The sequence below is a fragment of the Falco peregrinus genome, chromosome 4 (assembly GCF_023634155.1).
Source record: "Falco peregrinus isolate bFalPer1 chromosome 4, bFalPer1.pri, whole genome shotgun sequence".
Lineage (NCBI taxonomy): Eukaryota > Metazoa > Chordata > Aves > Falconiformes > Falconidae > Falco > Falco peregrinus.
The window spans coordinates 106,700,880-106,964,486 of NC_073724.1; the positions used below are offsets into that span (position 1 = coordinate 106,700,880).

The 263,607-nt window shown below is 40.5% G+C and overlaps 5 protein-coding genes and 2 long non-coding RNA genes across 15 annotated transcripts; 2 read left to right on the forward strand and 5 right to left on the reverse strand.

Moving 5' to 3' along the window:
- Positions 1-15,773: 15,773 nt before the first annotated feature.
- On the forward strand, positions 15,774-23,058 carry MMP7 (matrix metallopeptidase 7). Its single transcript, XM_027777057.2, has 6 exons — positions 15,774-19,405; positions 19,937-20,160; positions 20,267-20,415; positions 21,572-21,697; positions 22,215-22,376; positions 22,926-23,058. Exons 1-6 carry the CDS (start codon positions 19,298-19,300, stop codon positions 22,946-22,948), a joined length of 792 nt encoding a protein of 263 aa, XP_027632858.1. The 5' UTR covers positions 15,774-19,297; the 3' UTR covers positions 22,949-23,058.
- A 4,194-nt stretch (positions 23,059-27,252) lies between these two features.
- Positions 27,253-29,792, reverse strand: LOC129784371 (uncharacterized). The gene is made up of 3 exons (XR_008747033.1): positions 29,539-29,792; positions 27,665-27,737; positions 27,253-27,382 (listed from the first exon to the last, which is right to left on the reverse strand). It is a non-coding gene; the product is annotated as an uncharacterized LOC129784371 (long non-coding RNA).
- A 14,399-nt stretch (positions 29,793-44,191) lies between these two features.
- TMEM123 (transmembrane protein 123) lies at positions 44,192-61,786 on the forward strand. The gene is made up of 6 exons (XM_055801204.1): positions 44,192-44,363; positions 49,890-49,949; positions 51,240-51,305; positions 55,863-56,051; positions 57,498-57,651; positions 59,806-61,786. The coding sequence occupies exons 1-6, from the start codon at positions 44,291-44,293 to the stop codon at positions 59,828-59,830; spliced, it is 567 nt and encodes a 188-aa protein (XP_055657179.1). The 5' UTR covers positions 44,192-44,290; the 3' UTR covers positions 59,831-61,786.
- Positions 61,787-68,315: 6,529 nt separating this feature from the next.
- On the reverse strand, positions 68,316-78,829 carry BIRC2 (baculoviral IAP repeat containing 2). 2 transcript variants are annotated; one of them, XM_055801203.1, is made up of 9 exons: positions 78,689-78,829; positions 74,989-77,104; positions 74,777-74,876; positions 73,517-73,595; positions 72,920-72,968; positions 71,630-71,872; positions 70,158-70,412; positions 69,938-69,979; positions 68,316-69,090 (listed from the first exon to the last, which is right to left on the reverse strand). In XM_055801203.1, exons 2-9 carry the CDS (start codon positions 75,860-75,862, stop codon positions 68,897-68,899), a joined length of 1,836 nt encoding a protein of 611 aa, XP_055657178.1. In that variant the 5' UTR covers positions 75,863-77,104; positions 78,689-78,829; the 3' UTR covers positions 68,316-68,896. The 2 variants fall into 2 exon arrangements, with proteins under 2 accessions (XP_055657178.1, XP_005230610.1); XM_005230553.4 differs by lacking the exon at positions 78,689-78,829 and having other exon boundaries at positions 74,989-78,070.
- Positions 78,830-89,911: 11,082 nt separating this feature from the next.
- Positions 89,912-100,702, reverse strand: LOC129784397 (uncharacterized). The gene is made up of 3 exons (XR_008747084.1): positions 96,369-100,702; positions 91,148-93,162; positions 89,912-90,552 (listed from the first exon to the last, which is right to left on the reverse strand). It is a non-coding gene; the product is annotated as an uncharacterized LOC129784397 (long non-coding RNA).
- An 11,447-nt stretch (positions 100,703-112,149) lies between these two features.
- On the reverse strand, positions 112,150-210,782 carry YAP1 (Yes1 associated transcriptional regulator). Of its 8 annotated transcripts, none has more exons than XM_055802134.1 (9): positions 210,175-210,780; positions 207,055-207,302; positions 157,268-157,383; positions 148,956-149,069; positions 135,107-135,300; positions 133,567-133,614; positions 122,117-122,247; positions 116,885-116,997; positions 112,150-116,262 (listed from the first exon to the last, which is right to left on the reverse strand). In XM_055802134.1, the coding sequence occupies exons 1-9, from the start codon at positions 210,490-210,492 to the stop codon at positions 116,024-116,026; spliced, it is 1,521 nt and encodes a 506-aa protein (XP_055658109.1). In that variant the 5' UTR covers positions 210,493-210,780; the 3' UTR covers positions 112,150-116,023. The 8 variants fall into 8 exon arrangements, with proteins under 8 accessions (XP_055658109.1, XP_055658110.1, XP_055658116.1 ...); XM_055802135.1 differs by having other exon boundaries at positions 135,119-135,300; positions 210,175-210,779; XM_055802141.1 differs by lacking the exon at positions 148,956-149,069 and having other exon boundaries at positions 135,119-135,300; positions 210,175-210,782.
- A 724-nt stretch (positions 210,783-211,506) lies between these two features.
- On the reverse strand, positions 211,507-232,825 carry CFAP300 (cilia and flagella associated protein 300). The gene is made up of 7 exons (XM_055803333.1): positions 232,689-232,825; positions 232,032-232,113; positions 230,324-230,396; positions 224,790-224,956; positions 222,607-222,779; positions 216,389-216,455; positions 211,507-212,003 (listed from the first exon to the last, which is right to left on the reverse strand). Exons 1-7 carry the CDS (start codon positions 232,796-232,798, stop codon positions 211,872-211,874), a joined length of 804 nt encoding a protein of 267 aa, XP_055659308.1. The 5' UTR covers positions 232,799-232,825; the 3' UTR covers positions 211,507-211,871.
- Positions 232,826-263,607: the final 30,782 nt, after the last annotated feature.

Sequence of the window (263,607 nt, forward strand, 5' to 3'; positions counted from 1 at the left end):
GGGAGGTGTGCAGAACGAGGCATGGGATGCTCTGCCCTCACATGCTTCAGATACACTAGCTCATCTTCCACCCACAACAGGGGAAGTGAACAAATTGGCCTTTGTGTGATATTATGACCTTAAAAGTGCAATACTACCAGGATAGAAAGGAATCCTTACACAAGGGAGCAGTTTAATGGGAAGACATTTAAATATGTTACCTAAGTCTTGGTACTCACACAAACTGTTTTCAATGTTTAGAAATACATACATGCACTACGTATGACAGAGAACCTTTTAAAGATTGGAATTCCTACCTAACCTCAGTCTTGGTCACCTCACTCCATCTTAGGTGTGTAAGAGTTTGGTGTCTAGTCTAGACTCTATCAGTGGCCACTACTGAGAGAATGAGAGATTCGGAGGGTCCTTCATTGTGCCTCTTACAACAGAATTATTTGCTTCTTGGAAGTGACTGTCCCTTTATATTTGACTGCACAGAGAACCTGATGAATGAGATATGATGGATTTCAGATGACTGAAGTCTGATGACCAAAATATTTAAATTACATGTTTCAGGCTCTTCTAGTAGGTTCCCTTCTCTTGAACCAATTATATTGGTTCAAATGTCACAAGGCAACCAAAATGTGCATTAAGGAAAAAACAGAGATTCTTTTTGGAAATAGGATTTGGCCTAGAGGTAAGCAAGAATGAGAGAGGGACATGTCACAAGCATGCTAAATCATGATATATTCTTGCACTATTTGCTAGAAGACAGACACCTTAGGAGAATCTGTTTACCACTGCCCTTAGAAATTAACCCATGGCAGCTCTCCATGTTGGGAAAAAGAAGTCTCTAATTAGCCCATATAATTTTAATTCCCTGCACCCCTAGAAGTTGCTTATACCATACCTGGGAATATAGCACCTGTTGACGTAATGTGTACAAGGGTTTTGAAAGAAAGCCAATTTAACAGGGAAGGAAAATCCAAGGGTTATTATCCTACAGCTTCAAATTACAGTAGTTTCTGGTTTAACTGTTTACCTGTGTACAAGAACTGCCAGCTAAAATCCAGTATGCCTTTCGCTACAACAAGGGAACTTTTTCCCATTTGACAGATGTCATGTTGTGCTAGGTCATGTGAGAGAATGTGAAGGAGAGGAAATAGGAGGCAATATTTACTGAGATGAAGAGGAATTTTGGACAACAGACTATGTCCCACAAGCTCGATCATCAGCCTCCGACTAATGAAATCTTTCTGCTGGTTTCCATGAGCTTGGATCTTGCCCAGAACGATGACGTTGCAAATGAGGAAGTGTGAAAATCCAAACCCGCTTGTGTACAGCAGCTAACAACCTTGCCACTCAGCAGGCACGTCCACATTGACCTTCAGTCAAACCCAGGTTTCTTTCACCAAGGATTTTGTTATGTGATACATGCCAAAGGGTCAAAGAACAATCAGTTTATAAGAATCCTTTTAGAAAGGATTTTTACTGCTTCCTTCCACTTTCTAGCTCAGGCCAGGAACAGGTTTATCTGCATGGAAGGTTTAGGGTTATTGCATATTCTCGGTAGTTGTCATTCATTAACCCCTCTCAGCTCCCCATCCACAGTATTGCTGTATCTGACCAAAACTATACATTTCCTTCATAGTATTCACCAGCAAAACATATCCCTTCTGTCAAATCTTTTTCCACATGTGTTCCTGATTTCAGGTCAAATTTTACTTTCCCCAAGGAAATGACTGCAGGGGCAGTACCCCAGGAAACTGCAGTCAAAAAGGTAACAGAATTCAAAGAAAAAGTTAAAGAAATTATGTTCTTTGAGCTATGAATAAATTAAAAATAGATAATCACAACTGTACCTTCTGGTCTAAAAATCCTAAGTTCCTTGTGTTTGTTTTATTACAATATATCACAGAAGGCAGAAATTATTCCTCTGTCAAACAATGTAAATTCCTGATGAAAGCTAAACTATACTTTCAAATCTGATGTTAAGCCTAATGATTTTTTCTTTCATTAGGACATGACCTGTTCAGCAGAGTAGGACAGCTCATTAATTTAGTCATTCTTTTGGACAAGTTCACAATTTAGAAATTTTTCATCTCAGAGGAATTCTACCCTTTCTATTCTACTTTTTGGTAGAATACAGCCTTGTATGGCAAGCTGCACTGAAATAGTCCCCATGTGAATGGCTAAGCTTCTCTCCTCCCCTGTAACACATCATAGCATAATAACATTAATTCTAGCCTAAAATTGCATTAATAATTTGCTGAGGCCTGGAGGGAATACTACAATGATAGGTAAAGGGACTATATGAGTGCCCTTTAGTCCTCACTTTAAAAAAAATAAATCATAAAGGTGTGCTTAACTAGAGAGAAAAACCTATATGTCCTCTGGAAAATTAGCTCAAGGAGAGCACCTGAAAGATGCATAACATTTATGCATAACTGCATAACATTCTGATACAAATCCAAGTATTTTGGCATATATGTAACATACTGAAGAAAAATCCAGCATGCAGAAGAATGAAGAATTTCTATACAGCTAATTTTGCTTTGGCCAAAAAAAAAAAATATCCTGTTGTTATGACTGCTTGCACAATGACCATAATGAAATCCTTTCAATTTTCATACACACCACCACCACACCCTTTACAATATTACTTCCTTCTGCCTCCTTTTTAGGTGAGAATGTTTACTATATACTGTTGGGAAGGGATAGTTCAATAAACTGTATGATAAGCAAAGTGTCGTCTCTAGAGGCTGGAAGTACTGAAATTTAACAAGATCTAAAAGAATCAATCCATATTCTGCATTTCATCCAAGTGCCTCAGGCTGACAAAAACATGTGTGAGCTCTGGCCTATTCTTTTTTTATTTTGAAGACAAATCAGTGATTTCTTAGTGGGTTTTCATCCCCATTTCAAAGCTTTTCACACCTCTGGGATCTGACTCTGCAGGCCATCTGTGCATAAATCTTTCCTGCGAGCCCACAGCAATTCTCCACTCTCTCTAACACGGCAGGAATGTTCCCAGCAATATGTGAATAAAGACTCCAAACTAAAGAGTCCGTTTAGTTTTAGACAGAGTTCTAAGACAAAAATGAAGTGGAAGATATTAAGATCTCTTTAATGATTTGCTAATAAGCAATAGTGTGGGAACAGTTACAGATTGCTTATTTGAATCAGCTGTTTCCATGAGATTTTGATCCAGTTCTTTCAAGCCAAAATAAATATACACATCTTTCATTCAGTTTTGATGAAATTCACAAAGTACTTTGAAGTAAAAAAAATAGAAGAAGTTTTCTCTTGGATTAAGAATACAGAAAATGCAAGATTTGAAAAAGGAGGTGGGTGGCAAATGTAATGTTGAGCCAGAGGAAAAGGTTTAAATGTAGCATTTTTTAACATGTACACTTCATTTTGCAGAATATAATAATGGTCTTCATCAGTCACCTATCAACACTGCCTGTAACTTACTTCCATTATGCTTGAAACAAAACCATGGTTATTTTACAATGGCTGTAGAGTCACAAAATGACAAGCAGAGCCTGCTGAGATGACTAACACGCTGCAATCATTACTACCCAGCACAGAGAAGGTAAAACATATGTTCCTCAGCCATTTACATTGCCTTCGCATTGGTCTGTGGTCACAAAAATCAATATTGGCTGTAGTCCAGCACACCCATCATTTGCTTAACCTCATTAATGTTCATAGTCTTGCACATAGTTCATTAGAATTTAATTGGAAATTAAATAAATATTTTTTTTAATAGATCTCATTTGTTTTTTTCCTGATTCTCAAGAACACACAAAAAACTACAAAAAAGAAAAAGTCCTGTCTGGATGTTCATGTCCAGAGGCATCAAAAGGACACTGTCAGCCTGCAGCTGTTGAGCTGAATACCAAGCACCCCTTCGCAATGCATGCATGTATGTATTTTACGTAAAATATTTCAGTATACTAGCTCCTGTGGTACTGCAAGAAAACAATGCAATGTATGTTTGGTCAAACAAGATAGTCCCTGAAAAAGCTCTCATTTGCTTTCATACCATAGATCTAAAACTCAGATACTGGAAGTCTGGTTATCCTGTTCCTGTCTGCCTCAAACCCAACCGGTACTGAGAAATGCAGCTCCAGTTCTCCAAGGAGCACAGTAGATAAATGAGTGATGTCTTTTAACCTGCTGTTCTTTGAAGTTTACTGCAAAGGAGATTCTGAAGCCTCACCAAGCAATGTGCTCAACTATCCTGGTGTTACCACATTTTTCCTACCTGCTAAGCTAAATCTATTCCCAGCAGACACTTTCTTCCCCTTCGCCACTCTGCCCCATGTAGCTGTGGAGCCGTATCACTTCTTCAATCCTCTCTTCTCTAGACTTAGCATCCTTATTGTCTTCAACCTTTCCACAGAAGTTATGTTTCAAATAACATTCCTGTGGCTCACCTCTGTGCTCCCTTCAGTTGGTCCCCACCCTTCTAGATGCATGGTGCACAAAACTGTACGTGAAACTCCCCTCAGGGACATATCAGCACAGACTGGAGCAGAATGACTTCATTTGTTTTAGTTCCGGGATGATGTTTGCCTTTTTCAAAAGAGCAACTTTTTTTTTCTTTTTTTCTTTTTTTTTCTCCGATTCAGCTTCTCATTAACTATTAACCAGTTCCTCATCCTGCATGGTAATGTGCAATATTTTACCACAACCACAGCACATGATTTCAATTCCTTTTTAAACTGCACCCTGTTGTGCTGGGTCTTGGATATGTTTCCAACTTAAATGTATATCACAGTCGGATTTAATGTGTACCTGCCGCTTCCAGAAGACTTCACTGCTTCTACCCATGACACCTATAGTTCAAATGAAATGCTTCATTAAAAAAGTCTCTAGATGATTTTTTTTCCTAAGTCCAGTATTTAAAATAATTTTTATTGGGGTTTTTTGTCATTGTTTGTCTGTGAATTCTTATGTCCAGTATCAATCCTTTACCTAGCCCATGAGGAACTGGTATGTCCTTATGTTTATTTCAAATAGGGACTTAACAAACTATAACTTACTAGGCAAAGACTCAATAAAACAGATACAGCCCTCCATGGATTTTGGCTTCCCTTGAGTTATCCTATGCAGGATGCTGACATGAAAACCCTATACTCTGCTTCATGTAGAAGAGTAATCTAGACCTTAGCAAAGCCTTTGAGATTGGCTCCCACAGCATTCTCCTGGATAAACTGGCTGCTCATGGCTTGGATGGATGTGCTCTACACTGGGTAAAAAGCTGGCTGGACGGCCGAGCCCGAAGTGTGGTGGCAAGGTGGCGTTGCATCCAGCTGGCAGCTGGTCACAAGTAGTGTTCCCCAGGGCTCAGTACTGGGGCCAGATCTGTTTAATATATTTCACAATGATGGATGATGGAACTGAGTGCACACTCAGTAAGTTTGCTGACACCAAGTTGGACAGGAGTGTTGATCCGCTTCAAGGTAGGAAGGCTCTGCAGAGGAATCTGGGCAGGCTGGGCCGATGGGCTGAGGCCAGGTATATGAGGTTCAACCAGGCTCAGTGCCGGGCCCTGCCCGTGGGTCACACCAGCCCCAGGCAGCGCTACAGGCTGGGGCAGGGGGCTGGGAACTGCCCGGTGGGAAAGGGCCTGGGGGTGCTGGCTGACAGCCGGCTGGGCATGAGCCCCCAGTGTGCCCAGGTGGCCAAGGGGCCAGCAGCGTCCTGGCTGGTGTCAGAAACAGTGTGGCCAGCAGGGCCAGGGCAGTGACCACCCCCTGTACTGGGCACTGGTGAGGCCGCACCTCGAACCCTGGGTTCAGCTTTGGGCCCCTCACCGCAAGATGGATGTAGAAGTGCTGCAGCATGTCCAGGGAAGGGCAACGGAGCTGGTGAAGGGTCTGGAGCGCAAGTCTTACGAGGAGCAGCGGAGAGAACTGGGGGTGTTTAGTCTGGAGAGGAGAAAAGGAGGCTCAGGGGAGACCTTATCGCTTTCTACAACTACCTGGAAGGAGGCTGTAGGCAGGTGGGGGTCGGTCTCTTCTGCCAGATAACTAGTGATAGGACAGGAAGAAACAGCCTCAAATTGCACCAGGGGAGGTTTAGATTGGCCATTAGGAAAAAATTATTGACTGAAAGGGTGGTCAAGCATTGGAAGAGGCTGCCCATGGAGGTGGTGAAATCACCATCCCTGGAGTTATTTAAAAAATGTGTAGATGAGGTGCTCTAGCAACGTGGTCTAGTGATGGACTTGGCAGTTCTGGGTTAACAGTTGGACTTGATGACCTCAAAGGTCTTTTCCAGCCTAATTAATTCTGTGATTCTATGATTCTAACGAGTTTTTTGAGTTCCCATCACTTTGAAAGGAACACTAATACAAATTATTCCAATTTTTAATAACATGACTAGACATAATTTGGCTAGGTCTGGATAGCGTAGGTAGGTCTAGTACTACACCTGCTCATTTTAAGCATTTTCCATAACTCTCACAAGAGCATCACATAAGAGCAGCATTAAAATTTACACCAAAGTCAAAGCACTGAGGGAGGGAATGAGTATTACTACACTGAATCCCTAACAATAACTCAGTTAAATTAATGGTTTCTAGAGACAAAGCAATGGGCTTTTGCTGGTAGAAGATAATGCCTGTTCATGCAAATTCCTTCATGCAGGGCACCCATGGGTGATATCTTTTGCTTGCTCCTAAACACAACTACGCATTTTACTGGGCCAAATATAATCCGTTCTGGAATTAGACTTAATAAGCCTTACCAAAACCAGTCATGAACTCTGCTTGTCTTCTTTTAGAGCTTGAAGACTTCCAGGGACCTCCTGAACTAGGTGAGCATAAGACAGCAGAGAACATCTTAAGGGAGTGGTGTTCATGTCCTTTTCAGCCCAGGAGGAGCTGACAGCCCACATGCAGCAACCAGAAGCTGCAGAAGTAGCTAGATCAGGAGCAGTCACCAGCGGCAGCAATGCTGCCTTTTGGAGAGCTCTCCTCAAGACCAGGCTCAGGTCTGGGGAAGCAGCAGGTTTGCAAGCCCAGCACTGTGTGCTCTGCAGCTGAGAGCACAAGCTGCTGGTGGGCAGTCAGCCCCTGTTCCTTCACCAGCTTCCTACAGAGCCACATACACTCTCCAGGTCACCTGCTGAACTGCTGCTTGGCTGAGGACCATACCTGTGCTCCGGTCATCAGTAACTGAGGCTGTCACAACAGGGCTGAGCTTGTGCAGGGCAATGTGATCCCCATGGAGGAAGCAAACATTGCCAGTTTTATTTTTCAGGTTTTGCCAGCCTCCATTTCAAGATCATATTGCCACATTTCGTGTTGACTCGATTACTCAATTTGCTAAAATTGGATCTCTCATATATTGTTGTTTTGTGATCTCTTCCCCCATTACGCAGAGTTCAAAGGGTTTAGTTACTCCTACCAAACTTCCACACACCCCACATAACTCCAGCAGCTCTTTTTAAGGACATATATGCTATGATGTTCATCTGTCCTTTTCCTCCCTCTACAGCAATCACAGGTTGATTTATCACTATAATTTTGGATTTAATAATATTTGATCTTTTCAAGCACCTCAGAGACTCAGAACTAGGTGAATATATAGTATGCCTTCCACTTCTGTGTTTGCCTTTTTGAAGGTAATAGAGTCCATCTTCATCTCTGTAACTTTAGGTATCTGTGAGCTGCGAGCACCAGTGTGAAAGCTGAAAGGCTAAGAGAGCATGAGGGGGAAAAAACCCCAAACCCTAAAAATTGAAGGGATCAGGTTGCTGTAGTAGGTCTTTTAGTCAAGAGATTAATAGCATGAGAATAAAAAAAATAATCCTGTAGAACAGCATTGCTATGGACAGGATTACTGGTATGCTGTGCTGTCTGGAGGAGACAAGGCTGAAATCCTATGCCAGATTTCAGTGTGCTGTCTAGATCTGATGCAACCTTGAGCTGAACGGGCTGTGTTATGGTAAAGGGTGCTGCAGCAGTACCAGATAATAAAGATTAAGTTTGATTAGTTCTCTATGCTTGGTGCTAGTTCTCCTACTCAAGGGAGGCTCAGGAGAAGTGCCACAAGCCAGTGGGCCTTTGTTTGAAAAAAAGAGGGCATACAGAAGGGCCAAATGTGATAGTACACATGTATATATATTTCTTGCTTGCCACTTGTGTCAGAACATGATGTCTTATTTTCTGTTACAGTGATTTCATACCAGCTGTCTACTATTGTAAGATTCTCTTCTTTCAGTCCAACACGGATCTACTCTATAATCATTAAAAGCTAATGTAACTTCAGTTGGTTTTTCCATGCTAAGTGAAAGAAATCCAGCTGCTGGGAGAAGAGGCTGGAAACCATGAAGCAGCTGATGAAAGTTCTTGTTAACACCGCACCACCTCTAAGTACATCACAGCCTGAAGCTTTAGCAGATCTAGGCCAGCTGAGATGTGTAGATTGTTTGTCCATCTTCACTCACCCTAGAGCATAGTAATGATGCTGTTAACTGTGCTGTTTGCAAGGTGAGCATAATTTGGGAATAAACAGTTATAAATATTCAGAATGTTATATTTTTTCAAAAACCCTAAGAATTCTGGCAAAATGCACCAGCTTTGGTCCTGCCTTACCACAAGACAGCAACTATGCTCCTTGTCAAACTAGAGTAGATACATGGTTTTGAGAATGCAGGTCTGTCAGATCCTGCTTCTATGAATCCAGGGACTTTTCCTGAATACCCAGTTATCTATCTCAGTCAGGCATTTGAGACCAACTTTAGCTGTCTAGAGATTCATCTGACAGCTAGTTGCTAACCTTAGTTTGAAACTTCTCCCACCCATAACCATGAAAAGAAACCTGGATTTTATCTTCTTTGGTAATGTTCAAAAGATGTTAGCGGCAGCAATGTAGCTTTGGCTAGTACAGATGAAGTAAGCAAACCTCTCCTCTGCCCACAAAGATATACTGTAGTCTCATTGTGTGATGGTCACTAGAAAATTGCTGGAAGAGATACACTTACATTCAAGTGGGTTGGCTTCCGAGTTCATTGGGGAAGTGGTTATAGCTTCCCGATCTCTGCAAGGATGCTTATATCATGTGATAGCTAAGCAAAATGAGGTCTCCACACAGTCCAATTGGTAAGTCAGAAAAACTGCATGAGGTTGCATCCCTAAAATGGGAACTGACATGTTTCAAGCAGATTCATCATTACAGAAGTTTTGCTTTCCATAGTTAACCACAAAATTTTTGCCATTAAGTCTATGCATGTTCAAATCTTTCCTCTCGACAATTTCTGCCACTGTGTGCCTACAACCATTAAAGTCTCGCAATTCACATTGCATAATATTCCTTTAGTTGCTTAGTGTATTCATTTTCTGCTTGTTCACCATTCCAGTGTATTACCATTCTGAGGTATACTTATGTCACACTTTGTTCCATTCATAGCACTAGTCTCTATCCATTTCGCTTATCCGTATGTATAGGTTCCCTACTGATAGAACATTTTTCTATGTTCTTGCATACTTCTCAAGTTAATGTTTATGCTGCTATAAATATTACATGGGATGAACAACCTACTAGCATGAATGCACTCTATAAAAATAAGTAATCATGTATTCTGATTTCACATCTCTTTCTCTTTGGTTTAAATTCATATTACCAGACAAAATTGCAAAGACAATAAGGCCCATATAAATCCATAAAAATAATATGTAGAAATAAAAGAATCGTGGGAAATGTCTTTCCCATGCAACAGAGTCAAATTCTGTAGAGGTATAAAAGATCCTATGAGCTATATAACAGGCCAGCTATAAATTGGGTCCAAGAGAGAAAACTGTCAATCAGCATAAAAATAGTTGATCAAACATCGATCCAAATTTTCATCTTAAAAGATCTCCGTATGAACACGTGAACTTTGCTTTCATGCAACAATGCCTACAAATTTAGCTCGGTGGGCAGCTATAGAGCTGTTTCATGATCTGCTGCAGTTTCGCATTGGACAAGTGTGGGCTGGGTTTCTCTGAAGCCTGGGAACAGGTATGGCAAACTAGGGCAGAGTTTCCCAGAAGGTAACTCCTGCTTCCATATTCTTGCAATTAATGTAACAGCCCTCAGTGGTTTAGGCCAGACATCCTGACTGAAACTAAAACAATAAGTCTTTATTCCGTCACAAGGAACTATGATAATAAGCAAGGACTGAAGACTACTGATTCTGAAAACACTGTTGTCGCCAAGAGCATGATGCATTTGCTCTTTTAAGACCTGGCACTATTGTTTGTATTAAGTGCAGGAAAAGCCACCCTTGCTTGATCAGAACATTTGCATTATTGAAGTGACTACTTTTTTCCTCAGGATTTGGGAAGCTGCCATAATCCAGGGGGCAACACCTGCAACAGCCAATACAGGCTAGATAGAGAGCACATCCCCAGTGCAACACCTCTGGTTTCGCTGTACACAAGCAATAAATCTAAACTAATTGTAAATGACAGAAAACCAGCTGTACTGGATTTGCATAAAACACACTGGGTCTGCTTTTTTTTTTTTTTTTTTTCTCCTTCTTGTCACAGTATGGTCGCTGATCTGTTACGAGTGTGACAGAGTAAACTCCTTCCACCCTTTGCAGAGCAATTGACAACTACCTCCAGACCAAGCCAGAGTAACAATAGGCAGGGGCTGGTCATCTTTAGACAGGATGCTGTGACAAATTAATTTTTACTGCAAATAAACTGCCTTTTATTAATAGCCAAAACCCCCTAGGCTAGTTTCCTCCTCCCATAAAAATGTAAACTTGCATTATGTAAAAATGTAAACTTTAGTTACAGTAAAATTTTGAGACACGGACTGAGGACTGGAGGGAGTCTTCCTTTAGTGTGCAATCTTCTTTTGTTACACATTAATGTAAAAGATCATAAAGGATTAAAATGCACAAAAGCCTATTGTTCCTGATCCGTGATCAGCCATAATCACCTGGCAGTGACATTTCCTCAGGAGAAAAGGTAATGATGTCAAGTTGATTGTAAAGGGATAGGGCACCTGGTATGCCTCTGGGACTGTTTCACTCCAGACCATGCATGTGTTTCCAAAAGCAGTATCCCAGTCACCTGAACACGTGGCACTTGGGTTCACGCTAGGATCTGCTGGGCATGAGCAAACTTTGTCCCTTTCAGACAGTACTGAGCCAAAAAGCACACCACCCCACTGATGGACCCTCAGCTTGCTGGATCAGACCCGAGCGAGTCTGGAGCAGCCCGCTCCCACATGGGTGCCCAGGCCTCAGCACCCACTTTTCACCCTCCAGATCCACTTTACTCCTTAATATAGACACAGACTGTGGTGCCTGGGAAAGAGTCTAACAGACTTTTGGTACTGATGAAATTGTGATGTGAAATTCCCCCTTCCCTTATTTTGCCCTGAAAGTGCTCTGACTCTAGTTGGTTGACCTTGGCAGGCTGCTAGGTGCCCACCCAGCTGCTCTCGCTCCCCCTTCTCAGTGGAACGGGGTAGAAAGTAAGATGAAAAAGCTTGTGGGCTGAGATAAGTACAGGGGGGTCGCTTAGCAATGGCCGTCACGGGCAAAACAGTCTCGACTCAGGGAAATTAGTTTATTACCAATCAGGTCGGAGAACGATAATGAGAAGTAAAAACTAAATCTTAAAACACCTCCCCCGCCGGCGCCGGGCCCGGGGGCCGCAGTCGGTGCCGCCCCCGCCGTCCCGGCCGCTCCTGCCCCTCGGGGGAGGGTCCTCACCCCCTGCCCGGCCCCGGCGCGGGGTCCCCCCCCACGGGAGGCGGGTCCCCCCCACGGGAGGCGGCTCCCCACGGGCTGCTCCAGCGGGAGCCCTTCCCAGGGGCTGCAGTTCCTCACCCCCGGCCCCAGCGCGGGCCCCGCCGCGGGGCGCAGCCCCTCAGGCCCGGCCGGCCCCGGCGCGGCCCCCGCGGGGTCCCCGGCCCTGCCCGCAGCCCGGCCCCGGCCCGGGCTCCTCCCCGCGGGGCCACGGGCCCTGCCCGGAGCCGGCTCCAGCGCGGCCCCCCGCGGGTCCCGGCCCCCTGCGGGCACCCCCTGCCCGGGCTGCGGGGGGGAGCTGCTCCCCCGCGGGCTCCGTGGGCTGAGGGGCACAGCCTGCCCCGCCGGGGCTGCCCCGCGGGCTGGGGGAGCCGCTGCTGCGGCGCCCGGAGCCCCCCGGCCCCCCTGCACCGCCCGGGGCTGCGGGGCTGCTGCGCTCGCACGGTCCCGCTCCCCTCTCAGCTGCTGCGCGGTGTTCTTTACTCTTTCTTAAGTATGTTACCACAAAGGCACCACCAGCACCGCTGACAGACAGCTTTGGGCAGTGGCAGGTCTGTTGAAGCATGCTGGAATCAGCTCTACCTGACATGGGGGCTGCTCCTGGTGCCTCTGTACAGAGGCTGTACCTGGAAACCCCCCACTACCAAAACCTTGCCACAAAAAAAACAATACACGAACATCTGTCAGCCTCCTGTTTCAGCCGTCTCACGTGCTTCCTGGTTCTGGCCTGTAGCATCCTTGGGAGGGTGAGAACAAAGGGAAGTTCATTTCCTTGGAACAAAGAAAAATGAGAAGAAGGAGAAGGGAGCAAACACAGAGCCTCCTTTGAGTAATTCTTTGCCTGAGATTGGGTTATTGCCTTACAAAAGACAGGAGGTTGTCTTTAAAGAAAATGAAATGACATTTAGATGTCATGTTTTTAAGATGAACACCAAGTTCTTTTTAAGTGTATGTATTAATGTATTTACTAAGATTTTTACAAATTAGACACTGTCAAACTCCTGCTAGAATGTTGCAACCCCATCAAGTCTATATCTATTATGTCCATTTTGTACACTGTTGTAACATACTCTTCTGTAAAATATTGTTTAGTTGAAAGCAACTCTAAGAGTTTGGTAAATTTTATATCAGTTATAGATCCTGAGGAAAAAAAAAAAAAAAGAAATGTAGAAAAGCAGACAAAATGGAAATATTAGACCACAAAAAAGAAACCGCAAATAAAAATAAAAAAAAAGGTGAGAGGATGTTCCCATGCTCTATGGATCTCCTTCAGGCAATGATGCAAGAATTTTTTATGTTGTTTTCATAAAGCAAACATTTTAATGGTAAATTTACTGCCTTTAAATTATATATTCATCATAACAGAGTAAAGAGAACAATGAAGAGGCCTTGTGGCTGTACTTCATTGTATTTCTTGTAGTTTTGTGGAAAAATCTGAGATAAATGCATCACAGATGAAGTCAGGAGTACTATTAACACATGCAGTAACAACAGGAGGCTTTTTCGTAACAGGATGACAGTCTGGGGGTGGGAAATGGCACACTTCAGGTGTCTGTAACATAAGCAGCAACATCTGAAATGCTCAGTTAAGTGCTCTCTATGGCAAACAGTGATCAATAGGCAGTGACAGGCCACAACTAACTCAAGCAATTTCAGGAATCAAGTTACACGTGATGAAGCCCAGTGTTATCCTTCCATTTCAAAGAAATGGAGTGAAAAATAGTTACTCACGTGGGGTTTGGCTAAGCAATTGCTCAGGCTGGCGAGCAGCTATATGAATAATTGTTCTAAAGTTAGCAAGGCTTCTTTGTAACTCACTCTTCACCACCCGAGTGCAAGCGGTCCTTATTTGGTTGTGCCATTTTTAATGGTTGTGTTGTGTTTTGACGGTGCCAAAGTCAAAATCCACCATGCTGGAAAACTCAGCATAACTTGCTTTGTGTGAAACAAAGGCTGCAGCCCTACTTAAGAAAGAAAATCTTCGGTGGAAGAACATCTCAGCAGTATAACCAAGTTTACCAACAAGGTGATGCTATTGTCTTTACACTCAGTTACTGGAAGTCAAGACAGAGGAATAGAAAAGGACTCATCCCACACTCAGAGGACCTGTCTGACAAGCAGATAACTACCAGTCATGAATTAATGCTGTGAATCAGGAATCATTTGAATAGAGGCAATAGCATGATCATGACTGACAACTTCTAGGGGAGGGGGAAATGGTGTAAAAATTTTTTACCTGTGTGTTCACTTATGGCTGTTTTCAGGTTTTTGCAGTCCTCCTAGCTGAATCTCAGCTCTCTCTAATACACATGAGATAAATCAAGCTTCTGCATGGGTCTTACATTGATTACATTCAAGTTTAATATCTCACACCTTCTATACTAGAGCATAAAACGCCGGTGGTAAACCTATAATTCCTCTGGAATTGCTTTACTGCATGTCAGTTTACAATGAAGTCTATCAACTCTCTGGTGTTTCAGGGCTGTTTAATTTTTTGATAGAAATAGGATTTAGCAAATCAGGCTAAATGCAAAATTTTGGTTAACACTGTTTATATTCCCAGCACTTTTTCGAAACACCTATACAAGTCCATGAGACTCGGCACAGGCAAAGGCACAAGAAGGTAAAGCCTTGCTGTGTCTGCCCTGCCTTTTGGACCCTGGCCTCCGTCACCACTGAAGCCCAAACTCACCATGAACTGCATGTACAGACATGTGCAGTTCCTCAGGATGAGTCAGGGAAAGCTTCAGCCGTTGACTGCTCCTTGGTTTAGGTTACATTTAGTGTGGATGGACCAAGTGCAGCATGCCTCCCCATGCTGTCACAGGTACTCTGCCTGCCCTTGCAACGCTGTTACATGATCAGTCTGTTTTAGATGCAATTCTGCTGCTTATCACAGAGATTTGCTGCAGAATTACAGGCAGTCTGAGGTTGTATTAGTCCAAGTACTAAGTTAAAGGTTTCCTGCATGAGGGAGTATGGTTTTGTCAAGACAGTATGCACGCAAGGCTTTAGATTGCATCTTGACCCAGTCCTTTAAAGACAGTGTTGAGCCAGGCTTACAAATGGATGGACACAGCCAGCTACAAAAAAGGAATTAATAAATCAAAGGTGACTATGGGATGATGCCACTGCTACTGCCCAGCAAGGTTTGGATCCACGCTGCAGTGAAATGCAGCTGACTGACCCCTTCCCTTCTCCCTTCTCCATGTCCTGTACATGTGCTTCTGGAGAAAGGAAAGACTGCATGCACCTAAAAGTTATATCTGGTTACTTCAATTTAAATCAAATAAAGCAAATTACTATATGGAAAATTTTGAGAGATCCACATGTGTCTGTTAGATGGAGGAAAGAGAGACTCCTGATCATTGACAAAAGGAGCATAAAAAAATGGAGGATGTCAGAACTAACACATGTAGGTAATATTTAGAGGAATCCTATTTCCCTTGTGGTTTATTGCTCAAAATTATTATTGTAAAAACTTATCTCTATATTTACATCTTTTTCCCCACACAATGTCCCAATTACACTGTTGTAAATACAAAGTCATTAAATGCAAAGCAATTCTAGACACTGTGAGAAGATGGTAAATCCACAAGTTAAGATACCTTAAGTTTTATTGCTAAATTATTAGTAACTTAGATCTCTTAGTTGTTGTCACATTGTGCTGAACCTGAACATCTAATCCCTTCCTCGGGCCTTTTTCGCCCTAAAGCAGTGGTATGTGAGGTACATCTTGCTGAGAAATATCGCAATACACCTTGATCCACTGAAGAACTGCATTGCCTCTCTCCAGGGATGGGCTGACGCAGTGCCAAGGGACCCCAGCAGGACCTCCATGCCCAGGCAGGGATGACTGAAGGTTTTTACCCTCACAAAGCCTGCAAAAGGGATACATAGCCCTGGCTTCCAGTTTCCAAGGGACAGCTTTGAAGAGAGCCCCCCTCAGTGGTATATTCTGTGGAAATGGAGTGCAGAAGCCATGGAGATGTGCCTCTCCCTACAGTCTAGGCCCCAGCCAAGAAAGATGGCACATAACAACCATGAGGGGACTTCAAATTTGTGTTGTGCAGAGGCCATTCTGCATCCAAAAGGAGTGTGCCACACAAAGCTGAGGCAAGAAGGAGGCTGAAGGTTCATTTTGTGCAAAAATACCAGGAAGGTTCTGAAGCAGACTGTGCCTCACTGAGCTTAGCCTCAAGAAATCACTATGCAAAAAATCATTTTACTCTGCAGAAATATTTGCCAAGTTTGAATTTTATTTTCTGTTAGTCAAGTTGAATAACCAGGTAACAGAACAAAACAAATCAGGAGTCCTGGAGACCGTAAGAATCCAAGTGTATCCAGTTTGGTAGGACCTTAAATACAATATCGTGTAATCCATAAGTGTCGCAAAGAAAACCTTTCCCAGGAATTTTTGGCCTTTCTTTTTGCTTGATACTCACTGTAGACCGCAGCCAGAAGCCGCTCACTCACTCGCCACACACAATGGGATGGGTGAGAGATTACAAGTGCAAAAGAGAGAAAACTCATGGATTGAGACACAGTTTAATAAGTGAAAGAAAGGGATGGGGGAGGGATGCAAAGGCTCACCACCTCCTGCAAGCAGATTGATGTCCAGCCAGTCTCCATGCAATGGCTACCTTGGAAGACAACCCTCACTCCACCTTCTTCTGCTAGCCCAGTTTTATTGCTGAGCATGACATTGTATCATACGGAAAATCCCTTTGGAGAACTTGGGTCAGCTGTCCTGACTCTGTCCCCTGACAGCCTCTTTACCAGACACTGTGGGGACAGAGTGTGAAACAGAAAAAGCCTTGACACTGTGCAAACACTCTTTACCAATGCCCAAAACACTGGTGTGTTATCAACACTGGTTTAGCCACAGACCAAACATGGCACTATACAGCCAGCTATGAAGAAAGTTAACTCCATCCCAGCTAGGTCCATAACATTCACAAAGACATTTGAGCAGCTCTTGAGTTGCATTGAGTCCACTGTCGGCTGCATTCAGCTTGGGCAGAATCCTGCTGAGCCTCCTGTCCAAGTCAAATTACTAAGAAACAGTGATCATTCACCACTGAATCATCCAATCCTACTTCACTTTTTCATCCTACCACATCCAAAGGAGGCTCAGGTCTTAGTTTCTATGTCTTTTCCACTAGACCACAAAAGCTCTGATGCCCATTAACAAGTTCTGCATGGGACAGACTTCCATGAAACATCCTTGTTCAGCGTTACTCACTTCAGAAAATGTCACAGTGTAAATATTTCAGTGACAATAATGTGAGTCTTCTTAATATAATTTTACATCATGGAGCCCCTTTATTGTCACTATGGGACTACAGCAACTTCTGTTATTAAATGTCTCTAACATAATTTCTTCTGACCTCCTTGAACTTTCTCTACAAAAGCCATACTCTCTGACATAGGCACAGGTACTCTGCTGAATGTAAATGATACATTATCTATATATCATTATATGTACAATGACATACAATAACTATGATGTTTGGGCAGGAAATTATTTTGCCTGACCCAAACAGTTCTTGTCATTCAATATCAAGACAAAAAGATGAAGTCTGGAAAATTCACACAGCTAGATCTAAAAATTAGCATCTGTTTCCTTTTGATATTGATCTTATTAGAGTTAGATTGATTCTTGCTGATTTTGAACCCAAAGAAATTACAATTCTTTTAGTGGAAAGTTTTTTATTTCAGTTCAAGCCCAATGTTCATCAAACCCCTCTCTCTTTTTAAAAAAAAAACCACCAAACAACACAAAAAACCAAAAAGGAGGGGAGTTGAGAAATTTCCAGTAGAAAATAAAATGGAACGTGATGTCTGTCCTTTCTCAGCAAGGTCTTGTGTTTAAACTCTCCTTTTCAGTTTTACCCATGGCCCAGTTAAAAGGTATGTGTGATTTGCTCAATAGCCTGTCAAGCGGAATGGGGCTCTGGAGGCTTTCAAATTCCTCTAGTGTATAAGAGGAAATAGTCAGTACCACACACTAAAGAATGGAGTTCAAAGTGGTTTAAGCACATCCTCATCTCCTGCCACTGAGAGCATGGTCCAGATCCTACTTTACTGCCACAGTCAGACATAAACTCAGTTGTTAAGGAAGAAAAAGATGAACCTACCCTAACAATAAAATATTTTTTTTTCATCAAGCTTTAGATTTTGGAAATTGATAGATTTCCTGTAAGTCTACCAAAATGTACAGAAATTACCATATGGAGGGTATCTGGGTTGTTTTCAATATCAGGTGGAAGCATCGTTCCTTTAGCAACTGCTTCAAACATAGTGTGTAATGTAGTCCTCTCTTGCATAATTCAGCAGTGTTTTAGTATAGGTCATCTTTCTCTGAAATGAAAGTTTTTCTCATCATGTCAGTCAGAAGTACATTGGACTTAAGCTAGTAACACACAAACTCGTCAATACATGTTCAGCTATACCCATATAGCTGACCTATTGTGAGAAACCATAATGGTCTTTTTCCATTTATGTGCCTCTCCTTTTGGATTAGAGGTAATATGCACAGCCTGAAACAAATCACAAGCCAGTCTGTGGACTGGTGTTTCCAGTCCTCAGAAACTATCACTTCCAGTAGGGTTTGGTGGTATGAAGCTGAGACCGGTGATGGTCCCAGGGGACCAGGGAGGTTGTGGCTGCCCTGCTCAGCTTTGGTTTTCTCTGCCAATGCTTCATGGACCTCCATCAGATTGCACTGGTACAGCTAGAGGTAGAAGATATCTTCACATTCGTTAGGGTAAGCTCCTCTCTCTTTTTCCTGAGGGATTTCACCTATTTTTGTAAATTATATTTTATATCTAGTTCTCCAATATAAAAAGACTCTCCTGAAAGGCCATCTCATTTGGGAGGAAAGCGACAGACTTCCCACAGCTTCCTATTTCTAGAGGGCACATTTAAAGAGCTGCCTTCTGATCTCTGTAAAAACAGCAGAAACCTATTTAACTTCACTGAACTTCACCTTTCCTGCAGCATAGGGTACCTCACAAGAGAACTTGATTCAGAATAATTACCTAGACAGTGTTGTGCATGCTTCCTAGGAAATGCCACTAGTTTCAGTGAGATAGGACTCCCATCCATCACATCTCTGCCTCTGCATCAACTAATACAGGCAGGCTGTCTGACCAAGAGGCTGTTGCAAAATGCCTTTGTGTATAAGGAATGTGGGGAAGTCCAGTAAGAAGCGATTATACAGTAACTGTACTGATGAAGTTACACAACGTGAACGTCCCTATGACCCTGTGGTTTCACTGTTCGGAGAATATGAAAAGGAAGAGCCAAAGCTGGCTGCTGGCTATGACATGACATCAACAGGGAAGTCAAAGGCAAGGTTTGTTTAACGTGCTTTCATTTAGTTCTTAGAACAGTGATGACATTACATTAACACCACCAAAAAGTGAGTCATGTATATAATTGCCGCTTGGAGCTATCAGGACCTATATAAATATTTTAGCTGTGGTCTTGAGAGACAGAAGGTCAAACCCTTTCTGCTGTAGCAAGGTTCCTTGGTAAACTGGGCACTATGCGATACCTCCTGCTTTGTGCTGCCATCCTCTTACCTAAGAGTCTTGCTTTCCCAGCACAACTTAAACTAGAATCATCGAGCAACAGAGACCTTGAGGATTTAAAGGTATGTTACCAGGGGACAACATAACTGCATTATCAATAACCTGTTTTTTTATTTAGCTTCTATGTTCCTTTCCTATCTGTTTATATTATCTTCTTGTCTTACACTACCACACTAGTTTTCGCAGACGTGACTAAAGAATTTAAACTTGCTGACTAGTTTTAGACACCCTAAGTCTAGCATACAAAAGAAATCAAGTTCCAACTGGCAATAAAGGAGCACGTCACCCTTCCAAAGCATCTCAAAAATATTATGTAGACTACATTGGAAGGTTGCATATTTGAATGCTCAGTAAATAGTGTTTACTTAAAAGGGTTGCTTGCTTACAGTGTTTTGCTGCTATTGCAATTCTTTTTATATATGTTGGTCAATAATACAGTGAGAACAGAATTTGATAAACTAAAATAGGGAGAGAAAATAGATCTAAAACTAGCATGACTGCAGGATAATGAAACAATTCAATCATATCTATAATGCAATTACCAAAAGATCACAGGTGTATGTATTAATTTTTGTTTCCTTTTCTTCTTCCAGGCATATCTTGACAGATTCTTTCCACTTCTTACAAAAACACCAAGTTTAAGCTTAGAAGACAGGATTAAAGAAATGCAGAGGTTTTTCCACCTGACTTTAACTGGAAAATTAAATGCAGAAACAAAAGAAACAATGAAACAGCCCAGATGTGGAATCCCTGATATAGCAAACTACGAAACATTTCCTGGAAATCCAAGATGGAGAAAGAGACATTTGACTTACAGGTTAGTGATGTTTCAGGTTTTATAGGGAAAGGGGTTGCTTTGTATTTAACTGCGTGGGTTTCCTTCACACCCTAAGTGACATTAATCTGTCTCATTTTGCTACCAGGATTGTGAATTATACACCTGATCTACCTCAAAAGAAAGTGGATGATGCAATTAGAAGGGCCTTTATGGTATGGAGTGATGTGACTCCACTGAAGTTCCAAAGAGTATTCAAGGGACATGCAGACATTATGATTCAATTTGCACGTGGTGGTGAGAACACTTGTAATTTTTAAAATACAATGGTCCGTATTTGACTCAAAACATGTATTTTTATAGCCACAGCTTTAAGGCAGAACAGTTGGAATTATTCTGAAGTGTGCATAAATTTTATCTTGTCTTTATCATGCCACCAAATTTGTATGTTATGATTCAGTTTTTACTCCTATGAAACCATTAAAAAATCCTTTCAGAGTTATAGCTGTGAAATGGAGGGACAATTTAGCTCCAGAACAAGATACTTAGATTTAGATGTGCAAAGCTCTGTCTGCCTTGACAAATAATGCAAACTAATGGGAACTGATCTGTAGAGCAAACCAGCTGGTTCTGGAGATCCAGCCTCCACAGGCTGGATTCAGGCAGGTTCAGGCTGGTTTACTTTGATCCAGATCTAGTTTGGTACCCTGGACTAAACAGGCTTTGGCATCTGGGGTACATTAGGTTTGCTCATAGAGAGTATCTTCTCGTTGATTTTCTTCTAGAAGGAATCCCATTGATGCACTCCAAGATTGCACCAAGGTGCAAGCAAAAGCATGGTAAATGCGCATGTCCCAGTAGAGTTACTTCAGAAGCTCCCCTGTGATCTAGATTAATATATGAATGCACCCGTACCTTTAACCTGTGCCTGGCACCTAAATTGACTCAACTTAGCCAAACTAAATGACTACTTTATGGTTAGCTGACTTGTTCTCTAGATCCATTGACAATAGTTATTAGATCTCCATCAACCGTAAATGAAGATCAGACACCTAGCTTACAAGCAGATGGCTGCATATAAACACCAAAATGTCCCAGGCTCACTAACGGGAAGCATATTGTGTTGCCATGAAGAACTGACTAATGTGCCAGTGAAAGTGAGAAAGGATCCTGCAAGCTGGAATTTCTGACAAAGGCTCACAAAAAATGTTCAGCTCTTTCTGAAACATGCAGCAGTCTGAATTAGCAAATACAAGTTTTGAACCTAAGTCATTAATTTGGACAGTGTTTCCTAAGCCTTGCTCCTCGTTTCACAACCTTGCTGCTATTGTAGGATTTTTTTGTAAGGTTTGGTAATGAACAAAACTCGCACAAACAAGCAACATGTTTCGATTTGCTGAATTTAAACATTACAGCTGATGTCATCTGAGGATACATTTCTTTTTAAATGCAGAGCACGGTGATGGATATCCTTTTGATGGAAAAGGTAAAACACTAGCTCATGCATTTGCACCTGGAGAAGGTATTGGTGGAGATGCTCATTTTGATGATGCTGAAAGGTGGTCAGAGTACAATCAAGGTAAAACCCACATGTGCGTATAAAGGGGAAAGGCAAATATTGTACATGTTAGAAGAATACGGCCATAGGAAATGCTTTCCATAATGCTTCATGCTTTGGCACCATTTCAGGACCAACATTTCTGTTCTCTTCAACTACCTTTCTAAGTACTTGTGCTTCATTATCATTAGCAGCTACATAATGCCTGTCTGTCCATATTTTAAAGCACTTTCATGGACTAAACAAGGACTATGAGCCTCTGTTTTCTATATAAATTATGAAAAGGTAAAATGACCTGCTTGTAGTTTGACTAAAAGCAGGGTTGGAAAGAGACTGAGGGCCTCCAGATGCAAGAGATCAGTAATATTTTTATTAAAATATTACAGTAACGTAAGGAAGATCAGTAATAACTGATCAAAACTCTGAGATTTCATTCCAAGGGAATTAAAGATATAAATTCTCCTGCTACTTCAATTCTTTGTATGCTAAAAAGAAATGTCACACCTTTAACATACTTTTCTATTCTTCTGTGCTGCAGAAGTTAATTTGTTCCTTGTTGCTGCTCATGAATTTGGCCATTCTTTGGGACTTGCTCATTCAAATGTCCAGGGAGCTCTGATGTACCCTCTCTACTCATATGTGAACCCAGCAACCTTCAGACTTTCAGAGGACGATAAGCGAGGAATTCAGAAGCTATATGGTAAATTCATTATAAGATTTGATTTTCAAGATAAAACTTGCTGTGGTACAGGTCTCACTACTCTCCCTGATTGCAAGGGCCTCATCATATTACCAAAAAGAAAGAAGGGGAACAAACTTGTGAGAAACGTATCCCTGTATACTCCATCTGCTATGTTCCTTCTGTAGCATGTTGCCACTGCAACCAAGAGGTGATGGAGTAGCAGTGCAGCAGCCTGATGCACTGTCTTCCTGCAGACCTACATATTGCCAAACAAATCCAGTGGACTTTGCTCTGCAAATGAGCTCTTTCAGTGAGTGGGTTTACTGGCAGGGAAATGAAAGATACTGTGCCACTTACTGAGTCAATGAGACAGTTCAGTGAAGGCAGAAACTACTCAGCAGTAGAAGTGGAACACAACCAGAATTGACCCTACAGAGTAAACTTTGCCAGGTTTGCTTTTCTTTAGATGCCATCTTCCTCAGGGCGAGGAACACTAGGAATAAAACACAGCTGTCTACATTGTGTATTTCCAGTACAGTCTCTATATTTTGTGCTTCTTTCCCACAGGGAGAAAGTCGTCAAACTTTTGAAGGCAGTGCTTCAAAAAGATGAAATAATTCACATCTGGTTGCTTTGGTATGCCAAAACAATTTTAATCCTCTAGATAATTAAAGTGGTAAACTCCTGGACTGCACTTTCCCTCCCTGATTTTTTATATTGATTTATTTGCACTTTATACAATTTCACTTAACAATCAAAAAAAAAAAACCAACACCAAACTTGTATACTCTGTTGTCTAATAGAGTTTTTTTAATTGTCTTCTGGTATTTCACTGGAGCATTAAATAACTCCTGTATGTGTGATAGACAAATATCTTTCTGAATAGAGGTATAGGTCCCTGAAGAGCCTGTGTGCATTTACCGCTGGAGTTACAACTGTTCACGGCTCACTTTCAGTTCCCATGCATGTCCTGGCCCTCCACAGTACCTACTGCTGCCTTCTCAGAATCAGTGTGCTTCTCTCCTATATGGTTCACACAAAGAGGAGAAGGTCCCCACAGGGCATGAGCTGGAATGCTTTCCCAAAGGGAACAGCTTTTCAATTTTGTGTCCTCTCTGGCTTACCAGAGAAACAGGTTTGAGAAGTAGTAGACTAGGATTCCCATTGTCCAGTGTGATATTCCAACATGTCTCAGGTATTCTGAATTTTAAAAAGACACCAAACAGGAATTCTCCTTCCCTCCATTGGAAGACTATTCCCACATTGCCAGAAATCAAAAGCAAGCACAGACAGGCATAGGATGACCTCCTGGTTGCTGGAGCTGGCCAGTTGTCCTGGAGGTCTGAGCTCTCTGCTGCAGGGTGGCATACCTGTCTTCCTGCCATAACTGAAGAGCTGAAATGACATGGGAAAATGCATTCCTGTCTCTCAATCCCAGAAGAAAATGCCTGTGCCTTCCTGGCTCCCTGAGCAAAGCATCACCTGAGGAACTTCAAAGCCTCCACTGGGCTTAGTCCTTGGAGAGATTGGGAAAGATGTGATGAGAACAGTTTACTTTGCACACAGGCAGTGGTCTACAAACACTGGAGTTTTTTTGCATATATAGCAGGACAAACTCTTATAGGATCAATGGTTTCTCCATTAGGAGTGTTTTATGCTCCCTGATGGGGAGAGAAGGCAGCTTCTACCTCAACACATTTGCCAGATGCGCACAAAGATCTAGTCTCTCAAAAGATTGACAGTATGTCCCAGCCTTTATCCAAAGGCTTTTTCCAGTTCAAGAGCTGCTGCCTGGTGATGCAAGGGCTCCAAGTCCACATACAGCTGAGAAGAAGTTTTGCTCAGCCCCAGGTTTAGTGCAGGACATGTGAGAGATGGAAGTCTGCTCATGGGCCAAGTGGGACTCAAGAAAGTGGTAGCATCTTTTGCAATTCAAGGGCTGGGTGGAAAGGAGGAGAGGCAATTTTAATCTCCGTATACTCAAAAGACTTATGTCCTGCTCTCTCAGCCACTTAGACATACACATTTCCTAGGATGGCATCTAAACATGAATGCACTTCCTAAGGCAGGTCTAATTCCCACTCAAGTTTCTGGGTACCAACTGATCTCCGGGTTTGCTCTTCCTCGCTCCCTGGAGCTGGAAGGGATGTGAAACAAGTTGTAAGGATACAGGTCAAGTTCCCTCTACCATATTACAAAACTACCTTTTCCTGCTTTCCTTCTGACCTCTTCTAATCACTCCTTTCCTAGCTGACACTTTACCTTCAATGTACTCCATCAGAAAAAGTGTCTTCAGCATCCATGGGATTACCACTGCTCTGCGATTGCCTTGGAAGTGCCTCCAGCAACAGCAGAGGAGCAATCCTATAGCAATCATCTACCTGAAGAGGGTAGGAGAGAGAATTAGAGCTCTACACCTACCAGACAGGCTGCAGTTTATTCGATGGAGAATTCCTGTTAGTCCAGTCCCTCTAACAATATCTGCTGCAAGAAGCAGCACCTTATCATGGTATGGCTGAAATAAGTCACTGACAGACATGCAGAGTGTCAAGGATATGTAAGGACAGGGTATGAAGCATGCTTCTTTCAAGTGCTTCCCTCTCAGAAAGCTTTCTCACCTCTAAACACTCCCACCAGTTACTAGCCATTTCTTCCACATGAAGCTCAAAGATGAAGTAGCTAGGGCTAAGCGGGTATTATCCTGACGGCACAGGTGTCTTGAGGTATGAGAAAAACAGGAAGCCCCAGAACAGAGGGTCAGATCCCAGACTGCATCAAAGACTATGAAGAATGGGACTAGTGAGCTCCGTGACCTGTGTGGATGCTTGACCAACTTGGGTCTACCTGTGGAGTCCTGGAAAGATGCAACGCTGACAGAAAGTACCCTGCTCTCTTGGCCAAAGCCCCCACAGGGAACATAGCACAAAACAGAGACACACCATGCTCTTTATTGAGCTCAAGTCACTCACTAGTGCTTCTTAAAGAGAAGACAGACATCATCAGAGGAATGACTGTGCAGAGAGAACCATTCCTAAAGATGCATGGGACAATCCATGCACCGTGCTGGACGATGTGCTGTACTGACACATGAGGAAGGCATGAGAACAAATACTTGGCTGAAAGTAGCAGACCTGTTTTCTAGAGTACAAATTTCCATGTGAACTGAGAGGAATGGGGTAAAATTCAAGAGGTGTATTCCTAGGAAGACCGCCCTGACAACAGGACACATCTGGGAGACAGCTTCCAGTGAGGACACGAGCTGACTGGCCTGCAGCAGGGCCAGCACAAGGTGGGAGTGAGGCACCCTTGTGTCTTGAAGTAGGCACATCTGATAGGCAGCAGCACTCGGCTAGCATCTCTACAGCATGTGAAATAAAGTAGGAGCCACAATTTCTGTCCTGAGAAGGCAACGGTAGCAATGATGAGCTGTCAGCAGCATCCTACCTCTTGCTGAGCTCTTGTTGTGCTGCCATTTGCACACAGGACCTCCTTCCCTTTGGGGAAAACTGCCACCGGCACACCTCACCCTGCTTACTAGACATTGATGCGATATCTGCCTCCATCTAGTGGTACAGCTCAGCAAACTGCACTGGCTTTACACCCTGTTGTAAGGTGCGTCTTGCCTGTCCAGAAGCCCACAGCAATTACTGCTATACATCCCACCATTAGGGTAACTTAGAGACGGGAGCAAATTTAGAAAGGATGCTGCTGCCTCTTCCTTCTTCACTTTATTCTACTCATTCTGTGTAAGTTTTCACATGCTCTTCCTAGTAGTATCTGAGGACATCTAAACACCATCTGCTTCCTCCTCTTCCATACAAAAGAAGAAATGGGGATTCACATAGCATTTTGGTTTGGTAGGGCTTTGAATTTTTGTTTGCTTGCACTACTGTTCTTTTAAATAGAAATTTACTTAAATGTAACTTTGCTGTTCCAGAGAGTACAACAAGCAGCAAATGAACTTTCAAATATACTAATATTTCTGATGGGCCCTTTGACCAACCACACGTAAAGGATAAGCTTTACTGCTGTTTTAAAAAAGTCATGGTTACTACCCTAGAGAGGCTATTATCAGGACTTACACAGTCACTCAGGTATCTTGAGCCTACTCCATCAAACACAGAGTAATATTCTGAGAGGGTAAAGTCGATATACATGTGGTGGAATTATGCACAAGAGGTGCACAGGACCGGTAGGAAAATAGCAGCTTTAATTCACACTACACTATTGATTCTACTTATCTGCTGTCTAATAAAAGTTTATGACAAAATACACATCTGGTTAATTTTAATTGTACCATTCATTAATTTTTCTTTCTTCTAAGATGTGCTTTTAAACATAATTGTCTTATATTAATTTATCTGTCCATATAGATGTATGTACAGATTAGATTTTACTAGTATAAATTGAAACAGTATCACTGGTTAGTTATTTGGAGAAAAGCCTAGTGCTATGCTTTAGCTTCTATTCATTACCTAGATTTTAAATATTTATTATTTTATGAGATTTTGAAACAATTTGTGTATCCAAAGACATTTTAAAAAGTGATGAAGCTTGTAATTTCCTAAGCCATCAGAAATACTGCAAGAAGAATCCTCATCTCTTCTCATCTGCTTTTGCCAAATACAGCAGAAGCAGCATTTTACTTCAGGCACTAGCAATTTCTACAGTTTGAATATATACCATTTTGAGGTGTGCAGGGGAGACTTACCAATCCTCCTTTTCTAGTCTTGGGTCACTGCTTTTTCCTTTCATATTAATCTCTTTACATACATCCTTCCTCCTTTTCTGGTATTTTCAGATATATTTTTTTCTTCAATTACTGTGTCCGCATTGTCTCCTCTTCTCCTTGGTGACTGTAACAGTGTTTGGCTATGCGGCGATAATGCACATTCAAACACGACTTCAGTCCTTTCTTTCAGTCTACCATTTCTCTCACACAATGAGGGAGAATCATCTTTAATCCAGAGCTTCTCTGTGAAATGTGTGGCATTATGTCCTTGGGATGAGTTTCTCCTGGAATCCTGGAAATGGAAACATTTGATTCTACAAATAAAGCCATGAAGAAGATTATACTGGTATAAGGACACTTTCATTTATCTTTTAATTTATTTATTTCCCCAACAAACAGCCTAACAAAAACAGAACCGACAGTAAAAATGTGTAACAACAGTGCATCAGGAATGAAGCTAGATGGCCATTTTGACATTGCAAGGATGGACAAACAGTACTAGATAAAACATCTCAAAGTAAGAAATACACCTTCATTTCAAGTTCTCAGCTACAGGAAAGTGGTCCTCCAATACTTGAAGTGATTGTAAGTCCAGCTCTGAAGTTTATATAGCAGCTTGTATCTCTTCATTTTCTGTATCTCCATGTCTGAGATCAAAGAAATAAAAAATAGAGGTCATGCTATGAATAGTACATGTTCCCAAGACTTTTTGTTTGTTTGTTTTGCAGCAAGGTATTTCTGGACAGTGTTAACAGCAACATTCAGCAGGGCTTCTCTGATTTCTCCACATGAGAAACCATTTCTGGTGCTATAATATTCATAATACTTCACTTCCAAAAGGGCCATCATTCTTGAGGAAATTCCTTTTATTTTATAATCTGAGTACTTAAACTTTATATGGTTCAAATACTGTCTGGACAAATTCATGCAGAAAAAAAATCCATTAAATGATTCTTTATGAGTCCCTATCTCATGAACTTCCTGACCTATAAATTACTGAAAGCTAATATGTTTTGCTTGGGAATGAATACTGTATGTTTGTTCTATTATTATATTCTTACCTATGTGGCCCTTATGGGGGACCAAACACACAGCTACACAGATATTTTTTGAATCTAGTATAGCCATCCTTATGTTTGGCTTTTTTTTTTTTCCCTTTCTACAGGCTATATACTTAAATCAAACCTGCTTTTCCAAGCTTTGCAGTCTGCCAAACTGCACTCTTACACTTCTTCTACAAGGTTATTTGCCACCCTGTCTCTATCTGGTTATTTAATAACTGTCTATCTTACTGTTTTCAGAGTATTTCTCCATTTTCTTCCTCATTTACATACAGTTCCATCCAGGGCTCTTTTTCCTTCTCAGATGAATAATAAAAATAAAAATTTACCTTTGCAGGCTGCTGTCCCTAAAAGAAACAAGGGTACTGCCCTCGGCACCCTGTCACCTGTGATTGTCCTGGTTTCAGCTGAGATAGAGTTAATTTTCTTCTTAGTAGCTGCTGCAGGGCTGTGTTTTGGATTTAGTATGAAAATAATGTTGATAACACGCTGATGTTTTAGCTGTTGCCAAGTAATGCTTGCTTTAAACCAGGGACTTTTAAAGTTTCCCATGCTGTGCCAGTGAGCCGGTGCACAGTAGCCGGGAAGAGGCACAGCCAGGACAGCTGACCTGAAGTAGCCCAAGAGGCATTCCATACCATCAAACATGATGTTCAGTATATAAACTGGGGGGGGGGGGGGGAGGTTTGGGGGTTGGCTGGGGCCTGCCGGTTGGTGCTCGGGGACTGGCTGGTCAGTGGGCAGTGAGCAGCTGTATTGCGCATTGCTTGGGGGTTTTCCCCTTTGGGTTTTATTCCTCTCTCCTTCTCTCTCCTTTTCATTACTTTTTTTATTATTACTTATTTTATTTCAATTATTAACTTGTTCTTAGCTCAACCCATGAGCTTTACCTTTTTCCCAGTTCTCCTCCCCATCCCACTGCAGGGCAGGGGGTGGACTGAGCGAGTGGCTGTGTCAGATCCAGGGAAAACCTTGCCATCAGGCAGCTGAACTCCCACCCCTGCTCTGTGCAGGAACTTGGCTTTGCATGAAGGCTCATGTTGTTTCAGCTTTTAATTTTATAATGGGGCTTAATTGCTACATACTCTAGATGAAGGCCAGTGATAGCTGGTATTGACAGGGGAATAAGATCTCTGGAGAATAAATCTAATGACATCAGCAGCAATTCCAGTCTTAGCAACGTATCTTAAAGCTGCTACAAGTAAAAAGCTCACAGATATGCAATGGGAAAGAGCTGATGAGCTGCAAAAGTATGAAGTATGGCCTGCCACAGTACCATCCTCTTGACTTTTCCTTGGTAGTGGAAAAAGCTAACTGGAAATTTCATCCAGTTTGAAGATACCTTTTTTTCCTGTTTTTATAGCATCGTATCTTCAACAAAACCCACCTTAAACAGGATGTTCTTAATGGTATCATAATTATGTTTTCAGTTTCAGCAATGCCCATCTGAAGTAGCTCCACTGACGTCAATGCAATTATTTTGGATTTATCTGTAACAGTAAAAGTGTTAGCAAAGGACTACAGAAAATATTATCTGTTTTGACTACTGTTACAGCAGGAACCACAAGCCAAAGAACTACAGATAATCACTGTTGGAAAAGGCTGAGGAAAATTATTTAGGGGTGGAAATGTCTAGTCTGTTCTGTCGAAAATTATTTAGGGGTGGAAATGTCTAGTCTGTTCTGTCAGCCCTAAAAATAAAGTTCAAAGGCAATAAAACCAGAAGCATACAGACAAGCAGCAGGCTGCTGAGGTATATAGGAAAATACGGAAATCCATCCACATCAGAAAAACAGAAAACACTAGATGTCTTCAGCTTGGCCACATGAAGGGATCTGACAGAGCTGATACACTGAGTGTAGCAAGATACTCATTATTCCTTGTAATTCAAAAAGTAAAGCACTCCAAATGAAATGTTATGGGAGATTTAAAAAAAAAATATGTACTTTTTTTACACAGCGAATAACTCAGCTGTGGAATTCACTGATGGTGGAGACTCAAATTCATAAAATCATAGAATTGTTTAGGTTGGAAAAGACCTTTAAGATCATCTAGTCCAACCATTAATTTAGCACTGCCAAGTCCACCACTAAACCATGTCCCCAAGCACCACATCTACATGTCTTTTAAATACTTTCAGGGACGGCAACTCAACTGCTTCCCTGGGCAGCCTGTTCAAATGCTTGAAACCCTTCTGGTGAAGAATTTTTTCTTAATTCACCTAAAGGTGAAAGGGATCTATGGTACTACTATGGGCTTTCTCTAGATGGAGCTTTGCACTTGAAGCAGAGGTATCTAGGATCTAAGTAAGGTGGTGCTGAAAAATCAATTTGCATTCAACACCAATCTACCCAGTTCGGGCATGAATTACAGAATACAGTACATTGCCAAAAGCATTTGCCCATTCCATTAACTGCTGTTTGTGCAAAAAAAATCTGAACATAAATTGGAGTTTCTAATGTTAAATACCTTTTCAATTACAGAACAGTGTCGTGGTGGCATTCCTGATCACATACTACTCACAAATAATGCACTCAGAGTCCAACCATTACTCTTGAAATCAATGGCTTCCCACTAAAGAAACAACTTACTCTTTACAAAAAATGAGCTTTGCAAAAGATCAAACACGGTGTTCTTGTTATTCACAATTGGATGTTGGATCAGGAAAAGCCTGAATCAGGACTTTCCTGCTTTCCTTTGAAGGGAATCAGCCAAATGACACACAAAGCTTGCAATAACTAGAGGTAGGTTTAACACAAAAATAGGCTGCATTTAAAGAACGCAGCCAGGGATGCATTCTTTCTTTGCTTTGTACTTTCAGGAGCAGTTACTCTAATCCTAATGCAGAGAGCAGAAATAACCTAAAAATGTCCATTTCCACTGGAAGACAACTCTCTTTGACTTGAACTCAGATGTAAATATATTCACTGCTCACTGATGTTCAGAAATAGTAGAAATGAATTCCACCCTTCCAGTCCCAGAACTTTAAGTGGATTCCTGGGTTGAACAGACTTGGCACAGTCATCTTCAGGTCATCACTAATGCATCTTTCTTCTACCTAAAAATAACTGCATTTAGGTTGTTCCTAAGTGTTTCTCACACTGACTTGTTTTACTAGGGCCCTGCTCTCCTCTTTGTCTGCTTGGCTGACCTTATACTCCTAGACTTTTTCCAAGTGTAGTCTCACATTCTTCACAACATTTGCAATATTCAGCATTTATAGAGTAAACTGGAAATAATTCACAACTGGGTCAAGCTGAGATCTATCAGTGCATGGTAACACAAAGACACAGTAAAATGGCAACATTTCCATCTTTCCATTTTGAAGTGATAGCAGCAGCTCTGCAGTCTCCCCAGAACCTTTTCTATAGAACCACTAATCATCAAAAAATGCAAGTAAAAACTGTAGGAATCTAGTAGGGATGAAAAGTGACAGGCTAGAGAGGAAGATCAGGAATCTTTGTACTGTCAGTATGGAAAGAATTACCTAGATTCATGATCAAGACCTCCAATAAAATGCAGCCTGGAATAGCTCAAAACAGTCATTCCCTTAGATGAGAGGTGCTATGGCCAAGGAGAGGCACACTGCCACCAGGGGCTGACCCACAGGGTAATGTGAGCCACGAAGGAGCAACAAAGAACATCACCCCAGGAAATGTGGTACCACATCCTAAAGCTAATGACTGCCAGTAATACAAGGTCCCTTTCATCATATTAGACAAAGGAGCTCAAAAATCCTGACCCTGCTAAGTGTCAGATGGGAAATCCCACAGCTAGACAGAAAAAAGAAAATAAGTTGCTGCTGAAAACATACATTCAGTTTTCTCATTATAATCATAGTCTTCCTGACTAGCAAAGCCTTTCTTTCTCACTATGCTTACAACAACAACTAACAGCAGTTAAGGATGAAAGGGAAAATTATTGCAAAATACATTAAAAGACATTAAATAATTAAATTAATGTGCAACAATACATTCATGTTATTTTAATGGTCCCGATGCTGTTCTATTTTTTTAATTCTTGGGGGAAATTGCAGTATGAACTGACATTGCTTAAAAAAATTAACAGTAGAAAAGTATATAAGAATGGTGCTTTTGTTGGTAATTGGGCTTATCAGAAACATTTTTGCCTCAAGTTTCCTTCAATATTTTCCAGTGGTTCTGAATATGAACGGAAAGAGTGATAGAAGAGGTGGGAAAGAATCATAATGTGGTGAAGAAAAGGTTTAACTTTTTCTCTCTAGTCATACTATTTTCTTCATTCCTACCTTCAGTGCCAGAAATGGGAATAAGGCTTCATTCCTTGCATAAAAAGATTTAAGCTTTCACTTCCTGGCAATGAGAAGTTAGATAGAAATTTGAGCAGAAGTCAAAATGCTGGGACAGCCCTAATATCAGCACAATACTCTTTTAAATGTGCCATAGCTTTGCAAATAAAACTCGACCACTTAGAATCCTCCTTGAGATAATTTTCCAAGCCATTAGATGATTATCTAGTCCTGATGTAAAAAGATCCAATTTTTAGTTAGGAGTGAGTAGAATATCCTATGATAATAAGGAAGATACCAGTTTTCATAAGAAGCCAGAACGAAGAAGTCACTTTTACTTGAGTTTGCTATGGCTACAAAGCAAAACGGTATCACACCACTATCAGGCTGGTTCAAACAGCTCAGAGTTCACACACATTGCAAGTCATGTTTGAGATGATGGATAAATATTGGTCAGTACTTTCCACTGAGCTATTTGCTCCCACAGTACAATATCCACTGCATAGAAACCCTTTGGATGTGGGACACTTTGTACATACTCTTCCTATGTAAGCTGAGGAATGGGTCCATCCATTTAGAAGACTCTGCCAACAGTCTTTGCTGCTTGCTAGGCCAGTTCGATCATTTTGCCATGGTCTTTCACACAACATGTAAGCATTAGAAAAGCCCACACAAATTCCACCTCCCATTACACATTGCCCATCTTCATATTTTGGCTTAACATTGTGTTTTGACAAAAACACCCTACAATGCTTAGGGATGCAGCATACCTATATCACTTAAAGCACTAATCCTAACTTCGACATGCTGTCATCCTAAGATTTTTATTGCCCTATTATCTCTTAGCTTCAATTTGTGTTGTAAATATTTCAGTTGTTTAACCATATTTTCATTAGGTTTATACAGTACCTCAAATGATTGGTCCCGAGTTCCGTTTTTTAGTCTCTTTGTTATTACAGAAGAGGTAGCAGTATAAAATAATATTCTCCCATCTCCCCACATTAACTACATACTAGAATTTGGGAAAACTTACATAAGTGGTAACCAGATTTCTGCTTGTAACACAGTTACAAATGCTACAGACTTTAGATGCCTTAATCAAAGTTCTCATGGGTAAAAATCACTAGCAATCTAGATGACAGCCAAGAAGCTGTCCTAGGTAGTACCTTGGCAATAGTTTGTTTAACAGCATAAAAAATCACCTAGCAAGAAGTTCAGTGTGAATATCCTGGAAGTACCAGATCAGAGCAAACACACTGTTTCAAAGGGAATCCTGCATCTACAGTATTTTTGCCGATCTGACTTCCCTTCAGGCAGCCCTAGCTTCTGCACTTCACTTGTAAAATGTTGTCACTATTTTTCTTTAAATAAAATATATTGCACTGCAAGCTAAGTTTTGTTTCTAAGAATACCACAGTTCTTTCACACCTTCAATCCCATTTGCCACATTCTGTACTCTTGAGATCAAAGGTTTCTTTTACCAAGTAAACTATGCAAAGACCCTGCGTAAGATTAAATAGCAGTTTTATAAATCAAACCTTAAGTGCATAAATGCATTTTTTATTTCAAGCAGTAAATTAAAGAGTTGAAGCAGAAACATTGTCTTTGCAGCCATTACAATTCAAACACTGAAACTTGTAAAATTTTTATTACAGCCCATTTTCAAAATGCCTATGCTCAATGTAAGAAAGGTATTTCTACTTCTGGTAGTTTGTGCTACCAGAGAGGCACAAACAGTGAATGTAATGTTATTCCCTCTTAAGTACTTTATTTCCAGGCTATGTCTGTAAAACAAAGTAAAAATACCCTTTTTGTAATTACTTCAAATTTAATTTTAGGTATCATATGATATAAATTAGAGTTCCCTAAATCTTTGCCAACTTGAGTGTGCATTCACAAGCTGATGTGCTCCCATGCACAGCCACAAATGCTTAGCGGTGTACCTCCTCCAGCGCAGACTTACCCTTGGGCCACAATCCTTTCAGAGGTGTACCTCCTGTGGCATGGACATAACCATGGCCACAGATGCTTCGAGGTGTACCTACCTGCTCTGGCATGGCCACAGTCACTTTGGGGTGTCCTGCTCCTGCATAGACTCATCCACAGGTCACAGTCCCTTTGACTCGAGTTCACACTGGAGCTCCAGCCTGTCCAGTACAGCAGCACAGAAACAGCAGCCATGCCCTGGTCACCTGCCAGCCCAGGTGCATTGCCACGGCTGTCATCAAAATGTTCCCAGGCACAGCACAGTAAGATGATAAGCAGTGCAGCAGTACAGTGAGCAGCAAAAGCAAAAAGCAACCACTAATGAATGCTAGACTCTAACATGCAGTAAGGCAAGCAAGCCGCATGGCAAGCACCAGAGCCTGCAAATTAATAGCTAAACAGCAATAACAGCTATAAATTCAATCTAGCACATTCCAATCAAATCTGTCATTATGTTGAACCCTTTGACCTCCTCATTAGGCACCAAGAAGGATTGTCATGGTTTAATCCCAGAGGATCCCCAGAAATATGTGTCAGCAAATTACTTAAATTAAAAAAAATAAAATAAAAAATTAAGAGAAGATGGATGTACAGGTTATGACAGTGAGAAGGACAGATATTTGGAAAAGCTTTCTCGAAGTACCGAGTGTTACTGCTGGAAAAGTTTCTGTGATACTGGTTCTTTCTTTCTTGAGTCCTGCAGCGCATTTTTTTCAGTTCTGGATCAAAGTCTGATACTACTATTTTACCCTTACTGATTTATGAGCATGTGCTTTCCAGCTACATTACGACATTGTTATAGCATTGACCCATGTGTGCCAATACCATGGTGCTCACAATGAGCAGTATATCAAACCCTCACATGAGTTTGCAGCTCACAAACTGTTAATTCCCCAAAAGGTGATCCAGCCTGCCAAACAAAATGAACGCCTGATTGAACTAACTGCAGTATAAATATTTCATCTTACTATTATGGTAGATTTTAGCAGAAACAGATGCAGAATCCTATGGAATCTAAAACATTTTCAAAAGGAAAACTTACCTTCTTGCATACTGCAGCACTGACCTAATTTGCATGCATTTTCATAGCAACTACAGACATATCATTAGTCTTTGTTTAAAAGATATCGATCATTATTACAATCCAGAAACAGTATCAGTTAAAGGGGTGAAATCATTTTAAGACCATCAATAGTGAAAGCATGGAGCTATATGACAGACTTCATTTACAGATTTTTCAGCTGCTACATCACATATAGTATTTCTTGCTTTTAGAAAGGGTTGGGTTTGGGGTTTTTACATTAGTTACAGATTCCCTTTGCTTGTTATCTTGCCTTTTCCAGCTGCAGTCCCAGACAGGAATAAGACCAGACCATGATGTGCTGAAGTCCTCAGCCACACAGCCAGATAAATTTGCTACCGTCTACAAAGACACAGATATTAAGGAATCAAAAATTACACCAGCTCTTGGCACCAACCTAGTGATGCAGTGGCACGGCAAGAGCAAGCAGTCAGCTGGCCCATGCCACAATGGGATGGGTGTCTCCTGGCTACCAGGGAGATGTCAGACTGACAGCTTGGAAAGACACAGGCTGGAGCTGCCCATGGGGATTGAGGGCAGCTGCTCCCTTTTTTTCTTGATATTAACCTGCCTTTTGCAGCCGCAGGCCCAGACAGGGACAGGACCAGACCATGGCACACTCCCATCCCCTCCCTCCACAGCCAGTCAGCCAGAGATTTCTGCAGCTTTCAACAAGCCATTGACCAAGGCCCAGGAAGCACACACACACAGTCTGCACCATGCGTGGTCCCACAGCCTGCTGGAGGCTCCTCACAGCCGTGGACAAGGGGAGCTCCATGCCACCTACCCTCTCTCTCTGAAATTGGCCTTTAAATACAATTTTCTGATTCATGAGCCATTGACTTGTTCTTCTGCTTGGTGTGGTCTTTCAGGGGAAACTTCCTAGGCCTTTTTTTTTTATTGGCCTTGTCACACTGAATGTCTACATCTTTACGTATGTCTATAGATAAAAATATCTTTGTATATAGACATATAGAATAGAACATTTCCCTGTATCTTCCTTACGGGAAGGAAGTGGGCAGCCAACCAGAGGCTGCTCTGAGATCATGTGGGTATGATGCTTTCAAAACATGGAATCCACCCAAACACAGAGCAGCATGAAAACACGTGGGGTGTGAGCCAGGAGCCATGTCCTTGGGTCAGTGGGGTGAGGCAGGAGGCAGAGGTCAGCCTGTGGTACGTGGGCTTCATGCCACCATCACCACGAGGTCCTTCATTGTCAAGTGCATAGCTGGGACGTTCTGCACTCTCTCTCTGGGAATTTCCACCTGAGGCCATCAAAGGAAAGCATTTCACTCTCACCTGTTTTTTTCCTAGCAAACATCCATTAGCCATGGAATTCCTTATAGATTCACATAAAGATGCATATGGCTGCTATACTGAATTTACTGATTGTAATATTACCATACAGTGCATCAAATCCAGGGCAGACCTTATTACTGAAGGTTTTTTTCTCCAATGTTTCATTATATAAATATTAAAACCCCTCATATTCTCAGAAAACCATAAATCTAAGTCGATGATGATAAGACAATACTCGCATCTTTAGAATATCTTGGTAGCTTCCCGAAGTCATGGTAGAATCTAAGTTCTGCCAAAGTATGTAAGCCAATTTTTTACGATTCAGATGTCCCTGGAGTAGACTATGTCATGGGAGCTGGCACAGTGCTCTTAATTCCTGTGTAGTGGAATCTCATTTGCCATCTAGTTACTAGGATTCTTTGTATTATTCTCTGAAGCAATGAGATTGCTAATCAGGTTTGCAACTAATCATTGCTAATCATTGCAACTAATATGTAGGAAGAGAACACTGTCTAGAGGAGACTCAGAGCCTTACATTCCTTGGCAATTTAACATTTATGGTGTTCTTTCCTTGCCCTCTGCTCTGATTTTTTGATGTTTAGTTTTGTATGATGATCATACTTCCTAGAACATTTGTTTCACAAAAAATTAACACAATATCAAAACGTTCATAACAGGCCTGGATGAATGTGGACTGGAAACAAGGACGGCACTAAAATCTTCCTCCTTCCTGAACACAAGAGAAGTCATAAAAAAATGGGGTGGTGACCGCAAGCAGGCCCCCCTGAGTGCTGGCAGCCCCAGCCCCAGTACAAATTCAGGAGAGCAAAATACTCCTTGCTACAGCAGCAGTCACACATGACCTGCAAAAGCCAGAATTAGGGTTCAGGTGCTTTTGATCTGATGATGCTGTAATAACGCAAAGGCAAACTGGCATGTTGATAATAACATCAGGATGCTTCTAGCAACAGACACCCATTGTTACCAGAGTCGCTCCACTTGACTACACGCTTCCCTGCTACAGTCTCTCCTTTAATAAAAGAGTCCTCTTAGCATCTGCTTGAGTTGCATCAAACCAATGTGATTTTAAAAGACATTTTGTGGGACCTCTCTACCTCCATACATATCTCTCATACATCCCTTCCAAAGGCAGGATGGTCTCCCTTAATACTCAACCAAAAAGTATGTCTAGTCCAGAATTCCACCTCCAGGAACTAGGAAAAAGCCTTTGGATATATTAGTCCCTTGTCAAATATAATGGAACAGTAAAAGCTGCAAGGGAGTTAGGCCAATTGCTCAGAAGATGTGATGGGAAATACATTTTTTAAAGGTTTATCTAGATGTGTGCTCTGAGCAGCTTGGTCTAGTGGAAGATGACCCTGCCCATGGTCACCTTCCAACACCCAGCAGGGGTGTTGGACTAGACGACCTGTAAAGCTCCCTTCCAACCCAAACCATTCTAGGATTCTGTGATATCTGTAGATAAGTCTACAATGAGAGAAGAAAATAATTGTTTCATGGGAGTACCAAGTAGAAACCATCTGAACCAAACTGAAACAATCTAATTTCCCATTCACATCTGTGTAAGTCCAGAAAGCCTCCAATGATACCTATAAAACTCATCCTGGATTTAATCCAGATAACACAGAGCAAAATTTACCCCATCCTACTGATAAGAAAATCAACACTTCCTGAGGTTTTAGTCCATATTTTTTAAAGTGTTTACATGGAAATTTTTTGTCCATTCAAACGTATCTCAGTACAATCAAATGTATCACATTCATAGAATCATAGAATGGTTTCAGTTGGAAGGGATCTTAAAAGGTCATCTAGAACAACCTCCTGCAATGAGCAGAAACATCTTCAACCAGGTTCCCTATCGTTCCCATTTCTTCAAGGATTAATATACTGTAAATGACTCTACCTCAGCAGGGAAAAAGAGAAGTTTCACATAGATCTTTCCCTCTCATGTGAGCAGTAGACTGGGACTTGGTAGAATTTCTCAAATTATGAAACCCATTCAGCAAAGAGCAACTTTGACTGATTTTCAGTTTGTTCATTAAAACATTGATTTTCAAATCTGGGCAGCATTTAGTCTTCTGGTTCAACTTAAGAAAAGTTAGTTAAGGATGCTTAAGGCCTTCTTCCTTGCTTTTTTAATAGAAAGCACTCTAACCTAAGGCTCCAGGACTCAGACTGAATTTACACATTCCATTTTAAAATCCTACTTATATTGTAACAGGATTTTTAAAAAACAATATTGCTTCTGACTAATTAGACATAAAGATTATTTTTTCTGGGTTTTTTTCAAAATGAGGTCACTATTCACAATCTCTGCTTCGATTAACAGAAGAGTTCATAAAGACAAGACTTCATAAAGACAAGATTTCTAGATTTTAATATAAAGGAATGTCATGCAGTGCAGAACATTGCCTCAAGCAACCACTAGTGCCAAGTACATTGGCTGATGTGTTTGAGTAAGTGGAAGATTCATTCTTCCGATGCAATTACATTTCCATGAAAATAAGTATTTTCATCTTTTTTTAAAAAAAAAAGTGTAATTCCAAGTTTACCTCAGAGAATATTCTGTAATAGGAAGAGTTTTCTCCAGTACTGAGAATTACTTCTGAACACCAAGATCTGATTTAATTTACAGCAGACTGCAGCTGTGTTCGTATCTATTGCTGTGAGCTCCCTCTCTTCCTGCCTGCTTAGACGTACATCTATACCCAAGTCTGAATCAGGCTGCAGAAGCCAGCAGATAGCCTTTGTCAGCACTCGGACAGCCATAGAATCGCATGCCCAAGTGATACCTGCCAAACGCTGAAGGAAGCAACACTGTCCATGCCAAATAAATAAATCTCCCTGTCCAGGACAGTGGACAGTGTGAAACTGACAGTTGCACCAAAGGCTGCACCATTAAGGTCCTGTAATGGATTTTGTCGGAATAGTTGTTTCTTCATCCCATCAAACTGGGCAGGCTCCAAAATCAGCTACGGACTTCTGGACCACTGAAATTCACCTGAAGTTCTAGTTAGGGTTTTTTGTTGTTTGGTTTGTTTGGGGTTTTTTTTGTTACGATTTCCTGGTTTACACCATTACAAAAATGTCTGGTGTCACCTTTGTAAGGTGGCTGTATTGCACTCAATATTCTGAGTCTATTGCACTCAATATTCAATACAATAATACTATTGTATTCTGTCACAGCACAACAGAGAGAAGTTTGCTATGTTGCTGAGCATCTGAAACTCCCACTCATCACTAATGCATCTGTGCACTTTCACTGGAAACTGAACAAACAAAAAGTCCACTGCACTTAATTTTCATAAAGCATTTAGATCTGTATGGGAAAACTGCGGCATAAGAGGAAAGCACTCTATTTTTACCATTTAAATTATCTTCAAATCAGGTCAATGATGACTGGAAGTTTTTTCCCTCTGATAACCACTCCACTATATGAGAAGCAGCTAGTTCTTACAGTCAGTTTCTTAGAAGAGAACAGAAAAAAAAAAACAGCTAAGGACATGGTAGGTACAATTCCCACATTCCTGACCACACACACTCCAGACTTCCAGGCACCCTCAGCAGCAGGCTCTATGCTTTACCAGACCACTGGTTGAAAGGGTGCGTGCCTCAGGACCTGCATGCAAAACTCTGCACCAGGCACAGCATCCACAGAAGTACAACACTAGGCAGTTTTAGTACAGAATTCACTATAGGAGATAGCATTATAGAGTTTGCAAAACAGAAAAGCCATCAGGAGGTTCACACTTATACCAAGTACAATACAGTGAGAAAAATCTGGTGTATGGGTTGGAAAATTTTAAGCTCTTCAGGAATAAAAGTGCACAGAGTTAAGACTTTTCAAATCACCACGTATACAGACCTTTCTGACTGAAATACTTGAATTATGGTTGATTTTCATTACAGTTGTTCACTTCCGGGCCCACACTGAGCTCAAGGAAATGCCAGTATTCATTCATAGTGTGCTGATGCTTCATGTGGGCACTGCTGCTCAACAAAATATGGCTAATCCTGGTCGTGCCAATATAATTTTGAACTTAATCCCTTAATCTTTAAAAAGTATGCATGAAGAAACCCAAACAAATACAGATTTGCTAATGCCCCCGATTAAGAAGACTGCCAGTTTGGTCAATCTTGGTTCTTATCTCTCCTTCTGTAGTGCACAAGTGTTAACTATGCGATGTAAAGAAGCATGAATTAAAGCTACCCTTGCCCCTATTTCAGCAAAACATGTTGCATGTTGCTGTCTTTTCCTGATTAGAAATACTTCGCTGTTAGCTAGGAGTGTTGCTGTAACTCTGATGTCTAAGAATATGAAAATGAACGTGATTTGTAAAGTGAGGTGCCATCTATGGCCTTTTGAGTAAGACATTTTGGGGTGGGGAATAAAAACTCATTTACAAGTTGGATCAGTACACAGCAGGCATCAAGCTAAGTATAGGCTTATATTGATGTACAGGGAATGATTGTTCTTCCAGTAATCTAAATTAATATTCCTCAAACACCGGAAGAAAGGAAGACAGCTGATAAGTATGTTAACTAGGAGAGATGACAGCCTAAAGAAGTTAACTTCTGTGGAACAACAATGGGTTAATACTTGTTGAGATGTACGGAAAACTATAGTGGTCATAAAACTTTCACTGTGCAAATATATGGATCCAGTTCTCAGTACTGAGAGGAATTGCTACTTCTGGTTCCCAGGCTTGCCTTTGTAGGTCTTCCCCGAGGATCAGGTTTCAGATGTGAATAAAAAGTTTTCCTTGTTCCAGTTGGGTGTATCTGTTTTTTGTTGATCCTCTTAGTGACTTAACCCTGCCCTGGAGCTGTTGAATAAAAAGTTTTCCTTCTTCCAACTGGGTGTTTATGCTTTTTATTGATCATCTTTTGAGTTAACCCTGCCCTGGAGCTGTTGTTTGGTTTCACCTGCACCATCTCCACAAAGCCATCTGAACATCTCATGGACAAAATGGATCTGAAATGCTTATGTTCCTGTTCCATGGATTTTGACAATTCTGTTGAAATCATTTGTAATACTTGTGTGAATGTCCCATCAGTTATGCATCTACTGCACCAACACAAGAACAACTTTCACTAATCAAGGACATTCCTCTAAGACATCAGATTGTACTTTTGAATGAACTGCCTGAATGTCAGGGCCACGAGTGGACTTACTAAGCCTTAACTTGTAGTAATAAGCCCTAACCAACCTCACCTGGGACCTCCATCCACATGCCCTCTGCTCATTCACCAAGGAGCTCTGTTTCAACCCTGGCCTGAGCTGCATCACACCTGTGCCTGTCCCCACCCCTGCCTCCAGCTGCCCTGATTTACTGGCTGGTTTTCCTGGAGAGACACCAGACTGACAAAGCTGGTAGCTTTCATCCTGTCCCCTGGACTGCCATTGGGAGGACTGATGAAAAAACTACCTGTGCTCCTGAGTCCCTTACTGCTGCTCCCAGGGCTCTGCAGTCCTCCTTGGTACTTCTCAGACTGCTCCTGGCTGTATCACTGGTGCCTACATGAAACAACAGCAGTGTGTCACAGTCAGTGGGACTGTATGTACCAAAAGGAGATGATAATTTCCATTAAATTCTCCCAGAATGTTCCCTTCTCAGCACAACTCCCAGCCACCTCCAGATACCTAGTCAGAAATTTGCCTCCCACAGAACAAGGCCCCAAATGAAACAAGATCACACCAATGTAATCAACACAAGACTTCCCAACACCTCTGCCTTTACGCAGTAAAGAACCTGTACTGTTTTGCAACACATCTCAGTTCCTGCTTACTCATCACTTCTACAGAAGTTACGTAGCTATCTCCCACAAGCCTGTGACTTCTTTTTGTTCCATGTATCTTAACTACTTTTTCCTGCAGACGCACAAGTTGAGCAATGTTAATTAGGCTATTCCAAAATAAACTGCTTCCAGTCTGTTCTAAGCCTAAGTTGTGCAACAGCTGAATGACTTACACAATATCTTTATCCTCTAAATGTATGTTAGTTTAATAAAAAATATTCTTTCTCACTATATGCTCTGCCTCTATAACTAAACAGAGGTCCTTATACTTAGCAACATATAGATTACTAGTATTTCTAAGCTTTACTGGAGTTAGGCTAGCTGCAGATATCACTCCTACTGCCATCATAAGGAAAAGCTTTGGAGGATCATCTCAGAAAATTCACAGGAAAAAGACACATGTTGGTCTTCAGGTACCTGAGTCATGAAAACCGCATGGGAAGCAATGCAGAGCAAAGGCGTAAGAAAATGCCAGAAGTATAATGCATGCACCTATTTTCACCAAATGCAAACTACGGGGCCTAACTAGGCTAGAATAAATAAATAAATAAATAAATAAATAAATAAATAAATAAATCTTTATTCAGTATTATAGTTTACCGCTCACTTGCTGAGAGTTACAGAGCAAATGCATGTGGAAGGATGATGCTGTTGCTGGGGAAGGGGAGCAGGCAGCACGCGGTGCCTGAGCACAGCTTCGCAGCCCGCCCTGCGCTCCCAGGCTGTCACCTGCCCGCCACGGCTCAGCCGCATGGCTGTCGTGGGAATGCCGCTGTGCTGCAGCGATCAGAAATGCAGCAATGCATGCTGAACATCCTGCCGCCGCTCGGGTGGTGATCCTACAATTATCCACGTTAAAAGTGCTTTTCTCTAACTTACTAGAAAGCCATTGGTAGTAGCGCAGTTTTCCTTCCTTTGACAAATAATTTTCAAGTTGTTTTCGGTCTTCAGAATGTATTAACAAATTTCCCACGAAAAATAAATTTCTAACATCAACTTGACGTTAGAAGTAGAGGAGAAAAATGTGAAAGACTTGAACGTGGCTGTTATCTTTCACTTTCCCTCATCAATTTCTCGCTGGTTTCGCAACTCTCCAGGCGCACGGGGAAGTCTCAGAGCGCCTCCACGGCATTAGCCCCGGTGACCGACCAGCACCGAACCCGGCCGGAGCCCGTGCGCCAGCCAGCACCGCGCACCCGGCCCGCGGCCGCCGTGCGGCAGGGACGGCGCCCCCGCACCCCGGGCGAGATGCGCCCAGGCTGCGGAGAGCACCGCTACCAACCGGCTGGGCGCCGGTCACACCGCTGCTACCAACAGGGGGGACAAATCCGCACGCCGAGGCTCCGGTGAGGGGTACCACGCCGGTGTTGGGGCTCCCGCTCTCTCCTTGCGGCTACCGCACCGCTTGGCCCAGCCCGCTGCAACAGCGGCGGCAGCGGCGGGGAGGCCGGCGGGACAGCAGCCCCGTGGAGCTGCCGGCTGCCACCGGGCCGCGCTGAGGGGCGGCCCCACCGGGGGCGGGGCCCGGCTGCCGCGCCGCGGGCTGCGGGCGGGACAAGCGGAGACCGGCCCCCGGGCAGGCCGCGCCGCCGCCCCGCTCCGGCCCCCCCGCCCTTCCCGGGCAGGCCGCGCCTGGCGGTGCTGCGGCGGCTGCGAGCGCGGCGTTCCGGCTCCCTCAGCGCCATGCGGCTCCTCGCCGGCGCCTCCTGCGCGCTGCGGGCGGCAGCGCTGCTGCTGCTGCTCACCCCCGGCTCCCGTGAGTAGCGGCCGCGGGCGGGCGGGGCGGGCACCGCGGGCACCGGCAGCCGGGCCGGCCGGTGGCTGCCGCGACAGCCCCGCTGGGTGGACCCAGGCCTCGCCGTGTCGCTGGCGGCAGGGAGCGGGGCTGCCCCGCAGGGTGTCCCTACGCTCGGGTTTGCAGCTGCAAGGAAGTTCGGTGGGTCGCCGGTTCTTGCTTCCCACCGTCCCCAGGCGGAGCTCGGCTGCACGGTGCGCATCGGTGCACGTGGCCCGGCGCTCGGGAGCGGAGCCCTCACAGAAGTAGGGGGCTCAGGCTCGGTACGCGGGACCGTTTTGAAGCAGAACCGAGTAACACGTAAAACAAGAAACAGTGGGAAAACAAGGAGGAGGGGGGTGCGTGGCGTGGGTGTTTGCACCCCACAGAGGGGTGCCGGCCTCGCTCCGCCGTGGGTCCCCTCCTGGAGCGGGGTGGGGGACATACCCCGGCCCTGCAGGTGCCCTCGGCGGAGAGCCAGCGCCTTCCCGCGGGGGGCGGCCGGGCCTGGGGGTCACAGGGAGCCGGGGAAGCCACGGCGGCCCAGGCAGGGGTGGAGTGGAAGGAAACGCTTTCGCTTACCCGCCGTGATGCTGCGCGCACAGGCGGGGCTTCTCGTAGCGCGGGGGCGGTGGCGGACCCGCTCTTGGGACCCGCGGTGCGTGTGTCGCACTTCTGCCAGGTGCTTGCAGCGATACCCCTTTTCGATGGCCGAGTCGAGTGAATACGCAGCCTCCCGTTTGCCCGTGCTTCAGCCCCGGTGGTAGAAGACCAGATTCGCTGATGCACACACAGATAAAATGGGACGTACGAGATTCCGAGCTGCCAGAGTTCCCTTTTCGGAAGACTGAAATGCCCCATGTGGTGCTCCATAGCTTTGCAAATTAAAGAAGCTGAAAGATAGGTACCAAAATGAGCCTACGAAGGGATGTCAGCCAGTCCAGCAGCGTTAATATGCTGTTGTTTAATCTGGTGAAGCTATAATATAAATTGATACAAAAAAAGTAAAATGAGGAACGTAAACAGCTTATTGCCCTTTCCAAAAAAGCAAGGGTTTTTTTGTAGAACTTTACCTGTTTACCACTTTGCCAAGATCTTGTGGCTTCCATTTTACAGCTATAGACTGTCATTTCATTTGATACAAGATCGGCTTGCTCTGTCTTTTACCATGCTGCTTCCTGAGTGCGTATGTTGGTTTAACTGAGTGTGCAGTCAGTGCTGTCTCCTGGGGCAGGGGTGATCTCATCTAACTTTCGACAGTCAAATGTAGACCTTCCTCTATAGATTAATTTGTTTTCTAGAGCCCATTTATAACTTGTTGAGAGAATTTGTGCCCTTTTAAGGCTCAGTCTAATGTATCTATTGAACTCTCTGGGGTTTTTTTTCTGCCCACTTACTCAGAAACTTCCAGAAACTACTGCTGAGGTTTGTGTTGGTTTCAGCAAAAGTTTGTGGCTCACTAATGAACGCTGCAGGAGAAAGTGTGTAACCAGTTAAATACTGTGATTTGCAAAAAGTGAAATTGGCAGTAGATTTGTCCTCACTCCAGTTAGATTTTTTGGGCAGACTGCTTATTTCAGTATAATGCTGTTCTTTTATTCTGCTGGAAAGTTTATTTATTTCCATGTGTCGGTGGAGTTAGTGGAAGACACATCACCAAAATGTTACGGTTTGGGAGAAGTCCTTCCCACTGTTACGAAAAGTCCAGCCAACTTCCTGATACCTGAGCAAGTAAGGAGAATCCAGGCTCCCTGGCAGGAAGCTGCCCCCATGCCCTTCCCGTGCTGCTCAGAAAAGATAGTTGGCAACATCTTCCAATAGCTTACCTGTATACAGAACTACTCACAGTACAAAAATGTACCGAGCAGCAGCAGCCTCCAGGCCTGAAAACAGGTATGGTCTCCTCACTTCTCTTAGACTCTTGGGGGACAGCAAAAGGTGTTGTAGCTTTTCAGTCTCAAACTGACCAGGGCTGAGAATCAATTACTTGGGTCTGTGTTGTTTCCTGAAGCCAGCTGTGTTTACGCTTTCCTTTGCAAGACTGTGAGGTAATTTCACAATGTTAAGGCATGAGGACCTGTCCAAAAAGTTGCGGAGATAAATAATCCTGGCTGACCTCTGTCTCAAGATGAGAATGCCACTTCAAGAAAAAAAAAAATAGGTACCAAAAGACCTTGTTCAGTCAAAGGGGAAAAGAAATAGAAAGTGTCCAGATAGCAGCAATTTGAATTTATAGTTTGTCAAAATTGCCAGGCAGATGTTACAGTAGATTTGGGATTGGGAGTTGGGTTTTTTTTTTAATTTCCAGAATTTGAGTTTCATCCATTTCAACTGAGAAGAAGAGTATCCCGATGGTGGAGACTGTCTAGGGTGTGGTTATATTAATGTCACCTGCTCCAACATCTCTGCCTTGACCCTTCCAGTACCTCAACTGTTACTCATTCAGATTGCTTAGCTGTTGCTGTGCAAGTCAGAGGTCTCTCTGACGGACTGTGCAGTGTCAGTGCCTCTGTACTTTTTGGGTTTTTTAAACCAACAGAAGCAGAATGGCTTGAGCATAAAACCCTCGTACTTACCTGCTAGGCATCAGACTTGAGAAGATGCTGAAACAGAATTTTATGTATGACTTTTGGTATGTCCCCAAAATGAATGTGTAAAATTGCGCTTATAAAAATGTGAGTTTATATACCAACATCTTTCTGCAGTGTGAGGTTTAGTCAGACTAGACGTAAAGCCTGTGAGCCCTTAGAAATGTGGTTATCTTAAATGTGAAGGCAGGAGCGGGCAAACTGACCTTTGTCACGTGCAGGGATTTGAACGAGTAGTGCCACTCATCCTTCATATACAAATACTAGTAATTTGGTACATGCCTGAGCCAGAGACTACTGATTCCTAGCATTAAAGGTTCATGGGTGTTATCCACTGTGCTGATTTTTGCAGGATCTGGCAAAACCAAGTCCTTTTAAACTTGTCTTGTCCATTTTCAACAAGTATCGGAGCAATCCCCTTTGCTTACCCCGCATCTATCTATGCATTTAGCACAAGCACGGATCTTCAGCTCCCATGTCTGAAATCTACTTCTGGAAGCCGAGTTCCAGCTATAAAGCTGGCAGAACTGGCCTGATTTTGTCCTTTTGAAAGTTTGCTTATCTGAATTGTCTCCAGCTCATGACTTTTCACACACTAGAGCAACAAAACTGCGAGAGGCCCTGGAAGCACTCAACGTACCAATTTCATTTTCGTCGCAGCATTTCACAGGAAGCACGCTTGCCTTCGGATACACCCTGCCCAGCCACAAGCAGCTGTGTTTTTAGCTGCAGCTGACCTTAAACAGAGAGGAAGAAAAAGAGTTGTCTGACAAAAATGTCGTTGATCCCCTTTCCCTGTTCTTTTCCAGTGTGTAGTGCTTTGGTGCATTGGTTTTAAGTTTGGTATTTCCTTGGTTTGGTTCTGTTTCATCATGAAAAATGATCACAAGAGCTCCTTTCTTCCCCCTCCAGTCCCCTCCTCCCTTTCCTCTGGATCACGGTGGGAACAAGCATTAGCACAGTTTCTCTACTCAAGATTTGTGGGCCCAATATTGCAACTAATCCTGTGGCCCAAAGAGCTTTACCTCTGCTTGTGCGCAGCACCTTCCGCCTGCAGCTGGCTGCCGGCTCCTTCCCGCTTCCTTCCTGCGCTCATGCCTGCACTGGTACACCTGGGTCGGTGCAGGCTTGTAACCCTTGCGCTTCTGCTCCCTGGAGAAGGCCAGAAACCCTCGCTGTTTTGCTTTGGGCCAGTTGCCCTGTGCAGTCTTTGGTCTCAAATGAGAGTCTCCAGTTGTCAGAGCCATCGCTGCGTAAAAGCATGTGCTGCTTTTCCCTTTGCCTTAGCCCAGGAGTCCTTCCTGCCTCTTTGGTTCAAGTTTCCTGCTGTCTCTGCAGTGATACACACACTTCCAAATCCAAAACCACAGTCTGAGGACAGAGAAGTAGGGGAATAGTGTCAATCTTCTTTTTCTTACCATGTCCTGTTTGCTGCCATGTGGTACAATGTGGCATATGCTTATGCAGTGCCCCATATTAAGATGTATTGGTATTCTGGAGCAACTGTTTGTGATCCAAATTAAGCAACTTGTCAATTTGGGGTTTTTTTGAGAAGGGAAAAGAAAAAAGTTTTATCTTTTAAGCTGGATAAGGTCCTTGACATCTTTCAAGGTGTGCAGTCCAACCTGATCTGAACTAGGGCTAATACAGTCCTGCCTTCCCTTCCACAGCTGGTTCCTTCCCTTCTCTTTCTTCTAATCCTACAGGGAGTCAGTTCTGCTGGTTGAGGCAGCAAAAACCATGGTGTACTGTTGGGGAGGGGGTGTAACGTCAGTTTTCTGTTGGCTTAGCTTCCTCAGTCAGATCATTGTTAAATGTGGGGGGAAGAGCTCTGATGTAGACCACTTTCTGTAGGATTGGGTCCTTCCTGGGGAAGCTGTATTTAGCTGTGTCACATCCTCCTTTTTTGTCTGCTTGCTTTCCCTAAGCTCCCTCATGAAACAGTTTAACGTATCTTGCAGTGCTGCCATCAATCTTGATATCGCAGGGGTGGGATACAGTGAGTGGTTTGACTTTTTTTTTTTTTGCAAACATTACCACTCTGAGACCTTCACTAAGGTTTTGCAACTACTAAGAAAATGTCGTATTTCTGTGATACTTAGTTCATGTTATTTGCCTTTAGTAGAATATTGTTACAAATTACCAAAACTGAACTGCTTGGCAAAGACAGAATCCACAACTGATCCTCTTACATGCATGTGAATGCCAGAGTTTTCTTTTTGTGTGGTTTATCTTTAAATTTTACCACTTGTGTGTAGACCAGGCCTGAGGACAGAGTAATCGGGCCTCAATTAGTCTTTAGGGTATGATAGTATTTCACCAGAGGTGTGATCTTCCTCTATCCCACTCCCCACCTGCAGAATGCTTAGTGGAAGCATTAACATGCTGTTAGTCCCAAACCAAGTAATTCTGCTTGTTAGTGGAGCTTGTTATCTTACCATGCTGTCCATGTAGGGGCAGAGCAAGTGCCCATCTGCCTGCAAAGGCCTTGCAAACTTTATAGGAAAAAGATTTACATGAGAGATTCTTTTCTTCTGCTGTAGGCAATGCACATCATGTTATTACTGAAGGAAGGTGCCTGATTTTCTACCTCTTGCTTCTTTCAGTCTCCTTTCATGTCAAGGAAGAAGAGAACTTGGGATGGTGATGATGGGGAAGATAAAACTGAGGATGGGAAGGAGTTCCAGTTCATTTGATGGCTGGGTAGTGCAAATACAGTTTTTGATGTGCTAAAAGCAGGCTGTTGTGGTACCATGCTTTTATATCATCATTATACCTAACTCCTGTCCATGGTAGTTTAGTCATTTATATGCCCAAAGCAAGTGACAGATGCTGCACTCGCTTTTTCTTCTTTCATTTCTTAGTAATAAAGTGCCTAAATCTGTCTCACTCTTTCTTGTTTTCTATGTTCAAAATGAAGAGATGAACATCTCCAGCAGTACTGCACCCTTCAGTACGGTTCCAGATCCTAAGTTGCAAGGTAATACTCTTGGCATTTCTGTTGCTGTTCCTCGGTAGCATTGAGAAAAGCAATGTGTATTATTGTATGCCTCAAACTGTCTTGTAATAGTTTGCCCTTTATTTCATTTTATGTAATTGTGAACAGCTGTAGGACATGAGGATGGTACTTTGATTGTCACATCTATTCCGAAACAACTAAAGACATTTAAGAGGAACAGTAGAACACAACTCAATCCTCATATCCTTAGGTAACCTAGAGCAACAGAGAGGAGAAGAAATAAAATGGCAGAATTTTATGTATAGAAATAGAAATAACTGCCAACATCAATTTCCAGTTAAAAAGACATCCACCAGCTCAAGAAGTCTGCTAGGCTAGAATTGAGTGCTCTTGAGAAAAAGGCAAGGCACTTTTTCATTTGATTTTTAATGTCAAAATGGATTCTAGTTCCACCATGCTTGAGCTCATTGCTAAAGTACACATTTATTTCATAGTGTTATTTCATTTGACGGCATTAAGCTCTATGCCTTTAAGCATGTGCCATGCAAAGGCGTGTTCCTTGAGTCATTTTTGTCTTGTACTACTTCGCTCATCTCATTTGCTCTTGGCCAACGACATGGGACGTATAGTCAATGCTCTGCTCATTGACTCACTCTGTCTTGTGTTAATTGCATCACTGACTCACACCCAAATTCCAGGCAGTGTACGTGGTTTCTTTTCACCTGTATGAGCATGCAGTCCACATCCAGATGTGTTCCCAGGGTTGCAGAAGTAAGCACTCGGAACCTGGGGGAAACCCAAAGCTGTGTTCTGGTTACAGCACTGGACCAGTGCAGTAAAGGTTTAGCCCCATACACGTACATGGCTTACACTGGTATAAAAGCCTACATAAGGAAGAAAGAATGTGTTTGTAATTGTACAATCATGGACTGTTTCTCAAGAGCAATTAAACCTGCAACTTAATATCCCAGGTATGTCAGTGTGAGGGTTGTTTGTGCAGTACTCAATGATGGGGCTGGTTGGCTATGATTGTACCAAAGAAAAAGCAAAGAGGAGTAAAGAATTCAGACGGAGAACTTTTGGGCACTGTTGTGCATACAGTGTAACTATGTTCTTGCTGCTTTGAGATCTGGAAGCATTTTACAAAAGGATCAAACCATCTGCTTTGGGATGGAATACTCTGCTGTATTCCCACTTGTAGCGTGCACACACAGATACCCCAAGGAAACCATTGTTGTGGGTACTTTAGTTATAGTATGTTAAAATGAAAACGAATAATATTTCTTCTCTTGTTTTGTTTTTTCCTTGAAGGCAATAACAGTTCATTCAATCTCACTGTTATATCATTCACACAATCTACAACAACATCTGCAGTAGGTATGTATCTGTTCATCTGTCTGTTACTATGAGCTTAGAAGCTAGCTCCAAACCTACCAGATCATACCAAATTCTAAAAAAACACCCATCAAACCATGGGTGCTTGAGAAAGGCATTATCATTTTAGGGCTGGGAGGCAACATGTAAAACAGCTCTTGAAATGAAGCTATACTGTTTTTCAAGTTTAGGTACTGTGCTTCATCAGTAGAAGCGCTGATGTTTGTGATAACATTGAAAAATGTGATAATCAAAATAAAACTTCAAGGAAGAATTGAAAGAAGTTGGTCTTTTTAATGTTCATTCTTTGTCGCTGAGCAAAATTCTTCCATTTTCCTGAAGCAAAGATGAATAGGTTATTGTGCAAACAGTGAGTATCTGTTTAATGTTATTTCACAGCAGGTAGATTCAGGGTATAATGAAGTCCTGGAGGCTTGAGTTTCAAGAGTAAGATTCCATTGCCTTTTAGATAATACTCATGGCACCTTATACCATAGAAAATAGTCCTTATAAAGCTCACAGCACAAAACAGCAGAGTTCAAGCAAGTAGCAGATCTGGAACAATCTGTCACAGATACTTCTGCATTGTTCTAGCACTACCATCTTTCCTTCACAACTTGGCAAAAGAACTGTAGGTAAGGGTGATTTCCCAAGGCAGCAGTGTTGCAGTTCTGATGCTCCAACATAAGTAACGTGTTTACAAAACACATCTTTGTCGAAAGAAGAAATAGCTGTATTAGATCAACTAGTAGAGTTTGAAAGCAGCTATTTAACCTAGGACACAAACAGTTCATTCACTTGTATTTGCAGTGTTCCAGCTGTTGGCTATGTCGGTATGAGATTATGAAAAAAGGTAAATAAAAAAAAAAAAGGTCTTTTGGAAGAACTTGTTACAGGCATATTTCACCACATCAGTAAAGACTGGATAGTAATTCATGTCATGCAGTTGTTCAGTCTGTGATGCACAGATAAAAGGTTGTAACTGAGAGAAGAGAAGCTAGTTTCCTGCATGAACTGCATCCCCTTTGTGCTAAGAGCCATGTGAAAGCAGGGCCTGCCCTAAGATACTTTGTGGAGTTTTATTCTGATCATAAGATCCCAGCTATGTTGTTGTTTCCAGTATGGCTTTCGCTTTGCATCTCTGTAATCTTCAGATAACCTCTGAGCTACCACACTCAGAAGGTTGCTTCTTACTCATTTAAGAATAAAATACTCACCAGGGAAAAAAGACAATCTCTGCAAAGACCTTCCTTTTGATACAAGGCAGTGGTGCAGTGCCTCATTCCATTGCCTGCAGTGTACCAGTTTAAGCACGTCTGACTTGGAAAGTGGAGAGATGGTTGCAATCCCCTTGTTGCCTTAGGGCCTTCCCTATGTGTAAAGCCATTGTTAACCACAGGTGTTTTCACCCTCTGCTCCAACCCTGACTGAGGGGTTCTTGCAGAGGTTTGAGCTTTACCATCTCTACATAATAACAGTGAAAAGAGACCTGAGCCTTTTACTGTTAGTACTGTTAGGCACAGGCACAGTACAAACCTAACAGCCATGCTTATGTGGTTTGAGTCATGTCCTCCCCTTTTTTTCTCTTTTTTTTTTTTTTTTTTTTTTTTTTTCTAACAGTCCACGGATTTTTAAGATCATGTTCATCCATTTTGATTATTTGTCTTTACCTCTTCAGGGTAAAGACTACTGGATATATGTACTTAGTTTTGCTTAAAGTCTATGCTTTTTTTTCTTTCTTTCTTGCTTTGGAACCTTTCCACGACAGAAGCAAAAGTCTGTTTCATTCAATCATTTTCCATGCAAAGGAGAGTGTTTATTTATTTCACGATGAGCATCCAATAATAATTATTTCGTATGTTAGCACAGTGCTTTTGTGGTTTGACTTGTGTTCATTCTTGTTCAATTAGAATACTAAGGGAGTAGTGCGTGCTGCTAAGAATTCTTATCTTTATGCTACGTATATAGTTTGATTGATGGATATAGCATAGCTATTATTAGTTTAAACACAGGTAGCATACAAAGTAAAATATTTGTCTCCTTCAAAAACAAGGTGTCATAAACCTGAACTATATTACTGGCATGCATTCCTTTTTAAATAAATATTAACTCAGTCTGGGTTTGTTTAGTGTGATGTTCAATGAAGCCCAGCTGGTCTTTTGGGGGAAAAGTAATGGGGGGAATAAAAGATAAAAGGACAGATGTTGCTAGCAAATGTTCTTTCATCTGTTGGTAAAATAGTACGGGTGAGATTGTTCAAAGATACAGAAGAACAGATTGGTGCCCGATTTACGTCAGCTCCCCAAATTCTCCAGCTGCCTCAGATAGCCTCCCACTGATGTTTTGAACTGACTGATGCTAAATACACCATGAAAGATAAGTCTGTAGGAGATTTAACCAGATTTTACTCTTTATGTTACATCACCAAGTGCTGTAAGATAAAGTAAGAAAATAGGATGGCTAGTAGACAAGGGAGGAGGGGAAAATGTGCAAATTTGCTGAAATTCCTCATGATAGCTGCTTGGATATTTTTTGTGCTGACTTCAGGTTTTCTGTAGGGTAATTTAATGCCCATGGAATAAGTACCATCTTTGTGTAACCTCATCTTATACCATTATGCATGGAACAATTAACCATCATACTGCTCAGAAACACAAGCAAGTTTGACACTTGGAAATCATGGCTAAAAAAAACCCCAACAACAAATACCCACAGAAAACTAACTGGTTGAAACTTGCATTCGGATTTGTCTTTCTCTTGGTATCTTTTATATTAGGAATGCAGTCACCAGGTGTGGTTTCATGTGATATAACTGTAGATGGTTTCCATACAGACGTTTCCTTGCTTATTTCCTACAATGAGGAAACATTTGATATTTATAGATCATTGTGCCTTTGGGGAGTTTACCTGTCGCCATTAAAATGTGCCCTGAATTTTATCTGATGTATTTTACACATGCTTCATAGAGGAACTGAATTTCCTAATTGTAACAAGGTAAGCACATAAATATAGTACTCCAACTGTTCCATCTCAATGAATGCTCATTTCAAAGTGTTTCCTAGGGTTATGGCACAATACATCAAAGAACAGGAAAATAAATAACATTTATTATGGGGACTGTATTGGGCTGTTTTGGTAGTTTTAATGTTAAATGTCTCAGAAAAGTGTTGTGTAAGCCAGTTCCTTTCTGAATGCTTACATTGTTGCATTGTTTGGTTTCTTTAAGTTTTTGATGTTCACATCTGAAGTAGTGATACTTAAGTCTTAGCAAAGACACCATTCTGTGTGTAGCTACTCACATTTTAAAGCACACTTCCAGGAAGATTATTCTGTAGAAGCGTTTTAGATGCTGTATAAAAAAGCAGAAATTGAATATCAAGTTTACTGTGGAATTGAGATGAAACTGCCTATTCTTCAGTTCTAGTTTTGGACAATTTCAAAAAAACATGGCTATAATTAGACATTTGAATGTCCATAATAAAAAGCTTTTGCAGTGGTTAACATGAACATAGCTTGTATGAGGTTATAGAAATAATACAGCTGCAAATGGAGGTTTTTCTCCCTAAAATTCCCTCACATATAAAAGCTTTTTGCCTCATATTGTCTGCTTAGAGAAATGTTTGTTGCATAACAGGCTCATGTTTCTTGTTAGTTGCTTCTTAATTAAATAAGTAATTATTCTTGAGATCATCCTAGCTGGGTGCCTTCCACTAGGGTTCTAAGGATTTTTCTATAAATATCAATCTCTATTATTCTTGAATTTTGCTTCATGGTATTTTTATTCTGAACAGTTCACTACTGCTTTCTGAGGAGGGAAGGGGAAGTGTCAGGTAAAAGCAGAGTAAAAGTTAAAGAGTTTAGGTGTCAATTAAACTTGAAACAGCATTCCAGTCTTTGTTTTAACCTTGGCAAGACAGCTTGCTACTAAATAAATGATAGAAGCCAGCAGATTTACTTTGGTCGAACTTTTATCACGTGTGGAAAAACCTCTTGAGCATTAAGTTTACCACATGCAGAATTCTCTCTGGTAAGTATAATATACATGCAGCCTTAGCAAAGCTAGTGTTTCATTCAAAAACAAGTTAAAGATTAAGTCATTACTGAAATGGGGGGGGGTGGGGTGCGTTCTCATGCAAAATCTGTTCTTATCAGAAAAGCTTTGTTATCTGAAAAGTTGGTGCTTCAAATGGAAAGTTACTCGATGCAGAATTTTATCACATTTTCAAATACTGTAAGTTAGGGATGATTCTGTGGAACTGGATAATGATATCCAAAGAAAAACACCTTTCTAAAAGTTATCAGCTATTATCCAGGTTTGCTTTACAGCTTTTCCTTTAAACTATTCCTGACCTTGAGCCCAAGACATCAGAAGTTGGGTCTTTCCAAAGGAAATGCACAGGCGAAGAGTCTGTTAGCAAGCCTGGATATCCAGGCAGTGACATTTTCATTGTTACTCTGTCATCCTATTTGGGCATGATAAATGCTGTCTTACTCAATGAGTATACAGTTGATTATCTTTATGTATTTTTCTGTGTGATATCACAAATAAAAATTTCCCAGGTGTGTCAACCAATACTACTCACCTGACCAGCCAGCCCACTAACACCACTATGCCTGTCACCTTGACAACTCAGACCACCAAAACCAGCCAGACAACAAGGTCCACCACAGCTTCATCAGTCACATCATCCCAACTCAACACCACAGTGGCCGTGACCACTTCCAAAATTTCTTTGACTTCTGTAACAGGTGAGATCACATTTCAAGAAGCTCATAGACACTTGTACGTTGACATGTGTTCCACAATTGTAGAATTGTTAGTTTTACAGTGGTATAACAGAGAATGTATTTGCATGCTGAAAAACGGGAATAAAGTGGGGGTTTATTACTAAGTTGGCTATAATAACACTGCTTTGAGCACTCCACTTACTTAAATAAGGCTTCACTTAACGTGAGAGACTTGACATACTTAGGAGAAAAAAAAAACCACCAATGTGAGTGGTGAGAACCAGCAGCCACCAGTGAGGAGATCAGCAATGTTAGGGAGGAAGCCTGGCTTTTGAATACAACTTCTGTATTTGTTCAGCTCTCCCTTCTACAGCTCACCTGAACTCATCTCTAATACTTTCTTTTTCATAGCTGACCTGTGGCTCAAAATACATCTGCTGGCTTGGTAGAAAGACTGAGTTCTGTTAGCAATGTAATTAATTCTGTCCCTAATGGAGAATAGAGTATGACTATGAATGAGTCACACTTTATGTGAAAGTTGTCAAATACAGTTTGACAGCAGCCTTTAATACGAAAACAGTAAGTGTGGAATTCAGTACTTGCAGTTAGCTGCTTGTTCGCATCGCTCTGTGCTTACACTTCCAAACAGATTGGGGTTGCTCATGTCAGTGAAGTCTTACTGAATAGGTGAAGATGTCTTCAGCAGAGCTTTTTTTTTTTTTTCAGTTGGCCACGTAATGCTCCCTGTGGCAAGTATAAACAGAGATTGGCAAAGGCTGGCTCTTTTGTTTGGAGTGTATAGCAGATAAAACCAGTTTTTACACAGAAACTGCTGTGGCTTATCAGAGGTCATGTTATCTATGTCAATATTTGTGTTGGGCTGTAGAGCTGGTCTTGCGTGTGGAGAGTGAGGGTGCAATTCTATCAGACAAGGTAAAGATATCTGACAGCTCATTGCCACCAGATTTTACTGCCACCACATAACCTATACTGCTTGACTTGGGTGTTGTTGGACCCCTCTGCAGGCAGACTCAGGATGCTCATCGGAAAAGCCACTTCCTTTTCTGCTTGGGTTAATTTCAGGCCAGCTTAGTGAGTTAAATTGGCTCATGGAGGGTATGAAAGCACTAGAACTGGCCTGAGGAGGGCAGGAACTGCATGTGTGGAAGGAAGGGAAAGCAGGGGACAAAAAGGGAGGGGAAAGAGGGAGCTGGAGAGGAAAAGGGGCAGTCTTTCAGAGACAGCAAGCAGTTGGGTCAGCTGCCTCTGTCACCAGAAACTGGCACTTAAAAATGGAGCTCTAGGTTTCAGCGTGCATGGCTGGTGTCTTGCCTGTTGATCTGTGTGAAATTTTTCTAATTGTGTTTTTAGATGATATATTAATGGGGAGGGCAGGATGTAGAGAAGTCCCTCAAAACACAATTTTGCAAGCTCTGTAAAAAGTGCCTTTTGTTGTCTTCTTTTCAGCCACATCAAAATCTGAGGCTGTTGTACCCAAAACCTCCAGATTTGATGTGGGCAGTTTTGTAGGTGGCATTGTGCTGACACTTGGAGTCCTAGTTATTCTCTACATCGGATGCAAAACCTACCACTCTAGAAGAGGCATACAGTACAGAACCATGTAAGTTCCCATCAATTTTTCACTTTCTTGAGGGGAACAAGGACAAACAGAACAAGGAGTATGAACTCTGATACATACATTTGTTTAAAGTACATCATATTAATGTCATTAAGGGATTTAATGGTGATATTTTGTCTTTCACCACTTCAGCTATTCCTCATTATTACTATGCCACTCTTCTGTGTGGGTTTTTTCTCTGATCTATTATATAAAATCTTTAATTTTTTTTTAAAAGAATACTTGTCCTTTAGCTATTCCATCAATAGATAACGTTTCCTTGAAATGTTTGCTCCAATTTGCAACACTTCTGGTTCTTCCTAACCCTTCCTCATAGACTCTTATTTTTCTATTCACTCTAGTGTTTTCCTCCCCCTTGCCATTATTTTTTTTGTAGTAGCTCTATTTTCTATTACCTCTGTGACATCTTCTTAGAACTCTGTTACCATCTCTCTTTTGTATCACCTTCTATGTACTTTCAAGTCTAGTTCGAGCAGCCAGTTTTAAAGCCAGATATCTAATATTCCACATTCTTAAGCCACCACTCTTGAACAGATTCCTTTATTTATTGTCACAGAAAACATTTGAAAGCAATATGGCCATTATTCACATTTTTAAAAGCATAGCATTTGATTGTTGTCAATACGTGAACTTAGACTTTTGCCCCACCTTGCAACATAGGCAGGCTGACTGGTTAATCTCTAATACTTAGTTTTCTCTACTACCCTGTACTCAACTCCAGAAACCTGTCCATAAAATCATATGCACTGAACCTGCTGTAAATACTTTTCACACGTCCATGAAATGAGAAGTAGCATTAATTTAACTGTACAGGCATCTGCATGTGAACTACTCATTTCATATCATTACTATTACCCTGAAATTGGGGAAATCTGTCAGATGAACCAGCCTATCCGTGCATTTTTTGTATTCACTTACTGTGAGGGTAGCTGAGAGTCTTAGATAAAGTCTGTGCTGTGGATGTTGAAATGTGTAGGCTGGATCCCACCTAAAGTCACTTGTTTACTCTGTGTACACCAGTGACTTTCCACCTTGTCTGAGCTGCAGGCTGCTGGTATTTTCCCTGTGGAGTGCAGGTGCTGTACAGCAAATACAAGCCTATCTTGCTTTTCTTAATCATCTTTTCAAGACCTTTTAGAAATTGGCTGTGGGCTTCTGTCAGTCTGTACAGTACAAGTTGAAAAACACTGATTTAACTGAATTCTTTGCCACCAACTTCTTCCAGGCAGCTGGTCTCTCTCCTTTATGTTACCAGATTGGGGGACAGGAGGTAGTAGGTCCAGTCTTGTCTTGGGTATGGTTCTTCTCTGTGGAGCTACTCTTTTCCTTTCTTTTGTAGCACTCATTTCTGAGAGCACAGAACCAGTCAGACATCTATGATTTTTACTTCATCTTGTATCTCACCCGTTTTTTAGTGAATAGTTCAACCAAAGTTGTACCATTTCACTTGCTGTTTATACTCAGCTGTACTCTGTTTTCTTCCAGGCTTCCAGACTTACCTCCTTGTCCCACGTTTCATTTAGGACCTGGCAATTCTTAAAACTAGATTGCTTTTCTTTTTCCTATTCAGTATCACCCATCTCAGTTGAGAAGCTTGTTTTAAGTGAGGTGATGTCATTAGACTTGTTGGGATGCCAGCGTTTAGGCCTTGTGCTTTCTCTCTGTCCTGACTCCTGCTTGCTGGGGACAGAATTCAACCAGTCCCTGCTGCACGTTTACCCACGGTGGTGTCTGAATGGATATTGTAGAATTCAGATCAACAGTCTCTTTAAAACAAAGGAAACGTGTCAATGAGCGTGTGGCTTTGATTACCTGTCACTACTGGGTGCAGGTAAGATAGGATAAAAAAGCCTGAGCAACAGGTGATCTAAAAATATATACTTGAATGAAATGTGAAAGCCAAAATGTTAATAAGGCTAGTGGAGCTTGGAGTGATGACAAAATGAAATTGTTCTATTGACTTCAGGCTTGGCTCAAAGATGACTGTAACACCCAGATCAATGTGCCCTCCTTAGCCCTTCCCAGCAAGACAGCCTCTGTTCACAAAATAACCTTCTTAGCAGTGGCTGGGTGGCTTTTTCTCATGCTGACTGTTGTTTGTACTGCAGAACATTAATTACTGTGTTTCTGTTACAGTGATGAACATGATGCCATCATTTAAGGAGACTTCAGGGAAGGAAGTGTTGGAAACCCATCCTATCACAGCTGTTCTAACTTCTGAAAGAGTTCCTTTTGTAAAAATAATCACAGTCTGTAACCTCTCCTGGGTGTGATCCTGCAAAATGTTGAGAACACCCTGATTATTTTTTGGCATTGGCTTTCATAAGAAGAGGAACTCCAGCACTTTGTAGAGACAGTATTTTCTTTTACCAGTATTTGTAACCAAATTTGAAGAAACACATATATTGTCATTTTAAGATATACATACAAGTCTCTAAACAGCTAATTACTAGCACAGTGAATCACATCATTGCAATTCTAATCAAGTTCCATAATTTCTCACATATTGCATAAATCCCGTGTGTTCCATAGTGGATATAGTTGGTTAAATAGGATACCTTTGAGACCAAGCATAGGTTTTTGCAAATAAAATGGGGGGTTTTCCTAACATTTTTTATGAAGTTGTATTTATTTTGAAGTTTGATGTGAACTTCAGTTTAGAAATTTTGAACAATTCAGTTAATTTTTACTAGGCTATAAAGGGATGTGGTTTGTTAACTGTATTAGAAGGTGATAACAAGTACTTAAACTTGAGTCATTAGCTTACCAGTGACCTGCAGAGACTTTCCTCAACAGGCTATACAATGAGACTAGCTGCAGGAAGTATGGACAGACTGGAGATGTTCATCCACAACCTTTTTCTCTAAATGAGTCCTTATAAGAAAAAAGACTGTGCAATCCATACTTTTTTTTTTCTAGTATGTCCTAATGAAGGATGTGCAATTGAAGATAAAAAAATGTAAAAAAAGTAATTGCACCATCGTAAATATGATGAAATACAAAAATTGCTTCTAAAAATTGGTTTTTAAGTTGAATGTAGCAATCATTTGGCTCTAGGGTTTTATTATTATGAAGCTGTATGCAGTGTTTTAGCAGCATTTGACAAGCATTGAAAGTTACAGAGAAGTGGAAAATCTGTAAGATAGCATTTTAGAACAATATAATCTGGATTTTACAACTGTTTTCAGAACTTGGTACTGCTGCACACATGTACAGAGGTCTGGTCAGAAGCCCACTGAAGGCAACAGGGCATCTCTCAGAAGGCCTCTAGATTCAGGCCCAAGCACACTGGGAGTCCTGTGCAAGGTAGCTGATGCTCCTTCCATCTCACTTCTGCATTTACCCTGAGGTAAACCTGCTGTCTTCAGTAGACGGGCTCCTGATTCACACTGGTGTAAGGAAAGCTAGAGCAAGGATCAAGAAACACAGGTCTGTACCTCCTTACGTCACTGAATAATGGTTCAGTCCTGCTCAGGCTCTACTTGTAGACCTCTCTGTGGCGAAGAGGGTTGGTGTAGTGGGACTCAACCATCCTGGTTACTGCTGCCACTAGTCCATCATGCAGGGCATAGTGGGAGGTGGTGACAGCTGAGGAAGGTCCCGATGGGAAGTGCATTATAGGTGTGTCAGGAGGCTGGGGTACAGCACATGGGGGGAAATAAAACTATAGCTCTGGCAGAGGTTAATTTTTTTTGTTAAGCAATAGTTCGTTCTGACATGCAGTGCTGAAGTGGCCATATGGATGTTTGGGTTTTTTCCTTTTTCATATGGAGAAGTAAAACTCTTGTTTCTGAAGCACAGCTGACTCCAGCAAACCATGGCTAGTGAGCAGTCTTAATAGCACCAGCCACGCACCTGAGATGAGGGTAGCAGGGTTGTACTGGTTTATACTGAGATTGAGGTACAGGGGGAAGAGTGATTTGAAGTAGCTTTTGTTGTTTTTCTTAATTGTGGTGTTTGGAAAACTGTTTTTGACTTGAAGAATTTGAAAACAATTCTTCCACAGTACTGCAATTCCTTACTTTGAGTTGTACTTAATTGTCTTCATTTCCACAGTTCTTAGGATTGTCTGACCTCTGTTGTATAGATGAATAAATAAATCTTTGGAGTTACTTTACCAATTTCAGTTGGATTTTTATTTTATTAGACTGTTTCAAAATTCCCCTCAACATGTTCCACAGTCGTATGTATTGAATAAGAAGTGTTCAACATATTTTTAAATGCTTCATTACCAGTCTTAGTACATTTTTGCCCAGATCAATCATTTGTAATGTGTTTTGTAATCTAATTATTACCATAAAGCAAAATTATGTGCTTAAGATTTCAGTGGTGTCAATGCAAGCAGAAAACCTGACTCTTCCTTTCAAGGAAGTGCAATTGATAAATCTTACCTTTAACTTTACGTTTGCTTTCCAATAGTAAACAAAAGCCTAGCTTTAAATTACACATGTATAAAGTGAGATGAACAGGACTGCTTTTCAGTGTGTCATACCACCACTATGTATTTCAGCCTCAGTCCTGGAGGTCACTCCTACAGCATTGGAACAAGCAGTGGACCTGAATTTTGCTATGCTCTACACGCATAGAGTGGTTGACTGTATTAAATAATCAGGATTTTTTAATACTAAATTACTGTTTCAGTTATGTTAACTAAACATTGGCCCTTAAGATTTTGTAAGGAAAAAGTAATTGAAAGGGCTTGGCACAAGAGTCTACCACCTTGTAGACCAGTATGAGGTATAAAGCTTAAGTAGGAGCAAAAGACGGGAAAAGGTCTTTTATCTCGTAGACTGATGTCTAGTGCTATCGCAGGCAACGGGGAAACAGAATATAGAGTAGTTGCAAGGGGCCTAGAGCAACTGCCTGACCAGTTCAGGGTGGACCAAGTTAAAGCATGTTCTCAAGGGCATTGACCAAATGCCTCTTGAACGCTGACAGGCTTGGGGCATTGACCACCTCTCTAGGAACTCTGTCCCAGTGATCAACCACCCTCTTGGTAAAGAAATGCTTCCTAAATGTTCCTTCATGGAAGCCTCTTCCCACTCACTTCTCTGGTGATCAGTTATCCTAAATTCAATCATTAGTTTATGATCTGTTTATATTCATTTTATGCTACAATTTTTTAGCATAAATAGCTCCTCCCCTTCTCTAGGTATACTTATGTTACAGTCTTTCAGCTGTTCCTTGAGGGAGTTTATTAATATTGTATTCAACTGTTCATAGTTCATCCTCTCAACAGGGCTGCGTATCTGTTTCCTTACTAGTACGGATGGCCGAGCCGGCGGTTCAGAGGTCTGTCTTGGATTAGGAACCCCTCTGGTGACACATCACAGAACTGCATTTACAGTATCAAGTTTTAAGGCCCTGCCCAGCATTCAGGTGATTATTACAACTTTCGCACAACCCCTTACTAATTTTTAATCCTTAGAAGTCATGTTTTTGTGCTTTGTATTAAGTGAAATGAATTTTTAATATTACAGGCTTAGGAAATCATCCCATGGCTACAGAACACAGCCACCTTAGGCCACGTTATCACGAATGTTACTTTTGCCTTTCAAACACATCAAGATCAACAACACAAGCACATCTCAAAACTGCACTGTTCTGCCTTCTTCCCGCAGGTCTCTCCTTTTTATGTAGCTCTCCTTTAGCCTGTGTTCTAGTACCAAATCATGGCCCTTCCAGCTTAATGGTTCTGATGGGGCCCTGCATCAAAGGCTTCAAAGAAGTCCAGAAATCCTGCAGTACAGTATTTAGTTTCTTATTTTAAAAAAATATTACAGCAAGATTATGTTACTGTGATAATATTCAGTGACATAAACATCATCCCTTTGTAAATCTACTTCCATACCTTTTTGTTCAGTGACTCTTAAAAGGTCTTACATACTCATGCCACTCTCTTTTTACCCTGAAGACATACACAGCATTCTTAACATGCTTTATTGAAAAAGATATAAGCAAAAAAATTACAATATTGCCAAAAGCAAAGTGGATTGGCATCAGAGACTGAAAATTACCCAGATAAGAGGTTAAGAATTTAGCTGTGATATGGAAGGTGAGAGGATGAGAAGGGACCTGTGCAGAATGTAAACATGTTCTCTACACAATGCTGAAGGAGTCACGATTGGTGTGTGATTACATTCTTAAAAAACAGGAAAGTTAAATTTAGGAATCCGCATTTGGTAGTTCTCACAAATAACATAGGTGCAAGGACTGCAAATTCCAGGTATGCACTAGACTGGGTAAACAGCTGGCTGGACGGCTGAGCCCAAAGAGTGGTAGTAAGGGGAGTAACATCCCGCTGGCAACTGGTCACAAGTGGTGTTCCCCAGGGCTCAGGATTGGGGCCAGATCTGTTTTAAGATCTTTATCGATCACCTGGACGAGGGGATCGAGCACACCCTCAGAAAGTTAGCAGGCAACACCAAGCTGGGGGGGAGTGTTGATCTGCCTGAGTGTAGGAAGGCTCTGCAGAAGGGTGGCTGGACCGATGGGCCAAGGCCAGGTATATGAGGTTCAACAAGGCTCAGGGCCGGGTCCTGCCCTTGGGTCACAACAGCCCCACGCAGCACTAGGGGCTTGGGAAGAGTGGCTGGAAAGCTGCCTGGTGTGTTTTAAAAAAATGCCTAGTTGTGGTGCTTAAGGACAGGGTTTAGTGGTGGACTTGGCAGCCCTGGGTTAACAGTTGGACTCAATGGTCTTAAAGGTCTTTTTCCAACTGAAACTGTTCTATGATCCTGCAGTGTCTAACCTTTAGCTCGCATTATCATATATTATTTGCTTTGCTATAAACACACTACTTTTAATCATTGATCCATTTTATCCTTCAGTGTCAGGTCACGCCTACACTTCAAAACATCCAACTCGGGAACTCCTGAAAGAATGAAAGGGACACTAAGTTCTGGAGGCTTTTCAGTGTTCTTTTGACATACCAAGAGGAAAGATATTCTCACTCTGATACTCCAAAGTTTGAGTTTGTCTATTGTTTGTTCTGACCTCCACATCAAGTGTAAAGCAGTTTACAAACCAAGGTGTTGCACCTGGCCAGTACTGGATGCTTCTAAAGTGTTAGAAGAAAAATGATTGTAACTCAGTTTTCTTGACAGGGTTTGTGAAGAAAAGCAATGAGTGTCTGTACAAATGGTGTGCTTTCTTCTTTTGATAGTTGCACACATAACAATCTTTTCTACAGACTTTATTCTTCCCTTAGAATTGAAGCTATTTTCCACTGGGCAAATCACAACCCTAACTAATATCCTATACTCTATAAATCTAAAGTATTTCACTTCTCTATCTGCCAAAAGAATAGAGCATCACTAAGTCAAGCTATACAGATCCAACAGAACAAAATCTTTGTTTTGACCAAGTCTACACCCTCTAACACATGAGCTTAGAACCCTTGGCAAGTTCTCCAGCTGTTCCCTAAAAAATTTCACCGGGCCACAACTAAATGTGAAGGCTACTGCTAGGACATCACTTACTGTGCAAGCAGCATATTTTGAACTCTTCAAAAAGAAAAAAAAACCCCAAACCCTCACCTGTTTCTTTTTTGAAAATAGCACAGCAGGATCTGTTGTTTGGAGTTCTGCTCTTCCTTGCGCAGGATGCGTGCTATATTCCAGACTCTCAGGCTTGAAGGGTCCCATGCCAGCACCCATCGGTGAGGAAGCTGAGCTGGAGCACCGGTAACTGTTGTGATCACACACTCAATGAAAACCAGGAACAAAGGACTAGTGATTTGGTATAGTCTCAGAAAGTTTACTCCCTGCACTAGTAACCTCCAGAGCAAGAGTGACAACAATTGTATGTTAAGTAGCTCAACAGAACAGATAATACCCTTCCACATCCAGAATACATCTGCCTGAATTCACATACCTGGGGTGGGTGACTTTAGAAATAACTAACAGCAAAACTGAATTTGCAAGTTCATCATCTGCAACACTAAGCATGATAGTGCATACCTCAGCCTCGCAACACAGAACTAAAGGCAGATGAATACACTGTTCACAGTTCCGTGTGCTTCTCTTCTTCTGATGTCTTGTGAGGAATATGGCAAAGAACCAAGTTCTGAGAGCGTGGCACTGTGGAGTTACTGAACAACCACTAACTCATCGGTCACAAAAAGCAGCAACATAAAGATTTTTCTTTTACATCATGCTAATGGACTTCCTAGGTATTTTACACGTGGCCATTTATTTCAGCATGTAAGAGCAGTACTCTGTTACAATGCCAGGTACCGATCTGATCACTTACAGATACTAGGACTGCACGCGGTCTTCAATTTGAAGAATGCTAGGCTTCCTGGTCAATGCTCAAAAGCAAACAGAAGAGAAAGACACAATTCAGTTAAACAAAGCACACACACCAAAACCACCATGCAGGAAACCGCTCAATAATTACAACAAAGCATCACGGCACTTGCTTCACAAAACATACAGCCGCTGCCTGGGAAGCCACTGTATCTTGCAGCATCTCAAACCATTATTGGAAACTGCAACTGTTCCGGGCTAGATCCTTTGCAGATACGATAAGCTTCGTTCAAGTAAAGAAATGGCTCTTTTATAGAATCTGGTTATATTGCCTTCTGTCTTCACCTACAGCAAGCCTGACCACTGACTCCAACAAACTCCAGGTTACCCACCCTCTACAACCCCTAAGCCACGCAAACATACTCTGCAAGCTCAAGACAAACTATGGACCTGGAACGCTGACGTCTGAGAACTTGAGCTGCTTCATCAGCAGAGCTCACAGCAAGCTGGGGGCAGGGGCGGAGGCTGTTTATTGCTGTTCAACCCAGTCAAAGCTCTGGAAAATGCTTTCAAAGCAGGAAGCAGACACAGTACAAAGTGTGAAACATGATCAGCTGGTTCACAACTAACAGAAGTCACTTGATCCTCACCAAACATTAACACTGCAGTCCCCAGGGTTTAACATGGTGCTAGGGTTCTGCTTGCAGTGTGCTACAGACAGCTAGTTTTATTAGAGCTTTCCTGGAATAACACTGAGAACGTAACTGCTCACGTGCACAGCATTACGGATCAGGGCAACCACAATTGTGATAGTGGGGAACAGGGGAAAGCCATAACCTAGAGTAGCCTTCCTGTCAAAACTAGGTCAAGGAGTTTTATCCAGTAGTTTCTAGACCAAGTTCCTCCACTTCTCAGAACACCGTTCAGGTGCCTAGATGCAGGCAGCCGGCACTGTTTGAAGTTGCCCAGGACATTCAAAACATTCACCAACCCTGGCTGACAGCTACGCTGCAGGTCCTGAGATACCCTCAGGCATCACAAATGACACTGAACACCTGAATCAGTTTTTAAAGCCCTGTCATCTGATCTGTATGTAGTAACTGCAGTGTTTGAAAAACTTGTAACCCCCATATGCTTCTAAGGAAAAATGCATTGCTTCAGAAGTCTGCCTGCTACCATGTTTTTCCCTATCCTCCCTCTTCCCTGCTCAGAAATAGGGCTTACATACTAACAATTCCACACTGTTCAGGTGAGCCTGACCTCTCCAGCTCCCCCTGCAAGATTCATCTTAATCTGTATAAAGTATACTTGGTTCCAATATTACTCATTTTATGGGTCTGAATATCGAATTTCAACTCACAGGCTTTATTCTTTTAACAAGCTTGCATAATCTTTGACAACTTTTTAAGTTGCTACACAAGACAAGAGTCTTTAGAACCATTTCAAAACCAGAAAAGCAGAAGTATGTTAGTTAAAGCTGTTCAAAACTACATGCTACATTTGAAACACAGTTTTAACACCAAAACTGAAGGGAAGATACGTACCTATAATAAAGTTGGACAAAAGTCTGCATTTAAAAAGAATTACAGCAAACTGATCTACAGTTAGCAAAGAATCCTGTGTGCTACAAGGAATGTATACCAAAGCATTAAAACAATTATGATGCCAGCTAATGCACAGCATTAAAGTGTTGCAGAAATTATGGAAGAATGGATGAAACAAAACATCAGCATTGCTGAATTCACACAAAAATGTTTAAAGACAAACCAGCTGAGATTCTTGCACCCCTCCCTTAACCCCCCAAACATTAAATCTTTGAGAAATACCTATCAACACCTTCCCTCTGTAGACAGCTACTATGCAAATCTAGGGATACAAAGCTGAAAAAGGTAATTGTAGGAGTCAACCAGTAAAACAGGAGTCCCTAAACTAACAGCTTGCAAACCAAGACCCAAGACTTCAGAGGGGGCTGGAAGACCCTACTGTTTAATTGCAGATCACCATAAACTTCCAAACACAGAAAAGCAGGTTTGACATTTTAATCCCCAGCATCAAGGCTGTAATTGCTACCCTCTGCCTCATCACTGAGGTCATGAGGACCACTCCTGACCATGATTTCTGTCCTTTGAAAAAAATCAAGACAGAAGGAAATAACAGGTGCTGTTAGGGTTTTTTGAGGGGTTTTGTTAAGTAAGGATAAAAATCTGAAACCCCTACTTTACCAGAGGGAATCCTCAAGCAGCACAGAAGCTCATGCCCCTGTTCAAAAATGAATGATAGACACAGAATTAAGTTTTATTGTACTTTTGCAGGCAGGCAACCAATCCCAAACTTTTGTCAGGAAAAGACAGCATTCTAGTCACTGCAGCCTACAACAGAAAGAGAATAAACAAGCACTCACTGGAGAAGTAGAAATATTTTAATTCAATCTTCATATAAACTATTATTAATATATAGTACACAAGTAGGTAGACATGAACAAAACTTAACAAGAAGTCCTGCTGTCCCTGCAAGTTTGCCTCTTTCCTCCTCAAGTCCACAAAAAAGCCAAGCCAGAACTAGAACAGTAACTGAAGTTAATTAATATCAATTATTAATACACAGCAATCAATGTATTTCCTCACATCCTCAAGGAGGAAACTCATGAGAAGAGTTATGCCAAGCTTCATTTCAGGAATTCAACCAGAAAGTTTTTCTATTCAAAGTGACACAAGGGCATACTAGTGAAACTGCTTTCCTTAGAAAGGAAAGCTACAAAAACTTCACCTTAGTATTGAGTTAGTTTTACAAACAGAAATAGTCTTTGGCAAGGAAAAGCTAGTATACTCATAACAATTATACAGTTTACTATTACACAATGTTGTTAGGTAGTTGATTAATCATCTTCTGGACCACAATTTTCCATTCTTAAGACACTGCTGCCTTAAGCTTCAGCAGTTGGAGGATGACAGGAACAAAGATTTTGCAAGTTCCCCTCTTTATGAAAGAAAAGTACGAACTGTACCCTTTATTGTCCCCCTGCAAATAGGGCATTTTCTAAGGGATGGTGCACATTCTTTGCATACCACTAAGTGACCACATGGAATAAAAACAATAGAAACTTCTTTGTCCATGCAAACTTTACATGTTCTTTCCTCTTGCAGCCTTCTTAATTGCTCTTCCATAGGTAAACCTGGAAAAAATTATTTTAAAACTTAAGACAGCCAAATATAATTCTATTTAAAATACAGTCATGTTCTATTTCACCCTTTATTTCCCTATCTGCATTCACCAAAACCAGATGGCAGTGAGAAAATGGACACATTTTCCAGAGCTCAGAAAATGGCATGCAAGGAACTAGTCTCTAGTTTCCAGTTCCGTGAGACAACACAAACAGCTTAGGGATTGGAAGCCAACTGTAGCTCAAAATCAACCAATGTTTACATTTTAGCAAATGCTGTACTTTTCTGGCTTGGATATTAGAAGTGCAGAGCACACAGTCCAGCTGGTGGAAGCAAGCAATATTCAAGCTTGTATACTTTTCTGCAGTCTATTAACATATTAAACTACAGGACTAAGAACCAGAGCAAACTCAATCCCATGTCTGACAATTCTTTATCTACCCAGCTGTTGGTCAAGCTAGACCGCAAGACACCTATAACCTACTCTGGAAAAGCAGAGATTATAATACCTGCTGTGATATGCTAACCTACTATTCATTGTGCAATCTTTACCAAGTGCCTGAATGAGAGCTTGTACCAGGATCAAGTCCAGCATGTGCTTGAATTGTCAAGCTCCAGAAAGCTCTACCTCCCATGGTACAACAGCATGTGTAAGGCACGGAATGACACAGCTTACAGCAGATAGACTTGCAAGCAAGTCCATGCATGCACTTAACTTTTTCAAGTAAATGCATCTCACCAAAGCACTGTTGGGGAAAGGGTAATGCATAAAACTTATTTCTTAACCAAAGTAATTTTCTTTTTTATGATGTTATCAGCTATTTGTCCTTTGAAGTAAGGAGGCAGAGTTTAAGGTACCTGAAACATCTTCTGTGGGAACATACTTCATGTTCTTCTCCACTAAAATAAGAGGGGAAAAAAAAAACCAAAACAACTAGTCATTTGGCTAATCTATATTCAAATGGTATTCCCCCCCCTTTTTTTTTTTCCTTTAGGTTCTTATGACAGCACTGGTTAGAATTCTATAAGCTTACATCCTTTAAAAATGATAATAAAAAAAAAAAAAGGACAGACATACCAAATAAATCTTTGTACAGCACTGGGTCACAATCTCGTAGACAATTTTTGAATATGCTGGCTGCTTCATTTCCTTTCACTAAAACTGTATCTATCAGTTCCCTTGCTTGCAGTGGTGTCTGAGTCTTTTGCTTAATAACATCATGCTCAAGTTCCGTTATCACTTTAGCTGATAGTAAACTCCCAAGGATTGGAAGCACACATGTTAAACGTTGGAATAAAGCCATACGATTCTTTCGGATTAAGGACAAATCATCTGGAACGCAAAGGGGATCAGACATTTGTTAAGAATACACTCCTCCAAGCTGCATTTCTGCTTAGCAATAATTGATACATTATTTAATCTCTACTTGAAATGTTCACTTACCACACACCATTAAGAAAGACCTCAGTAAGTTTTAATGGTACTCACACGAAGAACAGACTGAAGAAAACCACATAGAAGCAGCTTCTGAGCTGAAGCATTTCCACCAACAAAACTTCCTGCTTCCATCCCTAGGTTAAATTATCTGAGGGGAATCTTGTCTAACTTCACACTAGCAAAATTTACATTCTCTGCACAGCTGCAAAGAAAAAACCCACCACCTCTGCACAACACCAATGCTAACTCGCTGACAACCAACGGGTTAATTTAGTCAGCGGCAGATAAAATCAAGTCTGAGATGCAGACAGAGTAAGTTTTTCTAAGAGGTGTCCAACAGAATTATGTGCAAGAAAACCAGAAGTACAGCACAACCAGACTCTGGCCATTTGGGTTTTTTTAATAATCTATCTCAACAGCAAAAAAAAAAAATTTCAGTTAAGATTTAATGGTTGAATCTATCCATGCTTTTTTGATAGAACGTGCACTACTGCAAGAAGCAATCTTAATTCAATTTATAATTGTGGTATTTTATTACAACTTCACAGACTCAAAAATAGTAGGATTTTTTTTTTTGCTTCCAAAATTATATAGCATTAAAACAAAAGGAAACGTTAAAGACATATCAAATAAACACTGTTAAATATCCGATATGCCTGGTTGAGTCAGACACAGAAAAAAGACCTTTGGCCACCTTACAGAATCCAAATTTGCAGAAGATTATAGCCTCTTCTAGAAAGTGGATATGGTAGCTCATTGCTTCAAGTAGCTTAAAGAGCGGGCAAATTTGAAGAAAAAAATTAGTAGGGTGTGCCAAGTAAAGTATTTTGGTTCTATTATTTTATTAACAGCAATAAAAAGGCACACTTTTTTTTTAAAAAAAAAAAAGGCTTTGTTCCTGTGGAGAAAATCGGGTGATTCTGAACCCTAGGCAGCTGTGTGAACCATCATCCTGAATGGGAACAAAACATTTCCCAGACTGCTAGTTCCATACAGATGCCCTGACAATGCTTTTACAGAAGCTGATCATAACAGCAATTAAACTGAATCACTTCATGCATACGTAATACAAACCACTTCCGCTTTTACTTTTATTCATGCCTTTTCCGTACCTGATGCCACTTCTTCAAATTGTTTCTCTTTCTCTTCTTCTCTCTTTTCATCTTCAGCAGTGAGCAGATCAGACACAAGGTCATTAACAGTCTTGTAGTTTTCTCCAGTGGCCAAGATTTTACTTTGCACTGTTTGCTTTATTAGCCTTCTACGGAATCCCATCTCCAAGGCAGCTTTAACCACAGGTGTGTTCATCATGATTGCATCTTCTGAATGACACTCTCCAGGTTCAAAATGAATAACTAATCAAAGAGTAAAAATCAGCATGTGTAATATAACAAATAAAATACCTATAACAACCCAGAAGTCTGACTCACCAACATGACCTACACACATGCATATACACATGAATACCTAGCATTAAAAGGTTTCAATGGTTTAATAGATTTTTTTAATTAGTTAGTTTTAAAAATGGAGGACAGTTACTTAAGATTCAATTGTACTGAATCCATGAGGAACTCCAGCCCATGTCAGGCTTTCAGTAAAATCTAGGATAATCCAGAGACACCACAGAGAATACCATTGTGTTTCAGCAGCTTTTTTTATACTAAGTCATTTCTAACTTCAGCCTTGAAAAAAAGTCTTGGAGGAAGAATCAAAATTCAGGTTTGTAGTACAAACAATTGCTCTATTGCAGCTCTTAATCAGTATTTTCCATTCAGCTTACTAAACACCAGACATAGAATTCTGACTCATTGTCCTCAGCCAGCAGGGACTATGATAGCATAAGCCACTCACCCCTCTTGGAGGAGTTTATTTCCACCGTAACTAGAGTCCAGCTCAAAAAGACTTCACTTTATCGGCTCATCCTACCCTCTCCTTAACCACTGCTGTTCCAAGTCAGAGCATTTACCTAGCTATGTGCCTAAAAATGGAGCTGCCTAACTGCACAGTCATGACACCCCACCCTCTAGCAACTGTTCCACCAAGTTCAATACTGTGCGTCAAACAAATATCAAACCGACTTGTTTTGTTTAACTCAACCATGAAACTAAAAACTACAAATCCAGCAAATGCCAAGCATTCAAATCAAAAACCTTAAAATGAACTGCTAATAGGAAAATAATGAAAATTAAAGACAAGATCTCTTAAAGGTACTTCCCTGAAGTTTATCCATATAGTATCAAAGCTACCTAGCTTTTATCATTAGTTAGAAAATGTTAGATAGTTAGATAGTATTGTTGTTTCCAAGAAAATTTAAGAATTGTTAAGCAGGTTAGCTTTGAATAGCCAATCATTAAGATTGCAAAATACTGAGAAAGTTTAAAAACATGCTTTTATATACATACTTGGGGGATCAATGTTTTCATCTACAGGCGTATCGGAGGTTGACAAGAGCTGTGGAACACAACAGAACTACATTAGTATCAAAGTATTGCTTTTCCTCTAACATACCTTTCTAATACATTCTTCCCTCATCAACCATCTGAACAGGACCTGTGAAGTATTTTACATGCAGTTACACAAGTCTACAAATTTGTGCAGCTATATCATTAGTTAGTGCTGACCAATTCCATGACGAGAAGTTCGGCTTACTCTTTCTGTAAGAGTTATGGATAGAAATATTTCAGGCTGTTCATCACTGATTTCTGAAACAACACGTACTGACCTGCATTACTCACTGAAACTTACATAATGAGAATTTCCTTCCCCTGACAGGAAGGAGCTCACTGCCTCACAACACTTTCCACAAGTAATCCGTACAGGTTAAACTCTTACTAATCCAAGTCCCCATGGTTCAGCACCGGTTTCATTTTTGTGCTCATGAAGAGCATTTCTCATCTTAGAAGCCTAGTAGAAACATATGCAGAAGGATGGACCAAATTCCCAAAGGGAACACAGTGCTCTTCAACAGGGGAAAATCAAAGTTAAACAGTAAAGTTTACCTGTTCCAGAAGATGGGGAAACCTGGCCTGAATTTGACTTACAAACTCTCCTCCTTTTACACGAAGCAGATACTCACACCTGAAACATTGACAGAAGTGTACCAAATTATACTTTCTACTTGCCAAAGAAAAAAATACAGAAGAATGAAACAGTTTAACATAGTGTAACTTAAATGTTGCTCAGAAGGCAAAGAGTTCTCATAAGTGGAAGCTCAATGCAGTCTTGTGTCTGGTGACTTTGATAAAGCGTCTCCATGATGTTCATCAGTCAGTAGGCTTACGCATATAAATGCAGCAGCTTTACCTTCTGCTATCACCCCTAATCAAAATGGCAGTCATGAGAAATGATACTGTTAGCATCACTGCAAGTGCAGTGATAAACCGTTTCCATCTCACCATTCTTATCTCCCCCTCAAATCATTTAAAAGAAGTTAAAATTTAACACCACGATCAAAGCCAGATCTGCTTCAGTAACTCAGAGTTATCTCTCTAAAATACATCTACTGACAGGGACAACACAGAAGGAAACAAACATGTCATTTGACTCTTACGTACATCATGTAGTCCAACAGTAGCTGGTAAATTGCCCATGACAGACTACCTGGACATCTGTGATGTCAAGAATTATTGTTAGCTTTCCTGAAATAAAGTGCAGCTCTTTCTGTCATTAATGTAGGCAGAGATTTCCACAGGCACAGATAGGAATTAGGTATGCAATTCCCATTTAATTAAGGGTGACATGAAAAAAAAGTTATTTCTGGCATTTTTCCAAGAGGGACACAGTGCACAGCCACTGAAAGCTTTTTCACAAGCCTTTCTACATCTAAGAAACAAACTGCATGAACTCTAAAACTGGTTCAAGAGCATTCAGCATGGGCACAAAACTAGACGGAGGGAGTCAAATGTTCCTTTACTTTCTCAGCAGCTTTTCTCTCCTCAGTCTGCTTTCTAACTGCTTCTCTTAGATAAAATGCTCATGAACAATGCAGCCTCACTTGCTAATTGTGATTTCGGGATGCACGCAGCTTTTAATTATGAAGTAGAAAGCATTAAATATCATGCTTAATGAAGAAACATTTTAATCAAGGCCACCTTAGTATTTCAGAGATTTTCAATAGAGGTACATGAAATACATACAAATGAATGAATTTGTATACCATATGGTAAAGTTAAATAAAAGTATTAAGTACAGTACTTAGCTACCAAAATTAGAAGTATTTAAGGATGTGAACAAATTATAAAAAAAATTTTGCAGATTACCTTGGAAACCACTTTGCATGCTCAACCCATGGATCATCTCCAGATTCCCAGCACCTTAACCCACCATCACAGCAAAAACACTTGACATCATCATTGCGGCCTTTAAAAAAAATACAGGGCAAAATAATCTAGCAAACATTTGCACAATTTAAGTAGTAAATGCTGACATAGCAATATGAATAAAACCAGAGACTCGATCAGTTTTTTCTTACCTACATAGTAAAAGCCAGCATCTGCAAGCTGTTCAGGCTGAACTGGAATTCTAGCTGGCCAGTTTATGAATGTTTTAACACGTGCTTCATGCGTTTGCATGCTCACGTTTGAAACATTGAAACTTGGCTGGTCTCGGGTAAGGTTTTCCACAAAAGGGCAGTTAGGAAAGTGTCTCCGATGCTCTGACATAGCATTATCTTTTGGTTCCCAGTTACTCAGCTGACCACCACAGGTGAAACAAGCAACTTTGTCTGCTGTCCCCAAGTAATACAGTCCAGCCTTTGCCAGATCAGAGGGCGAGAGAAAAGTCAGTGGCCATGAGTGAAAAGTGCATAGTCTAGCATCTTCTGTACTCATAGAAGGATTGTGAAGTTTAGGTCTCAAGAATGAAAGGTCTTCAACTGCCCTCGTAGTTATCGGGTCTTGAGGAAAACTGGAAAAAGAGCCACTGAAATATCCAACTTGTTCTAAATTTGGAGAAAGTGTTATGGAATGTAGAGATGGTGACAGACTGCTTGTGACCAGAGGTGAAAAGGCAGAACGAGAAGACAGTCCAAGGTTGTTAACTGAAAGCATGTTTTGAACAAAACTGCAGCTAGGATACAGCTGCTTATGTTTTTCCATAGCATTATCTCCTGGTTGCCAGCTGTCCAATGTTAAGCCACAACTGAAGCACTTAACTTTATCTTGCACACCAGTGTAATAAAACCCAGCCCGGGCAAGACTCCGTTCTGACACTGGCACGTTAACAGGGAAAGTAGAAAACGTTGACATTCTGTAGAGTTCACAGGATAGATCATACTTCAGTTCACCGCACAAAGCACTCTGCTTCGTGATGCTAGCCAAGAAAGGGCTATTTTCCATTATGTTCATAATGGACTATTTTTGGAAGAATGGGACAAGTCTTCCTCTGGGAGGTAGTTGTGTGCATTAAAGGCAATTTGGAATAACCCCTGCCTGTACAAAAGCAAGAACCTGAAAATTAAATACTTCAATGTGCAACTTTGAATGCATATGTGAATACAATTAGCTTCATGATTGAACAGCCTTTAAATATTTGGGAAGTTCTTGTACTTCAGTTTCCGCAACTGCTTTCAGTGTAAAAGCTGCCTCATCCCACTTTGACAGTTGACGAAAGCATGGCAAAAAGGACCTTCCCTTGAATCATACAGGCATCACATGCTTTCCTGGTACAGTGTATCTGGGGGCACAGTATTAATTTGTCAGGCTAGTTGAGGAGGGATCCAGAGGGGAAAAAAACCTCAAATAGGTTTATCAAAATCCTTCGTTAATAAAGAAACTAAAACATGGGGCAACTGAAAAAAAAAAGTCATTTCTAACCAGAACATATGTTAAGTAATTTAAGAACTATTTCACCCTAGACAGCTGATAAATATGCAGCTTATACTCAGGTTAAGATTTTAGTTTGTAAACCTCATTAAGAGGCTGAAAATAACGGTTTATCAGCTCCAAAAGGCACACCAAAAAAAGCACCTCTGAACTGACATTATGGAACTGATCTGGTGTATTTGCTACTACTAGATGTCCAAAGAACTCAGCTCACCTTCTGCATGTTGTTGGAATAAAGAAGTTGATGTAAATATTGTTGTTGTAAAGTTAATTTATATTCAACTTCACATATATTGACTATACAGCTATGAGAAAAATAAATCCTATACACTGCCACTGACAGGGTGAGCTGTCTTAATTAACAAGCCTGGAATAGCCCCAGGCTTTTCTGTCTATAACATTGTCAGCACAGACTGAACAGGGAATTTCAGTTTTAACCTGGTGCCTTAGTTACCAGTATAGAGTTAACAAATTTAACGTAAATGAATTGCCTTGTGTCGGGACATTCTAATACTTTATACTGTTGAATTAAGTTTTTCCTGTGTGCCATCTTTATGGCATACAGAAGCAAACAGAATCCTCAAATTAAAAAAAAATTTTTTTTGAAGCCTTAGTTTCTTTATTTGTGCACAAAACTACCTCCCAGAGTTAAGACTGAAGTCCCTCTAAAGTGCCTACGCCTCCATATTGATACTGACTGTTCACAAGAAGAAACTGTAAGTATCTATAGTTTCAATCACTTAATTCTTTTGAGTGGAACAAAACCTGTAAGAAAGAGAAGAATGTTTCAAAATACACAAAATGATGTGCATGTAATGTCTATACAAACAGAAACTACACAAACTGAAACACTAAAATCTCAGTGTAAGCTCTTTTGTAATGTTAGCTAGGAGGTTTAAGGGAGTCACCTTTACATAACGTCCTATGGAACGGATTTACACACTTAATTTCCTTGTTACTGATACATATGCAAAACTGTTTAATCTACAGGCAGAACTTCTTTGGCTGATAGATGAATCTGACAGCTTGTGATCAAGTAAATAACTAAAGGCAAGATCTTGTAATAAAGAAATTGCATCCATTTAAATCAGTTTAAGCTTTCAGATTCTCAAACAATGAAGATCCAGTTTTCTTACATTGACTTAATTTAAGAGTACTGCAATTTCTTATTTAGGTAAATCCAATGATACTTGAAACATAGGGCATCATTCAGCACAACTGAAATTCACCAAACAAATTCACATAACAGCAAAGACAAAGTTAAAAATTTTCAAATATATAACTTTATATTTATTCATATATAGCAGTCAGGTCCTAAAAAGAACCACATATACTTGTCATGATGACACAGTGTAGAAAAATCACCTACTGGAAACCAGCAGAGCATTTCCTATACAACTCAACAGCTCTTAGCAGGTTCGTTCTTAATATGGTCATGCCACTACTACTAGTAGTTTCTTAATCACTGAGGACACAAGTTACAAATACCTTACCCCAATGCACTCCTCTAACTCAGATGGTGGGACTAAGCGATCACCACACACAAACAATGCTAGCCCAAGAAGTTAAGCCAGTTTCCGTACCGCAGTAAGTCCGATACCTCACAGTAAATGCCAGAAATACTAGAACAAACTAAACCTTAGTAACCCTACAACATTTATGATCACTTAAACCCGAAATCCTGAGGTCATTTTCTGCTGAACGTTCTTCTCCTAACGTTATCCTCCACCTCAGCCCCACGTACCCTCGACTTCCAAAGACAACCAGCTGCTCTGGTGGTTGGTTTTTTTCTTCTGTTACCTTGCAGCAACGCTCAGGGGTTACTTAAGCACAGAGCTGCAACGTCTGAAGTACAGCAACCTCAAAACTCAATTTAATATTCCTCCACTCTTACGTTACAAACGAGGCAAAGCAAGTCTGCCTTCCGAGCACCCCTCACTAAGTTTACACATCTTGAGCACCGAAACCCACCCGGCAGGGTTCGTGCGCCGCCGCCCCCGCCACCCTCCCCGGCATGGCGGGGCCTGGCCCGCCGCCCCTCCGCCTCACGCCCCCGCCGCGACCGGCTGGGAGCCCCCAGCGGCCACCCGGCAGGGCTGCCGCGCTCCCCCCCGGCGCCCGAGACCCCGGCCTGGGGCGGAGCAGGCCCCTCAGCCCGCCCCAGCCCTCTCCCCGCCGCCGGCCGAGCCCAGCGGCCGCCGGCCAGTGCCGCGAAGCCGGTGACAAGCGCAGCCGCCCCGACACGACCTGCCCGCGCCCCCGCCCGCCGCCCCCTCAGCCGGGCGCAGAGGCCCGACGCGGTCGCGACGCAGCACCAGGCCACAGCCCGGCGCGCACCCCCATACTCACGGACTGGGGTCGCACCCCGGCAGCGGGCGGGCCGGCTCCGCGCCCCAGCCTATATACAAACGGTGCCTGGCGAGGGCGCGGGGGGGGAGCGGCGCCCCCGGCCGGCACCGCCCCTGCCCAGGAAACTCCGAGTGGAGGCGCCGTGCCGGGAAAGCCCCGGCGGCCGCCGGGCGCATGCGCTGCCTGACGGGGCGGGCGGCGGGCGGTGGGCGGCGGGCGGCGCCTCCCCCAGCCCGTCTCTCCCTGCCCGCCCTGTCCGTGACGAGCGCCGTCGTGTGGCGGCCGCCGGCGGGAGGAGCGCGCCCCTGGGCTGTCCGCGCCCCTCGGCGCCGGGGGCTCCGGCCGGGCGGCTTCTCCGTTCGGCCTCGCCGCCCTGCCGCTTGTTCGGGTGGCTGCGCTGCGGGGGAAGGAAAGCCGCGGCCCCGCCGGCGTCAGCCGGGACGTTAGGTACTTTCCTGGCGGCCGGGGAAACCCGCCGGGGCAACGTGCTTCCCCGCGGCCCGACCCGGCCCGGCGTGGTCCAGGGCGGGGATTTCCAGCCCCGGCGCCGTGCGGGGCGGTGGGCGGCCTGTGACCCCCGCCGCTGGGAAGGGCCGGGCCCGGCCCGGAGGGGGCAGCGCCTCGGGCAGCGGCCCAGCCCCGCCGCCTTGCCCGCGGGGCCGCGCACTAGCCCCGGCGGGTGCCTTGGGCTCCGGCTCACGCTCGGCTGCCGGCACGGCCCGCTCCTGCCGCCGGGGTTTGCGGCACCCCCCGCGGATTGACGTTTGCTCCTTGACAGCAGCGTAAAACGCTGTTGCATGGCCCCACTTGCTCATACAGGCAGCTCTGCAGACTTCAAAGAGGGGAAACATGACCGGTGAAGGCCTTCAGTCATTGGAAGCCACAGGGGAAGAACATGAGGAAGACAAAAAGAGAATATAAATTTCCACTGGAAGAGTTCAAGGCAGTATCTCTGCATATAGAAAGCTGAAAAACTTCCACAGCGGGTACCAGAACACTGACCAACACTCAAAATCTCCTAGCGTAGTCGTGGTCTGGGCATTTCCTATAAAGAAACAACAGATACGAGATCCAAAAAAGCCCCATTTTGTGATGACAGAACAGCAGTAGGTTGTTTGCACAACTGAGAACTGAAGAGTAAGAATAAAGGAAGCATAACTGAGCAGAGCCTTATGACACTAGTGGGTAATTTTCTGTAACAGCATTCCAGTAAGATGAATTTGCCAGACTCATTCATACCTTTTCTAAAACTTTTTCAAATTTCCTGTCATATGTGATGATGTCATGTAGAACACTGTCAAATTTCAAACATCTAGCTGTGCTGACAAGTAGTATAGTATAGCTTTTACTATAACACCATTTAACTTTGCGTAATTACAGACATAGAAACATTTGCTGTTTCAGCAGTGGCACACAGAAAAAAAGGTTAAAATCTTAACAGTTTAAAATGTTAATCAGATCACTGATAGGTCATTTTAAGGAAACTGCTGATGTGGACAAGACGGGACTCAAGGTTCAAAAATTGATTCAGCTCTCCATATACCATATCTGAAGAATGACGGGGTGTGGAGAGTTTTATTGGACATAAGGAACTGTTTAATGTCACAGAAGGAACTGAGTTCTATATATGTACATACGTGTGGCTTTAATTGCAACTGCTGAAAGATATACTTTCAGAGGGCAAACTTCAGTGTGAGGACTTCAAGCAGAACTCCCTAAATGAACTTACACTGAATCTGTTGTAACATATTCTTGACTTTTTTACATACATTCTCCCAGGGCTGATTAACCCAGTGTTCCTCCTCAACTCTCTTGCAGCCTGCATTGCTCCCTTGTGCCGCTCCACCCCCGGTCACATATCTGCCCTTTGCCCCTCTGTGCCCTTCGGCCTCCTTCCAATATGGCAATATAAACTGCTGTTTCCTCCACTCCCAGGCCTCAAGGCAAGCAGTTTCAGGCTCTCCCTTTCTGTTTGGCAAGCCTCATATCGCAGTGAGGAGGAAGGGAGGGGGAGGATCAAAAAAACAAGCTAAAATGCTTGTAAAAGCAGAAAAAGAAATGTCGCTGCTCTGAGCTGCCAGGCTCTTGCTGCTTGCTTTGTCTCTTCGAGTATAGTAACAGCTCCTTCAATTCTCCATTCCCAACCATTTTCTTTTCAGAGAAAAAGATAGAGGGAACTTTCCCCACTTACTTAGCTACAATGACAGATAGTCCTTTCTCCAAAGAACATCAGAACAGAACTAAAGGTTTCTTCTTGGGACTGAAATGCCTGAGGAACAGTGCATTACCATCAGCGTCCTGAGTCTTGCTTCAACCTGGGCCTCTCCAGAGGCAGAGAGGACAGCAGTGGTGCATAAGTCCTACCCAAGCTAAATACAGGCTTCAGCTTTGGTTCTTGGGTTCTGTGGCACATCACAGTGGGACTGATCCTTATTCCGTCTCTTTCACCTGCTGCAGCAATCTCTCAAGATTATAGTCCTGATCTAAAAAACAGTTGATAAACTGAAACAAGGCACTCTGCAGACTCTTAGCTCTGGAGAGGTGGGAAGAAGGCTGCATTCAGATAAAGGTGTCCTCAGCCAAAGGAAACTGCTTTCTCAAGGAGCCCCATCTAATCATAGAGGTCAAAGTGTGGCTGCCCCATTAGCAGTGTTTATGAAAATAAACATAATGGTAGTGTTGACTGAAACAGCAAAGGTGATACAGTAAATTTCTGGAAGTGGAATGCAGCGACCCTGGTGAATGAGTGCATTATAAATACTGATCAAGTAGCCCAGACAGCCTTTGAAGTACCTGATGTAACTGCATGTCCAGAAGCCTTCTCCAAGAGGCCTGATGAATGCTGGTCTCCCCATGCTGTCATCCTTCTCTGATGCCTTCCTCAGTTTACTGTCTTTTACAGCGTTAAAACATCTGGCTTTAATGGTACCTCTGTAACGCACCCCTAAACATCTATGAAGGGGAGAGAGGGAAAAAAGGCTTCCCATTGCTACTGCTCTTCTCTACCATAAATTACAGAAAAAAATACTGTTACCTGGTTTCTTACCACCATAACTGACTGTCAGAGTATCTCACTAGGATTTCAACCTTACCAGTTACACACACACAACCTTAACAACCTGACATGCAAAAATATTCATCGTGATTTTTATCTCAGCTTTTTTCTGGAGACAAAACCAGCTCAAAGTGGCAAATTCATCATGTCAGTGCTACCTAGGATAAGATACAAGATAATCTGAAGTTTCAGTACCACTGTTCTGGTCTTTAATCCTGGCCAAGAATATTAACCTGTAGCTGCTTTTTTGTCTTGGGGACAAGCGTTCAGTTAGGTGAAGTACTCCATAGAACACTAAAAGTATTACTTCAGCTGTATCTATAGCCTGCCTGGCTGTTGATACATACAAGTAACAGGAACTCTCTGAATTCCAAGCTGCTTTAGCAGTGAGAAATGGAACATTGCCCCAAGGCCTCACAAGGCTTCATCAGGGAGCCATGCAACTCAGCTAGCGAACTGAGAGGTGGAAGGAGACTCCTGTACCCACTCTCCCACAAATCCAAACCCACCTATAAAACCCATATTAAAAAAGAAGAACAGTTATATCACTGGCTAGTGCCCACATTTTTGAGCTTCCCAAAGGTATCAAATGTCTCCATGGAACATGATTTACTTATTTTGAACTTCAGAGTGTTAGCTTCATTACGAGCATCAACCTCCTTTCCAGCAGTAAAGAGGTAGGTTTCATTTGTTAAACTGATCTCAGATGGCAATTAGCATTCCACAAAAAACTACTGACCAAATTTTCTTTGGAAGATGTGGCTTATCAACTTCTTTAGGACATAAGAGGAGGAAAACAAAAAGAGAAATAGGGAAAAAAGTTGATATTAAACTTAGGAAAAGCCAACTTAAGACAGAAAATATTAACTGTGGATAAAGTAGCACAATTATTTAATTTACAAATTAAGCCATCCCAAGAGCAGAGTAGTTCTGACATCCTGTAAACATGAGATCAGATAAACTATGTTTTTATAATCTAGGTGGATGCAAACTGCCCACTTTGTTTTGACTAAACACAGCAACAGGACACCTAGGTCTAGACCAGTGATAATGACTACTCTTTTTTAATTATTTATGAGACTTTTTAAATTGCTTTTGGGCATATAGAAAAAAAAGTGGGTAAAAGGCTCACAAGGGACAAATATCATAGCTAGACATTAAGGGCATCCATGACTCATTGTAATAACCTCAAATGTTCAAGAAAAAGAAAAACCCAAAACCCAGAGCATACATCTTGCTGCTCCCTTAGTGAAGGTCAATACATTCACAGTCTGGAAAGTTTCTATTCTATTTGCACCCAGACAGAGTTTTGTTTTCCACGTCCTCCTACACAAAGGATCACAAGTACAAATGTTAAAGTTTTCCTAAACCAGTTGTGGGTTTTCTCACATTTAATGCTCATATTAATTCTCCCATAAGCCATAAATAGTCTCAAGAGCATATCAAAGCCACACTGAATAAGCTGAGGCTTTTATATCAGTCAAAAATTCTCTTTCATTGTTATTTATTTGGAGGATAAAAAAGAGTTGGAATGAGTTGCAGGAAGATCTTCATCGTGTTCAATTCCCTTTTTAGCTTTGAGGATCTGCTTACTTTTCTAAGTTTTATTCTCTGCTTCTAGGAAGACAATTTTATTCTTCTGATGGTATAATAACATTACATTCAGCAGGAGATAGGAATGCGAACAATGCCAAAACAGAGATGACTGGACTAAAATAAACCACATTTAGATGGGAAGAGGACCACCTATGTATCAAGGAAATCAAAAGGCTGCTGTTCAGCTGCATCACGTTGTGTCAATTCAGAGCTCCACATTTCTGGTTCTTCCAAAGGACTTGTCCTTCGAAACAGCAGGTTGTCTGACTCCAAGTTACTTCTTGCTGTCATAGTAAAAATTTCTCTAGATCTTATGCCCCTCATTTATTCCTCATTATTTCTCTGCAGGTTTTAGATCCTTCCTGAAGTGTTTAATTTGCTTGAGTTGAACGAGCTGTTGCTATTCATGTTCTTGAGGTATATTTTATGTCAATACTCCTCCATCCGAAAGAGAATCAGATGTGGCAGTATGTGATTTCCAGAGGATTTCACTGGAGGATTACTACTAAGACTATTAGGTTCAAGAAGACACAAGTGGTTTGTAAATCATGCTAAATGTGATTGCATCGCACTTTACCTAGGAACTGGGTCATTACTGTGATGAAGCATTCTGTTTAAAAGGCCAGCTAGCTCAGAAATTAATTCATCTGTTCAGAAGTTACAGATATAAGGTGAAGTTTCCCAAAAGATCTACATCACGGTTTCAAATGGTACATAAGCACAAGGGAATTCACTAACTTCCAAAAACCTGCATGCAAAGAGGAACTTAAGTCTTACATTGTCACATGCAAAATAAGTCCCTACTTCCCAAAGCAAAACCAGAAATCTGAGTTTTGTGCCTGAGTTCCCAATGCAGCTAATGGGGAACTGATCTGTGGTTTACAGCAACACAACAACAAAAAAAACCCCTCTGTACAAGCTGAACAAGCCATAAATCATCATGTTCTGCTTGAACAATGATGGCACAAACAGTTGTAGCAGACACAGGGTTCAGTGACAGGAGCAGGGGCTGCTTAGGTTAATCCTGCTGCCAAATGATGGTAAAACTGCAGCCCGAGAGAAAGCGGGCTTTTCCTTTTTGTATTCTGCTGTGCAATACTGTGTTGCTTAAGAATATTTTGAGAAATAAGAGGAGTCATAGTTGTACTGAAAACCCTTTGTCTTTTTAACACTTATGGGAGTAAATAAATGAAAAGTAATCTGACGTGCACTACAGAAGAAAAAAGTTTCCTTTAGACTTCACATTAAATTTTTAATATTTTCATGAGAGTATATTAGAAGAAAAAATGTAGTGAGAACAGGAAGAATGGTGATGAGCCTTTGATGAGAGGTTAAGCTGGTATTTTTTGGCTACCAGCTACAAACTGAATGTTAACCCACATACCAATACCCACTGGATACACATAACCGGAGTGGCGTGGGGGGGTGTGTGGAGGAGGAAGAGGCAACAAGTGCTAATTGAGTGAATGTAATTAGTGAAAAGGTTAAAAGACTGGGTTTCCAGCAGCTAGAGTTTGCAGTCAAATTTTGACAAATTTGCTTGTTAAATCACTCAATTGAAAAATTATTGGGGTAGAGTAGACAGATAGATACATTCTAAGACAAAATTTATTGCATTAATGAGAAGCCAAAATCAGGCTAAAAAACACACACTGGATGTCATGCTGAATATTCTTTTTTTTTTTTTTTTGGTAGAGGAGGAAGGAAGATTGCTCCATTCATGGTGTGCTCATTCAAGACCACCTCAGACTCGGAAAACAAAGAACATACTGACAGAGCTTAATTTAGCATCAACCGGTGGCTGCACTGACCTAAAATCCATCTATCTCAGTACCAGCCAGTACCAGCCATCCCAGGTAGCAGATCATCTGCTTATGCAATGGAAGCCATTTGGACCTCTAATACAATAATCTGGGCTTGTTATTTGAAGTTCAGTGTTACTATTTGTGGTAATCCAAAAGGTCACTCAAGTACTTACTTTATAAACAAGGCTTTTCGGGGAAAAAAACCACGTTTGCATCCAAATAGAAACATTCTTGGGCCAGAAATTCAGAATGCCAGTGTGCACAGCTGGCTTGGGGAGCGGGTGCTAGATGCTGACTTCATCACCCCATGGTGCTGCTGAGGCAGGGTATACAGCAGCCTTGGAGGAGCAAAGCATCCGTTGTTACAGTGTTAAGTGATTTCAGCAAAGGGAGACCATTTTCAGCTGGAAAAGCACTGTCCTAAAGATCACTAAGGCCAAAGAACAAAGTAAGATTCTCATGTCCTTCCATTATGCGAGATTAAAGAAACAAAACACCCCCTTGCTAACACACAAAAGCAATGAGACCATGTTTTCAACAAAAAGGAAAACGTAGTAAAACATGCTTGTACCGCATCCGGAAAATTAAGTCTCAGTCTCTGGGTCTTTATGAAGTCATTACTTTAGAAAACATGAACGTCATAAATAGACATGAGAAGGGTTTTGTCCTGCTCTGAGAGTAAAGCACATATTTAAAATAGGCAAGACCACCAGCTCTGAGATTCAAGGTGCTGTGCTCTCTTCAGGCTATGGTAATAGTGGAGATTAAACTACTGTCTAAGGGCAGGCACAGAAATCTGCATGTCTCAATATCAAATGTTTCAAAGCCTTAAGCACACAGCATCATTTCTAGCACCACTGGCACATTGAGAAGTACAAATGCAAGGGTCTGAATGAAGTACCAGCATCCTGGGGTTTGATACTGGCCTCTTGTCACTTCCTTAAACTTCCTTGGTTTTATTTTAAAAGGAAGTTAACTTTTCTCCTGTGGTGAAGCTCTTCCTAATACAGTTTGAATGGATATCTAACTGCGAACCTGGTTTGTGTCTGAGCTTTGTCAAACACATGCTGTAGTTCTTCAGCACGCTGTCTCCTTCACTTGGCCGCTCAGTTATAAGCATAAAATAAGCTACTGTGAGAACATATCCAAAATTAAGCAGGTTATCTTCCTCTGAAAGAATATACAAATGTTTGGCATCGGCCCAGGTCTGTAGGAGTTTCTGTTTTCTGTGGGTCTGTTTTTCTTACTTGGAAACAATAGTGGCATTCATGCCTAGGCAGTTCATGAGGTTACCACTTCTGAAGCTGCGTTTCTCAATATGCAGCAATCACTATAAAAGATGCAGCATACTTCAGACCTTAGCACATTCAGTGTTACCACAGTGATTTCCCTTCTGCTGGCTCCTATGGAGTAATTAAAAAATTAGTTTGTTTTGAAGTGAAACATTGCGTGTACATATGAAGCTGCTCAATCCTGCATCCAGGCTTTGTAGATTGAAATACATATACATTGTGAGTGCTGTTCTTTTGTTTCTGTCCTTGCAAATCTCTTTCTCCCTCCCGTCAGTTCCTTTCTAGCCAATGCTAATCTTCTACACACAGAAAACGAGCACATTTATACAATATCCTGTTCGTCAAACATTGTTTTGTCCCTTTAGTTATTACACACAAGTACACTTCAGCTGACAAGCTGTCGGCCACATTGTTTGCAGGTTGTCAGGCCTCCCAAATTAGTGTATTTGCCCAGCCCCATCAAGAAAGACTGTGGCTTTTTCATAGGCAAAGATAAGCTACAAAATTCATTGTAAACCAATTTCTTCTGTTCAATAAATAGTAGCACAAAAGACAAGCCCCTGCAAAGCAATGCGTGTTTGTCTTCTGTAATATAACACTATGACAGGCACTACAGAAAGCTATAGAAGGCAGGCGTGCTACAGCAGCTCTGAAAATAAAAAGAGCTGCTGATCAACAAAACTCTTAGGAAACACCAAAAAAGGGTGCAGAATTTGAATGTCAGGCAAGAGAATGACAAAGGTTACAATGATGCAGTTAGCGGGAGAGAATCATCTAGTAAAATGTAGAAGAGTTCTAGGATAGATACATTTATCTTAGCTGGTCAGTCTTTATAGTCAAATGACAAGAAAAAGGTGCTTGTGGGATGTGTTTTTATTAAACCCTGAAGTAGATCCTAAGTAAATCCTTAGAATTGATTACATGCACCACCCTGAAGTGCCTTTTTCTCTCTGTTAACGGCTAAGGAGGTGGGAGTGTTAAGTCACTAGCCAGCGTGTTGCAAGGCTGTTTGGATAACACAAAACAAGTCTGTTTTGAATCTCACATTTCTGTAACATCATAGGAGGCTAACGTAACTAAAACCAGTGGACAAAGGAAAACAATAAATGAGTCAACAGTTGTTCCAGATCAACATGGTTTTCAGTGCATGGTTTATGCATCAAAGAACAGGAGGGGTGGTCTGGCTGGGGTGCTCTACGGCTGTCCCTAGGAGCAGCAGAAGGTACAAGAAATTCTGCAGCAGGAAATCATGGGTAAACACAGCAGATCTTCAAATACCTTTGTCATTTTGTTTCTGTCCATTTTCACTTTTGTTTCATGGATGACAGGATGTGATAGAACTGCAGAGAAATGAAACTGAAATGTTCCCTTCTGGGGCAGTGGATCAGAACCCATGAGCTAGTTTTATTTTTTCAAATGCACTGCCTGGGGGGGCAGGGGGGTGGGTTTTAGAAGATAATCAGGAAAGGGTCATTGTTTTATGGAATAATTGTACAGAATGAGCTATGACAGGAACGTGTTCCTAATAGGACACTAAGAACTATCTGTAGATGTCCATTTGACAGGCCCGAGATCATTAGAACACCAGCCCAGGAGGCCCTGGCTGGGTAGCCACATGTACTGGTCCCAAAAAGCCTCTTCTCAGCAGCGAGCACCTTCTTTTGGTTGGGCTGCTCCTCCTTGCAGCTCAGGGCACTGCTGTCCCCACTGCCACTTCTAAGTATCAAAATCCAGGTACCCACTGGTCCTAGCAGCAGCATCTCTCATGTTAGTAGCAGTTCTGCCATCTTGTCCTCATTCTGTATGTCCAACAAGTAAAATGCAGGAGGTGACTGCTGTTTGGGCAGCTGGGTAGGAAGAGAGGGCGTAGTGGTAAGCTGCTCATTGGGAGGGTGGTCCTGCAGAAGAGCACAACTGTGTGTCACACATCAGGATTTTGTAAAGCTGAGCAGTCTATGGGCGGGTTCAGACACACAGAAACTTTTAACTTTCAACACACAAAGTGTGGCGTGGTGCCAAATTTCACAAGACAAGTAGTCAAGCTAATCAAAATGATCTAGCTGTTTCCACCAAGGGCTGTGTTTTACAGAGTATCATCCGTCATGCAGTGTGACAGTGGGATTTTATTGCCAGAGGGGTTTCAGTGGAATCCTCATGGAGGTTCCAGATAGGTTTCCGGGGTACGAGCTTTCCTGGGGGCAAGAAATTTGGCAGGATTACCCTCAAACTTTTGTGGGAATCATCTTTGAGACGGAAGGGATGTGGGAGTTCATGGACTGAAGATCTCCCCAGCCCATGGAGCCAAGGACTCAGAGGAGAGAGGCACACCACTGCTGCAAAGTCAGAGTGCTTCTGTGGTGAACATCTGTTCTTCCAGCAGAAGTGTATGTGGCAGGGAAAGTCCATCCCTGGGGTTCCTTGGGATAGCTATAGTCATCCTAAGTGCTACAGATCACTCACCTCTATGGAAAGCTGCTGTGGAGAGAGGGCAGTGACACAGCCAGACACTTGCCTTCCCCTTACCCCTGAAGCCCTCACCCCATCACCTCCTGCACCCAGCCACCGAAGAGCCCACGAGGCTGTGCTTCCCCCATCTGTGCCCCAAACGGGAGCCACAAACAGCCATCTCTGCCCCTGGAAGAGGAGAACTTATGGGGTCTTGTTGACTTGCAGCACAGAAGCCAGGATTCAGGTAAGTTCATGTTTCCTGGGCAGCCTGTGAATGGGAAGAGGTCCAGCCACAGCAGAGCAGAGGGCACGGAGAGCACAGGGCACTGTCTGGCTCAGCGTCACCCACAGGCATCCAGCGTGGTACGTGGGGCAAAGGACAGCCTGGTCATGTCTCTGGCACGGAGCTGCACTCCTGGAGCATGAGCTGGGTCTTGGGCTTTTCACACAGAATCTAGAGGGTTCAGGGGTCTGTGCACATCAGCAGGTCATAAGCTATAAATTAGGCCATTAACCTCCAACACTGACTCTGGCTACAGGAAGTTAATAATGTAAAAACTGGTATGAAGAGGGGGAACAAAGTACAGCATTGTCTGCAAGGATTTAACCGCTCGTGTGCTGGTGAGTTTTGAGGGTGCCTGGAATTTTTTCATAAAACCAGAGTTCAGAGATACTATTGCAACTGTAATAACACAGAGTTATATTACAAGAATGAATATAAGAAGTGTAATCACATCACATCACATGCTATACAGGTTTTTCTCACTGATTGTGCCTTCAGAGAATCCTCCCCTTCAGACATACTGAGCCACTTGCCGTTTTTTGAGTGTTGACTCTGAGAATTAGAGTTAGGAAACATTCCTGGCTGTTCAAACCCTGGTCCTTCTTGCTATGTGCTGCTCCACACAGGACAGGCACCGTGCTGGATGCTGAGGCTCAGGCTCATCTCACACGGTAGTTTAAAAGTAACTGAACCTGAAGAGAGTTATGCATTGCAGATTAAACTATTTTTTTCACCCATCTTTCTTGTATCAGTTGATAAATAAAAAGTGATTTTCCCCACAAAATTTGCCTAGCAGCATCAATTCTTACCGGTCAACACTTTTTTTAAAAAAAAACAAGAGTAGTTCTCGTAATGACAGTATTCCATTTGCTTTTCCTCTAAAGACAACATGGAATCCCAAATTATTAGAGAAAAAGATCGTGAGTTTGCTAATCTCTTCCTATCTAATTAGGCATGATGAGTCTTTTGTGTTTCTTATATCTGTTCCATTGGAAACTAAGCACCAGGGTGCAAAGCATGGGCGCAGGGAGCTAATTAGGCTTCCTGGCTGTTGGGTTCGTAGAGGTGACTTTTTAAAGCGATGACCTGAGCATCCCCGAGGAGCACGGCCATCCTCCGCCTGACACAGCAGGGAGAAATGTCAGGAAGGGGCTGGTGGTGTGTTAGCACCACCGAGTGGACGAATAAGGGAAAAAAAGTTCGGTTTTGACACTGGTTGGGGGCGGGGGGGGGGGGGGGGGCGAGCGGTGCCTCAGCCTCACCTGTGTTCTTCCTACTGACGGGTATCTTGGGAAGCTTTCATACACCTCGTCACCAAATCGGGCTTTTTTGTTACACCAGGCGTGGTTCTGGAGTCTGGAAAGTCACTCCAGAAAGCATTAGATCTGTAAATACAAACGTAATAGCTGTAATAAATATAACTGTAACATAAACCCAAACAAAATCTCTAATCCGTGATACAAAATTTCAGATGCCTCAGAAAGAGCTCAGACCCTTCTCAGCATTTTCTGCGAGTTCTGTGCCACCCCTGAAATCAATGTGCTGTTAGGTAATGGAGTGGGTTGTTCGCTAAATCACAGGGGAAAAACCCCTTAATGTGCTGTTTCAAATTGTTTCTTATACCCCAACTGTTCTGTGGGGCTTTTGGCCAGTAACCCTTGTGGGTGGCTGGCCTTGGGCGGCTTTTAATGCTGTTCACAGAAGATATATGAAGACATGCAGCAGCTGGAGCTACCTAAGAACTGCTTTCCCCTGGCACCAGATAAGATAGTTTGTTGAATTAGATAAAAGTGCACTCACCCCCCCACCTCCCCCCTCATTATCTACACTTTACTGGCACACTTCTGCCAAAAGCTTTGGCCAGCTCTGTCTCCTGTGACTTATCTGTTGTGGATCTATTCTTTGGATTACATTACAGACTAGAGCACCCTTTGTGCTACTCCACAAATGCACCCGCTGTCTCTTTACTGAAGCATTTACCATTGCCTGAGATAAGCCCGGCAGAAAATGAAACCACAGGTCACTTGTGCTTTCGCAGTAGCTTCACAGCAGGACCGCCACCACCACCACAGCATGCGTGTGCATGGGGTCTCAGTGTCCTCCTCCACCGAGTTGGTGGAAAGCAGGCAGAGGTGGCTCCTTTCCAAGAGGGGATCTGCAAGCTGGTGTGGGAGGCAAGGAGTGGCAATGCTCCTGAAATACATCCTATAAAAAGTTAACACTTGAATGACTGGCGAGTGAGAGTGTCTTTTGGGATACCCGACCACTCTGCTGCAGCCAACAGGGCTCTCCTAGAACCAGCACAGGGCAGACTACCCGCACCCTTTCTGCAAGTCAATGATCTGGACGAGGGGATCGTGTGCACCCTCAGTAAGCTTGCTGATGGCATCAGGTTGGACAGGAGTGTTGATCTGCTTCTGGGTAGGAAGAATCCCTGCAGAGGGGTCTGGACAGGCTGGATCGATGGGCCAAGGTTAAACAAGATGGTCCTGCACTTGGGTCACAACAACCCCACGACGCTATGGGCTTGGGGAAAAGCAGCTGGAAAGCTGCCTGGTGGGAAAGGACCTAGAAGTGTTGGTCGACAGGCAGCTGAACATGAGCCAGCCGTGTGCCCAGGTGGCCAAGAAGGCCAACAGCATCCTGGCTTGTATCAGAAACAGTGTGGCCAGCAGGACAAGGGCAGTGATCGCCCCCTGTACTGGGCACTGGTGAGGCTGCACCTCGAATCCTGTGTTCAGTTCTGAGCCTCTCACTGCAAGAAGGACACAAAGGTGCTGGAAGGTGTCCAGGGAAGGGCAACGGAGCTGGTGAAGGGTCTGGAGCACAAGTCTGATGGGGAGCAGCTGAGGGAACTGGGGGTGTTCAGCCTGGAGGAAAGGATGCTCAGGGGGAACGTTATTGCTCTCTACAACTACCTGACAGGAGGCTGTAGGCAGGTGGGGGTCCGTCTCTTCTCCCAGGTAACAAGTGCTAGGACAAGAGGAAGTAGCCTCAAGTTGTGCCAGGGGAGGTTTAGATTGGATATTAGGAAAAATCTCATCACCGAAAGGATTACCAAGCATTGGAACAGGCTGCCCAGGGAAGTGGTTGAGTCACCGTCCCTGGAGGTATTTAAAAGATGTGTAGACATGGTGCTTAGGGATGTGGTTTAGTGGTGGATTTGGCAGTGCTGGGTTAATGGTTGGACTGGATGATCTCAAAGGTCTTTTCCAACCTAAATGATTCTATGATTCTAAATTCCACATTTAACAGCATGCTTGCTGCTTGCTTATCACATACAGCCTGCTTAAAATAGAAGCATATGAGAGTGCTGATGTCTCAGGTCCTCTCAGCTTTGAATGGAGAAAAACGTACCCTTCAGATTCAAAGGCTACAAGTCCTAGTTATTGCTAACCTTTGTTGTGTACTTCTCCTCCTTCATCCTACCCACACCTTCTGAAGGTCAAGCGAACTCTCAGAGCCAGGTCTGGCAGTAGATTTCTAAGCTGTTCATAAGACAACTGAGCACCTATGTCCAAAATAATGCAGCCAAAAAAACTAGTCACGAGTCTAAAGAAAGCAAGAAGCAGCCTGACTGTTTTCCTTGTTAACCTGGTTTGTTGGAGGAAAATCCACTCCTACCTACTTGCCACTGTCCCACACCATAGGAGGCACTCACGTCTTCAGCCCCAGCACTCTATAATCCTTGGCTGCTTGATAGTCCAAGCATCTATAGGAAGATCGGCAAATTGTGGCATATTCCAAGTTATCTATAACCCAGACATGTTGGTTGTACTCGTTTAACTCTTCAAAGTAAGGAGGGAATTCACAACAGGTCTTCCACATCCTGGGTGTATGAGCTGCGCAGCAGGCTACTAGGTCAGGTGGGCCAGTATGATGGCCCAGATGGCAGAGCTGGGTCACCTTCTTCAGCTGATGACACCGATTTGCAGTCACAAGAGCACAGCTTCTTGCTTGCTTGTGGGCACTCTACAAATGATGAGACTGGAGACCTGGACACAGGGGGACACAGAAATTACTCAAAATCATCAGGGATATGGAATAAGCGTGTTAGATCCTATGCAATATGCCCTATCATGACCACCTCAACCACCTTCTCTCTTCTAAAATAAGCTTGAGCCTTTCTTCCAGGAAGAAATTAACTTCAAAGACAGCTGGGCTCAAGGGAAGCCCCTGAGCTATGGACTAAGTAAAGCAAGGCAATTAAACCCCTGAAAGGCAAAGTTTTAATCTATGCTTGTCCCTAGAACTTCTTGCTGGTTCGTTCCAAGTAGCTTCCAACAAAACAGTTTAGTATTGGGTGGCTTTTGCTCTACATGTCGGCATTTTAGATCCCTTTGAGATCATCCGAGTCCTAAATGTTGCGTACAGCGAAGGTGGGTGCCTAGTGTGGGATCTAGCTTTCATTGCACATGGGAAGCTCCTTAAAGTCCAGCTCTGCAACATTCAATTTGTAAGTACATAAATCATCTTACATCTGGTTCTCAACATCTGGGAGATCTATTACTGCGCTTGTTTAGAAAGTATATTTGATCTTGGTTCTGGCTGCAGCAGAGCATCTGCGTTTTGTCTCTCCTCATTCTGCGTTGCCCAGCTGTTTGTGTACCAGCTTGCTGTGTAAACAGACCTGCTCCTGCCAGATTCATTCAGCAGTTTCACAAGCTAGCGTCTGTGACCTTGCAATTCCCAGCCCTCCCTGAGAACACATCTGATTAAAGGAGAGCTTGTACCACCCCACAGCTGTCCCAGTACCTCACAGTAATGGGAAAAGGGATACAGAAACCGAGGACCACGTATGCATTTGAAGACAATGAAGATATTGTTCCAGCTCGCCCAGCTGTGGCGATGACATTAAGGAAACCAAAGAGTTTGTGCTATGATTTTCATACTAGGAGTACGAAGGCTTTAAAAAGCACAGCTGTACAGTTTATTCCTTGCCTTTCTTACACCTCTTGCCACGTGGCTTGCTCAAGCCCTCAGGCTGACTTACCTACTGCAGTTCGGAGATTTAGCAACGTGTTTTAATTCCTAGCTGAATTTCGATGGAAATGCAGCCTGGAGAGCTAAACCTGGCTGGCTCAGCAGCATCCACTGTCTCCCTGCCCCTTCCCTGCCCCTGAGGACTGGCTTCTCCCCCTGTCCCCTCCTGGCCTTCTCTGGGCTCTGATCCTCTGCAGGAGGCACAACAAGCCATTAACCATTCTCCCTCTGAGCTTGTTCTTCACAAGCACCATCCAATAACTGGGTAACAGAAAACAGGCATGGAAAGGAAACAGGGTGAGACCCAGGCAACAGCTCCCCACAGGCATCACATCATCCTACCAGGCTACGTCCCTCTGGTCCATGGTGCCCCCTACCAAATCCCCCGATTATGTGCACCTTCTCCAGAAGACAGTGAATGACCTTTCTGGTAAAGCATGTAAGGAAAATTTTGAACCATAAAACTCATAAATAAAGAAAAATGTGATTTTCCCATAATTCTCATTGTTCTGTCTCGACGTCTGTAAACGTCATCTCTGGGGCAGGATTCAACAGCTGTGCAAAGGCAAACACCTCTTCAGTGCAGCATGCTCCATTTGCTCCAAGTTGGTGGGAAGAGTTTTAATAGAAAACACAGGTAATTGCATCGATAAGTAGGTTGTAAATTAGTTTAACATCAAATTATGTAAACGAGCCTGCTATTGAAATGTAATATACTATTTTCAAAACAAATGTTCCTTTTTAACATCTGCTGCTGGTAGAACAAACAGTTCTGGTCCCAGAGAGGAAAAAGTTTTCCTGTTGGGTAAAAGAAATGTCCCTTAGTATGACCGTGATTAAACTGCTGGTGTTACCTAGCAGCTGGGTAACTCCACCTCACAGAGCTATATCACCATTAAGAAGGTGCCAACTATTTATGTAACTTTAAGTGCTCACAGGTTACACCCATAGTTAACCTGAAAGCATTACACATGCAAAACCTGGGGACTCATAACTGGGGGATCAATGTGTGAAGTACCTAGAGCTACCATAAAATTGTGCCTGGGTGTTGCTTTTTTAAGGAGATTATAGTCTATTTGAGTAAACATCAATCCAGGGAAGCCCCATAGCCTGTGTTATGCAAGATACCAGATCAGATAACAAACCTGTCTCCTGGATTTACAGCTGTGAAAAAGCTGAATCCTTCCTACAACTAACTGGGCAGAATTTTAACCCTCCGTGAATCCAAGCAAGAGCTGGCCAAGCAAGTTGACCTGTGGCTAGTTTCTCCTGTGTGGCTGGCGAGCAGCATACTCTCCTCAGTATGCCACTCGTATTTATTGGCTTATTGTTCAGTTTGTATCTGAAAATTAAATAAATGAGATGCAAACGGTGTCCACAGATAGGGGTTATAGACTACCAGGGGTTTTTGTTGGCTTTATCTGAAACTCACTCCTGTGCTAAATCAAATTAATACTTTCTCCTTGCTTTTCCCATGGAGATTTTTCACAGCATCAGCAGTTTAAAAAATAGGCAGTGAGTGAAATGAAGCATCTATTAATATTTCTGATTTTGGGAACAGACTAGGTTCCACTAAAGGTGTCTTTTTAAGACTGAGCTCATCTAATCTAAGATGTCCATGGCTTTTCCCCACTGATTTTTTGCCTTATTCTAATTTAAAGAATGGTTCATGATCAGGAAATAGCTTTACATAAATTGCCCAGTGAAAGTCAGTATTATAAATGTTAATGTATACAGGATCACATAATCCTTCAGGATTTTATGATCCTTTTTAAAACAAACCCCAAGTATTCTCAGCTGAGTTGAGTAAACCATTTCAGAGATGAGTATTAGCAGAATGAGGAGAAAAACAAGAGCAAAAGACAAGGGATCCCAGATATGAATTGAACTGAAAGCTGACATTAGAGAGTTCATAGAAGAATACAAGAACACTGTTCCAGATGGCAGGAACTGCAGAGGAGGAAGAGCACAACTGCAAGAAGCAACGAAGGGAAGCTAACGATAGATGAAGTAAGATGAGAAACAGACACCCCAAGGCATGCATCCAATTCTTCAGGTTATGTAAAATTATCTTTACCATTTATGCACTTCCCTCCTTTTCTGGGTGATGCACATTGCAGATAGAGTTGGTAGCACTGCTTGTAATTACCACTGCCTGACAGTTCTCGTTACAAGCTCCTGCTTTCAGTTGCTGCTAAGTTTGTTAGATGTTACTCACCCAGGCTGAAACGTCTTCTGCCAAGTCTTGGCCTGGGGCTGATTCTTTCCCCCTCCATTTTCTTTTCAGAGGAGAAAAGGGGAGGGCAGTTTCAGTAAAAATGGTTCTGTGGTTTTCAGGGCAAGATTAGGCAACCATTTATTTGAGCAAGAGCTTGAAATTTGGCAAAAGAAAGGGGAGGTCACCCCGATGCCAGAAGATGTAGCCAAATTATAAATGTGTTTTTAAGAAGTCTCAGCTCACATACTTTAGCAGAGACTTGTCAGCTTGGCAGATGAATTTGCAGAGGGTTGTGTCAGCACAGGGCACGCTGTGTCCCCTGCCAGCTTCCAGCTCCTGGCAGGATTGTCCCCAGCAGGCAGCAGAGCTGGATGCTGCTTGTGCCCAGTGCTGCTGCCTCTGGGCACCCAGGCTGCAGCTGCGCTGGGAGCCCCAGGGCTGGAGCTGGATGTGAGCAGGGAACTGGGGCTGAGGTAGCAAGGTAAAAAGGCACTTGGATTACAAACCAGTGAGAATAAAACTGTGATGACATAAGGAGCTGGAAAGGTAAATGCTAGCGCTCCAAAGTAGTGCCCAGGAGCTGGGGCAGGATGACTGGTGGGACAAGAGGATCAGTGTGGTCAGGAGGAGGAGGGAGGAGAACGTAAGGGAGGGGGAAGAAAACATCTTGGTGATAGCTACCATGTCCTTTCCAGAGCCCAGAGCCGAGCTAAGGTCACCCGCTTCCTCCTTTATAAGCAGAAATCTGGAAGTCGACTGGCACGTGAGGTTCTTCCTGCTCACAGGGACGTCCTGCACTGGCTGAAAGCCTGTTACTGCTGTGCCCTGGTTAGGTCTAAGGCTTCAATTCTCCACCAAGGAGATACATTAGTGCTTATCCTTGGTGGAGCACCTCAGCATGGGATCAAGGCAGACTTCTCTGCCATCTGTCATGCACACTGTTCCCTGATGCTGTGGAGGAGATAAGTGAGATGTGGTGCACAGCCAGACTAGCTGCTTGTGCTCCCTTCCTTGCAGCCTGGGGAGGAAGAAAGAGCAGCTGTTGCCAGGCTGGGCTGCAGAGAGATGACAAAAGGCCCTAATACCATGTGTTGCTGCAGGCCCTGAAGCATAACACAGAGCAGTTATGGAAGAGGAGCTTGAAGAAAGGCAAGAAGCAATGGCCATAAACTGTATCCTTACTCATATGTCCTAATGATCTCTCTCTTCCCCAGCCAAGTCAACTGCCAGTCTCCCCTCACACTCCCACCAGCTCCTCACCCCATAAAAAAAATCACCGTAAAACTAAACCTCTGCCTTAGTCATGCCAGCATGTCCTTGTTCTGCACCTCAGCATCTTCCCAATGACGTTGCCACCAGTGACCGCTGCCCCTCAGGCTTCTTGGTCCGAGCACCATCTGAACATCCCAGCATCCTCCTGACAGCTGAGCCCCAGCGACAGCACCCTGGAACCCTTCTAGCTCTTGCATTAAACCTCATTATTCTGTAGCCTCTACACCCTCACACCACCAATGACCCTCCTCACCTTCAGATTTATCTGTATCATCCCAAATGACTATTCCCTCATCCCTGCTGCTGGCCAAGTCAACAAGGTGTAGTTTTCAGTGTCATCCTGAACACCTTCTCCAGCTGCCGCCTCCTCTCCATGCGAGAGAAGCTGGATGCAGAGACCTCACCAGCAAAACAGTACAACCTTTCTTGTCTTTTCTGGATAGAGTCAACTTGGTCCTGAGGGTTGAGGTTCCTCCCAGCTGGCCTTAGACAACTGCATCCAACCAAGCCAGCACCAGTTTCTTTTACAGGGAATGGTGACAAATGGACGCTGCTAGGGCCCTGTTGGTCTGACTCAGTTTAGGAATTTACTTTGACTGCCCCAAAGCCCCATTATCTCTCTAATCACTCTAAGTTAAGTGGAGACAAGGATAAGCTCAGCTTAGAGACCCCTTATTGACTTAGAAAGTTTACTGAGATGATTGCACCCCAAACAACATTGCATATTTACCCTTATTTCTTAATTCATGCACAGCAATGATCTTTTTTTTTCCTTCAAAACAGCATTTCAAGTTTCTAGGGGAGTGTCCTGCGTTGTGAGCTTGCCCCGGTGAGGGCTGGCTCAGCAGCAACACCCTTGGCTGCCATCAGCACACAACAATACCATACCATACCATATCATACCGTACTGTACCAGACCATACTGTACCATAACATACCACCCCACCCCACCACCTAGGGGTAAGAGCTTGGATCTCAATGCATGGTGTAGAAAAAAGTTTGTAACACAGTAGGCACAGAAATGCCAGGGTGGTAAGCATTAATGAAAAGCAGGAATAAGGGAAAGTTCCAGGAAATATTTTTCCAGCATTGCCATCCTTGCTCCTAGATAGTGCAAGTGTCATTTAGAATACATTTAAGTGATGTCTTTTGCTATAGTCAGTACGTTCCAGCTTCATCAGCTTGACCAGAATGGGTTGAAGGTTACAGAGACTGGAGAACGGAGGAGACACCACCATTATGCACTGGAGAAACCCAGGGTGGGCTCATGTCTGGAAATCTCTGGGCACTTTTCTCTATTGAAAATGATAGTATAGAAATGGAAAGGCTCCAAGACGGGCTACAAGGGCATGCAGGTTTTGGATGAATTTCACACAGGAAGTACTTGAGCAAGCTACAGCTTTTCATCTCAAAAATAGGGAGGACTGAGGAGAAAATGATGAAATATAAATAGGAAGAAAGTGAACAAGAAAATATCCCCCAGCCTCTCTTCCTTTACAAAAATCAGATGACATCAAATTAAATTAGCAGGGACCAGGCTCAAGACAAGATGCAATGGCTCTTTGCACAACAGTTAATTAGGCAAAGATCTGTGTAACTGCCACATGACGTAGTCAATACTGAAATGCTTACCAGCTGGCAGGAGAATATTCAGGGCTTCTACACCATACTCACAGACTGCAGTCTCTGGTAATAATTCTATACTCTAGACGTCAAGCAGATATGTATACATGTGCATTTTCCTGTGCTTGCAACCTCTCTGCTGTTGGCCACCGCTGGCGATGGGGTACCTGCCTGGGCAGAGCTTTGCTCCAGGAAGCGGAGATGTTCCCAGGGGAGAAAAAAATGTGTTTAAGAGTGAAACAAAATTCAGAAACAAAAACACAGTGTGCAAAGTTATAGATATTTTTCAGTTGCTCTTGAACAGTTGTTTTCAAAGTTTTACAATAGAAAAACCAAAAATTGTTTTAACGTGTACTGAAACAAGAAAATCTGAAGTAACACCAGATTTCAAAAATTAATATTGGCTTCAAGCTCCTTTTACGTAGTATAGGTTGGTTGCTCATTCACTGGGTATTTTCATTATGTGCTTCTGCAGGGAAGATAATTTGCACACATATTTATTTGAAGACTATATTACAATGAATAAGCATAAATAATGTATATGAGAAGGCAGGGTAGGATTGCCTGGCAGCCTTCAATCTGTCATTCCCATGACTTCTAGTTTGGCAATCTTAACATAGCTCTTTGTGTGGGACAAATTATAAAGCAAATAATCCTGAGGTAAGGCTTTCTTTGCCTACACAGTGCTGAATTTATTTATTTTTCAATTCCATTCAAGTCCCAAGTGCTGTCTGAGTGCCAAAGTTTTAGTCAATATGATTTTTCATACTTCAAATCTTCTTTGTTTAGTTTTAAATGGAGCTGTCACGTCTCTTGTGATGACCGGGGCAATGTTTTTTAGAAATATATCAAAAACTATGGAAACTTTTCAAGGTCTCCTGCAGATTTGCACAGGGAGATGAGGCTGTTGGGATGCACTGAGTCACACCCAGCAACAGCCTCTCTGGAGGCTGACAGAGGACCTTATCACCTCTTGAGCCTTTCTCTTTCACTCGGGGGTTTAGTAGGTGACATGGTGTCCAATGAGAGCTGCAACGAGCATGTCACATAGGCAAGAGCTGAAGGTCCCACTGCAAATACACCACCTGAAGGCAAGGGCTCTGCAGCTTCCCCTCAGCGTGCATCTGCAGCAACACCAAGCACAGTAACTCTTCATGGCATCTCAGCCTCGACTCATTGCCATGGAGCAAGATTACTCCTTAATGCATGTCGCCCTCCTTCCAAGGTGCTTTCAAAGGCTTTTTCTCCCCGTTGTATCTAGGCAGGCAGTGGTTTGCCTGGGAGCTGGGAGGGGAGCAGATCTCCTCGTGCCTCCAGCGGTTCATTCCCTCCTTCTTCATATACAAGTGAATAGGGGGAGGGAAGGAGGAAACTGAGCCCACTTCTGGGGATGCAGCAGCTGAAGATCCAGTTTAAGCCGCCAGAGAGATTTCTTCTTTATTTACTACTGCAGAACAAAATACAGTTACCAAGGATCTGGTTAATCTATCATACAAAAAAAATATTGATTGACCTAGAAGAAGGCGGCTGATGTTTTTCTTTTTATGACTACAAATGACGCCCTTTTGCTGTTTCAACACTGATGGCATGAAATCAACATAAAAAGCAAAAAAAAAGCTAAAGTAACAACATTAACTTAATAAATATGCACCGTGAACAAAATAAAAATAGCTTAGGATGCTAGGATCATTCCAAAGCAAACACAACCTAAAAATAATGAAGCGAAAGTTAAATTTAACAGAAATAAAATATATTAAGATCCAGGAAATCTTAAGCTAAAAATACCCTGCTTTGCTCTGACTCTTTAAAAAGTTATTTCAGGATCATAAACGCAATTCGGATTTATACTGAGCTGGGGATTTTTTTTTTGTTTTATCTATATGTTTTCTTCTGTTTGAGATTCTGGCCTTTACAAATGTTTAACATTGGGCATTTATGAAGCAATTAAGCATTTAGAAATGGACATTCCCAATTGACTACTATGGCTGGATTATTTTTTAGGAGGCAAAGGACTGAGGACAAAGCAAATTCTTCAATTTAAGACATCAGTTCAAAAGTTGAACACTGATCTGCATAAGAGATTTTTGGTTGAATAACAAAATTTTAAAACAAACCCAAGAAAATTATTCTGCCATTCACTTCACACTTGGTAAAAGTATAATTCAAGCATATAAATAAATGTAATCTTTGATGAGAATCTCTTCTGGTTTTCAAAACAACAGCAAGAAGATATTCAGGTTGTACATTCTGGGTCCATTTTGATCTACTACCTTTTCAAAATTAGTGTGGCTGCTAGCAATATTCCTCTGAAAAGCCCCGAAGTTTCTGAATTGCTGTTGGGGTCAGCTTACTCACCTTGGGGTCCATGGTTTGGTGCATGCATTAGCTAACTCTAAGTAGGATACATTTCCTTTTTCTTTTTTATGGAAGCAGCTTGTGTAAACTGCATCTCTTTAAAAATTAGTTGTCAAGTATTTTCTTCTTTCCTGGGAGAGTTTTTATTTATCTCAGTTTTCCATAAAGGTGGGTTGAGGAGGCCATTCTGTTTGGGAGGAGGAGGGGAAAGACTACTACTGCTTCAGATAGGACTGGCTGCGTCCATTTCAGACTCCTTCGGTTTGAAAAAAGTACTAAAGTTAGGCCAGAAGAAAATGGAAAGGGCCAAAAAGCACAAAAAAAACCAGTTGTGATTTGTAGACTGTTCATTTATTGTGATCCCCTTGGCAGTTCTTCCCAGATCTTTGAACGCCAAGGTGGAATTCACACTGCAAAGGGAAGGTTAAAAATGTGGAAGTATTTAAACATTTTAAACAAGCTGGATTTAGTTTGTTGGAGGTCCCATACGCAGATCTGTGATTTACTTGAGGCTGGAAGCAATGTTCAGAGTTCCCTGTCACTTAATTATGTTGTGCAGAGCTCCAAGCTTATTTAAAACTGTAGCAGACAAGAATAATTTGCATGTTTAGGATTAGGGTGATTCATTCAGTCACACAAAACCCCATGGCCTGCAGTGGCAGGGGGACAGCTCAGGGTCAGCTGGGGGGTGGCTCTGCTGGTATCAACTTCAGCTATTCTATTACATTATTTAAAGCCAAAACCAAGGAACAATTTGAAAGTAATAGCTTTAAATGAACTACTACTGTAAATTGGGGGAAAAAATTCCAGCTAAATGGAGAAATAACTTTTAGAGGATGCACCTCCTACTGCCCCCTCAGCTGTGCTTCAAAGTAATTTTTTTCCCCCAGAGAGAAGAAAAAAATGGGACCTAAATCAACAATTGTATTATTAATTTGCAGTTTACAGCGTAGCAACAGCTATCCAAAAGGGTGCTGGATTAGCTGGCTCTGTGCTTGCTTTTATCTATCCACATTCTGGAAGGATGCACTTAATTCAGTGTTCCTGAACTTTTAACTGTGGTCAGGTTTGATAATTGAACGACACCCTGGGAATGGGATTTATATACATTTCTGACACCTGGCCATCACACCCTCCACTAAAGAATCACGGCAAAGGTCACGTAATGATTTTTTTTTTTTGTAAATGATGTAGAGACTCCTAATAGCTACTGAATGGATGAATCAAGCAATTTACCTTTTGGCAAAAACATTTTAAGGTAGCTTTACAGGATTAGTAAAATTCATGGGAAATAACAGATGAATGACTGTGCTCTCATTGCAGTAATTGTACTGGGGATGCCTGCATGCTTACTTACACCTTGGCAACCATTTTTTCCAATACTGAGTCTGACTACAGATTTCTGTTTCCCTCATCTTGCTAGACAGTATAGCATTAGCAGGTTTATACTGAACAGTGAATACAGTTGAAGAGCATCCCAGGGAGAAATTTCCAGGGTCTGTACTACCTGCAATAATTAATTTCTGTATCTGTGATTTGACTAAGTAGCATTCTGCTTCTGCTTTTTTGTAGAAAAAGCTGTGCAGCGTCTAAAGCACCACAGAGTCCCAGCAGCTTCTGGTAAGAAAGGAGACACACTAGGCTTGCTGGGGCGGTTTCTGGCACGCCAGAGTTTCGGGGCAGATGCGAGCATCGCCAAGCCTACCAAGGGGACGCAGTTGACAAGCTAGGCTCCAGAGAAGGCACTTGAAATACCTCTGGAGAGCAGGAGGCCAAGAGTACCTTGACTCCTAAGGAAGCCTTTCTGGGGTCCAGTTTTCATATTTTCAGGAAATGTTTGGGTAGTTCTTAACCCTAGGGTTTTTTTGGTTTGGTTTGAGGTTTTTTTGTTGTTTTGTATTGTTTTTTTGTTTGTTTTTGGTTGTTTTTTTTTTTTTGGTGGATGCCTTTCAAGAATAACTTGTTAGCTTGCAAAGGGAAAGAAACTTTGAAATGACTTGAGAAATCAAGTTATCTTCATAGTGGCAAATTAACAATACCCATTTCACAGGTGAAGCACGTGAAGGGAGGAGGTTTGCCAAGAGTCTCTGCTGTGTTACAGTTCAGGGTCTAGCTTGTGCTTCTGCGCGGGACCCCTACCCATCCACTCACTAGTGACCGCTTCACCAGTCAGAAGCACCAAATTCCTGGTTTTGCTGTTCGCCTTTCCACGCAAAGCAAACGAGAAAAGCTTGCTTGTATAAAATGACTATATTTTAATCTCTTGTTTTCCGTACCAAGGAATCAAGAGAATCGGTGCATTTTGTAGATCGGGCATCTTGATTGCTGGCACGAGACGCAGGCTGGGTATCGCACAGTTAATAACCTCAGAAAGGTGGTGTGTTGTCTTTGGTGCAAGGTAGAAGGCACAAGCCTGCGGAGGAGTTCTCTCCTAACTGGACTCAAATACTACTTGAAAGGAACAAAGTGTTCCCATCCCTCTAACCAAAAATAGAAGAGAGAGAGACCATACTTCCCAAAGTATTTGCCAAAATGATAAAGGAGTCAAACAAAACCCACTCCTAGCTCCAAAGCTCTAGTTTAAGCTCACCAAAACACTTCACCTACTCCAGCGCTGATGTTGCTGATCCCCAAATCTTGAAAGTCCCACCTCTTCGATGCAGGGCAGAGAGAAGTACCAATGCTCTCTTGTCTGCATTTAAAAAAAAAAACAAAACAAACCAACAAACAAAACCCACACAACATGTGAGGGGAAAAAATAATGCTAGTGAACTTCTAAAGGAAATGACAAACGCTTTGATGGTATCACCTAAACTGGCATGCCCAGGCTTGAAACTCCACCTCTCGCGTGTTGTTCGCTGTACATTTAGGTCACTAAAGTACATCTTGAGGGAGGGGCTGTCTCCTGAGAGTTTCAAGATACACTGCTTCCTTTCTCCCTAATCAGCTGTGCAACAGGGTATATTTAGAAACAAAAGCAGCAGTGCTGGCAAATGGGTTTAGTGCACATTAAAACCTGTTTTGGAAAAGTCAGAACAGGTCGTGCATGTCTCCAGCTCAGGCAGAACTGGCAGGCTCTGAGCAAAATAATAAATGACTTGCATACATTCAGCACCTTTCATCCTGAGAGAGCCCCAAGTATTTTACATAATAGGAGTTATCGCCTACCCACCCATGAAACAGGCACCTGTGGAAGGCAGGCTGCACGAGCCAGATGGGGCACAAGCGTTTTAAAGGGGCAAGTGAAGACTATCATCTCCTTTATTCAAACACGCAGGAGGAATTTAGGTGGGCACACGAATTAGCCAGGTTGGAATTTAGCCAGGAAAACAGCATATGAAATAGTCCTTGCTTGGCAGTAAGTGCCATGAATTATTTAATGATCCTGAGCCAAACACGGAGCATTTCATCTTAACCTACTGAAATTGCTCCAGACTCCCAAACAGGTCTATATTAAAAAAAAAAAAATTCTCTTTCAAGTCTCGTGAAGCTTATTTAGTCAAGGGCAGAATTGCGAACAGCAGAAAGTCAACTACAAGGAAGACCTTCCTCAGTAGGGGGGAAAAAAAAAAAAAAAGTATCATAAAGAGAAAGTTTTGAGGTGAAGGGGGTGGGAAATATCCCACTGCCTTAAAGGAAATATATACCAGTAAACAAATGATGTAGAAGTCTGCAGGCCATCATTTTTACCACACTGCTCTGCACCAGAGAACGTGCAAGACTGTTCCATCAGAAAAGACCACACACTTCTGCTGGATTTTTTCCCCTCTTACCCAGTTTGATGCTTTTGTTTTTGCCAACACTGGTATCTGGGCTTAGCTTCAAGCTCATCAGTAGTTCCCTTAGAGTTTCAGCCAAAAATACATCTTTTCCACAAAGGCTGGATGATTTTCAGGATGATTTTACTTCTCCGCAGGAGGTTTTTCTCCTACTAAGTGGGAGCTGTGCTCAATCTATTGTATCTTGGCCCCACTCAAACTCAACTAGCTGGGTTAATTCACAGACAAATTGAACGCATGCAGTATGTTTAGTTAGAAGACAGATAGCACTAAAGTGCCCTTTACCATGGTGGAAGCATTTTGTCCAGTTTATTAAAGCAGCTGAGCTTAATTAAAACATGTAAATATTTTCAATAGAAAAAAAGAGCAGGTGCTAAAAGACTTCTTAAGCAGAGAAAGAACCAGTGTTTGGAAACCCAAACTGGACAAACGTAAATAGCAAGTAAGTTCCACCACCACCCCACCCCCCTATTTTTACACATCTTTACAGTGTGATTGTCCACTGTAAGGAATTGCCAGATGAAGTGCCACTCAAAACTGCACCTTTCTGAGGTGTTTACCTTAGCCAACAACAAATCACAGGAACAACAGTGGTTACCAGCTGAGTCAAAGATGGAAGAGGCCAGCTGGTCTGAAGCTCTGGGAACCTGCATTTTCTAACCTAGCGCTTGAGCTCTAACAGTGGTCCCTGTTCTTCGAGATGGTGCTGGGGAGCGGACCTCGGAGGTCAGCCAGATCGCTTAACCACCCCGAGGCTGGTTCAGCTCTACCACATTTCTGAGAGATGCTCATCTAACATGTTCTTTGAATTCTCCCGTGACAGAGCAACTACAGCCACCTCAGGCACCCCAGCAAGACACCCAAAAGAGCAGGTTTTCCTAACCTAAAGTTCATCTCACCACAGTGTAACCGATGGCTTCACATCCTATGCTTGGTGGATAATAGATTCATAGCAGCGGTTGCTTTTTACTTGAAGATCATCTTCAACCATTTAATCAGCTTTTCTCTAGGCAAACGGCCCAACTACTGTAATCATCCTCTCTCACATTTTCCTTATCATCACTACTTTCCTCTGAGCCATTTTCAGTCCATGTCTTTCATCAAATGCTTCACACCCAAAAGGCTGACCAGCACTCCAGCTGCTCACCAATATGAACCAGCATAGCCTTGTGTCTGTTTTATTTGCATTTGTGCATCTCATGACAGCATATGCATTTTTATTACAGCAAAAACCTGACAGATAAATCAATTCTGTGTTGTTCTCCTGAGCCACAATATCTGCTGAGCTACCAGGTCCTAACCTGTAATTCCTGTAGCTGACTATTTCTGAGTACACACTTGGGTATCTGTCTGTATTGGTTCACCTCCATTTTTTCTCCAAACAGTCCTCTGTCTGATCTTGTCTTATAGCACACTCAGAGCCCCTCCAAATTTTGTGTATTTCTAAATACAATTCACAAATATATGCAAATTTATTAACACATGTAAACCCATAAAATGCAAACACCCTCACACCCTCACTGAGATCTGAGTATCTGAATAACACGGAGAGTATATCATACATTTTTACAGATGACACAATGGAAAAAAAGAGAAAAAAAAAAGAAAAAGAAAAGCCTAAGAGAGTGGCCACTGGAGTCAGTGCTAGAAGCAGTTAGAGCACTTAGTTTGCCTATTATGGGATATAAAAATTTGTTCAAGTAGCAGACTAGGACGTATGCAAGCACCGCATGCAGTCCAAAGGGCTGATTCAAAACCTAAGGTCAAAGACTTCTGACTTAAAAAGCACCCTGAATCGGCTTCAAATGCCTGGACACCAGCTTGTCATCTTATATTCCAGCGCTACTGTTCTACCAAAGAAATACCTAGCAACAAAAGTCATAGCACAGAAATAGTTATACTCAAGTGCAGAATAAATCCGCACGTTAGTACATTTTAACAGAGTCTAGGCCCACCCACGGAGGCAGCTTAAATCTTCAAAAACAAAAGAAACCCCAGCAACCGTCATGGGATCCTGGGGAGGGGGAAGTAATCCAAAAACATCTTAATCTCTATTTAAAAAAAGTAACTTGAGCAAGTAGCGTAGCATGCGCTGTGTACCGGTGGAACATGGCAGTTAGCTGCATTGGGCGCCCATTACCTGCCACGAGGAAACATTTGGCTCCATAACATACCAGTTCTCTATCTCCTTAGCCATACGCATCTCTTTGTGTATGCACGTACATGCCTATGCAGCTACAGAACGTGCACGTACTAAGATGCATAGCATGGATTATGCATTAAACCTGAAGGTAAACTTCAGTGTAGACAAATGTTACCTGAAGCCACCCTCCCCCCTGTCCCAGCTGAAAAGCAAGACGCACTCCCACAGGAGGGAAGTGACTGGCAACACATCTTCTCTTATCCCACCCCTTTGGTTTTGGGTTTGTTGTGTGTGCAAAGTGCCTTTATGTCCCCAAAAGCTAAACTAACTTATATGTGGTGTGCTACAGCTACTCAAGACTGGTTTCTTGAGAGGCAGCACAGCTGAATAACACGTGTGTTCACATTCCCTCTCATTATTCATTCTGGTTTTCTGATTGAAATGCTCCTACATCACACCTAAAACCCAGAAGATTTTAAAAATAAGCACCAACCATGCAGACTTTTATGTCTGGGATGGGACTTTGGGTTTTTTCTTCTGGGCCTAGAACAAATATTGTAATCCTCGTGAGAATCTGAGTTATCTTTAGGCAGGAAATTAGTGAGTCTATATATAGATACAGATGCAAACGCCTGCAGCATTCCTCTATGTGTATATATGTATAACAATGCAAGATTTTCTCCCTCTCACACTCATAATTAATTAATGTACTTTTACACCTAAAAGATTACTTTGGCTTCGTGGAAAGAAGACCAGATAAAGCTCTGGATCTGAAAAATAGCTAAAACCAGAAGGACTTGGGCACAAAAGCTTTCAGAGAAGGAAAGGCTGGTGCAGTATTTATCAGTCAGTGGTAACTGCACACTCTTGTCGTCCACCAAATACAAGTAATTCAAGTGAACTGGTGAGCAGCAGAGGAGGGCTAACCTGAAACAGCTCACCCTTCCTAATGAGTGCCCACGTGCAAATGAAAACTATCATCTGATATGCACTAACATATTACCTTTCTGTCGTGTATTTGTGGGTTTAAGCTAGCAGAATCAGATGCAGACCTTAGACTACATTGCAAAAATTACATTCCTGTGTGGTGATGCCACTCAGTAAAAGACCCCCAAAATAGCACGGTTTGAGACTGAATTAATAGGAAACTCTCAAGTAATGCTTCACCCTCAAAGCATTTTGCAAGCATTAACATTTCAGTGCTCCCTGGACACAAATAAAATCTTCCCATACAACTTTCCTGCAAAATGGTAACAAAGCTGAGCAGAGAGTCAGATGTGCCACTACAGGGTGGGCATCCTCTTTATCCAGGGCAGCGCGTGCCCAGCTAGATTGCATTTTGAAAAACATCTTTTTCCTTTGTTTCAGTTGTCACCGATGCACTCGCTTCAATAACATGGTCATCTGTTTTAGATGTTAGTGACACTAAAAATAAAATGCAAGCAAATGTGAAGCCACTTGCCACAAAGAGACAAGTCCACCAGATGTCTTCACTTCGTTAGAAACGAGACATTTCTAAAAGCAGCTAAAAAACTCTGGCCTCATACAGCAGTACAGCTCTTCCTTCCCGTTTTCATGGAACTCACCAGACTTCATCATTTTATTTTCAAGGTGATGATAAAGCAAATTCCATGTATCACAACAGTAAACTTCACTGGCAGAGATTACGGTTGTAAGGAACCTGAACCTTACCACAATTCTGGATTTTCACGTAAAACCAGCTTTTTTCCAAGCCACAGCTGACACACAGATGAGAGGAACTTGGATACTGGTATTACTGCTTGGGTGACAGGTTTTCTAGCATTCTTGCCAATAAGCTGCAAAGAGAAATTGCTATTGCTCAGTGATCAATGGGTACTTATCAGATTCAGATTAATTCTTAGAGGAATCTGTATCCACATAAAGATGATCAGGTCCTGAAAGGCTGTTTACAGGAGCAAAGACCTTTAACAGGAGGGTCATGTCTTAAGTGAAAAACAAAAATTAAGACATAAAGGAAGTCACACAGTTTTACGTACTGGAGTATATAAATCTAAAAACCCAGGGCTTTAACGCAGCTGTTAGAATCGCCAGGGGTGAAGGTGGTGGCGGGTACAGGCTGCAGCAGCAGGGGAGCTTTAACAAGTCCAGCGTCATCACCTTCTGTAGGCTCTGAAGCTTCTCAGCAGCACTCCGCATCTCTCCTGTACAGCAAGTGTAATGCTCCCACACAGGCTTTGCTCCCGCCAGCAACCTCTTGGGCTAAAGAGACACCCACAGCCCCTTGCAGACCACAGACCACACAGGCTGAGGGCCACTGGTCTAACCAGAAGGCAACTCACGGTTGCTGCCATTTGCCATGAGGTGTCACCACCTAAATCATGACATTTCTTAAAGTGTGGGTCTGGGACTTTTTCCATACGCATACATAAACAGTATCTTGTTTCAACTGTAAACTTGGAAGTCTAGAATTACAGCTGAACCTCCTAAAGGCCTCTGGGTCACACTTTTCGACAGTGGATGATGGGTATGAAAGGGATGTGCCGCTTGGCGAGGTCTGAAAAGGGTCACTTGTCAGTCAAGAGAGCTGAGACCAAGGTGTTTGCACACCTAACAATGGAACTGTGAGTGACAGACTGAATAAACCTGTCAGCTGGTAAAAAAAACCTCACCATTAACATCAGGTTGAAGTGCTGGTGAGGAGTCCTCCAGCTGGTGGTGGCACTGGCCGGGGGACCCTGTGCCCCTGTGCTGGCAGCTGGCTGCAGAAATCCCAGCAATGAAAGAGGAAAGCTGAATAGGAAAGGTTCAAAAAAATCAAGCTTGCCAATAACCATCCTGTCACAGTAGTTAGGCAGCACGTTTGGAGTCAGACTGTGATTTCTGCATTACATGACAGACCTTAGACAGGACGACATCTGAATTCCAGAGAGCAGGAAGCCTGCTCTCCGTGGGGGTGGGCAGCATCTGGCGCTGTCATCCCAGCCTTTAGGTATTAGGCAAGCAAAACTCACAGATGGTGAATACAATAATTTAAAACATGGAAGAGCTGCTCAGAAATAACATATATAGGAGGAGAAAGGGCATTTTAGGTGAGACACCATTTTTATGGAGCTCTATTTTGTTGTCACATTAACATCAAAGAAAAAGCCTCTTGGGCTGCTCCTGACTACCTCCCCCCTTTAAAAAAAAATAAAAAAATCACTTCCTAATAAAAGACAGGAAAATCCAATAAAATTACTTTGCCTCTCATGTTCTAATACAAGCCAGTTTAATATAGAAAATACTATAGTCAGAGTGGCCAACTTCACTGCCATATAGAGAGAATAATACCCGCCAGTTACAGCCCACATCTGCAGCATTCACTATTACAACCTCTGCATTAGAGAGAGGAGTATGTCGGGAAAAGTACAAATCATGAGTTTTCCACAAAAAAAAATAAATTAAAAAAATCTATTAGGCAGCTTTGTCAGATGTATTGGTACTTACACATTCCTTATTCAACATGCTTTCTTGATCTTTTTCCTTTGAAGGAAAAACACACTGGCTTTTTTGTTTAAGAGACATTAAATACTGGATACGGTAGTTGGTACAAATCTCTAACCTATACTCTAAACACGATTTGGTTCTTCAGTTAGTGCTGGTTTTACCATTTCATGTCAACCGAGATTTCTCATGCTGTACAGACATCCTCCTATCTTGATGACACACAGACTTAGAGGGGGTGGGTAACTATTGTCAGCAGTAAGTGGTGATGCCAAGGGGCAAGAAGCACACCTTTACTCTTCAGAAGGAAGATATAAACTATGGATGCTGATACTGCAAATAAAAGAGGGCCCACTTTATCTCCAAATGAACTTCCAAAACAGGAGGTGCTAGACTGATCATAGACTGATCTCAAATAATTATTTTGTTAATGATCCTAGGTGAAAAACACTTTTTTTGCTGGGAATTTGTACATTGGTATAGAGAAGACCCAAAGCTTCCTTGGAAGCATACTGTTTCTGGCTTGTTACTGAAACAAATACTTTTTATTTTTAATTAAGTGCTGAAAATATTTCAGAAAGAATTGCCAAGTGAGCCTGGAACACCTGGACCAGATATCCTGCTTTCCTGCAATACAGTCTATTTAGGGCTGCCTCAGAAGGTCACTCATACTGCAGCTACTGCGGTATGTCACCACCTCATATATGGGAGTGATATCAGCAAGTTAAATCGGTGCCTTGTCATGCCCTGGCACTGGCTTTCTACTCCCAGGTGCAAGGTGTGGTGTTAGGTTTAAATTCAAAGGATCCGAGTGAATAAACGTAGCTATGAACTCACAAGTAAAAGACAAACTGATAGAAGCACCCAGCCCTGGACCTTTAACTAAGAAAGCACACAACTGCACTGAATTTCACAGGGTTGAGGCATTTCAGCACTGAATAGTAGTAACTCTGGAACTGCTAAAATACAAACAGTGCATGATGTCAGCCATCACAAACTGCATTACACTGAAAAGACACCTTTCAGAATTACTGTTTTACAGGAGGTCAAAATTAATGAATCCTGTGAAGATTTTTTTTAACTAAAAATCTTCAGACACTTTCAAGGTATGTCATTACATATTTCACAATTCATAAGTCAAAACTTGGAAATGAAAATAGTGTGTCTTTATTGATAGTCTGCCACAAATTATTGTATAAACGTAGAGTTAGCCAAAAATGTATCTGCTACGTGGGAAAATCCTGAACATTGCCAGCATATCTGCAAAAAGTGGATGCTTTCTTATAGTAGATAACAGATGTTGTTACCAGCTCTCACTATAGTGCCATATGCAATTGAAGTATTGTTTTACACAAACTGTACGAGGCTCACGAGAGTCACTGTCTCTTCATTACTGCAATCACGCAGAGATGTATATTTTAATGTTAAACCTTCACTGACTTCAGTGGGACTCCGTCTCTTAGGTGAGCTTGTACAGAATGTTTGCAGGACTGGAGTTCACGACTACAAAAGCAGTGACGAGCGGGATGAGAACAGACATACTACAATAGGAATTCCAACAATTCAATGCATCCATCTTACTGAGGGAAATCAGTATCTTTACATACTACTGAATGTTAAAAACAAACAAAGATGTTTAAGCACAAAGTATATATTTATACCAAATAAAACAACTGAAAAAGTATTACATAAAGAAAAATAATGTAACAGAATGTACTTAAGTACCTAACTTACAGTCATGCTTGTATCTAAAAGTAACATTGGTAACTAATATATATAATTTTGACAAGGGTGCATTTAAGAGTTCTCTAACATACAACATTCTAAATGTGGAGAGTATTTTTTCCAAGATACAGAAAACAAATTATTTTACACAGGCACACCTGTTAATTTGTATAAAAAACATGCTTGTAAGTGAAAAGGTCACTCTAGTACTAATTTACCAGATGTGTGAAAGCTATGTAGTGTTAATCATGTTGAAATTGCCTCTTCTTCTTTTGCATTGGTGAGCGCCAACACTGAATGGTACAATATTTGATCCATATGGTTTACTGACACTGCAACCTGTTCCCAGGCAGTAGCCCTGCCCAGGTGTTGAACAGCACAGTACTGTACAGCCCCATCTGTCTGCATATAGTGTATTTATAACTAAAAGCTATTACAATTATTACAATGATTTCTGTTTCAATATATACATCAGTATAAAATACTACCCAAAACACTTTTGCATTTCAAACAATTTTAACCACTTCATCAAACAAGGCAATTGCAGAATTAAAAAAAAAAATTCCAAATTAACTTTGATTGCCAACAGTACAGCATCTCTATGGTATGTTTCCTAATAAATGAGAGAACGGAAATGTATTAAAATCAATTAAAATAAGTATCACAAAACATAATTAATGTTAGAACAGTTCAAGGATTCCCAGTTTGTCAGTATCTATCCTAAGCAGTGCTACCCAAATACAGTATAAGCCATTTAGTGTTTCTACAATGAGAAGAAAACATTCAAATATTAAAGCTGTGACAAACACACAAAAGCAAGGAAAGAAAATCTGGTCTGTACTCATCCCTGTTGTAGCAAGGTACAGCATGTCAGGAGTTTGCACTCAGTGCATTGTATGTGCTATTATACCTGGATACAACTGTGGAAGACAACTGAAATGGAATCAACTCTGCATTTCCTTGCTGTTGTGGTTTTATGTCAGACCATTCAAGTTATAACAACTTAGTGTCTTTTTTTTCCTGAAGGGAAGAAGAGAGAAGTCGATAATGAAATTGTAAAAATGCTACTAAAATCCCTATCTTGGACACAATATACTGTTTTAGGAGCTACTGTGTCATTGCACAATAAAAGTGGCCTATTAATCACTGAATTATTGGTGTAGCAGAATATTGTCATTGTGGATGTGTTTTAAAAATTGGTACTTTAAAACCTGGCTCTATCCCGTAACAAGCCACAAACAATTCTGTGTAATTCAAACACTAATATCATTACATAAAGTAGTAAGTGTACATTTATAGTGGCTAATTTCAAATCTCTGCCTCTGCTGCTTCAGTTTTTAAAATGAGACTTGGTTCAGTTTTCATTCTTTACATTATCCTAAACCAGAACTATTTCTGAAGCATAAAAATATCCAAATGATAATAATACAGGGTTTTTTTGTTTTGTTTTGCTGATTCGTTCCTAAGTTGAATAACCAACCAATGTCTTTTAAAAAAAACCACAAAACAAAAAAAACCCCAAAAAATCTCTCCCCAGGAGAATTCCCTGCTAGCTGAGATTTTTTTCAAAACCAAGTTTCACGCTTACAGTATCATTATAGTCATGTTATACACCCTTTGAAATAAAGGCTCACGTTGAGAATGGTGACAGGCCCTTAATTACAGAGGTGTTACCTGGTGACACTATTTTTCATCAGAAAAAAACAAAAGCCCCACAAAACTTCATAGCTTATACTCAAAGTTTGATTCATGCTCATTTTGTTCATTTAAAAATACTCTTTGGAAACTATGTCAACTCCTGCAGACAACTTAGTGATACATCTTTTCCTGTTAAAATAAAGATAATTCATATTCACCTCTACCCCATGCTAAGCTCTACTACTAATATACACTTCATTACCTGCTCATGTCACCATCTAACACATATCTTTACATTCTTCTACATATAGCGTCCAGGGCTTATTTTTCACCAAACAGAATTTGATAACTTACACGTAGGAGTTGTTCTGGAGGATTTTTTTTTTGGTGTTCTAGCCTTTTCATTGCAACTTAGAGTGGTATTAATAGTTCAGACTTTTTCCATGTTAACTTGAAAGAAACTTTTCATGAAGTTTTTTTCCATTAAGGATTTTAAAATCTAAACTTGCTTAGATATCAAAACTGAAAATCAGAAGAGAGATTAGATGCATCTGTCATTTTAAAATGGTTTCTGCTACTTTAAAATGCATTCAAAAATTGTACATACGACACTTAGGATTCTAACTTTTACATTGCTGCAATCAGATTCTAATTCAAATTCTTGCAAATAAACATGAAAAATAAGCCACTGGTCATGAATTCTAATGATTACATTCAAAGCTAGCCTTTAAAAACATAAAAAAGTTACAGGCAAAACATACTGGTTTATGTACTCACTAGCTTATCAGGCTACAATGCATGTTTTAAGTATAAAAAAGCAGACAATTCAGATTTAAATAAGACTATGTGAAATCAGAAAAAAACCCTTAGATTTCACTCTTAAAAAAAAAAAGAACACCTATAATTACTTCCCATCCTACAGCTACAGTTAAACCAACTAACAAAAATAATCAAACTATTTTTGACAAACAAAAGTTAGGCTAGAATATGTGGCAACAATCAAAGTTCATATATGCTTCTATGTAAAATGACTCATGATTTACTCTAACATAAAATATGAACAAGAGCACTTTGTGACTAATAAAAGAGCTACTAGTAGAAACACTTAATGCCAAACAGTCTTCAGCCCTCCTTTAAGTCATATCTCCAAATCAGTATTGACTTCTTTTGACCAGATACATCATTTTTGGCTTGTCACCCCAGTATGTCATGTTTTACCACTTGCCACAGGCAGCAGAAGACAACTAGCTGAGCAAACTACAAGCAGTGACATGCAGAAATTAACTCTCATAATATCTGAGTACTTAGATAAAATGATATGCAAGAGCACACTAGGACAAAAGGAATGGCATTCGTCATCCAAATAGGCTCATCATCCCTCCCCACCCCCCTTGAACAGTAGTTGCAACAGCAATAGAAAAAGATCAAGAAGATGTCTGTTCTCCAGAGTCAACTGTGGAAAAAAGTCAGCAATATATAACAGCAGCGATGGACAAGGAAGAGCAAAACGAAAGAATCTTGTTGAATATTTGTTCATTTACTTTTTCTGAACACAAGCCAAAGTGTGCCACCCTGGCTCGTTCTGAGCTTCAGATACAGATGTCCTAATCTCCTTAGATCCTTCACAGATTTAGAATTCAGTCTCCCTGAGGCCCCTATAACCAAGTAAGAAAACTCTCTTTATCTAGCTTTGTGGCTGCCAAGACAGATTCCATGTCATTAAGGATGTCAGAGCTCAAAGCCTCTTGCAGACTTGGCATCAGTTCTTCTCCTTCTATATTCATCCCATCTCCTTCCAGTGTCCCAAGGTCCACATTTGTCCCTGGAATGGCTTCAAGGTAGTCTGGGAAACGGTTCTGATGGGATGGGATGTTACTTTGGCTGATACTGTCACCTAGTTATAACACAAAGCAAGATGGATATTAAATATACTGGAAGTACCGAACACACAGCTTATCAGGATAACTGGTTTAAAGGTTAATCCTTGCATCATACAAGCAAAACGATTTATAGAAATACATCACAAAAACAAAAGACAACTTGACTGCGTGCAGGTGTATAAAGAACATGCCTTGTTTCAATCTTTTCACCTACTGACCCAAATCTCTACAGATCTTTGATGTCATTTAGCATGTTTTAATTTGTACACTTAAAGGAAAAAGTCAAATATTGTTTTAGAGATTAGTATTAGCAATATTTGGTGTAGTAGCAACACTGGATGAGGTACTACACTTAGCTCTGAACAAACAGTATTACTTAAAAAAGCAAACGGACACTCAAATTCCATATAACAAGAGGAGTGATATGTTGAGCATATGGTGAGCCATCCCCCATCCTCCCAACAGAGCCGATTATGTTTTTCACAAATCTAACCATAATATTTGTGCTACAGAAATAGAAGGTGGTAGAAAAACAATGTGAAAAGTATCACAGTGTCTCAAGAGTTGCTTTTTTTCATTGGGAATGGACACAGTATATTTGGAAAACATGCACTAAGGATGTACACAAACACAGACCTGTATCCATCTCATCAACACTGTTCAGGAAGTCATCGGGGGTTCTGGGTACACTGTAACTGCTCATGCTAAGTCCGCTATCTGTGCTTTCATCTCTGGAGTGATATGTTCCGCTGTAACAGAAGAAAGAGAGCAAAAAAAATGAGGATACAGTAACGAAGAAATTAAAATAAATGCTTTTTTTTTTGAACTAATTCAAGGGCTATGAAAACCATCACTGTCACACAAGAAATGCTCTATTCTAATCAAAACCTGAAGCCTTTGCCTGTGAGAGACACCTGGGATTTATTTTATGCAGCCCTTAAAACCGCATTATTTAGATTCAATTTAACTTGATGAGAGCATACTTAAGCAGCTTTTAAAAACTGCCTACCTGTGTTCTGCATAGCGTTAAACTTTTCACACTCACCCGCAGCTAAAAACTATTGGAAGGATATCACAGAGAGTCCCTAATGATTATAAAAATAATAATGGCGTACCCTTTCACACTTCTAGAAGGATAAAAAAAAAAAATATCTAGCTACTAATGTCCCCATGTTTTATCAACCACTGAAGTGTATTTTTAGGTCCCTGCTGTTATAAATAGGAGCTATAGCTGGAACTCCTTTAGTGATTCAATTGCTTCCCACTGTTGCATTACTACTAGTTCAGTCACACGTCATGGCAAGAGAGCGCCCTAATATAAATCAAATACTGGTACAGAAGCCATCCTGTAAACAAACCCTGGTTTAGAACGATCTCGTTGACAGAACAGTTAACAAAAAAGTGATGGCATGGGGCCTGACATGCATTTGCTATCTTACCGCTACTGGAGTGAACAAGCTCAAGAAAGCTGCAGTGGGAAATATGGGCTGGGATGGGGGAAGTAGGCCAGTCTCTTGAGTTTACATAGCAAAGTTTTCGTTGCAGCAGGGCTGCAGGGATGGCCTCTGTGAGAAGACACCAAGAGCTGACCCCATGTCAGACACAGGTGGTCCCAGCTGGCTCTAAAATGGTCCTGCTGCTGCCCAAAGCTCAGCCCATCAGTGACAGTGGCAGTACCCTTGTCATAATGTATTTAAGAAAGGGTAAAAAACCACTGTGCAGCAGCTGGGAGAAAGGACTGAGAAAATGTGAGACAAACAGCCCTGCAAGCGTCAAGGTCAGTGCAGAAGGAGGGGGAGGAGGTGCTCCAGGCGCCAGAGCAGTGATTCTCCTGCAGCCCATGGAGAAGATCATGGTGGTGCAGGTTGTTTCCCCGCAGCCCATGGAGGACCGTGGTGAAGCAGAGAGCCACCCTGCAGCCTGTGGAGGACCCCGTGCGGCAGGTAGACATGCCCTGAGGCAAGCTGCGGTCCATGGAGAGCCCAAGCAGGAGCAGGTTTCTGGCAAGAACTGTGGCCGGCATAAGCAGCTGTAGAAATACACCATTACTTCCCTCCCCTTGCATCTCCTAACAGCCAAGCCTCACAAAATACTTTCAAAATTTGTATTTCTTCAGGTTGTGGTAGCATTCACTGAGAATCTTTACTGATTTTCCAGCTTGAATACTAAGTAATATCAGCCTGCCTTACTGTTAAAATTAGCATTTGAAGACATACTGATCCTTCTCATAACGTGCTCATGAAATACACAACTTATGCCTTTTTGTCAAGTATGAAGGACCAAACAGATGATGGTTAAACAGCTAGACAACATCAGATGCAAGCAGAATGCCATCAGCCATGAAAAAATATATATATATATTAGATTTCACAAAGACACCTTTGCATACAAGAAAGAAACTCAACATTTCTTTATAGTTAAATCATAAATATTTCTTGGCGTTTAGATGGATTTAAAAATAGTATCACCACACATTTGATAACAATCCTAATAATTAAGCTATTTAAAACTTCTGTGGAAAAAAAATGCTGGTTTACTTTGTGGGACAAAATACTAAAAACAGAACTGAGACTATGCTGAACTATGCCACTCTGGTTGAGAAGGCTTTTTGGCTGGTGCTCTCACACTCGGAATGTTCAGCCCGTCTCTTCAAATCACTCCTTAACACACATTTCCATTTTCTTCAACAAGGAGAGTTCATTTAGTACTCACAGCACCCAAAATTACTGCATGCAGCTAAACTGCATTACCCAAAATAGAATGGATGCTTCTTCAACTAATACTTCTTAATGTGTATACAAAAACAGAAATCCCAGTTTAGAAGTTAAACAGAGAATTACCATCACTACCAATATAAATCCAATAGACAAAAACATATACAAAATGACAGATCAAAAGGTGAAATAGTCTAATAAATTCTGCACTGCTGGATGTCCCACTCAAAAAACAAAACATACCACTAATGACAGTAAGTACTGAAGACAGCAGGTACAAGATTGACTATGTAAATGAAAACACTACTGTACATTTTCTTAAATTGCTCCAATGTAGCAATTATTTTCTGAGATTTTTTGGATGTTCTGATTATGTAGGCAGTGGAAAATTTCCAGCTACCTGAACTCTGGATAACCAACTTTGGTACCTCCTACCTAAAGACAGGAGGGCTGCCTCACCAGGAACTTTATATATACCCTATAAAGATAGGAAGAAGCATTTCTCTAAGTCTGAACTTTAACATAAGGGACATCAAGGAGATCTTTAGGGCAAAACTATTGGACTACTGTATCTAATTCAGAGATAGCAATGCATATCCACAAAAGTCCTTTTTAAAAATCCCCTTCCCTTACCCATATGCCAGAATTAAGTGTGGTGATGTACCTAAAATTACTTAGAAGGGGACAATGCTCAGACCAAAATGCAAATTAAGATACTCTGAGCTCAGGTCAGGTACAGACTTCCAGTATTTTATGTGAGGTAAGGGCTACAAAAAAACCTCCCCGTTAAACATACTTGCAACTAGGCAAGTAGTATCTTTTTGCATTTTACAGTAAATAGTCCTTGGCAATTATCAATCTGCCAAAAACAATCAATTTGCCCTTTCTAGCTTTTTTTCCTCTTTCTAATTAATAGAAAAGATCCATCATTTTGTATTTCATGTGTGTAGACTCACAATGAATAAACTGCATCAGTCCACTGCCATGGCCATTTGAAACCTGAAGATGCATTTCTTTCACATCAGAAAACAGGTTTCAAAGATGTGACAATTCTACATAATTTCAGAATAAATTTCCAAATATACCTGGGCTCAACGTATGATGGCAACAGCCTCCCAAAAATTCAAGCTAGTAGCATCAAGGCCATCATCTGTCTACAGAGGTTTCTCAATGGAGAGCAGGTCAGTTTTAAGATTCTTTGTCCTTTTTGTTCCTTGGGACAGGCCAGCACAGTTAAGGCTCACATCAGAACCCAGGATGAATTCAGTGGAGCACAATCCCTCCCTCTAACAAAAAATGAAGTTTTTTAATAGGATCTGTGTAGAAGGTAAGTCTTCCTGAAAGGCTTACCAAAAACTTGAAAATACTGCTTACTTCCTTATGAGTTTCATAACAAAACACCACTACTTTCTTCTCCATGTGCAAGGCCTTGTTTTTTTTTTTCTTCTAAACTTGTTTTTCTCCAATATATACAAAGGACTGTGTACCTTGAGATAGAAGGTTTTTACCTGCTTTCACAGTAGCACACACACAACACTAGCACGGACAATACTTCATGCAGTAGGAGAAAAAGCTTAAGAGCAAGATACTTTTTATGTTTTACATAACCTAAACTATATGCATGACAACAGATTCCACTGGCAAGATGGAGGTTATGTTCTTGCATGATCTCCACTGAACTTTACCAATTTTAAGAATTAGAGTGAGGACAGAGTATACGAAATGACGGATAAGTCTTCTGGAAAAGGCAGAAAATGAAACAAACAAGCTAAGGTGATGTAACATCATTTAACTGGAAAAGTTACGTACAATGACACTACCTCTTCAGGGATGAAGAACTTAAGCATGTGTATTAACAACTTTAAGTTATTTAAAAGAATATGGGATGAGATTTATAGTTGCAGCAAAGGTTTGCAAGGATTTGAACATTTGAACAAGGAAGTTTTCAGTATCTAAAATTACAACAGGTATTTAAACTTGCCCTATTCCAAATTCATGCCAGTTCTAACATGATGTGGATTTCTTACCTGATGAGTAGGTTTGAAACTGTATTAGTAGCAAAAGCCATAGAAGTTAAGACTTAAACTGAAAGAATCGAGATAAAATTTTATGGAGTTTTCCATGAGTATAATAATGTACCATTAAAGAGAAGGACAAGCATGTTGTTATACTTCATAAGCACTTACAATAAGCATCTTAAAGTTAGGCTAATATTACAAGGTAATGCAGAAACGTAGTGATGAACTCTGACAGAATACGTATTTTTTTCCTCTTTTACGGTAGGGGATACTGAATTGATATCAGTTCAGAATGCTGACAAAATATAGTACAATGGAGAACTGCAAAATTAACTACTCCAATTTCAGATCAACTACTTGATACTGCTGAAGTGTTTGTAGAGTTTTACTGCATTAATAAATGTCTTTGTGGCTTGGAGATTTGACTGTTTTACAATTTTCATCTTTTCTTTCCAGCATGCTAAGCAAAATATACAGCATTATCTTAAGCTGCAGCAGTTTCTCCCAAGTTGTAATCATTAGCACGAAGCATTTGCAAGATGCAATTAGAATAGTATTTCCACCAAAACAAACTCCAACTCAGAGGGGTTAAGGAAAGAGTTACATGAAAAAGACTAGTCTGTGCTGTAAAATTATAGATCTTTTAATTAAAAGACCCACTTCGAAATAATACAGCATTTAACACGAAACATGCCACTATTTGCAGATTTAACATTATGAGTAAAAATACTGCTAAATTAAATACCTGAAGTGGAGGGGAGGAGTGAACGGAGAAACCTTAAAATGAACCTCAAGGTGTAGTCCTAAAATGTGCCTCACAGTTCATTTGATCTCACAGCAAGCTATTCACAAATCCTTCTGAGTCAGTAATTTGAAATGACTGCTAGTCAACAGATTATGCAGAGCCAAACATGTTATGACTTTGAATAAAAAACTTTCCTACAAGTCTGAACAGACTACTTCCTCCCACAGGAGACAGCTTTTAATCCTCAACTTTTACTAGACTTGCCATTTAAGGAAAGATTCATTTACAGCTGTGGCTTTTGGCACAGACAGATGTTCAAAATAAACTATTACATGTACCAAACAGAATTCTAAATCAATTTTTTTCCCCTCTAGTAGCTACTCCTACAAACCTGTTGAGAAAAGGATCAGAACTATTTGTAGTCATTGTTCTTAGTTCCTGTGACATTCCAGGAGATGACACGGGATTTTGAGATCCACTGTCTTGTTCCATTGTTGGAAGCTGGCTACGGAGAGCCAATTCCTAGAACAGGGGGAGGGAGAGAAAGAAAGATCATGTTAGGCATCTGAGTGCACTTTTCAGATACATGAACACATGGCATTACAGGTAATTGATGCTTATACTGTTTCCAGCTACAATGAAATGAAGTTTCTAAAGACAAAGTGAGATTTTTTACCAACTTCAATGATAATGCAAGTTCCACCAGTCAAGCCCAGTATTGGAGACTTCACTATAAATGTATTTATGGATATAAGTATCTGTATATTTACATAAATCTTTCCTAGTTCACTGCAATATCCTTTTGCTAAGCCTATTCTTAAGATCAGAAAGGAACTGTTAACACTGTCTGACCCCTATGATATGTCTGTATCTTTTTCCCCTGTATTTTAATTTCTGATTTAGTCCCTGGTTTCCTTTTTACCTTGCTTGTTTCATTCAGCAAAATTTAAAGCCTTTACCTACAAGTTCCCATTTACTCCTCATGTTTGAGGCATACATTTTGAAATTTCTGATTGACCAGATCAATGATTTGTCCCACACGTAAATCTTAAAAGCTCTTCCAATCCCTAACAACTTCTGAGTAATTGGACTTCTGAAGTTACAAACCTAGATTACATAGATATTTTACGCATCTGACTGCACCAGCTTGGATCAATCCATCCATAAAGCTTATAATTACTAATTAATGAAAATAAGTTTTAACATAAAATACACAAATTTAAAGGTGGCTGGATATAAGCAGAATCTTATGTAATTTCCTGTGTCCTCTCTCTCCCTTTTTAAACAGGTAATCCATGAGTTACGCATGTGAAAAATACAATAATTTTCTTCAAGCAACCCTCCTAAAACATCATTAATGGTTCACCAAGCCTGTGCTTTCTTCATGTAGAGACTGCTAAATAAATCTATTGACTATCTTATTACCATTATTAGTAGTATGTGATTTCCAGGCTGTGTCTGGGAAGCTAATCTCAGGCAAAAGCAATCTTGTCAGCATTGACAATACTCAGTATTTCTCACCTGTAAAATGAGAGGTCTTCATCCATTCTCAATTATTAGCCTAAGGATTACGGTAGACTTCTAAGATACAACATAATCTTTCTCCAATTCTTCTTCAAAGTGATTTCTTTTCAAAAAATCCCAAGGTTATTTTCCAGCAGATTGTGCCAAATGTTGAATGCTTCCCTACCACCTGTTTTTTCCTTTTCTAATCTACATATGCTTCACTCCCATTCCTGTGGACTATTACTCTACATAACACGTTCCTTTAATACCAGTTTTCATGTCTTATACTAGAAGGTTTTCTCACTCCTGTTGATCAGACCTTTGCAGAAAGTGTACAAACATGCCACTGGTTTTTGTGTTTATCACACCCAATTGCCTACTCCAAGTAAATCCACTTCTCTGCTCACTATCACTTACTTGGCCACTGCTCTAATAAATCGTAATAATACTACTCCCCATTTACAGATCACAGGATGGTAGGCACCTTTGAATCATTTCTATAGGCTGCTTATCCATATGATTATCATTTGCTTATGTAATAAAACAAGTGCAAAGACTATATAATGAGGTCTTACTTCATAGCTAAGTTTACAAACTTTTATCAGCCACATCAGCCTTGATACAAGGTGGCTGATATACAGGTGGACTCAATCCATTTAAGGGAAAAAAAAAAAAAAAAGAAGAAAAGAAAAAAGAAAAAAAAGTTTTTGTTCCTGGAATGCTTCCCAAATGGTGATCTGGAGAAGGTAGAAAGTCTTAAGAGCAGCCATCCCAGACATGGCTCAAGAACTGCTCGCTCACCACATAATCTTTATGCCCCTCCTCTGGAGACCAGAATTCCTCCAAATGTCACCTGCGACTTCCCTTCTCTGAGAAACTGCCTTCATGTGATGTAGCTACTTTTAACTGATTCTATCTTGCTATTAGTCCAATGAAAAAGGAGGAAGGGAAAATAAAAAAAAAAATAAAAAAAATAAAATAACTTCTATTTTGCACCACTGCTTCTAGAAACTTTTACCTTTCTTTCTCCACATCTTTCTTCTCCACCCTGACAGCAGAGCTGTCCATCAGTGAGCGCTCTGCTCTTACATACCTACAACTAGCTGGCCACAGCAAGAATGCTCTGTCTTTTTCCCTTCCTTCTTGCTTCGATCTGTGCATTGCATTTTTATTTCCTTGGGCTACAGTCCCTGACTAGGCTGAAGAAAAGGGGCCAAAAGTGCCAGCAGCTTGAGGAAGAAGCTTAATCACACATCAGCGCCCCAAAGAGTGATGACAAAATAAAACCAACACGGAGTCCTTTCTGTATATAACGCACTGAAGTGACATTGTATGTCATTGTGTGGTAGGCCTGGTCTTTCCAATCAGCAATGACTCCTAATGCAATAGTTAAAAAAACAAGAGAAAGAGACACGAGAAATCCATACAGGTCCCCTTTTCAAGAGCTACTGAAACCAGGAAAGAAAAAACCCCACAAATTTCTCTTCTGTGCCTTAAGAAAAAAAGTCAGTACAAACAAATAAGCAATTTGGAAAAATGAGGAAGTTACCTTCTTTAATTTCTAAATCCTTACAGGGTAGCAGAGATTGATGTTTCATCAATATATGAACTTAAATAGTATGGTAAACAAATGTAGTTCAGATACTAGCTAGCCAAAAAAGAAAAAAAATCACATTTCACTGAAGGCACAATGAAGAGAGATGTTAAATCTGGAGACAGAACAGTATTTTGCCTCTTCTTTGGCACTACAATGTAGTGAAGTAAGCCTTTTTAATATTACTACTTAATAGTGCTACTTTTATCCTTGTTTTAATAACAACATTGCTGAAAGTACAAAACGACAACTATTTTTAACTATTTGTAAGTAGCATTACCACTACTTATTCAGGAGGCAGACCTACAGCACTTCCCCCTCAAAAGAATTTTATTCCATTACTCATTCAAGTAATAAATTTATGTCCATTTGGGAGTCTAAAAGAGAAAGGATTTACCAAAAAAGACAAGCTATTGAGAAACAAATAGAGCAATTTTTAAACATTCTGTGAGATAAGCTAAGTTTTTACAAGTCCTAAAGAGTGTATTACGACTATTTTTCATTAAAAATGCATGTAACATAAGCTAAAGTTGTATTGCTTGGAGAATGGTCTTTTCATTTCTTCTTCCTTATAAAATTGATTTTCAAGAAAAAAAGTTATGTGTTTCCTGCACTTAAAAAAAATGTATGGGACTGTACAAGCCTTTCCCAGCTCCAAACAGAGCAATCTGAACTCTAGGCTTTTAGTTCATGCTTTAAAATTTATCTTTTATTAGAAGTATTTAAAGTCTGGAGGAAAAATAAAACCATGACAAACTCCTGGCTTAGATTTCTATAACTTGATCTCATCCTACTTTTATAAGTATGTCAAACTTACTAAGTGCCTCTGGGAAAATAAAAGCTTAGCATTCCTATTGTTAACACAAAAGCTGAATTTTGGTTATTACCTAAAGACCAAAATGATCTGTCATCTCCTTAAGCAAAGTAATTTTAAAAATAAGGTCAGCATTGTGTTAATTTATCTGGCTGGCCTTATTCTTTTTTTTTTCCCCCCCCATAATTACATACAGATTAAGTTTTACATGAAGTTCCAGGTCATTCACACCATGATCAAATTAACTTTATGAAGTTACTCTTTTCAGAGCATTTTTATATTTATCTTCACGGTGTTTTTGAGGAAAGGCAAAAGACTCCCTTGTGCAACTCGTATCATGTTCTTACTGTATTAAACATATAATATGTCACTCAACTTGAATTGGTATATTCTTATAATTGGGGATTTTTTGGTAAATTTACTTTAAAAGGGCCAGTTGTAACATTTCTACCCCAAATATTGTTCAACTATCAAATTTTTATCCGCAAGCTTTACTAGAATGGGAGAGAACTGCTAAGGGAAAGAAAAGAGCACAACACCTATAGGCAGACTTACAGCACCAGTATTTCTTCAGACTAAAGTATTTAAGTTCTTGTTTGAGGCCACAAAGTTACAGCTATGTACAAAAGAAACAAGGAAAACACATGGACAGATGAAGACAAATGAATTCAGCAATGAGGAGTTATGCAATTAGTGAAGAGTAAGGGGGAAACATAAATCATTCGGTGTTGCAATCATGAAAACCAGCAAAATTAATTTAAGAGGTGATACCGCTAGAGTAATAATTAATTGTATTGTATACACTTGGTGACGAACTCAATGCTACGCAGAGAATTGCAAGTACAGATAAGGCAGAATAAATTGGAATACACATTTGTAAATTGTCTGGCTTCTTGCCTGGTTTTGCAGTCCTTTGCTGTGCCACTGCTTCACCCTCCCCTTGATATCTATCTGCCCGTGGCTCCTGCTGCGCCTGCCCGGCCGAGGTGTCTCAGAGCACCAGTAGGGCAGGGATGTGTCAGCAGGAGCCAGCAATCACGAAAGCCATGCAGACCTGGATGGCCTCCCTCCACCAATTTTTGTTTGCTTCTAGCAAAAGCTGTTACTCATGGCCATCTCGTACTCAGGGTCAACATGACTCATATCTTCTGCTGACCAATTGCTTTAGAAATACTTCTATGATTTAAGTTTTGCAACTGCAATCAGCACTGGTGACTCCAGGAAATCCACTGCAGTGAGCTGCAAATACTATTCAGACACAGAACGTGTCCTGAAGCAACTAGGGACATAAAAACCAGACAGAGACAACAAATGCAGTTCTGATTTACTCTACAGACTTTTAGACAGGGTATTTCATAGACTCACACAATAGTATTTATCTATAAAGATCTACATTCACAAGCAAGCAGTAAAACTACTTTGTTGATCTGTAAAGCTTAGGTGCTGCAAGTGGAATCAGAGCTTCTGATTTTTTACCTTACTCATATAATACAAGTATCTTTCCTACTGTGTAACTTTGTAGCTACCAATGCTCAACATTTCCCACTTAAACCAACAGAGTGCGAAACAAACTACAGCCACACTAATAAAGTTTCACTTACACCTATGGTTTTCAATGAGGAATGAAGCTATACTACTGCAGAAACCACTTGGTTCCCAAGACAGCTGAACAACAGCAGTGTTGCTTTTGCAGGAAAACTAGCTGAATTCCACATTTTGTATATTTTGATGGCAGCCAACACGCCCTTCCCCCTCAAACCCTCAAAGCTACACAGGATTCCCTTTCCATAATGCTTGCATTTTCTAGGCAGTATTTAAAGTAGTACCTTAGTGTACTGCTCATCATAAATACCAAAGACTTAAATAATAATTTGGCCAGGGAAGATCTCAGTAATTTCTACAGGACATCTGACTCCATGCTGAAATTTCCAATGCTTTAACAAAATTTTCTGTTTTATCTAAAAGTGTTTAGAAGAAGCAGAGTTTGTTAATCAGGACAGAGGAAGATATGTGCCTTGATCTCTTAATCACTATGGGTCATAATTCGGGGGCAATTCCAAAGTGACTTTTTACTGGTGATTACAGATAGCCTTTGACTGCGTATTCTTACCCCTCCCTTCAGCTGGAACTAGCATTTCTATGGCCATACACTAAGACAGGTCAGAAAACCAACCTAGCTGAAAAATAATTTTTCTGATAGATCATGTGTCTGATCTGTCTTGTGGTGTAGCCATACCAGTACTTCAGCTACTAGATTATGAAAAAACGACATTAGATACATCGTGTTCTGCCTTGTTATTAAGGCAATCTCTGGCAGACGACTCCTTTTTTTAAGACGCGTGTCTTAAACCTCCTGCAGTTTAGTGTGCTGGAGCACGTCTACCAGACCTCTCAGTCAGAAGTCATTTTATGAAGAAGCAAATATTTTGCTTAAAAAATACCATACAACGCCCCAGCTGCAGCCTTCAGCTCCAGCTTAGGAAGCCTCTCGACAGCTGGTTAAGTCTTCTCCTGAATTAATTTCTAAAGTCATGGCACTGCATAATGTACTGCCTTACACGTAAGGCTCATGGTGCTCTCTTAAAAAGGTCTGTGCAACTGATGCAGAGTAAATCACAGGTACCTGACAGATTATCTTAACTGACCTTTAGCAATCTAAAATACAAGCACTTTCCTACAAACAGATGCCTATATAGAGGCAATATGCTAAGATTTGTTGTTACATGCTGAATTTGCTACCACAGACTAAAGAAGTCTGTTCATTAATTGCAAAGATTTTTGAAGGTAGTCCAGTGAATAACAAGTTTGTTACCTAATGAAGTAAAATATTCCTGCTAATAACATATCAACAGTTCAATGACACGCATACAAAATGAAGTAAAATATTCTAGCTAACAATAACAAGCCAACAGTTCAATGAAAACTGAGAGAAATGTATACAAAATTGATTTCTGCCTACTTGGAACATTCAAGTTACAGTATCGTACATAGTGCTCAGCTCCCTTATCTGCATGACAGCTCTCCAGTAGTATTTTGTTATTGATTTTGGACAGTAAGAAATCAGTAACGGTTTCTGTTCACTGTGCAAGGAAACATCTAACAGAAAACTTAAAACCATGAGGGACAAAGCAAAACTTAGTACTAGTACAGAGAGCTATCAAGTGAGTAAAACAACAAAAGGAGGGATAGAATATCTACTTCCACTAAAATGAGAAGTTTCAGGTACTATTTGTGACAATTGATTAAAAAAAGTTCAATTGGAAGCAAAAATTTCAAGTGGGACAAAAACTTTGTTGGAAAGACTCTTCACTGTCGCAGCTAGCCTTCCCCAAAACCTGGATCTTTTCATAACAGCTATTCAGAATAAGACATATCACAGGCCATTTTCTCTATCAAATATCAAGCAGTAAGGCAAATTAAAACCAAGGGACACAACAGAGCTATGAATTTGCTCAAGTGACTTGTTATTTTCTTCCTGCATCTTTTAAGTGTAATTTTCAAAAATGTTTCTGTATACCAGTGGTTGTATCTTCACTTGGCAAAAAAGACACGTTCGAAGACCAAATGACTGGCTTCAGTACCTTATCTTTGTTAAAAATCCCAAACCAACAAAACCCCAAAAAATCCAACACCCCCCCACCCCCACCACAAACACCCTTGATGAAACCAAGACAAGTTATTTATCTTGTTAATCTAGGTCAGCTTCAGATAACACACAGAGGCATGGGAAACAAGAGGTTCAAGGGACAACACTGGGATTCACTAAGAAACTAAACCAACTATTGCTTACTGCTTCCACTAAGATTTGAATACAAGTATATCTTGTTATTCAAAGGCATATTACTAGGAAAAGAAAAAAACCCCAACGAAACAAACCTGAAGTCCCCAGTAAACTTCCAGCTTCACCAACATCACAGAAGTTCAAGTGTACAGAATTCCAGACAGTACCTGTTTTTAATGATGCCTTCCTTACTTTCTAGAAAATGTCACAAATCTGACAGTAACAGAGCTTTGCATTGGTGTACATGCAAAGTGACTGATTGGTGTACATGCAAAGTGACTGAAAAAGTCTTTTATTGAAAAGTAGTAATAGTGTCCTATGAAATTAATACTTCCTTGGAACACTGGAAATCTTCTCAACTAAGTTGATGAAAGGTATTAAACACCAACTAAGATAAACCAAAAAAAAAAAAAAAAAATTCATAGGGAACTGAAATAGTATTTTACCCAGGAACTACTGTAAATGCTTATATTTTATGCAGTAAGAGGAAATGCAAAAAAAAAAAAAATTGAAACAAATCCAAGTGATTCAGCAAGCAGTGACCAACTGGGCATACATCTTTGTAGATTCTTCACTGAGTAGGGGAATTTCCAGAATGTCACTCAAAAGTTGGTAAGATATAAGTTCAGGGCAACAGGACAGAGAGTATGAGAGGTACTTCATAAAATATAAAGGACAAAAGAATGGAGACAGTGAACAGAGAGCACACACCAGGTATGCAGAACTACCATGAAAGCAGCACAGAGATAACAGAAAGGTTAAGTTGGAAAGCACAACTGAGCAGAATAGCAAGGAATTCCTGCTTCTCAGACAGGGATCTCCACTCAGTGCTAGAAACAAGCAGCAGATATGGAATGAGCAAGCATATATAGAGGAACCTATCACTTAAACGGCTGTATAGTATGCTGAACTAGCAAATACCCTAATATTAGCAGAAGACAAATCAGAAATCTTTCAGTCTTAGCACAGGAAAGTAGTCTGCACAACATCCTAGAATACAGCCATCAGTATTTCAACATTATTTGCCTCTATCTCTTTCCATCATATACTAGGAGGCATTAAATCCGTTACCTAACATCTAGTCAATTTTGTGATTCATACAAAAGTTGATTGACATGTACTTTAGGTGAGACATTGTAGATAGCCAGATGCTAACTGCAGGGAAACGGAAGGAGAGCTACTGGGAATGGAGTGCAAGTCAAGTCACTCAATCTCTTAACTAAGACAGGTAGGCATCTTTAAGGTGTTCACAGATAACTGATGATGATGATGAGCACAAGTAAATGGACCAGTGTTTGGCATTTTCAAATTTCCTGGATGTATCAATAGCTCTTGTTTATATAGAGTAAATACGGAAGTTACAATTTTTCCTTCAAACACCTTTGACTTGGACATTTCATTCAAGCAAAAATACTTGCTACAAAAGATGAAGCTAAGCAATTGTTTCATCTTTCCAGGCAGTATTTAAATGCTAAGGCCTCCCATACATAACACTTCAAGTGTTGGTGTCACTACATGATGCTACAGTTCATGGCAGAAAGATTAAAAACTGGCAAGGACACAAAGTACACTCAGTACCAAAAAAACCTGACCAAAGATATCAATACAACCAAGACACTGCATCCAGATTATACAGACCAAAATGTCAAGAAGGAAGAGAAGGTTGAGCTGGATGCAGGATGTTGGACTAGATGACTTTCACCAGTCCATTCCAACCTATTTGATTTTGCGATTAAGAAGAGCTCAGAGATCCAGTTAAAAAGTTAAGGAACACTTCTCAGTTTTTTTTAACCCATATAAAAAAGACATTTCATTAGAGATAAGCTCAAGAACGCTGGTGTCGTGTAACTTCTTTACAAATAGAAGACCCTGACAATCCCTCTCTAGAATAGACTTAGTCTTCCCAGAATCAAGAGCACTGACCCTATGAAGATTTTATTTTCAGTATGCCTTAAAAGAACATCTAAAATTTAGCAAGACAAGCTATTACTCTTCCTCTAAGCACAGCTTTATCATCACGAAAGCAGGTAATTCCTCTGAACTTCATTAATTTTATTCACAAAGGAAAGAAAGGATCTGTCAAAAAGAAAAAGTTGACCAAAGAAATGCTTGTTCTTTCTATAAATTTTTCACAGATTCACTAGGTTGACTATGACTTGATAGGATGCACAGACTGGGACTTCAATAACAGCATCACTGGAGAAGACAGACAATATTTGCCTCTATAGCACAAGGCCTCAGGAAGCACTTAGAGAACAATTTCCAGAAGCAGTTCTCTATAAGCACCTTCTTCCACATGTGGCTGCTCACTACATTATTGAAGTGACACATGAAAACACAAAAATACATTTACATTACACAATATGAATAATCTGTTATTACAGAACTTCTGAGCTGGTATGATTGCTTACTTTCCTGTCCACCAGATCACTCAAACACTCATTAGTGAGTGCAGACTAACAAAACTGATCCCAGGAGGGTGTGTATACAGATGAGCCTGGTACAAGGCCAGCTAAAACGTAACTGGAATCCTGATTTTTGCCTAAAGCCTTTCATTAGTTCCCATCCCAAACAAAGCAGCATGACCTATACATATAAATTTCATGAATTACTAATAAGGTCCCTTTGAGGTTTTGCAGCTTTTTAGTGTTTTAAGCCAGAATTTCAAAAAGTTCCAAAAATCTGATCTTATTAAGTATGAAACTGATCCCAAAGTTCTCCATTTGCTGCATATTTCTGACTTGGCAAGAGGAAGAAGATACTGTGGAAGAGCAAACATGACAGGGCTGCAGGCATACAAGAAAACATAGAATACACTTTTGGCATTCAGTAAGAAAAACATCCCTTCTGAATGACTTAATTGTGGCAGAAGATAAGGTGCTTCCAACTGGTGTGGAGAAATGTGCTTCTCTGTTTATTGCCTTGTATACCAGCAATCCTTAAGGATTATTTTTTTTTCCTCATCCATAATAGGAACTAATATTGATCAACAAGATAATTCGGTGGTTAAAGATCTTTAAATTAATCAAATTATTACATCTCAATTACAATGCTTCATTTTTAGAGCTGCACTGATACTGACAAACGAGAAAGTATTTTTTTCTGGGGTGTCAGTACTGTTTCTAAGGTCTGATGCTCCTATCTTGAAGATGATCTTCTCAACAGAACTAGCAATGTACAAATTTTGTGGTACTCTTCAGAATGCAATAGTACACCACTACTCATAGCTTCTGAACACAGGATACTTTCTTTTATTCTGTTTTTCTTGCCTAGTGCATATAGCGTTTTTTCTTAGAAAAACAAGGTACAACACAAGCCAATATAAATATTGTCCGAAGAACCGGTAGATGAAGAATACTGTTCGCAATAGCAAGTGAGAAGCTCTCTGAATATATCCATAAAACCACCCTTTCAGAGATTCACTCCATATTCAACTTCTTAAGAGCCTAAAAAAAATCCACATTAAACTGTTTATTATGCTTTGCATTGTGACCGATTTTCTTTTGGTCTGAGCCTGGGAAGCTTTTCAGAATTGCTGTTTCCTATAAAGAAAATGTATCTGTGCAGCAGCCTGTTAAATGTCAAAGTGGAATAATTACATATTATATCCCCATAGCAATTATTTTGTTAGTCTAATTATTAAGTAATTCTGTTACACTGTACACGCTTAAAAATTGTAAATATTTCAAGTGACTTTTTATTAATTGATTGCAGATATCCTTCCTTAAGATTGTACCTGTTTAAACAAACTGATAAGAACATTCATATGAACATTGAAAGTCACAAGCTACTACCTTAGATATAATGGGAGGTTTGTTTTAAATAAACATCTTGATGACGTCAGGATTGGAACAGCAGTATCCTCAAGAATGCTAAACGAGAAGGTTGTTTTCAGTGCAGAAAAAATGTGCAATGAATTCCTCATTTGCTTTTAAGTATTGATATAAAGTTGTGGTAATGCAGCACTCTTAAAAACGTTATGGTTGTGACCAGAGAAGTGGTTCAAAAATATGTATGACAGAGCTTGGCTTGGGTTTTTTTTGTTTTTCTTTTTTAGAATGCCTTCATGTAGCAAAAGTTCCCCTGCTAGCCTAATTTAATGCTTTTATTTTTCTAATTACGCTGAAACATCAGTTAAGAGCCTACCTGATGTTTTGGAGAATTTGCTGTGCTGGGATTGATATTCCGCAATGCCTAAGAGTAAAAATAAGATGGATAAAAATTACTTTAGCTGCATCGTTTGTCTATGCAGGCTGTCTTATAAACACCATCTTGTAGTATCAAGCCCCCAAGACAGGCCAGATGAGACAGGATAAGGGAGAAACTATGAATATCACAACACAGTGAAACAAAACTCACAGATTTACCACGGATGCGTATTTGACAGATAAGCTTAACAACCAGGGAGAACAACATGAAGGGAACTGGCTTCAACCTGGTCAAATGTTAGTCAGGTTCTCAATGACAACTGAGGCAAGAAGACAATTAGAATGCCTACCTAGAAGCATGGTAGCACAGGGTAAAATGTTGGTGGATTAATTGCAAAGCAGGAACAGCAGAAGCCCAGGTGCTTAAGCGGAGAGAAAGTCCTGATGCCACCTTTGCAATGTATTCTTACCTAGAGTACTACACAAAGTAATGGCTGTAAAGATGACCCATCCTACACCAAGAGATGCTGAAGATTCCTACAAAACAGGCCTTGACTACAAAGGGAATAATGGGAGTCAGATTCCAGGACAGAATACTGCAGGTGATGAAGAAAGAGAAAAGCCGTCTTTGAGGACCATGAAGGTATTATACTCTCCTGATACAAGGCCCATCACCCAAAGTGAAAAGGGAACAGGGTAAGATTTTAGAAAGTTTTCCTCAAAGAAAAGATTAGTGCTTTCTCTGGCAGTGTCAAAAAACCAAGGACTACCCTAAGTATCTAGCACAGATGCTAGTAAAACACTCAGATGGAAAAGTCAAAGCAGAAGGCTCAGAGTCAAAAGGAAGTCAAGCCCGAATTCAAAATCCAGAGATTACAATGTCCAGTCCTACACTTTAACACTTGCTACAGCTCTATTCATATAGTAAAAAAATACTGAAATAGCTTGCAACCTAATTAGAAAGCTTGAAATTCTTCAGCATAAGAAAACCATAGGTTCAAAATACAGCACGAGCGAGTCAGTTGTTCCATGCTCCACTCCACAGTTTAACAGAGAAGATTCTAGCAACAAGGAGTCTCCTCAACGTATCTTCTGTAAACTTTAAAAGTGTTTTGAAATGCTACAGACTGCAACAGGTTCTAAAAGTGAAAGACTTTCCCCCACTTAAAAGGGAGAACTAAAGCAGCTGTGGGAACCAACCTCTTGTCTTTTTGCATGACTCAGTACTCGATAAATATGAAATATATTCTTAAAAGGAATATCCAATCAGATCAACAGTCCATGATGTCACCCTAGAAGTAAAGAAGTCTGTTGAGAGTTTTGTTAGAGAGAGGAATGACGGAGGAAAGTAAAATCCTTCAGTCTGGTAAGTCTGATTGCTTTCACTACCAAGCTGTTATCAGTAACAGAATAAATTCAAACCTTTTTAGATCTCAAAGCTTTGTGTACATTCACTGGTCTTTAAGAGTCACTGAAATGACAACTTAGCCAAAACAAAACATAACATACAAAAGAAATAGTGGAAGTAGGTGTCTAACCTGTGGCCTCACCTGCCGAAGCAGTTCTTGATGCTTCAGTCTCAGCCTTTCCTTCTCCATCTGTAGCTGCTGAAGTCTCATCTGCTGTTGCTGATTGGAGCTGCTCCCACCCATCACACCACCCTGGGGACTCTGAGGAGCTAGAGGGGGTGGCTGTTTCACTGGAGCACTCTGGCTGATTCGCTGATTCATGGCTAAGGAACCAAAACAACAAACATTAAAAATAAAATTCAAACAAATACATGCAGGGAAAGTATTATCCTTAGAAGGCATATATTAAAAATTGTATAAAATTAAAAGCCATAACAGTACAAAATATGCAGTTACACTGACGTTCAGTGAGAAATGTATGCTCACGTGTTATTCCTGTGAAATCGATGCAACAGTCTCATGTTTAGGAGTACATACTTGTTCTAAAAGCTTCTGAAAACAGTTAAATGTGTGAATTGGTGAAAAATTCAAAAGTGGTAGTAAAATATTTCACCTTTGATTAGAAGGATCTCTCTTTTTCCTAATAAACTATTCTCAATTTAGACACAAATAATATAAAATCCCTTTTCTTATTCACGTGAAATCTCAGAATCATTAAACTTGAGAACACATAGAATGACAAAACAAATCATCTCACTTGGTTAAAGGCCACCTTTCTTCCCAATGTGGTACAGGTCATGAAATAATCATTCACATCCTTGTCACGTCAAGTTTTGAGTGTTACAAACTCTATTCAGGGTACCTTGACAAGCAAAGTTAAGAGCTGGTACAGAAATGGCAGATGAATTACACAGCCAAAAATATTGCCATCAACACAGGAAACATCTTGCTAGTTCTTCGTTTTCTTTTACCCCACAAAAGTATGTGACACATATTTTCTGGGGTGTAGAGAAGAAAAAGTGTCATCTTGTTGTATGCCTAAAGCACAATCTGCACCTATCTTCCCTTCCCCCATAAAAACAAGACCTAAGACAATTTTATTTATTAAAATAATGTCTGACTGGGATGCATCTACTTGCCAGGTCTGATTCTTCCCCCGCCCAAGACCACTATGGTTGAAGTCAGGCTTTCAGTTTTGGTATTAGCTCTCCATCTTGTTGTCTGGAACAGCCTGATTCTGTTAACATTCACAATAAGCTGCAGAATGCATTTGCCAAAGCAGTGATAGGAGAGTGGTAGGGATTTTATTTTTTTCTGGGAATGAGGATTATGGTTTATGGGAACTAAGGGAAAAAAGGGAGTGAGCTTCTTCTAGGATGACAGGCTGATTTGGTGCAAAGAAAACCATCTGTTATATTAGTTTGAATTAATGTTTTCATCATATAGAGAGGCTTCCTAGAATACTAACGCTTCTAATAATCATAAGAAAGAGAATTATCAGCTTTTCCTCTGAAAAGCCCTTCAGTCTCCACTGTCTTCTCAGTGTTCAGCTTAAGGCACGGTACAGTAGTGTTCTCCTGTTCCAAGAAAGCCTAAATATATTTATCTCATAATAGCAGTAAAAATGGCTGTTGCTTCAGTCTTGCTCCCTTTCACAGTCATGCTCCCTTCTCCCCTTGCCACAGCTCATCTTTCCATTGAGAAGTAACACCATAGGAAGAAAAAAAGCTATATGCTCACTGGAGTGAGCATAGGAAAGAAAAAGAAAAAGTCGTCAAAACCAGTTACATACTTAACTCTCCAGTCTACTCTTTCAACTTTTTTTTTTTCAATAAATTCCATAGGTCCAGCACAGAGTCTAATGGACAGGTGGGTCACATTTTCATGAGCAAAGTCAAAATAAAATGAAGTGTTAAATAGCTTGAAATAATTTGAAATGATCTTTTACATAGTTACTTGTGAGAGAGCTTCATACACATGACTGCAAATAAGATAAAACTGAACAGGTGAAGTAGGAAAAGAAACTGAATCCCAGTACCAAGTAGAAGCAACAAAGTGAATACAAAGGGCTGGAGGTTCAACTCCAACCCGTAATTCCCATCCTGACTCAGCAGAGGAAAAAACAGCAGGAAGATTACGTTGCTGGAATAAAGCTTAACATCAAGCAGTTGGGTCTTACGAGACATTCAGCACCACTTCATTGTCAAAACCTGAACATCAAGAGGAAAGTGACCAGGATGAGCCCATCAACCAGCTTTGTGACATGAGCTGTGCTCCCTAGATCAGCAAGAGGAAGGCAGGAGAACTTGTTCCTCCACCGAACAGACACAGAAGGTTCATAAGCCCCAAGACAGCAGAAACTGTTAGGCAAAAGTTTCAACAGCACCAACAGCTGTCCTGCAAGGATGTGAGCAATGAATTGTTAATTGCAAGGATGTGAGCAATGAATTGTTAATTACAAGCACCAGGATCTCCACTGGGCAATCTCTGCTGGATGACTGTCAGCAATTAAACTACCTACATTAACCAAATTAGAGTGAAGGTGAAGCTAGAGAGAGCACTGCAAAAGGAGAGCCAGCCCACCTACCAACTCTAGAAAAAGTTAGACATGACACTGCTGGAGTGGGGAATGTATCTCCTCCTTTCTCTCTTTTTATCCAGAATCCCACCAAGTCTGGAACCAGGACCGTGCCTTTTGCTTTTTTATAATTTACCTTCTTCCACCTTAAAAGCAGACAATGAAGGGGTTAGTAAGGGACAGCAGAAAACAACAGCCTTCTCTTGCTGTTAGCTAATTCTGCAACTCAGGCAGAAGGCTGTGCTACCCTTCAGAAATTCCAGGAATCAAACCTGCTATCATACATGATGGAAGGTCAATCACAGTGGAAAGTCAAGAGGAACACAGGTTAGAAAATTCCTATCAACTGAAAGAAGCACATCTAAGTCAAAAGCAAACTACCTTCCTTGTAGAAGTCAAATATCCAAAGCTGAAGAATGTCAGTTTTCTTTTGGTTAAAAGGGTGGCCTTCGTGGTCTAGTCTCCAGTTACATACTCGTGGTTTCAGACTCCCTGCCCCATGCAGTTCACACCCAAGTCATGTCACAGCTAAAATATTGTCAAAAATTGAACAGCTTCTAACCTTAGTTAAACAATTAAGTGCAGTATCACTAACATCCCTTCAACATGTTATTGATTTGGTTTTCCTGCATGCATCATATGAGTATGGAATATATATTTGATGGATGAACCACTCCTTGGATAACAAACTGGCTGGATGGTCACACTCAAGGAACTGTGGTTGTGGTCAATGGCTCAGTGTCCAAGTGGACACCAGTGAGGAGTGGCATTCCTCAGGGGCTGGGACTGGGACTGGCACTGCTTAACATTTTGTCAGCAACATGGACATTGGGATCGAGCGTACCCTCAGCAACCTCATGAAGTACAACAAGGCCAAGTGCAAGGTTCTGCACACAAGTCGGGCAATCCCAAGCACATATACATGCTGGGTGGAGAATGGATTGGGAGCAGCCCTGAGGAGGAGGACTTGGGGGTGTTGGTGGATAAGAAGCCTAACATGGCCCAGCAATGTGAGCTTGCAGCCCAGAAAGCCAGCCGTACCCTGAGCTGCACCAAAAGCAGCGTGGCCAGCAGGCTGCAAGAGGTGATTCTCCCCCTCTACTCTGCTCTCATAGAGACCCCACCTGGAGTACTGCATCCAGCTCTGGGGCCTGCAACACAAGAAGGATGTGAACCTGTTGCAACAAGTCCGGAGGAGGCCACAAAGACGATCAGAGGCTGGAGCACCTCTCTTGTGAAGCCAGGCTGAGAGAGTTGGGGTAGTTCAGCCTGGAGAAGAGAAGGCTCCAGGGAGACCTTACAGCAGCCTGCCAGCGCCTAAAGAGGGCCTACAGGGAAGATGAGGAGGGACATCCCTTTTTACAAGGACACAACTTTTTTACAAGGACATGTAGTGACAGGACAAGGGGGGATAGCTTTAAGAGGAAAGAGGGTGGGTTTAGATGAGATATGAGAAATAAATTCTTTACTGTGAGGGCGGTGAGGCACTGGCACAGGTTGCCCAGAGCAGCTGTGGCTGCCCCATCCCTGGCAGTGCTCAAGGCCAGGCTGGATGGGGCTGTGAGCAACCTGGTCTGGTGGGAGGTGTCCCTGCCCGTGGCAGGGGGGGTTGGAACCAGACGATCTTTAAGGTCCCTTCCAACCCAAACCATTCTATGATTCTAAGTATCACTTCCCTAGGTCTCCATTCTACTAACATGTAGCTTTGGAAATAATTTCCTTCTCATGCCAAATTCTTTGCTTTATGTATAGGCATCTTTCTGACAGCTGCTTGCATTATTCCTATTCTCTGATCACAGTTGCTGCTCTTCCCATCTACTGACTTTGCAATTAAAACTGTAAGAAACAAAGCACGTTTGTTGGATGTTTTCCATTTTATTCCCTCATATTAGATCCCTAAAATGCCTTTTAATGCCCATTTTGAAAGTAATGTTTCTAACTAAAACTGTATGTAAAGCAGGAATATCCTAAAATATTTAGAATTCAGCGTATACTTAATTTTCATCAATAAATACTGGGGGGAAATTTAATTATATGATTTAGTAATTCTTCAGAAACCAGGCCTAAAAATCTAGTTTCTGAATTCTTATTCAAGTATCCATTAAAAGGATTTTTCTGAGCATTTTATTATTTCAAGAATGCAAGTGTAAAAGACTTCAAATCGACAGGATTTTAAAGTGTTCTGAGAACAGACCATGGAAATGCTTTTCACATAAGCAAACTATTTTTAACTGTGAAATGAACTACAATTTTGGACATTAAAATAAGACACTACTAAGAGAATTTTACTGTCTTAAAAACATACCCAAGTGAAGAACACTGGAAAAAACCCAACAGTAATAACACTGAATGATTTTCAGCCATCTTGGCTAATTACACAAATGTGCTATCTTCAAGGGAAATGGAAAGAACTTAATTTTCTTTAATTTCCAACACAATATTTAATGAAAAGAGGGAAACACATCTTGCTTCAAGTGACAGGAAAAAACAAAGGGTTTTAAAGTTTTTTTGTTGTTTGTTTGGGGGTTTTGTTTGTTTTGGTTTTGGGTTGTTTTGTGGTTTGTGTTTTTTGTTGTTTTTTTCTTTTTTCTTTTTATTCTCAATTCTCCATTACTTAATGAAGACATGACTGCTGAAATCTGCACTCTAAATGCTTATCAATGTGACCTCAGATAAGCACTATTTATTTTTTTCTGAACCTCATGGGTTTGTGATGATCCTGACAGCACAGTTCTATTTAAGTACATTCAAAGGCAAAGAGATTAATTCTTCTGTCTGAATTCGGACTTATCGTTTTTCTAATGCACCCTGTTCCTTACCTTCCATGGCTATGGAAAGCTTTTAAATAAGGGGCTCTGCACCCACACAGCGGAGCCTGCGAAGACCTCACAGGCAGAAAAGGAACAAACGAGTCTTTGTTTCTAGAAGAGGGGGATTTGAGGGAAGAGGAGGAGGGGCAGACAAGTTAAAAAACACACACAATTTACGACAATAAAAAAAGATGTTGCCATCCTATAATATGGCTTAACTTCACAATCTGGAGAATAAAGTCAACTGTAATAGCTGCAATATACTTTTCAGAACAGAGAATTAGTGGTCTTCAAATGTTACACATTAAATGTTCCACTGTCTAAACTCAGCAGCAAAACGCCTGTTCTGTACTGTAGCAGATAATACTCGCCAGTTACTGAAAAAAGTTTAGACTGATGTAAAAAAACAACACCCCCAAAACCAAAACAAAAACAAACCAAGAGAGAGAAACAATTACCAGTCATCGGTGCTAAAGGCCAGCAGATTGTTAACAACTCAAACATAAAAGGCTAATTCTCTCCCAAGATCCTATGCCAATTTAAATCACCCCAGGGCACTGACAGTTTGCAGTAACACAGTACCTTTCCCCTATTCAGAATTACATGCAAAGATTGCTGTAGAGCACCCTTAATGATTAACAGACACAGCTGAATGTTTGATGGTTTTTCTTTTGTATTTATCATTTCACTCTTCAAAACTAAAACGAATTTTAATCTGCGAATTTGAAGATGTTATTTATCTGAACAAACAACAACAAAGCAGCTCAGGATCTGAGCATACTATAACCTACTGTTCTTAATAAAAATAATCAATGTTTTCAGTGCGGGAACTGAAAAATTTCCTTTGCAAAGTTGACCATTTTTGTGCATCATTTTTGGCTATGGCCAGGTTTTAAAATGGTGCTAGTTTGCAGCATGCAACAAAGGCAAAAATCCTCTTTGATTAAATTGAAAAGAGCTGTGAAGAAAGAAAAAAGTTCCAGCAGCATTTGAAAGAATGAGTCTTGGAAGTAATAAAAACTTGTTCCAAGTGGCTTTTCTAGAGAGACTTAGTACAGCAGTATGTTGTTTAATCAGGATACAAATCATGTTTCTGGATTGCGTACTTTATAATGCATTGCTATATTACTTTAAGGAAACCCCCATTGCAGTTTCGTAATCCTGCTGTTATAAAGCGACTTAAAAATCATCACAATAAAATATTCCATTGTTTCCAGTCTCCAATTAATCTGAGAATCCTGAAGCTTATTATGGGGGGGGGGGGGGGGGGGGGGGGGGGAACCTGAAACAGACTGCTCTTCGAACTCATTTTGCTGTCGTAAGTGTACAAACAAACCTTAATGTATTAGGTAAAAAGAAATATTCACACACACCTGAACTGGACTCTTGGTTAAAACAAGATATATCCAATGAAAATACTATCTATTACAGAAGCACATCCAAACTACAGATTGATTACTCTGCATTTATCAATTACTTGTATTCAAATGAAAATAATATTTTCCTTTTTGTTCATCTATCACTATGGCAACCTGCTGATTAGACCATATAAAATCATTTAAACAGTTCTTTGTTTCCTTTGATAAAGCTGCCATTGTTTTTAAAAGTCATTCTGCATCCTAAAATGCAGAGGTGCAACAGCTAGATTGACTGATCACCACTGGATTGACTGATCACCACTAAGACTTGATTGCATCCACAGACAGACTCTTAACACACTGGAAACTACGTTGGAATAAAATGCTGTTGCAGTTCTTCATGGATCTAACTTCCCCCCCCCCCCCCTAAAAAAAAGCACTTTCACTCAATGTATGCCAGTTTTAGAAGAACTGAAATATTCTGGGCAGCCAGAAAAGCAAATACAAATGAGATTCAGCAGTAATGCAAATAGCTGTAAGAAACTTCTGCTCAGTGCATGCATATGAAACAATACATTTTCCATTCTTTAAAAATAAATCAATTTTAATTTTGGAAGTCTAAACCATTTTTAAAATATCTGACTTTATTTTTAAATTTTCGTACAGAATGGAACTGACAGCAGATTATGAGAAGAAACCTCAATAAATGTTGACTGAGTTTAAACTGTATGTGTTAAACGCTGAAGACTACAGAAAGTGCAGGACTGTGAGCTCATTAAGGCCCCATGTCTGTTCACTGAATATCTGGCAAAAAATATTTAATCAATGTTAGTCCCCATTTTAGACCAAAGTTAACCAGCTGAGAGTCTATGTAAGGGTATTAGTTGCAAACAGTTTCACTGCTTGATCACCACACAACACTTCCTGGGTTAATTAGGCCAAAACATGAAAACATTTTTTTTTTTTTTTTAAATGCAGATTTCTTTTGGTTTATTTGAGGGCAACAAACCCTGTATATACACATGTGCACATCTGCATCTTTTTTTCAATCTCTGTCATAAGCCCATTAGAAATGATTAAACGGAAGTTACAAAATCCAGTAAAAACTACTGTAATTAAAAAGTCAACAGTATCCCGTCAAGAAAGAGCAAAATTGTTTTCTGTATAGAAGAAACAGAAATCATGTTTCAACATGATTGAATTCAAGGAGGAAAAAAAGCTGACGCTTCTTTGAATTTTTGATTATATATGATTAGATATAGGGTATATAATTAGTGTGTGTGTATATATATATATATATTTAGATTACAGATAACGAATGATGCACTCAAAATGATCCACCTTCAAATTTTAACATAGTATGCTCAGTAACAGATGTGCAAACTGTGGTGTTAGAAGGGTATGGTGAAAAGAATGTCCCTATTAGGAGTACAGTTTTCTTTCACTGCCACAGCTGTTCTAGCACAAGAGTGGAAGTACGCATTATTTCTACTGGCATAAAGACACCATTACCCAAAAATCACCTTTCTCAAACAGGATTAAATTATTCTAAAAAGAAAACAAACCCCAAAACAGGTATCAACTTACATAAACCTACTGCCCTAACATATCTTGAATGAAAGCAGGGGGTTTTTTCCCTCTTTTTATTAGTATACGTATATTCTACATAAAGTAGATAACTACATTCTTATGCAATACTTGTGGAAAGATTTACCACTTTCTTCAGTGAACTCTGTTCAGTAAAGAGGTGTAACTACTTACTGCTTTAGAGCAAAACAAGATTTTACTTTCTGATGCAGCGATGAACTAATAAGCATTTATTGTCACTACCACAAGGGCAGCATGCTTACCAGTGAAATTTCATATGTCTGTCAATATTCGCAACAAGTTCACTTTGACTCAAGTCATTGGTTCACTGAAAACTGGTGCTGTTCCATCTGTACACATTCTCTGACACACATACCAAAATACAGAGGCCTCTTCCCCATTCTAAACGATCTCCTGAAATTGTTCTGGAAAACAGAGACAGGGAAGTGAAATATCTAATACCACTAGACCTTTCAGATGAGTCCAATCCACTTTGTTTTGGAGAGCACGTAAAGAGGGTATGACATTGCATTTGCAGATCAAAACAGACTGTGGCTCATGCTCTGCTTTTGTGCAAAAATGGAAGGCAGATCTGAAACACCATTGTGACCAGACATAAGGTCTGGGCTTTTTTTCGACCAGACAAAGGCCAAAAGCAAGTTTTCCAGTCTAGAGTTCTAGTTCTATCTTGTGCACAGATCTGCCTCTGGCAGAGCTCCTACAAACTAACTTGAAAAAACACATATTAAACAAAGTGCTAGACAGGTAAGGGACAGGAAAGCAACACTAGAAAACTTCCTTTTAATTTCCAGTACTTAAAGGTCAGCCAATGCACTGAAGCTTAAGCTTTTAAGTAGCTTTTAAGTGTAATTCAAGTTTGTTGTGTGGTTGGTTTTTGTTTTCATTTGTTTGTTTGTTTGGTTTTTTTAAATGGAAATGATAAATATATATTTCAATGAAATCTACAGGTGCATTTTACTTCAGTATTTCTGAACAAGCCTTTTTCATTGTTTCAAAGGTATCGTGTTCTTACATTACAAAAAAAGAGAGCAGAAACCCCTGATGTGCATTCTCTACATTTCTATAGTTACCATCACCTTTATTCCTTTTCCTACCTCTGCAGTTCAAGCAGCTACTATACACAGAGCCCCTATGACACTTTCTGTAACGATATTAAACTGTCTTTCCTTGTCTGTCCCACCTCCCCAATTCATACAGAACTTCGAAAAACATTACCATAATCTCTAAGTGAGAGTGATAAAAATAAATTAGTGGCAATGATTTCAACCTGAGGTCACATCTTTTGCTTCATACTCCCCCACGGCAGCTCCAACATTTGAAAGAACAGAAGGAAAAAGACTGGCCATGGCTAACACTGGTATGATCACTAGTCACAAACCTATAAAACTTCAGTCTGGAATACAGTAATACAAAAACTGAAACAGTAACTTGTTTTACTCCAATTCCTGCAGATAAAATTGTCTGACTACTCTAATGGAGTACTACTTTTGAACAGAAGACTTAACATTAACCCAACAGACACACACAAATCAACTGCCAGTTTCTAGTATTTTCCCAGTTGAAGTTCACCATCCCATCTTCGAATTTAACAAATTAAGTATCCTCAAAAAGCCAATTATTTTAAGTTGCATTTCAAAACCAAGTCCTATCATCTGCAAACTTAAATAACAGTTAAATTCCCTTAAATGGTATTTGATACAAAAGCCAATTCTCGGAAACTTACAGCAATAAAGTTGAATGAATCCAAAATTCAACTGGTTCTAGGAAATTTAGTTTTATAGAAAAAGCAGATGTTGTTTTACTTTACCAGCTCCAGCCACTCAGAAAGCATAGCTGACCTGTTTCCTACCCAGATGTTCTTTGACTGTCAAGAAAACATTAACTTATCTGGAAGGCTTAAGAAAAACAGCAAGATCTGTGAAGAATGACCAATGGACAACAGCAGAAGCTAGTAAAAGGCAATACAGTCCAAAACACAAGCTCAACCTGACAGTCCAATTACCCTAAAGAAATAACCTTCTAAATGAAAAAACAATTTGAAAATTTGAAGCCCCTTACTACAAGGCCTGCAAAGGCACTGAGAAGGCACAACAGCATGTTTGTAACAGACGCTCCACTAGTCAAGAATCCTGCTGACACAGGCTTAAGGACCCCCTGGCCCCCCCATCCCCATTCCCTTGATCTCGTGTCATCTTTTGTGATTGCCTGGCATGAGAAGACCCTCCTTTCATACTCAGTTCTTTCCTAGATTTTAAAGTTTGTGAATTGTCCCAACACAAAACTGTTCTAAAGTCAAATTCATAGACTTGGAGGATCAACATCTGAGCCACAAGACCTCAGTGCCGTTTAAGTGGTGTAGCTGAAGACCTCAAACCCACTTCAAAGATGTTAGATCTGAGTCTTGAAAGAAAGTTCTTATCTTCAACTAGGAGCACTCAGATTTTAGACTCAGCCTACCCCACAGCCAGGTATTCTGACTGGGACTCTTATCTGATGCATTAGTCTTAAAAGTCTGCTCCAAGAAAGAATCCATGTAACTGCATCCTTTTATTTTCTGTTTGAAAGCATGAATGCAATACCCAAATTCCCCTTACCAAGTAAGTCAGTAGGTGTGTCTGCCTAAAACAATTTTCAAACTGATCCTCCTTTCTCTCTCTTTTCTGGCTGCACTAATGGAAAATTCCCAGTACCACTTGAAAAAAAAGAAAAAAAAAAAAAAAAAAAAAGAAAAGGTATATGCACACCTACTAGAGAAAATACAGATGAATGTGAAGCTTCCATCTGATGAGGTGATGAGGAACATACAGAAACATAAGGGCTGTCTAGTTGGAAGCTGGGAATTCAAAAGCAATAAGAGCAAAGAGTTTTAAACCTTCTGTTTCTGAATACCGGAACAGAAGAGTATGTTTGCACATACCATTCAATAGCTTTACTGTTTTCAGTGGTTCTTCAGATTGGTGAAAGCGGCACTATCAAGGAAGAAATTAATTTCTTCTTCATTTTCAATCAACATTAGTATCACAGTAATAATCCAAAGCTTCAACATGACAAAGATGAATTCATCTAGGATTGCTTCTGAAAGTGTTAGTAGTCAAAAAACAGTGAAATCCAAGCCCTTATATTAAAAAAAACAGTGACAGAAAAGAGTATGATGACCCTCGGGGGGTAAAAAAAACCCAACAGGATTTTCAACCTATATTAAGCACAGAGAGGTAAACTTCTGAGTCATTCACATGCTATTTAGGGTCACAGCACAGATTTGTTGAGGATCTCCACATGATAAATAAATGCAAGGCTCAGTAAGTTAGCTCTGTCAAACAGATCTTTTTCTTCTTTACTGGAGTGACTGAAGGAGGTCACAAGTGAAAAAGCAACAGGAATAAGATTTTGTATTTTCTTGGCTCAAATGATAAAAACATAAACCACAATACAATGTGTACAACTTCAGATTTCAAGGAAAACTCCTTCAAGCTCAACAGCAGCTAGCAGCTTGTCTCTATTTGCCGTCACTCTAGATCAGAAGAGCCCACATGCTTTTTTTTTTTTTTTTACTTTTTTCCTTTTTTTTTTTTTTTTTTTTCTTTTTTTTTTTCTTTCCTGCCCCTTTCAGTTACACTTGAGCTCTTTGACTGAAAAGGTCTGGAACAGATTAAAAGTCCGACCACAAAATAAAGAGCCTTGGCATGTACTCAAGCCTGTCTGGGATACACACACACAGTGGGCCCAAAAAGGGAAGCTATGCAGCAAGAAACCCTTATGCAGTCTTTTGGACATTTCTAACTTGTTTCAGTTTAACTGCACAGCATCAACATTCGATGGAGTTTCAGTATGTACAAGACAAGTTGCTTTTGCCCTTACAGTTAGACCATACTATTTACAGGAGTGCAAAATAGTTCTGAGAAACAAGATTCATCTCATTCAAAACCTCTGTCAATTAAAGCCTTTTCCACACTCCTTTTTAATTCCAGCTCATCATTGGAAACTATAAAGTAATACAAAGGAAAGAAAAATACACACCCTGCAAGATTACTTAAGTAAATATAATTGACTTGCCTCTTTTAACTGCAAAAGGCAACACTGATTTTCAAAATGACTGCTTCCTTTTCAGCCTTATTCACATATTAAGTAATTATGAAGTTGCAAATTACCCACACACTGCTCTTACAACAGGCAAACAGGTCTGCAACTCCGGCTGGTGTTAAAGCCAGCATGGACATTTGCCAAAGCTGACAACCTTCAATACACGCCCCACCTTTAGGCTCAAGTTGCACAGTGGTTCAACCTGTCTACAAACTGGTGAGCAGTTCATAAACAAAGCGTGACAATCTGGTGTTCTCCATAAGAGCAAACGGATGTTTAAAGTAAGCACTCAAGCCCACACAACAAAAAAGCTAAAATTTCTAACAGCCATTTCGGAAAAACAAAACAGAACAGCGAGGAGTTTTGCAGCTCTGTGTTTATATGGCATTCATGGAGTTAATGCCTCTCCCAAAAGGGGCCCACAGTTGTTGTTAGGTCAACCCCTGTAAAGCTTCAAAGGCTTTGTATCCCCTCAGCCTGACCTACTCAGTGATCTGCACACTGTTTTCATTTAGTTGCACCGAGTCCAAAACTAAAGCCTGAAAACCACAATGATCTCTTCTTTTTTTTTTTACCCCTACTGTTTTTTCCATGGCTCTGGAAAAATAACCAAAATCCAAAGGAGGTGAAAATAGTAAGTTATCGGGAAAACAAATCAAGGGCAAATGAATACAGCTAATAACACTCACACACACAAGTCATGGCTTTATACAAAAATTAAAGTTGTAGTACCACCTTAAATGCATCAGAACAATCACTTGGACAATCTGAGAATCTAGTTCAGAGTCTGTTAGTATTACATGCTATTGCTATTCATAGTCATCAGTGCCAATATTTTATCAAAATGTTTGCAGCTCTGCTCTTCATATAGATCAAAAACATTACAAAAAATGAGGTATCAATTCTATTTTGTTGAATTTTTACATCTAGACCTTGTGATCCCTAATTTAAGTTACTATTACTAGTTCCAATATTACAGTCTTTACCCCACAAAAAGATGATTAAAATAGAAACAGCAAAACTAGTAATTTCTCTCCATATTGTTTAAAACAGAAAGTTTTGTCATGATCATCACTGTGACAAGCTGGAATTATAAGCTGGTATATGTTTCAAGTGTATTTGAACAGCATAAATTATTATTTGACAATGCCCTCTTTAAGATAGCGCAAAGGAAAGCAAATATTTGTTTAGGAGTTAAAAGATTTTTCTGCGGTAAAGTTTTGCAATTTTAAAGGGAAGAGTGAGCTTGGCTGAAACTGTCTCTAGGTAAGTAATTTCTGAATGCCACCAATTTTGGGAACTGTATGGATCATATGGCAAAACACCAATCCCTAGAATTAGATACTTTGGTGACATAGACTCCTAAAGGGTATATGTTATCCTTTAAATCTTTTTTTTTTTTTTTTTAATAATGATTTAAATAAGATCTGTATAATTAAAATATATTTTAATCGTACTATAAAAAGTTTTCAAAATATGCCTGCAAAATTAAAGCTGAGTGAACTGAAGCAGATCAAAAATTCTGAAGTGAGATGAACTTTTACCAAAGCGTGGGTCAAGCCTTGGGTCTAGCCAAGATGTGGTCTTGTTCTTATGGTTTATGTAGTAAATTTCTCCATCCTGGGTCATAGCTTGTTCCCATCCATCGGGGAGTGGGCCTGCAATATAGAAGGAAGGAGTTGATGGCGGGCTCTTGTTTGCTCCAGCTGAAATTGATCTAAAAAAAATTCCAACATTTTACATATATAACAGTACATGAAACAGAAGAGTTTCAAGCTCGTCTAACATTTCTGGGATAAGGGCAAAGAAGTGGTGGGTGGAAAATCAAAGAACAGAAAACACTTCTATCATTTTGATTTAGGATTTGGAGTTTAATTTTATAACTCATTTGCATCCTTTCATATGCTTTTGACACTCCCTTTTGCTATAGCATTACAGTACAAAACCAGCAATAAGTCAAGCCTGCCAGAATGAAACCAGCATAAGCACCAGGAAAAAGAACAAGCATAGAGATATTCTACCTCTCATGGGAAAGCTCATTTACTGATTAAGGCCCAGCAGCAGCAACAAGGTAACACTGATGAGAACCTGAATTATTCCTCTACCTTTAACAAACAATTAAAAAAAAAAAAGTGTCAAAACCGATTTTCTGTTTACCTCACACCATAACTTTCTGTGAAAGCATTAAAGGCTTAAGCAAGCAAAAACACAAACCTGAAGCACAGGAGGCAAACAAGCAATGAAAAAGCAGAGCTAAGAAAACACCAGGAGCAGACACAGAGACACAGTGCTATGCACAGCAGTGCTACGCCTCTACGAGCAGGAAGGCACAGGCAGGGAAACCTGCATTGAGGAAACACTAAAAGGGAGGCAGGTGATGGTGTTCTGGAGCCCATAGCTAATGTCTGAACAGTCTTGAGGTGTGTTACCCTTATGCTCCAAACAGCAGCTTTCAAGAAACCACCTTTCATCATTATACAGTTCAGAAATCACTCATTCCCATCTCCATATGATCATGTACATTCATCTGTATTCTGCTTAGACTGAAAACTACTCTTAAAGTTATACTCATCTCATCTTATTTGGCATTTATAAACGTATAGTTTTGAATACTTATACCCACATAGATACAGACTTTTACAAATATCTAAATTAGATACAGGAATACCCTGCTTGTATTTCTTTAGATTTAAGTACAATCCTAAGGTGATACATCAGAAGATCCATTACAAATGTGAAGAACGTAAAAGAAATTAGAACAGGACCTGCTGCAGGAAGCCATCCTACCTCAACCTTTTTTTCCACTCTTCTTCAGTGTAATACAGTAATACACTAGCAAAAGCGACCTGGCTGTTGGACTAACAGACTATCCTGTATAATGTAAATTACATTAGGTATGCACATACATCACAATTTCACACATGAGATTCAGATACACACACAAAAATATGTTGTGTGTGTATCTGATAAATGCCTAAGTGCCTGAACTACATTAGCTCTTTGCCTGTCATTTCGTCCTAAAGTCATGCTCCTGTTGAAGAATTCATCGTCTAAAGCTGGGTGGTGGGGTGGGGTGATAAATTTGTTTATTTAATCTCAAAAGATGTAAAACCATCAGTTGATTGCATTCCAGTAATATCCCAAGGCATGACCTAGACAAGAATTTCTTACTCTGGTCTTGCAAATCCACTGCAAACTACATTTCTAATTTAAACTCTTTCACTTTGGCTCTGGAAACTATGCCTTTCTCTAGGAACCTCACCACTCCACCATTAGAGATACAGCTTTTTGAGCGAGGAAAAACAGTATCTAACCATTGGGCATTTTCTTCCCACCCTTAACACTCACAAGCTTTAAATGATGCACACAAGTCACAAGAGTACTTCAGCTTTTACCAGAGGCTTATGAATAGAGCAGGCAAGAGTGACAACACTGCAAAATGTTCATAAATCCTAATACATTCACAGTACAACAGCACTTTAATGCGGAATTGAAAGATCAACTGCAAAGAACCCTCTACTTTGTTAACCATACCCAAAGACCAGCCAGCTAATCAGTGAGATGCCATTTTATAAAACTGGGGCACAGGGACACAGTGACAAGCCCCACATCATCCCAGTGCAGAAGCCAGTGAAGAACCAACAATGTTCCCTGACCGCTAAGCCAACACACTGGTCGTGTGGGCAGATCTTCTTGCTACCATTCCCCTCAGAGTCCTTCTAAGCCACATATCCCTTGGAGATGAAACTCAGCAAGAAATTCTCTTTTGAACTGCAAAGCCAAAAAATGCAGCTGGCTCTAGGAAAAACAAAACTAGCCTTGGGATGGCAGTCCTGCTGAACACTGAGTAAAGTATATACTGGTCCAGCATGTCCCTTTATAGTAAATGAGAACAAAATGCCTTTGAAGCAGGATGTCAGGAGCTGATCAGTCCACCTACTTGGTGGAACAATACTGCTTATGAGATTCAGTGATCTAATGAGTACTAGCTTACCAGAAGATTCTCTTTCTAAATAAAATGCACAGCTGTGGACAAGATAGGAAAGATCTGTCTGCTCACCTGGTTGTCACAGTAGGAAGTCTTCCTTGCTAAGTGCCATCAACAGCTGCAGAAACAGAACTTTTTTCTCTAAAAACTTTTGGCATTAATCATGATGTTGCTTTCTTCTTTGGCCAGTAAACTGCTCTCCTGTTTCTGCTGTCATCTCTACATGTTGAAATGTGCAAAAACTGATTAGTACTGCTTTCTGTAATTCCTATTCTGTTTTGTGAGCAGTTGTGAAACCAGAAGACTGTCAAGTCTGATTTTGTAACTGGCTGCTGACAAACTTTGTGTTAGAGGCAAGTAACAGAGGAAAAATGGAAAACCATGGTGAAGAATATCAGATGCATTCAACTCAGAGCATCTAGAAAAATTCCTGTGCAATTACATGTCCCTTTTCCTTCAAAAGGCGGCTGAATAGGGACAGAACTTCCAGTACTAGTTTATAAGTGATTTAACTTATCTAAGTTCTATATTACTGCTCTTCAGACCTTCTCATTAAAATTTCCAGTTACTGCAGCCCATGTTGTACAAAACCAGTCATGCTGGGTCTAACCAAAAGTCCATTTAGCCCAAGCACCTAGCCTGGGGTGATGGACGGATCTTACTGCTGCAAGCAGTCTGTTTAGTGACTGTTACATTCTATAAACTTCAAAATAAAGCACTGAATACACACAGAGACCCCAAAAGTATAGTGGTTATGAATAGTCACTTGGCCTCCAAGTACCTCAGGTGATTTCTAGAGCCAGATTCTGTCTACTCTAGGTGGCAAAGGATCTCTCTTTCACGTACTTTTCCAGTCTTCTCTTGAACTTTCTGTAGACGTTTAGCACCAACAATATAATGTCCCTGTGGCATGGTCTCCTACTAGTCCTGTTTGGTGCCTCCTAGGTCAACTGAACACAATCACAACCATAAGCTTACAATTCTATGAAATTATGTGCAGAGGGAGAGACAACCCTTCTAGGGAACTCACCATTTACTGTGGTACTTTTAGAGACAAGGTTATCCAAAAATTAGATTTGAATTTCCAAATGTAAGCCATCCTTATAGAACTACTGATAAGGCATACCTCTGTAACTAAATATTTATGTAATAGTGTAACTTAACATAAATACATGTAATTTTAAAATTCTTTGTGCATGTCTCTGTTTTTTTGGTGCATGTCTTCATTTTTGGTGAGTTTTTACTTTATCATACATCATGAAACGCAGATCTTGAACGCAAAGCAGAGCTTGCTGCTGGCAGACAGAAAGCAACAGGAAGAGTAACAAAAGCAAAAATGTAGTAGAGATCCAAGCTATGCTCGGATGCAAAGTAAATCTTGCAAGTCCCTACATTTGCTGATATTTAGTTGTAAAATAAATGTAAATAAAACTGTATTTTAACAAAAGGTTCATGCATATTAGAGAGCACCTGTATCTAGGTATTATAAGAATATGCATGGACAACCTAGGAACTGCAACACCTATGTTCAATAGCAGGAATCATCTTCACCTAATACAAACACTGATCTCCAAGAACCTTCCTGATCATTCTAATAGTTGAATTTTTTTGCTTTAATTGCTGTCACTGTGATTCCAAAGTTTTTTAAAATTATGTCAAAGTCTACAAAATTTACCTAAAGTCCACCTTTATTCTGTCAAATCAGTAAAACTTACAAAAAAGCACTATTACAAAAGGGGCACTCTTTGCAGATGAAGAAAGAAATTAACATTACTGTCATGCAGACACTTAGGAACTCAAGTTTCATAACAGATCATATGTAGTGTTGACTGTACACAAAGCAGAATTTGTAGTAGGACTGGTTGCATAGAAGAGAAATCTGCAACTGAAGTCAGCCAGAATCTAAGAGAAGAGCCAGAACTTGTTTTAGTCATTGGCGTATTCTTCCCTACCCTCTCATCACCCGGGGGTGGGTGGGAAAAAAACCTCAAGAGTTACGAATCAGTGTCCATTTTCCTACCAGCCTTCAAGATGGCACTACAGCCCTACCCTAAGCGGCAACGGAATTACACTGGCTCTGCAAACTTTAACTGGGAAGCCCAATTCAAAACTGCAATGTAAGAGTGAAAACAAAAAGACAAAGAGAGGTAATCTGCCCCAAAGGTAATTATCTAATGTCTATGTGCAAGGAGAAGAGGCTAAAGTAAGCAGTGCTGTCAAGCATGATTCAGGCAGTAAAAGTATCTGAAGAATGGAAGTTTATAAGTACAAGTATTATCCCATCTTTGCTACATCAACTGTAATTGTACAGGAAACAGGCACTGTTTACTTTCAAATTTATAACTTTACCTCAGTAAGAAATTTATAGGAGGGGCTCCTCAGAAGAACAACATACCAATATTACTTTTTTTTTTAAATCAAGACAGAAGAACATGCTTTCTCCTGTGATAACTTTCTGGGGAAAATGGTTAGTAACACATACACACACAAATCTGAACAGTCAAGACTAATTTTTATATACATGTTGCCTATTTCTAAGTAACAGGCTCATTTTCTTCCATTATTGATGTGAAGGTGTAATCCTATTTCACAGGAGATTAACCAACAAATACCATCTAAAAAAGCACTATGTTTCTCTGCATACATATGGCCAAAACCATTTTAATGTAATGAGCTATGTTCAGCAAGACTAAGACAGAAAATATCAAAGAACCAAAACAAGCAGGAAAAAAATTCCTCACTTTCCACATACTGATGCCCCCCACTAACTAACACTCACAAAATAGTTCATTCAGAAAATCATGCCAGGAACATATGAAGTTGGTTCAGATGCCCATTAATTTCCTTAAAGAAACATAATTTACAGCAAGATACCTGGATTCTTATCCAGACTTAGCTGCCTCAAGAAGTGGGATTTCCTAAGAAAAACAACATAAAAATCTTAACCTCATGCTAAACTACATCTTCCCTGTTTTTATTTTAAACATCTTTTGACTTGCCTTCACCCTTACCACACGTTCTAGTTTTGCTTTCTTCTCATTTTCCCTGAGCTCCACTTACCCTATTTATCCAGAAAAGACAACACGTTTATGTTCAATATGCAGAGCAGCTTTCTGAGTTCTGTTCTGTCTCTCCTTCTTCTGTTTGTTTTCCTGTTGTTAATTCTAGCTAATTGCTAGAATTCTAATTCTGGCTAAATAGCTAACGCTTCTAATGGCTTTCAAGACAGCTCCTAACAATCTTCTCTCTAATATTTTATTACAGTAACTTTACTCACAAGCTCCTGTAGCAGTCTGTAATTAAATATACTAGAACCTGGACAGTAACTTCTGATTAAGAATACAATTAATAAGCGCTACACACAGATGAATCATACAGAAAGGAAAGCATTCTCCCTTGTGGCATTGTGGACATTTTTTTGCAATGCAGTGACCTCCAGCTGCCACAATACTTACACTTGGTTTTCCCAGTATCTTTCATGAAAGGCTCTCAAAGCACTAGGGCATGTTTCACTGCCAGCAATATTTCATAACAGGAAACTTCTGTCTTAACGGTCTCAACTTTATTTCCCAGTTCTTGAAGATGAACATCCAAACTAGAACATTAAGTAGTCTTATATTTATGACGTTAGCACTTGGATTTAAGTTCCACTGTGCTGAAGTGGTACATAGTTACTTGATTTTTCCACTTCTCTCAGAGATTCTTTACAAGGCCACCAAGGAAGCACAAGTTACCATGAACTTGTTAGTAATAAGTAACAGAACCAGATACGAGTAATATTAGTATTACAGATATTAGTAAATACAAATACACAGTCATAATTTAAAGTTAGTACATAAAGATTTTCCAAATCTTATATCAGAAACTGAATCATATCCAATAAATGCAGGTTCAGTATTATTTAATTCAAAACAGACTTCTGTTAAATGAAAGTAGGTGCATCCAAAAAGCCAGTTCCAAGGCATACTACCTCAACTGATTTAGGCTTAAAAAAAAGCAATGCCATGTAAACACATAACTCATCATACACAGCAGTTCTGATTTCTTCATGCACTTTATCAAAATCAGAGCACTGGAGAAAAAAAAAAGCTTTGCAAGATTTTCAGCTCACATTCAATATGGTATCACCTGTGAAATTACAAATAAATGTTCAATGAACTTGTATTCAAAAAGTGCTTTCTCAAGTCACAAGACAACCCACTTAAATGTCTTAACTCTTCTTTATTGCATGAGCAACAGTATATTCAGGATCACTTGCTCACGCACACCAGTCAATTACATGTAAATTCTTAATTTTCTTCTAAAAATAATCCTTGTGTACTGATTGCTAGATTCTCTTCTAGATTTTTACCCCTTTATAACTACCCAGTTTTGGTGGGGTTTTTTTGCTAAGGACCCTTGATTTCTTTCTAAGTACATAAAGTGAATCCTACTTCACTATCAATATTTTTTCCTGTTAATTCTTGGCACAACGGAAGGTTTGAGGCGTTATCTTAAAACACAGACTTTATGTCAATATTCAAACAGCAAGTATCTAGTTTTAGCACAAGTGAGATAAGCCAAAAGGCAAGACAGACCAAGGGAATTACTTCCTTTCTCCTCTTCTCTGTTCTTCAGAACTGTCCCTGCAAAAACATGTCTTCTCTATTGCTGCAGGTTTCTTGGGATATATTTACACAACAAAATAATCACAGATATTGTATTTTCACATCGAAGCCTGAAACCTTAATTGCTCTGAATTGTGACTTCCTGAACTTGAACAGGACTCTCATTTGTTTCAGGATAGTCCAACCTCTTGGCCCAGCCAGCAAAAACTTTGATTAGCTTCCCCTCTAATACTCATTCATGAACAGCACAGTTTGGTCACGCCTGCTCATCTTTTGGTATTGTCTGCAGCATATGAATTGCAGCATGAAACAAAGCTGTCTAAATGGACAGCAAAAAGCAGCCAGAGAATAACCTTCATGAAATACAGGAATAGCAGACGTACACAAAAAACAATGACACTGTGAGAAAATAAATAAAACATGAACCTCAGCGACAGACAGAAGGTGACAAAGCATAGGGAAGACTGCAGCAGTCAAACTAGCATGGCACCAAATTTATCTGCTTGCTCTCTGCATCATCGGAACAAGAGAGCTCTAAAAACATACAGCTCGTAATATGCAGAATTATAGCAAGAACAAGCACACTTTACTGCTGTCCAGTGATGTCCCCCCACAGGCTAGCTGAAAAAAATTCTGTATTCCATGAAAAGACATCAGACTTTGTCAGCTAGAGGAATAATCATCATGATACAGGACTCTGGAAATGATAGGAAAATAAGAGGAAAATCAAAATTCCTCTGCTTCTAAACAACATTTCCAGGTGTTTCGATGTTCATTCCAGGTGTTCATTTAGGGGAGACAGGAAAAAATGAGATGTTCATAACAAATGAATGGGAGTATACGAAGTCTAGTAAGTGAGCAAGGGGAGGCAGAAGAACACTGCCAAAGTACTATAGCTTTAATGTAAACTGAAACTCATTTAATGGAAATACTGGTCTTCATCAGTTTAACAGCATTTTCAGTCAGAATAAATTAGCAAAAATTCTGCTTCTTTAAATGTTTGAATTTTCCATTTGAAAAAAATAAAACCACAAACCAAAGAACTACTGGTTACTTTCTGTTGACATCACAAATATTATACGAATTCTCTTACCTCAAGTATCAGCCTCTTGCTTGGCACACCAGGCATCACCAAATTTAAAGTTTAAAACCAGAATAGCTAGAAGGACAATTGTGAGATTTGGACTCCCTTCACCCCAACTAAATTGCTAGTAGTAACTTCATTTGTATGACCTTTTTCATAAATACAAATTTTGCTTACCTGATGCTGAGTTCATGATGTTCTGCTGCACAGAAGGACTGGTGGGAGCTGTAACATTCATCTGGGAAAGCATGGCCTTCCTAGGATCTTGCCATGTTGTTGTTTGATCAATGTGACTAAGACAAAAAAACCCCAAGAGTTAGGACAGTCACGCATTGACAACAATGACCTGCTAGCACAGAAAGTTTAACAAAAGATTAAGCCTGCCAACAACACCTATATTCAAAACCAAGCAAGAACTGTTTGGATTCTTTCCAAGCATCACAGTATGTCAGATTCTCAAACCCTTACTCTGGCTGCCACACTTCCCCAACAAAGAGCTGGAGCCATCAGACCTAGAGCAATGGTGAGACAAGGCTCAACACGAATATCGTAATCTAGCTTGTCATACCATAACTAGATGTTGTACCCTTGAACTGAACATTCTCTTCCTTTTCTTGCTGATTAGTTACTTGTACTTTTTAAATGTGAATTCAGAGTCTTTAAAAGCAAGCTAGTTACGTCTGGAATCTCAAGCACAGTGGTATGATGAGTTCATATTCAGTGCCTATGGAGTTGCTATGAACTGACTAGTGAGTAATCATTAGTCTTCCCAAACTTTCTGTGCACAGACCACATCCTCAGATTATTTGATGGACTATTCCCTTCACCACTGAACAATCTCTGCATGGTAATTTAAGTAACCAGTCACATTAGAGCAGTAATATGAAAGTGATGTGCAGCTGCCTTTCAACTTCATGTGAAAAGATGAGGACAGCCAGACTGTCAAGCAACTCAACTAGCCCTCTGCAGAACCTGATTCCAAACATTCGGAAGCTTAGATTTATGAGGTTTGGGGAAAAAAATAAAAATAAAAGGAAAGTACATTCAGCATTGTCATACACAAAGGTATTCAATTCAATGGGAATATAAAAGCTTAATTAATGAATGATTGCTTCGCCTTTTGAGTATTTGATTAGCATGTTTTGCTAATTAATAACAAATGCAGGCTATTCATAACAAGCACCAATATTATCTTGATGCCGTTAAGCAACACTGCTCCAAGAAGTACATGTGGACAAAAATGAAACTACTAATACACACTGAGCATTGACAACAAAGCTTGGTATTGATTCATTTAGAATGCGTATCAATTAAAACTCATATTATTATCAAGTGGAATCCAAGGCATTACATGGAATGCCCATTTTCATACTTCTGCAAAACCACATTTAAATCTGCAATATGAATTCTATTGGTGATCTGAGTTCAAAACTAGGTACTGCCAACTCTCTGCTTTGCACCCACGCCTGTCATTGTGTTTTGTATGTGTCTTGGTGGATCAATGTGTATTGGTACTGAACTATCAATCAGGCTGTAAACTTTCCATCTTTTTGTTGGGATTAAATAATAAATGTGTGGTAACTGTTCCCAATTCACAGCTTCTCTTATTTAAAATATAATCAAGTTTAGGAGCTGGAACTGTATTACTTTAAACATTCTAAAGGGATAAATAATTCAGACCTGTCACTTCAACACTAGCATCTTTGCGGACACTGACACCTTGTCACCCTGCTCTCCACCAATGAGCAAGGAACCTACATAAGCACTACTAGGATGTAATTCATTTGATCAATTGAAGGAACATATTGAAGGTGAGTCCGGCCTATTTTCTCCTTGAAGAGGGGAACCTAAGTTAACTAGGTCAAATACAGTGACATTATAAGAGATGAATCCTACCTTTGGTTTTGTATTTGCATGACCACAGCATCCAAGAGCTCTGGTCATAAATTAAGACCTCATCACAGGTCAAACCGGACAAACAAAACAGAATATAATTTTCTCCCTGCCCTAAGCCACTAATTGGTTGCCTAGAAACTTACTAACAAAACCCCTGACTCCAATTAATAAAAATGTGCTCCACTGAATTATTAAATGTTTTTAACATATTACATGATGTTTAAAAAGTTGGTATTTCCCCCCAAAAATACTGAATTTTGTAACTACTTCATAATTCCAAACAAATGACAATGAATAGATACAAATTCAGAAGATCATAAAATGGGGCAGTAGTCACCAAAATAAGTACTTAGGTAGAATTATTTATCACATTCTAAACATTGAAGGGACTTTCTGTTATAAGGTAGAAGGTAGTACAAAGTGGTTTTTAAAAGAAGTTTTAAGTTGTGTATATTTTACCATCTCTAAACATGCACACAATTCCATATCAAAGAGTTACAGACACACTGTAGCAGGGTCACAAAATAGGCAGGAATGCTAGCCATACAAAAACATACTAGCAAACAAAGCTCTACTTTGTCTGCACGTGGCAAATACTGCCAGTTTTCCCATGTATACAGGGAACCCCCCAGTTACTACAGCGTTAATTAAACGGTGTCACTGCCATGTTAGTTCCCTCAATACAGCTCACTTGACACAGGTACTATTAAGTACACTGCATCTTTGGTTGCATGTTCTCCAATATTCAGCTCCACTGAGAAACATGCCACATGCAGCAAGACTTCATTTGCTTTTCAGCCTATATATTTATAAAACAGGGCACAACATAGTAAAGGCTGCCCTATACATACTGGACTATCCACAAACCTTCATACTGAAGAACATTTTTTCACTTTTCCACTGGTCAATTTCACAAAGCAACGAAAGCAGGTAAAGATAATACATAGAGGTAAAAACACTGCACAGTAATGCTTCACAGACCATGTGTTTAAATTACAGTACCAGCACGTGCTACTCCCCCACCCCCCCTCCTTATTTCTGATTTGTTATATTTGCTCAACCCAGTTCTGAGAACAATAAGAACCAGGAAAATGCCACTGCACTCATGATAACATGCTCATTTATTTCCATTTAACTCCTATAAAAATCCACGTAACACTACAAACTTAGAAAACGTCTACCTAAGGCCACATATTTTATAGCTTTTATTTCCATATGCTATTTGAGTGTAGAGTAAGAAACAGAAGGAAAAAAGTTATCTCACTGCATTACAGAACCATTTTTGCAGTTAACTGTAGAAACACATTGAAACAACATTCACCAGTTTTTCCAAACAAATGTGAATATGGGATAGATGAACAGACTATGGAAGAAGCAATTTTAAAAGTACATCCAATTTTGAGCACAAGGACAGCATTATCGACGCTTCAAGACTGCTTAAGCACACCATGCAAAGTACAGTTAATGTTCATATAGCTGTTACCAGGGATAGCTATTTTAGGCAGCAGCAGCTTCCAACTTTCCCTAGCTGAGTATCACTTCAGAAAAGTCAGCATGGTCCTCACTTGACTGACTAAACTCCAACCAGTAGTCATGGAGCAACAAGCCACAGAAGAAACGTCTCAAAGCAAGCAAGCTGATTACATTAAAATCATACTAATCACAAGGCTCGTTCAATAACACAAACTTTTCATGCCCTCCCACTCAGCTCTGTGCTTCCTGACCTACACATCCATTTCCCTCATACATTCCCTCAAAACCTCTCTCTTCAACCTCCACCAAACCACAGTCCTTACAGGTATCTCATGTACTCCATATATCCTGAGTTTTTCTATGTTATAGACTAAGAAACCACCCAAAACACATCACAACAGATCAGTTCTTTTCCACAACTTCCAAACCACCGAATACAAGCAGGCAAACCCCCACTTATACGGATGAAATGTCTAAATAAATCCTCAATACTATAGGAAGGAATACAGGTCTTCGCTTTGCTCATATCTGCAGCATGTACACCAGGGGTAACTTACTACAAACACTATGGATTTTTCATTATCAGGTTAAGTATTGGAACAGGACATTCTCCCCATGTAAATATCTTTCCCTCTGTTTTGAACAGTAGCGCACAAAAGGGCTAAATGGACATAACAAGAACTCTCAACACCAACACTACCTTTCCCTGCACTAAACAGATTTTCTCCATAGTAGCTGCATTACATGACAACTGCCCCAATCCATACATTACCTTCTATTTTACATGACCTGAGCCATATCTTGATAAAGCACTACTGTCAACCTCAAGATTTGTAAAAAATATTATCAAATTATATCGAATCAACAAAACCTATAGACCAGCCATTATATTTAGTGCAGTACTATCAATTAAACTTAAATTCTACCTACTCATGAACTAGAATCGCAGCTCTGTACTGTGTGCACAGAACAACATGAGTAAATATTCTTGGGATTAAAATCAACATCTCTAGGGCAGTCAAGGAATGCGAGACATCTTACTTCATAGAATAAATTCTCAAATCCAACGTCTAGCTATCTGACACATCACATCTATTATTGTTCATTTATATCTAGGTGAAGCAAATCCTTGTTAAATTAGAATAATGTTGTATGAACTAAGGAAATCAACTTAGACTGTACCATAAATTTAACTCTGTGGTAACAGGCATAAGAACAACAAATCTAAAACATCCACAACATGCCAAACATTTGTCAGCAAACTTATGTCCGTCCTGCTATCAAAAAGAGTGACTGTTACAAGCCCCCCCCAAAAAAGCACTTTCAAAGTGCTGTGCATTATGAAGCTGCCTTTTCCCACCCATCCCCAAGTTTTACAGTAATATACAAATTATTTACATATTGACAAGAATAACTTTAAAGAAAAATGCTCTCATTTTATGCACACAAAGCGCATTTCTGCAGTTACTAAGAACCAGAATTTCTTATTGAAAGAAAACTTTATTGGCATGAAGCACTATCACATGCCTGAAGATTTGTCAGATTTTATTTCTAATCTAATTTTAAAGGATTTGGGGTTTGGGTTGTTTTTGGGGTGTGTGTGTTATTGTTTTGTTTGTTCGTTTGTTAGTTGGTGGGGGTTTTTAAAGGGTAGTGGAAAAGAAGCAAGGAGATCCAGAGACCTAAAAAACAGTATTCGTTCCTTTTTATTGAAAATAACCTTTAGATGCTAATAGTTAATAAACCAAAACCATTTCTAAAAACAAGAGAACTGATCTGCCTTTCCACAGTGGGATATACCTTCACATTTGTACTCCAGTTGCTGCACTGAAAAGACATGAACTGTATTACTGAAAGCCATATCAGAAATGAACTAATACACAAAGAACACACAAAAAATTACTTGAATCCTTTGAGAAAGGCTTATCTAAGAGGCCTTGAGTTCTGATACTCCGTAGTATTTATAGCAACTACAGTGTCTCTGTTGGTAGATACTCTTTTCAAGGTATGTTGAGGACTTCATTCATATGACAGAATTCTCAGTCACTACAAAACCATGATTTTTTTCCTCTCTTTTGCCTTTATTAGCATAAAGTCACCTTATATATGGTGCATGTCTGCTACATAGTGAGAACTTTTACAAGAAAGGATCTTCTCAAAAAAGATATTATTAACAGAAGCAGGTCAGAAATTGCCAGATTATTTTACTAAAATGTGCAACAGAAATGTGCCATTAGGAAGAAAAGCAAAAGACAGGGAAGAGATATTTCAATCTTAGGTACCAGATGAACACAGCATATGGAATTTCTGCAGCAGCTAAAAACCTGAAGAGATCTGACCTAAACATAAAAGAATATAAACAAGGCAGAATAAATCATACATCACTTCTCTTTGCGTTTGGACATGATTCTTCATAAAAGGATATTTCAAAAAAATAGTCACAAAAATTCAGAAATACAAGTTGTTCTTCAGTATAAAAGCATTCTTACTGAAGTGATGCATGTGTTTTACAATGTAGACAAGACTTATGTCTGTGAGAAAATAATTTCCAGTCTCTAGTGAAGTTGAGATGACTAACTTGGATTTTGGTTTTCAGATTTTTGGGACTGTTTTAGGAATTCACTGGAAATCCTGTTTTATTAAAAGCAAAACACAAACACAGACCACTGACCACATCATGCCAGACCTACCAAAACTGCTGACTTGGCACTGTGTACTTTTAGTATTGGGGATGGATAACAAGCAAGTGCACAAATGAAGCTAAACCAAATTATTTTCTAAACATGGTGTGAAATTTCAACTTTTCATTATATCCCAAATGTGAACTGCTCTATCGACAAGCATGTCACCTATGATTCTGCTTTACCTTAAATGACTGAGCTGCAGATTTTATTCTTTCATATTTTATCCTTTATCTTCCTAATCAGCTGTTTTTCTTGATCCACACAGTTCATGACTTTCTGAAAGGTTTTCCTTTTTTATTTCTTTTCATCTAAAAGCTTCAAAGACTAGATGGATCATGACCATAGTAAGTCTTTTCATAAATGCCATTACTGAAATACTTTAGAGCTGTCACTAGTACATTTTAGTACATCAGAACTTGACGTTATATACTGTAAGTTAGTTCTCCTGGTGGTGCCAAGAGAAACTGAGAATTTCTGCTCTTGAAACTACCATAAATTGCCTTAAAAAAAAATCAACTTCAAACTAACCCCTTTGCCAAATCTTATATAAACCTGTCCTGTACATAGGCAGTGCAGGCTACCTGCAAGATTCCCACCCAGCTATCATTCTAGCGGGCAGAGAGAAGAAACCAAAATATCTACTTCTGCAGAGGCCTAATCTGCAGAATCACAAACGTGGTGGTCTGCCTGTAGGGCAGCTGTGAAACTAACAGTATCTACTAATTCAAGAACACAGCTGGATGCAGATTCCTAGGAAGGGTGGCAATACATACAAATACTTGGCAATACAAAGACAGCCAAGATCAGTCTGACACGGCAGATGGGCTAGGGGACCCCACAGGTGAATTTTCCAGAGTTTGGTTTAAGAGATGGGATGAAAGGAAAAGTTTAGAAAAGCAGCAGCCTCGGCATGAACTACTCTGATTGCCACTCTCAAAAACTGTGAGTGTAGCATGCAGAGATTTCTGGGTTACGGCTGCTGATGTTTTCAGGATATTACACACAATGGAGTGGATTCAGCTTTGACCTGAGGGTAGAAGCTGTGACGTTCTTTGTGCACCCTTTTTTCTGCCCTGTTCAGGGGATTTCAAGAATTGGAAAAGATTAAAACATGAAACTAAGTCTTTAGCTATATGGGCCATTTGTAATTAGGTGTTACTGATTTAAAAACAAAGTACATTTCTTTGCAAATAGTGTAACAAAGTTACTGATTTATACCTCAAGTAGCATTAATACATCGAGATGACACAAAACTTCAATTCCAAGCAACAACAGTGAAAAGCCTGAAGTCGAAATGATAGAGCTCTGTTAGCAATTACCTCTACCCCAATTCAGTACTCCATAAACACTTCCCTAAATTTGCATCGCTATTAGACAAGGACACACCTAAAATGGACCAAAATTCTTTAAGGACTTTCGAATTGTCTTGGTAAATAATGAATCCAACAATAGGAAAAGCTGTTGGTCACACAGCAATGAAAATCTCATCGGCTGGGAGGTGATATTCTACCCATTGTGTGGGAAAGCATTGTGTTTCCACTTGCCCTCTTCATATTAACTTGCAATATTTCCCTAGGTTTCAGGATTATTACAGCCTAACATATGTATAAAAGCACACAGCAGCAAAACTAATAACTTCTTAATCTGTTTCCCAAACACAGTGTGCTTCTTAAGGACAGTAATGTCTCCAGGCATAGCTTAATTGCCTCAAAGAAATGGAAACATAGAAGTTTCTAAATATTGCTGCAACACATAATATGGCTGATTTTTTTAATTTTCCATATTCATTCTTCTGCTTGACAGGTCTTTACGCATTTACTAAACAAAGTTTGTGTTAGACTACTCCATCTGCACCACTGTTGATGTCCTCATCAAACCATACCACAGGCAGATGACAGAGAGCATACTGGCGATACGACAATAGACAGCTCTACCATACTTTTAGCTTGCAAAAGCATACCTTAAAACCAACATGCAATTGTTCAGTGTGCAATCACATGTCATGCCACAGCTGCCACTTCATTAACTTTGAGATAGAACAAGGTATATGAGAACGGCAGACACTAACATCCTGTTGACCAGGTGGGAAGAGAGCCTGCCACAGCTCCAGCCCCTTAATCGAAGTACAAAATAAAACCATACATGCTATCTTACATAATTACAGTCTTAGGCAGCAGAAATTCATTCAGCAAATTAATGGTTTGAATCTGGACCAGAACAAAGCAGGAAGGGGAATTTAAATGCCTTAAAAATCTCTGACAAAAGTCCAATTGGTGCAGAAATAGGTTTTGCACAGTCGCTAAGTGTAAGGCAAGTTCTTCTACAAATCCCTCTGGAATTTATTCCTAAAGTGGTTGCAGCTTGCAAGATGCTAAGAGCTACCAGAAATTCCTGAAAGCATGGCCCATAAAGCCGTGAACACTGATAGACAAAACAGAGTGTTTAGTGATACACAAAATACAGTATTTAACATTAAGGTATCCAAAGGCAGCCTTCCTTAGCACTGACCTGCATGCAGACAGCGCACAGTACATACACCAGGGACTCAATACTAAGCTTTCTGGTCCAGTTGTAAACATCTTGCTGTTTTGAAGTTGCAAAACAGCACTGGCCTTCTTAGGAAAGCTTCATAGAAAGGTCCTTGCTTCAGAGTGTATAATGCTAAAATGGACAGTGGGCAGTAGGTAACCTACCCATAAAGGCATGACTAATGGAAGAGATGAAGGCATGACAGGTTTGCCATGACAGCACCACTTTTATTGTCATGTACTCTCGAAACAACTGTCATTTGTCAAAGCAAAAATGGAAGCAATAACATGCTTATTTTTGCACTTATTATTCATTTTCCTCCTGTCCCCTCTTCCCATCCTGCACTCCAAGGTCATCTAGAAAAACAGGACTAGTATCACAGTGCTTGGAAGTATTTTAAATTGATGCTCAAAAATGTGTTTCATGGATTCCTTTGTGGATTTCCCAAATAAAGTAAGATTATTTTCTGAGTTTCAGAAAAAAAAGGATTATGAGGGCGTTTTTATTTCCAGTGCTTTCCATTATTTTGAAAACTCTAAGAAACAGCAGTGTTACAGAGACTAAGAAGAAAAGCCTGTGCTCTTACAGTCCTTGTACCAGTTCAATCCTTTCCCAAACTCCATAAAGGACTAAATATTGTGATCACGTCCATATCGCCAGTTTTATTTAATTTTAAACTTGCCCTCTCAGTTTCACAGCGGTAACAGGCTATATTTAAAGAAAACCTCCCCCTTCTCTCCACCCTGCTTCCAAAGTTACGAAGCTTGCTTCCCGTGGCAAGTCACTCAGCATACTCTGAATTTACCTTTCTCTCCTTAATTTTAAATTAAAGAGATAAAAGATATATCACATAAGAGGGCAAATCTAGATTAAGAATTGTCTCTGTTAGTATTTCAAGTGAAATGACTGGATTCATTTAATTTTACAGATACCCCGCTATGCCCCTGGCTCAGCGAACACAGAGAACACCTTCTCAAGATGCAACCATTGTGTCTTTTCTAACACTAAAGGCAAGACTAGACAAACACTAACTTTCACATTATTAAGGGAAGGGCAGACGATTTTCAGAAGTGATGGACCATAGAATCCTTATCACTGTCTTGTCCTTTTATCTCTGAGATTCTATCTCATTTCTCCCTCCCTAGTTAGCTCTTAAAAGGAGACAAAGCAAGCAAGATGGAAATCAAATGCCTCTTTGCATAAACAGGAGCCAGGCAATTTTACGCCCCTTTCTATGTACCCTATTTCTGTTGCCTGGAGGTTTTCAAGTCAGAGAGGCTTGCCTAAGCATGCTGCAATAAAAGCCACTATAGCCAGCTGCCTTAGTATCTAAAGGGGGTTCCTAGCAATCTATCCTGTTATCCTGAGGCTAACCACCACGAAGGAAAACAAAATATTAAGATAAAAAGATTCTTTAGGTTGTTTCCTTATTGCTCTAAGTAGGAAGCCTCAGAGGGCAGTTTAAACTGGTTGCTTGAGTGTTCAGACAATGATCACTCCCAGATGGCCTTGACAGGATGAGCTGACTAACAAACCATTAGCAGGACCTCCTGGAAATGAATGCCTAGTTTTCTGCTACAAAGAATAAATGAATCTGGTTTTCTTGCCATTAAAATCATTAATGTTGACAACTATTTTTAATGTATGCTTCAGAACTAACACTTCATACCTTAAATTGATCAGCTGTTTGGATGTTCTCAGTTTTAGTCATACAAATAGCCTTAAGGACTATCTTTTCCCTCATTTGAAACTGCAGCATAGGAGAAAACCCTATTTCCAACTCCCCTATTTCTTTTCTCTATACTTATGTGGTTTGGGGTTGGTTTTTTTTTTTTTTCTCTTCGCTTTTTCACTTCCACTTCCTTTATTACAGGTATTTTTCATCCCTTTTTGACTCCTCCTTACGACCATGTCTCAGGGACAGCTTTTTGCTTTTACAGTTCAGACAAACACTACATGCTGCAGAAGCTGGAGGCAATTATTCCTGTCCCTGAAGACTTCACAGACTGCCACGTAAAACAAAGAAGAAAATTTTCCAACAGCAAGTTGCTGCCTGAGTCAGTACTGGTGAGATACCTGCTCAGCCAACTCTAGGCAATCTATTTCTCGGCAGCAGATTATTCTTTTTTTATCCTCCACACTTCAATCCCCTGGAGACAGGTTTCCAAGTTGCAATGCACCAGAAAGCAACAGATTTCTCAGCACCCAGATACAACACACTGTTGAAGGCTATGTCTTGAAAAGTTAACTTTTATTTATCCATTTAACCTAGAGGGGCAAAGACAACAGAGAGCAAAAGCATGCAAAAAAATTAAGCTACTGAGATTATATCATTTAAAGTGACAGCTATAATAATTAAATGTATAGCATACTTAAATGTAATAGCTATTATATTTATTTTTTAAGTGACCTAAAAATATTTTCAACCTGAGGATTTTCAAGTTCCAGGTTCTACATTCCCCTTCACCAGTCACAAAGAGTTTAAAGAGCATCCATTTTAAAAGTGTTTCAGAAGACCATTGTTAAATAATGCAAAGTAAAACTAATTTTGAACTCAAATTTCATTGAAAGTTTCAGAAGTTATCCAATGGAAATTTTCCTTTCTATTTTGTTTTATTATTAAAAATTTGGGAAGTATCCAGAGAACCTTGGTTTGACAGTGAAATTGTCATCAGCAGAACAAGTTCTACCTTCTTTCTAGGAAGAAAAAATAAAGACCATAAAGACCCATGTGTTCTTTAAAAGAGGTTTTAAGTTTTAACTTAATCTATTAAACCAACATAATAAATGCCAATACATCAGCTTTTATATATTTGATTTGCAGTAACTTGATTTGCTTTCTGAGCATCTTTTGGTATGAAGTGAATCAAAAATAGTGATTATAAAATGTGTTAAGCACAGGACTTTCTTTAAAAGCACATTACTTAAATTACTAACAGTTCTTAAAGTACAAATTTCATTTAGAGATATGTAACCATTTAGTTTTTGCCAAAATTAGCAACTACCACGTTTTATCAAAAAACATAGTGAAGTACTTATTTAGAAACTGTTCAACCCTAATCTTGGATGCAGAAAGACAGCAAAACAAAAACCACAGATATCCAACTTCCACTAAATTTCAGTGGGACATTTATAGTAAGAGCTGAAGTTCCCAACAAATCCTATTTAACTTAGAATTATTACCTTAACTTAGTATAAATTAATTCTAGATTTATAATCCCTGCAGTCTTCATCTACTAATCAAGAAAATCAGGATTCAGCTGTTGGGGGGGTGGCTGCAGTGGAAGAAGGGGGAAGATCATTATGTTTACTTGCTGACATACTTTTCTTAAAAAACACTTACTCATAAAACATGTCTAGCATACAAAATCATGCTTCGTAGTAACAGATTTCTCTAATACAATAAAGATATGAATACATACTACACAAAAGAGATCAGAATACAGGTCACAGCAGAAGTATTTCAATGGCTGAGAATACCATTAAAATCAAGCTCTCCTTCCAGCAGCTCGTCCCTACTTTCTAATAGTCCAGTGTAGAGACCTCCCCAGTACAAACTTTATGCTTGAATAGTATGGGGTTTATTTTTCTTTTCGGAAGTAAAGCCAGCTCTTAATACAAGAACTGCCTTACAGTGTTTGCTGACTATTAGTCAGCACTTCCCAATGACCCATCCCTTTCCTCCCCTCCCTTTCAGTTCCAAATGCTGCCATTATCAACTTCCAGCTTTTCCTTTTTTGCCTGCAAAATTCACAAACTGTTTTAGAAATTCCCTTGACAGTGAAGAAGCTTTTTTCAGTCATTGTTAAGTCACTTTGAACTCTTGGACAAACATGAGTTCTTTTAATGTCTTCTATAAGATAGGCTTTCTATAGCCAAAAGTTGTCTTATCACCATTCTACAGGGCTACCTTTGCTCACGAACCAGGCAGCCAAAACTGTTTTGAACCCTTCAATTCAAAGTTCTAAGTGCAAGCTCTGAAGGTTGTTCAGGTTATGTCAATGGTTGTTCAGGTTTTGTCTATTTGCTTGGCTTTGGACCATTCAGTAGCTAGCATATAAAATTCTGGAGGCAAATTGTATACCGCTACTGATTGCAGAGGTGCCAGTATGTACTACCACATAACTGTAATTTCAAGAGCTGAGTAATAGCACGTAACTTTTCTGAATTTTAAACAGTAAATTAGAGAACACAGTAAATGAAACAATATCCATCTCAGTTCCATGTCAACTTCCCACAAGGTAAGACTTTATATAGGCTACCCAACATACACCTGCCGGGGCAACTGTGTGAACTGCAAATGAACACGTGGTTACAACGTGGCTCCCTATGATGGACTCACTGTCACTGCAAACTCCAGAATATATCCACTCTTGCCCTTTAAACTCAGTAATCTAGATTGTAACCTTCAGATCAGAAGATATAAATCAGTACCTGCAAGCAAAAAAAGAAGGATATACGGGGAGGAGAATGAAACCTCCAATATATTTTTTAATATTCCTTCACAGTCATCCACAATTGGCCTGCTAAAACCTAACACTGAGCTAATATAACCCCCTTTTGTCTGCCCTGCTCCAGAAATTTTCAACATCCTCATAGAACGTCTGATCCATATCTAGTGATCTAAATCAAATGCTTCTAGTCACCACTTACTGAAAGCTTTTTAAAACAGATGCCATTTTTTTTTTACAACAATTTAATATTTAGAGTTATGGAAGAAAGAAACAAACCAACCACTCTTCAGCTCCTGGTTTCTTAGTTTTGAACTGAGAGGCTTGAACAAACCAAAATAAGTAAACATTCACTTGGCTAATGCTCTCTGAGATGTGGTTTTAACACTTTATAGTTCCAGGCACTTACCCAGCAACTTCCTTCCAGAATTTATCACTCAAAAGTTCAGTAGCAAACATGCACTGTTTGGTGTTATCTTTCAAATTTATTCTGCAATAACTTTATATCACTACACAGGTCATTATCTGAAACTTTATCTCAAAACCTTTCAAAAGTAAACTGTACGTTAAAAAGAAATAAATCTATTTTCAGATACCCTCACTCTAGTTCTGTAACTTGGCACACTGCAGCTTCTAGTCAGTCTTCTCTGATACCTTGCTGTCCTTTAAATATATTATCAGAAATCTGTTCTTCAGAAAATTGTTACAAAATATTTATGTTCAAATGAGGACTGAAAAGGACTGTTACAGATCTGACATCATCATGTCCTTCTCTACAAGAAACCTACTTGCATTTTCATATCTATCATAAAGAACAAAATCTTACAGCGTAACAAGGGCAAAGAACATGCTGCAGAAGACAGGCAAAATATCCAGTATGAAACTGAGAAAGTGGAGAAGGTCCTGGAGTTGAGTGGCTCTATTTCAGAGTCCCCATTTCTTTGTGCTCCGTTTGTCCTCGTCTCTGACTTCACTAGTTGTATTCTGAGCTCTTCAGGACTGCAATACTGCCTAAGTAAATGGACCTTGACTGCAGTAGTCCTGTAATCTACCAGTCTATCTGGTAACTCACCTATTCTACTACAGGGAACAGCTGCTTGGGCAGCAGGCATCATCCAAGCAGCCAAATACCACCTTCTGTGCTGGAGCATGCACAGAGCTGGCTGGAACCTGCTGCTGCCAGCAATACTTCCAAACGAGACAGGAGAAGGAGGGCCTGGAGGTACACTCCTCCTGCGCGCAGAGCAGGTCGGGAACTGCTCTTTGCAGATTTTGTCGATGCAGTCAATGGGGGAGGCAGTAGGTAGACCTTGGATTCATCCCTTAAATACAGTAACTGCAGTGAGGTATCACACCATCAGTACACACAAGACAAATGAATCTGCTGATGGAGTCACTCAGCTGCAATTAAGAAATTCATTGGTGATGAGGGACTTCACATAAATCAATTTCCTAGATCTCTTCATCAGGTGCTGAGTATTGTACCTGAAAATCACTGTATATGTTGGAGTAACAGATGTCCTGCAGGTGAAAGCTGCTAAAGAACAGTTTGCACAAAAATAAATCATGTCCATATAAAATTAATTTGCACCCTATCCAGAACTGTGCAAGAATCTAATAAACTGTTTAATTACTGAAAATCTGTAGCTTGTGAGACAACGAAATTCATATAAATTTCTGCACTTTCATAAAATTGAAGGGTACTACACTCCAAAATAATGCAGATTTTGAAAACATGGTTTACCTGGCTCAATAACTGTGGCGCTGATTATTTATTTTCAGTCATGTAAGAAGGAAGAAAATCACTGTGAACCACTTCAGCACAGTACTAGGGGTGATTAAGAAGGGAGTGGCAGAGGCAAGGATGAAACATCAAAAATGAATAGTGGAAGCCTAAAAGAAGAAACATGACCTGCAGAGGAATCTGGTAATACCAACATCTCCTAAGGAGCTGCGCTTCATGAAGAGAAGCTGAAGCAGACAAGGAGGGAGGCTTAAATCTCTAAGTTTAGAAACCACAGGAAGAATTCTTGCAGAGAATGAACGAACTGTTGAGTTCACTAGACAGAAATATATTGGTGTGAGAGATTAAACTGGGAGGCAGACTCTCACTAGAATGGAAGGAAGTACTGAACAAAAACATTATGAACCCTCTCCTACTCTTAGGCAAAGGAAGAATTCAGAGCACTTCAGCTCGGGTGGAAAAATTAACTCGATTTGTTGAGCAGCAAACTATCACAGAAAGGAGCACAACTTATCAGAGAGACTAGCCACTCTAACAGAAGGATACAGCTCTATTTGAATATCAGCAGCTGAAGAACACTAAAAAGAGCATAAAGAAGAAGAGAAGCTAAAAGCTGATATAAAATTTTCACAATGTAAGAACAGATTTTGTTTTTAAATCTGTACAAGTCAAAATAGAACTTTCCATACTTGCAAAGCAAAATCAGTTCCTTCTATTAAGCATCTAAAATGCATTGTAGGCATTCACTGAGAAACAGAAAAAAAATCATCAAAAGCTGCAAAGCAGTTTTACTGTGAAAACTGTATGCCAGCTGCATATAAGAAATGTTCCTTTCTCAGTGCTAGAATTCTTTTTAAAAGTGTCGTGCAATTCTTTCTTCTCTTCTGAAAATCCCTAAAAAGTAAGAAAGGAAAAGTTCCCTTGCTCTCACATTTGCAGATTATTAGGTGAAACTCCTTCACTTCACCATACTGACAACAATAATCAAGATTTCCCCCTCAAGTTTTGAACAGAAGGATTTTCTAAATCTATGCAGCAAATATCCCAAGACCCTATAGAAATGTGCATGTATTCTGTGTTAGGTGGTAACGTTGTTCTCAGCACAGAGAAAGCCAGCACTGACTTAGCAGTTCTGTGCACAAAGCTGCCCATTTGCTCCTTGCTCTCCTTGTTTTTGCTTTGCTGATCAAAGGAGTTGCCAAGTTTTTTCTTTACCATTACAAGGCAGGAAAAATGGCTCTCCTCGGAGAGGCCCCTTGCGAAGGTCACAAAGGTTAGCTCCACAAGCCCTGGAGTCTGCTCTGATGCTGGAGTGATTGGCTGGCTTCCCCGCAGTTACTCTGCATTTCCCCTCCTTCACAATAGTGCACTGGTTATGGAAACTAAATATGAAAGAACGTGGTGGGGGAGGAAAGAATTTCTATGGAGACACAGTCGAAAACACTCAGAAGTTCCACTTGCTTGAGCAGCCTGAAAATCTACCATTCTAAAACATTTGATTTCTTTCTGGAAAAATGAAAATAAAAATTTCAGCATGCACTCCCCCTTAACAAAAATTTTTAAAAAAAGAAGGAAAAAAAAAGTTTGCTTTTTCTTAGTATATGAACAAATGCATACTAGTCTGACTTGGTCTGGAAAAAGTTGTTTCTTAAGATGTTTACTTGCCCCACCTCTGGACTTAATCAACTGGAACCCACAGGTCACACCCTCTTAACAAAGCCTGAAACAAAGCCAACTAATCAGGATTCAGATTTGTAGCACCTTCCAGCTCCCGAGCAGTATCACACCAGAGATATTTTTAAAATGTTACAGAATATATGAAAGCTTGTTTACAGGCATCATACACCAATTACTGTTAGGTCCTAAAATTAAGTAATGAAAGTATCTTTGAATACTCGGCAAAACAATCGTTACATTTCCGATGGCTGATTAAATACACTCCCCATTTTCTATAAATTTCAAACCTACTAATCGACAGGCAACCACAACTACTTACATTTTTATTAAACATAAAAAGTTTAACCTGTAGTGTATACACTGAAAACTCCACAGTCAGTTTGAAGCACCTACTCCCAGGAAACAGACTGAACATTGGTCTAAGTAGGGGAAAGCAGCATAAAGTTTGCATACTAAAGAAGGAGTATTTCGAGGCTTCATTTTTTGGGGGCACTTTTTTTCATCACTTCACAAATAAAACTTTGATTCTCACCATTGCTCAAAAAGCTTTCTTACCACCCTGAAAGTCAAGCCAGGCTCTTTCCTCTCTATATAAACTGTAGGTGTCAAGTTCTGCCTCCAGTGCCATCACCCATATGTTTGGACAGGTGAAGCCAATTACAACTCAGCCATCAGTGTGTTTGATGCTGAACCCACCTCTGCAGCTGTTTTGAGTTCATTATGTTACCAGAAGTCAGAAGTACTTCCAGAAGTAGTCAAGTTGTATAGCCCCACTGACTAGGTATTTCAATCTGTTTAAGTACTCTCAAGACCTAACAATATCCAGTAACAGAGAGGCTCATGCTACAGCTTTTTCCTCCTAGGAGGAATCAACAGGCTTCATCTCCCTACCCAGTCACCTCTGTCCACAAAACACCTAGGAAAACAAGCCCTCTGTATTGGGAGACAACAATAAGTGACTGACAATGCCAGAAGCCTAAGGAAACTAAGCTGAAAACAGTAAAATATATCATTAAAGAAGATGGAATATCATACTTCATATAAAAGCATAGAAGTATAAGTGGGATTTTGATCTATTCACCTGTAGAAACACATAACACATAGCAAAATGTACAGACACCTCAAGGGGTCTCCAGAACTGCTTCACCAGATTCAAATGCAGAAGCATGAGGAGAGCTGAGAGAAATGCATGCAATAGCCATACTGTAACAAAAGGCAAAAGGTATATAAGAAGGAGCTGCACCTGATCATTAACATTATTTACTGGAGAAACATTTTAAAAAGCACAAAACCAAAATACCAAATTCCTCTTTTCCTCTTTTGCACCAGAGCTTTTATGACCAACCCTTGCTCCTCCCCCCCCCCCCCCTTTTTTTTTCTTTTTTTCTTTTTTTTTTTTCCAGCTAGTGCAATGAGATAACACTTCTGGCTGAAAACATTACTGAACTTCTTTGGGCACGGCTACAAAGTCCAGCACACCTAACATCTACCAAACCCAGGCCTTCCTCAGCTCCCATACAAATGCCAGGTGCACAATGTGCTGGCCGGCAGAAGGCAGTCACCAGATTACCTGAAACATTTACATTGCCAACAGAACACTTAGCACACCCTGTTTTGCCAGCAGGCACATCTTTGACCACCTCAGTATAGGACAAAAATTCTTACTCTTCTGGCTGATGTTGCTATGCAAGCAAAAATGTCTCCCACCATATATGCTGCACCAAGATTAAGGCACTTCTCCTGGCCCTGCCTTTGTTACTCAGGTGATAAAGGTACAAGGCAAAAAACGGTTTTTTTTGCCATCACCTACTGAATCCACACTAGGGGGCTCTGCGGATGTAATCACATTTTCTAAAAGGTACCTACTTCATGACTACATTAACCCACTCCTATCTAAGGAATTAAATTCAGTATCTGGAAAAGGTGGTGCAACATCACCTTACCACAGCTCCTGTATTCTTACAGACACCACAGCTAAGAGGAAGGAGAAAAACAAAACAAAACCCACTTAAAATATCCAAGAGCATCAAAACGAACAGAAGATGCTAATAAATGCACAAAAACACCTCCATAAGCAGCAAGACCAAGACTCCACCCAAACCTATAACATGGGAGAAAGCTAAAGTCTATGACTATGGTTTTGTAAGTTTTTATGTTAAAGGTTCTGATTGCTGTAATTCTTTAATGATGACACAACTGGGCCAAGAAACACACACTGTAACCAGCCTCTTTCTGCTGTACGTAATGCAGGAGGAACTTCCAAGACAGCTTTGGAAAGCAACCCCCTTCAAAAAAACATTTTAAGAAAATGCTGCGTAATTCCCTGATAAAAGACTCAAGCAATACAAGAATCCGTCAAGTGGATGTAGTACCAAATGCCCTACATCAGTCCTTAAACCAAACAGAAGAAAGATGTCCAGAGCTACTATCTTTTTTGAGCAACTTAAAATTACAGGAAAATTACTAAAAACAGCCTGAACCTATGTTACTCAAAATTTCAACTGAAAAGAGTTTAATGTATGGCAAAATGTTTAAACATTTTTCATTACTTACCTCAGTTTCTTTTAGTTTTACAACTTACAATGTAACTAACAGGTCAATAAGCTCATAATTTCTAAATCAACAAAAAATTACACAAATCTATCACAAAATATGAAAGGTGAAGAATAACGACAAAACCAAGGATGCAGATCAAAATCAGCAAGTTTCACACTTTCTATTTCAGCATTATGGATGGCTCAACCCATCAAATATCACATTTGATCTCCAAAGTTAGGTTTTAAGCTTAAACAAGGACAGGCTTTATTTTTTGTATTCAGCCTAGGAACACCTATAAATCTAACATTACGTCGTTTAAAAGTGGGTAGCATTTCTTGGAAATTTCAATTCTGACATCATATAAAAATGCAACTCCCAAAATTTTTACACCTGAACAACTGAATCAAAGCAATCTTACCACAATTTAATTGCTCACAGCAGACGTCATGTATGCCCATGGAGGGAAACCTGATCAACTAAAAAGAGAACTTCAAAATGCTTTGTTCTCAATGTTTTAAATATAAAATTACATGAGAATACAGCGGGTTTCCAATAGGAAGGGGAAGCAGGACAAAGAACCCAACAAAACCATACATGCCAAAATACTTGTTATGAGGTAGCTTAGACCAGTGGTCTCCAAACTATTTTGACCACAAATGCTATCAGTAAAAAAAATTTGGAGTAGGCACCTCCAACGTATGTATATTTATGAATAATATACATGTACTACATATTAAGTACATTATAAAACATACACAAAAATAGGAAGTAAAAAAAGATGAGCTAAAGATGTACTAAACACTATTTTATTTTATTTTTTGAATTTTATTTATTAATGGTAGAAATTTCATTTTCTTCCCACACCCCAGTGGACTGTCCTACACATCACTTGGGATGCATGCATACCACATTGCAGACCACTGGCTTAGAATGTCTAAAAGATGAATGTCGTCCTTCTGAAATGCACTCAGTTTCAGTACTTGGAATATGACTTTCCCTAAACTAGCCAAAAATACATTTAAATTGTTTTTAAAGTAAATTATGCCGGTTGACACACTGCTCTCATATATTTGTTGTACACTTATTGGAAAGGCTGGTAAGAGCTATATTTTAAATCAAGACTAAAACCATACATGTTTTGTTTGTAACAGACTTTTACTTTTAACAGGAATCATAGTTGTTACATTCCACCAAAAGCTGTTGAGACTTCTTCTAGAGGTGTCGGCAGGAAACAAGGCAAAGCTAGGAGCATTTAACACTGCAAAATACTATTTTACAAGAGATTACATCATTTCATCTTTCCAACTGGGAAATCTGTTCAGGCATATTACAAATACCACCTGAAATTAGGAATCTCACACTGAAAGTTACTGGAATTTCCTTTACCTTTCTGTTTTCATAGATGTAAAGAGAACTATGACCTGGAGGTTCATGCTGAAGAAGATCCAGTCCTAATAATTCTCCACCAAATACAAAAGGATTGGGAGAGGGAGTGAAAGGAGGAGAAAAAAAGGTTGTTGTAGTACAAAGCCAAGTCCAAATCCAGAAGACAAAACAAAATCACAGCCAGCAATGAAGCCAGGCCTGACATAAAAGGCACAAGCTACCAGAAAGGCAAATTTTCCCCCATTCACTGCTTGCTGCAGAGAAGGAATTCTTCAGTGTGCCACGACAATTTTGACATCAACTCACAACTGAAGGGCAACCAGCTAGTCATTGATCACCTTTTGAAAGCTACTACCTCAGAGGATGCTAGCTTTAGCTTCAAAGATGCTCTATGAAGAAAACAGAGCTATGACAATTGATACAGGTATTTATTTCTTCTAAATGTTATTACTTCTTGCTAGATCAAACAATAGGTGTTCAAAATGTATTCGCACTAATGAGAAATGGGACAGGTTGGAGATTCAGCACTACTCTTAAGGCTTTTTGAGTCACTGGGCCACAAGGTTCCATTTCTACATATAGGTAAACAGAAGAAAAAAGGAATATGCCCAGGAAACAAAGAAGAGAGAAAACACTTTGAGCAACTTAGCCTTATTTTGATCCAATACTCCCCAAGCATGCAGTAGTAGCAGCACCCTAAGACAGTCATCAAAAAGACTCAAATTCTTCATCAGTACAGTTGACTCAAAAAAACATGGTAAAGTGGCAGGGGAAATTATGGCCCACTTAGTAAGCCTACATTTGTTATGTGAGAGTGCTATTTATAATGTCACATGCTGGAACTTGTTCCCAAGCTAGCTAAACCTACATGTTTAATTGACTCAATAGACAATGCTGCATTGTCAAGACTAATCTTTTCCTACAGGTTACAGTTTCTAAACTGTGAAAGCTTTTATACATTTTATTTTCTTAGCTGTTCTGAAAACTTCAAAATACACACACATATGTATATACAGAGTATGTATTAGAGTGTACTACACTGACTACGACTGAATTCGCATATCTATATGCAAACTGAGTCATCAAAATGTCCAAGCATCTTAAAGAACATGGGAGCCAGCAGGTTCTTTAAGTTCCTATTTCAGATATCCAAGACAGAAGGGACTAAGGAAGAAAAAGCCTGGAAACATTAGTATCACCAATACACACCATGTGATTCATGGAACAGCAGCTCTCACACACTTGATTTTGATTAAGCCACCTTATAAAGCATTTGTTTCAAGTTACTTCCCAAGAGCAAAGTTTTGGGAAGAAAGAAGCCTACTTCTAATTAGATTGAAGTCTGAGAAGCTGTCAATTAAGAACTAATTTAAACAAAGATTACCCTGAATGCTGCAGAGACTGGATTGCCAACTCCTGCAGACACTTTTTTGTTCATATTGATGAAAAATGCTTTCGGGGGGGGGGGGGGGGAAGAGATCAGAAGATATCAAATTTTGCACAGTAAACAAGTTTCATTAAGTAATTCTACAGTGAAATGGAACTTAAGTTTTTCAAGATTTCTATACCAACTATCAAGATAACTGCTGAATTTTCAGAACTCAAGTGATTCAATTACTATTTATTTAAAACAGAAAACTGGTGCAATCTTTTCTGTAATCAGCTTCAGAAAGCTGAAGTTCCGTATCTTAGGAGCCACAAAGCAATTTTGATTTTTTAATATTTCTCCTGCCTCCCCCAAAACTGATGAAAAGAAACAACTTAGAGAATAAAACTATTACATCTCAAAAGCTCTTTGAGCAGCTTCATGAAAAAACAACAAATAAAGAAGAAAAAAATAATTAAACTGTGCCTTCTCAAACTACTGCCAGATGTAAGCAACTAGCAGAACTGGTCTTCATACTACTGCCAAGCAATTCTGATAAGGGCACTTGAGTTCTTTAAGAAGCTGAAAGTCAATCATGATTAGCTGTTCTAAATTACTATAAACCATACAACTAAATACACCGAACAGCTTCCAAGAATACAGAGAGTAAAGTCAAGCTAAACATTAGAGGCATCCATGTACAGATGCACATATATTTTTCTGTACAGACTGGTTGTTTAATGAGTTTATATTTCAAGTTTTTATAGTTAAAATAATGAAAACATTTGAACTCACTTTGTTGCTAATATCTCAACAACACAGCACTCAACAACAAAAACAGTTTTCCCCTTTTAAAGGGCAATGCCTCACTGTAAAGACAACTTTCAAAATGATATATTCAAGTACACGCAACATTTCTTGAACATAAGAGTCATGAATGACATTGCTGAGCATGCTGCATCCAGCACGCTGCAGATAAAACCTGTTTCAGATAGTCTGCTATATCTCATGCTTCATTAACTCAAGTTGAAAACAACCTTCTAAAACAAAAGAGGGCTAAGTTAACAACCATCATGCCTTTCCTCTATAATGCATCTCCTAATTTTCCCATACCAAGCACCCGTCAGGTTTATACTACAGGAGGATAAAACAGCTTTGCAAAATCCATGTATTACTCTGTTTAATAACATGCTGAAGGGCATGTGGTCCCATTTGTTTCACTTATTTCTCATCTTCTCAAAAACATCATTATTCAACCTGACTGCAAAAATTAAAAGAAAAAGTTGTAGATGTAAAGCTGCTAAATTACTTAATGCATAAAAATTTGACTCCAAAAAGCCAAGCCATGTTGGAAAGATGTTCTTTCAATTGCCACAGGGTCTAATGCTATTTTGACAAGACTGCAATTACGCTTCTGTTACAAGAACAGATCTTGTTCTCCATGTCTTGCCAGGATAATACTGCTTTTAATTAATGCTTTTGTTGTGAAGCGTACCCTCAGGCAGTAATAAGTTTTATAATAATTTCAGTATGTAGCATGTATTTCCCCACACCATTTATTCAAAATTTCTCATAATTTGGTCTCATAGATAATGTCCAAGTCCTTACTACTTCCCAGAATTCCTTAAAACATGGCTAAACACTGTTGTGCTGAGCAAGACATTGTTAAAACATGTCTTCATATGATTGTTTTCCTCTGCTTCCCTCGGGAAGAAAGAAACATTACATGCCTATCAGACTGGCACAACCACAACAGAACCAAATTTCCTTTTAAACATCAATCCCAGTTTCTCTTTCCGGAATCAGCACACACATCTTTCTTCTTTTCAAATAGTTGATACATGCTTTTACTGTATTATCTTTTAAATAGTTATAATCATTGTCAAAGTGTCATAAGGTGCCGATCTTCATGTTTACTGATCACTAAACGTGGGTAAAAAAAAAAAATAAATCTAAGTGCAACTTTTATTCTTACAATCCACTGCATAACCCAACTCTCAAATTTGATAAGTCGTGCTAAAGGAAATTACAAACCAGAGGTTCAGTGAACAAACAGGCACTTACTGAAGCCGCAGAAATCTAGACACATATTTATCCGAAGCCTGAGACAAGTAAAGTACTGTGTGGGAAATGTTATGAAATCCCTGTCAAGAAAACTAGGCTTCAAATTTAATCCACTGCCTCTCTCTACCACAAACAGCTGTGAAGTAACTAACTCATTTTTGGTTTGAATGTTATTAATTAATAAAACATGACTGTCTAATTAACTCCACAAGAAGGTGGGAAGTTTCAAACCAATTCTTATATGCCAATTAAAACTGGCTTTACAATGTGTTTGGACAGATTGCATTGACTTTGAAAAGTAAAGTCAATATGCAAGCTGCTGCCTTTACAGACTGCAGGGACCCATTTTTAACTGCCCCATGTTCTCTGACCAGACATTAAAATTTTAAATCTCACTTCCATTGGAGTATTCAAGCTTTTTCTTTTCCTTTCCATTAAAGTGATGTCTATATTTTAGTAGACTCAGTTTTCCAGTGTTTGAGCACTAAAAGTAACACTAAGTTTATACCTTCAACAGAGAGAAGTTAATGTTAAACATTATTTCCATTTATTTTCCATTACTTCTTTATTTCTCTAATAAAATGGATCCAATATTCTGCCTAATTTCTCAAAAGATAAATTAATTTCAGAATCCTATCCCGATTCCATGCAGAAACAATCTTCAGTTTCTTTTGCATCATCTTTGCATGACTGCACTGAAAGTAAACATTTAAATAGAACAGTATTTGCTAAGAATAAATGTACATATTGTCAACAGTGAAATTCATGGATTACATTATCTGACCTTTATCAAGAAGGTCAGACTAGGTGACAGCCACCTCTACTGTCTCCAAATCCTCTTGCTGTTGCTGGAAGGTGTATCTGCCTGAAAGGGCACCACTTGAAATTTTGAGCCAGGTTGGACTTACTCATGAAGCTTAAAATCTGATGAGCTAGTAAAAACAACAGCAGGTTGAACTCCGAGCTCTGAGATTTTGATTTGCAAAAGCAACCAGAGTAGAAAAGTTCTAAGGCTTGTAACATCACAGTATGTTAATATGAACTCTATTTAAACAGCTTAAAAAGACATAAAACCACTCAGACACACACAAACAATGGAATTGTGTATACATAATTGTTTTTATCATCAAACCTAGCACAACTTTGAGCTTCTGCAGACTTAACTGCCAGCTGCTTCTACGCCACCGACATACTTTCACAGCAAATGACTACTGATGGCTTAGTCAGAGGTGTCAAAGTGAAACAAAAAATAAAGATGTTAAGCACACAGGCTTTCCTTATAAGAAGTGGTTGAATTGCCACAGTCAATGGAAATCCACTGGTTGTCTTTGAACAGCATGCTGTAAGCATTGATCAAAGAAATTATCCTTAAGACTCTTCCCATTTTCTTTAAGACGAAGCCTTACTGCATTACTACGTTCCCAATATGTTTCTTGGAAGGAAGCAAAACTTAACCTTGGAATGAACATGGATTCATCAAACAGAAGCAGACTGAATAAAGAGTTAAAGTATTAGACTTCTGGTAATCAATCTTAATACAATAGCATGTATACATACAATGACAAATCACTCACCAAAGAAGGAAGCATTCAGTCTGAAAACTTGTAAATTGGCTTCAATTAACTGTACTATCAAAAGCCCTGTATCTTGATACAGAGCAGTATTAAAAAAGGAAATTAAGGTTATTAATCTTTACTCTCTCTTTCCTGTTGTTATTGGGGGACATTACCACCAATGGCATATCTAGTGCTACTAGAATGAAAAAACAGGTCACAATCTAGAGTATAAAAAAATGTGCACAACTCACAAGCGAGATTTCTTTCCTCTCTTTATGATTTTTGTCACATTGGCTAAGCTGCATAAAGTTACTCTGCAAAGACTATTAAAAACACACAAAATTACTTCAAATAAAAAACCATTCAGAATAAGAACTACAGCCTTTAGATCTCAGGCACACTTGATAATTTCTACTTGGAAAGAATAGAAATTTCATGGTGTACAAAGTCCCTGACTGGATTTGCACGAAGTATTAGCACTGCTATACACTCTCATTCCAAGGATGTGTCAATCATTGAAATTCAATATTGAACACTGAGTATTTTAATGGCATTTATTTCTTAAAATGTGTTTACGTGTTATAATTCTGACCTCTAATTAGAATAAAATCATATACCTTTTGATTTATGTATCCAATTCTATACATGTGGGTGAATTAAAGATTCACAGATGAGCGGAATACATCTTTCTGTAATGAACGCATACACTGAAACTATTTGCTCTATCATCATATAGCAGGAAAGTTAATTAAAGCATTCAAAGTTTACTTTAGTTTCACACAGCACAGCAGTTAAACCAAGCTGGTCAACTGGAAGAACAAGTCATAAATCAAAAAGGAGCTGTGTGCAGCAAGGAACAACTTCATTTATTTATTCTGGTGTTTGAGCTGAACCATAACTGCAGTAACTATTTACATAAGGAACAGAGAAGAGATTTAAAAAAAAAAACAACAATGAACTTTAGTTACTAAATTTATAAAAGACTAGTTTATTCACACTTTTAAATGTCTAATAGAATATCTGAAGAAAGTCAATGGTACAGGCTTGAATTCTTTGTTAGTATCAGTTCCTCCAAGAACAAACCACAACAAATTCCTTTACTAGCAGACCTGCACCTACATGTTTCTTGTTTCCCCACATCAGCTCCTGTTGGTCAGACACTCAGTATCCTTCACCATCCTGCTTTGCCTATGGCGAACAAAACAGCTACTTGTATTTCCCGAGCAAAAAACACAGCACAAAACAAGCCCACCTTCCTCTTAGGCTTCTATATCAAGTCTAACTTGACTATAGGAAATAAAGCAGTAGACTGCTGGTTTTGTCACTGAAAAGCGTAACACACCATATTGTACAGGCATGCAGTTATCATTTCAAACTGTCATCACTACCTAAACCTAAGCTAAATCATTAACTAGTTTATTGCTTTTGTGCAACAACTTTGATTAAACACAAGGGAGAAATTAAGAAATGCCAATTCTGCATTATTTTTCAGTTCCTTTCTATTTTAGTCTCCCTATAAGTCCTCCCTCATCCTACCTGCTGTATGAATTTTTACCTTGCTCTACATGCCCATTTTGCAAGTTCTTGAGGCACAGCTACCAGCAAGCTGTTTAACAACAAAACACCCAAAAAACCCCTAAAATAATCCCAAACCTGTGATGTGCTTCCAGTTATGAACAACATTATGTGAACACCCTTCTCTCAATAAAACTTGCACTTGTTATGATTTATACTACTCATGTAGATCATCAAAACATCTGCAATTTTTGCTTGCAGAGGTTTATTTGCAAAACTTTTGAGGACAACTGCTTACTCTGATTTTACCTGGACTGGTAACAGTCAGAGGTCAGAGGCATAAGTACACTAGTTTCAGTGTCAAATGTCCCACTTAAAAACAGAACAACCTAGAATATTTATCAATACCCCACTTTAGACCTAAACTACTCTGCTTTTGTAAAACCATTTTTACTTCCTCCAATTCCTTTTTAGCACGCTGAGAATGCTTTTGTGACAACAAGGTAGATACCATGGTGGGAGTCTGTTAGAAAATGCCCAACTAGGATGAAGAGGCAGATGAAATATTCTACAAGCAGCTGGGAAAAGTCTCATGACCACTAGACCTTGTTCTCATGGGGGACTTCAACTTACCAGACATCTGCTGGAAATATAATAGAGCAGAAAGCAAACAGTCTAGGAGGTTCCTGGAGTGTGTGGAAGATAACTCCCTGACACAGCTGGTGTCAGGAAGGAGCCAACATGGGAAGATGCTCAACTGGGCTTGTTGTTTGTGAACAGAGAAGGACTTGTGGGTGATGTGATGGTTGGAGGCCACCTTGGGCACAGCAGTCACAAAATGATATTTTTCGATTCTCGGAGAATTAAGGAGGGAGGTCAGCAGAACTGCTACCTTAGACTTCCAGAGGGCAGACTTTGGCCTCTTTAGGAGACGGGTTGACAGAGTCCCTTGGGAGGCTGTCCTGAAGGGCAAAGGAGTCCAGGAAGGCTGGATGTTCTTCAAGAAGGAAACCTTAAAGCTGCAGGAGCAGGGTGTCCTCATGTGCCCAAAGATGAGCCAGCAGGGAAGAAGACCGGCTTGGCTGAACAGAGAGCTTTGGCTGGAACTCAGGGAAAAAACAAACAGAATTTATGACCTTGGGAAGAAGGGGCAGGCAACTCAGGAGAACTACGAAGGTGTTGTGAGGTTATGCAGGGAGAAAATGAGAAGGGACAAAGCCCAGCTGGAACTTAATCTGTCTACTGCTGTAAAAGAAAATAAAAAAATGTTTCTATAAATACATTAGCAACAAAAGGAGAGCTAAGGAGAATCTCCTTAGGAAGAAGGAGGAAACACTGACAAAGGATGAGGAAAAAGCTGAGGTACTCAATAACTTCTTTGCCTCAGTCTTTAATAGTAAGACCAGTTGTTCTATGGGTGCCCCATCCCCCGAGCTGGAAGACAGGGGCAGGGAGCAGAAAGAAGCCCCCATAATCCAAGGGGAAAGGGTCAGCCACCTGCTGCGCCACTCAGACACACACAAGGCTATGGGGCCGGATGGGATCCACGCAAGGGTACTGATGGAGCTGGCAGAAGTCCTCTCTAAGCCACTTTCCATCATTTGTCATCAGTCCTGGCTAATTAGGAAGGTCCCAAAAGACTGGAGGGCAGGAAGTGTGATGCTTCTTGTGATCTACAAGAAGGGCTGGAAGTAAGATCCAGGGAACTATAAGCCCGTCAGCCTGACCTTGGTGCTGGGGAAGGTTATGGAGCAGATCATCCTGAGTGCCATCATATGGCACATGCAGGACAACCAAGCAATCAGGCCCAGCCAGCATGGGGTTATGAAAGGCAGGTCCTGCTTGACTAACCTGATCTCCTTCTATGACAAGATGACCCACCTAGTGAATGAGGGAAAGGCTGTGGATATTGTCTACCTAGACCTCAGTAAAGCCTTTGATGCTGTCTCCCACAACATTCTCCTGGAGAAGCTGGCTGCTCATGGCTGCTGATGGTTTGGATGGTGCACTCTACACTAGGTAAAAAAATCAGCTGGATAGCCAGGCCCAAAGGAGTGGTGGCAAACAGGGTTACATCCAGCTGGCAGTCAATCACAAGTGGTGCTCCCCAGGGCTCAGTACTGGGGCCAGTCCTGTTTAATATCTTTACCAGTGATCTGGATGAGGAGATCAAGCGCACCCTCAGTCAGTTTGCAGATGACACCAAGCTGGGTGGTAGTGTTGATCTGCTTGAGGGCAGGAAGGCTCTGCAGAGGGATCTGGACAGGCTGAATTGATGGGCTTGAGGCCAAATGCATGAGGTTCAACCAGGCTCAGTGCTGGATCCTTTCTCTTGGGTCACACCAGCCCCAACACAGCACTACAGGCTGGGGAAAAGTGGCTGGAAAGCTGCCTGGTGGAAAAGGACCTGGAAGTGTTGGTTGACAGCCAGCTGAACATGAGCCAGCAGTGTGCCCAGGTGGCCAAGAAGGCCAACAGCATCCTGGCTTGTATCAGAAACAGTGTGGCCAGCAGGACAAGGGCAGTGATGATTCCCCTGTACTCAGCACTGATGAGGCCTCACCTCGAATCCTGGGTTCAGTTTTGGGCCCCTCACTGCAAGATGGATGTAGAGGTGCTGCAGCATGTCCAGAGAAGGGCAACGGAGCTGGTGAAGGGTCTGGAGCGCAAGTCCTGTGAGGAACAGGTGAGGGAACTGGGGGTGTTCAGCCTGGGTAAAAGGAGGCTCAGGGGGGACCTTATGGCTCTCTACAACTACCTGAAAGGGGGGTGTAGGCAGGTGGGGGTTGGTCTCCTCCCAAGTAACAAGCAAGGACAAGAGGAAACAGCCTCACGTTGCACCAGGGGAGGTTGAGATTGGATATTAGGAAAAACTTCTTCACTGAAAGGGTGGTCAACAGGCTGCCCAGGGAAGTGGTTCATCCATCCCTGGAAGTATTTAAAAGATGTGTAGATGTGGCACTTAGGGATGTGTTTTAGTGGTGGATTTGGTAGTGCTGGGTTGGATTCAATGACCTTAAAGATCTTTTCCAACCTAAACAATTCTATGATTGAAAGTCACTCACACATCAGTAATTAGTTGAGCTAATGTGTACAAAATTTACACTCTGTTAATGAACTAAAATTAAGTTTTAATGAAGGATCAGCACATTATCTACACTAAGATGCTGGTTTTGTACAGATTTTAAACCCTGTTAAAGGTCTGAACAGGCTGAAACTGTTGAGTGCCTGTATGCTTAAAAATTAAACATTTATATGCACTAACTGTCCAAGCTATCCAAGGCAACTATCAAGCTGTCTTCCTCCCAACACTATTCCCAAAGCCCACAGTATTTCAGATCTTCAGCTAGAGGTTTTCACTATAATAAATCACAAGGAAAATAAAGACACTACACAAAAGGCAACAAAATTTGGTTTCAAAACATTTTTATTAGCACATTACCCATGACAGCATAACATATCATACTGGCTAACAGCACAATTTAGTGCCCAAGATAGAGTTTGGGGTGTTTTTTTTTTAACTAGAAAAAGCTAAAAGCCCAAACAGAAAAAAATAATAATAAAAAAATCCAACCACAAAACCACTAAACACACACACCTTGCTGACTTCAGCTGAATTTAGTTTACACATTGAATTTGTAACTGCAGCAAAGCCAAGTTTACACATACTGTTAGAATAAAACCAAGCTCAGACCTCTGTGTATCAGCTACAGAATGCATACTGGACTACAGCCAACTATTATACTTATCCAGCATTAAAGTTTTAGGTTTTAATTGCCACTCCTAAGTAACTAAGATGTGTATTGGTGGCATTGGAAGAACCATTGTCTCACTGTAGTTTAGTTTTTGTGCAACAGGAAGGTGGTAACTCTACACAGATGTCTGCAATAAAACTCCTTCAATTTCAGTTTACAAACCAGACAAACACTAATACTTTTAAAAATCTTTTTTTCTCTCCATATGGCTCATTAAGAACTGCTTTTCCCCATTATTTTATTTCCTAGTTTTGAAGTTAATATTAGAGCTAAATAGTAATGCCTGGTTTTATTTACTAAAAAAACCCCAAAACCAATCACCAAACAAAACCCCAATAACCACCTCCCCCCCAAAAAACCCATACAAATCAATAATTTGTTACAACAACTTATCTGTATGATTTCCACCGTCCCCCATTGAGGCACTACATATTCCTAGCAGGAGATTGACATTTTCTGTTGAAGACACTGAAACAGACTATCTTACACCATGTTTCAGAGCACTCCATTCAATTAAATCTGTGCTTATATCAACACCATGGGGATACAAATTCTACAACAGAAGATGCTGATTACATATCTACAGGAGCTCAAATGCAAGTTTTTTGTTTTGGTTTGGCTTTTTTAACCAAGTACCTCAAAGAGTGAAATCCTGTAGATTTTTAAAGCTAATTTTCTTGAGGATTGCAGTCAATCAGCTCTCTGAATGTTACATTAAGAACAGAGTTTTTCTGAGCATCACCACAGCTGCTAGGATGTGGGTAAAGATTAACTGGAAAACCAAAAGGATCACTTTTCTGGAGGTTTGTAATAGAATTTAGCTTCAAGGACGACAAGAATAAAAGTTAGGCTTTATTACTACCTTACTCTGTATTTAATATTCACAATGCATGTTTGCAACTAGCCACAGAAGAATACTGCTCAGAAACTTGAGTCAAGAACTAAAAAGTAACATTTCAATAAAGCATTTAAAAATACTTTGTCTCTCCTGTAAATCAAGCTTTATCATTCAACTCACCCATTATCAGGTTAATCAAAAGCTCAAGGGCAGCCTTGGCTGCAGTGACCATGAAATGATAAAGCTCAAGATCCTTAGGGCTGCAAGGAGGGCACAGAGCAGGATTGCTACCCTCAGCTTCAGGAGAGCAGACTTTCACTTCTTCAGGGATCAGTGCTTAGTGGAGTACTAAGGGGTAAAGCCCTGGAGGGAGGACGGGCCCAAGAAAGCCAATTAATATTCAATGATCACCTCCTCCAAGCTCAGCAGCAATGCATCCCAACAAAGAGGAAGTAGGGCAAAAATGCCAGGAAGCCTGCATGGAAGAACAAGCAGCTCCTGGACAAACTCAGACTCAGAAAGGAAGCCTACAGAGGGTGGGGGCAAGGTCGGGTAGCTGGGAGGAATACACAGAAACTGTCTGAGCAGCCAGGGACCATGTTAGGAAAGCAAAAGCCCTGAGAGGATTAAAGCTGGCCACAGACATCAAGGGCAACAAGAAGAGCTTCTATAGGTATGTCAGCAATAAAAGGAAGACTAGGGAAAATGTGGGCCCTTTCCAGAAGAAAATAGGAGACCTGGTTACCCAGGACACGGACAAGGCTGATATACTCAATGACCTTTTTGCCTCAGTCTTCACTGGCAAGTGCTCCAGCCACACCGCTCAAGTCACAGAAGGCAAAGGCAGGACTGGGACAATGAAGAACCACCCACTGTAGGAGATCAGATCTGAGACCATCTAATGAACCTGAAGGTGCACAAGACCATGAGATCTGATGAGATGCATCCACAGATGAAGTGGCTAAGTCACTATCCATCATACTTGTGAAGTTGTGGTTATCCAGTGAAGTTCCCATAGACCTGAAAAGGGGAAACATTTCCCTTTTTAAAAATGGGGGTTACAAGGAAGACCTGGGGAGCTACAGGCTGGTCAGTCTCAACTCTGTGCCCAGCAAGATAATGAAACAGATCCCCCTGCAAACTATGCTAAGGTACATGGAAAATAAGGAGGTGATTGGTGACAACCAACACAGCTTCACTAAGGGCAAACAGTGCCTGAAAAATCTGGTGGCCTTCTACAGTGGGGTTACAGCATTGGTGCATGAGGAAAGAGCAACCGATGTCATCTACCTGGACTTGTGCAAAGCATTTGACACTGTCCACACAACATCCTTGTCTCTAAACTGGACAAACATGGATTTGATGGATGGACTGCCTAGTAGATAATGAATTGGCTGGATGGTTGCACTCAAAGAACTGTGGTCAATGGTTTGATGTCCAAGTACAGATCAGTGATGACTGGTGTTCCTCAGGGTTCAGTACTGGGACCAGCACCGTTTAACATCTTTGTCAGCAACACGGACACTGGGAATGAGTGCACCCTCAGCAAGTCTGCTGACAACAGCAAGATGTGTGGTGTGGTCAACACGCTGGAGGGAAGGGATGTCATCCAGAGGGCCTGTGCAAACCTTATGTTCAACAAGGCCAAGTGCAAGGTCCTGTACAGCCTGGGAGCAGCCCTGAGGAGGAGGACTTGGGGGCATTGGTGAATGAGAAGCTCAACATGGCCCAGCAATGTGAGCTTGCAGCCCAGAAAGCCAGCTGTACCCTGAGCTGCACCAAAAGCAGCGTGGCCAGCAGGCTGCAAGAGGTGATTCTCCCCCTCTACTCTGCTCTCATAGAGACCCCACCTGGAGTACTGCATCCAGCTCTGGGGCCTGCAACACAAGAAGGATGTGAACCTGTTGCAACAAGTCCGGAGGAGGCCACAAAGACGATCAGAGGCTGGAGCACCTCTCCTGTGAAGCCAGGCTGAGAGAGCTGGGGTTGTTCAGCCTGGAGAAGAGAAGGCTCCGGGGAGACCTTACAGCAGCCTGACAGTGCCTAAAGAGGGCCTACAGGGAAGCTGGTGAGGGACTTTTTACCAGGACCTGTAGTGACAGGACAAGGGGATAATGGCTTTAAACTGAAAGAGGGTAGATTTAGATCAGATATGAGGAAGAAATTCTTTACTGTGAGGGCGGTGAGGCACCGGCACAGGTTGCCCAGAGCAGCTGTGGCTGCCCCATCCCTGGCAGTGCTCGAGGCCAGGCTGGATGGGGCTGTGAGCAACCTGGTCTAGTGGGAGGTGTCCCTGCCCGTGGCAGGGGGGTTGGGACTAGGTGATCATCCCAACCTATTCTATGATTATCCAAGTAAGCCACAGGATAAAAGAGTAAAAATATATTTTAGTTTTAACTCAAGCCTATCTACTACAGACAATATGAATGGATCAAATCCTGTCTGAAACTGCCAACAATAGAGTAATGTAGAATGCACCTATTTGTCCATAAGAAATGGTAAGATTATGGTTTTCGTTGCAGAGACTAGTATTGTCAGTAATTGTAAAAAATAAACAAATTAAAAACAAAGAACAAAACCAAAAAACCCATGGCAACAAGCCCCTTCTCTAAACCCCCAAATCCGTTCAGTACATCCCAAAGGTAAATCAAAACTGGTTTACTGGCTCCAGAATTGCACTTGGTCTAGGAAAATATCACTATAAATGTGGAGGCATGAATAATTTTTTCAATTGATTACATCATCTACTACATTTCTGATAAAAATCACTAACACTGTACAAATTATTTTAAAATCTCTAACAACATTAAATATTTGGTTTATGATTATATTGAATTTTAGACTAACAATACAAAATTCATCAGCAATACTTTACAGAGTAGTGGCTTGTTTTGACTCTAAAGTAAAACTGGATTCTTATGCCAGATGGAATGCCTCCACTTGCATCTCTCTTTAGCGGCATCACTGATTTAAGGCTTAATTTACTCTCATGCAGCAAAGTATCATTGCAGAAAAAAACTGGTATATGGGCTCACAACGTAACTACACAACTATGCCAGCACAGCAGCAGCTGTGAAACTCCATGGGTCTGCCTCAAACAAAGTCTACAAACAAAGTTTGCTTTCACTCTTCAAATCCAACCTGTTCTACCATAAGAACATCTTTAACCTAATTATGGTCTGCTGTCTTCCCATGGGTTTCCTTATTCCCATCCCATGTGCCATGACAAGCTCTCCATCAACCAAGTTGCAGGGAAAAATTAAAGATTAACTGTAGCAATAAGAACGAGAATAGGACCCAAAACAGACCAAGTGCCACTGCTGGTGAAACAACCATGTATGTGTATAAATGTAGCTACCTTGGTAGGTCCACTACTGGAATCAGCTGTGAAGTTAGTGCTGTAAGACTTTTTTTTTCAAAATCAAACCACATTAAAAACACAAGACAAACTTTCCCCAATGGAACTATGTTTTTCTCCATTCCATCTAGTTCTCTCTTCTGTTTTATCTACCTTGTTCAGAAACCCGTAATTACAGAACACCAAGAATACAAATATGAAGGATGACTTCACAGACAAACAGCAATTTCTTCTACTTTAAATAGGATTCCCTGCTATTATAACTTAACATACAACATATAGTTCACTTAAGAAGCCATGTCATGTGCTGCAATGTCATTACTGTATTACACATCCAATAACCTGTCAGAGCTTCAAGTGAGTTAAAAAGAATTGCATAAATATGATCACAACAGTAAGCAATAGTCTAGAAAACTGATACAAGTCAACTAGGTATTCCAGGAAGGCAAGTTCTTGTATGAGTTACTGAACACACACAAGACTGTAGAGCACAGCAGTCATTTGGACAACTTATTTGATGTAAGATAGGACATGGGATGTCACTGCACATGACCACCTTACGTACATGGAACAGGCCGAGCAAGTGTGGTGGGTTGACCCTGGCTGGATGCCAGCTGCCCACCAAAGCCACTCTGTCACTACCCTCCTCAGCTGGACAGGGGAAAGAAAAAACACAAAGAAAGGCTCACAGGCTGCGATAAGGACAGGGAGAGATCACTCAGCAACTACCATCACAAGCAAAACATATTTGATTTGGGAAAATTAGTTTATTACCAACCATATCAGAGTAGGATAATGAGAAAAAAAATCCTACATCTTAAAACACCTTTCCCCCACCCTCCCTTCTTCCCAGGCTCAACTTGACTCCTAATTTTCTCTATTCCACCATCCCTGAGCGGCACAGGGGGATGGAGAATGAGGCTGTGGTCAGTTCGTCACATGCTCTCTGCCACTCCTTCCTCCTCTGGGGGACAGTCCTCCACAACCTTCTCCAATGTGAGCCCTTCCCATGGGCTGCAGTTCTTCACAAACTGCTCCAGCATGGATCCCATCCACTGGAGCAGTCTGTTCCTGAAGGACTGCACCCTGTGTGGGTCCCCCACAGGGTCACAACTCCTACCAGCAAACTTGCTCCAGCCTAAGCTCCTCTCTCTCCACAGGGTCAGAGGTCCTGCCAGAAGCCTGTTCCAGCATGGGCTTCCCACAGGGTCACAGCCTCTTTTGGGCATCCACCTGCTCTGGCACGGGGTCCTCCATAGGCTGCAGCTGGGGATCTGCTCCACCATTAACCTCCATGGGCTGCAGGGGGACAGCCTGCCTCACCATGGCCTTCACCATGGGCTGCAGGGCAATCTCTGCTCCAGCACCTGGAGCACCTCTCACCCCTCCTTCTGCACTGACCTGGGTGTCTGCAGGGCTGTTTCTCTTACATATTCTCACTCCTCTCTTCAGCTGCAATTGCTATCGTGCAGCAAATTTTTCTCCTTCTTAAATATGTTATCCCAGAAGCACTACCACTGCTGCTAGTGGGCTCAGTCTTGGCCAGCAGCAGGTCCATCTTGGAGCCAGCTGATGTTGGCCCTATCAGATGTAAAGGAAGGTTCTAGCAGCTTCTGGCAGCAGCCACTCCTGTAGCTCCCCTACCACCAAAACCTTGCCATGCAAACCCAGTACAGCAAGTTTCTTAATGGCTTTTTAAAATTTTAATCCTAAGAAAACTCTAACTAAACCATGAAATTTTATTTTTGTTGGCTAGTAGAGAAACTACAGCCCATTTAAAAAGTTACTGTATGTGAGACGTCCATCAGGACCTACACTAGATGGTTTGCTTTGCTGCAGAGGCAAATTTTCTGAAGAGGCATATTAACAGGAGGAAAGGATGTTGTGCGATCTCCACTCCTGGTGGTTTTTCAGACTTGGCTATTCTGACCTGATTTAGCTTTAGCAACATTCGTGCTTTCAGCAGAATGCTGGATGGATGACCAACCTTTGGTGAATACTAGGCTGGCTAGATAACAATACTAAAGACACCAGCATACGTCTTTGTGACCTTAGTCAAAACAGAACAAAAAAACCAACAGGTCTAGATCACTTGGTAAATTCACAGCTCTTCAAATCTTCCAGTCAACTTAAGATCCTAAGAATCCTGAAACTCCTATGCAGAATTAATCAACCTTCACAGCTGGGAGAAGAAAGCTTCCATCTGAACCACTTGTGTTTTTTTAGACTCAGACAACTGTCCCTTATTATCCAATTATTTACTGATTGCCACATTTGAAACAACATATTCAACATCACAAAATCAGTTACAGCTGGTTGACAATCTTAAGAAGCTCAGAAATTTGGAGAGCCAAATACTTTTCTTTTGGTTACTGAACTGTCACGATATGTAGACATACTGCACAACACAGAAAAATATGGTGTAAGTATCTGGTACTGAGATACGAGGAAGTAAGGCATGGTATTGACAGAAGCTATTTTGTAACTAAACTTAGAAATAGAATATGAAATTACAGTTCCAAAACAAGGCTTAAAACAACATTCTTCCAGTATTGCTAGAACTGAGTATATAAAGAAACATAACCTGTCTTCCAAATACCCTGGCATTGCTTACTTCTCTAACAAAATATCCATCCAACTAAAAACCTACACACAGGTACATACAGGTGTAGTATCAGCCACAATATAAGATATTTTATTCTACAAATCAATCTCACTTGGATTATTTTTTTTTAATGACATACACAGCATCATTTTATCACACCAGCATACTTCCATTTCATTGGAGCAGCTCCCAGACATAATCCAGAAGCAAGTGCAGGACAACCTTTCCCTTTCAAGGTGAATGCACCAACAGAAGTACTGGCATCCCAAAGTTCATACTGGAGACTCAAATTCTGGTGACACCACAATCATAGCGGACATTAGGTTCCAGAAACCAATGACTACAAGATCTCATTAGGAACAGCAAGTGTTATCTTAACAAAAAAAAATGACCCAAAACAAAACAAAAAGCAGCTACAGGATAAGGATAGGTCCTGATATGACATGAACAAACAGTTACCAGTAAGAAATAAAAAAAAAAAAAAACCAAACACCAGGAGGGAGGCATTAGCAGCTTTAGCACCAGAGACAGGCCTCTGGTAAACTTTCACAGGGGCTATACAATAGGATGTATACAAGAAAAAGAGCAGCAGCATCACAAACTTTCCCAATGACACAAATTTACTCTTGGTCAACTGCTAACTGCAAAGAATTAGAAAAAAATTATATAGCATAAAAGGACAAGCAGCAGCAGGAATATTTTTTTTTTTAGATGAAAGTTTCAGAATGGTGGATGTTGTAAAACATTCTTAACCTTTCAATCTGAAGAATAACAAAAATTGGAAAAGGCTTACAGAAGGGCTGCAGGTTGGAAAAAAGCTTCTATCCCAGGAAAATGCAGCAGGTTAAGACTCTTCAAGTTTCAAAAGAGATAATTTCCAGAGGAAAAGATACCAATCTTGAGCAGAACAAATATGCATCAACTGTTCATTGTCACTTCCCAAATAAGAACTGGGCACCACTCAATGAAGGTGATGGGAGCCAAGGTTAAAACAGAATGAAGGCGCTTCTTCATGCAGTGGATAGACAACCAGTGAGACTCCCTGCCAAAGCACACAGCAGATGCTGTAAGTTTCTGTGGCCTCAAGGGGAGACAGCGCAAGTCTTGGAGGACAGTTGGAAGCTAGGAGAGTTCTGAGAGAGTATCACATATGCTTGCCCTGTTCTTAGCATTTCCAAGAAATCTGGTCATGACCACTACTGGCAACAAGATACTGATCCAGGACAGGCACTTGGTTTGAATCAATATGGACGGTTTAAAGACATGCTGCTTACAAGCTCTCTTACAAGAGCAAAGCTGACAGGGTCCAGCAGTTGCTAGGTTTTAAAACTGAACATCTTATAAAAAACAGCAGATGAAGACTTAGGGAGAACAGTATAGCTACTTTACTGCCTCACTACTACCAGTATTCCTACTTTTTATCTCCATGTCAACCACATATTGTCTTCTGAATTATCTTTACCTCTCATTGTAAGTATACCTTAGATATACCAAAAAGATACCTATATGTAACACTATTATCTGATGTAACAAGCATTATCATCCAATTCTGCAGTTCAGCCTTACAGTATGTCTGCCTAAAGCCAAATACTGTCTCTGTAGGATCCACTGGAGGGTAAGAGCTCAGAAATTCTCAGCTGATCTAAAACACTGGGCAGGAGCATGAGCTGAACAGCCTAAACACTTGGACAAATGTTTTTTCTTTAGCAGAAATATTGCCTTGAACAGTATGCAAGTGATATACTAACCTAAATGAAAAGCTACTAGTCTTAGTGAAGTGGAAATGAAAAAAGATTGTTTTATGAAGCACAATGTGACAGCAACAGTTGCTACGGCACTGAGCCTGTATGTCTTCATTTAATAAAAAATTTTCTTTTTGGACTCAGTGTGATAAAGTAATTGCTTACAAGACTCTACATCTTACTTATTTTTACGCAGCTTGCAAAACAGACAAAAGACTTTTAGCTGGAAGTCAAGAACCAAACAGCACCCTACATGATAAGAGAAAATGTGCATCATCTACTTTTACAGAAAGTGTATATTGCAGTTTGACTAAATTAAGAGAGACAAAGTATATGCATATCTACCTACGTATGGTAGGTGGGGCTGGAATTTTTTAATCAACAGTGGGCAGTAACTGAATGGTTAGTATTCTAAGCTCTTGTAACTTCATATCGCAACTGTAGGTAAATGTATTTGATCATTACTGTTGTTATCTATAGAAATTGGAGAGAAGATAGTTATTTCAGTTGGTTATGAAGTAAAAGCACCAAGCATCAGCAAAACCATCAATCTGCTTATATCTTTTCATATGAAGAGTTTTACAAAGTTACAGGCAAATTATGTGTAGATCCTGGCAAAGCAAGATGCATTATCACTAGAATCTCCTGTATTTCAGATAAATTCCATACAAATAAACTTGTTCTGCATACACAAAACAAGAGCTCAATGGCTTCTCATGATGATAAACGACTTCTTTCCATAAATTTATTTACATAAAATTTATCCATTACAAAAGCCAGCAATTTTCCCTTTATTGCAGCTCCCTCAACTATTTGGTAGGTTAGCTGTTTACCTTGGCTTAGAAAGCACTTAAAATCCTCCCCCTTCGCTTTCACAGAGTAAGCATTTGAGGCCATTTTAAGAGGGCAAAACTCAGCACAGACCAGGGTCTACACTCCTACTGCAACAGGATTACAGAGTGGAGGAATCAATTACAGTTCACACACTATCTCCGAGTTGCTCACCATCACAGCATAAACAAGATTCAAATGGCAGCCCTGAGCAAAAGCCACACAAATAGTTCCATCAGAAGAAAAAGAAGTCCCCCTTCTTCCTCCCTCCCCCTCCATATTCCAAAGCAACCTTAAAACCAGAAGTTGGAAAATGGGTACCACAACTATGAAACTGAATTAAGATTCATTCTCCCTGGAGACAGTGCTGTGTAACTGACATTTAATGCATTAAGAAAACAATGAATTGTCCAAGTTTCTCAACAAATCTCTATAATACACAGCCAATCATGTCAAGACCCATCTAACAGCATAACAAAAAATGGGCACAAATTTGAATTTCAAACCATCTTCTAAAAGAATGTAATTAAGACTTCCTTTGGCCTTGTTAATAGGGATGCTAAAATGTTAATTCTTAACTGTTTACACTAATGTCTGTTTCGCATTTTGTCTTCCTTATGCCTAGCCAGTGACTAAATTATCAGGATATTGCGAAATATTCAATAGACTTTTTTCCAGTTATTAGTCATTATAGTTAAAAAAAACCCCAAACAAATGCGAAACCAAAACCAAAACCCCACAAGCATACAGATCACAACAGTTCTCCTAACACTACAAATCTGAAAGTTCCTGTCCTGTTACCTAGTAATTATTTGGTCAAAATACCTTAGTTCTCCTTTAGAATAGTTTCAGAATAAGATTCTTGTAAAAAGTGAAAACCTGAAAGACCAGTTATGAAAGCGAACACTTCAATCCAAATGTTAAACTAACTAGCTAGAAAGTTTAAGAGACATACACAGATGGAAATTAAGTGTGCATGCTTTTAGGGACAGAAGGTAAGAAAATGAAGCACAGCTTTACACTGGCAATACCATACATATAGTTATGTAAACAGCAGTGTAACAAAAAGCTCTCAAGAAATCTATCCATACACGAACTAGAATGCAAGCAGTTTTCCATTAGTCAGGCTCATGCATACAAAGCCCTGTAACCATGGAATGCGCTATTAACTGTTTTCACTGAAAACTGGAAGCATTTTAAACTTTATCACCGAATAAGCATAATTCATCCTGACTCAAAGACCAGCACAGAATTCAGTGGACACCTGAACTCCAATTAAAGCACAGTATTACTTTTTTTCTACAAATATGTTTTTCATATATATACAAAAATGGCCTATGAAGTTGGGCATAGAACATTCTTCCAAATCCAATGTTCATCATAGAACATTCTTCCAAATTCTTTTCTTTGCTACAGCCTTTTATACGTCAGATTACACCTTTTTAAGTATATCATTTCATATCTTTAACTCACGCAAAGCCGGTTACCGTGACAATGACAAAGGTTTTGTAAATAAAAAAATGAAAATCACCACTGAATTGTGTGCATTGGATATTTAGATCTACCAATTATATTAACTACACCATCAGCGTAGATAGAAAATATGGAAAGAACTGTCTTTTTTACTCTATTTCTTGCCATTCTAAAGAGGCTATATAAATGTTGGAATGAAAGTTACTGCAGAGGACCTGCCAACCAAGCTTTTCGAATAGAAATAACAAATGAAACAAAAAATTTTGAAAAGTGAGATCCTATGAGAAAATATACCTGTGGATTGTGTTTCTTTACCCAAATAATTCCATTTTGCCTATATACCCTTACGCTTGTTTGCTTTCAGATCATGTTTTATTACATCATGAATGTCTAATTTTACAACATATCCAGAAAAGGCAAAAGGTTTACTTAGCATTTCAGCTACAACAGGTAATCAGAAAGGGAAAGGCATCCTTAAAGCAGTTACACTATTTAAACAAACTTGTTTAGCGCAGACAAACTTACAACAAAGCTCTCCACAAATCAAAACCCATTGAAGATAAACTAGAATAGTAAATGACCTTTACTCTACTTTCCTATAAAACAGTCCAGCAGAAAAAAAACTGGCTTCACAACCTCAATGTGATAATCAATAACTAAACTTTACCACTAACACTGATCTAAATTACCAAACTGCATGTCAGAGAGACTCAACAAAGGGATCTGGTCTTTCACTGTGACACAGCACAGTCTCATTAGTGAAATTAAAGCAAAGTCCAAGACTGTTTTCAAGACAGCTTTGTTTCCTTAGTAACTGGCATGACTGACAGGCAGTATACTGGTAAAAGTCCTACTTTACAAGGCAACTTCATAGCTTGACTTAACCAGCAATTTAGAAAACTTAGCTATACTTGCCTGAAACACAGCCTGAAGTAACTTAGTTAAAGGCCAAGTAAAATACCAGCAGAGTGAATCCCAGAAAACAGGCTCCAAGAAGCACTTCAGGAGGCCATGAAACATTGACACAGCTTAGTCACACCTTTCAAAACCTTCCTTTCTCCAAATAAAACTCTTAATTGTATTTACCAAAAACCAGCTATTAGGTACCATTTTCATAGTAAAGACAAACTTCCCCCATGCTCTAGAGTCCTATTTAAAGTATGTTTTTTGTCAAGCATTTATCTGGTGAATTTCCCAATAAAGCTTTACATCAAAACAAGGTTTAGCAAGCTGTTTGTGACTTTATGTCCTGCCACGACATGGCATTTATCTGTTAACATTCCAAAACACAGCCTCCCCCCAATAATTTTGTTTCACATTATGCTAACCCACAGCCTGTCAAACTTCTCCTACAGACAATTCTATCTTTCTGCTGGGTCAACTACCTGGTATCCTGGCCATGTCCTAGGGGCACCTGCCAGAGGACTGCTACTCAGAAATCTCCTGTAGATTTCTTGCATTCAGCCAAATGAAATTTTGTTCAGAATTTACAAAAGAAACAGAGTCATTTAAATATTAGGGTTTACATAATCATGCACAGCTTGGGGAGGGGTGGGGTGGGGGTATAAAAAAAATAATTTACAAACCCACACCTTAAAAGAGGGAACATTTACAACAAACAGTGAAAGACAGAGAGCTCCCACCATTAATGAGTTTTACTGCATACGTATGCTTGGATCGGACAAACAATAAATGCAAATATGTTGGAATTTGTAAAAATACAAGGACACAAAATTAACAGGAGAGCTGAGTAGGTATCAATTTCAAAAGGTTAAACTAAATCTAATTACATCATCTGAATTTGTTTCCAGCTATGACGATAAACACATGCAGTGGTCTGGCCACATATAAAGAGAAACTTTTGGCTGACAGCTCTCTATAGCCGTTTACCTCTTTTTAGGTTTTTCTTTGGTTGGCTGCAAGGGGAGGTATCTAGTCTTAATCAGGAGCCTGAAAGAAACTGCTTGTAGTTAAAATCAGACTAGTTTTAATAGTTAACTCTGTATCTCAACCCGGAGTAACACATCTTGCTCTCCTGGGTATCATCCAGTAACTGCTTACATCTGCTATGTGAAAATGTTTCTTTGGGAGCAAACTAGGAACTCTGCTTTAATTTTACATGTCACCCAATTTAGGTCCTGCAGTTAAGTATTTCAGCATTCCCCGTGCTACTAAGTTACTTTCTCTGAGAGTCTATCATAACAATGGATAAACCGAGTGAAAAATCCACTTTGATTGCTCTGCGTTGGCTTTTGAAAGTTCGCAGCTGTTGTGTCACAATTGCAGAGAGAAACTGAGCAATCTATAAATGGAGGTTTTATACTTAGAATTTTAAAGCTACTGATTCTTTTTCATTTCTAGAAGACGACAGATAAAAAAAGAGATTAATCTTGTAAAAGGAGGTATGCTTTTACCCACATATACCACTGATCAGTTCAACTGTGTTTACCCATTAGAAGCATATTTTTTGCAAAAACTGGTGGGGTAGAGCCTGTCTTACTTCCATGGGAACCTTCAAATTAACATCCTCTTATTATTTTACTGCTTTCTATCAAGTAGGAATTTCCATTATGTGACTGATGTGTTACAGATTACCGCATGCTACAAACCAGATGACTACTACAAAACCCGCTATAATTCTTTGCCATCTTCAACATACAGAAGAAAGGCATAAGGATAAGAAAGTCCAGAAGACACTCATCTTGATTTACATAAAATTCTTGTTTGTCTTTAGAAGAAGTCAAGACCTGAGAAAACAAAGTGGTTCCACAGTGGTGTAATTGCTCCCACAGAGCTCGATGCTACTGCTTTTAACCAAATATAACCTGACAAAACTTTTACTAAGCAGAACTGCAGAAGCATAATTTTTAAACATGAAATTCTGATTAAACTTCAATCAGAAGCCTCTTCCTATTACCGATCAGCGAGAGACTAAGATTTCTCATTACAAAAGACTAGGTAATAAATATCTCAGTCACAATTATAGCTTTCAACATAATACAAACGTTTCAGGCCACAGTAACATAAAACTGATCTCAAATTTGATTCAGGACATAGAAAAGTATTGCTATAAAACCAGCATTAGGCATTTAAAGCACTTAAACCAAAACTACAACAGTGTTCTCAACAGCTAAACCAGCAGTAATTTTGACCAGTTCCATAAGCGAAGCTGAAAGGTTTAGTTTTATGTGTTTATTACTTGGAACAACAGTATTTTTCCTCCACAGTGAGCACTGTGTTAATACAACCTTATTTTTCTAAGTATGCCATTGCTTTCTCTCTCCACTGCATGTATATTCAGATCCTATTTACATTTGTAAGAAATATATTCACATTTTATTTTCTATAGCTGGTACACACTCCTCTACAGTATTAGAAGCCCTCAGTAGAGGTTCTATCCAGTGCTTTTTAAAGTTTATGGGAATACTTCAACAGGCACCAAATCAGACACTATAAAGCACAAAGATTACACTTATGAGGGATATACTGAAAGGCAAAACCTGTGAGAAGTAGAAAACTACAGATTAGAAGCCAAATAAAAAAAAAAAAGAAAATCCTCAGAGATAGTTGTAAGCTGAGAATTAAATTAACTGCCACAGATCCTATGTTTTTCCCCAGTTCTATTTTCTTCTAAAGATAACAAATGCCAATATACACATAACTAAAAGGAAAACATATTAGTGAAAACCACAGGGTATGTTTTTGGTTTACCTGAAATCACGTCTATTACACTGTTTTTGGAACAGTCTTATAAAATCACCTTGTATGGCAGGGTGTTGAATGCATGGATATAATAGTTTGCAATTTTTCTTAAGCAAAACAAAACTAAACACAAGAAAAGCACCATGTGCCATTTCTTCCACTAATGCCCACCCACTAAGCTGGCTGCAAGTTCTCTGAATTCAGAGGGCTGAATATGTACTTTCATCCTCCTCCCAGCTCAGTCTCAGTGCTAACACAAATAAGGCAGGTTTGCCCTTACTCCTCCTCCACCCTTTTAAAGACACGAATCTTTAGCACAACTGCAAATTCAAATTAGTTTGTACTACTGTCCTTTCGCAGGGCTCCTCAAGTGGCAGAAGGAAAGATACACACTTAGTAGTACTATAACTGTCTTCCAAAAGAAAAAAAATAATTCTTAAGTTGCCAAAAAAATACAATACTTTTAAAAATGTTTTAACTAATGTCTTTCCTCCAGCTACGTTCTGAAACTGCCAGTGCCCATTTTCCCTTGCACAAATTTAATTTTTTTTATTTTTTTAGATCATCGAACTTATGAGTATTCTCATACGCACTTAGAAATTTTAAGTATAAAAATGAAATTAATTCAACATATTACAAATAAAATCTAGCAAGCATAAATCTTCAACTGCTTTTTAGTATTGAAAGCACAAAAAAGTGGAAACAAACATCAAAGGCGGAGGTGGCAGTTTTGGTTTCCAACAATACAGCTCTTTTAATAATAAACTAGCCTGAACTATAGAACTATAAACACAAGAACTCACATTAACTCATGATTCTGAATATGCATTTCCCCAGTAAATTAAGGTATTCAATAAAATACGCAACTGTGGCAGCAGTTTTTCCAATAAATGTATTTTGGCCTGAAAGACTAAGATTATTTTGGCATGGTGGGGAGGAGAGGAGGAGGGGAGCAGATGATATTGGTGTAGTGGGTGGTTCCAGTGAGGGGCAAAAACAGGATGCAAGAGAAATTTAACAGCGTTGCTGAATATTTTTCATGTATGACACAAGGAGAAGGGAAAAAAAAAAAAAAAAAGCACAGCAACGAGCCATATCTCTATATAGAGCACATAAGAAATGTGTAACAGCGATCTATTTTTAAGGTTTCTGCCAGATGGGTACACACCTCAAACACACCCATAGATACTAATGAAAACCACCTTGGCCTCCTTCAGGAAGTCATTCAACACTTCACAGAAAAAAATAGGAAGTTGTTGATAAACTGCTTGCAAGAACTACTTCCTGTAGGAAAAATAATTAGACTACTTTGTTTGCTGGACAATCAGTTACCTCTTCTCATTTTGTAGTGTGAGAGAAGTTACTACTTTGTAAGAATCCATAGCATAACAATAAGTTAACACAACACAAGAGTAATTCTAAAATTGAGTGAAACTTCTTCCTTCTTTCTGCAAGCTGTTGTCTGCTATTCCCGTGGCATATTATCTTTTGCCTAGAGAGTGATTCCCTATCTTTCTCCATAGTTCACTGAAATGTCAACCAGCAGCTGGCTAACAGGAAGTGGTTAAAAAGCAATGCAGTTGACATCACCACACAAACCAAGCAAGTCTTTTTCACTGCATGTTTAAGAATGGGCTAAAGCATACAGCACTGCAATGCTGAGATGACTCAGACATGACCACTTACTACACAGGCAAGTCTTAACTTACGAGTTCTATTTAAGTAGCAGTTTCAGTAAAAAATAGTATTAATCTTACCAGCTGTATAGCAAGCATGTCTTAACTCATTGGCCAAAATAATCTACGTTTTCACTAACGGAAAATTATACTCGGGACTCCTACTCATAACAGTAAGATGAACGTTAATGAGCGGAGTTCTGGCAAATCGTATGTTGGGCATTCATACATAAAAGGGTTTATTTATCTAGAGGACAAACTGATCTACAGGAGTTCTGGTTCAGACCCTACACCACCACTCTCACCCTCCTTTAAAAATATCCATACATGATACGTGTGTGGTGTGTATATAAAATACCTGGGCAAGTAACTGTGCACGTATCAATACGCACAGACAAATATTTTCTCTCCTGTACACACCACTTTCGTTTCTTTGCACAAACTACTATGCTTGTAGTGCTTGACCCATTGATTAGTGGAAGTGACTATATTGCAGACTGCATTAAGTACAGTACTCAATTTTATATTATTCTCTTTGCACTGTAGTATATTATGATAACTATAACCATAAGGCTTACTGACATCTGGAAAAAATCTAACGCTGTTACCTATTCTGCAAAGATCTTTCTAGAGCCTGATTAGCAGGCTGTTCATAGACTGGCTACAGAATACAGCAAATGGAAACGAAGAGCAATGCAGCCAATCCAACACAAAAGTTGAATACTTGGAAGTGACACCAAAAATCTGCGCATGGTAGAAGGAACCATGTCAAATGTATACAGTATCAGGAATCTTGGTACTCGCCCTTCAAGCAAATGTTTAAGGTATAACTAAACAAGACGAGAGTTTGTAGGTATGACACACAACTTACTCAACACTGAAAAAAGCTTCTGAAATACAAACTTGCTACTCAAAAATAATTCTTACATTTCTTTGGATTTCCTAAACATACAAAGCAAACATTTTGCTAGTACTTGAAATGTTTTTTACAGGTCTTCATGACCTCCAATGAAGCTGGTGGATCTCACCTGTAGATAGTATTAAACAGCCTTTTATGAACAACAAATGTTCTTCCAAGTGTGAACAAAGCCTTCAGAACTGTCCTCATTAGACTCTCCCATACCACCGCATCACCCAAGAAAAGCCAAAAGAAAACAGCCCATTATGCTGTTTAAAATCTCCCAAGGTCAGCATGTGACCCAGCAGGGAGAGGTTCAAAAAGTACAGCCTTTATTTTTCTTCCTAACAACCTGGTTTGTTTCCACTCCTTTCCCCTTCAAGACACATCCTTCACAGCTAGCAGCTCTTTCAATCATTTACTTTGGATGTCTGCTTGAGAACAAATGATCTTGCTCATGCAGATGAGTTTGCCAGACTTGTGTGTACTTTCCAGTCTCAGGCTCTTTATTGTTCTTCCTGAAACCTGACCCTTTGAAATGGATACCAGGACACCAAGAAAGGACAAAAAACTTGCAGGAAAAAAAGGAAAGATTTTTTTATAGTAATAATGAAACTGCAGGAAAGCTTTCCAAGAACAAATCTTTCACTTTGATTTCACCTGAATGAGCATAATTAAAAAGAAACAATTGTAAAAGCATGAAGACATTCTGCATCTCTTAACTGTTCTATTTTCTGTAAAACTGACAGCATAATCAAACCCAAACACTTGTGACAGTAAAAGTGAAAAATCAAGTATCCATTTTTCATGCTTCATAAGCTGGTCTTTAAAAGCTGTTACTAGCACAGTCAAAACAAGGTTTGCTTTTCATTTCAAAACCCAGTTTGTGCTTTCCTCAAGGTCCAATGAGCTACAGCTCTGAAATGACAAACTTACACAATTCCAAAAAAATTCTGTTTGTGCCCATATTCTAGAATATGCTGATTTACAAAACTTCACCAAAGAAATATCACATCTTCAAGATCTATAGGCAATGCTAATTTTCGCATTCCTAATACAGAATGTTTTCTGAAAGTAATCTTCAGGCTCAAATTATGTCAAACAACTGCTGCAACCTCCTTTTGGTTAAAAAAAGCAATACTAATGTATCTGTATGGAAACACCATCGCTATAGAAACAAGAAACGGTTTTAAGAAGTTCTGCAAGCTCCATTTTCATTGCAGACAATGTAGATTTGGTTTTGAAGCCACAAACTCAACTACTTCAATCAAATGCACATATTAATGACAATTTTTTAGCAAGAAAGGTAGGGATAAAGATGTTTTCCTTGGCTGAAACAAGTTTTACGTAAATAACGTACTGTGGTGCCCCTCCCCTCTCCCGGCCCTGAAAATGACACATAATGGGTTACTCAGAGACTTGCAGTTAAATAAAATGTTCAAAATACAGTCAAAATATTTGAAGGTCAATTACATGTCTTGGTGGGTACACTTCAGAAAGAAGGACAAGCTCCTGCTCTTTTAGAAGACTACACAGCATAAAAGAAAATGCTCCCTGATGGATTAGGCGTCAGATGGTTGGCATGTGTCACCTCTCATCAGTTACAGAAAAGGTGATACTAATTTCACTGCATGAAAAAGCTACAGCTGTAGGAATAAGGAAAGATGTTAGAAGTTCTGTAATTTCCCTTTCACTGCAGGGAATATAGACAAGTTAAGAGTTACAGACCCAAATACTGCAATCAAACACATATTTTCTCATCAGCAGAGAGTAAAGTATTTTGATTGCATACTTACACAATTGTCCTTATTCAAAAAAATAAGAAGCCCCAATATTTTCTCACTATAATAATTTCTAAAGTTACTCTATATTTTTACATCTGTATCATAAAAATGAGGTAAAATGTATTTTGACCTGTATGAGAACTCTGGCAAGATTTAGCAAATCCAGAAGGCACATTGTTCAAAAATCACTACGCACCTTTCACTGATTTTCAATATACAATATAATGGACAATATATGAGCTGATATGGGGGAAATACTGAAGTGGTAGGATCTCCTACTTAAAATCAGGCAAATGTTTTTAAGAATATTTATTTTAAACACATTTAAATTAATTAAAATTCAAAGACTGTAAAAAAACCCACAACAACAAAACCAACAAAACCCACCAGAGAGATAGCTAACTGAAAACAAGTTTTACTTACTTAAGAAAGTATCTCTGCCCAGACGGCGTCTTAGCCATCTCCCAACCTGGTGGCAAAGGTACATCATCAGGGATCTCAAATGAAGACTGGCGGAGATGTTGAGAAGATGGAGCTCCAGGTCCAGTCACTACTCCAGTGGGCGTAAGCGTCCCTGGAGAAACAGCTCCCAGCTGCAGTGATGCTGGAGAGGAATGAGCTCGGACATGCTGTGGGGTCAGGGCTCCTGCTGTCCCTGCATCAGTGCTGGCCTGCCAGGAGTGAAATTATTCCCATTAAGATTCTTGTATTTCAGTAGAAATGCCACTGACAGAAGACATTTCACTTTAAATGAACGTTTCAGAAGAAAATAGTAAGTTAGTAATTCTAAAGTTCTGCTTATTTTCCAGTTTTTTACTGTTCAAGAGAGCCTCCAAATAGGTTGGTATACCTAACTTCACAAAAGCCCTTGCGTAAGTCAAGAAACATTAAGTATGGGCTAAGTGCCTTTAGTTTTATTTTGAAAACTGAAGTTCTTAATCCTTGGTGAAGGGTTCAGAAAAAAACATGCTTACAGTCAGCAGATCTCATACAGCATATTGCATGGTTCGTTACTGGACTGCGCCAACCCATTACCATCGCACCCACTTTCTGCTGGAGGAGTTCATTTCCCGTTCTCCTTTTGAAACGGGCATGTGGGGGTGCAAGGAAACCCACACATGCACTCTCTGCAGGAGTTTAAAAAATTGCATAATGAGAAAAGCAACAGAGAAATGCCAAATGACTGCAGTGAGTTCCAATGGAGGAAGACTCCTGAACCCAACCATTAAAGAAGACCGAACACAAAATTTCCTAACCTGCACACAAACTACACTTTTAAAGGTACTGGGAGCTTATAAAGAGTCTGCCCATGCTATCCAAAGCAAAGCTTCACCAAACTGCTTAACCAGTCAATCAGAAATGACTCACAAAACCATTCACTAGAGTTGCCAGTCTTAAGTACATAAAACTTCCTTGCCAGTTGTAAATGCGTGTCCTCTGTGAAACAGAAAAAGCAGCTCTGAAAACTGGATTAAAATAATATTGACTTTTTTGTATATATTTACCAATTAATTGATTTTGCAGATACACCAGAACAACATGGACACCTATAATAAGATGCATGTATCACCCTTGCCACACCTCTCTACACAAGGTATTGCACCATACATGAGGCCCCGCTTACATGCTCTTACAGACTGACAATTCTGTTTCGCTGCATCTGTATGCAAAGCACACGTGAAATTTCATAAATTAAACTGGAACTGAAGTAGCATACATTTACCTTAAACAGAATACACAAGTTGCAAATTAACTGAATTCAAGGCATTTTAACTTTTGAGAAATGTGGAGAATTACAAAAACTGGAAGACCTTTTCTGTTAAACAGAATATTTTTGTGGCACAACTAAACAAATAGGAAAAGGAGTCTTATTTTTAAAGGCAGTCCACATGAAGCAAATGTTTCTCTGGCTTTAGCTGGACTTCAAGTTTACATTTTAGGAACCACAGACACAAGGAACAGTGATCCAGCTAAACATGCACTACAGATGAAGACGAACATTCACAAGCAAGATAACCCTAAACTCAGCAGCACAAGCTGTACGAATGTCACAGGCATTAAGTGCATTTCAGACACAATAGCGCTTTACCTGCAGTCACTGTATTTAACAAGACACAGCACTGAGTGTTAGCTGAATATATACCAATTCACATTGGTGCCCAATGGAACTGCGATAAGACTTGCACAACTTAGAAAAAACTATACGTAATAACCTTATTCCTCGCTGGATTTCGGTGTGTTATTAAAGGTCTGCAACTCAGAAGCAAATACAAGCACAGAAGCAACTCAGCCCCACCCCTTTCTATTTTCTTTTCAGTCTTGCAATACGAAGGCCAGACCGATTTTTCGAGTATTTGGAAAATGAATTAACTCCTGGACTGAGAGCGTACGTGCCAAGGTTCAGCCTGGAGTAAGCTTCTGAAGCCAAGTTATAAATCCTTCAAAACAGAAGTTTAATAATGGAAATGTTGACAGACCCGTAACAACACGGGCACCAGTACACAGAGCAAGTTTCACTCCTACCGGCTACACAGATAAAAGTGACAATAGCCAATAATAAAACCTATTTTATAGCTTAGCAACAAAGTTCGTTACTTAATAAAACACTTGAGTAGGCACGGCCTCCTTCCAAAAAGTTGGTAACAGCAGCCTAAACATTAACTTTCGGTCGTATTCGCACCAACGGTTGGGTCTTGGCACAGAAGTCACTCCGCTCGAAGCCCGAACGCTGCCGGAGGCCGAGCGCCGGCCGGGCCCGCACCCCACCGGGCCGGGTCGGCCCCGCGACGCCAGCCCGGGCCGCTCTAGCTCGACGGACCCTCGACGCCGTCAGACCTGAAGGGCAGCTCGGGAATTAACTTCTGAAGTGTGTGTGTGTGTGCGCGGGGGGGGTGTGTGGGTAATCCTACTCTGCCCAGCGCAGCGATGAAATGGTGGAAAAGCTACATCCATATTGTTTGACGGGGCGGGGGAAGCTCGGCACAACCTCACTATCCCCCTCAACACACGGGCAGCCCCACGACGCCGGAGGATTAAAGCTCACAGCGAAATCCTCCCCGTCTTCCAAGCAAAGCGTTTTCACGTAAGTTTTAGGTGCTCCCCCCTCCCCCGTCGCCTTCCCGGCGAGGCCGAGGAAGCGGCCGCCGGTCTCGCCATGGAGCGGATGTGGAGCCCGAAGCCCCGCCGGAGCCCGGGCCAAGGGCCTCCCGCCGCGCCGCCGGCTGCCCTCAGCGCCCTGAGGCGCGGGAGGAGAGGGGCCGCGCGGCGCCCCCGCCACCGGGGAAGAACAAATAAATGGGGGGTGGGAGGAAGAGGAGGAGGGCGGCCTCCCCCCGAGGCGCGGGAGGAAGAAAGGCAGCGAGCGCCCCGGCAGCCCCGGCCGGGCGCCCCTCGCAGCCCCGCGGAGGGCGGGTTCCCGCCCCAGCCCCCTCCCCCACACACCTCCCCCGGGAGGAGCTCGGCGGCGGGGAGGGAGGGCGAGAGCGCGGCCGGCCCGGCCCGTCCCGTCCCCCGCCCGCGGCGCGGCCGCCCCCTCCCCCTCACCTGGCGGGAGTGGGCCTTGGGCTCGGGCGGCTTGAAGAAGGAGTCGGGCAGCTTCCGCAGCCGCATGGGCAGCGTGTGCGGCACGTTGGCGCCCTTGGGGTTCATCACGGCGTTGAACAGCGCCTCCAAGTCGGTCTCCGAGTCGCCCCGCACATGGACGATCTGGTGCCCCGCCGGAGGGGGCCCCGCGCCCGGGGGCTGCGCCGCGCCGGCCGGGGTCCCCGACACCGCGCCCGGGGGCTGCGGCGCGGGCTGCTGCGAGGCCGGGGGCTGCGCTGCCTGCGGCGGCTGCTGCGCTTGAGGCTGCCCAGGATCCATGGCTCCGTCGGGCTCCCCCGGCGCTTCCCTGGCGGGGCTCGGCGGCTCAGAGCCCGGATTCCCAGTCCCGCATGCCCCGCTCCCCGGGCCGCGGCTCGTCCTGCTGTCGCCGGCGCTTATCACCCCTCGGCAGAGAAACCGACCCGGCTGCAGCAACTGGCAAAACAACTCTGACCGTGCGGCGCTTCCCCGAGCCCGGCCCAGCCCGGCCGGCGCCTCTGTCCCGGCGGCGGAAACTAACTCACACAACACACCAAACAAAAGTTCGCAGTTACGCCCGCCCGAATCACTCTCCGCCGTCGACTCCGCCCCTCCTGAGCCCGCCCGCACCGTATCCGACCGAGGCAGCCTGTGCCGCGGCAGTCCTCCTGCGCGCGCCCGCCCGCACCGCCTCCCGCTCGGCGGCCGCCTGGCGCGAGGGGCGCCGCCCGGCCCCCCCAGCCCCGCGCCGCGCGCGGCCCGCACTCGCCCTGCGCCCGGGCTCGCCCGCCACCCCGCCGCCCTTCCCGGCGCGCCCGCCCGCACCTCTCCCGGCTGCCGCCCGCCCGCCCTCCGCTGCCGCGGAGCGGTGCCGCCAACCACAGCTTTTTTTTTTTTTTTCCTCCCCGAACTTCTATCCCAACTTCCAGGCGGCCGCTCCGCCAGCGGGTGGGGAGAGGCGGCCGTGCTCCCCTCCCCCGCCGGCCTGCGCCTGCAGGGAGCCGCTGCCGGGCAGGGGCTGCGCCCCCACGCACGCGTACCGCCCGCGGGACCAGGCGGGGACGCGTCGGGCCGGGACACCCCCCAGCTCCGGCCAGCGCCCTCCCGCAGCGAGGGCAGCCGCGGGGCTGAGGCGGCGGGGCCCGTCCCCTCTCGGGCTGAGGCGGAGGCCGGGCCCGGCCTGCCGGCCGTCGCCTCACCTGGCAGTGGCGGGGCGGCCGCGCCCCGGGCGGCGCCGGCCTGCGGGGCTGCTGCCGCGGGGCCGGGGGTGGGGGCGGCGGAGGGGGCAGGCCGGCCGGCCGGCTGGGGGGCGCCTGACGCACCTTCTCCCGGTCCAGCAGAGGTTTCACTGACTGTGGAGCTTCCCCCGGCATTTACGCGTTGTGGCTCTGAAGGGCTGGCTCAGGAAGAAGGGACGAGACGCTTTGATAAACGCATTTTATTAGATAAAACGGGTGAGGGGGACAAAACTGCCAAGAAAACAGCTTCGAGAAGCACGCCTTTTAAACACAGCAAAAATTGTTGCTAACTGCATAGTAGCATCTGCGTGACGTAGCTCTGCAGAGCATATCACCAAGGAGCACATCCTTCCTCGTAAGAAAACTAGGCAATGTCTACCTGAATTCATGCAGAGAGGCGGCCACCTCCATTATAAAAGTGGAGAACAGCTGGTTTTATAACTAGTTATTAAATAAGCTTCCACCAAAACAGTGGTACAAAGTATGCACGTGTCGCTTGCAGGGATCCACAATCAAGTAGGCAAACGTCTGCGGGTGGCTGTGGCTTGAGGGGTAACACAGGCCATTATTACCCTGCGAGGAAGTAAAAAAAGAACTCAAACAACAGCATTAGCCACAACATGGGCACCCATGAGAGAATTCATAAATGCTGAATGAAATGTGTCATTTTGTTGCAACTGTAACAGTTTGTTTCATGGCAAAATTGAATACATACGGTCGTTTATTTAAGGGAGATTATGTACCCTTGAGGTTCCTGATGCTACAAAATGCACGGTAGTTCTGTCTGTATAGCTCCAATAAACTTGAGGTAAATATTAATAAAAAATGTGAAATTTAACATGTATGCATGCATTTACACAATTAGAGCCTAAAATACAGATGATTAAATACACAACCATGCGATCATGTTTCCTTTGAAACAAAAACATTTAGGGACTATATTAATATATAAAGCTTGTTCTATCAGTAATTCTTTTGCACTTAACATTTGCTAATGCATCTGTTCAGTTTCAAATATTTGCATTTAAGGAAAACCCTCATTACAGCTCTTATTGACAACTTTGAACTGTTACTGAAAACATTTTGATTGCCAGACCTCAGAAAGGGTCTGAAGGGAGTCCAGACACCTAGCTCCAAAATCCTCGCTCTGAAAAAACCCATGTTCAGCTGATGACACCAGAACTGGGCTCTTCAATTTAACATTGTACGTCTGCACGTCAATAAAAGCTTCAGCACTGATGGAGCAGCACAGCTTGACACACACTTCATATCCATTAGGGACCCAGGAACTAGAGGGGGGGATTTTTGGAGGGTTGATTTGGTTTTACGTATTCAGTCAGGTAACTGAACATCTGAAAGACCAACAAACAGCTGACACCTCCTTGCTTTTAAAATGTGTAACAGTTTCCCCTTGTTCCACAACACCTTTATACAACAATTGACCAGATGTAGGTTCTGTTCCACTTTTTTTTTGCCTGAGGGAAATTGATATATTGCATATGTTGTCCATTTTCTCCAGGAAAATTTTAAACTCCCGGACTACAGACTATTCCAGATTAGAGGCACATCTCTTTCGTTGAAGCTGTCTTCCTTTGCATAAAATAACCCATCTCTTTTTGGACCAAAGGAACATGAAAACTGTAACCTCTCCCAGTGGTTAAGGCAGTCAGCTTAGAAGGGAAAGGTCTGGGTTCCAATTTCTGCTCCAAGGACCATTTGTAAAGTTTATCCAGCAGTTGTTACTGGCACCCCATTTTCTCTCCTGTTATTTCAAAGAGGATGAACCCCCTACTACATGTTCCGGTGTCTTCCTTTGAGGGATTATTCAACACCATAAATCTTGAATTAAGATAAGCACCACCATAAAAAGCGTTGTTTAAAACAGGTAGAGATTTGATAATGTTTATTCACAGCATTTTCTGATGGTAGCCAAATGCTGCAAGCTGAAAATAACATTCTGGTTTTAAGTGGTGCAGCATACAAACTCTGTAGCTCCACTTTTAAGATGCCTAGCTCTCTCCACGTATTTTTCAGGGATATGTGTGTAACACCAGATTCCCAATATCAGTAAGGAGAGCAAGCTTCAAGATTTTACAGTACTCAGCATCACAATGCCTTTGCAGTTTGATCAAAAAATAACCTAAGCTCATGCACAAAACTGGAAAAAAAAAAAAAGGCAAAAGAAGACCAACATGCAGATGTGACTGCTAGTTAAATTTTTTTCCCATTGCTACTGAAAATCCCACTCCTGCAGTCCTTATGGAATTGACCAACATCAGTTGAGGTTTTGACTGTTTAAAGGCAGTGTTAGCACACTAAAAATTTGTTCAACTCACAAACAAAAACAACTTAAGTTCTGGTGATGAGGCATTTCAAGAAACTTTAGAATATACCAAACCTAGTATGAGGAAAACAATAAATATAACCTAATTAAATGAAAAGGGTACTTAAATTTATTTTAATTAGTAAAAGAGGTCATTAAACCCCCCAAAATCCTTGAGCATAAAGACTCTGGAATCTACACAGACTTGCTCTGGGTTTTAGAGCAATAAGGTGCATGTACATTAATTCAGAATTGAACAATTCCATCTGCAGTGTGGACTTCAGACATGCAGGGGGTGTAATGATTGATTTACTGATGTTAGAGTAGGATAATTTTACTTTTCCATTGTAGGAACACAGATAATCAGCTGATGATTTAAGAGTACATATGCATAGTATAATGCATAGCATAATAAGAAATAAAGATAGTGCTGAATATCTCTCAAAACTGCATAATTTAATCAACTTTTTTCTTAATACCTTTTGAACAAACTATGCATTACACTGATTTCTAACACTGCTGTAGTTCAAGTTCAGGTAAAGAAAGTTCTAAAATACAAGCCAGCATTCAAACACTTCAGCTGTAACATTTTATTATGTGCAAGCCCTAAAGCTCCCAAGGGTATTTGGAGTTTGACAGAGTATTTGGTCACAGGATTTTAAGTTCTCTTATGATGCCCACATCTGTCAAGTTTTAATCCTAAACAGATCTACTAACGTTTAAAACTATACCTTAATAATTTAAAATGTTTGCGTCTCTACTAGTGTGCTTTTTTAGGTAATGTTTCTAAAACAAGGGCTTCTTAGCCACAGCTTAAAAACCGAATAAAAAGGAATGGATGGTGTCAGGATGCTGTTACATAAAGTTCTTAATTCCTGATTCCATTTGTACTTCAAATATACAAGTATATTAATTTGTTGATTTCTTAATCCAGCTTGCAAAAATGTGCATTCTTCTAGCTTCTCAGCTACTCAAGTCTCTTTTACCAGAACAGGTTTTTTTATTTATATCAGGCTAAGAAGGTATGTCCACTTCTTTCAGATACAAACCAAGGAAACATGGCTCAAAAATCGTCAGCTCAACATGAAGATCATAGTAGCACACTTTACAGTTATTTACCAAATGAAACTAAATCTACTGCAGAAATGTAATTATCTCCTTGACAGAAACTTTTCATCAGAAGCACAAGATATTTGTGCTCCAGTAGGTGCCCTTCCTGTAATTTTCAGTTTAAATAGTTTTGATCCACATAGCCATCAAACAATCTAGACATACACACTCAAGCCTTTCTCTATTCTGAGAGAAAATTCTTCAGGATGTTCTTTAATGCAAACCAGAATTTCAGAATTCTCCTTCACCATGCAAATTTTCGGAATGTGCAGTAAAGCCCAAATTTCCCCTAAGGCTACAGGGAGGATAACCTGCTCTGTATTTACAGTGGATTTTCTTTTGTCCATCCATTTTTTTTGTTTTCAAAAGGTTTCTGAAGTTTTTCTTTTTTTTTTCTTGTCTTTTTTTTAATTATTTTAATACTGATGATATTTCATGTATGACAAAGAGAGTTAAATATCAGCTCTTAATTATCATGCATCTACCTAAACATAGAAATCTGTGAAGTTCACATCAATATCTTAGATTCAGAGCTGGGGAGGAAACAGTAATAACAGAATAACAAGTTATCAGGGTTTTGCTTTTTTATTTAATTTTTGTTTTATTTTTATTACAGTCTGTACCCTGGTAGAAAGGTAAGTTTTGATACACCCATGAAGTGCTTATTTTCAAAAACCTTTCAAAAGCCTTTTATGAATCACACATAATACTCAAAATATGATGACCCACAGGTGAACAACTGGGCTATTGGCAACTTACAGGGAAGTTTGTGCAGTCTGAAATGACATCAGCTAGTTCTTTTGAAAGTGGGTACATTATCTGACATTTAATTATTACATATTCTGGTTACTCAAGAAGAATTTGGAGTAGTTCATCCTACTGTAACAATTAAATGACAGATATGCTGAACCTAGTAAACATGCAGCCAGTTCTCAAACTTATCTTGATGATAAATGTATGATTTTGCAAGAAAAACAGATAGGAATGAGACTTGACAAGGGAGGATAAAAGAGGTTAGCACTCATCTCACCACTGCAACCTTTTTATATACTAAACTTCCTTGCAGTCTTTACAGGAACAGGAATAGCAATACAAGCTATTCAGAAAGCTCTATGAACATTTCTAAAAATAAAACTATACAAAGTCAAGTGGATTCTTAATTCTTACTGTTATCTTAAGTAGATCTAAAGCCAGAATTATTCAGACCTAAAGATATAGGTTTTTTAATAAACTAGTTTCTGGATGATTATTATGACTTCAAGTGTAATCCAGTAAAACTATTGTTAGTAAACTACCAAATAAAACTTTAGTTGGTGCTTATTGATAAAGAGTTAGTAAAGAGGGCGAGAAAGCAGGATGAGATCAGGGAAGGAATTAATGAATAAAAAAATTACAACTATGGAAAAAAAACACCTTTAAATTGGAATATTATGCTTTTTTTTTTGTGTAAATGTCAATTCATTATTTTCATATTATGCATGTTACTTCCAGTAAAATTCTGTACCAAAAAATTATTAATACTTACATACGCAGACACTCTGAAGACTGTAGAAATAATATGTATTTCTTTTGTTTCAGGATTCTTTTGAACGCTGAAATACAGGGGAATAATATATGCTTAGTACATACAATAAGCACTGATTATTAGAAACCTTCATTTAATAAATAAATTTTTAACATATGCAGTGTTCTCACTCAAATTTGATCACGTTAAAATTCAACTCGTGGCACACTGACCATGAAAAGGTACATTGACCATGGTCATAATATGGATATTGTAACATTTTACTGAAAACTATTGGAAGTATCTAGTCATGTGAGTTGGTTTCACTGTTTTCAGCTACTAAATCACAACAATATTACCCAGGCCAAGATTACTCTAATATAAAGTTTGCATTTTGATAGCTATGAAAAGTTACTCAGCCAAACATTTTGTAAGAATCTTTTTATGAATTCTTTGAGAAAAAAAAAAACCTTGCAAAGTGAATTGCATCTTAATACAGACTATAAGAAGTAGCAGCAGAACTGGTGAAGAAATGCAGACTTTAGTTCATTTTTAATCAATATATAATTACAGTTTAGGTTCATTTTTCCTCCTTTTGAATGTTGTATATATAGACAGCTATGCAGCTTTGGGTAGTATTAGTTCTACATTTTTGTATTTCTAGACTGTGTTTGTTGTGAAGACTTCCATTTCTTCCATCATAATTAATAAAGCACTAAGATATTGTTGCAAAGCCTCCAGGCGTCTCAACATAATTTTTATGTTTATTTATCTTAATCTATTTTAATTTTATATAAAATACAATGTATTATAAATTATAATTAATGATTTAAATTTAAGTCTTTTAAAATGTATCATTTCCCCTCAGGCCTGCTTTAAAGCAATGCTTACATTTCTTCATAAATTAGATCATGTAACTTCTATTAATTTATCTAATTTCATAGATTCCTATTTACATTAACTTACTGTGGAGCAGTTGAGCCTTATAAATTCCATACTTACAAAGGTCCACGAAATGCGTATCTCAAAACCTGCCTTGTCACAAACAAGTTCAGTTCCCAGGAAAGGTCCCAATATAGCCAAGCTGCTCGGGGATGTGTGTTAAGCGCCACCAGCTCCACACCAGCTCCAAGCAGTCCCCCATTACACTGCTTTCACAAAGCTTCTTTTTATAAGAACGAACAAACCCCAAGTCAACCAACATCTTTGTTCATTCAAATCTCTCCAACCAATAAAAGAAATTGACTCTCTGATTATCTGATTTCATCTGTAATGACACACTTATGTGCAAATTAAGCCTATAATGTGAAGTTGATCTTTCCTGCGGTGAGTCAGTAATGAAGCTTTATCAGAATTTTTTGTTGCAACTGACACGCTGATATACTCAACACTGACACAGCACTGCTGAAACTGGTACTGACCCCAGCTGTCTAGACGCCTTACCACCCCTCTAGAGATTACTGCCTTCCCAGCAGGGACAGCTCAACTGGTTCATGACTCAGCTTCTGAACCACTGCAGTTTACAGAGCAGCATATTAAGATAAACTAACATGGGTGACAGTTTATGCTAACGTACCGGGCTGTAAACTGCAGCAGTTCAGAAACTTTAACCATCTCTGCTGAAAGAGTAACAACTTCAGAACAAGGTATAGGAGGTTAGTGGGGTTAGCACTTTCTACCATATATCACCACCCCCAAAAGCTACTGTTGTATTTAAGTTACTCAGGCTTCATATTCTTGTGTCTGAAAACAATTTCTGATTTCTTAGTTTTTATGTTATACCAAAGTAAGGGGTGACAAAGAACAAGTTTTCCTATTTATTCCACTGCCTTAAGAAATTTTCCCCTTGTGGTTAGCTTCCTGTACATCATTTATTCAGACTGAGTATTTATTTCTAGTACTTCAGTTAATTTTTAAGGCAAAATAATTTATCTGCCAAAATCAGATGAGATTCTTCCCTTGCTGACTTGAAAGAAACCGGGAGGTTGCCTTTGACAAGCTCCTTTGCTCTATTTTTTTCCTAAAAAGTTTTAGAAAAAAACACCTTGTCTTCTTGAAGAGGATAGTATTTTCTTAAAAATAGTCTTCATACCTCTGTTCTTTCAAATTGTTAACTTCTAAACTATTCCTTGAACATGGCAGTTCCTTCACAATTTTAATGTGCATCTATCCTCTTTTTATAAAGAGCAAACTTCCTTATCGTATCTCAATTCACTTTGGGTTCTATTTATATCCTAACCTTACTGGCAATATTTTATTAGGCTTTCCAAACATTAAAAGAACAACTCAATGCTTTCATATAAATGCATTTATTATGGGGGAAAGGGCATGGAGATGGCACAGAAGGAAGGAGAAGGAACAATGACTGCAAGATACTACAGCAGGTGTTACCATGGAGAGACACTGTCAGAAAAATCAGGGGTTAAGTACAAAGGACAAGATTTATCAACAAAGAGTCATAGATTATAATTAATAAATTTTTGACATGTGAATGTATTCTTTAAACCAAAATATAACAGCAAAGACTTTGAAATTATTTAGGTTACATGGGATATGACAGTTAGCACTAAAATCTTGGATGGATTCAACTGGTCACAGACATTACTGCTGGATTAGTAACAGACAACAAGTTGTGCATTAATTCATTAGGAAGTAATTATTATTCATTTTACAAAAGAGAAGATGCCTGCCATTTAATAGTTGTATGTGGAAGTTCCTAACTGTGCTTGTAAAATATCTAGAGCAGTTAATTTCAAAATATTATTGCATTCTTTCACAATAAAGCTATATGCATGGAAATGCTTTAATAAAATTAAATCCTAAATCTTTTGACACTATTTTGAATGCTAGCTATGGAGTTAGGAAAGGCTGTAAGAAAGAGAAGTGGGGAAAAGCTCACAACAGGCCTGCCACTCCCAGCACTAGACACTTCTGTGGAACTCTTCATGCCAAGGCTCTTTGCCATAATAAAAATTGTTACAGGACCAAATGGTGAGGGTTTATACCTCTATAAGCATATCATGATCAGACTAAGTTCATTTGTGGGAGCTAATTTTTCAATGCACATCAGCTAGCAGCTATTAATTATTGTACTATCCATCTGTTTTTCACCAAGCCTTCCGAGCCCTCAAAACATAGAAATCAAAGCTTAAGAGTATAGTTTTCAGAATTTTTTAATACCAAAAAGTTTTTAGTACTGCTTTACAAAGAGTAGAAAGTATCCAGTATGACTGCAATCCAACATGAAAAGAAAACAGATGGAGGGTAGCAGTGTAAAAAATAAGAATGTCAAGGATAGTTGGTATTCAACAGGACTTTGAACTGTTCGGTAAACAGAACTTAAGAGACCACCACTCTCATTAGCAATTGTTTACTGAAAACAAGAGACCATAAGAAAGTAATTTTCATTGCTTTATTTTCTGGTATCATTTGTGCAAAAATGAAGTAAGTAGCACAGTGCACAGATTGGAGTAGAAATTAGAAACTAAGTCAAGACTGTGGCATCAGTGTCCCTTTTCAAAGCTGCATTGCTTATCCCTTCACTGGCTTTTTCTCTCTTAAGATGGTGGTAAGAGAATAGCAGTATCATTCTGGATAAACTGGGAGCAGGGGGAAATGTGACAAAGCAGGAGACAACTGTGATTGTGAAGGGAGAGGGAAAGCCTGAAATGTCAAGATCAAAAGCTTTTCTCATGGGACCGACAGAGAACTTAGTATCAAAGGAGCAAGATAAAAGATTTAGTTAAGTTGTGAGTTTCTTTTTCAACTGCTAGTCAGCGTTAATGCCAGCTCCACTGGCAGTGAGAAACCAGCAGACATTCACAAGCACAGAAATGGAGAGACACATGGTAGATAAATACTGAAGATCAGTTATGTCATATAAACTGAGTAGATGTATTTCAAAACTTTGGAGGACAGAAAGTCAGCTGGCAACTGGGGAAAAAAACCACCCAAACTGAAAACACCCAAACACCAAAAAGCAGAGGAAGGGATCTTGAAAGATTTTCTCCTGATACTGTATAAAGGACAGAAGTAGCACACAAGAGAAAAATCACAGAAATATATAAAGTGCCAATAGGGAACAGGCTGAGGGTATAGAAAAGGCAGACCTTGAAAGCAGGATGAGACGGTGGAGAAGATTTTGGCAGATGGTTTGTTGGTTTGTTTTTTTTTCCTTAAGCAACAAGAACTGTTTGACATCCTTATCAAATTTTACAGCAGGAAAAGGAAAAAGAACAGGAAAAAGTTTAAGGAGATAGGAAGGTAAAGAAAAGGAGCAAAATTGGAACAAAATGTGAATGAACATGTTCAGGATAAAACAACTCAAAAGCAGAGGGAAGCAATAAAGTAAAGGAACTGATTGGATTTGTGCTTTATCCTAGGTCAATTCAACAACACAAGGGCAGAAACAGCTGTAGTCAATGCAGAGTCAACTAAGGCCAGGGATTAGAGTAACAAACAGCTTCTTTCAAGTGCAGAGTGAACAATTTAAAAGAAAAGGAAGGGTAGAGCTGAAGCACTGATGGATCCTCATGTCATACTCTGTTTTTCTGAAGAACCCACTTGACTTCCATCTATGTATTCTATGACAATATCAAAACTAATCACACTAATAAGAAAGCTCTGGTGACTAATCATAGTATCCAAATTAATACATGCAGCAATCTTAAATTCATTATTTCTACAAAAAATATTCTTGGAATATTGATAATGCTCAATTTTTCTGTCAGTGGTTTCTCTAAAAGTATCAACTGTTCTACTGCTACTTTAATAATTTATTTTAGATGATGCTGGGGAACAGCACCTAAGTCAACTTACACCCTGAAAAATACTGACCATTAGAAAATCTGAAAGCTTCTTAGAAGTTATTAATGATTTGTAAGCTGCTTTGGTTCAGTATTACCAAAAATTTCCAGATCCAGCCAAATATTTTGTTTTAAATATTTTGTTCAGATACATCAATCTATATACAAGTGCTACAGAAGTAAATAAATATTCAGGTGATTAAGAATCACTGGGTCTAATCCCTTCACTGTATCTTTGTTCAGACATACAAATTTTACTTTTCAGTTTATCCAAAGACATTTTAAGAACAGACATAATAGTGAATACATCTTAAACAATTTTTTTCCTAATATGCTTGTATATAATCTTAAAATAGGAGATAAAGTAACAGTTGGTCATCACACCATTCAAAACAGAGCTGAGAAAGAAGAAAAATATCAGTTCCTACTTTAAGCAATTTGAAGTCTTTGTAGTGTACAACCTAGTGCATTACTTAATATCCACATTATCAGAGTTGTACTATCATTTCAGAGGTCTGCAGTTGTTTTCCATTGTTCAGGTTACTGTTGTTGTTTATACTAACACACGAATACTTACTATGAGTGGCAAAGTATAATAGAATACAAAATTTTAGTAATATCATTGATACATTTCCATTAGCTTAGCTAGGAACGAGTCTTTGCTAACTAACCACTAACCAGGAAATAAGAAATGCTGTCAATTGCATATGGATATATGAAAACAGGGCAAAACCCAGCCTTTTTTTCCCCTGAATTTGAACGTCTGATCCATCACCTCTAATCTGAAGAAAAAAAATACATAAAATTCCATACACCAGACCTAGTAAAAAAAGTGTGCTAGTCCACTGTGTCATGTTAACAGCCAGATTCTGTCACCCTTAGCTTTATGCTGCAAGAACTGTATTTGTGGAATTAAGAATGCCAAAATCCTATTGTACTTAAAAAAATAATATTCATCAGATAGAATAAAATATATACAGAACTAAAAAATTCAACTAAATTATTTGATTTTTAAATCCTAAGCCAAAAACATCTTAAAATCAGTCCACGACTATATATCCAAGGCTTAACTGATATTTTATCAATGACAGTGGGAACACAATCTGGTTCCAGTGCCATGCCATGTTTTCAGTAGACAATTACAGAAACAAAAATGTTTGAGATGGAAGTGAATTATAAAACATCAATGTACATATACATAATATTAAAAAGTTTTTATGTCAGACAATTAAAATTGCATCTATTTTGCCATTAAACTACTTATCATTGTTACCCGGTACTTTGATCATTGAAGGCAAAAATGCTTGCAGATTGATTAAATAACAGCCTCACTTTTGAAGCAGTAATACACAATAAATATAAACAAATTAACACAAGGTATCTATGACAGCACAGCACATACATATACAGTTGCATAAAACAGAAAACACTTACCTCACCAAGTCTTTATATAAAGCTTTTGTAGTTTGTAAGTATGGATCAACTACATCTTCAAACTGGCAAAGAGTTCCTCCAATGCAAAGATGTTTAAAAAGACAGAACAGAAATTCCTCACGATCCGATTGACTGAATAAGTCATAATGGTCTGAATCTTCCAGAAGCAAGACCTTGTAGAAGAAGAAAATAACAATGAAGTCAAATAGGTGAAAATTTCTTATTTGAGATTAAGTTTATAAACAATGCAACTACTTTGGAGTTGACGTCCATATAAAATATATGAACTAGGGATGGATTTAAGTACTTCTCTTTCTTCCAATGATGCAATTATGTTCAAAAGTTATAGACATAATATAAAGCAGAATCGCTGTCAGATCTGTGCCCACAAGACATAAGGGAAAGTTTTTCAAGAGTCTTGTTATTCACTGGTTAATTGCTCATCATGCTAATGAAGCAATCAATAATCTGAAAATAATCTAGCTGTATTGGGTATGTGGGTCACTGCTAATTAGTTTGTCTTTGATAACTTTGCTTATGTTTGCTTTTTTACTCTCAGTTTGGAGAGTTATGTCACATTTGTAAAGAAATCCCAAGGATCTCCCAGAGGGGATCACACAAACTCACATCATCCTTTACTGCAGACTCTAGTAAACCATTAACTTTAGCCTGGACTAACCAGACATGCTATCCAGCTGCCCGCATGTGTCTCACCTGCCTTTTGCTGCACTATCAGGTGAACAGAGACTTGCTAGATTAGTCCCAGTGCTGTGCACTGGAAAGGTGGACAGGAACTGTAACTCAGTACAGCTACAAGACATTTAAGTCACATCAGCCAAACTGCAGACGCCAACCCAGGCAAAGCTAGACAGGAGCTTACTGCTCTCTGGCCCTCTTTATAACAACACTATACAACCTGAGTAAAAAGAGGTCAGAGCAGCAAGTGTCGTTGATGGCCACCTCATCTGTACCCAAACCTTGTTCCTGGTTGAAGCAAGAGAAGACATGGCAGGTAGGAAAGAAACCTGCAGTTTTGCAGCTGAGGGCCAGCCACCCTCTGACACCAGGCGATAGACAGTTTGCTGCCCCCTACAGTCTACCATCCTCGTGTACTGAATAACTCGATCTGGAATTTTGACGCCATTCCTGGAAGATTTTGACTCTTAATTTTCTGCCATTTTAGGTTTTAGGAGTAGGAATCATGTTCATTTCAAACAAATGTGAATCCTTCGACTTGAAAAAGCAGACACACACATCCCTTCCAAGGAAAGGAAAATGGAAAGAGACTGAAACTCCAGTGATTTATTTTAAATGTTGCCTCTAACTTTCCTACATCCAATATACTTAATTTACAGAAAACATTTCACACATACTCAACTTAGAAATAAATACATAGTATTTTTAACTGCTAGGCTACAAATCACATCTGAAATTCAAACATGAGCATGCATTCCCTCCTTTTCCCAGAATTTTACAAGACAGACCAGTATTTCAGGCCACATCCGGTAACCAGTGTCACTGGTTCAAATACATTGCCTTCAAAGGATTTGCCAAGTGCAAATGAATGCAACTCTATAATTATTAAGTACTTATGTTGATTATATATACAAGGAAGAGTAAAATCCAGTTCTCCCACACTATGCTTTGCTAATAATAAACAAACATAAGTAAAAAATATTGGTTTAGATTATGAAGTCAAAAGAAACACAGTGAAGACATACATTGATTAAGAAAGTGCCACTGTTAAGAGATATTCTTTTTTCAGAATAATCTGTTTTCTGACACCTCTACTGCAGTACAACAAACAGTTTTTACCTTGCTGGTCTGTTCAGGAGAGATACTTACTCCTTTTCCAGCGTTACACTGAAAAATATTTTCCCTTTTCATAGTTCCCTCTTTGACACACACACACACACACGCTACTTGAGACAAGGGTGGGTGGAAGAAGGTTTTATCTTTTTCTCCCACCTAAAAAGGAAAGAGACCCTACCCGGAAAACAGCCATTGCTTTCACACATTCACACATTGCAGTGCCTCAGTCATTTCTATCATGTGGCTATCAATGCTCATTTTTATCATGGAAAGTATGTGTTGTCAACAAAAATTAAATACCAAAAAATGTGTCCTTATGGTAGCTTATAGAGTATGAAAAATGATAAGAAATTATTCATTGCTATACTGACCTTCCTTAATTCATCAGAGATGAGAATATCATCGTAATAATCATCATAACATTTCACAATATCGCCAGTTTCTCTAACAACTCCTTCTGAGTATAGCCAATCAAAAAATGACATGGAAATCTGTGTACAGGGCACCACTGTAGCTTCAATTTTTGTCACTTTCGAACCTGGAATATATAGGAAGGCTTCACTTCAGGTCTCTTGCAATAAATAAAATAGGAGAATTTCCATATGCTAATGGTTTTACATTAATTTGCAACTTGATAATGTGTGGAAATAATCAACTTCTCCAAATGGTTGTGTGTGGCATATATATTTTTTTTTAATACAGACCCCATAAATATGACAATCACATAATCCCTCAAAAACCAAAGAAAGCTAAGAAAGAAGCAAGTATAAAGGAAACATTGAATTCATCTGCATGCTACTTTGCATTAAGGTTTTTATGTCTGCTTCCTCTGTTGATAATTCTACCAACCAAAAGAATAATAAATGAAACACCATGTGAACTCAACATCACATTAGATCACACCCTTGGAAAATCATATACTGCAGCTTAAGCCTTAAAGAATCTGAGGACAAATACCAAATTTGGCACAATGAAGTACAAAAGTCAATAGCTGCTAACAGCACCCTACAAAGTAAAAACCAGAATGAACAGAGCCTGACAAAGTTTTGGTTTGTTGAGTATTATTATATCTGAATTTTTTGAAAAGTTCATTTGTGGCTACTGCAAGCTTTACTAACCAGCTCTTTCAGAAGATAAAAAGGTACTATCAGCACTTCCTGTATGAATCTGTATGAATACAGTATTATCTCTGTAATCATTAAGCAGAGTATGGGTGAGCCTGAGCACAAGTGAACGTGCAACACGAGGGCAAGGTGTCTCAGCAGAGAGAGTATTCACAGCATTCCAGCGTTCCATGAGTTTACTCTTGGCTTTTCTCCTCTGTAGGTTCCCTTGATGGGAGACTGACCAACAATATGACAATACCAAAAGGCTTTTGACCATACAGTTAAAGATAAAATTAATTGGTGTTTGACAAATTTGGGCACCTAAAGAGTCCCTAAGGTGCCCAAATTTCACTCCAGATGACAGCATTTCCAGAACAGAAACATGCCAAAAAGGGATGCATGAACCATGATGCTTCCAGCAGCACCTATCATTTCATTCTGATCCTAATCTTTGCAAGCATAGCATAACCTAGAATTTCTCTTGCCCCCACACTTCCAAAAAATCATTGGGATTTCTCCAATGTATTATTACATGGAGATTATTTATTCATAAGTTAAGTAGGACTGGCATTTTACTATCTAAGCCCAGGTAAACTGTACCACCTACCTAATCAACAGTAAGAAAAAAATTAAAAAGAAGTTAAAAGTTGATGGTTTGAAAATGTGTCTACTTAAGCTAAAAATAATGGCATGAAATTTTAAAATTATTTTATTGGGCCAATGCGCTATGAAGAAAGTCAGCTATTGAGAAAATCTTGGTATTTAATTGTTTGGCTTCACATCTACAGATATGGTTATGAAAAAAGAGTACTTTTTATTAAAGAAAAAATGTTTAGGACATTCTCCTACCTGTCCACATAATGACTATCAAAAAATAACCAAATTATGTAACCAAAATCACAAGTCAGAAAAAACATGACTTACAGCCTGACAACCTAAGAAAAAAAACAAACTGATTTTTATTTATTTATGCTTCCTCCCACCAGACTCATCTAACTTCTAATTCTCCAGCTTTCTTTCATGGCGATAGAGGATTTTTATTTTATAAGAGATTTAATATGAGTTAAATAGGCCTCTAACATATAACTGTTTTGTAAAGATGAACGAATTAAAAACTGAGTCACAACTAATAAAAATGAGATATTAAGTGACTTGAGAAAAAAGAAACATCTTACATTTTCCCAGTTATTGAGCTCAAAGTATAAGAAACTGAGCTTTTTATAGGCCTTCAAATTGTTAGGATTTTATTGGGGGAGGGGGAGGAAAGGAGACACACTTCTGCTCTGAAACAAGATTTTATGAAAACTTTAATCAGGAAAAAAAATCAAGAGCTTTGTAATCTATTCAGTAGTTCAGAAAACCAAACTATAAATGGAAAAGTTTAAATGTACTAGAAGCTGCTACTCTCCCATTTGAGAGGTGAGATTTGAAATTGGAGATTCAGAATTTCCTGGAAGAGAGTGATCAGTTTTAATAACACCGTGAAAGTGAGCAATAAAATGGGAAGAAGAAATGCCTTGAGAACTCTGCAAGTGGAAAACAAAGAGCTGAGAAGCAGTTTAAGCTTATTATAACGTACAGCTTCTTCCAGCTAGCTCTATAAAGTGCCGCCCATATATTTTTACATGAGCACACTGCATATCTAGTGTGGGGCAGATAAACCCCAGATTAGGTATATTTAGAATTCCTCCAAAGTTTAAGAAAGATTTTTACCTCAGGGAAGCATCTGGCAACTTACTATCTACAAAACAGTTTATATAGAACATATATAGAACATAGCAAGTTCAGTGCTCTGTACTAAAAAGATGGTATTTCAAAAGTAAAAGGTGCATGTTGAAGATTTATAAGTTCTAATGACATCTAAAATTTTTGCAAATGATAACCTGTAGCAGTAGTCTAAACACCTGCTGATTTAAGATTACCTTCTTTTAAAAACCCATTCCAAAGACTGCAATCATTAGAGCTTCAAGTACATAGCGCAAATCAAGAATCTTTCTTAGGCAAATAGTGAATTTTTATTTACACAAAAAGACAGTAACCCTATCCCTTTGAAGATAACTTTTCAAGTGTTAATTGAGCTTAAGCAGATACAGTCCTGCCTCCTCAAGACCGCTGACAGGTGCAAGGCCAGTAACGTATCCAAGAAAAAACTACTAGTTTGCATTGCAGCTATTTAAAAATACAAGACTCAAGTTGTAATTTGGTACGCACCAAATTTGTTCCTTTTGGTGTTTCTATTTTTGAAATATGAGAGTAATAGATAAAGGAGGAGCTTAAAGCACATGGAAGAACTATTAAGTACTCTGCCATGAAGCCAGGAAGAGGGGAAAAATATCCCTACTACAATAGGCAAAAAAGTGTCGTGTAAGAATAGGTAATTCGGTATCTGTCTGATCAGATGAAGCAGACTAGAGAATATCCTTGGGTACTGTTTACATAAAATGTTATATTTCAGGTAATGTTAAAGTTGGAGTCCTTAAGACAATGTACTCTTGTGGGCCCTACCATGAATCCCAACACGTGGGGGAACTGAGAAGAGAGGTACATACTGCATTCCCTGGGGACCCCATGCTGTATGCCACTTTTTGATTTAAAAGACAGAGACTGAAGATATTACGGTCTAATAATATTAAAGTAAGGATGAAAAGCAGTCAAGAGAAATAAAAATGAGATTAGACACAGGAAAAACAAAGTAATACAAGTAACAAAGAACTTTTAAAAACAGATTTTAGGAAAAGGAGATATGTAACAGAGAAAAGGTAGATATAAATATGAAACCGTGCCCACTGAATTAAAGAGAAAAATAAATTCTCAGTGAAAAGGTAAAAGTGAACCATAGCCTGGAAAAAGACAAAAGGATTATGAAAACAAACACTCTGCTAAAGTAGTATTATATTGATGTTTCATATATATATATATATTTAATGCTGACATCTTTCTTTGGGTCCATAAATACTTCCTGCCCAGGCTCATGGCAGGGAGGAGAAGGGAGGTTTCTAAGAACTTTTCTAAATCCCACTTATATTATCCATCCAAAATATCTCCCCCCTGCAAAAAAACCCTAACACTTCTGTGTGCAAGAGAATAAACACAGTATTTGAATCAATTAAGATTATGTAATTGCCTTCAGATTTTCTAAGAAGCAAAATAACCCCATTTCCAGTTGTTTTGTTTTTTTTTTTTCTTCCAAGGACAGTAATGTGTTTTTAAAAGAGTTACTCCACAGTGATAAGTAAATGATGTATCTGGATTAATATATTGGCAAGCCCAAAGAAGAAAATACCGGAATACAACTTTTTTACCTCCTCCCACTCAAAAGCTAATTCTTACTATATTTTCAAAAAATGCACATGAAGACTAAGTATAGAAAAATGTGCCAACATTCCTCACCAAAAATAGGCAAAGAATGGGAAGATGAAATTTTAAGAGCAAATGGGGTATACCAGCTGTTCAGGATTTAGAAAGGGAACCCTTCCAGTCCTCAGAACAAAATGCATTACTTCTGTGCTGAGGAAGATTGAGCAGAATCAGGAGTTAAGCTGGGATACTTGGCAAGTGACCCTCCGCTCTTAACACGAGGTATGTAACCTACTGACCTTCACTACAGGGACTGGCAAGTCATAGGCTAGACAGACAGCCTAAAAACAAATCTTGCCTGAATCAGGAAAAGGTTTACCCACAGTCTGAAATATATTTATTTTCTTTCTGCTTGCTAGAATGAAAAAGAGGTAACTGAGGGGGCCTTGAGATATTTTTTGCATCTTATGTATGTCAATTGTTTTAACAGCCAGATACAGTGTTTGGAAAATGGATTTTTGCTGACAAAAAGGTAGCAATGTCTAGTGTCATTGTATAGAGTGTGGAAAACCTATGCCAATTCCAGAGAGTTGAAATGGAAAAGTTAGAAAATTCCCAAAGCTCCATTAAATATTTACACACAGTAAAGTACCTGCAGACAAACCAAAAGAACTGAGGACTTCCTACTACTCCATTTTAAAATATTCCCATTAAGGAAAATCACTTTGGTGATATCAGAGTTCACTTTATGCATAAAATCCCATTACATTATTCCGTGCAATTTCCAGGAAACTTTGTCTGTCATTTACATAATAAAATTTACAGTTTCAAAGTGGTGCCATAAAATCATGTGCTATTTGCTTTTGGTCTTTCTCCTTCAGTCCCTCATCTCCATCTACAGACATAATCAAGTGTTGTAAGTAGTTAATGATCTAGCAACAAACTAGAAGTCAACCTCATACCATGATTGCAACTTGAGCAACCTATCACATGGTGCTCTGCAGCTGGATCACTTCTGTTGTGCAGATAGCATATTTACACAAACTTGGTTGAGGGTGTGGTCTGTCTAATCTTCTGCTCTAATTTGTATAGAGCAATAATCTCAGATCTGTCCTAAGTAAGGTGATTGCATCTATAAAAGAGTGCCCTTCTCCAAATGTTATCTGAATAAGGTAGTACTATAATTCCACAATTAATGCAGTTGATTATTTCTGGATATACAATCGTGTCAACGGGATGTCATAGACCATTTAAAAACAATTCTAATCGCTTAGTTTATGGATCAAGGTAGTGGTCAAGGAAAAAAGTGTAAAACGTGACAATTTAGTAACAAACTAGGTAGGAATCTTTTCTATTATTTAGTAAAAGAAGTCATTCTTTAAGATATTTCAGCCAGGTGAAGATACACATATATGAATTGTCATTATTACAAAATGGTAAATTAGAGGAAAATAGTTACAACACAGACTTTTCTATTTAGGATTAATTTATTCTAAATTTACCCAGTGTAATCCATTGTCCTGAAGCTGAGAGCAACTTTAAACTGGAGCTCACATTTTGATCATTAAAAAATGCCTGTAATATTCAAATAAGAGAACACAAGTTAATGAAATGAAATCGTTTATAGTGACCTGGATATTTTGAAAGCAAATTACAGGGATCCAATCAGTAAGTAGATTCTGTATGATCTTTCAGTTTGGATACTAAATATCACACCACCAAATACATTTTTTTTGTAACTTTGTATAGCCAGTCTTTTACATATTCAAGATACCTTCATGCACACATTTACATATGCTTTATTAAGGTTTTACAGTAAAGGATTTTTAGTCCAACAACACAAAAAAAGTTGTATGAAATCCTTGGACGTGCAGAAAATGGAAGAAGTGATGAAACAATTCTACCTTTCCATGCAGTGTTGTTGAAGTAAAAAATGAAATGCTAAGTATGATTGTAAAATTTACATTTTGTAAATAAATTTAAAGCTTGGAGAAGTGTAGAGACACACCAACATTACTAAACAGATAGAGAAGAGATCTGTAAGTTATTGAAAAGGTGGAGAAGATGTTCCACAGTTTGAAGTATTCAGTCCTACTGATTTATCAATTAAAACAAAATGGGAGGTGCATAGCAATGTTGGTAGTTGACAAGTTTAAATGACAGATAAGCCAATTAAGAAAATCCACACTTAAGTATATGCATACAAGCAGACTGAATAATCACTGAACTAGCTGCTAAGAAAATGATGGATTTTCCAGTCTCTGCATAACAAAATCTCTACCTCCTCTCTGGTATACAGAGAGATCAGACTATATAATTTAATGGTCCCTTTGTTCTCAATTAATTCACAGCTACTCAGGGTTCATAATTTCATAGTTACATTTTTACATTTTTAATTCAAAAGAGACAAGCATTGAGAATGTAAATACGTATTTTTTAAACATCAGTAATTTGAAATGTTTATCAGTGGGAGACGAAATATTGGTATATTTCTGTGTGAATGTCTTTAAGATACAAAGAAATGGAATTCTTTATCCAGCATAAGAATATAAAGTAGACATGCAACAAATCAAAGAGTTGTTTTTAAAACAACAGATATAAAAACCACACTGTTTTTAAAACCACAGATTATTTTTTTTCTGTCCGCAGATGAACAGATTTGACTTTGCAGACAACAAATGGAGAGGACACAGAATCAGCAAGAGATTTGAGTCTCAAAAAGCTGAGACCCCAAAATTCCAGTATAAAGCAATGGTATTCAATAAATTTTAAAATCTTGTTATTTTCAGATATATGGTGCATATGCACATCTAATGGCACAGTGTATTTACTGTGACAAAGCAGGAATAGCTGGGAGCAAGGGTACCAACTGCATGTACACTGTTTAAAGTCTCCCCAGGGTGGACTTCCCAACACTAAATGTGGTGGCCAAGATAAGCATGCAGTTCAGATTCCCATTCTTGGGAATCCTGAATGACTAAATTGTTCCCTCAAAGCAGAGTAACATTAGTACAGACTAAAATATTTTTACTGGACAATACAGTTAACCCACAAAGCAAGACTTGAGCACCACACCTAAATCACCTACTTTCAAGGAGACAGTGAGCCGGCAAATAGCATGCTAACACCGCTACAATGTTTGCCATTATGCAGTTTTCCAATAGCTATAATTTCATGAAGAAAGTCAAAATATTAAGGGCTTAGAACTACCATAAAAAATTCATCCTTTTGATAGGGCTTAAACTGCTGGTCAAAACTGAACGCTTGGGCTGTGATCCTGCCTTGCATGGACCTGAAATGGAAAAATTAGATTAATTATGCTGCAGACATACCAGATACTTACTCATTCTGCAAATTTGGCTAGGTACACTACATAAACTTCTATTCTGACCAATAATTACACTTTTTTCTTTTTCTTTTTTTTTTTCATTCTCACTTAGAACCGCCTCCCACCCCTCCAAGGAGGGGAAGCGCAACTGCTGCTCTAGCAGCATCAGAGCAAAGCTGTGAAGCTGAAACAGATCCTGGCTAACTCTGGAAGACAGGAGAAAGAATACATGCCCTGCACCTCGGAACAAGCGTTTTACGCGCCCGAAAAATGCTGAAGGGACTTACAATTAAAAGAGGGGGTGGGGTGGCGTGGGGTGGGGTGGGGGGAAGAAAAAAAGAAAAAGGAGAGCGAAAAAAAGAGAGAAGGGAAAGAGGTGAAACCAGAGAGAGGCGCCGCCGCCAGAGCGGAGCCCTGAGGGCGCGGTGACGGCCCCAGCCCTCAGCTCCGCCCGCCCTTTCCCCTCCCTCCCGCCGCCTCTCGCCGCTCCCCGCCGCCCCCGGCCAGGCGCCTCGCGCAGCGCGCTCTCCCCCTCCCACCATTTGAGAAGTCGCGCCCCGATGTCCCTGTCCTCCAGGCAGGGGAAAACTTTCTGGGGCAGGGAGCGGAAAACGAAGTCCGGCGCGCAGCGCCGGTCCCCGGCGGACATCTTCCAGCGCCAGCGGCGGCTCGGCAGTTGCCGTGGAGACGGCGCCGCCCAGCCGGTGCGCAGCCGGCGCGCTCCCGCCGCGGGGCTCGGGCCCGCTCGCAAGCGTTCCGCGCTCACCCCTTCCCGCTGAGGGCCGCAAGGCACCGCTGTCCCCGTTCGGACAGGATTTCTTTGGTTTTTACCTATAAAATCCCCTGACTAAGCATCAGCCTTCTCCCCCCTCATCTCTGCTCCTGCCTGTGCACCGGGAAAACGCAGAGCCTAGCAGACGGGCACGCAAAGGCAGGGACTACCATTGCTGGCTTAATCGATGCCACCCCCAATAACATAATACCGAAACAAATTATGAAAATTGCAAAGTTATGAATTATGAAGCTGTAATGAATCAGGGCTGCTTCTTACTTCCTAGTGCGTTGAGCCATTTGGAAATAGCGAGGCTGTGCTCTCAACCTGTTCCCAGTGGACAATTTAAGGAAAGCATATTATTACTTAAGGAAGTTGTTTTGAAAAGTTCAGTAAAGCAATAGATACCTTGCAAAATTTGGGGAATTTCCTGCCCTTTGAAGGGAAAGCGCTGAAAGTTTAAGGCTGCCGCACACCTCATGCTATATCCTTTAGCAATCCACCCGCCTCCAAAACCAGCTCTCTCACTTTGCTGCAAATCTCCAAAAATGTAATTTTCCCATTAATCTGCTGCTCAAGCTAAGCAGCAGCCCCATTTCTAAGAAATTTAGCGGTGGTTTTGTTTGTTTCTAATTAAAAAATCACATTTGATTGATTAGAAAGCGGAAGAGAAAGGTGCAGCGTGTCATGGTGGCGGGGAGCAAAGCGGGAGCTGCCGGCATGTACTCCCTTGTCTCAGCAGCCTCTACGAGGCATCCAACAGATTTAACTTGCAAGACATGTTAGTCAAACAGGCTTGCAGTAAAGGAATCCAGAAGAAGTAGATCTCATATGCCTGTTAAGAAACTCTGTTTTAACATCGTGTCAGTAGAATTCATCGCTCACTACAGACCCACTAACTTTTGTGAGAGGGTGCAGTTCAGTGGACCAAGTTGTTGTGCAGCAGCTATGTGATGTTTAAGGCACCATTCCCCCGAATCTTCTCCATTCTGTTTTCTCCCAAGTGCTTTCCCACACACTTGCATATTGTTTTTTCCTAAAAACCTTTTACTTACATCTAAACAACAATAGAAAATAAAGCTATGTTATACTTCAAGATGTTTAAATGGTATACACAGTTCAAGAGGGGATAAAGAAAAAAGTGTGCTCTTTTTCTTAGTATTTAAATACAATACAAAGAAGAAACACCTAAACCAAATTATTTTAACCTTATTCTCAACACGTCTCCACCTACTCCAGCACTACCCCATCTGTTAAATTCCTCTTGCCACTAGTATTACTAGCCAGAGATTAAATAACCAAAGTGAAATAACTGGTTTGGGCACGGAGCGATGCGTAGCAACAACTATCCAACACATAAATTCTCAATTTTGAGTTGTGCAGACTGAAACACAGGATTAAAAAAAAAAAAGAAGAGTGAAACTTTAGGTCTTTTGGGGCAAAAATTCCTACTGACTTTAGCAAGGATTTTCTCCGAATAAAGTGTTGAATCAACAAGCATATCCCTAAATCCCACTGAAATCTAGAGAGTGTAAATGCTTTGATGAATCAGGAGTAAGGAAATGAGTAAGGACTGCAGGACTGGCTCAGGAGGATCAGGACAGGAAGCTCTAAACTATGGAATGGATTTCTTTAATGTTGTGCCATCTACCTATGGTAGTTTTATAATTCAACATTTCCAGTTTTAAGCAGTTTACGATAATAAAAGTTAAACTGGGACTTTCAGTTTAAACACTGACCTCATTATCCTCGGATGTCATTCACATCAGCCTGAAGTAGAAAGTCAGGCACAGTACTCTTAAACACAAACATTTAATTAGTTATTTTAAAAAAGTTAAGGATTTTATGGTCTCACAGAAGATATTTGGAGGGTGGAAAGTGTATTTTTCTGCTGCAGAATGAAGTCTTGTAAGTATATATTATTAAGCAATAGTAGTCCCTCACTTTTGACCAGACTAATTTTCAGCATTGTTTGTTTTTCACATATTTACTTATATGTGATTTTGAAGAGTTCTACAGTCCTGAATAGGCTGGGGGCCTTAAGTGCAAAGCAAACAAACCAGCCTTTCCATTGCAAACAAAAATCAAATTACAGAGGACCAGCCCTGTTGCGCCTCTGCAAAGTGCATCAGTCTTTAAGGCAAAGGTCAGCTGGTGACAGAACAGCAGCCCGTTCCAGTTGGGGAGGTAGTGAAGAACCTGAACAGCAGCTCCTCCCTCCCATCTGCAGAAGTCTTCAGCATTGCTAAGGGATAGTTAAGCCACATGAATTAGCTGAATGGAGGAGGAAGGCGATAATTGTCACTATACATCTGTGAAATAAATCAATCTTACCAGCGTTAAAATACTGTAGGAAGAGTCTGATGGAGAGTAAATTAAAGTCCAGATCCTGCATCTTGTCTGTAATGAGGACTAGAACCCCCCAGAATAGAAAGCACTGTAAACTACGGTGAACCTCAGCTCCTGCAAAGGTTCCACGGGGTGTCGGTGTCCAATTCTAGGCACCTGCACTGATAAAAGACTCCAGGTTTGAGTCTGTGAGAGAGACCGAAGCCAATTAGAAACCAATTACAAATACCTTTTTAAATTAGCAAATAGGAAATACTGTGGTATATCTGAATCCCTCCTTTTCTCCCCCCCTACCCTGAGTGTTGCCCTTCACTAATCCAAGACTGCAAGGCAGGAGCAGTCCTTGTCTGCTCAGGACCCAGGCTCTGGATCCTCAGGTGAAGGCAGGCATCAACACCTCTGCTTGCAGAGAACTGCCAGAAGTTTTCATTTAAAACACAGCCAAAGAGGTCATGGTGGCCAGTTTCATACCATGCAACTAGAGCCCTCTCCCAGGAAGGGGGAGATCTGGATTTTAGCCTCTTTCAGCAGGAGGAGGTCCAAGCTTACAGCTTTTACATCTAAAGTGCCTCAACTGCTAGGGCTGGTGTCATGTCCCCTGAGTTAACCTGCTGCTGTCCTAGCGAGCTCATTTCTGGATCACAGTGTTAGGACCCTGCAGAGGCTCAGCAACCACTTTTTCCCAGTGATGTGGCTGCCTGCACTCAAGGTCAGCTCTGCTGTGACCTTGAATCAGACAGCTGAGAGAAGAGCTGGGTGGGACAGAGCTGCAAGGCACCTTGATGGGAGTCTCGTCCTCTTGGCTCGGAAGCTGCATTTCAGCCCCAGCTGTTGCCCTTGCTTCTCACTGGAGCTGTGTGGACAGCATGCCTGTGCCTGGCCGTGCACCCCACCAATCCTGAGCCTGACCTCAGACTCGACTTGTCTCATCAGTGTGGACTGCTCTGGTGATCTGGACTCGTGGCTGAATGTGGTCACTGTCACCAGACCTGCTTTGCTGTTGCGGTTGGGGTGCTGCAGGACAGGGTTATGTCAGGGAGGGCACTGCCCTGCTGGCCTCGCTGTCACCCTCAGCTCCTAGCTCAACCCATTTTACAGAGAAGCCCCCTTTTGCTGCTGTCTGACACACAGTATGTGGCAAATAGATGGTTACGTTTATGCCAGATTTGTCCATGTTGCCTGTTTTAGTTTAATCAGCTCAGTATATCTGACTGTTCCATTAATAAACTCCACTTCCAAAGGACACGTGATCTATTGCTTTATACCCGCACTACAGCCTTTTATGAGTCTTAATTCAAAAAGTGATGCCAAAATAGGTAATTTACAGTTTTCCTCATAAAAAGTATTTAGGAATAAGTAGCAAAGAAAATATGTGAGGCTAAATACCAACAGTGTATTTAGGCATCAAAGTAACAAGCTTTGCAATGCCTAAATTTTCTTGGGTCCTCAAAAAAGAAACATGAGATGCTGAAGATACATAGTAAGAATTAAAGTGAGGCCCAGGAAACTCAACACAGTGTGTGTGACACTATCCAGGCCTATTTAAGAGGGAAACAAAGAGGATTCATGCACTTAAGTCTCATCTCTATTACAATTTGTGTGTTTCCCTGAAGATTCATTGCCTTAGAGCTCTCCTTTGAAGGCTGGTGTCTAAACGCCTATTTTCTAAGTCAGATATGAGTTGCTGTTTCTTTTAAACCCAGCAGAAAAGGATTACTGAGCTGCTGTTTCTCTTTGCAAGTAATGAGTAGTTCATATACACAAGTAGCGACTGAGGTGCCCGATTTCAAGTTCATGTTATGCTTTGAGAGTTCAGTGCTATACCCACTTTCTTCTAGGACCACAAGCAAAAAGCACAGTTTACATACATAGTTTTCATACCCAATTTACATACAAAAGCTTACAATGTGTATGGGCAATTGCATTTCAGAAATTGTTTCCCTGTGGAGAAAGTAATGGTTTACAGTAGTAGTTTGGAAACATAAACATGAGTTTGTCTCTGTAACTTCTTGGTTAGGGCCTTTAGGAGGGAAGGGGCAACTCTGGGGCCTGTCCAAATGCCAAAGACTGTTTATAACTTTTATCCAGTGACTGCCTGACTAATAGAAAATGTTGAAGTAATCTTGGGTTTAGGCAGGCAAATTCTTCAGCAATCCTATTTTAAATGCTTTTTACTAATTCTGACTAATTGGGTTTTTTCCATATTATTTATAGACAACTGTATAACCATACTGTAAGGTGTTCTGTTAGTTACTCAGTAGTTTTTACATATATAGTAAGAACTGAATTTTGCCTATAGACATGCTTTTATCTTCATTGATTTTTGATGCTCACACCTCTTGTGTTGAAAACAAATTTTTTCAACGTATAACAGTTCCTCTCCCACCTACATACATGAGTGCAGCAGTACCAGGCTACAGGATGTGCTGTTTTCCTCTAGACAGTGATCAGGGTATTGGTAGGAGTGAGTGAAGGTCTAGATGCTGGAGGCTTGAACTTGGCATCTGCTGTCATTTCAGATCCCTCAAGGGACTGTAACATCTTCATGGGGCTGTCAGATATGACACAAGGCCTAGAGGAGACTTATGTTCCTCTATACTGGTTGCTGGAGGTCAGGTGGGCATTTCAAATGGCACTATTCCCAGAGGTGAAAGCTGAGATCTGTGTGTTCCAGCTTCAGAGACTTAATTTTAGATGCCTACTTGTAGATGTTTACACGTCAGCTATGCTTCCATTATCATCAGGGGAGATCAAGATCTTATTTTAATTGCATAGAGAGGCATTTCATATGCCCAAGGTACCTTTCAGATTGCCCCAGATACCCCTTTTCTGATTTTCTGGAACGGCAGGTAGAGGCTGAATCTACTCTAAGTAACGATATATCTGCCAGCTGCATAAAGGTGATACTCTGCTTTATCTCAGATGGAACTAGGTGGCCATGTCAGGGAGGGCAGGCATCTGAACTGAGTCACAAGACAGTGCTGTCAGTGCAGTGAATAACAGTGGAAGTTATTCAGCTGATGAGTTGTCTGCCATAAGGTGAGCTCAAAAACATCCTAAACTCCATACTTGAACTTTACTGGAAGTGTAATTGTGTGTACGTGTTACATGTATACATCTACCCATCAGACACCTAAAGTTAGGATTCAGGGATAAATTCCAGCTGTGGAGGTGCTGGCTGAGTGGCTGAAAAAGCACACCTGTACTTTCAATTGTAAATTTATTTACTATTTCTCTTAGCTCTGTACACCTTATTCTCTACCTATACTCTTGGGAAAGCATGTAAGACTATTACCTTGCCCACCAGTATTTTGTATATCCCCAGTTTGGCTCTAGTCCCCCATACCTATGAGCAAATTATCTCCAAGATCCCACTTCCTGTGCACTTGCCTTTACTCCCTCCCACCTTTGGCACATCGTACCCAGCCTTGGGTTACTTTGTCCTTTCTCCTCCCACTGACCCTCAGGGATCTTTGCATCCTACGCTGCTCTCTGTGCCATAGTGTTCATGTCTCACAGCTCTTTCATTATATGTGCCAAAGTCAGACAGTTGTTGGCTTTCATTTAACATAGGGGGCAGAAATATCACCATTGTTTTTTTCACCATTTTTTCTTCTCTGAAAAGGGCTATATACAATAGTATTATTATATTTAAAAGGATTCTTTTTTGCATATTTCATACTGGACTACTGAATTAGAGATGAGTTATAAGCATATCACTAATGTATACTCCTTGGGTGCTTATTCTGTTATTTATTCTCCTTGATATTCCTTGGCTCTCCTTATCGAATGAGATTTTTATCAAATACAAAAATCAGTCAGTACTGAGGGCTTTGCAGGGGTGATACTGTATTTGAGGAGATTATCAAAGGTTTCAGTGAGGAAAAAGGAAAGCTTCATTTCAGAATGGAATTGAGTGTGGTTATGTGGTAGGATATATTTACCAAAAATCTTGTTAGAGTGACCTTGGAGAAATATGTATGTGTGAAATTAGCAAGCAACAAACAAAGGCTTGTCTACAGTATTTTACACTGAGAGGGATATATCAGTGACAAATCTCAATGTAGTTTGACATGAATGATTTGAAATTGGGATATTGAGGACCCGCAGAGACCTTGAATTCTCTCCTGCAGCACATATGCACTGTTATGAACATGTCCCATGTATGCAAACTACCCATCAACATACTTTGCTTTGAAGTATTTACTTTGTGAAAAATCAGGATGGTCTCAGCTGCTGTTAAAGGTAAAAGCTATGAAGGGTTAAGCCTAACTGCATTTTCTTTTCTCATCAAGAGGGTGGGGTTAAGGCAAGGAGGGAAGCTATAAACATGTAAGATTTGGAATGTAGCACTGTTGCCTAACAAGACCTCTGTCTTTGACATTAAATTCAGTCTTTTTTCAGGGCTGGCAGGCAAAGCAAGTTCTATTGCTCTCTTAAAAGCTGGGTAAGAGGTCATGTGACTTTTGCTTTCATAAAAATAGCTTTTATTGCAAAATCCAGTTTCCTTTGTCTGCTGTTTATACTGTTTAAACAGAGTTTATGAAGCGTTATAAAATAAGGTACCCAAATGTTGTCTTAGTTTCCATCTGACAAGCATCATTCATTGCATAATCATGGATCTTAACCTAGGCCATCTGAGAGACTGGCAATCTAAACCCTGAACTAGGCTGAGAGGGTGGAGAAACTGGAAACTGCTCTGTTTTCAGACTTGTTTACTGAAATTATGAAGTCTTTGCTGAACTGCAATATTTATTCTTTGACCTTTACAAAATGCCTTATGTTTGGGGGTTTATTGTAAACCATTTAGTCTAAACTCCTGTGCAGATTTTTTCTTGCTATTGCTTTCAATCGTGTAAGAAAATCTATTCTATTCTATTCTTCCTGGAAAGGGGAGGAAAAGATGGGCTCCATGGTGAACTGCTTCTTTTGGGCTTTGGAGAACTGAAGTCAGTTCCCAATGTGAGCACAAAGCTTCTACTGCAATTTAAGCAAGTAATTTAGCACTAGACCCACAAAGGACGTAGAAGGTTGTGTTGTTTGGCTGAGATGGCCACTAAGATCCAGATTCTTAATTATGATTCTTGGGCTGCCACTTCAAAATGTAGATAGTTACAGAGATACGCCCCCAAAGCCCCACTCTAAGCAAAAAGATGCACAGCCAACAGGAAACAGTAGCTGGCAAAAGATGTTTCAGATGTATTATGAGAACTGAGGCATGCCTTTGGATTGAAGTCTCCTGATTTTGGTTGAATACTCCGGCCAGTAACTCTACAGTTATTTTTGTACTCTTCAGCCCAACAAGTATTATGCTTCTACATAAAGAGAGACAGTTTCAACAGTGGGACTGCTGGAGATCTGTCCTATACTGCCCTCAGATCTGGAAGTTATAAAAGGCGATACATGAATATGCATTTCCTTTATGGATAAAATCCAGATGAAAGGATAAGAGTAACATAGCCACTGTCTGTCTTGTTTTGTGCAGGATTCTGTCTACTAGAATATCTCTGCGAACGCTTACTGAACTGCGCTTGGGAAGTCACATAAAAGAAGAAATTTGAATCATGATGCTATTTAGGTGTAGGACAGATGTTCCACAAAGTCAGCATTAAGGTCATTATAGGCTTGTCCACAAAAATCAAGACAATACCAAGAAATGTGGGGTTCTTTGGAAAAAGTATTTTTATCTTTTCTGTGAAATTTTCCAGCTGCCTCTTTTGTGGTTTTCCTCCACAGTTATGACTTCCACAACAACCAGTAGACTATTAGCCAAGACATTTATTTCTTGAGGTAATGCCAGTACCTCCTGTCATGGAAAAGGTGGAGTAAGAAAGATGTTTCATACAATTTGACCTACTCAAAGTGAGATTTAGATTCTGTCAGAGGGCTGGTGATAATGGGTTCCTCACTAAGCATCAGGTGCTATGACTGTTCTTGTTCACCTCTGCAAATTCAGCTCTAGGACAGGCAAACATGTCTAGGGGCCTAGAGATAATAAGTACCTGGAAGCAGGTTGGCACCCATGTAAATGTCTGAAGCAAAAGGTTCTTGTTGTTCTACTCAACCTAAGAGACAGGCTGTAGCTATCAGGACTAATTGAAGAGTGAAGGTAGCCTTTCAAGATATCTATTTTGGGTACATTAAGGCAGCATAGCCTGAAGTAAGAAAATATAGGGTTGATTTAGGAAACACTCGTGTTGTCAAAACAAAATTGTCACCAAGTTTGAACAAAAACTTGACATTTCAACATTTCCTACAGAAGAAACAGGAAATAGGTTTGGAAATAGGCAACCATTTTGTTTTCAGTTCCAGCAATTCTGTGGTTAATTCTCACCTGTTGGCGAATATGGGGCTTTTTGTCAGTGTTGGAGAAGTATACAGGGTTTCTAGTAGTCAGGAAAACCCATGGAGTCTCTCATGGCAGAGCTGAAAGTGTTAAACTTGAGTTCCACAGCTTATGATGAAGGTCACCAAGTGTCAAGGCTTCTTCCTCAGTGCCAGGGACAAGCCCTCATTAGTGTTAGAAATTTTAGACTCTGGAAACAACAATACAGTGTCTAGAAATCCAGATCTATCTGCACAATAGATCCATCTTGAAGTCACGGTCTAGGGAAGACCAAGCTCCTGCTTATCCTACCAAGCAGTGTTATTTTGGTGGCAGGAAGCTAGAAGGGTTTTTATTCAGAATTCTGCATGAATTTTGGTGAAGTTGGTTTTGAGTCATACAAATTGAGATTATCTAATGAAAGCCTCCTTATCCAAAGCCTCTAGTTTTTACACATCAGAATAAAATAACATATCATAGTTATATAACAACAGAATAAAATAACATATCAGAGAATGTGATTGCTACATTATCTTTGCAAACTCCTCCTCCTGAATCAGCTGGTGTTTATTTTCTATTTAAGCTGCTGTGTGATTTGCTGTGCAGTGTTAAATATGTTAAATACTGATGTCCTGATGGTAACATGCTTCAGAATCCACGTTGAAGGAAGAAACTTCTCTCCCCAGATGCAGGTCCAAGACTGCAAGAAGAGTGTGGAGGTCTTGTTTATGGGTATGAAATATGTGGCCTAAACCTTATGCATGTCCTCTGGTAGGAAGCCAAATCAGACACCTCACCACTTCATCTACAGATGCCAATAGATAAGAAGATAAGTACTCTAGTTTGCTTCTGTAATATATCTGGTGAGAATAAACTTCCACTTGCAAAACAATTGAACTAAAACGCTGCTGCAGATCCACAGTAAGTACAGCAAGTTAGTATACTTGGCAAGTGCAAAGAATTCTTCTCGAATTTGTCCTTACATTGTCTTCCCCACCAGGTGTTTCCATCTCCTTTCAGTACTCGGACCTTACAAATCATGCTGTGTAGTTAGAACGTCAGCATCAATCCTGTCTTCCCTTTGACTCCATTCTGAAAGAATCAGTATAAAAGAGATGAGCTGCTTCTTAGCCTTCCAAATGAGTGCATATGGCTCAGTTACTAAAGCAATGCTGTCCTGATGAGGAAATGACAAACTCATTCTAAGATACGGGCCAGGTAAGAGTCCCACTTGTTTGTTATTCTGCACAGTATCATTTGAATAAAATGATATGCAAATGTTTTCTTGAAGTGTTTCCAAGAATATATACTACGTTTTACTTGGAATAACAAGAAGCCAAACTGAGCTACGAACTATGAAAACTGATGGAAACCAATCAGTTTCATCCTCTGCAAAAGGGACTGGATTGTCCTTCCTGTTCAGCTGACATGATGAAGAATGGATAATCTGCTTTTATTCCTTAGCAAGGAGTCTGAAAGAGAAGTGGCAACATTTTACTTTTGATTTTAATACTTTCCGCATTTTGATGTCTAAATTAAATTCTCCTTGCTAGAGCTTAAGATAAGAAGTGATTGCTAAAGGTTTCAACTTACAAACTTCAAAATCAGAAGTCCTGACAGAAGGCTATGAGGTCTTTAACTTCTGAAGGATGCACGATTTCTGGTGCCTGGTCTGGCTCACAGAGGAAACAATGGGATTATTGCCATTTTCTCTGAAGTTGCAGTTGTCTTCCCAGTCTTGTTGTAGTTCAACTGAAGAATATTTAGACTAGAGTGGTAAATGTTTGGGTATTAAGGACCTCTTAGGAAAAGAAAAAAAAAAAGGATCAGGGAAGCAGCATTTAGGGGAATTATTTATATAACAATAGATCAAGAGATCCTTGTTAAAATATAGACTAGTTGTGCCAGATGTGTACAATAAAAGAGTTTGTAATCTGAAGGAGAGGTGTTAAGGGTTTTCAAGCCTGTACCCAAGACACAACAAGTAGGGAAAGGATAAGATGCTCTTAATAAACCCATAACTTTATTTAGAACTTACAGAATCATCTTTTGGATGCATTCAGAATGGTGTCTCTATCTAGAGATCTCCATACATTTCAGAAAACATTATTTAATTTTCTAGAGAGCTTGTAAGCATTTCCTCATTCCATAAACCCAAAGAGATGCAAAGAGTTTTCCAAAAGACTGTTCTAACAGAATTTATGATGCCTGACAAACCTGGAATTGGCTGTAAAGAGGGTTTTTTTTGTGTGTTTTTTTTTTTCTTGAAAGATACATTTAAGTTAATTAATAAACAAGTTTTGCTAAAGTGGCTTTTTGTTTGTTTTTTGTTGTGTTGGGTTTTTTGGAGCTTTTCCCCCCATTTTTTCTTTCCTTGCTAGCCATTTCTCTTCGTCATTTCAAGTTTCTGAAGATGTTTCAGATGCTATTCCCTCTACAGCTGTTGAGTTCTGCCTTTTATTTCAACAGTAGAAGGACTGGAGTCATACATATTATTCATATGTGAATATCTCAAGATGCAAACATATCACTCTTAGTGGATAATTAGGTTTTCAATCTTAATACATCATTATTCAATCTTAATGAATACATATAACTTAAAAGTTAGATTTAGGACATGCATTGAGAATTAATAAGGGAACAGCAGAGTATTCAAGGAATAAACGAGGTCAGAGGAAGCAATTTTTTTATACTGATACATTTGTATCCTCTTATTTGTCATAAATCAGATCAATGATGCTAAATATCCTGTGAACTGTAATTCTGGCAAGTCATCTGGCTATAAAATGCCATTACTGAAACTTGGTGGGATGAATCCCATGTGTGGAGCATGGCTATTGATGGCCACACGTGGTTCAGAAGGGACAGGTGAGGAAGTGGGGGTGTCTACATCAAGAAATGGATGAAGTGTGAAGAACTGTCTCTGAAGAATAGCTACGAGCAGGCTGAAAGCTTATGGGTATGAATGAGAGACCAAGGCACCACAGGGAACCTTGTGGTTGGTGTCTACCCCAGGCTGCCCAATCAACGGGAGCCTATTGGCGAAGCCTTCTTACTCCAGCTGCAGGAGGCATTGCGCTCGCAGGCTCCCGTCCTGCTGGGGGACTTCAACCACCCTGGTATCGGCTGGAAAAGTAGCACGGTGAGCTATAGGCAATCCAGAAGACTCACAGAATGCATTGAGGATATAAGTCAGGTAATAGATAGACCTACCAGTGGGGATACAATACTGGACCAGTTGGTCACTAATGGAAGTGAGCTAATTGGTGATATCAAGAGCAGAGGCAGCCTGGGCTGCAGTGATCATGCACTGGTGGAGTTCACAGTCCTGAGGGATATGGGTCAGGCAAAGAGTAAAGTCAGGACCCTGAATTTTAGGAAAAAACTTTCATCTCTTCAAGGCATTAGTCAATAGGACCCCTGGGAAACTGCCTTCAAGGGAGCAGAACAGAGCTGGCAGGTCTTCAAAGACTTTTTCCATAAAGCACAAGAGCTCTTCATCTCCAGGTGTAAGAAATCAGAAAAGGAAGGCAAGAGACTGGCATGGATGAGTCGAGACCTGCTGGTCAGAAGAAAATGCACAGGCAGTGGAAGCAGGGACAGGCAGCCTGGGAAGAGTATAGGGATGCTGCCTGGTTCTGTAGGGATGGGGTCAGGAAGGCCAAGGCACGCCTGGAGCTGAACTTGGCAAGGAATGCACAGAATAATAAGAAGGGCTTCTACAGGTATGTCAGCCAGGAAAGAAAGGTCAAAGAAAGCATTCCCCCTGTGATGCGCAAGAATGGCAAACTGGTAACAACAGATGAGCAGGCGGCTGAGGTACTCAAAAACTTTTTTGCCTCAGTCTTCACTGGCAATCTCCCTTCCCACACCTCTCAAGTGAATGGACTGCAAGACAGGGACTGGGAGAGAAAAGTCCCTTCTGCTGCAAGAGATCAGGTTTGTGACCACCTAAGGAACCTGGACATACATAAGTCTATGGGACCAGGCAAAAGGCATCCCACAGTCCTGAGGGAATTGGTTGATGCAGTTATTTGAAAAATCATGGCAGTCAGGTGAAGTCCCTGGTGACTGGAAAAAGGGAAACATTGCATTCATTTTTAAATAGGGCAAAAAGGAGGACCCTGGGAACTACTGACATATCAGCCTCACCTCTGTGCCTGGGAAGATCATGGAACAGGTCCTCCCAGAAGCTGTCCTAAGGCACATGGTAGATAGGGAGGTGATTTGAGACAGCCAGCATGGCTTTACCAAGGGCACGTCCTGCCTGACCAACCTAGTGGCCTTCTGTGATGGAGTGACTACATCAGCAGACAAAGGAAAAGACACGGATGTCATCTATGTGGACTTCTGTAAGGCCTTTAACATGGTCCTCCACAACATCCTTCTCTCCAAAGTGGAGAGATGTGGATTGTTTGGTGGATGAGGAACCGGTTGGATGGTCGCATCCAGAGGGTAGCGGTCAATGGTTCAATGTCCAGATAGAGATAGGTGACAAGTGATGTCCCTCAGGGGTCCATATGGGGACCAGTAATTAATATCTTCATCAATGACACACACAGTGGGATGAGTGCACCCTCAGAAAGTATGCAAATGACACCAAACTGAGTGGAACAATTGACATGCCAGAGGGACAGGATGCCATCCAGAGGGACCTGGACAAGCTTGAGAAGTAGGCCCATGTGAATCTCATGAGGTTTAACAAAGCAAAGTGCAAGGTCCTACACCTGGGTTGGGGCAACCCCCAGTATCAATACAGGCTGGGGGGTGAAGGGATTGAGGGCAGCCCTGCTGAGAAGGACTTGGGAGTACTGGTGGATAAAAAGCTGCTTCACATAAGCTGACAACGTGCTGGCTGCCCAGAAAGCCAACTGTGTCCTGGGCTGCATCAAAAGAAGCATGGCCAGCAGGTCAAGGGAGGTGGTTCTGCCCCTCTGCTCTCATGGGACCCCACCTGGAGTACTGCATCCAGCCCTGGAGCCTTCAGCACAGGAAAGACACAGACCTGTTGGAGCAGGTCCAGGGGAGGACCACAAAAATGATCAGGGGGTTGAAGCACCTCTTCTGTGAGGAAAGGCTTAGAGAGTTGGGGTTGTTTAGCCTGACTCTGTAAGATAAATTTGATTACGTGGGAAGCACTGAGGGTCACATTAGATATGGAAGGTGGCCCCTGTATGGAAGTATTCAGATGTTCAATAGAAAAACTTCAAACTCATGGGCGTCTAGTTCCCTAAGGAAATTGAAAACGTAGCCAGAGTTACCTTATCTTTATTCATTATGCAGTTAGCAAGCAACTTAAAAGGTTGGCAAGCACCACCTCTCCCCCTCTGGGGAAAAATAAATATAAAACAAAAGTGAATATCCTTCCTAGGATCCTGTTTATTTTGAATGTCTTCCTTACTCCTGACTTTTATCGTACCAAAATATTGTTGACTATGTCTTAGTGAAGCATTGATAGGAAACCTGAGCACTCCTTACAACATTATCAGAACAGACAGATTTCTCAAACTCTCATCCTATCGTTGGATAAAAGCCCTTAGCTAGACAATACAAGAGCTTGACTTGTGGGAAAGTCAATGTTAAGAGCCCTAAACTGGTATGAAACGGAATCAGAGTCATTTGCTCCTTTACATCTCATTGAACGTACAGATTGTTTGGCTGAGTTTATACCACTGAGTTGATTCAAGCCTTGAGGCTGAATAGCACTGAGTGGCTTGTGCCCACTGTACAGGGTCACTCCCTGTGCTCTCTTAGTGACAACCAAAGTGGTCCAAGACAGTGTAAAGGAGAGCACTAAGAATTAAGCAGTACGACAATAAGTGTGAATGCCTGAGCTCGCTACCTGCTCCTCTTTTATTTAGCAGTATAGATATGCCCTAAAGAAAAAAATAAGTTACACTCAGTCTCATAATCTGAAGGGCCTCACACAGGGCACTAATTGTTGCAGCACTCTCAAAACCATCAAGCTGCAACAAGGTCTTTCACCATCTCATACCAGCATACTCTTCATACAGGCCCTCTACTGCCTTCTCTTCATCTCACCTCATCCATGCCATGCCATGCCATGCCATGCCATGCCATGCCCCTCTCTCCACATCTTCCTGGGCTGCTCTCCCTTCATTGGCTCTCAGCCCCTTAACAGAACCAGCCACAGCTGCACCTTATCTACATCGGCCAACCCACCGCCCCTGAAGCCAGCCCACAGTTGTGTATTATCAATGATAATTAACCCAGCTTCATTCCACTACAGCGCCACAGCTTAGGGAGAGGGCTTCTCTCTAGGATTCTCAGTAATATTTGTGTCTGGAGAAGCAAAGCAGAGACCTGAATTATGGATTATGAAGAACTCTGCTGCAGCTGTGCTTACAAGGATCAGGTGTACCTTGGTATAGCCTAGGCAGCTATGTCTGCCTGGATTCAAGGGCTGGTTACCTCCCCTGCATGTATGTACACACACACACGTATACATATGGGAGACAAGACTCATATGCATATATACAGATATACAGATAGATACATGAAATAGAACCAGCACTGCTTTCCAGTTTGTGCTCAGTAAAATTTTAAATTGCTGCTAAGAAATCTTCTTGACAATGGAGCCATTGATTTGAGTATGGTCCTTTTAAGATGTTGCTCTGGGCTGCTGTTAGGAGGCTGCTTTGCAGGCTGACAGATATATTTTTGTTGTGTAACACCAAGGGTGGCTTAGGACATGAGGCCATCTGAAATACTGGTTAGTCTGGGAGGAGCCAAATCCAACATGAGTCACACTCATACTGTATTGTCATGCAGTGTGGGGGTGGGACACTAGCACACACCACCTCGTAGTCTCTGCCTAGCTCTTCCCAGCCCAGAGACAAATGGGCTTGCTCCAGAACGGAGCTTGAGGGTGGACTAACACTTAAGCAGTGTGGACTTTCAGGATATGAGACTTGGGCACAAAACTCTAACAGACACCAGTGAGACATTATAGTCGTACTTTTTGTTTACTAAATTTAAAATAGTATTTTTCCTGTGTTGTCTTCCATCTAGAGCAATTCAGTCCTTTATAGCAGAGTTGGTCATGTTGGATTGGGAAAAGTATTTAGGTAACATTGAAAATTCTGCCTTGAAAGATTGAGTCTAGAGACTAGGAAGGTGTAATATCAAAACTCCACTACAGTTTAATATTGAGCATGCTACTGCAATATATTGTTTTCCCTTGATATGCTCACAACATGATACAACACTGAAAATACAGCGAATTGCCCCATGTTGAGGCCAGATTATCTCTGTTGAAGTTAAACCATGTCCTAGGCACAGAGGCGTATGATCTGTCTGCCTGATGAAAACCGTAAACTGCATTCATATAGCAGTATGTCTGAGCCCATATGTTTTATTAGACTCTTAAACCACTTCTATAGCTACACTGGAAACACATACTAATGCAGGGGATGGATTTAGGCACTGACCTGTTAATGGTCTGTACAATTTAACTGGTGGCACGGCCCCTGGCATGGTATGGCCTGTGCCAGCTAGCACTTTCCCAGACAACATCCAAGCCCGGCTCAGGGCCTGGCACAGTCCTGGGACTCTTCCCAAATGCAATATGAACAAAACTACCTGCTGCAGGTGGAAAGAGAGTTTAGCTGTGTGGTTGCAAACTGTAGCATGCCACTTGCTTTTGGGGCTAGACAATTGGCTCTGGTCCATTTTATTTGCTGATAGAGATATAGCCAAGCTGATCTATGCAGAGTCAGCTCAGCTTCTGGACACCCAGCATACCAGTTGCACTGGACTTGTCAGGAATTAGGATGCAGAGATTTCAAACTTCCTCAGTTTAGGTTTGGAAACAGTTTTTTTCATTTACTTGTGGAATCCCAGTGCTTCAGCTACTTGGACAAAGGAGAATTCTGCAAAGGACTGCAGGTGAACAAAGTTGTGCCTACAGGGACATGATCAGTTTGGCCAGGATATGCCACAAGTGTATATGCGTTGCATCTCATAACATCTTGTGCATCCATTTGTAGCTAATTTAGGTAATCTCAGCTTGAGATCTAGTTCAGAAAAAAACCCAACCCCAAACAACCCACAAACCAACCGAAAAACAGTATGCCAAGAGAAAAAATGAGGAAGACCTCTTCTGAGTCTGCCTACAGTGGCATGCACATCATCTTCTAGAGTGCTTATGTCTGATCTAGTCTCTAAGGTCTCTTTCAAGTCATTAGAGACAAATAGGTACTTTTAGGGAATGATTATCTGACCTGTTTTAGATATATAGGGACAGATGAATCGTACCTTAAAATTGTCTATTTCTCTCCAGTTGTTATAAAGGAAGCATTACCTCACACATAATTTCTACACATCTACAGGAGGCATACAAAACTTCTAATTCCTCAGTCTGCAATAGTACCATACACTTATTCTTAACATTTTCTACAAACTTTCTGAATAAAACTACACACAGCAGCAGCAGGCCACCAAGGAGTAGCTTTCAGCTTATGCCCAGTCCCCCCATGGTGGCCAGGCAGTGAAGGGTAGGGGCACAGACCTCAATGGGATGTCGGTGACATACGGTGGCCTGGGGGAGACAGCTTGGGAGCCCTCCTCAGCACACAACAAACACAGTGGCCATGGATCTGGTGGGACTTGGGCTGTGCTACAGCTGCAAATTTATGGCATGTTAAACCTTCAGCTACTCAGCTGCCAAAGGAAACACAAGCGGCTACAGTAGTTACGTTCTTTATAAGAAATGAATAAGCACAAAAGGGCCATCTGATACCCCGCACGCTAATGTGCGAGTACTGCCTTATTAAGGACAAAAGACATCTGAGGAACAGGCAGAGATGTGAAATCTGGTACTCCTGCTTTTTAAAATATATTAATAACTCCATCTTCCTTAACCCTTCAGCTTTTCTCTTCCACAGAATAGAAAAAAAAAAAAAAGAGTAACTTTTAGACTCGTTGGATTTAATATATCTTTCATTTCATAGCACCAGAACAATCTTAAAATGCTGTATTAATTATGGGCCAGATGTTGTGTGCTGTGCCAAGCTAAATTGATAGGACTGTTCAGGGCTGTAAGTGCTGTGCCACAAAGTTTTATGTTTGTAGTAACCTCTTGGGAAGGGTAACATGGCTGGCAGCTACGTACCACTCAAAGAGAATTTTGATGCAGGCAAACAAGGAAAATGGGTATGATTTTAAAAATTATGTTATTTTTTTAAAGTCTCATCTACAGGACTTCTGGAAATGGTTTATACCTTAGTATTCAGGAACTGAACTAGGCATTTCCATTGGATTCACCTTGATCTGATGAAATGTGCTCTGTACATTTATTGGTCTTGTTGGGTGCTGTTCAAATGCTGTGCTTGTACTTGGTTTATAAATCATACCTGAGATTTTAAAAGATTTCAAAAAAATATGGACACCCAATTTCCATTAAAATGAATGGGAACTTTGAACTCTGTCCCTTCAGATGTTGCCAAAACCTTCTGAAGCTGCCTTGGAGTGTTATAACGTTGTGCAAAAAATTATTCATTTCAGTATGCTGAATATTTATTTAACCTTCTGTCCTTCCAAAATGAAAAAATAACCCAAACAAAAAAAGCACTTTTTTTGATGATTTCATGGCAACATACTGGTCTTGAATGGATTTTTATCATGATGAAAAAGACAAATTAAAATATTCTGCAGAGACTAGCACCACTTTTCTTCAGAATCATCTAGCTTTTACATTCAAAATAAATGTCCTGCTATATTTTCTATATTTCTAGCTGCAAGCAGCATGTCACAAAACTAAGCTTTTTCTTGGCTTCCCATTTTGTAGAAGACACCAATATAAAAATAAGTATGTAATTACATTATCAGCAACATATAATAATACATGTATACAATATAATACATACCATAATACTTATTACACACATTTTTATATATGAATATTGCAAAGGAGCTTTTATAATGCTCCCCCTCCCTCTGGTGTAGGTCTGCAACATTTTAAAAATCTGTGAGTAACAGGTTCTGAGCTATCAGCATGCTGAGTTACTAGGGATATCTGACTCCCCAAATGGCTTCTGATCTGTTCTACCCAATTTGTTCTAGAATATAACCATACTTAACCAATGGCCATTTGGATTTAGTGTCTCCCAATAATCTGCTTCATGTAAACTTTTAATCAAGGGATTTTGTCCTGTATATAGTTCATTTAAAAATCTTTGATATGACCAATAGGGAGCTTGAAGAGTGCTTTCCTGGAGCAGCCTGTCTGCGTAAATGCTATGAGCCAAAAAGGTCACTTGCAAAGAGTGGTGAAAGAATCTCAGCGTTTCCTTCTCTGGTTGGAATAACTGAGCTCAGGTGATAGGGTCTCAGAGACCTTGAGGTGTTCTGCAGAGAGACGGTCCTGACTTTCCTTCATGCTGTTCTGGTGTTGGGTTGAAAATACGGAGTTTTCTTCTGTGTGGGGTCTCTATTCCTCCATTAACAGCAGATGCAGAACAAGTTAGAACTTGTCTCAAAGTTTCTTTTTGGATTGGATAAAGAATGGAGATGAACCACTCAGAACAATTTCAGCATAATTTTCCATACATTATTCAGGCAAAGTTTGCCCTGATAATGTTCTCATCATTTGGGTTGCTGTAACACAAAACTATGCAATTATATTTGTACAGAATCAAACAGTATGTACCCCATAGCATGCTCAGGAATCAGGTGAAAAAAGAGAGGAGGCTGAGTCTGCTATAAATTCCAGGAAAAGGTAACACAAATCTAAGGGCAATACGGTCCCTCCAACTAGTATGCATGAAGGACAGTGGCATTGGACCCTACATGGCAAATAAAGTAATACGTTTAGACCACAGCTGTGCTGGAGGCAGTTCAATAGGCTTTGAAATTGCTATGTGTGCCCAAATGGCTTTTGGCAAGCTCTGCACCTTGCTGCAGGGTCTCCTGGGAACAGTGCTGCCCATAGTTCAGTCTGCAACTCCTCCTCCTTTCCTCTTCTTCCCTGCCTGCAGAAGCTTGGGTGCAGAAGTCTCTGCCTCTGGCCCTGCAACCAAGCTCCTTAGGTATTGATCTGCCAATGGATTTAAAGACAGTAATGTGTGTGTATCTGTGTGTGAATAATAATAATTAAAAGAATAGGTCTAAACTGCAAACAAACTTACTTTAATTTCAATCAGAAGTCCTCGAGATACTCATCTATGTAGCCACCACCTATGTATCTGTGTAGCCACTGCCTTGACATGCAGTACCAGGTGCAATTTACTTGTTGGAATTAGTATCTGTGCAGTGTTTATTGCAGTCATCTCCTCTCCTTTCCTGTCATGCGCTGTAGCCAGAAGGAGCATAAAACCTGTACCAGGTCCCTGAAAAGAGGGGCAGGTCGGTGAGTATTGTGAGCATACGGGGGTTCTTTCTTTTGCAAGTGTGTATTTTTGATCCCGTTACTGCTTCCTTGCATGTCCTCTGTCTAACATTGTCGTTTTTACTGCCAGCGCTATCTATGATGAGGCTTGTGAGTCAAAGCCCCGAAGTGTCCCAGATCCCAGCCCTGGGTGTTAACTAACATGCCATGGGGATGCAAATCTCCAGAGATTGGGGAGAATGAGGAGTCACAGACAGATGAGGTCTGTGACTCCTTAAGTAGCCCAGGATTGGGCCACGGTTGGATTCTATGATCTTAAGGGTCTTTTCCAACCTAAATGATTCTATGATCCTGTAAGTCTAACATGAGCTATCAGAGCTTGTGAGCAAGGCATCTAATAGGGATTCAACAGCACTGAGACTGGACCATGTGGTTGGTCCATGGCAAAGACAGACCCAGGAGACAGCAGATTGTTTATTAGAGTAGGATGTAACCTCAATAAGGTTGGAGAAATCTTTTATATTCCTCTTCTCTGTCCTAATTCACTGAGATAGAGACAGCACAACTGCTCAGACTATTGGTGTGTGTGCATATATATATTACGAGCGACTAGAAGCCAGGAATAATTATTCAGTTCTCTGAAGCATATTAACCTCTGGGAAGATTCAGAATGATATGCACGTATCTAAGTGGATGAATAAGATCAGGACACAGGTTCAGCACCTGATCCATACCCAAAGATCCAAACCCATTCCTGCCCCTGCAGAGGAATGCTACTACCTCAGGTAAACAGACTGTCTGGGTATTAGGTGTTGATCTAAGGCATTTGAGAACCCAAATCTACATGTCCCTGAGTATATGTGCTCTGAAAAATGTGGTACCCTTAAAGTACACTTACCAGATGCAGGTAACATGGAGCACACATCAGAGCAAGGTAAGAGGTGGAGGAGGTGGCCCTCGTTGCCTTTTGTATAGGGCTCTAACGGTCAGAGCAGACCCTCAGACAGTGAGTTTGCCACAACAATTTACTTTTACCAATAGGAGCCTTTCTGTCAAGTTTATCTTTTTCAGAATTGAAGTGTGTGGATCTAATAACATGGCTCTTATCATTTTGATAGAGTGTGTGAATACAAAAAGTGATTTAAGAAAACACTTAGTGGAGCTTGATTCCAAAGCTGAGGCCAGCAACTTTTGCATAGTGTCCTCCTGCATAAACTCAGGCCTGCTTTTCCTACTCAGGGGTTAGGTCTTCAGAAACATGAAAAATGTGGTTTTTAGAGGGGAGGCTGGGCGATCCTGCTGTAAGTGCTGCAGCAGGAAGATGTGAATGGCACTGAGAGCTTTCCAAGAAGGGAAACATGGAAGACAATTGAAAACATTTTTTGGTTGCAAAGATTTAAGATAGTATTCATTTCCTTAAGCATTGCCTTGTCAGATCATTGCACTTCGACAAAGCTTTAGTAGCTGGAGTAGAATACCCTCTCTGGATTGTGTTTTCCAGCTCTTCATATTAAAAGAAGCATAAAATGCTATAAATCAATGGCACTTGGATAGGAAGCTTGTAAAGGAGAACTTCCCTGACGGAAAATAAGATTTATGGGAAGTGTGGCTATTGTGGAATTTAAAGAAATGTTAATACATTTAGGGGAAAAAAAGAAGGAAAAGTTCCCATTTTTCTGTCACAACACCAAATATTCAGCCAAAGTAAAAGAGGTACGGACTAAGCAGAAAACTGTCAAAGATAGTTAAAGTTTATCATTCACATATTGCCTAGAAATTGTCATCCGTTACTATCATAATTATTCCATATTTGGGCTGTCTGGCATTCAGCAAGAAGCCATTAGCAAGAGAGTAAAGCTGCTATTGCAGTACAGCCTGAACTCTTCTGGAAAAAGCTTGCAAAACAATGAATAGCACAGAAAAACGTGACCAAGATGTTCCTATTTCCCCAGGCTCACCAGAGAGCAAAGGTATGTGGTATGAATCTGAGATAACCTGAATCCATTTCATAACGTTTACAAACTGAAGGTAAAAAATACTGTGCAACTTTTCTGTAACAGTGAGGCCAGGAACGGACTGAGAGGATCTTGCAGTATTTCTCTTAATCTCTACCTGGAGTGCAGGCAGAGGGCACCACAAGGAAGGTGTGGCTACAGTCCCACAGTAGGATATAAGGATGGCATCTGTTGCTAATTCAACATGCAAAGGCTTTGCTGTTGTACTTTTCCTGGGGAGAAATTCGCCCTATTTTCACAGTACAAATTGAACATACCAAAGACATCGCTGTCAGTCTTCACAACACCCACTTATTCCTGCACTGCATAGTGTTACTCTCTTTCTATGGGTGATGTGGCTGATCACGTTCTTTGCAACAGTGGATGCTATATAGCAGCAGTTTTCCATGATGTGGAGCTTGCTGCCATCTAAAGATTTGCCTGACGTGTTTCTGCTGCCCTGTCTTCTCATCTACTCTCGGTTATTTAATATATGTCAACTGGCCATCGAATCTGGGGTTGAGCGGCCTCTCTAGCATGTGCATCAGCTGTCTGGGTGAACATATCTTACAGGAGTGTTACTATAGCACTCAGTGTTTTGACAGGACTGTGAATAATAGGCTAACTGCACTGTGCGCTCATTGATACCAGCAACAGCACAAAAGTCAGTGCAGGTGGAATTGGGAAGTCACATGCCTTGATAATGATAAACCGTCCTTTTCACAGGAGTATGGAAAAGTCGTGATGACAGCTGGGTGGCACTGAGTCACTTTGAAGCCAGATGCCTCCTGTATTCCAGAGACACTGTTCTTTAATCTCCTAAGAGCGGTGCTGGATTTTGCTGTGCTCTGTGTGGCTTCATCTTTTGCCGTGACACTCCAAGACAGCCTCCTGCTGAGGTAGCAGAATTGGTCTGCAGGCTTCAGGGCTGTGTTGTCAACACAGGCAACTGGGTCAGCCTATTTTCTAGCACGGTAAAGCTGGAAAAGCACCTCCATTTTCTTTTTACTGGTGCTCAGGCCAAATTGCCTGGCAACACTGTTGAAATATTAATTAATGTGCTGTACACCCTCTTCTGTGTGCACAATGACTACTCGACTGTCAGTGAAGAGTGAGTGGGTTCCAGGCCATGTCTTTCATGTAGCACAAAGGCTCTGGGGGTAGCAGGAGGCAAAGTAGCTCTTGGGACATTATTGTTATCCCACCTAGCAATGGTTCTTCTGCACCGGAAGAACATTCTTTCAGTGATTATGTATGATTTGCAAATAATAAGCTATCTTAGAATGACTTGACTATGAACAAACTTAAATATGTGAAAAGGCATTTTAAGCTGTGTCTGTGCAAATCTTTACATGTAATAAGCTTGAGTGTGACGTTTGATCCAGTGATCATTCTGAGACTGAATAAGGCCAGAAACATAAGCCCTAGTAAGTGCAGACTGAGACCACTGTATTTGACTAGCCGTTTTCCTGAGAACTTTCTGACCTAAGTGTGTGACAGAAGCTTTCTTTTTTAAATAACTTTATGAATGTTTGCTGGCATGGGAAACCAAAAGAACAAGATACAATAGCCTCTTGGTATAAATCTCTGTTAATGAGATCAGGACTAGAAACCTCATTGTTCAACTCGCATTCTGTCTGAACGCAATCTGCTTCTCAAATTATAAATCAGGGGCAAGACACTGTACCATTGTGTAACCCTACACCCCGGCTCTGGAATGTTTCCTAGTCACAAGAGGATTGTCATCATTCCATTTACAAGAGAACTATCAAACAGGCTTGGGCCATATTTGGTCTACAGCCCCCCCCTCAAATGAAGACGAATCAGCCCCCCCTGCTTGCAGCAGGGTATTTTTGTAGCAACAACGCAGAAGCATGCATTATAGTGTGCCACATCCTGAAATCTAAAAAAAAGAAAAAAGTTATTATGTTTACCACTCTCAGAAGCAGTGCTAAGGATTAAGAATTTGCTTATATATGCCCTATATATCTCCATGCCTCTAGAAAACACACACGCTTATGTGTAATAAGATAATGGAATTGGAAGGTTTAGTTGTGCCTGCAAAGGCGTGTATTGTGTGTGCAGATCTCTGTCGTCCCACAGGACCTTACAGCACGTTGTGCTCCCTAAAGCAGATCCCTTCTGATGATCTCGGTCAGAGAGGACTTAATCACAAGGTGCGGATGGTGCAGTGATTTTTGAGAGGTCTGAAGGACATAACTGCTTTCACATTTTCATCCAGCTTTCTAACAATCCAAGAAAAAGGGGAAAGACTATATTTATTACTGGCTGAGGAGCTGTCTAGGAAATCCCAAAGTCACTCTTCAACTCCACCAAATGTAGGCATTATACACTTAACCTAAACGTACAATCTTGCCGGTCAGCCAAGTCACCTTTTGTTTCTGGTAGGGCTCAGGCTGCAGGACGGCTCTCCAGGGAGGGGAAGAGGTTCACCCTTAGCGACCTGCAGCCTGTCTCCCTAGTCTGCCTGCTGTTAAGAGCAAGATCATTAAAGGTATGTGGCAATACTCATCCTTCCCCCCATATCCCTGCTAGCTGAAACCTCCCTGTGCTGTTCTTAACTACTGAGAACACCTGTGCTGGTCCCCTTTGCCTACAGCTGAGAACAGAGTTCAGATCTCTTGAATAGCTTGTGCAAATAATTTTTTATTTCTGTTAGATGCCCACACTGAGGAATTACCAAAATATTTAAGTGGACCTCAAACTAAACATTTCACATAGTTTGTGACTGATCTGATTAAGCTAAATTTAGCCTCAAAACCTTATCTTGAGGTGAAAAGTCAGACTTAAATATAAATAGAACTCTAGTGGTTTTGTTTTTTTCCTTGACCAAACCTCTTCACTGAATATGAAGTATTTCAGGAGCATTTCCTTCTTTGGAAATAAATGTTTTGCTTTGTTTTGGTTTGCTTAATGGCAGAGGTTTTCAATGACCAACAAATAACAGATAATGGCCCACTCTGTTGGAATTTTTACCTAACTGTAGAGGTTTTTACCTAACCTATTGGCGTTTTTATCTAACATCTTGCAGAGCCTTATCCCAGCCACAGTAGGAAAGGTGAAACATGAACAAACATTGCTGAAAATTGGACAAAAGGCATGGGAAAGTGATGGGAGTTTTCTTCTTTTTTCCCTTCCCTTCCCTTCCCTTCCCTTCCCTTCCCTTCCCTTCCCTTCCCTTCCCTTCCCTTCCCTTCCCTTCCCTCCCCTCCCCTCCCCTTTTCCTCCCCTTTTCCTTCCCATTTTCCTTCCCATTTTCTTCTTTTCCTCCCACTCTGAAAGACCATGAACTATTGGACACAGATTAAAGAAAAATGTCAAACAATTCCTTCCTTCTCAAAACAAACACAAAATTAATATATACAATAATAGAGACTTTATATGTAGATTTGTGTCACCCACAGCCACTCCTGTCACCTGGATCATTGCCACTATTGTTACTGGCTTGGGAATTATATTCAATATTGAAGGAATCCTGCGGCTATGATTTGAAATACAATTCCAAAAACATTGTGGAGTTGTCTTTATTTATATGGGGTCAAATCCATTCTGGGTGAATTCTGTCTTATAAAAGCAGTGGTGTCAGAGCAGGAATCATGAGCCAGACTTACGAATATTATGACGAGGATGATTAAAGGATATGGAACCTCCTGTCTACTTGATCAAGCAGATTTGAGTGTTTCAGTGTATTAGATGACAAGTGAGTCTGGTTATTCCCACACACCAAGAGCCATGTTTTGGATGGCACCCCCATATTTACTTTATCCATATTTTACCGATTTCTTTCCTAATTGCATTGTCATTCCCATTTTGTCTGCAGAATTTGACAGCATCGGTCAGGTTCCACTCCCCAGCAGGAGCTTTACCACTTCTGCTGCATAACTCAAGACTTGTGTACTAAATATTGGTCTAATACAGGTAAATGCATATTTCAAGCACGCTCTTTAATCTCAAATGCTCTGAGGTACCCTCAGTCCCAATAGCCTGTGGCTGCACAGAATTGCTGCAATTTTACACAAAAGTTGGCTGCCCCCAAACACCGTCATAAGGTAAAGGTTTACTTGTGTCCCTTTTGGCTGCAAAACATGGTGTTTGAAATGCAGAGTATAGCTGTCAATAGTGGCTTGTAGAGGAATGAAGCTGGGTTAATTATCATTGATAATATACAGCTGTGGGCTGGCTTCAGGGGCGGCGGGCTGGCCGATGTAGATAAGGTGCAGCTGTGGCTGTTCTGTTAAGGGGTTGGGCAGCCAAGGAAGACAGAGGAGGAGGAAGAAGAAGAAGCAGAGAGAAGAGAGAGTGAGCATGTTATGCATGAGGAGAGACTAGAAGAAGGCAGCAGAGGGGCTGGCATGAAGAGTATGATGGTATGTGATGGTAAAAGACCTTGTTGTAGCTGCCTAGTTTGGAGAGTGCTGCAACAGTGGCTCTGCAAAGCCTTCATCCCTTCACAAGGCTGCAGTTCTGTTACCCCGTGAATCTGGTAGGTACAGGAAATACTTTTCCCCCGTGCAAGCAAACTGGCCAGAAATAGCATCTGGAGGAAGAATGTCTTCGGCCTTTCCCAGTCCCCCTCTTCCCTCCCATTACCACCACCACCAAGACCTTATCAACAGCACAGGCAAGAACCCTGCTGCCTGATGCCCCTGGCTGCCAGAAAGTTCCAGAAGAGGACGGAGAATCGGAGTCTTGTTCAGAAACCCCAGGCTGCTGTGGCAGCTCCAGCTGCAGCCCAGCCAGTCCATTTCTGTGCCTGTCCCTGGTAACGCTGAGGACATGGTGTAGTCCCCATGTGGCAGCACCTTCGTGCCGGTCACCACTGCCTCCAGTGCCAACAGCAGGCAGGGGCCCTTCTCGCCCTGATCAGGAGGCCTCGGGTCCATTGCCTCCTGCCACCCTGAACCCTAGCTGTGGGTGCTGGAGGGGTGGTGGCTAATAGCCTGAGGTGCCCTCCCAGGTGTAGGGGGAGATAATATTCCTTCTGGCATTGGAGGCTGCTGCACAGGAGGTGGAGGAGAAGGTGGACCTTGCCAGGGGTGCTTTTGCTCCCTGCAAACCCCTGATGGGGTGTAAAGATCGTGTTCGCGTCAACCCATTTCTTCTAAGCCTGGCTTTCTCCTAGCCGTGTCTGCGCTTGGGAAGGTGCTTGTTAATGACATCCCAACTGGCTCTGCTCCACTGCTGTTTGTGACCTGTTTGGGACATTCTCCATGGCTGCTGCCTTGTATTAGCTGATGGGCTGAAGACAATGCTGTGTCTACACCGCTATTGTAACTTTTTCTGAGTAAAGCTGGAATGGGTTTCTCATTGCACACCCCATAGTGCCACAGAAAAGCCGTGGAGCTGACATCTTGTGATGAAATCTTACCTTCATTTGACCCTGGAACCTTACTGCTTGCTGGCAGACCTTGGGTTTGTACAATGCTCATCACAAGCGAGTTTTCCAAAGTATTGCAGTAGTACAAGTAAAACATGCCACAGGTGAATTTCCCTTATAAATCCATGATTTATGGATGGGCCAATTTGCTCAGTGCTGCAGCTCAAGAAGCAAATTAGACTAAGAGGGAAGCTAAATGTAAAGCAGTAAATTTCTTTCCAATAACAACACATTTGCTCTCTATGAAATGTGAAATTTTAATCTTAGCAATGAAAAAATAATTTTGTGCTCTGTATCCCCTGTACAACTTCATGCAGCCTGTTGGTCTTTAGCCTTTTGCTTAAAGTATACTTCGGCACGTGGGAAAGGACGTGTGCTGAGGACATGTGGTTACTTTTTTGGCACCATTTGCATGTTAGTCTCTGAAAAAGCACTGAGGTGTGCTTGCACCTGAAACCATCCCTGCAGGTGTTCAGTCAAGCTGAAAATCAGGCACATAGGTGCATGTTTAAAGAATTTTTGCGGGTGTTTTGAATTTAAGCTTGTACTGGAAATTATAACTTTAATCTGGTTTTCATGTTTTATTTTCATACTAAAATTTTATTGTAGAAAGAATATGGACGAATTTCTTTAAAAAGCAGCAGAGTGAATGGTAGGCAGAGTGAAGAGTTTTTGAGAGAAATCAAAGGTACACAAGTGTTCATGTACGTTCATGTCTAAACCAAGCTTGTTGATTTAAAGTTACTTTTATTAAAAATAAAATTAAGCTTTTTAATTTATACGTAAGAAATAGAAAAGCCTAGAAACATCAATCTGAAGAATAATCATTGACTAATGGCAAAAAAAGACCTTATTGGCTCTTCACAAGTGCTTGGAATCCAGCAGCTGCCTCTGGGTCCACTCTTGTACTGCACGTTCCTGATGCCTGAGAGTCACACCATTTAGATACCTAAACAAAAAATATACGTCAGTATTTTCAAAAAAGCTAAAATTATCTAAGAAACAAGGTTATTAGCTTTGAGTTGAAGCCTGTAACCCTAAATCAAAAAAACTAATTTGAAAATATTTTTCTAGAAACATAAATGCAGGCATTTGTTTTTGAGAAAAAAATTCTCCATGTAGTTGAGGAAGCTGACTCATGGGCTTTGCTTTTGCCACCTAAAGCAATTAACAGGAGAAGAAACCTGGTTAAGCTGGTGCTCTGGCTTGCTGACTAGCAGGGTTGTTTTTGATCCATGGCCTCTGGTATTTAGATTATTTTCTTTCCCTTCTCTTAATCTCTGTGGGGAAACTTTCCCTCACTATTTAAATATTAAATCCTTGCCATACTGGAATGTTGCAGTGTACTGCATACAAACAGGTGTAAGGGCTCAGTATTTTCAGTGCAAACCAATTTGGAGTTCCAACTCAGAAGGCCTTTGTTCATTTGCTCTGAGGATACAGTCATGTCTTTTACGGGGAATTCTACGTGTATTTGAGTACCAAAGACCCAGTAAGTACTGACACACTTCATCAGAATCCTTTAGGCATGTAGACAGCAGCTATAGTTTCTCTTTTCTGGCAGCAGTGTCTGGACAGATGGCAACAGCAATCATAAGACACCAAGTTTCTGCAGTTTTGATGTTTAAATACAGTTTATCTTAACAGGCTCCAGACTGAAGTCAACCCCTTGAAGACTATCAGATTTTTCTCCAAAGATGCTGCAATGCCTAGCTAGAGGAAAAAGGCAGCATTATTCCATTCTTCAAAACATTGTTTTGAAAAAAAATCAATCTTTCCTAAACCTCCTGTGTAAAATTTCAGCTGCTATTTGCTACATAGGTACCTCGCCTTGTCTACAATGTCTTGTTGCCAATGTCTACATGTCTTGGCTGACACCACACACCAGCAAGTAGCCCTAATCCCCTGATAAATTTTCTGTTGTTATGATGGGCACCCATTTTCCTCTTCTCTCTTTTTTAAAGGCTGGTTCCCTCCTAATCAAAGGCATCAGAATGGTATGATGATCTTGGTATGATGGGGTATAACAAAGTTTTAAAAAGCCTTTGCCAAATACTCATTTAATTGCTTCTTTTGGGAAGGTGCATTCCATTTAGAGAAATGCCAGTGCCCTTCTGAGTGCGTGTTCACATGATTGCACTGGTACAGCACTGACACCACCCCTGAAATACAGCTCTCCGGAGCTCCCACACACTTTAACAAAGACTGGCAATAGCACTGTGTGGAGTTAAGGCACATCGCTGGTGGAAATACGGCACTGATTAAGTCCCCAGGCAAACCGCACAGTTCTTACTGTACAGGCGCAAGCAGAAAACCAGGCATCAAATAGGGACTTACAAACCCAGAGATTTAATAAATTGTTTTTATTGCTTCTTGCACCTAGTTACCAGCCTAGATTTGTTGACTGATTCTGTGCATTGTATACACCTTCTGCAGCTTGTTTCAGTGTTATCTACTTTGCACTGAAACAGCAAAGGAAGAGCAAAGAAAGGACGTTAAAAAGTTACCACTCCTTAACAATTAACTAACAAAAAGCCTTTAATCTAGAACTGACGTAACAATGCAGACAGGTTTTTGAAATTAATTTTACAATAGTAAAAAAAAAGTGTGTAATAAAACGGACTTAATTATCCTAATTGCTTACCAGTCAACTGACATTAATTATCTGACTTACTGCTTTCGTCTTTATTTTGTTGCTAATTTTATAGTGTCAAATAGTATACACATTACATACAAAGTACCTAAAGCCACAATATCCTGGAGCAGATGTCAGTATCTCCTGTACAATTGCAGTGGGTTGCTAGCTGCGGCATTCTGGTACTGCCGTGAGGCTATTGTAGCGTTCACCAAAGGGGAGGATGTACATTGCCGAATGCTCTGTAATGAAATGGAGGATAATAAGATATACAGGTATATAAACACAAATGTGATTATGTATAATATAGCATTCAAGAAAGATCATTTGATGATATCATGTGATCTGTTTTCTATTATATAAATGACTGTGCACCTTCATCTGGATTTAGATACAGGGTACAATGTTGTTCACCTGAATTACTAAGTGAATATCCACACTCTATTTGGATGCTCTGAAACTAGGAGGACTGCAGCAGGTTATTCTCTTGGTGAAGTAAAAATTTTAAATCCTATTGCTTCTTGTAGTAGGAGATTTGATGAAATCTCAGTCATCTGTACTTTTTCTGCAGCTGGGAACTTGTATGCCAGTTGTTTACTCTTATCATCAAGAAGAATTGCAAGCCAATGTCTGAGATC

Excerpts from the sequence above, each read along its gene's own strand:
- BIRC2 (XM_055801203.1), bottom strand. The coding sequence starts at position 75,862 with ATGAACATAATGGAAAATAGCCCTTTCTTGGCTAGCATCACGAAGCAG. Across the intron at positions 74,877-74,988 it reads TGCTGGCTTTTACTATGTAG|GCCGCAATGATGATGTCAAG; the intron begins GTAAGAAAAAAC and ends TTTTTTTTAAAG. Across the intron at positions 71,873-72,919 it reads TGAAAACATTGATCCCCCAA|TTATTCATTTTGAACCTGGA; the intron begins GTATGTATATAA and ends CTCTTTGATTAG.
- YAP1 (XM_055802134.1), bottom strand. The coding sequence starts at position 210,492 with ATGGATCCTGGGCAGCCTCAAGCGCAGCAGCCGCCGCAGGCAGCGCAG. Across the intron at positions 133,615-135,106 it reads TTCGGCAGGTGAGGCCACAG|GCATTGCGGAATATCAATCC; the intron begins GTTAGACACCTA and ends TTTTACTCTTAG. Across the intron at positions 122,248-133,566 it reads CAAATTCTCCAAAACATCAG|GAATTGGCTCTCCGTAGCCA; the intron begins GTAGGCTCTTAA and ends CCCCTGTTCTAG.
- MMP7 (XM_027777057.2), top strand. The coding sequence starts at position 19,298 with ATGCGATACCTCCTGCTTTGTGCTGCCATCCTCTTACCTAAGAGTCTT. Across the intron at positions 20,416-21,571 it reads GATTCAATTTGCACGTGGTG|AGCACGGTGATGGATATCCT; the intron begins GTGAGAACACTT and ends TTTTAAATGCAG. Across the intron at positions 21,698-22,214 it reads GTGGTCAGAGTACAATCAAG|AAGTTAATTTGTTCCTTGTT; the intron begins GTAAAACCCACA and ends TCTGTGCTGCAG.
- TMEM123 (XM_055801204.1), top strand. The coding sequence starts at position 44,291 with ATGCGGCTCCTCGCCGGCGCCTCCTGCGCGCTGCGGGCGGCAGCGCTG. Across the intron at positions 44,364-49,889 it reads GCTGCTCACCCCCGGCTCCC|AGATGAACATCTCCAGCAGT; the intron begins GTGAGTAGCGGC and ends TTCAAAATGAAG. Across the intron at positions 51,306-55,862 it reads TACAACAACATCTGCAGTAG|GTGTGTCAACCAATACTACT; the intron begins GTATGTATCTGT and ends AAAATTTCCCAG.
- CFAP300 (XM_055803333.1), bottom strand. The coding sequence starts at position 232,798 with ATGTCCGCCGGGGACCGGCGCTGCGCGCCGGACTTCGTTTTCCGCTCC. Across the intron at positions 232,114-232,688 it reads GGGGCGCGACTTCTCAAATG|GTCCATGCAAGGCAGGATCA; the intron begins GTGGGAGGGGGA and ends TTTCCATTTCAG. Across the intron at positions 224,957-230,323 it reads AGGACAATGGATTACACTGG|GTTCGAAAGTGACAAAAATT; the intron begins GTAAATTTAGAA and ends TATATATTCCAG.